Below are 288,358 nucleotides of genomic sequence, written 5' to 3'. Positions count from 1 at the left end.
CTCTTATAATACTAAACCACCTTTCTCCCCCTAAAAAATAATTTAAAATATCCTATGTCTATTTATATTTAAATCAGGGTATATTAAAATGCATGTTTTGATGTGGGATAACCAGGACACCCTCAACTGCACACATCAGACATTTCTGATGTCATTCCAAGTATATTAACTCAAAATCTAACAAAATACTTTTTTTTCCTCTTGTACCTCAGTGAAGAGCTGATCTATTAAAAAAAAAAAAAAGGTGCAGCATCTGCTAGAGCTATAAAACAAATGAAAAATTAATTAGGTATTTGAAGGTGTCCCTTTGAGACAATGGAGTTTCGTCGAGTCTTAAATCCTCTTACAGCTTAAACTGTGTGTTTAGTCTGGAAAGGATCTTTCCTTGTTTCCTGATCATTGTGTTTTCAGATCATTTTCTTCTTCTCGGCTGGACTGGGAGTTTTGGTTGAAGGAGCTGCAATGTCCTTCATTAAGTTACAAATGCTTCCTCAGCATCCAGAAAGCCAGCTAAGAACATATTCACATCTTCAATAACTTTTTTTTTTTTGTTCTTATGTCTTGCAAACCGCTAAAACAGTTTGTGAAAATATTTTTTAAACATATCCAGTAACATTTTGGTCAACATCTCTTTTGTACTTAACTTTACTTTTTAAACTTTCTCTTGCTTTTCTGTTGGTTCTCTTAATTCTAATGCATCACACTTCAAGATACTTCCTAAAGCATGAGCAGTTTTCAAAATACACGTACTAAATATTTTTAAGCACCAGAGAATATGCTAGGTGCCAGAATTACACAAATTAAAAACGAATGCAAACAGCACAATTTCTGCCTTCTAGAAAGTTTGCACTAGAAAATTTAATATGAAAGCGTAGTGTGTTGAACAAGTTTGATAGAAGTTTGTTATGGTGTGTGGAGGATTTTTATCTCCAAGGTCATTGAACTCGTTGGTGGGATTTAGGGATGATTTCTAAAAGGAACAGACTCCTGGTGTGTGTTTGGAAGGTGAGGAGAAGTTAACTTAACCAGACTGGATGAGATATAAAAGAACACGGATAAATAACTGTGTTGTGAATGACAAGATGCATTTGGAACATCAAATTATTTTAAATATTTGGAGCATAAGAGTTGCTGTCATACAGTGATTTCACACACACATACACACACACACACACACTAAGCAAGAGCAATGGAGAAAAAAAAGCATCTAAATTTTATAGTGACAGAATTTGTCAAAATATATTTAAAAGCTGGGAGAAGGAGAATTTAGTTTCCCTGACAAACGCCTACTAAGAAAGGACTCTTTCCATTCAGGAATTAGAAGCTGTGGTCCTCAAACACTATGACCCTTTTTTTCTTGCCACAGTTATCCTCACAATGGAACTTATCTCAGGGGCAGCCTCCAAAACATCACTGGACCGTCCAAGGTCTGGAGTGGTCAAACCAAGAACCGCACAAGCCTTCATCCTGGGCAAATAATAAGAGAAATGGCATGCAGTGGAGTAGCTGTCTACAGTTTTCAGGTCATAATTCAAAACAAACAAACAAAAACACTCTCTGATTTAATTGCATTCCTTGAGCCCATATTCTGTGGCTGGGCCTCATGGAAGGGTATCTGGTCAAATCACTCAAAAGCTATCACAGAATTCACTTTTGTTTCCTGCTCTTTGTACACCGAGTAACCCCCAAATGGTAATCTTCAAGTTAGTTCTGAAACCCCTTTGTCCCTATATTTTATCAGAAAGGGAGTAATGAAAAGACGTATGTAAGTTGGCAGCTATTTCTTTTCAACAGGCTGGGCACGTGAGACAGAGATCTTAACGTTTTCAGCACCCATTCCTGAATGAAAGTCCTTAGCCCTCATGTCTCATACTTCTTGCCAGGCCCAGAATGTTTTTAAGATCTAGGTATGTACATTTGATATTTGAAAAACATTCTCTCATAAAATCATATGATCTCATAATAGAAATTGTAGGTATTATAAAAAAGTACATAGAAGCAAACATAAATTAGGCATCTACATACAACCCCACGGTGTTTAACTACTCTGGTCCTTTGCAACTATTTTTGCTGATGTTTTATCTATGTTTTAGTTTGCTCAAACTGTTGTAACAAGGTGCATGCATACCCTGGAGGCACTGTGGGTTCGGTTCCAGAGAGGTAGAGCAAAGCAAATGTCCCAATAAAGTGAGTGATATGAATTCTTTGTTTCCTAATGCAAATAAAAGTTATATTTACACTCTACTGCAGTCTATTAGGTTTGCAATAGTATTATGTCTGAAAAATGTACATACCTTGAATAAAAATATGTATCACTAAAACATGCAAGCCATCATCTGAGCTTTTAGTGAGCTGTTATCCTTTTGCTGGTAGAGGTCTTACCTCGATTGGTACTGATGGCTGCTGACTGATCAGGGTGGTGGCTGTGGAAGGTTGGGGTGGCTGTGGCAATTTTTAAAATAGAGCAGCAATGAAGTTTGCCACATCAATTGACTCCTTTCACTTAGACGCTACCTTAGAGCTGTTAATAGCCAAATGTCTATATGGTTATGTCACAGGGACTAGGGAGGCCCTAGGAGAGGGAGAGAGAGACAGGAAAACAGCCGGTGGGTGGAGGAGTCAGAACACACACAACGTTTGTTGATAAAGTCGAGCATCTTTATGTGGGCACAGTTCATGGCACCTGGAAACAATTAAAATAGTAACATCAAAGATCACTGATCACAGATCACTACAACACATAGAATAATAAAACATTGAAATATTGTGGGAATTACAAAAATGTGACACAGAAACATGAATTGAGAGAGTGCTATTGGGAAAATGGTGTCAACAGACTTGCTCAATGCAGCGTTGACATAAACCTCCAATTTGTACAAAATGCAGTATCTTCAAAGAATAATAAAAAGAAGCACAAAAAATGAAGCGTGTGTGTACTACAAATAGGTGGTTTGAACAACAGAAATGTTGTTCAACAACAGAACAACAGAAATGCCTGAAAAGTCTGAGATCAAAATGTTGGCAGAATTGGTTCCTTCTGATGACTATGAGGAAAAAGCATCTTTTTCTGGCCTCCTTCCTTGGCTGGTAGATGGAGACATCTTCTCCCAGTGTCTTTAAATCATCTTTCTTCTGTGCTATCTCTGTGTCCAAATTTCCCATTTCTATAAGGACACCAGTCATTTTAGATCAGAGCCTGCCCTAATGCTCTCACTTTAGCTTCATTACCTCTATTATAGACAGTATCTTCAAATAAGGCTGCATCCTGAAATAATGAAGGTTAGGACTTCAACATACAAATTTGAAGAGGACACAGTTCAACACATAACAACCTAATTGAGGTCAAAAGGCAGTTTAAAATTTTATTGAGCCTTATAATGAGAGTTTTTTTTTTCATATTATTAACAGATCTCCAAAAGAAGAAATTTTAAAATACGTTCAAGATAGTTTGTGATGAATTAAATGAAAGAAACATTATAAAACAACTTTATAAATATATTTATGTATACACATGCTTTTTAAAGTTGTATGAATGTGTACATGTGGAGAAATATGGTGGAACAGGCAGCTCGGGTAGAACAGGGTATAGGCATTTGTGTGACTCTAGTGCTGGATGATTTAGAGGGCAGGTCCCATCAAGCAGGCAGGAGGAATTGTATTTTTCTGGTTTGTTTATTTCTCACATCCAATAAGAAATCCAAGGGGCATGGAAGGTGACAAAATGAGTTAAAGGATCTTCCTGGTACCTTTTCTGAGATTGTCTATGTTGTTTTGTTTGGGAAAGTTGAAGGATGACCAATGGATTGAGAACAAAATCCATCTTCAATACTCATGAACCGTTTCCTTGACAGAGTGTTTTTAACCAAAGTTTAATTTATAGGCCTTTTATCAGTTTTTTCCCCATTTTAATGAGTATACTGTTCAGCTTTCTTTAGGTAATGCTGAAGTGGCAAAACAACCCCAAATTTTAGTGACTACAGTGTGATGGTTTATACACCACATCTGTTACATATTCTTCATTTTCCTGTGATTTAAATCCATATTTTCTTCATTCAGAGAGCTAGGCTAAAGAAGCAGTCTTATCTGAACATGCCATTCTTGTAGAAGATGGGAGAGAGAGAACACAAGAGAACCTTGTGATCTTAAAGGTCCTATAGTTCTGCTCAATCACTGGTCACTTCCACTTACCAAAATTTATGGCCAAGGCTGATGTCAAATGGTGTAGAAATATAATCATCTTACAGGGAGATACTGAAATCCCCATGATCTTGGGTGAGGATATATCAATTAAACTCTCACAGAAATGGCAGAAAGTAATTAGAAATGATAATTATAATGCCATCTACTGCAGCCCACCTTTTTTTAATCACAAAGATTCCTTTCCTTCTGGACATAAGATATATTAATTTATTCTCAATGTAAAGTATCCCAAAGATCATCATCCAATCATAGCATTAGGTTCAAAGTCTAGAACCTTGTGGCAGTTTCTACATGACATGCTAAGGCTCCTGTTGACACAGAAATTGAACCCTAAAGATAAATTATCTATTCCCGCCCCTAAGACACACTCAGTATAGAGTAGTAAATAAAAGGCAGAATAAACACAGCTAACATTCCTATTTAGAAAGCTGGATAGTGGGAGGCATACTGCATCCCGTGGTCTAAAGCAATTCGGAAAGCCTGTGCAGATATTTGAAAGATTTCCAATCCTAAAAGTGGGGGCTGTTCCTTAGATCAGTTCCATTCACCTCCCTAGAAATGGCAGCTTACATTCTTCAGTTGAAGAGATAAGAGAGAAATGGCAGAACCGCAAAACTGCTGTGTGCGTACATGGTCACCTTGTTCCCATTACATTGGCCAAAGCAAGTCACATGGACAAGCCTGGCATTAATGGGACAAAAAGTGTGCTCCTTCACAGGAATTTCTGCCAGTCACATGGCAGTAGTTTGGATGCAAGATCCTCTGGGAGGGAGTTGGGGAGGGGAGGAAAGAAAATACTTGGAAACAATCATGGAATCTTTGCCAATGGATATTTTATTACAGTGTCAATTACAACTTGGTCTCATTCAATGAGTCAAAAATATGAAATCGTTAATCGTTAAAACATCAGAGTGGAATGATCATCTATGGGGTAGGGAAATAGAGAAAAGTCTCTTATTGCTGAGCAGTTAATGCCAAACTTTGACGTCTTTCCTCGCGTAGATCAAAAATCCTAGTGAAAAGTTTACAGTAGTGGAAGGAATGCCCATTAAAAGGTAAGCTAGGTCTACTTTCACTTTTACTGTTGATGCCAGTTCGCTGTTGCAAGTCTGACAGTGCTGAGTGAGAATTCATGCAACTAGATTTCATACAGCTTAAACAGTAGCTAACAATAAAAGGATTTTAAAGAAAAAGCGAAGAGGTGTTTCCAAACATTGCCAGTCCACCTGTCTTTCGTGAGGGTCACTCCTGTGCTCCTGTAATAAGAAGTCATTTTATTAGTTGTGTCCCCAGAAGATTACAGTTATTTCTTCCTGTTCCAATTTTGTTTTCAAAATCTAAGAAGGAAATCCAGAAGGTTTCTGTTGTCTGTGTCTTCAAAATCTATGGCCTTACACTCCATTTTATTTTATTGTTATTCTGAAAGAGACAGCGGGGTCAATAAAGAACTAGAGAAAACTGAATTTGGTGGAAGACTCTGTACCAAGGACACAAAGCTGTGCTGACTCAGAGGATACTAGTTTTAAAACTATAGAGACTGCTGTTGGTCAGCAATAAAACTCAGAGGAATTTGGGGTCAGAAGGAAAGAAACAGAAAAGAAACTCTTATCTGATAGTATAAAACATAATCCCTCAAACGATAGCATTGGTATAAGCCAATGATAAAATCTGTCATGTTCTGAATGGGAAGAAATAGCCTTTACCTCAGTATCTGCTAATCCTTCCACTGATGTCTGTCTCTGCAGTAAAAGTTATAAAATACAGACCCACCTCCCCACATGTCTGCCTGCTTCTTTAACGTGAATTGTTCCGAAATTTTATGATGGGGACTTTTGAAAAAGCCGTGACAGAGCGAAATGATGCCTCACTTACTAAGGTGAATCTAACAGTTAATTAGAAAAATGGAAAAAATGGATACATCCCTAGATTCATTTAGTGTGAAGCTTAACTGGGAAGAATGGATACAGCCAAAGAAATCTTTGCTGCTACAAATGTCCCAAGTTACGTCTGCACTGTGCTATCCGCATTTAAAAAATTTTAAAAGTTGAGATGTCATTCCCATACCTTAAAATTTACCCACTTACTGTGTACAACTTTTAGTATATTTACAGAGTTGTGCAAACATCATTACAATCTAATTTTTAAATATTTTTATCACTTCTAAAAAGAAACTCTGTACCCATTAGCAGGCAGAGCCCCACCCCCAGCCATAGTCAATAATAAATCTATTTTTGGTGTCTATATATTTACATACTTCGGATATCTCACATACATCGAATAATACAATGTGCATCCTTCTGTGCTGGCATCTTTCACTTAGCATTATGTTTTCAAGGTCCATCTATGTTGTAGCAGGTATCAATACCTTCTCCCTTTTTATTGCCCAATAACCGTCCTTGGAATGAATATGCCACATTTGTTTACCTTTTCCTCAGTTGATAGGCATTTGAATATTGTTTCTACTTTTTGGCTATTGTAAATATTTCTGCCCTCCATTTTTGTGAGGACATGTTTTTATTGCTCCTGTATAAATGTCTAACAGAGGAACTGCTGGGTCATAGAGAAACTCTATACTTTGTCTTCTGAGGAACTAACAAATTGTTTTCCGAGTGGCTGCAGCATTCCTGCTATCCACATTTTGCATCAACGTATTAAACTCTTTGCTTTTATAATTCTAACTTATAGCAGGTGTGCTGGGATAGCAATGAGCTACCTACAGATAAGGGTCAAAATGTGGTCGACGATGTAATAAAGTGAAGGTCAAATTAAATTAGCCCTGAAATCCCATAAGCCTCTTTTGAAAGTGTCAGTAAATAGTCTTCACAATTTCCATCATAACAGTAAGCTGTGTAATTATATGCTGATGTCCAAAGAGATCCTGGCTCTCATTAATACTTACAAACCCCCTGGGATCCAGGGAGGCAGGCTACACAATTTTAATTACAGCCGAACAAAGTAGATGAGTTGGTGTGGTCCAGAATCTATTGCTGGAAAAGAAGAAAAGGGATTCCCAGAGCATCAACAGACCTGTGCAGGGAAGGGAGTTGCTCTGAGTAGCTGAAAGTCCTTTCCTTAACACAATTAAAAGGAAAAACACTTTTCTTTTAAGAATGTGATAGTATAATAAGAAGGGAATCTCTTACCACAGGGTTTACTTACCATAAAACACTAGTTGCTCATTTCACTTTTAAAGATGGATCTAAAATTTTGGGGTGTTGATTTATCTAGCTGAAAATGTAAAAGGAATACCTCAACCGGAAATTAATTGGCATTATTAAATAAATGCAATAAGCAGTAGAAATACTAGTCTTTTGAATATCACAACTGTCTTCACAAATCAAGTAACGTTAGGAGTTGTCCCAGTTAGTTGCATAAAGTTTTTGCCCAGAAGCTCTTTAGTAGCTGAAATAGTAAGACAAGGCAGGGCTGGAATTCGGAGGGTACGCACTATCCAGTGAATTTTCAATAGCTCGTCCTGAAGCTACAAACTCTTGACCCTCCCACTCTGCCCTGTAAGACTGTATACATTCTATTCATCACATGAAGTTGCTGAAACTGATCCCGATGATTTGTATCAAATTTTATAAAACCTTTTTTTGATCCCCTACCCTTAATTTAATGTTTTTGCTCTTTATTATTTGACTGATCTGTATTTTTATCTTATCCCCCTCCACCATTTATCATCCCATCCCGTTGGATTTCTTCCTCAGACTTACACAAAGTTAATGGGAAATGTACTCACCACAGCTTTCTATGTGGCACCCCTGAAATGAAATGGCTATGCTTAGCACAGCTAACCCGACGGCAGGTGTCTCACCTACGTCTTCACACTGCAAGTCTTTACTAGAGCTCTTTCTACTCTTCTACTTTCCTGCATAGGTCATATTCCTTAAGGTATGAATTTCACCCTGCCCATCCTCAAAACAATGGGTAAACACCAGAATTGTTCTTCATAATTAGCCATTAAAATGTATCCGTTTTAGTCTCCTGGCAGTTAACACTTTCTCTCATATTTTAACAGAAATTGGAGTACATGCTTTCCCTATCGGATGGCTAGAGCTGGTGTTTTATGAAGAAAGTATCCCTTTACATTCATTTTACCCTAGCGGTTATAGTAGAAACTCAAAAGTTTTGTATACATGACTGAATTACAATCCCATTTATTTTATCTATAACCACACCACAATCCAGAGACAACTGGAGGTAATGATTCAGTAATGAATGCTGTTTGAAAATGGAATATAATTACCACTGGCTCCTGCTTTAACCATCTGCAACCTACCTAGTGGACAATGTTCTGTATTCTGTGTCCAAGTCTGCCAATATCGTTTTAGGTGTCTTAACCAAAGAGCTGTGCAGAACTGTAGAACTTGGGTTTGTGGTCAGCAGAGGTCTCTTATACCCCAGTTCTGCCACTAATTTATAAAGAAAACTGAGGCATCTACCATAATAATGATATGCCCCAGTTTTCGGGTTTTCAAATGGACAGGATAATTAATGACTGCCCTGCCAATAGTGCAAGATAATTATGAGCCTTCCATGCACTATCTGGCCCAAGTGTGAGTGTGTGTTCTGGATCGCCAAGGATACCAAAGCATTTCGGTTCTTAGGGTGGGATTCCACACCAGGCTTCTTGGTCTTCTTTGCCTGTGAAATTGATGAGAGGATAAAACCAAATCTCTTTAAGTTGACATTATTTAAAGAATATTTTTGAGAGTTTAACGTGAAATATATGTAGAAGAGAATATATTAATCGTATGTGTATTTTTGAATACATTAAAATGCATAAATTGACCTGCCTAACACCCAGCTTGAAAAATAGATAATTATGAAGGACTCAGAAGCATTCTGTGTGACCTCCTTGGAATTTCTGTTAGTAATTTTCTTATTTTTATTTATAGTGCTACCATTCATGTATGTGTCATTTGCTTTAGTGATTTATTTCATTTGATGAACTATTAACATTTGTATTATTCTGTGACTTGCTTCTTTTGAACAATAGGTACTTTGAGTTTACACATGTTGACATGTACAACTACAGTGCGTTCACAACTGTCACCTTGAATATACCACATGTGTTCATTTTTTCTGTCATTCATGAGCAATTGGATCTTTCCAGGTTTAATTATGCAAACATTTCAGTCTCTTAGTATATGTTATCAAATGCATACATACAAGGGTTTCTTTAGGGTATGTATATCATACTCCATCTAGCCTAAGATGCCATCAGTAGTAGTAAGATATAGACCATTGCTTGGCACAACTAAGAAAGAAAAAGTTTCAATTAAACTGTATTATAATTTTTTATTGACTTTAACGATACATTTTTAGTTTCAGAACTATTAAACTTAAAAAGTATGCTTTAAAATCCATGAAATAGAATACCTTGGAATGGAATTTGCTGGACCGCAGAGAATGTGTACTTTCACATTTACTAGGAAGCAATCCTGTGGTCCGCGGAAGCGGTTGTAGGAATTTACAGATCCGTCCGCAGAGTACCAGGGTCCTAGCCACTTTACATCTTCTAGCTTCCACTTTGTTTTTGTCCATCGCCTCTTTTGCCAGGACAGTAATGCATTTTAATATGTATTTTAAACTTGACCGGTGTTTTCGTGCTTCACTGAGAAGTATCTAATCTTTAATATTGCTAGAAAGAGAAGCCTCAATGGTAATCTTCCTTGGGAATCATATCCTTTTGAGCATCTGATGAAATCCTGTTTAATTTACTTTCACTCCTCAGGTTTTCTCTATTTTTACCACATGGTCAAATCTTTGTAATTTTATGATAAGGCTCAAACTTCATCTCCTCTATGCTTCCATTCCAGGTGCTCCCTGGAAGGGTCAGGCACTAACTCCTCTAGTTTCAGGAAACCTCTTTACCTCATCGAATGGCACTGATTTGTTTACATATTTGTTGTGTCCATAGAATGCAGCTTTTGTCTGTGTGATTACCATTTTAGTATGTACTATCTACCTGTATATTAGCACATATGAGTTTAAAATGCAAAGCTATATTTCCTTCTCCAGGAAGGCTAGTGGTCATGACTGTAACAGCTACCTGACTGTCCTGTTTATTTTCTGGCTCCAAGGCTTGCTTAGATTGTAACTTCTCTTCTCCAGGCACTTCCAGGTTCAAGAAACTGCAGCCGTGGGATTTACCTGCTGCAGGAATGCACAAACCGATAATTATGTTTGTTGGTGATAAAAGAGTAGATATCACTGTATGTGAAAAAGAAACACTCATCTCCATCATGCAATAAATTATAGATTTTGCCTCCTTGAATGTTACTCAAATTTGTACCATCCCTGCCATTGTGTTAGTTTAAAACCCCATGGATTTCTCTTCAGTGACTGCAACAGCTCTAAACCAGAGGTAGATTTTCTTAAAATTTTCACTTCTATGGGTTCTCCTAAGGCCCTGGGAAGGACCATTGTAGATACATTTATGTAAAATCTGCAAAAATAGCTATGTGAACCATAACCTGTGTAAAGTATTGTCTTTTTCTCCTTCAATTCCTCCACCACACTTCTGAATGACTTGGTTGGAGGCACTGATGGACATTTTGGGAAGCTAGCCAGAAGGAGGTTAACGCCAAACACCAGTATCAGTGATGATAACATAAAACACAAAACAGAACACGATGGCAGAGCCATCAAGGACAAATATTGAGTAACAATAATCTAAGTAGTATTTAACTTCATACACTGCACAGGAAAACTTACAACACTAGGAAATCTTAGAACTCACGTATGAAAAAAAAATTGACCAAGATTTCACTAAATTTTAAATCAAACCTAAAATATTTATATGGCATTACCAGTAATGAGTTACTAAGCTTAAAGTAACTTTTCTGGATTATCAATTTAAAAAGAAAACAAGTCAAATTTCTATCATGCTAGAGGAAAGACTAAAGCATCTTTCTCTTTTCTCTATAGAAAAATGTCATGTGAAGAGTCACTCAGAGAATTTAGTCAGATTGAAACAAAAAGGTATTACAGTGGATATCAGTGAATTAATTCATATAAATAGTATGCTATTTTTAATAAATTGTATGATGTTTGCATATAATATGTAAACTTAAAAAATTGTAATATGTTGCAATTGTGATTTCTTTTCATAGTGGAAATAAACGTTTACTTATGGACTTGATTTTGCATTTATTTTCTTAAAAAGTCCCTTCCTGTAAACTGACTATAACTGAAAAAAAAAGTCCCTCCCCATCACTTATAAAAGCTTCAGGCTCCACACAACTTGGAGGTAATCTTGGTAATCTTGGTATCCTTGTGTTTCTGATTTCTCTTCCCATATTTCCAGTGTTTTCACTGCATTCTCCATGTGTTCCGCTGACAAACTGTGTAAGGTCCAATCTCTCCTGTATGTGATGAGATGGTAGGAAAGTTAGGAAATATTTTTGGAATGAAGGAATGGATTACTTAATTAGTCAAACTATACATCATTTTTCAAACATTGACTTTTGACCTTCCCCTATTACATTGGTTGCCTGCTAAGGGTTTTTGCAAAAAAAAGAAAAAAAATGTTAATATACCTTACCTGTAGTAGACGCTTAATAAGTATTGGATGAATTAATAAATCAATTAATGGATTAATAAATCCATAAATCATTGACAAATCTATAGTCATAGCTCCATGTCCTGGTTGCTTGATTTATAATTTCCCCTCTCATATTATAATTTTTCAGTCTAGGATATCTGCAGAAATTTTTTTCCTCACTGTTACTGTTTTTACTCTTAATAAAGTTTAAAATGTTACTTGGCACTGCTAAACAACTTACTCCTGATCAACTAAATAACCAAATAAAACAAAAGGCAAAATTAAGAGGAAGCCCTCTCCACCTTGTATTTTTCCCCTGTAGCAAAAGGACAGTGGAGTCATCTTTCCTTCCCTTTACTAAAGACAATTTCTTTCACTTGCAAGAAGTCATAAAATTATTTAAGAGCCAAACATTATCTATTTTCCTGGGTAAAGAAAGGTAAAAACTCAGTTCAAAACTGTTGCTCAGACTGTTCCTTGATACGAGAGAATAAGATAAAAGATGGCCAGTAATGATGAAACCACGGACCCCTAGTGTATAAAGGTTCTGATGCCAGTAGGTGGATTTAACAGCTATTGTATATTGAGAGGGAGAATGAAAAGAACTTGAATTCTGTTTTTAGAAAATTTTGTTTCTCAGGAAGCTTTTTCTTCAAAGAAGTCACTCAAAGGTACAGTGTGAGACCTAAAGGTAAAGAAGAAAAAGAATAATAGTAATAATAAAAATGAGGAACTCTATCCTCACATCTGTTTCTCTTCCTGAGCAACCTAAGGAAAGATCAAGTCTACAGGTCGAATAAATAGAATAAAACTTCTCTTGAGACAAGCTCATTTCAGAATATTTTCTTGGGTATATTCTTGTGGTTAAACCCAGGCATGTATCTCTCTTACAGACATTTTTATTGTAAAATGTTTTAGCAATTATTGCCCTGAATAAATTGGCTTATAAGATCTCACTCCAGTGAATTATAACTCCAGGACATGTTAATATACAACGTGAATGCATTATAGTGAATGTTGATGTAACAAAAAGAGGGAAAGTGCTGAGAGACTGGGAAAGAACAGCTCAAAGTGGAAACTCCTCTGGCTTCACCTCCTAAACACATCCTGGGGGATTCTGAAGACTAGAGTGGAGTCCACTTCTTCCTCTTGGATATGTGGATTAGAACCTTCCGGGAGTCCTTCCCCTCCCTCTTGTTCCCTGCCCCTTCCTTCTCATACATCAGCCCTTTTCTTGCTTCCAGAAATCCAGAGAGTAATTTTAGAAAGGTCTTTGCCATTTTTATAACTTACAAATATTAAGCTTCAAGATGAGGCTGAATATTTCACTTTTCAAAAGTGCTTTTGATCTTAGACAATGAGCAGCCAGCTTTCATAGAAAGACATGAAATTAGGAACTTCCAAGATTAGTACTCATCTCTAATCAGTCTATTTGGAGGGAAAGGCTTCTTATCTTTAAGGGTTTTGCAACTGATATGATATATGTAAAGACAAGCTAATTAAACTCTAGGGGCATGCAAAGAGTTATTATTACCACTAACCTGTTTAATTCTTACAAAAAATGGTATGAGAAACCATGACCATTATTGCCGCTTTACCTATGAAAAAGAAATCAGCAGGTCACTCTTACTAAAGTATTGCATTAAAAAACTAGGATAGAATTCAAAATCTCTTTCTAATAAGTTAACCCATACAAAAACCCTGGTTGAGAACAAATTCAAAGAAAAGAGATATTTCCCTTGATAAAGACATTGATATATTAAAAGAGCACCTCATGTATTTCCTTCTGTTTAAGGGATGATGGTTCCAACTTCACTACCACTGTACTGTTCGTTGTTGCTTTGCTTTGTTTTCTTATGGTAATGCATATATATTTTACTTCACCCCTAGTTGAGACTATTTCTTTAAAGAGCGATGCCGTTGATTTTTTTTTTCCTTTGGGAGTAATGCCCTTTCATTTTGTCATCTTGTCTTCCTTTAATAATCAGTGGGGAGTTGATAAAACAGTGAAACACATTCTCACTTTTTTCCCCCTTATTCAGTGTTTATAATGCACACTTGACAAATGCCTGCCTTTGGATTAGTTTAAAAAAATAGAAGAAAAGGGGAAACTTGAGTGCACTGTTCATCTTTTAGCTTGCCATTTCACCAGGGAGGCTATCATACTGGTGTTGGTTTCCTTGAAAGAGTCTTCCTGCTGCAAGATTGTTGTCCCAGTATGTTTCATACAGTGACCCAAAAGGCCCATGGGAATTTGGGAAGGTACACCAAGGAAAAGTTCAATTGTCTGAAAGACAATTTTGTCTTTCTTAGATTCTATTTTGCCCACAAGATATTCACAAACTACTTTGGCATCAAATATAACTCTGCCCAGCAATAGTATCCCCAAACTCATTTTCAGACAGAGGTAACTCTGATGAACCCAACCATGGAAGAAGAATGGCCCCATAGCACAGTCTTGTAAACTGAAAGGAAGTGTATAGTAAATGGAGAAAACAAAATAAAAACCAAAGTACAGGAAAAGTTTGACTCCCTAATTCTGCACATACTTGTGAGAGTGGTGGTGGTGAAGGCTGACTGAGAAGCTAAATGAATTTGAGTCACTTAAATTTATGGAGACAAGAAAAAAAGAAGTATATTTTGAGAGTAAGACATTCTCAAATTTTTCATCTGTCCTTGTGTACTGACCTAGTATTGGTGATAAAAGTAGTACAACTAATTATTCTCATAAAACAGTTTCTGATTTATGGAGATAGTTCATACTCATTTGTGCATAAGTATTCAAAATAGACACTAACACACATGTGCCTAAGGTTTTCCTATGCTTATACATAGAAAGAAACTTCCCAGGAAGAATTAAATTAATTAATGCACATTATGCTTGATTTATTCTATGTAATACCATAATACAATTCTATATCAAAGAGTGGGCATCATATTTTTTACTCAAATAAAATAGCAAAAGGAAAGAAAATATATCAAATATTTGTTACCAAATAATCAAAACTCTACTGCATTTTTTCTCAAATTTTACTTGCTACAATTCCATGATTCTGGGGAAAAAAGTACAAAATAGTGGATGGTAGTGCAAAGTAGGTTTTCTACTTTTTTTGAGTCATGAGTCAGAATAAGAAATTTCCAAGGAAAGAACATCTCAGTTGTTTTGTTACTCTATCCCATACGTACTCTTTGTCTCAAGTGAGACGGTAGGTCAATCAAAAAAAGAAAAGAAAAATGGTGCTTCTATAGAGGACTTTTATTCACGTGAGGGACTGAAGAAGAAATAAAGATATTGAGAAAGCTAGCTTTTGAAGATTTGTAACCAATTCGATCTTTCAAAATATTTCACTCAATATTATACTATGATTTTAAATATTTCCCAGGCTGTCTCATAAGCAACAACAACAACAACAACAACAACAACAACAACAACAACAACAACAGGGAACTGATCTCAATAGGCAAATGTTCCTTGTCTGAAGCTGAAAGTTGTGAAAAACATGGATGGAATAGTTGAGATCATTTTTCTTTTAAATGAATGCCTACTATATGCCAAGCATTACTACTGAACGAAACATGCAGTGGTATTTACAGTATAAGGTTTCCCTTCTAGTTTTTCATTCTGAGACTATCTTTTTTCTGCTTTATAATTTTCATTCTTTTCCTGATGCTTTAAGAGCATAGGTATCAAGAAAACTTAATTCAGAAAAGCCCTTGAGTTGAGTTAATCAGATCATGAATAGATTATCTAGATTGCTGGGAAAGTAGGCTTTACATTAGAGTAAACAATGTTAGCTGCATCTAAAAAGAAACCCCACAATCTCAATGATATAACACAAAACTGCATTTTTTGCTCACATGGTAATTGAATGTGAGTTGGTGGTTCTCTTCATCTTGTAGCTCTACAGTCTGAACGTGTGGCTTCTAAGATTGTCTCAGAAGGACAAAATAGGACTGTAGGATCACATTTAATGTTTTTAATGGCCAACACTGAAAGTGCCTGGCATTACCTCCATACGTATCCCTTTGGCTAAAATGTGTGACCTGGTGCCCGTCTAACTGTGAAGGAGGCTGGGAAACATACAGATTTTTGATGAGTAGTAAAATTAAATTCTGTCACGGTGTATATATTTTGTTCCTTGCCTCTTCTGCCCAAAGTTCCATCCATCCACTGCCTCCAGCTCAAGGTCATGTCTCTCTGGGTGAAACACGGTCTTCTCCTGATTTGCATGTGGTTCTTTTTGGTGCAATGAATTACTGGCTAAAAAAACTGATAGGTTATCCACACATTTCTTGTACACACACAGACATTGAGTGGTGGAGTAGGAACAGGATAACTACAATGACATCACAAAATTAGATCTAGGAAGAAAAACAGGCACATAATAGTCTTTGCATCATGGTTATGTAAAAAACATATAGGGCAGAAACATACAGAATGGTTTTCATCCAGACCAGTGGGGTAAGCTTTGTTATGGTTTGATTCTTTCAGTGATAACCTCTTTGAACGTGCTCCCAGGTACCTTCCTTCATGTGACATAGTGTTGTTTCTATTGCAGATGCCTTTTTGCTCAAGAAAGATATTTCTCCCTAACCAGTTATATGACATATATTGAATGACCAAGCTTCATAGTTAGTGTAAATAAAGATGGCTTCCAAAAAGTAGGGTGCCTCTTCCATTCTTAAAAGCCCCTTACTTAATAATGGGCAGGGAGAATTATTCTGCTTTCAAGGATTTGAGGAATCACCTGATTGCCTTCTGAATAAAGGATTCCAGAACCATCCCATTCATAACGTATTCACCTCTGAACAAGTTCTCTACCGGACACTCTCCAACACAGGATGCAACTTCATTTTTTTTGAGTTTTATTCCCATGGTCTATCCAACAATGCCTACATCTTTCCTCAGTGTGGTCCAAGGCAATGAAGAACTTGAACAGAAGAGTTGCAACAACTGCCAAGAATGTCACAGAGATTTCGGACGGAGTGAAGTGCAGTCACACTCTACTGGAGATGAGGCATCTGAAGGCAGTGCCAAGACCATCATCGTGTATTGGTGAAATTACTCTTGGAAGGGTGCTTAGAAAATTTTGTTGGAGGCTGACATACTGTCTTTCAATTCAGTAAGACCAATGAAGCAATTTTTTTAAGTTTTGAATTAGACCATTGTTTCATTGGTGTAACAGATGTAGTTGGTTGATTAAAATTAGGGTATGTGAAAAAAAAATACGTATCTTTAAACACTAGAAGCCTATTAAGGCAGTTAAGATTCTATCCCTGTGAATGTGAGAAAACTGAAGTGAATTAAAGGAAGACAAATTGGCACCTTCAACCTAGCCTCACTCAGGGAGAGAGCATGGCTTGCATGATTTAAATTTTTATTTATTTTCTCTCTGTCTCTCTTTGCCAAGCATATATAGTTGACTTCATGTAAGTTAAATGCACATAGAATGGAACTTCATCCAGATTAGGCTTCCCTGGAATGATTGGTTACTTAGAGACAATTTTGAAACATACCATATTCCTGTGGACACAAATACCATCCTATACCTTATGTCATCTTGCAGTTGCCTTCTGCACCACTGCAAAATTTCAGGAAATACGTTATATAAGGAATCAAGAAAAATTTATATAACATTTTATATATATATATATATATATATATATATATATATATATATATATATATTCCTATATATATTTAATGCATGCATGTATACTGCTCACTATGTTTAACCATAAGCACAACTGAATTGGAAAATGAGGATATAATGGCTCCATGGAAGAAAAGTGCTATATAAATCAGAGGCTATAAATGCACTACATATAAAAAGTCCTAGTGCAATTTTAAAATAAATTTGGATGAACCTATGGCAGAAGCAAATGGCAAGTATCATGTGAAAGCATATTTCATACACTCTAACGCGAATATTTTATACCCTTTTATTCGGCGCTTACTGGGCTCTCAGAAAGTAACCCATTATTGGCCCATCTCTTTTCATAAAAGCAATGGTCAGTGTGAAATTTACCTTCGTGCAGCTTTGTAGGGTTGTGTTTTTCCTGCTCTTTGATGATGCCAATCTCTGCCAGTGCCTTCCCCCAGCCTAGTGCTGCTTTTGCTACTCTGGAATATTTGACAATTGTGGGCAATTTTATTTTCAGATCAATTTCCATGTTGATCAGTTTCTTGCCAGCTCATGCACCTGTTCCCATGGAAATGTATCCATCTGAACTTTGGTATAATTTCACTTTGCTCATCAGACTACATACACTATTAGTATATGTTGAGTGTCCACTACTAGAAACCATACTGATAACAAAATTATCCCATTCTGAATTTTCATGACGTTATTCTTTTTCTTGAAATTTACTTATTTACTTGTATTTAATTTTTTTCATTTTTCAGTTTTATTAGACAGAACTGGTACAATTAGACTGCACATATATAATACATTGTATGTAAATACATATATACAATTTATGGCACATATTTTTAAAATTTACATATATGTACTATTCATTATTTCTAAGAAGAGTTTAGAGCTTTAGCGTTTTAAACTTACATAGTTATCAAGGGAATATCAAAGGAATATTTTTCCTGAAATTTAAGCAGAAATGGATATCTTCTTAATCAATACTCATAGCTTTCTGGTAATTCATTAGAGCTCTGTTTTGCTTTGTTTTGTGCATTTTAGTTCATTTCACACTAATCAGTCTAATTCCTGTGGCCAGAATGAATGCTGATTGTATACTTTTTTAATCTCATGTATGAAGGGTAAAGATTAAAAATGTATTAGTAACAGAAAAGAAAAGAAAGATTTGTCTTTTGTCTTTCCATATGAACAATAGGAACTTTAATAAAAAGCCTACTTTACAGAGATGTGGATAGCAATAAGAGAGCAAACAAAAGTTGGTGAGGAACCAAGGGATTAGCAACAGAGGGAAGTAATCACTACTCCAAAGCTGAAGAGACAATGGAAGGAAATAGAATTACCAGAATCTGGTGAGAATAGGCCATTTGGAAGATGGAGCTGTAATCATGTGAGAAGGTAGGCTCCTGCCAAAGATGTAACTTTGATGTAAGAAAGGAACAAGGAATAAATACTCTTCCTCTGTCTTTCTTTGCCCTCCTATGTCATACTGATGCTTTTCATTGAAACCAGCCAGCAAGGATATCTGAGGAATGCAATCTACAGGGTTCATCCTCCTATATACTAAACAAGACATAGAACTGGGCAAAAAAGAGGCTTACCTGGCAACAACAGGGACTCCAAGGGTTATCTCTTCATCAGGGGAGTCCTCACATCCACTGTTATTTAGGACCTTTCGCTCCTAGTTGGCCATTATCTGGTGCTCACAAAACCTGAACAACACTACACTTTCTCAGACTGATCCAGGGTTAAAATAAGGCTCATAAAAGTAGACCATTTGTTAGCCCTGTTCAAATAAGAACATTTAATGTGCTTTGCATAAATGAGGCTTAGTCTGGTGATACTCTACTCACCCTATTCCTTTTTGAACATTTACTAATGAAGTGTCCGTTTCAGCCTCTCCCTTGGTAGAGGGTCTACTTCTTCCTGGGTAACATCTCCAAGGCCATCAGTAATAGCCATGGGATGTTCTCATAGGGCCTCTAATCTCTCAAGGATTTTAAGTTCCTCGGATCATTAAAGGTTAGTTCCCACGGCCAGTCAATGATCAGTCATGACACTTCTTGACAATAACTAGCTATGCCACCCCAAGCAAGTATCTCCCTCCCCCAGGGTGAGCCAATGGTCTCTGATCTTTTGACTCACATTCAGAAAGCCACGGTAGGTGCTGCACCAGACCTCATTGTACCAGTGATCAAGCAAACAAAAGTAAATGACCCAACAATGCACACACAAGATCCTCTGCAACAGCTTTTACTGGAGGTGCTACTCAGAGACAAGCAGTCACCGACATTGAGGTTCCCCACTGAAGTTCTGGGAGGCAGCTTACAGGGCTTTAGCAGGGCCAGGCATTAAACTCGAGCTAAGGGTCCTGACGGGTTATTGTACACTTCAGCTCCTTGTTGAGGGGAAGCACCTGCTCTTCCGCTGAAGTGAACAGAACTTGTCAGAGCTTGGGTCTGTACCTCTGTCTTACTCCAATCTTGTCTGATAGAACACTGGCCCTTCTCTGGCATAAACAGAGGTAAATTACAGCTGTACAATATGGCATAATGAGTTGGCACAAGCTACCACCTCATACTTTATCAAAATGAACTAAAGTCAGGTGTAGCCAGTTTCTAAAAAAGCTTTTGAGGAAGTCACTTTCTATACAGTCAATTCTTGGGAAAAGTAACCCTTGACTCTTGTTTCTCTATGCTCTTCTTATTTTTTTGGATGTTTAGATTAACTTTTTTAAAAAGTTTATAATATTTATATTTAAACCAGTCTTATTACTTTATCAATGTTTTATTATAAATGTACAAAGCAATTATATTTATAATGTTATAAAAGATTAAATATTTTGTAATACTACAGTAATTATAAGCTTATAATAATCACATGAGACTACTTATGTACCTTCCACAGATTCATGACTTAAGGATGAATTTTAACTAGTGGCTAAAACTTCTCACAGCAATTAACTGGAAAAATAACTTAGGTCAGCAAAGTTAATATTCTATTGTCATTTACTTCTGGATCATTATTTTCTGTCCGTCAGTAATGGTGTAGCTGAATTGCAACACTGTGTATGTTTTACAGTTGTATTCAATACTTTTATAAATTTACCATCATTCAAAAGGCTAAATATTTCTTAAGAAATTACCCTTTGAAATAGGATTATACATGTAGCTTGAGTGTATGAATGTAATAGTAATTGTTACCCATTTCAGGATACCTCATACATGGCAGTTGGTAGGGATTGTGGAAGTGCCTGTACTTTTTCTTCATATAATTGGATGTGGTTATGTCCATTTATTTCAGGATGACTTTTCCATCCAAAAACTTTAAGTTAAACATTGTATAGTTTTAGGATTTATGCAAAGTGAACACCCATATCTCTGTTTTCATTCTTTCATTCAATAAATATTTATTGAGTTGGTGTGTTTCAATTTGTGTGGACCCCAGAGGTTTTCTGTAACACACAACTTTCAGTCAAACTGGACAAGTTTCAGGCAACCTGGAATGAGCTGGTCACCCTATGCACCTATTATGTGCCAGCTAGAAGAAAAGTCCTATTCTTGAAGGGCCATGTGCTAGTGGAAGGAGACAATAGTATGTTGGATTATGATAGGTGCTAATTAATAATATAATAGTTATGGAAATTTGTTTCCAATTTGAGTTTGGGTGACCAGAAAGATTCATTGAGAAGGAGAAATTAAAGTCAAGTCATTAAGGAAGTGAAATAACATCCTATCTGGGGAAAGAGATAAGATATCAAAGGCACGGTAAGCCTGCATATCTGAGGTGAAGGTATGAATTATGAGTTCTAAGAGCAGCAAAGAAGATAATCTGGCATGACTCAAGTGACTGAGGAGATAAGATCAGAGATGAGGTCACCCAGAGATGAGGTCAGAAAAGTGATGAAGCCAAAAAAGTATTTGAACAAATGGATCACTGTAAGGACTCAGGCTTTGGAAACTTATGAGCAGAGATAATTGTATATTTTCACTTGCATTTAAAAAGTATTGCCCTGTATAATATGGAAAAGGGGCACAAAAATGTTAGGAGACTTCTGCAATAAAGCAAAGAAATAATGACCTGAACCAGAGAGGTAAATGTAGAAGTGATGGAGATTATTAGTCAGATCTTGAACATATCCTAAAAGTAGAGTGGACAGCACCTCCTAATGAACTGCACTTGATCTATGGAGAAAATAGAAGATTGAAACAGGACTCTAATATTTTGACCTAAGCAAATGAAAGAATTGAGTTGCTTGTTTCCAAGTTGGGGAAAACTGATTGGAATTACAGCTACAGGGAGTGAGGGAGATCAGAAGTTCAATTTTGGGCATACTGTATTTGCAATTTCTACTAGACTTCCAAGTGGATATGTTGACTAGGCAGGTGGCTATGCAAGTTTGGAGTTGAGGGTAAAGAGATGAGCTTATTAGTGTTTAAGGCCTTGAGGTCAAGGGAGCACAGACATAAAAGAAAAGAGACACAATGACTGAACCCTGGAGCAATCCAAGTTTTATAGATCTAGGGGAAAAAAAATAGAAAAATAGGAGGAAATCTAGGAGCACATATGGTCCTGGAAGTTAAGGAAGCATTTTAAGGAGGAAAGAGTGGTCAGTTTTATTGCATGCTGCTTATAGGTGGGACAAGGGAAGAACTAAAGATGGCTTCATAATGGGCAGGTCGGCTCAGAGATGAGGAGGTCATTGAGGAATTTGAAAAGAGAAGTTTCAGTGGAAAAGCCTGACTGAAGTGAGTTCAAAAGAGAATAGGGGAGAATATTGAAGAGAGTGAGTATGCATAAAACTCTTAGGGAGTTTTGCTGAAAAAGGAAAGAGACAATGGAGTCAGAAGCTTGATGAAGAAGTATGATGAAGACAGAAGAGTTTTTAAGATGGGAGAAACAATAGCATATATATATATATGTGTGTTTCTTAGAAAGATCAAGAGAAAAGTTGTGGAAGAAGCAAAGAAAAGGGAAAGCCCTAAACAAAATCTTTAAGTAAGACAGAAAGCATAAGAGTCAGGGCAGTATGCTAGTCACTGTTCTTGGAAGCAAATTGCAGAATCTACTCTAGGTTAAGACAAGAGGGATTTACAAGAGATATAAGGACACTCACAGAATCTCTAGGCAGTCTAGTAGAAACAACGCCCAAATTATAACCAAAGACTTCCCTCATTAGATACTCCAATGCCTCTGCTCCAACCACTGTGCTGGGACTTGGATGTGATGTCTGGAAACTTGGCCACTGTCACCTCCAAACTGCCTCTGCCACCACCCTTGTCAGAAGGGAATCTGCAGTGCCTGCTTCACTGTTTGAAGAACAATCTGATTGGGTAAGTTTATGTCACATACAGGTTCAAATAGCTGGAGAAAACGTGAGAGACATGCATTTGTCTTCTGATTTGGAGAGAAGTAAACTACTATGTGGAAAATTCCCCAAATATAGGAAAGATGCTCAAAAATATCAAGTGGTCAAAAAGACATGGCAAATGTCTGTTCTAGTGTGATTCTCATATTTCAAAGCTTAACCATTCCTTGAATTTTTGAATAGGACCAAAAGAGTTTAAAACACATTCATGTAAAACATATACATTCATAAAAATGGATTGGCCAGGATTAGAGATCTTCATTTCACTTTAAGTCGTTAATCTGTCCCTCCTTCCCCTCACTTTACATGTATGTACGTATATATACACGTAGATTTTTTTATATCTATGTCTGTATATGCAAATACAGACATGTATGCACACACATACTTACATATTTCCTTATCTTCATCAGGCATGAAATAGAATCCACACTCATGCATGGATGAATGACAAAGACCTTAGTAAAGTTTGGTGGGATGCCCCATACAAAAGACTGGCATGACCCCCAAGCAGGGCCACTACTCTCCTGCCAGCACCATCGGTTCCCTGGCCCAGCGGCTTTTTCTCACTTTTTGCCTCTGAAACAGCTTACTTCTAGGAAAGTGGAACTTACCCCTAAGATTCTATTGGCTCCCTGAGCTCACTCCTGATTGGTCCATTTTCCTCACTTTTGATTGGTCCATTTCCCTCCCTCCTGATTGGTCCATTTCTACAAAGCTTGTTCCTAATTAGTCAACTTTTGTTATACCTTATTTGCATATGATGTTGCAAAGTGTAAACTGGCAGCCTATAAAAGCCTGTGTAAACCTACAGACGGGGTCCAGAGCTTAAACTGTTAACTCCTCTGGGCCCACTGGCACAATAAACCTGAGTTCTCCAACCCTCCAAGTGCTGCTTGGTCTCTCGCCCAGATCCAGGTTGCTGTCACAACTGAGCTGTAACACTGAGCTGTAACACACTTTTCTACAACAAAGTTATATCTTGTCATTCTACATTAACAGACTTTTAGGCAATTTTGGTTCAACGTGTACTATGTAAAACATATTTTCAGATTCAATGTTTGTTCTTGTTTGGTTATCTTATCTCTGAATGATGATTCTTATTCCGGAACAATTGGAAGAATCTGTAGTCATGGAAGATGGCTTACAAAACAAAAAAATATATATATTAAAAAGATTTTTTAAGCCTACATTGCAACCTAAGCAATACTAAATAGCTCATTATTTTACTCAGTATTCACTCAACATGAAATTCCTTATTTCAACTTTGTTTCTATTTAAAATCTCCACACCAGCAACTGAATTAATATATTTGCATAACTGAATGTCTCTGTTTGGGATAATAAAACCCTATGTTTTATGTATTCAAACTTTTAAGGAGCCATCTCTTACTTTTTCCCTCCTAACCTAAAATAAAACTAATTAGAATACGAGTGTACTTTTTGGTGGAATATTTAACATGATGTGAGCAGGGGATTTAACAGATTCTCAAATAAAATTTTAAAGAGTCAATACAGTATATCATTCTGGATTCTGACTTCATTGTTAATGACTTTTCTTTTGTGGATAAATTCGCCAAACAGTTTCAATTAATGCAAACATTTCTGCACAGAAGCTTTTGGACATTGCATGATCAAAGGAGTCATGTTAGCTTTGTAAACCCCTTCCATGCACACATTCTGGCATTAAACTCGAGCAAGGTTTAGCTACTCTTATAACCAGTCTCCAGTAAGGTAATCTCTGTGCCCAAAGACAAACCAAAACCCACTGTCCCCCCTCTTCTTGGGGCCCTTACAGTCTACATAGTAGCTATGATTACACCCTGAGCAGGATTAGTGAATTACTCTGGGAAAAAGCCTAGAATAGCAAAGACAACTTGTTACTCCCAAAATTCATTAAGGGAGATAAATCTCCCGAGAACAGTCTCCCAAGTGAGAATTGGTCTAGGATGAATAAATGAATGATAAAATATGGAATTTAGAAAATGAGAAGGTTTCTAGTCTCAGTTGGCAGATAAGGGAAATTAGGAAAGATTAGGAGGGCCAGTAATCACTCAGAACTCTGAAGATTATAGAATCTACAAAATTGTGGAGATACATTTGCCAGATTTTTTTTTCTGTATCAAAGTGATAGAAAGTTTCCTACCATCCCCATTTTTTTTCTAATTCCAGCTTACACACACACACATACACACACACATACAACATACTTCATAGATTTATCCATTGACATATTATCTATAATTATAAATGTGTTCCAAGAGATGTAAAGGACCCAATCATCCAACAGTAAAGGTTGACTACTATTTGGTGTAAGTAGTAAATGATTCTTATCAGATTGCTTTTGTTTGTTCATTTTTACCATATTTATTTCTAATGAAGTTCAGAAAACTGTTAGGGACTTTGTAGGGCCTTAGGAATGCCAAATAAAAAAAAAAAAGCTGAGGGCTTTAGGTTCAGAATATTCATGTATGAATTATGAATCCACCAGTTCTTATTTAGGCAAAAACTTAATCTCATGTGTCTGAAATTCCTCATCTGAAAAATTAGGAATAATGATATCTTACCTAAAGAGTGGGCAGAAGATAAAATTAGGTCATGTATGTAAGCAAGGTAACTAGAATGTAATAGAGGCCAAAAAAAGTTAAATAATCTTTCATTCAGTCTGTTCTCCGGATGTGAAAATTGTGGGTATGAGACACATAAAGAAAATATTTAATCACAGTGTGAAAATTTCTAGTATGTTATGGAAGAAGAAAGAATGCACAAAAGTAAGAATGACCATTTTCCCTGGTGAGAACTTTCGACATACAACAAAAGTTCATCTGAAGCTTCTAAATGAAAGATAACCACCTCACTTCTATATTTTTAGTTTCCTTTCAGAGAAAGTTTAGACAGAGTTTGGTGTAGTCAAAGAATAAGACAGGAGAGAGAGTTGTAAGTATAATAGAAATGCTAGGAAATTTAACACACCACTGACATCAATGGACAAATCTTCCAGACAGAAAATCAATAAAGCAATAGAGATCCTAAATGACACAATAGAACAGTAGACTTAATTAATATTTTCAGGATATTACAATCCAAAAAACAAACAAACAAAAAACAGAATACACATTCTTTTCAAGTTCATGTGGAACATTCTCTAGGACTGACCACATACTAGGGCACAAAACAAGCTCAAAAAATTTAAGAGGATAGAAATTATTTCAAGCATCTTTTCTGACCACAACAGCATAAATGCTTAAATCAACCCTAGAAAGATAAACGAGAAAAAAATAATTACATGGAAACTAAACAACATTCTACGAAAAACCAGTGAGTCAACAATGAAATTAGAGAGGAAACTAAAAAGTATCTTGAGACAAATGACAATGAAAACACAATCACACAAGGTCTATAGGATGCAGCAAAAGCAGTGCTGAGAGAAAAGTTCATAGTGATGCAGGCCTTCCTCAGAAAACAAGAGTAATCTCAAATAAACAACCTAATCTACCACTAAAATAATTAGAAAAAGAACAAGCAAAACCTAAAGTCAGTAGAAGGAAGGAAATAATAAAGATCAGAGAGGAAATAAATAAAATAGAGATTAAAAAAAAAAGTAGGAAAAAAAATCACTAACACCAAGAGCTGGTTCTTTGAAAGGGTAAACAAAATCGACAAAGCTCTGGTAAGGTGCACCAAGAGAAAAAAAGGATTCAAATAAAAATAAGAAATGGAAGAGGAGAATTAGCAACCAATACCACAGAAATACAAACAAAAAATGTAATAATAATACTATGAAAAATCATTTGCCAACAAACTGGACAACCAAGAAGAAATTGACATATTTCTAGAAACATACAGCCCACCAAAATTGAATAAAGAAGAAATAGATTATTTGAACAGACTGGTCGCTAGAAGTGAAATAGAATTTTTAATTATAAAAAAACCTCCCTGCAAACAAAACTCCAGAACCAGATGGCTTCAATGAATTCTACCAAACATACAAAAAAGAACTTATATTGATCCTTCTCAAACTCTTACAAAATTGAAGAGGAGGGAATATTCCTAATTTTTTTAATAGACCCAGAGAACACCTGCACACTGTCAGATGAGTCTACCACTTGAAATCCATTAAGCTCAGATCCATTCACCCTTAAACTCTCCTTGATCACTGCCCGTTCAGAAGTGTTCTGCTCTTCTTTTCCATCACTTCCAATCTCCATAGAAACAGAGATCAGGAATGTCTTCCTATGCATGCTCTGAAGAAAAGGTGCTGGGGAAATCACACGAGCCAGCATGCATCAATGCACCACACAGACCCACAGTGAGCTCCTGTTTGATTCATGGAAGGGCATTGTCTATGTAACATAAAGAAAGACCCTGAGTTACTCGGCAATGATGGCAGGTTAACACAGCCCGCTCTTCTGAGAGGCTATAGATAAGCCCTGGGCCAGCAATCACCCAGAAATGAGGATTCTGAAAAGGTGCCTATACCTGGTGAGCGCAGTTCTTTTGAGTAAAATGACCAGTAATTATGCTTGGGGTATGGTTCCAGGAATGGCCACAAATTTCACCACAGTGAACTATTCCTGGAGGACAGAACAGAAGCATCACAGAACATTTAATGGCAACAAAAGGCTGGTTTGCCAATGGAAGCTCTTCTCAGATCCTCTTCAGAACTGTGATACAAATAGTCACTTTTCTCTTTGCAGATGTGCTTCTCCATTTGGAATTCAAAACTGATGCCACCACTTGGGTTCTTGTAAGAGGGATTTGAAGATATTCTCTTGTATTGTAAAAGATCCACCGGAACTGAAGCAATGCCATATAATCCGTCTCTTGGAATTTTGGGAAAGCCTGATGCACTTGCCTAAAAAAGTCAATGAAGTCTGACATTGACAGATAAGGATCACAATAATGAAATTAAAGTCACAAGATGCTAGAAATAACTAGATTTATAAAATTAGATTTCTTGGCATCCACTCTTCAAGTTTCCAGATGAGATAAATAAGGAAAATAAAGTTGGAAAATTAACCTTTTATATAGCATTGTCCATTATATTGCAAGATGATATTGAAACGTGTTAATAGCCCTCTAGAACCAGTTTCAGCCTTCAGGCTTAACCATGTACTAACCCTATGGGGCCCTGGGCATGACTTAATTTATAGAGTTCTGTCAGAAAGAGTCTGCTAACAAGAATATGAACTTCATAGGGTTAATGCAATTATTAAATGAGTGAATGCATACAAATACTTTAAAAATTCCAGGCACATTGAAAAAAAATTCAATAAAACATTTGCTATTAATATTAGAAACATAGCTATAGGAAGTCAAACTGACCCTACTCTGCACTGGATCCAGAGATTAATAAAGATGTGCAGAAAAAAAGCATGGCTTACTGATTCCCTGACCACCTCTAAATGCTTTTCGGCTCCTCATTTAAACATTGCTTATACCTACTTGAATCTTTCCAGAGGATGGCATATTCCTTTTCTCTTAAACTCCCCATCTGATTCTCTGAAGATCTTGAAATTTGTGGAGTTTTCATGAAGTATTAGTCTTTTTGAGGCGATGGAGTCTCGGTTAACAACACAGATTTTGTATTATCCTCTGTACAGCAAACAGCTTTGTGTTAGGATGCTATGAGCTGAATTCATATGATTTTCCTTGTTGAATTTGCTTTTCTCCCCCACTGATTATACAAGAATAGACATATGTTCTCTAAATTGATTTATTAAAGGATATTTTTTGAAAGGAGCTTCTCAACATCAGATGATCACAGGCATGAAAATAGCAAGGTTTTTTTTTTTTTTAATCTTCTTTTCATTGCATTCAGAAAGCAGCAGACTGGGAAAGGGCTGGTGGTGAGGTGGAAGGCAGTCATAGAAGGTAATGAATGCATTGTACAATTTTCAGCTTAGAAAATCTATTTTAAAAGACTTTGTAGAAGGAAACCACACTTGCAGAAAATCAAGAAAATTTCATAGCTTTTCTTCTGTGTTTTGTCATTTGAATACAAATGAGATCAATGAAGTGTTCTTGCCTGAACTAGAAAACTGCAGATCAAACACAGCAATAGCCTGCAGTCCTGGAGTGACAATTTTGAGGAAGGGTTACAGGCTAGGAAACTATCCTGAGAAGCGTAGTGTGGGAAAGAGAGAACAGCCAACATGTTTGTGTGGCTTTAAGATATTAATTAGTTCTCTGACATTACTGAGACCAGGCATTGGTTGACAAATAGAGAAAGTGGAGACAAGAGACATTGATGACTTGCCTGAAGCCTCAATGCTGTTTTATCAATAGAATTAGAACTAAATTCTTTTGATCCATTAACTTAAAATTATCTTTCATGAAATTTGCATTTAATTATTTTCAAAATCATTGCCATTTCTTTATCCCAAGAACTTTTCATTCTTATTTTTTTTTATGTCTACCTCAGCTACCAGGAGACTGTTTTCTAGTGCTATTTTCAAGAACCATAGTGAAATTGTATCATTTCTGAATATTTCTTCCACCTTCTACATGAGAGCCTGTGTATAGATTTATCTTCTGTCTTTCAAAATTCTGTTGACACTACTTCATACATTTGTAGTTTTTAGTTATTCTGAAGATGATTCTTTTGTAGATATGTTTTACTAACTAGATGCTTGAAAAATTAATTTTTTTCTCTACTTTTTTTTTTTCTCCAGACTGAAGATTGAAGGGAATTACTATTGTAGTGATATTTAATGATACTCTATGGCTTTTTAACTTGGAAAGTCAAATTTTTCATCAACTCAGGATTTGAAAAGAGTCTAAATTTTCCTTTACTTCTTTGGAAGCTTTTTTTTCTTTTTTTACTTTTGTCTTTTGTGGTTGTGGGTGAACATAATAAGATGCCACTCTATTTTAATTTCCCTTTCCTTCTTTTCTTAATTCCTTCAAAACAGATTCTCCAGTTTCAACTCTTTGTTTTCTCTTTACAGTTTCTCCAATTGATCATGTTCTACTGCATCATTTTTCAGGATATCAGGCATATATCCTCTCAAATTTTCACCAGCTTCCCTTTAACAAATTACTCTTAATGATAAGGTCTCAGAAAAACATCCTTTAGTGGAAACAGGGACGCTGTTACTCCTTTGTTGCTCACTATCATTTCAAAGACCTAGTGCAGCCTTGTTTTCTGTTTCCTCATCCTCGAATGGCAGGAGGTCTGTTCAGAATTTGGCAGCATATAGGCTGATGGAATGTCTCTAGTTTGTAGTGATTATGTGAAAATTGGCAACTTCATCACCTTCATCTTCTCAGATAAGTCTGCTAAGACTGACAGTCATCTATTCCTGTTAGTTATCTGTTGGATCTTCTCCAATATGAATTTTCCGGTCTTCTGACAATTCCTTGCAGGCACGTGTAGGTTTTCTCTCTCTAATATGAACTTCTATTGTCCCTGTCTCCCTCCTCAAATGTAATGCTTTCATTAGTCCCTAAGCATCATAGAATAGTGTGTTTACATCCATCCCTTTCTAATTCTTAGTCTGTGTTACATATTAAATGCTATAATCCAGGGGAAGAAGGAGGGGGCTAACTTAAGTTTTGCTTCCTTTTGCCCCCCATTGATTTATTCAGTCATTCATATAGTATCGTCTCGATGTTTATTTTATTCTTGGGTTATGTTACAATATTATGTTATTTATTTTGTTGCTCAGAGTGTTCTAGCTTTGTCCATTGGGACTTCTTTCTGATGGTCTCCTGTGTCCCTTTAAAAGTTCCCAACCTTTTGTTTATTTGAGCACTTCTTTACTTTCTGGTGCTACAAGATTCCCAAGGTTCTTTTTTAGGTTTAATCTTTCCTTTAAAAAAAAACATGATCATAAACCGATGCTTACTTTCAGGAATATCTGAAATTCAAGCCAGTTCATACTCATACTTCAATTTGCTTTCATGCTGAGCTAGTCAATATTACGTTCTCATAGAGCAAAAATGATGAAAGATATAGCTTCTAATTCAAGTTTTCCAACAGAATTTGAAATTTCACTATTCCATCTAACTCAGTTTTTAGCATTTCATATCATGAGAATTTTTTTAACAAAATAACAGATTTAAAATGTTAATCCAAACTGAAGTGAAAGGGAGCCTAATTTTTCACTTTAAAAATATAAACCAACGGATGACATAATTTTATTTATGAAATACATGTCTCTAACATATCTTCCTTAGTTTTGAATAAAAAATCAGAAACAGAAGCTTTGAACTGGTAATAGGTTATCATTTGTTTGCTCTTTTTTTTTTTTTTTCCTTAGTTTTGGCATTGATAGGCTGACAACTATTGCAAAATAAAATAGCACAGCATTTTTGGTATCTCTTACAAAACCAATTAAAAAATAACTAATGGAATTAGACAATATACCATAGACTCTGGAGAAAAGAATTAAAGAAGAATCAATAGAGAAAAAAAAAAACAAGTTTCACATGAACTTTAGAGGAATACACGAAATGAAGTTCTAAGGAAAACCATATTGTGGTTGGAACATGAATATATGGGTTCAATTCTGAATCCAAAGACAGTTGTCTGTAACCTTGGCCCAATTGCTTAATAGATCTGACCTGTACTTTTCTTGTTGAAAACTGAAGAGAATTTCCCAACTCTGCTTCCTTCCCAGCATTCTTGTGAGATCAAATAACATAACACTCATGAGGGCTATTTTTAAATTTAGAATGCTATGCAAATGTAAATTACTTCTATTAGCCTTAATGAATACGCATCATGACATTGTAAATAGGAACTGGCATTCTTGGACTGGAAGGAAAAGTGTAGAGAATAAAGTGATTTTAATGGTATGTCCACGAAACTCACAGCTCATTTGTGTAATCTTAACAGCTAGCCCAGTACAGCATCTACCCCAGTCAATACTTGAATAAAAATGAAGAACATAAAAAAAAAATACTATTTTTCTCTTTCTGTTTCCACTGCCAGTGCCCTCGCTCAGCATGACCTATGCTGGTGACCTTCAAACCAACCAGCTTCTCTTCGTATTCTAACAAAGTAGTCTGAAGAATTCTGCTGGCATTGTCTTTCTAAAGCCCAGTATCACCATGCCATTCCATTGACCCGCAGCAACCAATGTCTCCTCATTGCTATTTTAAAAATTCTAAATTTTTCAACATAATATTAAAATATCCAACTTACCTTTTCTATGTCTATTTGAACTATTCCATCACACAATTTATGCCTCAACTAAAAATGAGTACTACTTTTTTTGATGAATATATCCTACTTTTTCCTTCTTTTACTTAGGACCAATTGGTAATATTTGTCACAAGCAAGTGACAAGTATGTATTTTCCTCTTGCTAAATAGCATTCCATTGATAATCTTACATGAAAGAAAAGAAAAGGCAGTTCAAGTAAATATGTTCAGATAACAAATTCTGTGCTCAGCAGATGAGAACTACTCAGAAGGAACCAAAGACTGTGGGTAATCATTGATAAATTATTGGTCTAGACTGAGAGCATTAATGGGAATTTAAATAAAAAGATTGCTGGGTATTGAGAGGAAGTTTTAGAAAATAAGCAGGATTTGAGATGACTCTTAATTGAAGACAGGATTATATCTGTATGCCATCTTCATTCAAGTGAACATTCTCATCCAGAAGAAAAATTGGAATCTATCTGATGTGCAAAATTATTATGGTGAAAAATATCCCACAATATTAATTGAGCACCTACTATGTGCTAGATACTTTCCTGCCCTCTAGAAATAAAGCAGTAAACAAGTCCCAACTCTCTAAGAACTTCCATTTGAGTGGGGCCAGACTAACCAAAACAAAGGAACGAAAAAGCATAGTATCCCAGGTCGCAGTAAGTGCTATGAAGAAAGATAAAGCTGAGGATGGTTCTGGGGAGCGATGGGGCAGAGTGGTAGCTGTTTTATACAGGGAGATCAGGGAAGAGTGTGTGTCTGAGAGATACCTGTGTCCTGGAGGGAAAGAAGCACGTGCATACCTGGAGGGAAGGCCAGTCTGGAGTTGCCAAAGCCCTGAGGCAGGAGCACACTTGAAGAGTTCAGAGCCAGTCACAGGACTCTGGAGCTGTAGCAAAGGGAGCCAAGGAAAAGAGGGTTAGGAGGTGAGGCTGGAGAGGCAGCGATGAACACAGTCATTGAAGGCGTGAAGGCCAGCAGGTGGACTCGCGATGCTATTCTGGGAAAGACAGGATGTTAGTCATTTGCTATGAGCAGACAAGTAACACGATCTGACCTGAGCTGAAATCAACCCCTCTGGCTGCTGCTGAACATAGACCTTGAGAGGGACAAGGAGGAAGCAGGGAGCAGGGAGGAGAATAGAGTCATATTCAGGTGAGAGAAGCTGGGGTGGCCCGAGGGAGTGGCTGCAGAGACGGTATCCTGCCCATCCCTGGTTTCCTGCTGCCTTTGGGATAGAACAAACCTCCTCCACCTTGCCTAGAGGTGTGATCCCTCTGTGCCACCAGCCACGTCTTCCTGCTCTGTTTCAGTTATTCTTCACACTGCATTTCTTTATCCAAACCACGTGCAGGTTCTTTGTCTAGGTCATTTCCTATGTCATAAATATTCTTCCTCCCTTAGTCACTTGCTTGATTATTCTCATCCTTTAAATTTTAGTTCCTCAGAAAAGTCCTCTTCTGTCTAATGGATTGGGTCAAATTCTCTCAATATAAGCTCTCATCATATGTTGTATTTACACTTCAGAGCAGTGACCAAAATTGTAATTTTACATCTACTTATGTGACTTCTAAATTTTTATCTGTCTGTCTCAGCAGACTGTGAATACAATTAGGGAGGGAACCATATGGTTTCTTTGTTCACCATTAACCAGTTCAATACCTAATGTATTTCATGCTTTTATTTCTTGAGAAAGAGGGAATCAACTTCAAGTAGGTGGTTGAACCAAAGTCTCGTGCGGATAACTGTATTTAGCATGAGACTACATGGAGTTTTTCATGTTAAAACTGAAGGTTTCTCCATGTATAAAATTCAGAGTTTGGGGATGATTGGGATAATAGTCTTTCTAAGTCTTTCTCAGGCTCTAAGATTTAAGACAAATAAGTAGTATTGCTGACAACATTAATTTCCTCTTTTGATTATAGTATGATAACTCCATAACTCTAAGAAACTGAATAAATAACTGCAATTATTTTGTTTTTAAATTAAGAAGAATTAGTCTAAAAATGTAAGTACACACAACAAAAGCAGAAGAGGTTAATAATTAAACAGGATATAAACTATAAAGAGCAAATTATATAGGAAAGCGTGACAGAAGATGCATTATGCGAAATGTCTGTGGCTCTGCATGCTGGCAGAGGGAACTGGCACCTCTGTGTGCTGACCTGCAGGATGTGCACTCAGGAACCAGGACTCAGTGACCCCAAAACAGCTGTGATTGAACTGAGCCTGAAGAAACTTCATGAGTTAAACGGGTTTCTCAATAGCTGTCCCAAATTAGATATTGGAATACTCTCCTTGTGGCTTATTCGGTCCTCAGACAAGAGATCAGTTTAGGGGCTTAATATCTACCCATTTCTAGAGCAAAAGAGGTGCCCACCTTGTTGTCATTGAACATATAGAAATCATCTCCAAAATATGTGATCAGAGTAAAAACAAGAAGAGGAAAATACACACCACAGATGTTTATCAGATTCATACATGTGAACAGTACACATTGTGTCTGTGTGTGCTTGGGAGTGGGGGTGGTAATACCTAACAGGAGAGCTAGTAAATATGTGCTCTGAACAAAATTTTGATAAGTACCCGGACAATGCAGGAAATAAGAGTAAAAGTACTTGAGATTGCACACAAGCTGATTTTTTTCCTTCTCTCCTATTTAGAAAGTAAAATTTTAATTGTTGCACTAATTAATACTCTAACACAGTTGGATGGAAACAAAGCATTTCTTCTCTTGTGGAGACATGAGAGAATGTCCCATCTTATCAACACCTGTTCCTCCTGAAACTTCCAGAACTCATTGGAAACACCTGGAATATGATACTATGTTCCCTCATTTTCAAACTGTGAGGATGTCTGAGGAAACAAAGACAAGGAAATGGGAACAGAATAGTTAAGATACATGCATATGTATCATGTGTCCCCTTGAGAACTAAGCTGACAATAGGATGTAGAATAAGATACATTTGTGATAGTTTTGTGAGAAGCATCAGAGTTCGCTCTGAGAGTAGGGAAATCTGTGTATGGATGAATGGTGGTAAACAATCTATTTAAATAAAAGCATGTGAAACAAAACTAATAACCACCTATTCTGTTCATCTGCTAGCAGCTTTGAGAAGGCAGATCATGGTCTTACCCTGGGATTTTTGTCATTAGTTGCCCCTGGTTTTAAATAAGCCCCCTCACTCACATGACTTGAATTGCAGTCCTTTTCTCTGTTTGTTTGAACATTCAGCCTTCCTGACAAGGCACTGTTGAAGATTTAATAGCATAAAACTTAGAATCTATCAGTGATGTTATTTAAATCCAGGGAAAAAGAGTTTTCTTTGAATAACACACACACTCTTTGACCTGTTCTCCACTTCCTTTTTTCTTTCTCTTTCAACACATAGAATTTTTTTCAATTCTACCAAATTTCCTGGGAAACAAAAACTCAATGAAATGCTCCATCTGCAGGATAACACTTTGAACCATCAGGCAATAAACCATCTTTAGTTTCCAGGCATGTGCTCTGTATTCTTGTCATTGATACTTTACTATTGATAATGTAATATTAGCCACATGAAACTTAATATTATCCAGTACAATAAGGCAGAGTAAGAGAAGGAAATGACTTTAGCTAGGGGCCAAAGAGGGCTTCCTGTGTTTCTTTATAACCCAGAATCAAGCACATGGCACACACATTATTGACTCTAACCAAGGAGATATTTGCCTTGATTTTTTACAAAGGTTTTATTTTTATAGAGCAACAGCGCAGTCTTGGATTGTGCAAGTTGAAGGGAAGGTACAGTGATTTTCCATATATCTTTTGCACACCCTCCCACACATAGCACCTCCCAATATCAACATTTCCTTCCGAGTAGTATATTTGTTCATCATTGATGAACCTACATTGTGACGTATCATAATCACCTAAAAGTCTGTAATCTAAATTAAGGTTCAGTCTTGGTATTAAAAATATATTCTATGGGTTTGGACAAATGTATAATGACGTATGTCCATCACTACTGTATACAGAGTATTTTCACTACTTTAAAATCTTCTGTGTTCCACCTATTTATCCCTTCCCCAGCACCAACCCCTGAAAACCACGGATCTTTTTTCTGTCTCTGTGGTTTAGCCTTTTCCAGGACAGTTAAAACTTGGAATCATAAAGTATATTCTTTTCAGAAGTGACTTCTAAGTCAAAAAAGATTTATGTTTTCCCCACGTATTTTTGTATGATCTAAGAACTCATTTCTTTTTAGTGTTGGTATTTTATATTTAAGTCTATGATCCATTTTGAATTGATCTTTGTGAAGTGTGTTCAGTCTCTAACTATATTCTTCTGCATGTAGATGTCCATTCATTTCCAACACCATTTGTTCAAAAGACTCTTTGCTCCATTGTATTTCCTTTGCTCATTTGTCAAAGATCATTGGACTACATTTGTGTGAGTCTATTTCTAGGATGTCTATTTTGTCCCGTGGATATATCTGTTTACTCCTTTGCCAGTACTACATTGTCTTGATTACTTTAGCTTTATAGTAAGTCTTGAAAGCAGTAGTGTCTGTCCTTCAACTTTGTTCTTCTCTTTCAATATTGTGTTGGCCATACAGGATCTTTTGCCTCTCCACATCAACTTTAGAATCAGTTTGCCAATAGCCACAAAGTAACTTGGTACTTTGACTAGAGTTGCATTGAGTCTATAGATCAAGTTGAGAAGAACTGACATTTTGAGAATATTGGGTCTTACTGTATAAGAACTTAGATGATTTCTCCATTCATTTAATTCTTTGATTCTGTTCAGCAGAGTTTTATAGATTTTCTTATATAGCTTTTACACATATTCTCTTAGATTTCAATCTAAGTATTTTATTTTGGGGGCTGCTAATGTAAATATTACAGTGCTTTTAATTTTAAATCCCACTTTCTCATTACTAGTATATATAAGAAGTGACTGTTTTTGCATATTGAACTTGTAGCCTGCAACCTTGCTACAATTGCTTATTTGCCCAAGGTATTTTGTTGTTATTGATTCCTTAGGATTTCTTTGTTTATTTTTAATCTTTAGTTTTGCCTGATTAATGTATTTAAAGCTATTTTCATCTCAGTACTGTTTTACTCATGTGCCTTCTAATTTGCAGTGAAATATCTTTGGTATTGTATTTCTTAATTTACTTTGTAATTTTTTAACTGAACAGTTATTTAGTAATACATAATATTTTTAAATACATGCACCTTTTTTATTATAGTTGTTCTCTAAGTCAGTTACATTTAACAACAGAATATAGTTTATGTGATCTTTTGGGAGTTTTCAAGACTTTCATTATTACTGGATATATAATCTATTTTCGTAAATGGCGGATTGTGGTTAAAAATTAATTCACTTTTTTGTCTGTTGGGTGTAGTTCTCTCAATATATTTAATGGTTCACATTAGTTATTACATTGTTCAGATCCTCAGTATTTCAGCTTTTCTGCTTCAACTATCAGGTTTGAGAATTGTTCAAAAATCAAACTGCAAATAGTTATTTTTTACAACTTCATTCTGCAATTCCATCAGTTGTTTTTTGATATATTTATAGGTTAGGTTTTTAGGTGCCTATATTATGATAACCATATCTTCATGAACTATTGTTTCATTTACCAACATGTAACAACTACCTTTTGTCCTTATATTTTTATTCTTTTAATTCTCTTATGTATGATATAAAATGTTTTTTTTTTTTTGGTTTCTATTTGTCTGAGGTACGTTTTTTCTCTTTCCATTTTTAACCTTTTTTAAAAATTTTCTTTTGTATATACCTCTAGTAGATAATCTGAGAAACTCTCTGTGTTTTAATTGGCCACATTAACACTTTTACATTTATCATAATTAGTTATAATTATTATCATATTAAGACTTATTTTTTCTCCATTTTTTCATATTTTTATGCATTATACTCATTATTTCTTTTATCTTTGTTTTTTTCTTTTGTCCATAGCAAAGGTTAAAATTTAGTATTGGTTTAAAAGTTATGCACTCTTGTGGTTGCCATTATCTTGATACATTTTTTATTAACAATTAATTTCTATTGATTTTTTAAATACTCTCATTAATTAACCCCTATTGATTTCTGCCATGTCTTTAGACCATTTGATCCCCCTTTATTCTGTTTTCTTGCCACCACCTATCATGTGATATGCTAGAACTTTCATTTGGGTTTAAAATTTTCTCCATCTCTATTTCTATTTCCCTCTCTTTTCTCATTCTTTCCATTTTGTCATAACTAGCTTATTTTTTTTTATCCTTGTCATTTATGTTGTCAAAATAAAATTAGTTGCATAAGTTAATTAAGTGCAGTTTATCTCAGAAATTCTAAGGTTTTATGATAGTAAACCGATTTAACCACATTCACATGTTAGAGGGAGAAAGCATGATTATATCAATGAATGCCAAAAATTATATGGTAACATTAAACACTCTTAGAAATCTGAAAATAAAAAAGACATTTAAATCAACAAAATGTTACTTTATTCATTATTTTCTTAAATAATTTGTATAAGATAGAAGCTACTTATTTAAGGAAGAAATAAACTGAATTTTTTCCTTGGATCTTGTGTGTAAATTGCTGACTAGTGATAGAATCTCTTAAATCTTTAAGGTGTATATATTCATGTTTTTAATAATTTTTAGAATTTTATATATGATAATAATATGTATGAAAATAATAAGTATTATGTCTTTGCTTTAGTCTTTCTCTTCCATCATATTTAGATGAATCTTTTATTATTAACAGGGCTAATTTTTAACACTTTTCTAAAATTTGAGGAGTTTGTCTTTGGAATGTCACGGATAATGTATTAGTATTTATTATGCTTAATGAAAAATTTGAATGTTTCCCTCTCTGTTATTTTGTGTTTTATATTTTCCATGTTTTTTTCTTGTATTTGTATTTTTATAATATATTCTTATATTTATACATTACTTAGTTTTGTGCGTATACATATATTTCTTAACAGAATGAATTGATTTACTCAAGATTTATTTGTATCCATGTTAGCTATTTTAGGTATTATAGTTCATGCATTACTGCTCACGTTTAAATGTTTAACAAAGACAAAATTTATTCAGTATCTTTTCTCCTCACCTGAACAAGAATGTGAAGATTGTAGATTGAATTAACCCACTTGAAGTGTCCCATCTTCCTTAATTTTTGATTTGTTTAGAATTTTGTTTACAACATATTTTGACACTTTCCTATATATATATTATTATTAGGGTTATCATCAGTGCTTACTTAGAGTTACCTAAATATTTATCAATATTTTTTTTTCTCAAAATTGTTGTTTGGACACCAATCCATCCATTCTTTAGTAATTGTTTTAATAAAATTATGAATTGAAAATTCAGGCTTTTTTCTAATTTGTTTTTATTTTGTACTCACAATAATATTTTAAATGGACACAGAACTATTGACAAATAGACATTTTCTCTCAACACTTAAAAATATCATTCAATTATTTCCTGTACTCTGTTATTTTTATGACACCTTTTTCATCCAAATTTTTACAGTATTTATTTGTTTTTAACAGATAAAGTTTTCTCTTTAGATTATTTAATGATTTTTAGTGACTTGGAAGTTCCACATCTCAATAAGATTTGCATAAAAAAGAATGATAATTATTTATTCTGCTTTCTGTTGGTGTGATTCTTTGGTGTGAAAAGTCATGTCTTTCATGATTTCTGGAGTATTTTTTATTGGTTAAAAAATCATTTTTTAAATATTAATGCTTTGCTCTATTGGATCTCTCTGTATTAAATTAGTTTAGGGATATATATTCACTCTTTTAAGTGTATCTTCTACGCCTTGTAATATTTTTTTCTATGTGTCAAAAAAAACTTTGTAACACTGCCCTCCTACATGGGTAATTTCTTCAAATCAATCTTTCAGATTGTCAATTTTGTCAAATGTCTAATTCAGCTATGTCTAATCTTATTTTTAACTCATCTATTGAGTTCACATCTGCTGACTCATCTACATGTACATTATTTACTCATGCTTTTGTTCTTTGATTTTGAGCTCACTTTTTTGTTGTTGTTTTTCTTGAGACATTTTTCTAGGAAGTTCCCATCAACCATGGGTTGTGGAATTATACCTACATAGTAGTTTTGTACATTTTACTTGGATCTAGTGTCATGTTCACATTAGATTTGTGGTTTGGAATTTCCACTCCCTCAGAACAGTATAAACCTAGAACTGACACATTAATATGCAGACCTATATATTTTGTTGTTGCTGTTCTCAATTAGATACTTTTATGTTTCCTTTTTCACCGAGACCTCAAAACAAAATCTTCTAGATTCAATGGCTTAATAGCAAAGTTTTTCTCGCGCTGTTCAATGGAGAGGACAGGAATTCCAAATTTCTAGTTAAGCACAAATATTGTGCAGTTCAGAAGATTCAAACACATAATTCATGTTCCTGATTGAGCTTCAAGATTCAGCTTCAACATTCTCTTAGTTTATCTTATTATCATTTCCTGAGCTTGTTTCTGCGAATTGTGTACCTTCTCTATTACATCTCCTTTGAGTTCTGTTCCTCTGTTTACTGGACGGCTATATATATATATTGTTTAATTTATTGCTCTTTTATCTTATTGAGCTTATCTGTGTTTACAGCAGGAGAAGGTGTCTATGCTTTCTCAGTCCACATGTTGCTAAAATAAGAACTTCAGCTAGAACTGTACCTTGGGGAAGTATTTAACTCCTTTAGTTCTCATTTATCTTATTTATACAGTGAAAGATTTGAATGAGATATGGCTTAAGAGCCTCTCTGCAAAGATATATACATTTATAATTACCTAGTGTATTAATAAACTACTGGAATAAAGAATATATGCCAGAATAGAAACAAAATTATCAGTCATACTCAGTAATTGGGAGCATACTCTAATGTCTCTTGTCCATGGAATATTACATGAGATTTTTGTAGACACATCTACCTATTTTTAATAGGTAGTTCTGACAGAAGAAGTTATCTGAATATATTGAAGCAAAGAAAGAATATGCAGGAAATGCAAATTGATTTATATATTGAAATATACAGCTGACCCTTGAACAATTCAGGTGTTAAGGGCTCAGACCTTCTGTGCAGTCATAAGCCCACACAGACTCTACAGTTGGCCATCCTTATCAGTGGTGCCACATTCATGATTTAATCAGCCATGGATTGTGTGGTACTGTAGTAGATATTTAGTAAAAAATAATGTGTAGAGTTCAAACTTTACGATTCAAGGGTCAACTGTATTTCCATTTATATATGTAACATATGATGTATATTATGGATCTTCTCTCTACCAACCCCCTCTGTGCCAGGTAGTATCTTGCAAGTTTCTGTTCTTTTTAATGTAAGTCGATGAAATTAATACCCGGTGAGGTTGTTCAGTTCTTAAACAAATTACTTGAATGAGACTTTTAAGCAATTTACAGTGATTGCTACCAGGAAGAAGGTTATGTAACCCACATTAGTGACCCATTAAATATTCTTCCAACTTCCTTGTTTTCTGTAGTTCTATAGAAATAAATAAAACCATGGACCTGCACTGTCTAAACTGGTATGAGAATTTTGGCTGAATGTCTACAACTGATTAAAACAATTCAAGGAACAATATATCCATCATCCCTGCCCTTTTGGGGTAGTTGCTATAGACAAAGAGGAAGTGGGAGGGTCACAACTCTATGCATTTGAGCCTATCATCAAACAAGTAATGTTTAGATCTCTTGAGCTCCTCAGAGATTTGCATTGTGGGGGCATAGCTGGTGACACCATTGCAATATTGGATATTGCATTTAGTGTACATCATTTGACTGATATCTGTACTTCTTTTGGTAAGTCATTCCTCAATTTGAATATATTACTCAGATATATACTATCCCAGAGAGAGGGAGCAAATCTCAACTTGACAGACATTAAATCAATGATTTAAGATAATTTAAAATATACAAAAAAGAAATAAGCAATAAGGTTGGTAAGGTCTACCATTTGGGGTAGGTTAAAGGTTAGTGGAAAGGAGTGGAAACTTCACTCAACAGACAGTGAAAAGCCTTTGAAGATTTGTTCTACAAATGAACAGTATGACTTCTGCACTGGAAAATTAATCTAATGTCAGTTACAGTCTATGAGAGAGTTCAGTTCCATATTGTCCATAGGGGCATAAAACTAAATATGTCAATTAAAATCATTACTTCAATTAACAGAAACCTTATTAATGAGTATAAAGAACTCAGATGCTTGAGTATATGCTAAATCTAATGCTGTTGAGTATGTAGGTATAACTCAGATTTGATTTTAAATGTAAACTTTTTGTTATTTTTCTTTGTATTCCAAGTGCGGAATTTTAATTTTCCAGCTCCTTTGTTTGTTTTGAAACTTGGTTAGTTTTCTTATCATATATAATTGAAGTGTAAATGTCACAGTATTTCTTTAAAAACAAATGCCAATTAAAGTGAGAGATGTTGGCAACAGGCACAAGCTCACTTCATTTATTATAACATGTTCTGACCTTTTCATTATTTTGGTGGTAATTATTTCATGGTTTTGCAACTAACAAAAAACTCAGATGGATTGTTTGATACAGTTCTCTCATTTGATTCAAAGTTCACACTTTCCTTTTCCTTGTTCTCTGAAGGATGACTGAATTTCTTAGTTATATTTCTAAGGTTTATTTCAGTAATAGTTCATTTATAAGTCTGCTCATTTAACGTTCTGAAAAAAAATTACCAAGTTTAATGGCTTAAGTTCTCTATCTGAATTATGCATTTACTTCTATTAATTCATATTATTACTATTTATATTATTGTACGTTATTGGCGGTTCACTTTTCTTTCTTGTAGCACATGATGAAGAACCCCTTAAGGTTAAGATAGTATCTTATTCATCTTTCTATCTTCAGCATCTGGTACATTCACTAAGACAGATTTTTTTTTTTAATTAATGAACTTGTGCTTATATCTGTAAGCCTCTGTTTAATAGCCTGCATAATGTCACTGGAGGTTTCTTGAATGTAGTCAAGTTTTTCATAGTTTTTGCATTGCCTGCAGCCTTAATGAAGTATTTTGTCTACAGACTTAAGTAAAATAGAATTATTTAAAATACTTTTTGATTTTTCCATTTGTTCTTAGCTGGACAATGGATAGTTATTTTGATGCAGGTTAGTTTGGTTAGAACTAGTCATCATATTATATATTTAAAGCAGCAAGACTCAGCAGAACAAACAAACATAAAACAACTGACCAACAATTTAATTGTTTCTGGGTACAGATAAAAGGTCGCATGGTTTGCTGATTTAAAATTCATTGTCTAACTGTAAGGAACCTTGGAACTAAAATCAGTTCAGATCAAGGATAACAAAAAAAAATTGGTGTAGGTGATTATTACAATTTGCGATTTCTGCATGCACTATTGGGAAAAGACAGCACAGAGATAATCGCCTTTGTGCTAGCTACCCAGAAAATGACAATTTTCTTAAATCAGCTGGGGAGATCAATTTAATTACTATATTCAAAGATGTGTTTAGAAGCACAGATGTGACCTGACAGGACCCAGAGTCCCATTTAACTCTGTGACCACCTGTGGCCAACAGAGTTGGACCTGAGTGAGGCCGGGGCTTCCTCTGGCTCACCTCCACACAGTCCATGGGGAAGCACCTCAGTGTTAGAGGCCTATCACTCTTAGACTAACAGGCATTTTTGTTTCCTTTGTCTTTCATTCTGTCTGGGGCAAATCTCACAGCTCATCAAAGGAAGCCATAGGGATTCAGAGAGGTCCCAGCTGAGCAACAAAACCCAGACACTGAATTTTATTTCTTTGCAGTTTTACATCAGCCGATTCTTAAACTGTGAACAAGTGAACAAAGGAAGTTTCAGTGATTCAGATTTGTCACCATATCTTGGCTCAACTTATAAGAATTTTGACATGGGTCACTTCATGTTCAACACACGATGGTTTCCTTTAAGCCCAAACTTAAAAAGGAGTTAAACATCATGGTGACAATACCAATACCTTATGATAGAGTAGGCAAATGGAATAATGATGCCAATTATTTGCATGATTAAATCATTATCTACATATATTTCTAATTTTCAACCAATAATTTCTAAACAGTTTGACGTGTATAGAACACATATCTCAAAACAGGAGATGGCAAACTCTTTTCTGTAAAGACACAAATAATAAATATTCTGGCTTTGTAGCAATATGATCCCCATGGCAACTACTCAAGCCCACTGTTTTAGTGAAAAAGCAGCTGTAGGCAAAATGTAAATAAATCAGAAGGGTTGTGTTACAGTAAAACTTTATTTACAAAATCAGACGGTGAGCTGTATTTGGCTAAGGGCCATAGTTAGCAAACTCCTGTTTTAAATAATTACTAGAATAAGTCATTTTCACCCACAGTCTTGAAACCTTTTGCATTTCTATGTAAACTGTCACAACACCTCTATGACCTTTTCTGTAAGGCCCTGGCTATTTTTAGGTTAATATCCATTGTCCCAGGGGAAACAAGCATGATCATGGAGGGCTGTCTACTCTAGACCATGTGTGTGTCCACAATTTCCCCATGAGAAGTAGGAGGCAGGGAGGATCCCACTCTAGGTCAAATAAGGAAATAAAAAAGGAGAGGGGACACTGGGATATTAGGGCATGTCCCTATTTCAAATGAAACCTCCTAATTTAAGTGGAAAGGACTGCCTTCACTAGTCATAAATACTAGCACAAATTGCTTTTAAACTTTCCATTTCTCTTTCATTCTTGTAATGTGTTCCGTAACATAGATGTGTCACTCAAATGAATAATGCTTATATAATGTATCATTTTATTAAAAATAAATTAGCCCATCATTAACAAAAGAGATCTAAGGGAAGATGTAGTCTGTATGAATTCTTCTGGTTGATCTATTTGACTGTGTTCATTAACAGAAACATCCTTGAGGAGGATACCCTAATATACATCATTGCATCCAACATGCAGACAGGCACTCTGCTACGTGCTAAGGTCTATATGTCAAACCACATGAAATTGCTGTTTTTAAGTCATAAAGCAACAGATTATCAGCAATTTCATGAGCCTACAAAAAGCAGTGAAGAAGATTGTCATTAGCTCTTTCCCCAGGGAGCATATAGTCTGTCTTTCAACAAGTCATCACAAGTAAAATTAATGTCACCATTAGGGAAATGCAGGATGCACTAGGAGTCTAGAATGATGGGATCTGACCAGTTCAGGCTATGAGGGAAGTCACCCTGGGTAGGGGCCATTTAGGTAGAGACCGACAAGGCCAACAGGATCTGGAAAAACAAAGATGGAGAGGAGGAGACAGGGCAGTTAGGGCTACATCAGATCTCATAAGCCTTGAGAGTCAGTTATCTCCAGGCTCAGAGGCAGGAGAGGGTATGGATATACTTTGGAATGGATAACATGGTTTCAAGGAATTTTGTTTCATATAAACATGTATAATATATATTTTAAAATATATATATATTTACATATATGAAATTAGTTACATATTTTAAATATATATATAATTACAAACATATTTATATACATTACATATACAAATAAGTATACACATATGTATTTGGGGATATATTTTTCCCCCAAATATTCCAGTGTTGATGGAGCCAGGGTTGAAAGGCTGTGCTAAATCTCCAGTGCTATAAGTGTTGGCTAAAAGCAAAAACTCACAGCTCAGTCTGATTAGTCTAGAAATTTCGAACATGAAATGATAGATAAGTCTGCAAGTGAATGCCCCTCCGAGGTACCCTTCAAAATCTCAGTTTCTGGTCAAGAGTTCAATCTCTTCTGCCCTGATCTATTATTGCAATATAATGAGAACTTCCTTCTCTGACATTCCACCAACACCATCTTCACGGCACCACCAATTTACACTGTTCCCCTTCCTGCTTGTGTATAAAGAATATATTTAGATATTCTAGTTTGTAGGTACATCTGAAAATGAAAGTGCATTCAGGACATCCCCTTCCATGGAACACCCATGTCATGAGTCCTTGTTTCCTTCTTTGTGAAGGTCAAACCAACACTGGAGCGTTGAACACAGTGTTAGTTCTCTCCAGGTGTGGGGTCTCCCTCAAGCCTGCAGAGCAGCTCTTATGAACTCATTTCATTGTTCATGATTTCTAATCATTTTCTGAGAGTAAATGCCTGCGTGCATGATGTAGGACTTACATGACTTATAACCTGGTAGTGATTTTGTGGGTGTGGTTAACTAACCCTCTCTCCCACAAAATGTCTGGTAGCTGCCATTTACCAACAGTAATCTAAGGGGTGTGCATAAGCAAATTGAGTTAGGGCCAGCTGAGAACAGTGTTCTGTGTACCAAGAGTTTGGGCGAAGAAGTGTCATACTTCTGTAATCCTCTCAAAAGCAAGCATTACAAAATATTTGAAAAGCATCTTTACTTTGGAGGAATGAATAATAGCAACCTCTCACTTTCAACTTTCCTGTTTACAGCTTCACAAAGCCCTTTCACACACATTCCTCCATTTTATCCTTGCAATGAGGGTTGCCATTATCAAAGACTATGCTGTTTGGTTAAGAAAGAACCATATGTAGAGATGCAGTAATGTGCAGTTAACCCCACAACTCTCCTTGACTTCTACTCCTAGCCACTCCCCCAAAACCTGCATAGGGGTAAGGGCTCGAGGTGACATGCCGCTCTCTTGGCAACAGTACCTAGTGACATTGCATTGCTTTGGGTTAAAGAAGGAAAAAATCCAGAGAGACAAGACAGAATATCTCTCATCACCTTGCTCACTGTTGAAGGAAACTGGTATCTGCTCTAAGGTTAAATCAAGGGCAAAGAATGCCAATTTGTTTTCAAGAAGCTGAGCATTGAGGGAGTTGTTAACATTCTATTCTATTTGAATCAAACACTTTCATTTACTTGCCTTGGATAATGAGGAAAAATGGGGTCTCTTAAATATAGCCCTTTGCTATCAATAGACAATCCGTCTTAAATTTAATTATTGTCATTGTCAAAGTGTCGACTTGGAGAAGCAGAGCCGTGTTGACTGTAGGTAGGCACCTGGTTCCAGCCGCAGCTCTGGTCCTCATTACGTGTGTGGCCCAGGTTGATCTTTTTTTAATTTTTAATTTCGTATCTTCACGCCCCTCTCTTCTCTGGAGCACCCATTGTCTCTCCCTAATGATATTCAGCTCATCTTGTTGTTCCATTCTTACCGAGGCTGCCTCTACTCCAGACCTCATCTTTTCTTATTTGAATTATTATAAGAAGCTTCTATCTGGTTGCTATTCTCCCGTCTTCCCTCTTTAAGCATCCGGACCTGTGCTAAATCTATCTTTTGGATCGCTGTCAGCAGCAGCTTATGAAACGTGTATCTCATGCTGTAGCTCTCTCAGTTAAAGTCTCTCAAGGGCCTCCTGTAGTTTTCACATGAAGGTCCAACTCTAGCTTGGCATAAAGGGAACTGCAGGAATGGAGATGCCTATTTATTGCCCATTGTCAGGAATTTTCCTTCAGGCCAATCATTGCAAAACCATTCTATTTTCCTGAATATGCCGGTTCCATTCAGAGCTGGATTTTACACTTTTGTGTGTTACCCTCTGCCCTCCTCCCACTTTTTCTCTTGACTCACTCCTTTATGTCATTTTCCATCAGGCTCAGACATTGACTCCTTCTGGAAGCCTTCCTCACTTCCCCAGATTGGATCTGGATCTGCCTATTTGGAGAGGTCCCACTCTGAGAACTGACCCAGCACAAGGCTACGCAGTGGTCATTGATGGTGACTACTTTCATTTCTGCCTCCAGCCACTCCTAATAAAATGAACTTTCTTTTTTTTTTTTTTTTTTTTTTTTTTTAGGAGAAGGTCTGTGCTTTCATCTCTAGTTCTTCTGCAAAGTACTTGATAAATGACTGGTGTGCGATAAATGAAAACAAGATGAATAGATAAGAAAGCTGGATTCTAACAGTCCATCCATTTATGACATTCTGTGAATGTATAATGATTCAAAATCATTTCACATTCTAGAAAGTCACTGGTATGGTGTTTTCTCTTCCCCTCTGATCCCCAAAACAGAAGTGTGAATTAAGTGAATCTTTGCAGAATAGAGAGGAATGCTAAATCCTAAATCTGCCCCTGATACCAAGCAGCAGCCAACACCATTCTCCCCACACTGCCCCTTCAAGCCAGTTAGATTCAACATCCAGAAGAGTCATACTGTACAGGGATGTAGGTTAATAGATGCTGATTGAAGTTCAGTGAAGATAAAAAGTAGAGTAATGAGCTTAAGAGCAAAGGTGAAAATGAGAAACTGATAAATGGAAAATACTTTGGGTTGACTAGAAATTAGATTTATGAAGTACCCATTAAACATTTTTTTTCCAAAGCCAACATCAATTAACAGAAAATTTAAAAAAGAGAGAGAGAGAGACAAAGCATGAAAGATGGTCCTATATTTTAATACAATATTTGGAAAAGGTGGTCCTATATTTTAATACAATATTTGAAAAGCAAAATAAGAGACACTGTAATGTAAATGTGTGATAAGAAATCAAGCACACAGCGGTAAAGAGAAGGGAGTAAGTGATTTGGAAATTAGGCAATATGATTTCTGCTCCTAGATTTACTGGTAACTGCTGTGTGACTCTGTCGATTCCTTGACATCTCTGGGCTTTTGAATTTATTTTTACTTAGCCATGGACTAATGGGGTTAATTTACATAATTCTAATTTTCTGCCAGTTTATCATTCTGTGAACCAGCAAGCACCATGCAGCAGTAAATGATGAATCCAGGCATCTACACAGTGAATGGTTGATTCTCTCTCATGAAAAGAGATGAAAGATTCAGGGAAGGGCTAGTTACCCAAAGGGGTGTTTGGGGAAGAAGAATGAGAATAGAAATTGTAGTTATTTGGAGACACAGACAAACTTCTTATGAAGGAAATCCAGCCAGCTTCCAAATAGAACAGGCTTGGGATTAACAAAGGAAGCCAGGATCAGCAGCAAACCCCATCCTCTTTCTAGCCCCTCAGAAGTCTTGGGACCGTCTAGGAATCATGCCACAAATCCCTATGATTTGTTACCTGGTGGAGACCTTATAGATAATCTGATGCAATTCTCTCGTTTGATTCATCTGAAGCCCAGGAAGGTAAGTGAATGGCACGATCTCAGGAGCAGGCTGGTTTGGTTGTCAGTGGCACCTTTTCTCCCGCCTTCTGCTTGTTCCTACAGGTGGCTATTCTGCCCTACCCCCACCCCATGTCTTCCCACACACCTGTACCTTTCCAATACTCCCTCTGAAAGGGAACGGGATGAGTTCTCTGCCATCTTAGATGATGAATTTAAATCCCATGCCCCTACCTTATCCTATTTAAATTACTTTGATTAACTCTCTGCCCCTTCAAGATAAGAGCCAAATTACACAGTACAGTCTTTATTCAGCATCAACAAGAAATGAATATCTTGCAGAATGAAGCGTCTTATCCTTTTAGTGACCACCATTTTTATATACGGAAACCACTTTTTTTTTGCAAGAAAGCAAAGGATAACTTTATTTGAATATGCCAAAAGACTGATTTTCTTATCCCTCAGGATTGGAGAGAAACATTCATTATCATGTGAAGATCTAAATAGAATCCTGGAAACTGCAGTCATAAACTGGATCATATCATTTGAACCTTCACTAAATTACCTGTTTGTGCTCCATTTTCTCTTAAGTACTTTTTTGGTCCACCCTATTGTAAGCTCCTCACTGTCTGTGGTGTGTGCCTCCCTTTGGTGGATGTGCTCTGTCTCCGGTTTCCTGCTTTTAAGTATTTTAATGCTGTAAAAGCAAAAGGATCTGATTTCCCGTCAGTCTATCTTTCTATGAGAAAAGCTATGAACGAGATGCAGGAGCTTTTCTGTGATGTTCCTTTTACTACTAAGAGACATGCTTCCCCATCCCCAATCTTTGACAAAAATTTAAATGAGAATAAATAAATAAATAACATCAAGTTATCAGGCTCTAAGCACATAATTGGAAGAAACGAGTTGGTAACGTGCTCTGTATTGGCCTTACAATAACAAGTAAATGGAAAATGATATCCCAAATTGAAGTCTAACATGAAACAAACAAAATAAAGGTACAAAGGTAATGAAACAAAATAAAGGCATAAAGGTAATGAAACAAGTGCGCAGAAAGTAAAGATGAACATAAATGTGAGTTTAAAAACCTAATTTGATCTTACTGGACAATGTTTGCCCCTTGAATTTGCCTCATTGGATATGTTCCTCCCACACCTACAGCCTGCTTGGGGGGAGCGATGTTTCACATGGGTGAGGAAAGCGAAGTTGCTTTATTGCTATAGCTCCTTATCACAGCTGAGTCCATCTTTAGCTCTGGAGCACTCTCCTGAGTTCAACACTTATGCACCCATGAAGCTAGGACAGATGGTTTGTAATTAAAGACTTAAATATTTTAACAGGCTACCCCCAAATGCTTCCTAACAAGTGTTATTGCAGTGGCATAGTCATGTGTCAGGCTTTTCATTTTTTATTTTTTAAATAAATTAGCATATATTACTTTATGTTATATTGTTAAAGAAGACAGTTTAAGAGTTGAAATTAGATGCTGCAGTCTTGGGATGATTTAAATGTTATTTTAAAACTAACTTTATTGCGTATTTTTACTAGAACTTTGACAGAATTCACTTTTAACTGGTTCTGAGTTATTTTAATAATAAAAATCCTATTTAATTGCAAAGCACAATTTATTTTAAACTTTTCACTGGAGGAAAGAATTCTCAGCTGCCAAATTGATATTGCTATTATGGAGAATTTGCTGAGAAGGACAATGACGTCGAGGTTTGCTCATGGCCTGTGATCACCAAGAAGCTTAATTCTCTGGACGTTACTACTGAAAGCCATCTGACAATTCAGGTTGGGCCCACAGAAAATTCATATTTTTATTCTCTTGGGGTTGCTAAATGAATTGATGACACAATAATGTTGCCAGGGGAACATTAGCACTAAGTTAAAGCAATGATATTGAGGAGTATAATTTACATATAATAGCAGTTCCAAATTCATGTTATCAGCCCACTTTTTAAAGGGACCACCACACATTTGATAGTTTCTGTATGCAATTGGAAGTGAATGGTGAATACACATTATATGCTAGGGATGTTTATGGCAATGTTAGGGAATGAGTCCAGGAACATCTAAATTTAAATCTTGGTTTTTCCAGTTGCAAGTTGTGCTATCTTTGACAAGTTCCTTAACACCTGTAAGTCCCATGTAGCATTTGTAAAATGCGGTCCAGGACAGCTATCTGGCAGAGCTTGTTTGGGAATTAGAGTTAATAAATTTAAGTACATAGAACAGTGCTTGACAGGTAGTAGATATTTAATAAGCCCTGTTTCTTTGACTGTAATTCCTATTGCACTTACTTCAGTGCATCTAAATTAGCTTGATTTACATGCTCATATTTTTGTACTGAATTGTGTCTTTCGGGGGATGGTATATAAAGATGATTTACATTTTTGTATTATTATTCAGCTTACAAAGCGTTTTCACAAACATTTGTGTGAGGAGTATTATATTCGATCACTTCTTACTGCTTATTTTAAAAAACTAAATTTTATATCAGAGGACAGCAAAATGTGAGGGCTTTTTTAATTTTCACAAATTAAAGCAAAGTTACTATAAATGTCATTTACTATATTTATTTTATTGAGAAAAATTACTTCACTTGAATGAAAATATTCACTTATTTATTTTTTTTTTTTAATGTAGGAGAACTTTGACTTGGGCATTGGAGTTTATGCATTTCCTAAGGCAGCCATTCTGTCAGAACTTTTCCTTTAGGATCTAGTGCATAGGTAAGAAACCAGGTCTACCACATAATATAAATTTAATCATTTTAAAAAAGGAATTTTAAAATTAATTCCATATGTGGTGTTGATCATTATTGTATAGACACAAAATTGCTCTAGATTTCTTATTCCAATATTCCCTAAATATTTTCAATTTTTAAATCCTAAAGTCAAGCCCTTTGTACTGATGGGTATAACAGGAAATTTAATTTTATGTTCCTCCTTCACAGGTGGTTTATTTGACTCTCGATATACCCACCAACCATCCCCCATTCCGGATTAATTTTAATCCTAAGCATTCTACACACAAGCATTCACATACACCTCCTCTCTTCACTCAGGAACTACCAACTCCACCATCATTCTCCTTTCAAATCATAATGAAGGAATTGTACACGGCCATACATTTTCAAAAATGGCAACATTGACTTAACATCAACCCGACTTCAAACCAGCCTCTGTCTTCTTTAAACATAGATACTCTCCTCCCTCCAGCCTGGATTTCTAAGCCTTTGTTATTAAGATATTCAGAGCAGAGGCAATTTTGCAGTGGTTTTCAAATTTTGCGGCACTGCTCCTAAGTACCTGGATCAGTGTTATCTGTGATTCACATCTCTTGGTGACACTGCCACAGCCTGCATCAGAATCTCTGATGCAGTTTGAATTTGCACATTTGATAAGCTTCAGTGTATTCATTATGCACACTATCCTTGGGGAACCACTGTGATGAGGGGATGCTTTATAGCCAAGTTCTTATACCAACCACAGAGGAATGCCTTCTCCCATCACAGTCTCCATGAGAAAAATATCAGAAGCCAGGGCTTATGTGAGCATAAATCACAAATGTGTGCGATTCCATACTCCCAGGATAACTGCAAAGTTGATTCTACATGTCATGTTTCATGGTTTTATGTATTAGATTATTATTTCCTCTTCAGGTGGTAAGTTTCTAAAGTCAGGCGTTCTGTTCTCTGTAGCATCGTAGACTCTTCACGTTATCGATACTAACATCACACATACAACCTAGTAGTAACACCATGAAGGCACACATTTACCAACTCTGTTCTGCATGAACTCCTCCTCAAATCCTACTTCGTAGACGTAATCAGATGACAGCTCCAGTCAGCGTAGTTCTGTGTCCATACATTTAGTTTATGTGAATGATGATTGCTAATTTCATCTCTTCCTTGGTATAAATAACCCCGTAATAATAATGACAGTAAAATGAAGGTTGATACACCCAACTCACAAACTGGCAATCCTGGTTAAATGAAATGTCAAGGTAAATGTTGGTAACAAAGTGAACCCTAAGTCAATGGATTCAATATGATTTAATTAGTTGTGTAGTTAATGCTCAAAATCCCACGTGCTTTTTCTCATTTAATTTCTATGTTAATAATATTATATCTAGAGCCATGTTGTTTCAATAGATAATTGATTAAAGTGACTAAGTCATTGGAAATGTATAATTAGGAATAAGATGCAAGCATGAGTGGGTTTAATCCACCTTGATTGTAACTGGTGTACATTTAGGGAAATTTGCCTAAAAGCAGAGCTTTGCTTTATTGATTCAGTTGGAAAGAAACTCTAGAAGTCCAAGGGTGTAGCCTCAGGTCTCCAGACAATCCAAATCACTATCCAAGATAACTGCCAGTCCCAGTGTGAAGACAGTTATTTGATTTGTTCAAGAAAAATAGTTATTAGAAAAAATTTTCAGTACACAATACTTTCTTGTTAAATATAGGTACTATGTTGCACAGATCTGCCCATTGAACAATATATCCCTCCTCCTATCTTCCAAGGTCCATTCTGTTGTTGATGTCTATACCTCTGACTACTTTAGAGGGCTTATTTAAGAGGAATCATGTGATATTTGTCCCTCTGTGACTTAGTTCACTTAGCATAATATCTTCCAGGTCCATTCATGCTATCACAAAACAAAAGATTCTCTTCATTTTTAAGGCTGAATGGCATTCTATCACATGTATATATTACAATTTCTTTATCTGTTCATCCTTTGATTGATATTTGGATTATTTCCATATGTTGGCTATTGAGAAAAATGTTACAGTAAACTTGGGAACTCTTAGAGATTGTGATTTTGATTCTTTTGGATATATATCCAGAAATGGGATTGCTTTATTATGGGGTAGTTCTATTTTTAATTTTTTGAGGAAGCTCCTAGTTGTTTTCCATAGCTACTGCATCAACTTACATTTCTACAAATAGTGCACAAGTTTCTCTACAACCTTGCCAGAACTCGGTATCTTTGGGTTTTTTGGTTATAATCATCCTAACAGGTGTTGAGGTGATATCTTGTGAATTTGATTTGCATTTCTCTGTGATTGATGTTGAGTATCTTTTTGTATACAAGTTGTCCATTTGTACATCCTGGAGAAAGTTCTGTTCAAGTCCTTCACCCATTGTTTAACTGAGTTATTTGTGGGGTGGTTTGTTCTTGTTTTTGTTTTGGCTATTGAGTTACTGCTCTGTTTCCAGAAATAACCCCTTAACTGATGCACAGTTTGCAAATATTTTCTCGCATCCCATAGGTTGTCTTTTCACTTTGTTGATGGTTTTCTTGATTGTGCACAAGCTTTTCAGTGTGATGCAGTTTCCCACGTAAGTATTTACGCTTTTGTTGCCTGTGCTTTGGGTGTGTTATGTTCAAGAAATCATTTATGAAGAGAGTAGATGAGTTAAGTGCTTTTACCACAAAACACACAAAACAACAGTAGTGACAACAAAAACCAAAGTGACAGGAGCAAATGTTGGAGGGATGGATATCTTTAGTACCCAGATTTTGGTGATGGTGACAGGAGCAAATACTTATATCTAAACTCACCAAATTGCATACATTAGTTATGTGCAGTTTTTATATACACTGTAGACCTTAATAGAGAAGCTGGGGAAAAATTAAGAATATAACCATTAGAAAATAGTCACTCTTACATAAAAGTGCTTCTAGTTTTGGCATCCTCCCTTTTTTCTCTACTTAGATAACATCTAACCTGCCAAGTTGCCATTTGAGTCAATTCATTCAACCTGCTCTAGCCAGTCATTATAAGGGAGGAAAAATTTTCTCTTCTTCCATTCTAGGTTCTTTGGCTGGACAAATACATTGACTTAAGACAGAGTAACAGGAAAAAAACAAATTGAATTTCACATATACTTCAAAAATATGAAACAAATGACCAGAGTAGGCAGCTTTTATACTTCTAGACAAAGAAACAATACATATGTGAATTGCCAAGATGAAAGGCTTTGAGCTAGGGGTTAGTAGATTAGCGAGGAAGTAATGAGGTTTGTTTATACAGACTTCTCTGCCCTCAATTCCCTGTCTCTGATGATAAAGTTGCCTTCTACCCTCCCCGATGTGGGGAAGGTAGTTTTCACACAGGAGATCTATTTTCTGTATTCAGTGGGACAAAGAAGAGTGAATGTGTCCATCTTGCACTGGCTGTTTCTTAAGTAACTTTAATTCAAAATAATCAATGTTCCAAAGTGGCAGATTTTCAGGTGGCATATTTTGCTCCCCTTTGTTATATGCACAGCAATAAGAATAAAGGTATGTTGCTGATTGGCATTAAATGACTTAGAAATACCATCAGGATTTAGCCAATAGAATATACATTTAAATTAACCCATCAGATACTTGTCATTGTCAGATACAATGCTTGCATTGATGGCCCCTGTTAATGGCCTAGTTATACTTTTTGTCCTGTCATTTTTGCCCTATAATCCCCTCACTCTGATGCTGACTCAAACATATGATGTGCTTCAGCCAAGGGGATACAAGCAGGCTTGACACAAATAGAGGCTTGAAAAATCTTTTGCACAATTACACTCCTATTTCTTGCTTCTCTGCAGTCACTGTTAGAACAGATTTGAACCAACCTGGGGACAAGTCTGAGCTAGTCTGCTGGAGGATGAAAGGGCATATAGAACACAGGCACATCATTTTGGCCAAAGCCTCAGGCACATATGAGAACACAGCCAGGATCAGCAAAACCTCCTATCCAGCCCTCAGCTGATTGTAGACCACAGTTAACATCTTTCGGCCCCAAGGATCATGAGAAATAATCAACTGATCATTTAAGCTGCTGTGTTTTGGGGAGTTAGCAGTAATAACTAACTGATATAAATGGAAGAATATTTTTTGAGGAATATGTGAATTATACCAATTAGACAATCTATCTGTCTTATTTGTGAACATAGATGTGGAGGAGGAAATGCTACAAAACTTGAGATTCCCAGCACCTAAGGGATTGTGAAGGGTTGTAAAGTGTTATAAATCAGAAAAATATCACAGTAACTAAACTGGTAAGACAGATCCCTCCCTGTAGCAGTCATAGACATGTATGGGTTGAATTTACAAGTCAAGTCAGAAAATGATAATTTCATCATCAAATCTGTTCTCAATGAGACAATAATAGCATCAGAATAGATTTTTGTATTACAATTAGCAATAGAAAAATAATTTATGTTCATGCTCTGCATGTAAATGATTTTGCATAATTCTTTCAGCCCCAGTAACAGAAATTATACAAATTTTGAGTGCTCTCTTTTAAAACTTCCTTAGCCCCTGCCCTCTACTGAAAACAGTTATTGGCATTTTTTCATTCTGGTTTTAACCCAAGTTGAAAATAGGTATTTAATTATGCTTCGAGATTTTCTATGTCCTGTGGCCAAATGCAAATATGGCATCGGATTTCTGATGAAGAATTTCAGCCACACCTGGCAGGATTCTCTTTTGCCTCAGTTACGTCTTGATTATAAATTTGTAGAAGAAGACAAGTGTAAAAAGCTGGTTGCAAGCTTTGATAAAGTAAATGATGAGCTGCATGACCTTGGGCAATTAATTTCATTTCTACTTGACTCTGTTCCTCATTAAGAAGATGAGAGAGCAAGAACCAATAATCTTTCATCTCAGTGACTTTAGGAAGCAGATTGTAAATTTAAGAGTATGGGACTTAGAGACAGGCAGACCCTTTTCAAATCCCAGCTTAATCATTTACAATGTGGCACTGATCATTTTAATCATTGAGCTTCTGATTTCTCATTTGTAAGATGAGAATAATTGATGTTTTAAGAACTACTGAATGGATTAAATGGATTAGGACACTCTTGTCTCCAATGTCGTAAACCTGAGCCTTAAAAAGGCCTTCAATGAGTAGCATCTCTCCTCTCTGCTAGGTTCTAAACATTTAGAGAAATAAGAAAAAGAGTAGACATGGAGACCAGAATATCCTTAATGTTGATGGGGAGAAGGTAGCTTTAAGAGAGAGCCAAATTGGTCTCCTAAGTAACGCCCCAAACTGGGTGAAGTTTACTCACCAATTACAGGCAGGATTGGATCAGAGCACAAGTTAACCACAAATGAGAGTTCAGGTAACATTGGTACAAGGTGAAGCAGAAGGAAACTCATGCTTTCTGGGAATAATCTTGCTCTTGCATGAAATAAAGGGCAGACAGAACTGAGCCAAAAATGGATGTTTCACAAATTACTGATGTTACTTTCTCTTCCCTCGGTCAGGATGAGAGAAATAGCAGAAAGGCCAGTGATTGTAATGACTGCATTCTCTCTCCAGAGGAAAGCTGTAGACTGGGTTAGAAGTATGACTAGCCAGTAATAAGCCACCCATATCCAGTAGTTACTGTGAAAACTTTTTGAAATGTTACATTACTTTTTTTTTTTAGATAACTAGAATTTTATTTAGATCGCTTTTATCTAAATTTACTTTCATTTACATATAGACATGATTAGTTGAGATTTGCAGAATTAATTTCTATCATGCTGAAATGTCTTTCTAGACATAGACATAATACTTCTTATAGTTCTGTCCGAGGTACTAACATTTGCCTGATGTACTCCTTCCCTTCCAATTTTAGTTAGAAAAATAGCCATTGTGGGATTATTTTGATAGGCATTATATGTTAGTGCATCTCAAAACATCTACAATGAAAATAGAACCAATGGCAAAGGATTGGGATGGTAATGAAATATGGTCAAAAACAATGAATCCAGACAGGTTAAAAGTTATCAGAATTGAATGTGTTATTCTTGTTTATGAGACCAAGACTTCTGCTTGGATCTCACATTGGATTCCTGTCTTAAATTCTCCTAGTTTCATCTCCCATGAAGTTGAGTAACATCTTCTCTTCCTACTGCAAGAATGAGTCATGAAACAGTGAGAAGTGTTTTAAATAGTACTGGTGCTGACAAATACTTGAAGTTACTTTTGGGTGTGTTTTCAATCTTTTTCTGAATATAAGTCCCAAGTTTCCTGTGTCTTTCACTGACTTTTCCCCTTCATCACTACTTGAGATGATGTGAAGACAGCCTTGCAAATTCACACAAGGTGTGATAGGAAAATTACCTAATATGAATAGTGATGAAGAATTGACATCATACCAGTTAGGAAGGAAAGAACATACAAGGAAGAACTGTTATCTAGTCTGTTGGGCATAGACGTGTGGGGTTGATGGAGCCAGGTGAAGAGATCCTGTACAGTGTCCTAAACACTAACAACACTCAGTGCACTGACGGGTAGAGAACGAATGAGTTAATCACTCTCCAGTGCCCAGGTGAGCTTCTTTCCTGTGAGGATCTGTCAAGATGGAGGAGAATGCAGCCCCACTGTTTCTATATCCAACAAACTTGTCCTCAGATCCTACAAAAACTGCCATAAGAAGAAAGTGAATATTCCAGGTGAAAATAAAATTAAGTTGTCTTAACAAGAACCATTTTAGCAAGAATAGGCCAGGACTTTCCTGTCCCACAGAGCTCCAACAGCCCTTTTACAGCAGAAGAGGGGAGAGGGAAATACAGGTCTCTTCTTCCCTATTCTACCTGAAAGCTACAAAGATGCCTTCTGATAGGACAACACGCTGTAATTTTGTTTTAATGTCTTCAGTAGAATGGTGCCATTTAGTTCAGCTTTTAATGTGGCCTTAAATTGTGGTTTTATTACCCTTGTTGACATTCTGGAAGCATGAAATTAGCAAATCACATTAAAAAAGCAAACAAAAAAAGCAAGAAACCTTAGCCTAGTTAAATAATCCCAGCATAAGCCACATATTTGAATAATGTCCTTACCTTAAAACACTGAGCATATATTTATTTGAGGGTTTCTTTTTCCATAGCCAATGAATTAGTTTTATGAATAATTGCATATTCCATTACATTGCAAAAGCATGCCCTCATGGTGACCTTGAACAATGCTTTCTGCTGTGTAGGAGAAAGAAGAGACTTTGTGATTCTTCTGCTTCCTCCTGAGAAATAAGATTCCTCTTGACTCCACTTGATGAAAGCATCCTGTTCTTAAAACACTTGTCAATACCTCTGCCACTCCACCCAGAAGGAACTTCTTTCTCTTACATTGCAACAGTGATCATTTTATTTCAAACAAAAGCAATTTCACAGTTACAAAGTGAAAACTATTTCAATCAAGATATCTTCATTCTGTTAGAATTCAAAAATATAGGTAATCATGCACTTTTTTTTTTCCTTATCAAACTAAAAGTAATATGAAACACATATTACCTAAAGTGTGTACCTTCTCTGGTCTTATCAAATAAAGCAGACAGTCTCAAATACTTCAGTGGAGTGTGGTGAAGGGCAGGCTTTTTATAGCACACCTTTTAAAAAATGTTTTGGCTCTTTGACATCAATTTCCTCTTTCTAAAAGTGCCTTAATTTCATTATGAGAAATTAGCCCTTCCTCACTGGAAGTAGACTGGTGAGACTGTAATTAAGGTTTCTTCGTTTGCTAACCAAATGGTGGAGAGAAAACTCAAACTAGGCTAATGTGATGACCTTGTCATTCAATCTGAATTTCTAGCAGAAAATCAAAGAGACTGAAAAATCTTGGAATTCTCTTATAACAAGTGGCTTCTGCAGAACATAAAACCCAGCCTTCCTGGGCGTTCATCCTGACTCTGTCACTAAGTGTGTGGTATTGGACAGGTAACTTAACCGCTCTACTTCCGTTTGCTTATTTATTGATGGGGAGAATAACACCAAATTACAGGGCTGTGATGATGATCCAACGAGCTAACAGACAGAAGAAACGCATAGTTGTTTGTGCAAGTTGGCATTAATATCATGTTTGCACATTCCAGTAGTGATTGCCTTGAGTGTTCTGCTTTTCTATGGTACATTGTGTGTGTGTGTGTGTGTGTGTGTGTGTGTGTGTGTGTGTGTGTGTGTGTGTGTGTGTGTCTGTGTGTGTGTGCGCGGCTCCTTCTTCACAGCCTGCACCTCTGCCTTGGTGCTCCTTCCCAAGTTGGTTCTTCATCTTCCTGTTGATTATGAGTCTCTAGTGATAATCTGATAAGTTGCTTCATGTTTAATTTATTCAAAGTAATTTTTTGATCTTCATAACCAGAGACCCTTTCCTGATGCATACTTACATTGAGATGACATAGTTTCTAGAAAAATCCAGAGCAGATTATGAGGTTTTAATGTTAAAAAAAAAAATCAAGCTATGGAACTGGCAGATAAAAAGACTGATACTCAACCCCAAAGAGTAAGAAATATATGAGGTCCAAATGTTAAAAGTTGAAAGGAATCCCTTTGGTTAAACTCTCTGCAAAATGACTCAATTAATTATCAACCACAATCAGCAACATAGTGTGTGTCTTTTCAAAAAGTAAACCTGAGTCCATAAGAGATATAAATATATTACCAGGAACACTCCTGGGAATAGTAATGCAATTAAGGTCATAATTAAAGCATTCTTTCATCTTTTAGGTCTATACTTAAAGCAGAAAATTAAGACTTTAATGAGGGCCCAGTGGAGAATAAACCAAATTATTAAAAATAATGAAGGAATAGATTATATATGAAAAGAGTAGAAGAATTGAAAATTTTCAGAACAGAAAGCCCTGTAAATTGCTAGTTTTAAATGCATGTTGAAGATTACTTTATATGGTGATGCATTTCTCTTTCAGATCTGTATCAAGTAATTTTGCTTGTGACATACAGGCTAGGCAGTAGGAAGATCTTATAGACTCTACATTTTACAAGAAACAGAAACAGTGGATCAAGGACATTTTGGAATATAGTTTTTCTAGAATATCTTGTTGAGATAAAGATCTAACATGATTTGGCCCATATTGACCCAAGACTCATAGCTTTACTACCTCATTCATAAATGAGGCCAATTCCATCAAGGTCCTTCTGCCTCTCCACACCAAACTGTGTTATTTAAGTACCTCTACCAAAAAGTTCAAGGAGTCTTTGAACCAGTGTCACGATCAGCCAGAGAAACTCAAAAGGGCTGTAAGTGTTCATTAACCTCATCCTGGATTTGACCAGAAGGTGGAAAGAAGAACACTCCAGCCGAGGTCCACCTCGCTAGCCACATGGTGATGTTTTGGGCTCAAATACACAGGCCCACAGATTTGGATTCTCATGGACACTCTGAACAGCAAGAGTTTGGGTGTATGAGACAAATTTAGTTTGTTTTAATTTAGAATATTTCTAATTTAGTTTGTTTTATTTATATATTATTGGTATCTTCTCACTGCATAATAAGACTTTCCACTTTTAAGGGAAATACGACAACTTGACAGATTTTTAGTAGAAATTGATAAAAAAAAATAAAGAGAAAGTGGTTATAACTTGTGTTTACTGTTGAAAGATGCTGATGACTTTGGGAATGGTCTGAAGTGTCTATTTCAGCTGCATTCTTTGGGAAATGGAGATAATGATAAAGGCTTTGTCTGCATCACCTTCTTTAAGGAGTTACTGTGAGTAACCAGGGTACTGAGGTGGCCAGATCTTGTAGTCTGTGCAGCACCCAAATATCACAGTAAGATAAACAGGATTCAAAGACTGGTTTTAGAATAGAATTCTCATTTGTGCTCATGAAATATTAAAAAGAAAAATGTGTAGCCTAGAGTGAAGACAATTCTTTTTATAAGTACTTATACAGTATTTCTATTCACCTTAATAATACTTAGCTAATTTAATCATCACAGCAGTCAGTGAGGCAGGCCCTGTTATGATTACCTGCATTTTACAAATAGGGAAATTGAGGCCTAGAACCGTTCAGTAACTTGTCCAGTGATACACAGCTTTAATGAGGTAGAGTCGAGTTTGTACCCAGGAATTCTGTCTACAAAGTCTGTTCTCATAACCACTACATTGTCTGCCTAAGTGCATAGGTAGTGTAACTCCCAAGCAAGGGAAGTTTTAATCCAAAAGGTGTAGTAAATCTTTGACTGAGCACACATCTTTTCTAGACAACTTCTGAGACATCTTCCAGACTGTAATTTTGTGATGCTCTCCAGTTGACAAAGGAGATGCTTAAAATACTATCAGGGTGACTGATGTGAGCAAATCATGTCCACAAAGCCCTTTGAGGGCTTCTTCCTCCCGACGCTCACAGTGCCACTTGTGATTCTATCTCCTGGAAAATAACAAAGTCAAGACAGTCTGATATTTGCAGATGAGAATTTGAATTGTAAAGTTGCAAGTGACAAAAACAAAAGGTTCTTTCAGGAAGTCTGTTTTACTTTTTGACATTCCAAACCAAAAATCGAGGTTGCTGCCCAAAAATTATTTCAGATGCAAGAACTTGAAATTTTTGAGATCAAATAGGTATGTGTATATTGAAGGTGCAGACATTAACCAAAGAGACGAGAATGGAAACAGGTCTAATGGAAAATACCTATTTCTAGTGCTAGAGTATAGTGATCTTAGGTAAAAATACATGATTAAATAAATTCTAACTGTAGGTGTAGTTAGTTGGGTTAAGTTACAAAGCACTGTTAAGATGTCTTCCCAATTATTAACTGCAAATGCTCTGAAAAAAGTAAATGTATGCCAAGTTCTATCTTATAAAGTTATTTTGTATTACCTTGCTGAGAAGAGTTGAAAAAGGTTAAACTAGGTTATGAATATAGAGTTTTGGAAATCTCCCTATCTCTGAAGAATGAGCACTATTATATGCCAATAAGGTTGGTTCTGCCAACATATTTAGACCACATTATGAACCAGATACTGTTGGGTAATATATCACCCCACCTCCAGTGCCCTTCACTTGGGAATCCCTGAGCAGAGATTATCATCTAAACAGAGGAGATGGTTATTTGAAAGAATGAAAGTTTAAGTGCAAATTTTGAAAACTATTATAAAGGAAAGAATGATATTTTACTGTAAGTTGGAAGCGATGGTGACAGAGGACAGAGAAGGCTTTTTATGAACAAACAACAACTCTCTCTTCTTGAATATTTCCTAGCTCAGGGATGTACCTTTCCAAGAAGTTAGGCAGCACAGTTCCATGGAATACAGGCATTAAAACTGAATAGCCAGAAGTTAAACTCAAACTATATAGGGTTGGGCAAGTTATTTCACCTCTCTGGTTATAAGTTTCCTGGTCATTACTACCTTGAAAGTTTGTTTGGAGAGGTACAATCATTTCAAGCTCCTGATACATAGTAGGGACTCAATAAATTATAGAATTATACCTGCTTTTATTTTTATTACTGTTGATTATAGTGATAAAATATACTTGTTAAGTCTTGGGCTATTTGCTTCTTTAAGAATGTAAACATGTGAATCTTTAAGTTAATATATGGATTTACACTGGAAAATTGTATTTACTGCCAAATTACTGCAGGGGATACACAAATATGGAAGCTGTTATTGGTGTAGTCTGTTCATTGTAAAATATGAAAAAAATCAGGAAGACTGACAGTCTCGTTGGGAAGTCAGAAGACAAAGTAATAAATATGAGTTCAGTGCTTTATTAGTCTCTGTGTTAATTGTCTATGAAAGTGTAGACATGAAAGATAATGTGATTGTCATCACATAAGTCCCCATGTGATTTCATGAAAAATTTCATTGAAATAAAACATTTCAGTCAAGTTTCATGCATTGCTCTGTGCACAGCAGAATTCAATGCAGCTATTCTCTTCCTGAAAATTTCCATCAGAGAAAAAAAATCTGGCAGCTTCTCTGACTAAGCACCATTCAAAGACAAAAATTAAGTTTTTTCTTTAAACCTTCAGTATTTTTAAGGGAGAATCTGTAACTTGCTCTAGTCAAATGTTTACCTTTAGGCTTTAGAAAGTAGCTAAAAGGATTAGAAATTGGAGATCCAAGAGTTTTAAATTAGACTGAAATAGGAACTACCAAATGTCTGATTCCCCTTCCTAGAAGGGACAGAAGATGAAGGATCTGGTTGTAAGTGATCTGGGAACTTGAGCTGGTCATGAAGGTAAGGATCCTGTGGGGCCAATCTTGTTTAAAAAAAAAAAAAAGTCTGGGAACAATTACCAAAGGCTGAATTCTGAGAATTTCCACTTTGCAGGAGGTCTAAGGGGATTTGTCAAAGTCTGGTCCATTATGATCTACTTCAGAATTACTTAGAGTCTCTTAAGAAAAATCCCTGTGCCTCACCAGAAGAACTATGAAATTAGACTCTCAGAGCATAGGTCTCAGAGACTTGCTTTTGTACCACATTCTCCAGGTTATTTGTATGTAAGCAGGACTTCTGGGTTGCACTTAGGTAGATGATCTGGGCCTAGATGACCAAACCATCCTGTGCAATAAAACATGACACACAGGCCATGGAGAGCACATGAGCATCGGTGTTTGGAACAGGTTTTAGGGAAAAGTCTCTCTTTTAGAGAGCCTGGTTAAGATCTTCCTGAACTCAGAACCAAGTAGCTTCCTTCAAAATGTATAATGTTATATGGTCACCATCACACATTGAGTAGTTAAGTTTCAAAGCCTGGAATGACAACAGTAAACTATTTTCTATAGAAGCTGTTCAGCCTTCATCTAAGACATCTTTCCTTGTCCTGCATCTTAAATTCCACTCAAGCAGGATAGCAATGGAGTAAATTGTGCTAGTGATTTTTTTCCTGCTAATGTGTAATTTAAAAATTATCTTGTTTCCTTAAAAAACTAAAGATAGACTTACCATATGATCCAGCAATCCTACTCTGGGGCATATATCCAGAGGGAACTTTAATTCAAAAAGGATACATGCACTCCAATGTCCATAGCAACACTATTTACAATAGCCAAGTTATGGAAGCACCCTAAATGTCCACCGACTGATGACTGAATAAAGAAGTTGTGGTGTATGTATATAATGAGATACTACTCAGCCATAAAAATGAATAAAATAATATCATTTGCTGCAACATGGATGGACCTGAAGATTGTCATTCTAAGTGAGATAAGCCAGAAAGAGAAAGAAAAATATCGTATGATATTACTTACATGTGGAATCTAAAAAAAAACAAGACACAAATAAACTTGTCTATAAAACAGAAACAGGTTCACATACACAGGAAACAAACTTACAGTTACCAGAGTGGGAAGAGGGTGGCAAGGGGTAAACTGGGAATTCGACATTTGCAGATCCTAACTACTATATATAAAATAGATAAACAACAAGTTTATACTGTATAGCACAAGGAACTATATTTAATGTATTGTAGTAACCTCATGAAAAAGAATATGAAAATGAACTCATGTATGTAGATGTATGACTGAAACATTATGCTGCACTCCAGAAATTGACACAACATTGTAAATTGACTATACTTCAATTAAATAAATAAATAAATAAATAAATAAATAAATAAATAAATAAATAAATAAATAAAGTATCTTGTTTAGAAAAATATACATTGTGATTCAATTCTGTGTCTGGCATATCTACGGATCTTAATTTTTTTTTAATTGCAGACATAGGGAAAGGTGCACCTGATATTTGTTTAAAATGGCGAGGAAGACTTCATCCCAATCGACTGCAATGAAGATTGTAAATGCTCGTCTGTGCAAATGAGCAAGTGCTGGATGGCTTTTGAGGAGAGAGTGGCCCAGGTGACTAGGCCATCTGGGTCTGTGGTTGATTGGGATGGAAGTCAGGCTCCTACCCTCCCACGGAGAACAGGAGCCCTGCCTTCCTTGTTGATTACATTTTGGAGGGATGACTTCCACTTCTTTAACCTTGAGGAAGACATTTCTGGATGATCGAAGATTCACATTTCAAACAGGCAGAGAAAGAATTTACAATTTCAAGTTTTCAAATGCCAGTTCTCCCAAAAAAGGGAGGTCAGGGCCCTACAGTCAAGAACCAATGTTTAGTCAGGCTGAAGGGACAAGTTAAGGCTGTCTTGGTCACAGAGTATAGACTAGGAGATGCATTTTTCTTAGAGGCACTTGGAAGTTTTTCTGTTTTTCATATTTTTCTGGAATGATCCTCCTTTCAGATGGTATCCCCCATGTCCCCTCCTGTGTATCTTATACTTATCAGAACAGGCACCCCCCACCTGTGATCACCACAAACTTTCAGAGACATGGGAATACTTACAATTGCTTCTTTGGTCGGTCTGGGCTCAAAATTGTTCAATACAGAGATCAAGCCTGAAATATGAGCCATTTTGATGTTCAAACTAAATGCATATTTAGCTATGTATAGACTAGTGATTAAGGTTGTCCATATTCTTCTGGAAGTTTGGTAGGAAGTGCACACAAGGGATCTTTTCTGTTTGTTTTGATTTGTGGACAATGATATGTCAAAGTAGATTCTTGATATTTGATTATTTTTTGCATCTTAGAGTCTCTAACACTCCATGAGTGTTACTTTTGCCAGAAGAATCCAGCACTGAGTGCAGGTAGGCACGCAACTGATGTTAAGAATTAACGAAAGGGGCACCTTAAACGAAAGTCCATCATACTTCACTAATGTTAAACAAAATATCAGATATTAGTCCCTGCAGGGGTGGGAGTAGCTCAGTGGTAGAACCCATACTTAGCATGCTCAGGGTCCTGGGTTTATCCCCAGTACCTCCAGTAAAACAAACAAACAAACAAACAAATAGCCAACATGAATTTTATATAGATAAGGGTCCCAACAGCATATTTCTCTTTTCCCATGTTTTCTGATCATGTATATTTCACCCATGCCACTGATGAATGTTCTGTCAACGTTTATCTCTTTTTCAAGTGTTTGCATGTTACAACACCCTTGCCACTTAGTGTGAAATGCTGTCAATCCCACCAGGTGCTCTGTGCCTGTTCCAACTTTCCACAACATCCTGCAGAAATCAATACAAAGCCGCCAGTTTGTTAATAAATCTGCAATTAAGACGTAATGAATTTTGAATGAGAAATGATTTCTTTTAAGTGTGACTGGAGACAGTGCATTCATAGTGAAATGAGAGAAGGGCAGTTAAAAATGTGACTTCAAGCTCTAGTTCTTGGCTTTGCCTTGTAGTTTCTGTGATCTTGGAATTTGCAAATATGAATTCTGTACATTTATTTTCCTACCCCTGGTTCAGGTAGGCAAAAAATACTTGGTGGATTAAATGCAACATGCATTTGAGGAAAATTTCTAAAGGTCAAAAAGTGAATTTAAGTATTAAAAAACATCTTGGGATAATTTATAAATCTATTGTATCTCCATCCTAGACAAGCTTCTCTAGTGCTTCCATGATCTGTGTTGACAATTTTAGGTGCTGGGGGTTTATTGTTTTCAGGTGAATCAAGATGTTGCTTGAAAAAGATAATGTCTTTGTCTTTATATGCAGCATGTTTAGTTTCCAAATGTCTTCAAAATTTACTAGGGGCCAAAGAGCTTTTCAATAAAATTTTCTTACATAATACACACTGAGCATGAGGTGCAAATCTATTTCCAAAGGAAGTAAATCCAAAAAACAAATAACTTTCCTCATATTTTCTTCTTAGTGGTTTCTTACTAAATGTTGTTATTTTGTTGGAATTGGACATAAACTTGACCCTGGAAAGCTCACTTCCTGAATTTCTAGAAACGGAAGGCTGCAAGTGCTCATCTTTACTTTGTAATATTCCGACATTTTGATCACTTGATTCAGACACAATTTGATAACAAAAAAGATTCTACTTCTTGTTTAAGTCTTCCTTCTTTCAGCAACAGATCCACAGGCAATGTGTTTGTGGTACAAAACATGGTTAATTTAGAATAAACATTGAGTATCACAAATGTGTTGAAATTATAAGACAGGACACAGAAGATGAGCCATCATCAAAGAGATGATGCCAAGCATCTCATCAGTGACTGTGTTAAGTGCTGCCTGGGCATCAAGGCGCAGGTGGAGCATCGCACACTCGTGTATCAGGTGATCTCTCACTCGACGTCCTGGTGCTCTCAGGCATGGGACACCTTTTCTTAAAGGTAGAGTATCACATAAAAATAAAAGCCATAGCAATGAGTTTGGTAGTCTTAAACTTTTATTTTAAAATAAATTACAAAGGAAAAATTACTGTTAGCATGGATCTTTTTCCCACAACACTTACTAACTTAGACAATATTAATATTCTGCAGAAGACAGTTTGGGAACCATTGGACTAAGAAATAATGAAGAGATTGTAAGTGTATTCTTAAGGAAGGGACTTCAAGGTCCCATGGCAGGGGCTGGCAAACTTTTCCCTAAAGGATCACACAGTAAATATTTTTTACTCTATGGGGCCACACGGTCTGTGTTGCAACCACTCAGTTTTGTAGCTGTGGCAGCAGCCACAGGCAATACGGTAAAGAATGGGCACAGGGGTGTCCCAATGCATCTCTATTTACAAAACCAGGATGGGGCTAAAATTTACCAACTCCTTTCATGGATACAGTATCCTGGAATCTCTTTTAGCTTTCTGCTGCCTGCTGCCATTAGACACACTCGTTGTTGACACCATTATACATCTGAAAGCTGCTTTCAGGGCTAGCGACTATTCTGATGAGCTATGTCAAAAACACACAAACACAGTTCAAGGTTTTGCAAGACACAGAATTCTGCTGTATCCCAAATACTGTGTGTTAACATTGAAAAATAAACTATAAACTGAAAGTTAGTTACTACTTCTCTGGACTTAAAAGTACATAAATATTTACAGAATACAGAATAAGACTCATTAAAAGTACTGTATATATTTTACTGGTTACTCTGCATCCCATTATTTTTTTACTGAAGGCTTAACGAAGACCTAATGAAAACATAATCTCTCATTTTAATAGGCTTATTCCTCATATAATAGCTTTTAAAAAGCATAATTAAATGGAAAGGTAATGCAAGTTTTAGGACCTCTAAAGAATGCTGGCTTTGTAAGTTTAGGCATTCAGATTTAGGGTCTGCCTAAACATAGCTACTTTTGATTTAAGCTTTATGATTTGGCTGCAGAGTGAGCACGGGCTCCTCATGTTAGATCCTGACTCAGAATGGCTTTCCTAGTGACAGCTAGAGAGCAAGGTACCTGGATGAGGAGCCCTTCCTTCTGTAATCACACTCTCTGCCCTAGCAGCTTGAAATGCAGACTCTTTCAAAAAATAAAATTAAGGGATCGGGTGGAAGGGGAGTAACCAAAAGCCTAGAATGAGAAAAAATTAAAATTAGACACTGCAAAAGCAGAACTAACTACAAACCTCTTAGATGACCATTCCTTACAATTTATTTTAGAGCCAGGAAATGCAAATTCTTCTTCACCATAATGTCGATCTTAAGAGTGAAGTAGAAGGTGTCTAGCATAAGAGAAACACTAATATTTTTGTCCTGTTTACTACCCAGGTAATTTCATTGCTTTGAAATGCTCCCCCATCCGCTGACTTCATAGAAAGACATTAAAAACTTTCAGAAATAAATCTAACTTTTTAAAGTACAGCCATACCTTAATGTCTCTAAAATTAAGCATTGAAAGTAATCTAAAATGGAATTATACATAGAAGTGTTACACCATGACTTTTTGCTGTAACGACTCTTGTCTCAATAACCAAGCTCCTAAGGTTACTAATGTTTGAGTGACCATTGTTTACTACGTGCCAGGAACTGCTAAATCTTTCATAGATTGGCTCATTTAATCCTCAGAACAAACCTGAGAGTCAGAGACTATCATTTATCCACCCCCAACAAGCAGGGATAAAGAAATAGTCACAGAGGTTAAGCCACCTGCTAAGTTAACACATCTGTGAAGAACCAAAAAGCTCACCTACAGAGCCCACGTGCTAGTCAGTGCTGTGTGTCCCTGAACACTCTTAACTTCCCAAGCACTCAGAACACCTGGTACCAGGGGTTGGCTGGTGCAGAGAGAAATGACAAATGATGGGTCACAGATGCCAGGAAGTCAAGGGTCTCAAACTAGAGGAAGCAGCAGCAGCAAGCCCTGCTTCTCCATTGCTGGGAGCAAATGAGACTGTCCTTCCACAGTCCCGAATGGAATTTGGTGACAGAGAACTTTATGGAGCCGTTCGCTGGGTGACCTAAAAGCTTAGGATCCCTCTTCTTTGCTGCCCGAGAAGGACGCAGCAGAGTAGGAAGCTTTGTTATCAGGAAGGGGGGCCTCATCCCCACCTCTTTAGAGGTGCTTCCCCGAATCTCTTGAGGACAGAGATCATCCTCTCTAAAGTTTCTGTTTGACTCCCTAAAAAGGGCAGGGTGGGGGGGGCACTCAACTTTTGTCTCTTCCGGTTAAGCTGACAGGTAGCACAACCCACTCACCCCCACCTCAGGCGGTTCCGGCTTTGAACAACACCCTTGGGGGCAGGAAGGCTGAGGAAGAGCGCAGTCCATTCACAAAGGCAGGATGGGCACGGACACCCCATCCAGCACCTGAATGCTTTTTTCAACAGTCACCTCAACCTGCAGCCTGGGCCAGCTGTCCCTCGGCTTCCCCTTGTCACAGGTGCACGCTGCCCACTGCCCCCGACAGCTTGGAGATGGCTTTCCTTCGGAGTCCACCCTCGCCTGCGGAGCTCCTCTTATGTCCCTGGGCAGTGGTCTCAGCTAACAACCACAGGAAAAGTACACTATCTTTCTCCTTCATCTCCATCAGTGATGGGGAGAACCATGTGGTTGGGCTGTGGAGCCTGCGGCCGCCTTTTCACAGAGCGCAAGGCAGCCTCTCCAGAGGGCACCACTGGGCTGCTGCGGGGCTGCGGTCCCACCCGCATCCACACCCAGGCCTGAGCAGGGTCAACAGCCAGTCCTCGTGGACGGGAGGGGGGAGGAAAGAAGTGGGGAGGGGGAGGCAGGGGAAAAGGGGGAAATGAAAAACAAAACAGAGGAAAGAAAGGAGGATTCGGGACCGGGTGATGCTCTCAGCTCGGAGATATTGCCTGTGCCTTCTCCGCAGACATCCATTCGCGGCTGGTGCAGCCGCTCATCTGAAGACACACTGAGCGCTCTGGGGCACCGAGCTTCCCGTCTTGCACTAGCTTCTTGAACTCGCCAAGTTTCGTGATCCTTGCAGCACTAAGTTCTCACACCTTGAGGGTGAAGTCCTCCTCTTCAGGACTCCTGACAAGGCTGTGACACCAATAATCCCATCCACACTCTCCCCAGAGAAGGGAGAAGAGATGGTTTAAGGACATTTTCCCAAGTGTGCAAACGGTGTTTCCATTTCTATCTCTGGGGGAATTTTTGTCACTTGACCACATACAGAGACCTTCAAAGGAGTCTGGAAATTATGATTTCTTTTTTTAAAACTGAAGTAGAGTTGATTTACAATATTGTGTTAGTTTCAGGCATACAGCATAGTGATTCTGTTTGCTGGGCTTTTTCCTTAGATTATATTTCATTCTGGGTTATTACAAGATATTAGGTATAATTCCCCATGCTGCACAGTAATTTCTCATTGCTTATCCATTTTATGTTTGGTAGTTTGTGTCTGTTAACCCCATATGCCTAATTTGCATCCCCCTTTTTGGTAACCATAAATCTGTTTTCTATGTGAATCTCTTTCTGTTTTGTATATAGTTTCATTTCTATTATTTTTTAGATTCCACATGTAAGTGATATCATATAGTATTTGTCATATAGTGTTTGTCTTTCTCTGTCTTAAACTGGGTGTACTGAGACTTGTATTTGAGATTCAGATTCTAAAGGTGAGGTGAGACTAGTTCAGAAAGCGCAGTCTTAAACACGCCCAGCAAAGAGCATTCCTTACATCATATGTTCTGGTTACCTATGGCTGCGTGCTAAACCATCTCAAAGCAATAATCCTCCCTGTGTTCAGGATCTATGGGTCAGGACTTAGGACTCAACTGAGTGATGCTTCTGCTCCTAGGTTTGACTGGGGTCATGCAGTGGCATTCAGCTGGCAGCAGCCAGTCCCTAGTCTGAGAAGGCTTTTTCCACGTGCCCGAGACTCTGGTGGGCACAATATGAAGGTTGGCTGAGTGGGCGTGCTGTCCCTCCCCACGCATTCTCAGGGCTTCTCCACAGTCTCCCCAGCAGGTAGCTGCTCTCCTACCTTGTGGCTTAGATGCCCAGAGTGGGTGATCCTTGCAAAAGGGGAAACTGTCAGGCTCTTAGCAATCAGACTTTGAAACTGACATGACAAGCCTTCAAATGCAAGAGAGGAGACACGGCATACGGATGCCCTGTCCTGCTGGAGGGATGGCCAGACAACCGTGGCCATCCTAAACCCGCCCTCCAGGTGGGAGGCTTGGCAGGGTCCTTGTGCTCACTCTTATGAAATCTGAATCACAGTGCTCAAACTGTAAAAGTAAATAAATAAAATTTTAAACATCAGGTTTAAGAAATACCCTGGAGAGTTTTCCTAGATACAGATGACTTATAAAAAGCTAAGTTATTGGTTGTATCTACATTGTAGGATTTTTCACAATTTAAATTTTAGGTTCTGGAAGTAATTACCAAAGTTTAAAAATATTTAGTGTCCTTTTGAATACAAATAGGCTGTTATCTTCCTCTTGAGTTAGTCTGAGTGAAAAAAAATCTAGGGTCACACCTTTCAAAATATAGTTTGAATGCCAAGCAACTGGATGTTCGGGGTATATGTTGTGTGTATTTCTAGTTTAGGAAGAGATTAAAAGGACAGGTGAGTTGTCGCATATCAGTGTGCCATTCCTTCTGGGATGAAAATGAAATTTTAGACTTCTAATTTGGTGTTAGATGCAGAAAATAAAATAACCTCAAAATAAACATAGAAGGCTGACCAAGTGTCATCCAAGACCATTACAGCTCCAGAGACACCCCATAAACCATAAAATCTTCTTTAGCTAAATACACACCAAAAGAGTTCGTTCTTTGCTGACTGGACAAGTCTTTTTTTACTTTGTAAGTAATAAAATAAGAAAGAGGCCACTTCTGAAAGTTTTATTTGGAGATCCTGAATTTATTTTAAACTTCCATTCTTAATTAGAGGTCACCTGTACTCTCCATTATTCCACTCCTTAATTTTACTTTGAAATAATTTTAGACTTTCAAGAAGGGTAAAATATTACAAATATTGTCCATATAACCTTTACCCAGCTCCTCCAAAGATGAATGTATTATAAAGTCATAGTGCAGTCATCAAGACCCGGGAAATTAACAGTAACAAGATGTCACTAACTAACCTAGAGGCTTTATTCAAGTTTCACCCTTCATTCTACCAGTGTCCCTTCTCTGGTCCAGGACACACACTGGGTTTAGTCATCAGCTGTCCTCAGTGTCCTCCAATCTGTGGCGGTTCCCAGCCCTCCTGTCCTTCATGAACTTGACACTTTGGAAGAAGAGAGGCCATTTTGTCTATTTTCCCTCATTTGGGTTTGTCTGACTTTTCCTTAGTTTTATGTTTAAATTGCCCCCCCCCTTTTTTTTTTTTTTTTTTTTGCAAAAACACCAGAGAAATGGCTCTGTGCCCTACTCAGTGCCTTATATTGAGGTGTATATGACATTGATATGTCTCATTATTGGTGGTGTTAAATGAAAACTTGACTAAAATTATATCCAGTAGGTTTTTTCACTATAAAATTAGCTTTTCTATTTATAATTATAAAGTATTTTGGGGGGAGACACAAACATGTGCAAATATCCTTTTTCCCATTATACAGAAGTTTTGGCCACAAATTTTGGCATCCATTGATGGTTTTTTTCCTGCAAAAGTTATTACACTGGTATATGCCAAAAAAGATTTTCTACTTCCATTATTTTTATACATGTATTAATTGGAAATATTACTAATTGCTTAAAGGAATTCTGGATTTTATTTCCCACCCTACTGTGGCTTGATGATAACAATGATTAAATATGAAAATAATACTGAGTTTTAGGTTTTGTTTCCCCTCTGTTTTGGGGTAGCTATTATTAGCCTTACTTTGATCTATTTGTTATTAAGGCCATTTTGTAGGGAAGTATTAAGGCTATTCCATCTTCTTTCTACCTGTCTTTTCCTCTTTGTCTCTAAAACTTAATTTTTTAAAACCATACTACCTTTTTATTTTCCACTTTTTTTCTCTATCATCTCTTTCATGTGGGAGATATTAACCATAATGTAGAAGCTTTGGATGTGATACCATTTGAAGAGAAATAAATTAATTAATAGAAGAGAAGAAAACTATTTTATTTTGGTTTCATTTTTTGAGCCAGAAAATTGACACATTAGTGAGATGAGAGAAAGCAGCTTGGCATGACCAGAATGATCAATAACTTCCACAGCCCCTAGGAAACAGGTCGGAGGCAAAATTCAAACAAACCAAGGGGCCAGTAGGAAAGAAATTAAGTACACAAGTTCAAAACAGAATAACTGGCCCCTGGAGGATTTTTAAAACAGTAGAATTTTAACTGAATCTTGAAATGTTTCTGACATTCTTTGAACAAGAGGAGAGGTAGCCCTCAGGACACAGATGGAGTGTTTTGGGGAGACTGGGAGACGTCCATCTGGAATTCCACTGCCAAGAGCAGAGTGAGGCTAGGGTGCTTGTGAAGATGCGGAGCTGGCTTGACTGGGACTCAAAGGATGGTGGTGGAAGAATGGTTTCAATTAAAAGAGGAAAAAGACCTGTAAAGTATGTTTATTTTCATCTGAAGAAGAGTTGAGGACATGTATCTAACTAACTAACTCACTAAATAAATAAATAGAACAACAACAACATCAACAAAAGCTATGAATATATGTATGTTCATGTATAACTGAAAAATTGTGCTCTACCCTGGAAATTGACACAACATTGTAAACTGATTATAACTTAAGAAAAGAAGAAAGAAAGAAAGAAAAGAAGAGATAAAAGACAAGACAGGACGTGTGTCACATGATGGTATCACCAGTCAAGCTCATCTCAAGGGAGAAAACAAACCATTTTGAGGAAGCAGTCCTTCTGTATCATCATTTTTTCATGGGTAGATGGTAGGAATGATTTATTTTATAATCTTTCTGATGAAGGCAAACAGCTCATAAGCTAAGTCATAGCTGAATGTTTGCCCCATTCTTCACCTCGACATACTTCTGGCCATCCATCTGCACAATCTAAAACGCAAATGATTGGCACACAAACTGGCCCCCCTCTGCAAAGAGTTCCAGGCTCCCAGGATAAACTTCAGCCCACACAAGGGTGGTGGGTGCAGGAAGTCTCTGCTCCTGACACCTGCTGCTCCAGTGCCTTCAAACTGTGCAGCTCTCAGTGGACCAGCCCTGCCCCAGCCTTGGGTAGGAGAGACCAGCAAGCTCTGGGAGGAAGAAAGGGGGCTTTGGATCGTGCTCTCAACCATGTGCATTTTATTTTATTTTTGCTAGCATATTCAAAATTAGTGAAACTTCAACTGAGAAGAAATTATATTATATAGTGGTCCATTTTACCATAAATAATGCAAAAATAGACTACAGCACAGAAATGAGATAATTCATGGACAAATTTAAAATGTCTCCTGAGTTCCAACTCAACTTTGTTTGAGTGTGATGCTAAATTTCACATTTATGAAGCAGACATCACTTTCTTCCATAAACTTATCTTCCCTTACCCAATTTCTTATTTTTTATTAATTGTATGGATCTTAAGTTTTAGAGTGTTCTGAGTGTTAGAGTCAACTTCAATTATTCTTTCTCCATGATACTCCACTTTTCATTGGTCACAGAGTTCTGTCAGTTCTTCATTTAAAATATATTTCAGATTATGTTTTATGTAAGATTTCATTGAAAGAAAGTGTTGCTGTTTTTCAATTAGCAATAATCATGCCTTGGATAAACCTCACTGGCTATGATACTGCCACTGTGCAAAGCTTAAGTGTTGCTGTTTTTAAAAGTCTGTAAATGGTGGTATAATAGAAGGGGTGATTGGCTTTGGAGTCAGCCTCCAAGGCACATCATAGCTCTACTACTTTGGACAAATTAATATTTAATGCCTTCATCCTTTAAATGAAGATAACTTCTTTGTAGCATTGTTGTGGATTAAGGTAATTTGCAAATTGAATGGCATTTAGTAGAAGTTCAATATATTTAATTTTTGTTCTGACTTTCCTAAAGAGCACAGACTGGCAAATACTCATTTTTTTCTTCCAGTTTTATTGAGCTATAATTTACACTATATAAGGTTAAGTTGTACAGCATAATGATTTGACTTCAATATATCATGAAGTGATCACCACAGCAAGTTTAGTGAACATGTATTATCTCATATAGATATAAAATTAAAGAAATAGAAAATTTTTTTTTCCTTGTGAGAACTCTTAGGATTTACTCTCTTAACAACTTTTATTATATAACATACAGCAGTGTTAATTATACTTATCATGTTGTACATTACATCCCTAGTACCTATAACTGGACATTTATACCTTTTGAATGCCTTTATCCAATTTCCCCTCTTCCCACTCTCCACCTCTGGTAACCATAAATCTGATCTTTTTTTCTATGAGTTTGTCTTTGAAGTATAATTGACCTACAACACTTTGTGAGTTCCTGTTGCAAAACATAGTGATTCAATATTTCTATATATTTCAAAATGATCACCATGGTAAGTCTGGTTTCAATCTATCACCAAACAAAGGTATCAGCTAATTACTGACCATATTCGCCACACTGTACATTTCATACCCATGACTCATTTATTTTGCAACTGCAAGTTTGTACCTCTTAATCTCCCTCACTTATTTCTCTCCTCCCTTTATCCCCCTCCCTTTTGGTAACCTTCTGTTTGTTCTTTGTATCTATGACTCTGTTACTGTCTTGTTATGTTCATTCATTTGTTTGTTAGATTCCACATGAAAGTAAAATCAAATAGTATTTGTCTTTTTCTCTCTGATGTATTTCACCTAACCTAATACCTTTCAGGTCCGTCCATGTTGTCTCAAATGGCAAGATTTCATTCTTTTTTATAGCTGAGTAGTATTTCATTGCACATATGTGCCACATCTTCTTTATCCATTCATCTATTGATGGCCACTTAGGTTGCTCCCATATCTTGGCTATTATAAATAATGCTGCCATGAATGTTGGGGTGCATGTATCTTTTTGAATTAGTATTTCTGTTTTCTTCAGATAAATACCCAGGAATAGAATTACTGGATCCTATGATAGTTCTTTTTTTAATTTTTGAAGAACCTCCATGTTTTTCTTAGTGACTGCACCAATATACATTCCCACCACTGCTCGAGGGTTCCCTTTCCTCCACATGCTTGCCAACACTTGTTATTTGTTGTCTCTTTGACAACAGCCATTCTGACAGTTGTGAGGTAAATAGCTCATTGTGGTTTTGATTTGCATTTCCCTGATGATTAGTGATATTGGAAGTCTTTTCATGTGATATTGGCCATCTGTATGTTTCCTTGGGAAAAATATCTATTCATATCCTCTGCCCATTTTTAATTGGGTTTTTTTTTGTTTGTTTGTTTTGATGTTAAATTGTGTGAGTTCTTTGTATGTTTTGGATATTAATCTTTAATTGGATATAGCATTTGCAAATGTCTCCTCCCATTTAGTAGGTGTCCTTTTAATTTTGTTGATAGTTTCCTTTGCTGGGCAAAAGCTTTTCAGTTTGATATAATCTCAATTGTTTATTTTTGCTTTTGTTTCCCTTGCCAGGGGAAACATAATCTAGAAAAATATTAATTAGACTAATGTCAAAGAGATACTGCCTATGTTTTCATCTAGAAGTTTTATGATTTCAAGTCTTACATTTAAGTCTTTAAATCATTTTAAATTTATTTTTCTGCATGGCATGAGAAAATAGTCCAGTTTGATTTTTTTTTTTTTTTTTTTTTGCACGTAGCTGTCCTGTTTTCCCAGCACCATTTATTGAAGAGGCCGACCATTGCCCAGTGTATATTCTTGCCTCCTTTGTTGTAGACTAATTGCCCATGTAAATGTGGGTTCACTTCTGGGCTTTCTGCTCTGTCCCTTTGATCTGTGTGTCTGTTTGTGGCCAGCACTATGCTGTAGCTTTGTAGTGTGATTTGAAATCAGGGAGCATGATACCTCCAGATTTTTCTTCTTTCTCAACTTTTGGCTACAAAGATCTTTTCTGTTTCCATGCAAATTTTGTAATTTTTGTTCTACTTCTGTGAAAAATGCTATTGGTATTTTGAAAGAGATTGCACTGGATCTGTAGATTACCTTGAGTGGTGTGGGAATATAACAATACTAATTCTTCCAATCCGTGAGTGTGGTACATCTTTCCAACTATTTCTGTTGTCTTCAGGTTCTTTCATATGCGTCTTACACTTTTCTGTGTACAGGTCTTTTACCGCCTTAGTTAGATTTATTCCTGGGTATTCTTTTTGATGCAACTCTAAAGGAGATTGTTTTCTTAATTTCTCTTTCTAATAGTTTGTTGTTAGTGTATAGAAATACAACAGATTTCTATATGTTGATTTTGTATCCTGCAACTTTTCTGAATTCATTGATGAGTTCTGGTAGTTTTCTGTTTGTATTTTTAGGATTTTCTATGTATATATTATGTCATCTGTGAACAGTGACAGTTTTACTTCTTTCTTTCCAATTTGGATTCCTTTTATTCTTTTCCTTGTCTGGTTGCTGTGGCTAGGACTTAAATAGTATGTTAAATAAAAGTAGTGAGATTGGGCATCCTTGTCTTGTTCCTGATCTAAGAGGAAATGCTATTAGCTTTTCACGATTGAGTATGATGCTAGCTGTGGGCTTGTCATAAATGGTCTTTATTATGTTGAGGTGTGTTCCCTCTGTACCCACTTTGTTGAGAGTTTTTATCATAAAAAGGATGTTGAATTTTGTCAAAACCTTTTTCTGCATCTATTGAGATGACTATGTGTTTTTTTCATCAGGTTGTTAATATGGTGTATCACATTGACTGATTTGCAGATATTCAACCATCCTTGCATCCCTGGATAAACCCCACATGATCATGGTGTCTGATCCTTTTACTGTATTTAACATTTTGTTGAGGATTTTTGCATCTGTCTTCATCAGTGATATTGACCTGGGTTTTTTTTTTTTCTGATATTTTCATTGGGTTTTGTGTCAGGGTGATGCTGGCTTCTTAGAATGTGTTCAGAAGTGTTCCTTCCTGTGCAGGTTTTGAAATGGTTTGAAAAGGATAGGTGTTAACCTCTCCAAATATTTGGTAGAATTCACTTGTGAAAGCCTTTTGGTCCTGGACTTTTGTTTGTTAGGAGTTTTTTGCTTTTTAGTTTTTTTTTTAACTAATTCAGTTTCATTAGTTATAATTGATCTGTCCATATTTTTCTCCTGGTTCAGTTTTGGGAGACTGCACATTTCTAGAAATGTTTTCATTTCTTCTAGGTTGTCCATGTTATTGGTATATAGTTGTCGGCAGTAGTTTCTTGTGATCCTTTGTATTTCTGTGGTGTTTGTTGTAATTTCCTTTTCATTTCTTGTTTTATTGATTTGGGCTCCCTCTTTCTTTCTCTCTCTCTCTTTCTTTTTTTGATAAGTCTGGCTAAAGGTTTATCAGTTTTGTTTATCTTCTCAAAGAACCAGCTCTTAGTTTCATTGATTTTTTTCTATTTTTCTAGTCTTTATTTTGTTTCTGCTCTGTAAATACTAATTTTTTTTAATCTCCTCAAGTATATCTTCCCAGCTTTAAGGAGGTGTTAAAATTCAAACTTTGTATTTCTTGCGTACTTATTAATTGACATTCTAATTAAACATTAACAATGCTCTTTGGCTGGTCATTTTTATACTTACCATCAGTTGTATAAGCTGCTTTTATTTCCTAGTTACTACTGAGTCTTCTGCATTTCTCTCCCTGCTCAGAATATCAAAATCACAGGTATCAAAATCTTGGCATATCACTTTCGGAATGTTTTACATTCCTGTTTAGGATATTATTAATACTTTATTTTTAACTTTTTTTATTGAGTTACAGTCATTTTACAATGTTGTGTCAAATTATTAATACTTTAAACAGAAGCTTTTATTGTTTTTATTTTTGTTCTTGGGTCATTTGGTCTCTGTTGCAAAGATTCAGTGTTAGTGGGAAACAGGCATTTCTTCACTATTATAGTCTTCTGTCCCTAGTTTTAATGAACAACCAAAATATTTTATTGGCTAAGATTCAAGAAATGAATATATAACTGAGTTTGCTTGTGAATAAGTCAGTTAAAATATTTGCATTTTTGTTGTTCCACTTCTAAAAATCTGTATAAATATCATTTCCTATTTCAGATGTTTGAAGCAAGACATGGTAGGCAGTTGTTATTTGGAAATTTCAAGAGTAAGCCCTGAAATCATCTCTTTGCAGAAATCTAGAATTGAGAATGTATTTCCCGAATACATGTACTTGTTACTGCCTTGGTTCCTTATTTTGACAACTTTATAGTAGGACTACTGCATTGACCAGAAAAGAATAAGCTGTTTGTTTTGGGGGTTTTCAGGTGAATATACTTCTGCAGTGAATCTGCCTAGAGTAAAAGAATGTATAGGTCTCATTTTATTTACAAAACACTGTTAGGTGTAAATGGGACTTTCCAATTGGTTTGACAGTTGTTCAGAACATAAATATTCAGTGTATATAAATTACTGGTTTAAATATTTGACCTTCAAAGTTGTACTCAAACACCTTGATAAAATATTATTAAATAGCAGTTAAAATCACCTAATTCAGGGATCAACAGACTTCTCCTGTAAAGAATCAGACAGTAAATATTTTAGGTATTGTGGGCCATACGCTCTCTGTTGCAAATACCCAGCTGTGCTATTATAGTGCAAAAGCAGCGAAAGACAGTACATAAACAAATGAGAGTGACACTCAATGGAAGTTTATTTAGAAAAGCAAGCAAGAGACTATAATTTGCCTATGAGTTTCAGTTTTAAAATATACTATATATGGGAACTCTGTACTTTCTGTTCAATTTTTCTGTAAACCTAAAACTACTCAAAAAAAAAAAAAGTATTGCTATTTTTAAAAAGTCCCAGAAAATAAAAATAATTGGGAATCAAGATTAAAACTTCCATGGCATTGCTTGGTTTTCACTGAATGATAATCTACTGGATGATTAACTCACAAGTCCTGACTGGCACGTATGCTCTCAGAGGGTCTCATACTATTCTGTTTTACAGGGATCTTTTTTAGGACTTACTTTATTCATTGATTAAAACAAACAAAAAATTGTGACATACTGTTACCTTATGAACCATAGCATCAATGCCCAGAGCACCTTCTTTGATGCGTGGGGGACTTGTTAGAGAAATTGATCATTTAAAATATGTCCTTGGTTGAACAGAAAATCATTCCTGAAGAGTTTTTAATTATACTGCTATTCTCTGGTCATTGATATGTTAATTACTTTGAGTTTCGACCCTACAGTATCTATTTTCTTCTATTCTATGAATATAGCAAGGAGTATGTGTTTCAGTAAGTCAGCTAAAATATTTACAGTCATTGGCTGTAATACCGAGATAACTCATCTGACAATTAATTTGAAAAATTCGTTTAAACTAATGTGTTGTAGCTGAATTAACTTTTGAAACTTAAATGTGACTATAATGTATGTATTTACTTTTAACCTTTCTATTGTGACATACAGCGCATACAGAAATGTGCATGAGACAGAGATGTCCAGTTTAACAAGTTGTCATAAAGCAAACAGTGGAACTAGCAGGCAAGTCAGGATATGGAGCATGGCCACCGTCTCAGAGACCTCTTGTATGCCCCGGTCCAACCATAACTCCTTCCCTAACTCCTAGGGCTAACTACAGTTGTGATTTTTATAGTAGCCCTTTCCTTTTCTTTATATGTGTACAGCTCTAAACAGTGTAGTTTAATTTTGCCTCTTTTTAAATTTTACATTTGGACTCATATAGTATGAATCCTTCAGTTTATGAGTAATCCTTTGTACTGTATTCATTTTAGCTATTCAACAATAAAAATGGCCATGGTAGACTGAAATGATGAAATACTGAGCTATGTTCAAGGCTGTGTTCAGTAGAACTGCTCCCATGAGTGACCTGTCAAATTGTTGGTGTCTCTTCCTGCCCTTTAATTGCATTTTCTACCATGCAGGATGCTGTTGCAGGCACCTAATGGCGACCAGGGTGGGTGGTGAAAGGCACACCTTTCACCTTTTATCACCCTAAGTTTTACGGTGATAGGATTGACTTTGTTGTGTTAAAGACTGGTTATAAAGATCTTAAAAATGTGAATGTTGTATACATATAGTAGATACACATAGCACATGTACAAACTTGTGTTTCTGACTAAAGAAACACTTTAATCACCAAAACATTTGATTTTACATAAAAAATATTTTGTTTTTCAGGTGAAATTTCCACCGATGATGGAAATCATAACTGCTGAGCAACTGATGGAATATTTAGGTTAGTGTTAAAAAGTGAATGATTTTTAGATCTTTTAATATAAAACAAAGTTTTCAAAACTTACAAGTATATTATCAAATTTCACCTTTTGAAGTGCTATTATATGAGCTATTTTTAAATTATAATTTTTAATCTCTTACTTTAAAAAATTTATCAGTATATTACTGTCTTGGATGTTCAAGCCTTCTTTCTGACCAGCATTAAAATTTTGTAATGTAAATATGGAGGCTGGTGACATCTGGAAAGTAACAAGATACGTATTAATTCCAATAAATTGCAGAATGGAAAATGGCACAGAAGCTCTAACACTTCATGCAGAAAGTGTTTAAAAATATTCAGTAGACTTGAATTAAAACCCAGGAAGCACTTTAGAACAGTGCTACCCTGAATATAATTCACTGATCTCTGCCTGTCTATAAAATGCTAGTTACTAGTCTGCAGTGAGACAGAGGCTTGTATTAGAATGTAGAGCATTTAAATTAGTAAGCACACTGTTTAGTCCATCTGAAATTTTTTCAGAGCAAAATTTTCTTGATGAAGGAAACAGTATATTAAATTGCATTCTTACAAAAGCTTCTTATTTCAAAACAGACCAGTAATGCACAGTTTGCAGACCAGCTGCATTGAGTAGAACTTGTTTATGGAGCAGGTAGTTATATATCACACTGAAATATTTTATGATTTAGCAAATAAAAATTTTTATGTTTATACTGTTACCAAATAGGAAATCTTAATCCATATTTACAGCTTTTTTAGTAATTAAATTTTTATTTAAAAAAATCTCTTTAGTTGATTAGTTTGTCTGTGCCATTCCAGACAACTAGCTAACTGATTTTTTGTGAGATGTAGGTCTAGTGAAGTAATTAAGATTGCATCTTTTCGAAGACCTTTTTCTTTATGTAAGTAATATCATTTAATCCCATTCACCAGCCAGGGAAACTCATAGTTAACTGTTGACTACTTTGAATACCTAGATATCTGGAAATAGAATTTCTGTTTATACCCTTTTTAGTCTAGTTTGGTGGTGATTCTTTTTTCTTTCTCCCTTCCTTCCTTCCTTCCTACTTTCCTACCTTCCTTCCTTCTTTCCTTTTTTCTTTTTTCTTTTCTTTTCTTTTTTCCTTTCCTTTCCTTTCCTTTCCTTTCTCTTTCTTTCTTTCTTTCTTTCTCTCTTTCTTTCTTTCTTTCTTTCTCTCTTTCTTTCTTTCTTTCTTTCTTTCTTTCTTTCTTTCTTTCTTCTTTCTTTCTTTCTTTCTTTCTTTCTTTCTTTCTTTCTTTCTTTCTTTCTTTCTTTTTCTTTCTTCTTTCTTTTTTGCATCTAGCAGAAAACAAATACTTTATTTTTTTGTTTTCAGTTTATAACCTTTAAAGTTTCTTAATTTAACTAGGGCAAACATATTTACATAAAGCCACCAGAACAAGGATCACTTAAAGAGCTGGATGTAAAAAATATGATTGCAGTATACTACAAATATGGAACCTTTTTTATATGAACTACAAAAAGCAGCATTTATGTTTATAGAGTTCAGTGTGATTGTTTACATTAAAAAATCCTATAAATTAAGAAGGCAACAATGTGACAGAAGAAAATACAACCGCTGGACACACAAGCTCCTCTCTGGGGAAGCACGTGGGTGACTCTGTCCTGCAGAGCTTCTATTCATGACACGATCTTCTTTTCTGGGATATGCAGGTGTCTCTTCTGGGGTGACAGACACGAGGACAACAGTGCCAAATGTGTGACTCTTTGTGTGGGAAGTGGATCAAATGACAGCCTGAGTGGCATCTAATTCCAGGTCAGACCCCCTTTCCACCTCACCCTGGATAAATAAGGTCACCAAGGTCAAAGACACTGAGAAGACAGGACAAGACAGACAACCCACCAGCCAGAAAGGAGAAAAATGTTTTAAAATTTATAGCTAGAAGTGCAGAGTATAAAAAGTAGATGGAGGAGGGGAATATTTCAACTTGACAGTTGGGCGGTGTTGCTGCAGAGGGGCGGGTAGCACTTCCTGGTGTGCTGTAGCTTAGGAACACAGGTGAGGGAGGGGCAAACAGAAAAGGGAAAGGGAACAAAATCCCTTTTGGGGATAGCAGTAGATTTTAGAGCAAACCCTTTAGAGTAAACCCAAAGCAAACCTCAAATCTAAAACCACCCCTGCAAGTCATAATTCAATTCTTTGGCTGTCAGACAGCCCATCCCAGCTTTTACTTGCTGGTATTAATGGCTCAACACTCCCAAAGGAAGAGTTATGGGCCACCTTCCCTGGCCCTACCTGGATTTCTATCCCTCAGTTCATGTGCCCTGGCTGGGGTGGTGTTGCAGGTCCTGACCTGAGAAGATGGGGTGAAGCAGTGGGTGAAGGCGGGGGTGGTGGCAGCTGCTGTGGCAGGCCGCGAGGCAAGCAGGGCCGGGTAGAGGGCAGCATGTGGGATGGGGCGGAAGGTGAAAGGCCCAGGATGGACCGCTAAGGCGGGAATGATGTGGATGGGATGGCTAGTGAGAAAGGTGGCAGGGTGGCCAGGGATGATTGCGTGAGTAAGGTGGGACAAGGAAATGAGGATCAGGTGAGGCTGGGGAGTATGATGTACTGGGGCAAGTGCTGGGGTGAGGGTAGGGGTGGATGCCGATGGCGGCGTGATGCTGTAAGACACAGGCTGAGCGGCTGTGCCAGAGGTGGCAGAGGCTGTGGCTGGCTGCTGAGTGTGGACGGGCTGCCGGGCTGGAGCGGCTGGGCCGAGGCAGCAGAGGCTGGGCAGGCCTTTGCTCGCTGGGCCAGCAGCTGCTCTGGGTGTGTGCTGTGTGGCCTGCTAGAGCTTGCTGTGCTTCTCCAGCCCTTGGGGGGGCTGCTAGGGAAGAACCTCGGCCCATCAGCTGAGTCAGTCCTAGGCTTCCCCCCGACCCCGGAGGTGCATAACTGGGGAAGTGCGCCAGGTCTGACGCTGTAGGCAGCAAGCTGGATTCCACAGGGCCTGGTTGGCTGCCACTCTCCCAGGACTTGAGGGTGTCCCCAGCACTGGCGTCAGGGAGCAGTTATGGGTGATGGTTGGGTCCCCAGGATAGCAGAGTGCACTGGGGAGCCTAGCGGAGCCACAGGGTGATTAGCAGTGGCTTCTTCAGACTCTGGCTCTTCTGGGGGCAGGTCTGATAAGGGGCCGGCTGTTTCCTCTGAGGGGAGCTGATGTCCAGATGGGGCATCTCTGCTCCCTGGAGGCCCTTCTCCTGTCTCTGGCTGTTCTTGCTCTCCCCCCTTTCTCAGCCAGACTCTTCACATTTCTTGGTGCTAGGCTTTCGGGAAGCTGGGAGCTTTCCTATCGGTGGAAGAACAGACTTACTGCCAAGAGAAGGTGGGAGCTTGGGCCCAAACTGACCTTGTGGAGGGTCCTTGAGCTTGAGCCAGCTTTACTAGGGGTGGCCAGCATCTCCTCACTCACACTGGGTTTCCTCTCCACTTTCCTCGACTGAATCTTCTCCAGTAGTTTGGCAGTGACAGTTCTTGTCTTCAGGGCTGCAGTCACTTTCTGACCCTCTTCCTGCACCGATGTTGCTGTTCTGGGAAGGTGGGCCTTCCCCTCTGCCATCTTCTTCTTCTCCCCGGGGCCTTCTCCCCACCCCGATAGGAAACAGTGGGGCGACCGGGAGCGGTAGATTTTAGAGCGAATGAAGTCTCGACAACCAGACCGCCTCTCCTCGGGGCTCTCGTGACCCCATGATCCCTTCCTGGAGCCTGGCCTCTGGGAGGGGCTCCAGGTGTGCGGCCGCGGCCCCTGCTGCAGCTCCGGCTCCGCTGCCGGCTGTGGGCTGCGGTGCCGCGGCCCTGGGACCTTGGTCGCCTCCTCGTGTGACTCTGAGCCAGGCGCCGGGACTGGCCGCAGCTGGGGCTGTGGTCATCACCGGAAGATGAGTATTTGTGCGCTTTGGACCGGTGCTTGGAATTGGCGTAGTCTGAGTCATCCGAGTCATGGGAGCTATTGGAGTGCCTTCGTGATCGGTCACTATAGCCACTGTAGCTGTCACCAGAGGAACTGCGCGGCCTACTCTGGCAGCTCTGGTCTGAAGACGCGTCTGAGCTACTTGAGTAAGAAGACCGGGAGGAGCGGCGTGAGGAGTGGCGTCGGCCAGGCCGTGAGCGGCTGCGGGAGTGCTCGCTGCCCGGCTCCTCCACCGCCTCCTTCCCCCTCCTCCCTCCTCCTCACTGTACTGGGGTGGGGACTTCCGGTGCAGCCGGCGTGACGAAGCACCATCACTATCCTCATCTCCTCTGCTGGGTCGACTCCGTTGGCTGGAGCGGCTGCTCCGTTTGGTGCTAGCTCCTCGCTGGCAGGATGAAGCTGGAGGTTCATCTTTGTGTTTCCTCTCACCGTGATCTTGGGAGGTGCCACCGGCCCCACCTTCATCCTTCTTGCCGCTATTTCCTTCTTCAGCTGGAAGGGGTCTCCGCTGGGAACCGTCCTGAGCTCGCGCGTCTTCGTGCTGGTGCAGGGCTACCACTCCCAGCGGTTCTGGTTTGGGCCCCAGCTCAGAAGCTGCTGGGGCTGATGACTTATTTTTCTTTTGTTTTCATTTCTTGCGCTTCTTAGACTGTTCCCCAGACTCTGCCTTAGAGCTTTTCTCTTCTGGGTCAGCTTTGTGTTTCCATTTGTGTTTGCTGGATTTTTTGTGTTGCTTTTTCGTTTTGTGTCTGTGGGACTTACCAGATCATTCTTTCTTGCTAGGAAGGCTTCTCCATGTGTCTTCTGTCTCTGACCCATGGCTGCCTCTGGATTCTTGCTTATTCAGGCTGCTACAGGCAGACCTGAAGCAAGGGCATCCAATCCGCCTCCTGAAGAATGCTCTACATTATCCCCCTCTTCCTTGCTTTTATTTGGCTCACCAGGATCACAGCCTTGGAGACGGTCCTTTGAGGAGCCTCCTATGTCCTTTGGCTTTTCTGTCCCTTTAGCTCTGGCATCGTTGTTCTTTGAAAGCTTAAAGTCAAAGTACAAAGAGTTACAACTGTATGAAATGGAGGGTTCTGCCTTCGTGAAAATTAATAGTTCTGATGGCCAGTGGAGGGCAGTGCTTTCATCTTTGCTCAAAACTGGAAAGAAGGGACCAGTAGGATGTTTAGGCCCCTCCTGGCTTTCTTTCCCTGGTGGAGGGCCCTGAGGGGGTTCTTTAGAAGGTTTAGACTCTCTGAATCCTTCTGACTGACTATCTAAGCTTTGTTCACTTGCATCCGCTCCTGAGGTCGTCTTTGTCTCAGCTTTGCTCCTACACTCTGAGGGCTCAGCCACACTGGTTTCCGTCGGTCTTTTCTAATCCTTGGCTTGCTGCCAGCTTGATGCAGCCCTTAGGCTTGGGAGAACTACTTGTTTTACTCTCTGGGGCATTCTTTGGGTGTGTACTATTATCACCTTCCCTTTGTTCACTGGCTGTCATGAAAGTAGGAAAGGAAGATTAGGTTTTACTTCACACTGTGCTGGGGGGATGTAGTGGTAGTATTCTGGCTTTGCAGCCCCAGCTCCTTCTTCTTACTTCATTCTTTTTAACTTAGATAATGTTGAGACAAGGGACCCTCCATCCTAAGGGTGTTCATCCTCTTTTTTACCATCAAGATTACTGCTACCATCAGAGTCTCCCACCTTCTGAAGTCCTTAGTCAGCAGCCTTCTCATCAGCTTTTGTTCCCTCTTCAGAGGTCCCTTCCTCTGCCTGGTCACTGAAAACTGATGCTATTGATTCAAGTTTGACAGGACCCTTCTTGGCAAAGGAAAATGACAGCCCCAGTTTTTGCAGTGGGGTCCCCAGATTATTCTTAATGCCAAAGCTGATGCCTTGAGAGGCTAGCCAGTGAGCCTGTGCCAGTCCAGTGGTATTAGTGATTTGTATTGCAGTGAAAGGGCCTCCTTTATCTGTGGAGAATTCAGATCCCAGGCCGCAAGTAGTGGGCCACTTCCAGGTGCACATTCAGCTTGTTTTCTTTGCTCTGCCAACTCATGGAGCCACTGTAGGGCTTTCTCCTGTTTCCCCTCATCCTTGCGGGATTTTGAAGATACATTTCAAGCAAACTCTCTCTGCTTAAGATCTTTCCATCTCTGCTTGTGTGCATGACCATAGGAGTTGATATGGTTGTCAAATTCCTGGTGTTTCTGATATTGCTTATCACAGAGTTCACAGTAAAAGCTGGCTCTGAGATCTTCCAATGCTTTGGCAATTGCCTTTTCTTTGTCAACATAATCCCTGTACTTATGTCTCAGTTCTTCTGTGTCTTCTTTTTCCAATTATAAGACACGGCGCCGTACCGTAGCATCTTCAGCATAATCAAGCTCCATTTCCATGCAAACCCATGCCCATGACATCATACTTGACAACAATCAGAATGGGATCAGTTTTCCCCTGAAGAGATTTTCCCCAATGCCTGGCCCAGCTTCCACCCATGTGTCTGGAGTAAGTGATGTCCAATATTCTCCAGTTCTATAGGCTTGTCAAGTGATGCTTGTTCAATTTCCAAATGTCTTTCTTATACTGATCAAGGTGATTACCCTGAAAATCTTGGTCCTTGTTGAAGTGGGAGAAGCAGTCTGCCCTCTTGCCACCTTCACTCCTCTCAGGATGATGCTCTCCGGTTCACTCCTTCCCTCCCATGACACCTGCCCCCTTACTCCCCTCTTGGTGATTCTTAAACTTTGTGATTTCTGAATTACATTTCATGGAGAAGGCTGAAATATGCTTGGTGCTTTTGAGGAACAGCCAGTATGACTGCCAAGGACTATGCCAAGGGAAGGTATTAGGAGATGAGATTAGCGAGGTAATAGTGTAATATCATATAGGGTGCTAGGCTATTGTAGCAACTTTGACTTTTGCTGTGAGTGATCTGGGAAGCCATTCAAGGATTTTGGACAGAGGATTGACATGATCTGACTTTGAGTTTCACTAGAATTCTCTGGCTGTTATGTTGAAAATAGAAGTTGGTAGGGGGTAAAGACAGAAGCAGGGAGATCAGTCAGGAAGCTGTTACACTGGCAAAAAATGGTGGTGTCTTCAAACAGGGTGGTAGAAGTGGAGATTATAAACTGTGCTCAGATTCTGGACACAGGGCTGACGGAATTTGCTGATCAGTTGAATGTGCAGTGTGAGTGAAGTCAAGGGTTAGTTACTCTGTAGTTTTTGGTTTGAACAACCAGAAAGTTGGAGTTAATATCAATTGAAACAGGAAAAAAAAATGGAAGGAACATGTTTAGGGAGGAACCTGAGGAGCTTGGTTTTGAGATGTTTACTGACATCCAAGTGAAGATACCAGGGAGGCAGTGGGGTGTAGAGTTCAGAAAAGAAGTGTAAATCATCACTGTACAATAAGACTTCCTGTGTTGATGGACATGTTCTGTATCTGTGCTCGCCAGTTTTGTAGTGGTAGTTAGACTGAGTGAGATCACGAATAGAATAAATGTAGATAGAGGAGGGAGGAGATGAGTGGACTGAATCTGGGACATGCCAGTGATTAGAAGCTGAAGAAGAGGAAGAATAGGGGTGTTCAGCTCTGTCGAAGACAAACAGGAGACTGATTGCCCAGAATCTAAATGAAGAGTTTCAAAGAAAAGTGAGAGCTTAGCTGAATCAGGCGCTGCTAATAGGTCTTGCAGGATGAAGACTAAAAAAATGACCATTGATCGAGCCGTAGGGAAGTAATCAGTAACCTTGACAAGTACATGGGATGAAAACCTGACTGGAATGGGCACAAGAGAAAATCAGAAGCCCTCGGACATAGCCAGCAGGAATGTAACACTGTGCAGCCACTGTGGGAAATGATTTATCAGTTCCTTAAAAAGATAAATACAGAATTACCATAGGAACCTACAGTTTCACCCAAGAGAAGTAAAAATACATGTCCATACAAAAACCTGTACTGAAATATTCATAGCAACATTATTCATAATAGGCAAAACATAGAAACAGCCCAGCTATCCATGAATTTATGAATGGGTAAGCAAACGTGGTGTAGCCATACACTGAGTCATTATTCAGCCTTAAAAAGGGATGTACTGATACATGCTAAGGTATGGAAAAGCTTTAAAGACATGATAAGTCAAAGAAGCCAAGTCACAGAAGACCACATATTATGTGATTCCATTTATATGAAGTGTCCAGAACGGGCAAATGTATACAGACAGAGAGTAGGTCAGTGGTTGCTTAGAACCGGGGGAGGTAGGAGGGAAGTAGAAACTGACTGCTAATAGGTATAGAATTTCTTTTAGTTGGGGAGACAAAAATTTTTTAAATTAGATCATGTTAACTTCACAATCCTGTTAATATACTTTAAAAACACTGATACTTTAAATGGGTTAATTATATGGTAGTGAATTGTATTTCAATAAAGCTGTTTTTAAAAAGAGAAAGGTAAGGGATTGACAAGAGTACTTGAGACGAATAGAAGAATTAGTCTTAGGTAGTACAGCTAGTTCATCCTTAGCAACAGGAGGGAAGATAAGATGTATTAAAAATAGATGCAGGTAAGTGGGTAGATGGTGGTTGTGGTAGCTTTTTGGAAGGCCTTTTGACTGGTTTTTTTTCTCTCAGTGAAATGGGAAACCAGACCATCAGCTGAGAGTGAGGATGAAGGAGGAGCTGTTGAGGATGGGAAGGAAGGTGTAACACAGACGAGTGAGGAGGGAGGTGCAGGACGATTCCTCAGCATCACCTGTGAGGTTGGTGAGACCAGCCAGCAGGGCTTCTCCAGTCACATTCCGCTGCACAAGGACAGGTCTGAATAGCGGGATTTAACCAGAGCTGGGTTTTTGCCAAGTGAGCATGTTGAAGAGTCTACAAAATTGAAGATATGTGTAGAGAGTGATTATAAACATGAGCCATAGAATTTAAGTTGCATTAAGAGACAATAAGGCTATAAATACGTGGAAGGAAGATGTGATTGGGTTAATGGATGGTAGGCTCTGATAGAGCTGAAGAATTTTTGGAACCTGGTAATAACAAACCCATGTGACCATAAGATCTGAGATAAGGTGAAATAGAAGATTTTTGTTGGAGAAGAGGTCAAGAAACAAAGGCCAGGGTATCAGATGGGTTATCTCTATGAATATTGAAATTACTGAAATTTATGGCAGGGTTTGTGTCAGAAAGAGAGCTGGAAATGAGGAGATTCAGTGAGAACGTCTCAAGACCAGTTAGAAGTTGGTGGAGGACTATAGTCAGGCGGGTGGATAATGGGTAGTATTAGATGATGGCACAGGTATTGCAACTCGGCATTTCAGGGAGAAGAGGGAGAAGGAATGACAATGAGGAGCAATAGATACCTGATCTACCTCCAGGCTCACTGGTAAGAATGTATGAGAGAAAAGAGCTTTCACTAGAGAGGGTGGGAGTATCATCAAAGGACAAATTTAATTTAGGCAAGAAGGTAAAGGACAAATTAAGAAAACAAAATGCTTGGAAAATTTTGTTGTTGAGAGACCATGAGTTCCAGGGGACACTGAAATTCAAGATAAGAATTTAGGAGTCATTCGTATAAAAATAGTATTTAAATCTTTGGAAATTGGTGAGATCATGAAGAGAGAAAGTATAGAGAGAGAACAGAAGTGGGTCCAGGATTGTCCCCTGAAGCTTCCCAGCATGCCAAGATTTGGGTAAAGCAGTGTTTCTCACCTTTTTTTTTTTTTTTCCATTGTTCCCCCAAGGAGCCTTTGTAGACATTTGTGTCCCAACCACTCACTCCAGGAAATTTTAACACCACAGATACACTGTTTGTCTCTTCATGTACTGTGACCCTTTGAAGGCCACAAACCATTATAATATCTGAGATAACTTCCCCCCACCTTCCAAGAAGTGTTTTTTGCTCCTTTGGGGGCAAGGTTGCCTCCACTGAACTGCATGGGTCAGAGGATAGAGAAGTGAGGGGAGGAGTAACCACTAAGACAGGAGAAAAGCCAGGAGAAGGTGACATAGTGAAGCCAGGAGAAGGAGCGTGTGAGAAGGGACAAGAAAGGGTCCTGAATACTGGAGAGGACTTTCCACATGATTTGGCAACGTGGAGGTCACTGTGACCGTCACAGAAGCAGCGTCAGTACACTGACAGGCCAGAAATGCAGCGGTGAGCGGAGAGCATCCAAGAGGCGAGCAAATGAAGGCTCAAGTGCAGGCGGCTTCGAGAAGCTTGTCTGCAGAGGAGCATGAGGGGTTGGTGAAGAGCGGGAGGAGGCTTAACGGGGAACACGAGGCTTGCTGTCAGCTGTGTAATATAGTTAGACTCTAAACCCTTACAAAGAAGCAGAAAGAATGTTTTGGTAGGTGGAAATTATTTTAAGCTCAAGCTAGAGGTGAAAACATGTAAGACGTGTTTGGAAGAATGGTGAAGGAGTACAATTTGCCTGTGGTTGGTAACTGTGTGTCACACTGTTTTAGGGATGGAGACTGTATTAGTAGGCTGCAGCTAAGCTCAAGAGTCTTGGGAGCTAAGCAGGACAGTTTGGGTTTACTATGGTAGGCCGCTTAATTTATCTTAGTTTCTTACGTGGAGTAAATAACATGTTAAATGCAATGTTTAGGGTGGTCTGGTTGAGACCAAACAGGAAACAGTAGTTCACATGTAGTCAAATATTAACAGATTTTTGAATGCCTACTATATATAGAAAATGTGTATTTTTGAGCCCAGTTTCCTATTCATCTCTTCCATTATCCAACCACTGTCTGCCCTACTTTTTTTGTTCTCATATCATGACCATAGTCACCTAAACCTGCACTGTCCAGTATAGTAGTCACTAGCCACAGGTGGATATTGAGCACCTGAAATATTGCCAGGGTGAACTGAGATGTTCTCAAAGTGTAAAATATACCCTGGATTTCAAAGATTAAGCCCACACAAAAAAGAATATAAAATATCAATAATTATTTAAAATGATTATGTGTTGAAATTAAATATTTATAATATACTAGGCTAAATAAAATGTTATTTATTAATTTCACCTCTTTCTTTTTACTTTTTTTAATGTGGCTACTAAAAATTTAGTTACACATAGACTCGCATTTGTGGTTTGCATTATATTCCTACTGGACAGTGCTAACCTAAATCGTGCCGCCACGCCACAGCTGCTAACTGCATTCTGGCTCCGCTCTCTGTGCTGTCAGAGGCTGATGCCACCTACCTGCCCTCCTCCCTGCTAGTTAATGCCGTCACTCTACTTGTCTTTGTCTACGCTGCCTGGTGAGAAAATGAGCTCATTTGCTGTTAGTTCCCATAACTAAAGAACACGTAGTGGCAGAGACCCATGAGCAGAGGCAAAGGGCGTCTGAGTGGAGGAACTAATGGTAGAAAAGGGTAGGACTGGAGTGGAAATAAAAGCATTGTCAGTTGTAATGCCTCATCATTTACAGATGAGGTGAGCTCAGAAAGGTGAGATAACGAGCTGTCTCTATCTGGACACCTTCTTGTCAGATTTTTAAAAATCTCAAAAATATATCCCCTTTCCCTCTCCACCCCTCAAAAGTGTTTTTAGTATATTTTAAATTCCTATACTTTTCTTTTTCTTCTCCTCTCCCTTTTTTCTTATCCAGCAAGCACTGACTTATGTACTGCGGACAGCTTATTTGAAGGTGTCAGCAATACAGTCAGTGTGACTACATAAACGTACTTTACAATGAAAACGTTAACATGGTATTTTTCTTGAAAAGAAAGTAACTTGGTATATTAAATTTATCTAGCTAGCAAAGTCCTGAGGAAATAGGACATACGATAGAGAATTTTTTTAATTAGGGAAAAAGAAAAATCGATGAAGACTATCCAGATCCGGGGTACCTAAAGAGGCCTGAACATCCTTAATGAGGGGGCTCAGCTACCAGGGACATCATGAGAGTAGTATGATCCTAATGGGAGGGGGGGAGGAGTGAGCCAGCATGATGTGAGGAAAGAGATTCTGAAAATTCGGCCTCACCAAAAGCGAACTTTATTCAAGGCCAATCCTGCCAGAACAAATGGTTTAATTTTCTAAGCTCTGTGGATTTTCTCCTCTTGAGCTTACTCCAGTTCTCTGGAGAAACCAGAGATACTTTTGCATTAATAAGCAAACAATAGAAGAAAGATTGCAAAAGACTGTAAAATTAATTGCTTCCCTAGCACCTAGCTGAGGAACCACAGGGAATGGGGATTTTGGCTGGCAAAGGTTAGAGGAGGAGTGAATTTTAATTTGGAAATTTCTGTTCCTAGAGTGTTAGAGCAGGGCCAGAGCTGGGCACAGCTTGTTGGAGGCTCTGGCGTGGGGAGAGGAACACTGTGAGCTGGGGTACCTAGGAAGTGCTGGGGGGTCTCAGGAATAAGGTGAGGAGGAGGTGCAGGTGGAAAGCAGAAAACAGGGTAGGAAGACAAAGTAAAAAAGCATAGCACAAACAAGAACATGCAGCATGACTTTAACCGCGCAGGCTAGTCTGTGTGATGGTGAGACTAGCACTGTGTGTCAGTCAGGAAAATAGTTATTGAGATGGTGGTGCTGTCTGACTTTTCAAAAGATAACTTATGTTCATCTTTTAAAAACAAATACAATAAAAGGAGGTCAGTGTGGAAGCATTTTAATTTTGTTCAGAGTTGACTGTGTCTCCTTTTTTCCAAATGCTCACCTGGGGCTTCTGCCAAGCCTTCTCTTCCGTTTTTGGCTTAATGTAGCTAGCTGCAGGTTTTTGTTCCTTGATTTCTCTTTGTCTAGAATATCCCATTAGTAGCAAAGTCTGATGGATCCTTTCTCTGAAATCCTTTCCTCTCTCTGTGTGCTGGTGCTTCACAGCAGGGTTTACTGCAGACTCTTTTGTTTCCTCTCCTCTCCAAATTAGCTTATGTACCATTGTTACCTTCCTAAGCACCAATTTCATCCTTCACTTGTCTGCTTTATTAAAAGCATAAAGATCCCTTATGATTTTTCACAGTCAAACTTATTAATGTATTATTTATGATTTTCTATAATCTGATCAAGTTTGCCCATCAAGCCATATTTCCCACCACTCTACAACATAATCTTATGTATAAACCTTCTTATAATCTGTCCATATGGCACGATGTTTCTTATGTGTGTTTTTTCCATCACTTGTTCTCCCTCAGAGAATGCTGCTTCTCTCACTACCTTGGCAAGTTCTGTCCATTTTTCTGAATCTGGTTTAGATACGATCCTCTCCAAAGGATATTTCTAAGTGCTACAGGCTTTATCAACATCTCTTTTCAAACTCATTTGGTGCTTAAGGCATTTATTACATTTTACACTATATTATATTTTATCATTATCTTAATCTCTGTTTCCTGTATGTTTTTTGCCCAACTGGATTATTAGCTTCTTTAAGGGAACAGGCATTTCCAAACAAGTTATTTGCTTTAACCTGTTACTAAACACAGAATAGATTCTCAATATTTTTGATTGAAATAGTGTTGTTGACCAATTTTGATAGAAAGGTTAGATAAGCGAGATAAAGCAGCATCTGTAAGCAATGATTTACTTAGATATCTGAAGCTGAAAGCTGCTCCCTTAGAAACTCAAACTCAGTCTTGTAAAAAATCTAACTATTATAAGTTTTCCTAAAAATATAGATATCTATTGCTGCATAACATATCAGCTGAAAATTTGGTTGCTTAAAATAATGAACCTTTGTTATCTCATGTAGGTCAGGAAGCTGGGTGCAGGTGAGTGATTCTGGCTTAAGGTCTCTCTCTCTCATGAAGTTGCATTAAATGTGTCAGCTAGGATGCAGTCTCGTCTCCAGCCCAACTCAGGAGGATCTGCTTTCAAGCTTACGTGGTTATTGGCAGGATTCAGCTCCTCACAGGTTGTTGGATTGAGGTCCTCAGTTCCTCACTGTGCCCAGAGGCCTCCTTCAGCTCCTTTCCATGCAGGTCTCTCCAGGACAGCTCAGAATATGGCAGCTGGCATTCCTCAGAGGGAGCAAATGAGGGAGCACTGTGCCCAAAGCCACAATAGTTTGTATTCTTATTTTGGAAGTGGTATCTCATTAATTCTGTCATTTTATTCACTAGAAGGGAGTCCAATCCACACTCAAGGGAAAGGGGTTATAAAAAGGTATGAGTGTCAGGAGATGGGGATGATTGAGGTCTATTGAAGACGCTGCCCCTCTCAACTAGGCTATTCTCTTGTCCATAGAGGTTTTCTGACATCAGAAAAAGAGGAGTTCTTAACTGGATTTTTTTCCAAAATTATTCTATTCTTAGCACTTAAGTTTTTAATCAATGATAGCCTTTCTAGAGTCATTTTAATATTGAATTATATAGTGTTCTGCATCCTGACCCTTCTAAAGTGTTAGGAAAGCATATACTACAGTCTGTTATCAGGATCAATACAGAACTTTAATGAAATACAGGATACAAGTATAGCAAATATGCTCTCAATCATTTGAATAAATAATGTATAAAACTTACTCAAAACATAATTTTCAGTTAAATGAATTAAAACCTCAACATATACATATATAATGTGCCATGTATGATAAGGACACAAACATATTTGTTAAGTGTGTGTGTGTGTGTGTATGTATATCATATATATTTCTATGAATCAATTAGTTTAATGCTTTTAGGGCTATATAATTCTATGAATCAGTTAATTTAATGCTGTTAGGGCTATATATCTCTGTGAATCAATTAATTTAGTGCTTTTAGAGTTCCTGTGCCAATGGTGGAATAAAATTACTACTAGATTTTGCTATCTTAAAGTTCTAATTAAAAGCATAAATAATAATATATTGATGCTCATAGGAATTCTTTCATTATCAGAGTTGGAAAGATTAAGAGAATACTTGATGCAGTCTTTAGAAGTTTATATTAAATTAGAAAATAAAGATTATATTAACAGTTTCATCAACATGTTAGTGACTTGGGAGGCTGGATGAGAAGTTGGTTCCATATGTTACTGTTTATATCAGAATAAATTCCAGGTAAGTTAAAGATTTAAACATTAAAAAAAGCAAACATAAAATTACATGAAGAATGCATTTGGAAATGTTTGTAGACTCTGAAAAGGTGAATATCTTTCTAAACATGACATCCAACCCAGAAGCCATTATAGGAGAACTGACTGTATTAAAACTAATTATTTCTGAATGGTGAAAATAGGCAAAAAATGGGGAAAATAAATATTTACCACACATATAACAGGAAATGTTCTAATTCATCTAGTAGAAAAATAACTTTTATAATTCAATAAGAAAAGAGTAAAACTTGTATAGGTAAGTGATTCAAAGAAAAAAGTATATATAGTTAATACATAATTAAAAAGGCAAAACATAGATTAAAAAGGTACTGCATATATTAAAATAGTGCTACATATGTTTAAAAGGTGCCACATATACTAAAAGTCATATATGTATTAAAAATGTGATCCACAAATGATAAATGCTAGAGAGAATGTGGAGAAAAGGGAACCCTCCTACACTGTTGGTGGGAATGTAGTTTGCTGCTGCCATTATGGAAAACAGTATGGAGATTCCTCAAAAAACTAAACATAGACTTACCCTATGATCCAGCAATCCCACTCAGCATATATCCAGAGGGAACTCTGATTTGAAAAGATATGTGCACCCCAATGTTCATAGCAGCACTATATACAATAGCTAAGACATGGAAACAACTTAAATGTCCATCAACAGATGACTAGAAAAAGAAGCTGTGATGTATTTGTACAATGGAATACTACTCAGCCATAAAAATAATAAAATAATGCAATTTGCAGTATCAGTGGACCTGGAGGTCGTTATTCTAAGTGAAGTAAGCCAGAAAAAGAAAGAAAAATACCATATGATATCACTCATATGTGGAATCTAGAAAAAGAAAAAAGACACAAATGAACTTATTTACAAAACAGAAACAGACTTACAGACATAGATGACAAACTTATGGTTACTGGGGGATAGGAGGTGGGAAGGGATAAATTGGGAGTTTGTGCTTTGGAAGTATTAACTACTATATATAAAATAGATAAACAGGTTTCTTCTGTACAGCACAGGGAACTATATTCAATATCTTGTAGTAATCTATAATGAAAAAAATATGAAAATGAATATATGTATTTATATGTATGACTGGCACATTATGCTATACACCAGAAATTGACACAGTGTAAACTGACTATACTTAAATAAAATTAATTAATTAATTAAAAGGTGATACCAATAAAAGTACATGTATAAAAACTATTAAGCTTTTTGAAGTATAGTTGCTTTACAATATTATATTAGTTTTAGATATACAGTATAGTGATTCAGTATTTTTATAAATTATACTGTTAAAAATTATTACAAGATAATGGTTATAATTCCAAGTGCTATACAGTATATCATTGTTTGTATCTTTCTGTTCCATACTCCTGTGTTGCCCCTCCCCCTTCCCTCTCTCCACAGGTAATCGCTAAGATATCAGTTTTTTTAATGTAAGGAGAAGTTTGTTTATGTCTAAGAATGGCAGACATTTAGAAGAGTGGTAACGCTTGTTCTTGGAAAAGTGTGGAGGTAATAGTTATACTTGTTGATGAAACTTGGTTAAACCTTTTAGAGCTTTATTGTAGTGACATGGCAAGATGCTCAAATATATTGTAAAGGGTAAGAAAAAATTCCAAAGCATTGTAAGATGTACACTGGAAAAATTTATGTGAGACTGTGACTAACAGTTAACATTGATTTTCTCTGAATGGAATTGAGGAGTCACTTTTGTATGTCGCATGTTGCTATAATTTATCATTAAAATATATTACCTTCATAATTAGAAAGAAAACATTTCTAAAAGGCAATTTTACAATTTCTCTTTACAGGAGATTACATGCTTGATACAAAGCCAAAAGAAATGCCAGAAATTCAACATTTAAACTATGACCAGGTAATTGACACAATTTTTGTTATATTAAAATATGTAATTTTAACTTATGGATGTATTCTTTGATCCCTATCAGTGGCTTTTCAGGTATATTCTTTGATTTCTTTATTTTGAACACCCTTTCAAAAATGTAAAAAACATCCTTTTTGTAAATGAGGATAAGGAATTTTTATTATTTTTTAAATGTGATGACGTATGGTGGTTTTATTTTTAAAGCCCTATCATCTAGAGATGTGTACTGAAGTATTTATGGATGATATAAATATGTCTGGGCTTTGCTTCAAAATAATACAGATGAGGGGAAGTGGGTGGGGGTAAGGGTGAGGCGTGCTTAGCCAGGGGTGGGTGGGGCACATGGGATTATTATAATTGTCTACTTTTGTGTCTGCTCAAAATTCCCTACAATAAAAATAATCATAAAAGAAATGCAAATCAGATCAGTCTCTCCCCTCAACAGCTTCCTCAGCTCCACAGTTACTTAGGGTAAAATCCAAATATTTTCCTGTGTGGTTGGGACCCCACCACCTTCTGCAGGCTTCTCTCTGTCCCTCAGAAACCCCAAGCTCCTTCCCACCGCTGGGCATTCGCACCACCTGCCACCTTCCCCCTCTACCTGGAGCCCCCCCCACCACACACACACACCTTATCAACCCTCCCTCACCCCCCAGGTCTCAGCTTAGACATATTTCTTAAGGCACTTTCTCTGATCAACCACCAACCCACAGGGGGCCCCATTAGACTCCCTTGTGGCACGGCATCCTGTGTTCTTCCTTCAGGAGGCTTATCCCAGCTGTGAGGGCAGGAATGTGTTTGGAACTTTCTCCCCACAGGACGGCCAGCTCTGCGAGGGCCTGCCGCCCCCAGGCCTCAGGCAGTGCCTGTCCAGGAATGCCCTCCCCTGCCGGTCATCTACGTCAGGTCCCAGCCTGGCCCTTTGCCCTGGATCTGGAGCCTGACCAAGGAAGGAGAGAAACAGGGAGAAGGTGGGCCAGGGTTGCCCCCAGAACCGAAGGTGGGTTTGCCACCTGCCCAGCCCTCATCCAGACATGAATGTCAAAGCAGCCCAGGAAGTTTCTCCTCTAGAGCATGGGAACGTCATCCCCACAGCCTTCTCCTCCCTCACCCGTGTCTCCCTGAGCCCCCACCTCCTTGCCGATCCCACCCAATCCCAGCTTCCCAGGACCTGAGTGTCTCCCTGGCCCAGACTCAGCCCCACTCCCCCAGCCCTAGCCTGGCTCCAGGCTCCAGGGATGAGGGGACATGATTCTGAACAGGCACTTTAGGGGTGAGGACCACGGCAGAGCCCCCACTGATGCTGAGGATAGGCACAAGGGGCTGGGAGGAGATGACATCCAGGATCTGGGCCACGGCCTCAGTGCCGACGTTGCCCTCAGAGACGATGCCTTGGACGCGGGCAGCGCCCAGCAGCCCGCAGATCTGGGTGAGAAGACTGCTGGGGTTGGTGGTGTTGACCCCCACGGTGAGTGGTTGGATCTCTAGGAGCAGGTCCAGGAAGCTCTGGGGGATGAGGCGGGTATGGGCCTGGGCCTGCAATGGCCCTGAGCTGCCGAACACCATGGCCACCATCACAGCCTGCTCGCCCTGCCCGGGGCCCAGCCCTGCCCAGGCATCGAGGAGTGAGGTGAGCAGCAAGGCCGGCCCCAGAGCCCCCCACCATGTCCACCAGAGGGTCCTGCAGAGAGACCAGGGTAGGCATGGGGAGGGAGGCAGAGGCATGAAGAGAAAAGAGAGACAGAGAGGAGGCGAAGGCCAGCGTCATAGGGGCACACATCCAGAGCATGAAAGAGAAGGGGGGGAGCCTCCTTCCTCAAAGAGAGGCAGAGAGAGAGGGAGACAGACAGACACAGACAAAGAAAAAGAGACAGAGGTTAGCTGAGAATCCAAGCGCAGCCCAGAGGGCGGGGGCTGGGAAGAAGATGCCAGGCTAGGTGCTCATTACTTCCGTTTTATGGTTGAACACCATGCTTGGAAACTCATCCATCTGGGTTCTGCCCCAGGAAGGTACACAGCAAATGCTAATCTGGTGCCAAGTGCATGGATTTGAGTGGAGAGGCTTGAGTTCAAGTCCCAGTTCTGCCACTTACTAATTGTGTGATCCTGGGGAAGTTGCCTAGCCTCTCTGAGCCATGTTTTCTTGCCTGCAACAATCACAGGACCTACTTCACAATGGTGTGAGGGGTGCCCGCTCTTATCAGCATCCTTATCCTACAGGTGACAGCCCCACAGCCAGGGGAAGGCAGGCAGCTCTGTCACTCACTCACACACACACACACACACACACACACACACACACACCATTCTCCATCCTAAACTGGACCTAACATCTCCAAGGAACCTCCTCTGCATAACCCTGCCTGTCTCAGAGCCCCCTCCTCCTGGGCACTGGACATCCCTACCCTCCCCCGTTGCCTCAGTTAGTAGCCACTCTTCCACAGCAGGTGTGTGACCCAGTTGATTTGTTCGGAGCTCAGAGTCACCTGAAACCCTGAGGTATCTCACACATGAGCTGCCTCCCTAGGCCATCACTGACATGAGGGGATTTTTACCATAACCCAAGGGCCTGACGTGTATCCCTGCTAAATGAGCATCATGGCTTTGGACTGGGACCAACAGCCACACTGGTGAGTGGTACCCATGCATGCAGTTCTCCCTCCCAGCCAGCCATCGGCCACAGCTTTACCCCCTCTCCATCTCCATGACATCCCCAAAAAACTTCCGAACAGGGGAGAGTGGAAGGGTGACCAGGCCGGGCCTGGTTGAATTCAGGAGGAGGAGACGGGAGTTTTGGCGGGGGAGGGAATACTGTGCTCACTTTTCTGCCCTTGAAACCCCCTCTGTGTGTGATTTCCTAGTACACTGACTTCCAGTGTCAGCCTAGAGGTGCTTGTGCGTCTTGTGTGCGAGCCTGAGCGTGCTGTGCCCGCAGCTAGCTCCAACCAGAGGTTTCAAATTACACCTGAAAAGGGCACTGCCGTGCTTGTTCCACACTTTGCAAGGCCTCTCTGTGCTCCTCTCTGCCCGTCCCTGTAGGTTCCCCACCCTCTGGGAAGCCCAAAGCTTCCCCCACCTCTGCCGCCCAGCTCTGAGCTCCAGATCTCTGCTGCCCAGCACAGCAGCCTCCAGTCATGTGTGACTATCGGGCACTTAAATGTGTCTCATCGGAATTGCGGCATGTAGTGTGAAATACACACTGGCTATTGAAGACTTAGTGTTCAAAAAGGAAAATATCAATATTTTTATATGGATTACATGACAAAAGAACATTTTAGATACATTGAGTTAAACACAATATAGCCTTAGAATTCATTTCACCTTTCTTTTTACTTTTTCTACTGTGCCTTCGTGAGCTCTCATGTGGTTTCTTTTGGAAAACGTGGCTATAGATGAAGGACCCAGGTCCTCCCTCAGCTCCAAGGGGGCGCTGTCCCCCGAGACTCTCTGATGGGAACGTGTCCTCCAGGACTGGAGTTGAGGAGAGGAAGCTGAGCGAGGTCTTGCCTCTCACAGAAACGGATCTCAGGATGCCTCTGGAGGGAGGGGTCCCAATCAGGCAAGTCTTTGAACTTAAAATAGCAATGGGCAGACTCAAAGAGATGCAGACTCCAGAATCTTAGCACCACATGGCATCCAGCCTCCCGCACAAGGCAGGAGAGGGGGCCCCACTGGCCTGAAACACTCCTCTGGCCACTGCAACCCTCAAACAGCACAGCTGCTCCCTGGTGCCCACAAATTAAGCCCAGACACTGGGTCTCATGGACAGAGCCCCACACACACTGACCCCAACCAACTGTCCACCCCTCCGTGGACCCCACACTCTTGCCACTTAGGGGTGACCCTACTACCCTCGTCTCTTGGCTTTTGCTCCTGTTCCTTCAGGCTAGAATGTCCTCTTCCCACCTCCTCTCTCTTGTCTGCACAACAGATCCCCGAATTTTCAGAGCCCAACCTCAATCCCTCTCCCACAGAGCACCTGCCTTAGTTCATCCAGGCTCTGGAAACATGCGTGAGAAGACAGGGTCTGGGTCTGGCTCTAGGCCGGTTGCCCTTCCCCCCACCCCACACCCCCACTTCTCCTGGGTTGGGGAGCTCCTCTGCCAGGGTTTCCCTTATTTTGCTCCGTGGCAGGTTATTTGCCAGCCCAAGATGCACCCGACCCACACTGGATGATTGTCTTACATACCTCTGCCCACCCACTTGGGGTCCACCCCTTTCACAAATGGGCTGTTAATATTTTATGAACACCCGGGCCCCAAAAAGGGTCCAGGGAGAGGATGGCAATGGTCAGTCTTCCGGGACCCTCAGCATCACCTTGAACCGCCTGAGCATCTCCATGTGCTCGCCCAATCTCAGGCAGGCTCCCACACACGGACATGCACACACACTCACACTCCAGACATCTGATGGCTGCCCCCTCTCCCAGGCCAGGAGCCTCGGTCCCAGGAGTCGGCCAGAATTCCCATTACCTGTTACATGGACACAAATATTTTTAAACGCCTTATTCTGAAAACCAAAGGATCTCATAGCAAACTCATTATGTGCTGAAGAACCCTACCTGTTGACATCCCTGAACAAATGTCTCTTGTTCCTATTTCTTTTTTTTTGATTTGCTTTAATTTTTCCTCAGTGGCAGAAGCCAATGTTTCCTCAAAAGGCAACCTACCTTTGTTTCTTGTTTGACTCTTCAAAGCTACTTCACTAAGAAAATGCAGAAATTATTTTATTTGGGAAAGGAAATGATGAAGTGAGGAAATATAAAAGAAAACACAAGGTGTACAGACCTAGAACTGTCTTGTAATCACACTGGAATTAGTTTAACACCAGCGACAGTTAATTCATTACAGGATGTTTTGTGCTGATGGTTCTGAGGACGGAATTAACTCAGAAATGCTACACAGTGTCATTCTCTGAACTTAGCCCTTCTACAGCAACCTTTCTGAAACTCTGTCTTCCTTGAAGGTCACCACCATGAACTAAGGGATTTATTTTCAAAAAGGACTGCTAACAAGAGAAGGATCAATATGAGCCAATTTAAATTCTGATTTTTCCCCAGGGGCTTGATTTAGGTTCTTCTGTTAGGAGGCACTCTCAGGAACCAATTCACTGGCAGCAAATGCACCAAGTCAAAGAGCCACAGGGACAGAGGGTGACAGTGCATTTAGCAGGGAGTACTAGCTCTTTTCCCATAAATAAAAGGAAAAGTAGGACAATGTGTCTAGTACCTTGGCTCGAAGAATATAATTGTCTTGACTCAGTTGGAATAGTTCCTCCTCCTGCTGTCTCTGTAGTTCCTCCATCTTATCTTCCAGAGCTCTCGCTCTTTTTCTGAGAATGTGACTGTAATCCACTCCCCAAGGGCCTGTGCCCCTCTGCATTTTCCCTCTGCTTCCTGAACTCTTTCAAACATAGTCAGTTTTGCTTCCTTGTTCCCACCACTGTATCCTGAAGAATCCTTTTAAGGAAAAGCATCACTTTGGTGTGGAGTATTATATATTAGATTTGAACACAGTGGTTAGGGAAAAAAAAAAAACACAAATGAAAATGACATGGTTAACAATGTTCTACTACACAAGAAAATCCATAAATGTTCAGTAAGAGTGAGTGAGTGCAGTATCACTCAGTGCAGAAGAAATTTAATTATTTATAATTTAATTTTAACATATAATTATAGACCATACAACCATTATGAATATTACTGTGAAATTCAACATCTAGATTCAGAAACCGAACACAGGCATCAGTTTCTGAGGGGCCCTCAGACTTCTCAGGGAGCCATGCTGCTTTCCCCGTGGGAAGCTGGAGCTGCGGGCTTGGTGACTCCCACTCCAGATATTCCTAAATGTCATAAACAATGGATAAAAGCACCACAAATACAAACTATGCTGAATGTGCATTTGGCAATTATGTAACAAGAAGCACTAACACAACGGGAGCGCTGAGACAAGTGAGGATCTCACAGCAGGCAGCTGCATAACAAGCGCCCTCACACAGCCGTCCCCCGGCACATGGGACCCCTGCCCAGAATCGGCCTCTAATCCATCTGACATGGAGGCCGACTGACCCAAAGCTCATGTCCAATGACACATGGAGCTAAATACATGTGAGGAGAATGTGGATCGGGATAATTTCAGGTTTTGTCACTTTTAAATAAATTACTCTTTTAAATGTTCACAGAAATAACTAAAAATATCTAAAAGAGGAATCAAAGAGCAGCTGATAACTCTATGAAGCATTTTAGTTCAGATTAAGTGGGCTTTAAAGAACATTTTTCTATATAAAGTATATCAAGGTATAATATCACTGGAATAATATAAATTGCATGGAAAGTATAACAACTAGTTTAAGTCTGATTAAAGAAATAAATGATAATCCTGCTCTAATACTGTGATATCATACATCACATTAGAAAAAATGTTATTCATGTATATTTTGGTCAAATTTTTGGCTTTTAAGTTACCTCATAAATCCCCAAACAGCAGAAATAGTTCTAAGGCCAATAATTATTCAGTTAATAATACAAAAATAAAGTTTCAGGGAACTCCCTAGAAGAGATCCGGAGGCCTGTACTCAGACCCTGCAGGTCCTGAACTGACTCCTAGGGAACGTTTCCCTGACTGCCTTCGAGGTAAGTGAAGAATTAAAATTTTATATTTTTAATATAATTTCTTTAGGGTGTTAACTTTTTAAATGCAAAGTTTACTTCTTTCATTAAAAGTGAAATGTGGTTCTTAAAGATTTGGAAACTACAGAAAAGTCAAAAGAAGAAACAAGTCCCCAAAAGTACCTCATCCCAAGATTTCCTTCAAGTCTTTTCCAGGTTTTTTCCTTATAGAGTAGTAATCACATTTAACTGGACAGTTTGATGTAGAAGGTTTTCTGTAGAAACCTCTTAAAGCATTCATAAAGGATTTGTTTGAGTCATTGTAAAATCAGGCCATTAATCCCTCCAAGTCACTGGAGGACCAGTAACATGGCCAGTGAAGGGGTCAGACCCGCCAGCACTGTGATTCTCCCCAGGACGGGGCAGCGGGAGTGTGGCGGGTGGTTCTTGCTCCAGCTGCAGTCAGCCAGTGCTTTTACACCAGAATTCTCCCTTCCTGAGTTCTTCATTTTGATTTCTCGATAAGTTGTTATTTTTCAGTAATAATACATGGACAGTATCTTTTCCTTTTATACAGGAAAGAAAAGTTGCTTAGATAGGAAATTCAAACATGAAAACACTGCAGAATTTGGGACTTCTGAGCCCTTCTTAAAAAAACAATGGATTAAAAAAATTCAGTCAAATTATAAGGCAATCAAAATAATTCCAGAATGGAGGAGCAATGGCTAATGGACTGGTGAAAAGCGTTCTGGCTCTGTAATAACCAGAACCAAGATCCACTTTCAAATGCTTAAGGGAATTACAGCTGCTGGAGAGAATATAATAAATATATTAATTATAAATAATATAATCATATGTAAATATATATAATGATATGACACATACATTATATATAGTATATAAAATAAAGTTATAAATAATATACTTATTAAAAAATAAAACCAACAAAAATGGGTAGGAGTCATGCAAGTTGGGGATGTAAGAGTTTTACTACATATTTAATAGAAGGGAAAATTGATCGTGTATAAAACTGGAAAAAGCAATTAAAAATAACAATACAGCTTTGGCAGTCTTTCACACGTTTTCATAATCTATGTTCGTGAAGGGACCTTTTGGGATGTAACATTTCTCAGGATGAAGTTTCTTTTTCTCTTACAGATTTAAGTAAAATGAAACCTAATGTTTTAATGAAAAGAACTGATAAAGTGTGATCTGTTCTTATAAAATGCTTCTTCCACTTTTCTTTGTCCACGTGCCTGCCTGTCTCCTCCCTTCCAGCTCTCATCCCTGCTTCCTTCCATCTGCAGGACACACACATGAGAGGCATGGAATGAGGCTCACCCACTGTGACACCAGCTGTTTCTGGCTAAATTATTGCTTCCTTTTTACTTTTCTGTATTTTTGAATTTAAATAATGAGCAAATATTCCTTTTGTGACAATAAACATACTAATCTAAAAATAAAAGCACAAGAGTCGACAGTCAAAGAAAATTAATTTAGAATAAAAAGGAAAATCACCACATGGCAGACACTGCTAGCTGCCAACCTCCCCTTCCTCCCCACTAAAATTTTGCCCAGGGTGGCAATGTGCCAGTTAAAAACACCCCTCTCCCTGGACTCCATGCACCTGGGGTTGGGTGGGGGGCAGGGGCACAGGATCAAAGTTCTGACCAGTAAGATGAAAGCAAAAATTCCCAACATGGGGCTTCCAGGACAGCGACTACTTCTCTGATTAAGCTGCTGAGTTAACGGGTGTGCACCTTTTACCCTTCGCCCTCTTCCTCATGACAGGGCTGGAGGTTGTGCAGCCATCTTGTGACAAAGAAGACTGAAGTCACAGACTAGGGATTTTGCAGCAGGAAAGAAGGGGTCTGGTTCCTGGCACAGTTGCACCAGCTCTGAATAAGCTGGCCCAGGCTTCCTGGTTATGTGAAAAAGAGAAGCCTTCGAACTGTGTCAGCCCCAGTAATGAGGGGCTGCTCCCTGGGAACCAGGGCTGATGCCAAGCAGTCTCTAGACTTTTGGTACATGCGCCTCTGGCTCAGAGGCTGCTTCTCTGGCACCCAACCTGTGACAAGTAACAACCACCCCCAAGGAATTCCAGTTCTTTGTAATAAAACTAAAATCACTCTGGCAATTTTCCAACAAAAAGAGAGATTTTTAAAAAAATCATACTTAACAGAGACTCTAATGAGAAAAAGTAGATCAGTACAAAAACAGAAAATCACAGTTTGCCATTGTATTTAAATAAATATGAATTTTAGTGACATGTTTTTATTTATTTTGGCATTAGCAAACACTATGAAATTTTGAAATCAGGGAAAATGTTCATAAAAATATTGTTGCCTTCACCTATCAATCTCTATGCCATCCCCCTCATTTCCATCGACTGTGACCTGACGTCTGGCTTCACTCTTATTAATTTCCAACTGCTCACCAGAGACCCTTCAACTCCTTCCCTGTGCACATCTCTCTGCCCCAGCTGCTCTCTCCCACGGGCTTTCCAGGTCTTTTTCTGTTGCCAGTAACACAACCGTGCCCACATCTCAGTCTTAGGCATTTACCCTCTGGCAGTCCTACCCCCACCAGGCATGCCCCCTGGCACCTGGATGCCCACAGCCCTCGGGCCCCCGGGACTCACTCTGTTGATCCTGCGTGTCTCACACTGTCCACACCCCTGATGTCTCTTCTTCCTTCATGACTCCACTTACATCCCAGACACATGGGCAGCTACTTCCTGCTCCTCTCTCAGTCCGCTGTACTCATTGGGCAAAAACCACTCCTCTTGGTAAATCCAACTACACAACTACCAACACCTGTAGCTGTGTGGGAGAAAGTGGCTGTGCACACATAGATACACACACACCTCTGCCTGCCTGCTCCCAGCTCACATGCACGGTCACCAACCCGGAGCAGACTCCCTGCTGCTGGGAGCCCAGCCCTCCAGGAGAGCCCCCCCACACCTGCTCCCCTCCAGCACCCTGGCCCCATCCTCACTGCTGCCTCATCACAGCACATTTTACTTCTCAGAGGAAGTGGAGGCAACCAGAGGAAATCATCCCCATCTCTCACCACTTCTACCCCTACCAGTACCCACACCCACCCCTCCCCTCCTCCTTTCTGCCTTTCCACAGATGAACTGTCCATGTTCCCACCTGAAGCCAACCCTCCCACTGTGCCCTGGACCCAATTACAGCCCCTCCACTCGAGGACTCTGCTCTACGACTCCTCTCATCATGCACTTCTTCCCAGCTACTGCATCTTTCCAAAAAGCACATTCTATTGTTCATTCATACCACGATTTCTCTCATTAAATTCAAAACAAGGCAAATGAAAAAGCTTCCCAACTCCACCCTCCTGCCAGCTACTGCCCCCCCCACCTTTTACACCCTTTCCTCCAGAGGGTCTACACCTTGAAGTAGCCAATTCCACTTCTCCTGTTCCCACTCAGTTTGCCTTTCACAGCCACAGTTGCCCATGGAAACTGCGTGTCCAATGCAGACAGCCTCCTTCCTGCTAAACTCCAAGGTCAGCTGTCAGTCCTCATTCTCTCTCAGCAGCAGCAGACACAGATCTACTCTCCTCTATATACTCTCTCCACGTGTCTTCAGGAATGCACATGCTCAGGTTGCCTCAACCTTGCTCTGTCCTTGCAGGTTACTCCTCTCCCTCTTTAGGTCAGCATGCCCCAGGCTCAGGCCTTGGGTTTGCTTTTTCTCTCCAGATATGCTCCCTTGATAATCTTTTTTTTTTTTTTTTTTTTTTTTTTTTAGTTTGTTTTGGGAGGGTAGGGAGATAATTAGATATATTTACTTATTTAACTTCTTCTTCTTTTTTTTTTTTTTTAAATGGAGATACTGGGGATTGAACCCAGGATCTCGTGCATGCTAAGCATACACTGTACCATATGAGATATACCCTCCCCACTCCCTTGATAATCTTTGTCAAGTCTCAGAGAATATTACATCTAATGAAGTAAGTCAGATGGAGAAAAACAAATACTATAGATCACTTGCTTGAGGAGTCTCAAAAATAATACAAATGAACATATATGAAAACAGAAAGACTCACAGACAGAAAAGAAACTTGTGGTTAACAAGGGGAGGTGGGGGGAGGACAAATTAAAGGTACAGGATTAATGGACACAAACTACTGTACATAAAATAGTTAAGCGACAAGGACTTACTGTACAGCACAGGGAACTCTACCCAATGTCTTGTAATAACCTGTAACGGAATATAATCTGCAAAAAAACTGATTCATTTTGCTGTACTCCTGAAACTAACCCAATACTGTAAATCCATTACATTGCAATTAAAAAAAATCCCATGGCTTCAAAAATATTCATTTTTAACAACATTTGATACCTACAGTCCACACCTCCCTCTCAACCCTAGACTCCCATCTAACCACCTCCTTGCCATCTCCACTTGCACACAGAATAGGCATCTCAAAGTTAGCATCTCAGCAGCTCAACTCCTGGTCCTCTCTCCACCCCCAAGCCCACTCTGCCTCCCGCTCCATCCCAGCTGGAGAGGAACCGCATTCTTCCAGCTGCTCAAGCCACATACCCTGCCATCACTCATGACGCCTCTCTCACAACGCCAAAGAACTCTTTTAGACTTTTGACTCTATCTTCTAAATACATCCCCATCCAACTGCTTCTCATTACCACCACTGCCACCACCCTGGATCGGGCCCCATCACTCCCAGCCTGGATTCCTCAAATTCCCTTTTAACTGGTCTCTGTGCTTCTTCCTGTGCCCCTATGGTGTGGGTCTATATTTGTGAGCATATGGTCAATGGCATCAGCCTGAGGAATCTGTCTAAAGGATGCATCAGGTGAAGTCACTGCCATGCTCACAACTTCCCAGGCGCTCACCTTTCCACACTGAGTGAAAGCCCAAGGCTGCTTAATGCCCTAGAAAAGCCGACCATGCCTGTCCCTGTGATGCCCGATCTCCCCTCCCCCTCTCCTTTCTGCTCACTCTGCCCCAGCCATGTGGGCTTCTATGTTGACCCCCAAAATGCCAGGCATTCCTCCCTCTTTGGGACTTTTGCACTGACTGTTTCATTTTTCTGGAATATGCTTCCACACACACCCACACAGCCAATCCCAATTCCTCCTACAAGTCTTCATTCAAAGGGCTCTCTCACCGAGGCCAACCCTATCTTATTCCAAGTGGTGACCTGCTGGACTCCACTGACACTCTTGCTCTGCTTTCTATTTCTCCTTAGCATGTAACATCATTTACTGATTTGTATGCTCGTTGTTAAGTGTCTGTCCCTCCTCATCAGATGACAGCTCCATGAGATGGGGGAGGGGAGGTGGCATTGCCTTGTTTACCAACGTACCTGGAGGGCGTCCAACAGTGCTTAGACCCAGGTCGGTGCCCAAAAACACATATGAATCAATTTGGATAAAGTAAACTTCAGAAATGTTGGGAGTTAGTTTATCTAAAATAAATAGAGTAAATAATATTAAAAACAAAATTTCATTCTCTTGCTCTCAAAGGTACAGACAGGACAAATACTCCTAAAACATTAATGAAAAAACCTCCACACTCTTCTTGATGATTCTAAAATTTGGGAAATGGTCTGAGTGTTTTTCTTAACATTAAGCACTAGATCCAGTGGAGGGTTAGTTACTAACATCAGTGACTAGATGACAGCCGCACAAGCAGACGCTCCACAGAAAAGGAAGAGGAAGAGAACACAAGGTGCCTGTTAGGGGAAGGGATCCGAGGTCCCCATGTTAAGAACAGGAGGAAAGGATGCTGCATCAAGCCAGCAGAATCTGATTCCTGTGCACACAGAACAGCCACCACCCCTGCTGCTCTCCTGCACACGGACAGAGAGGAGCCCTACATCTGACACGCACAGGCTGCTGCAGCGGATGCACAGCCACACAGACAGAAGAGGAGAGACTTCACTGCTGAAAGAATTCTAATACAGTCCAAGTGGTCCTGGGATGGATTGCTGCAGGGAAAGGCAGGGGAGGCACTTTAAGTTGGAAGTGAGTTTCCCAGTGAGGCTAGCTCTCCTCCATCACAGCAGGCAGCAGCGATGGGCTTGGCCGCCTATTCAGCTGAACCACAAAGGAAAACACAAAGTGCTTCTGGCTCTACTGCCCTCCCGCCCCACCAGAGTCTAAAGGCAGCAGGAGCACTGGTCTGACTTGAGCATTTCTATTCCTATTAATAGTGCCGTGGGCTTCTACGTAGGAAACCACCCTTTCCTCCCTCCAAAATGGATGACTCCACCAGGAAATAACTGAGAGAGGCACTGGGATGTATAAACGCACACAGGTGATTGATAAAACATCCGGACTCCCCAACACTAGATCAAACTCACATCCAGATATTTCTCTCTGTATCCACCTTCATTTGTATGTTGCCCTTTGCATTCTGAATTTATAGCTCTTTTCTGGTAAACATTTTGGATATTATAAAGCCAACAAGATGAGGAGGGGTTTGACTCTCCAATCTTATATTCACCTCCCATACTTTCTGGGTCTCATTCAGGAAAACCTAGAACTAATGATTAAAAAAAAAAAAAAAAAAAAAAAAAAAAACCTGAACTGAACTGAACTGAATCTATCTTTCAGAGGTGGAATGTAGCACCTTAAGATTAATTTTTTTCTATAAATAAGGAAAGTTCTCAGAAGGAGAGAAGGAAACAGGGAAAATAGAGAATAAGGAAAATGAAATAATACATTATATGTACTAAATTTTATTATGAAAAGTGCATATAATTACCTTTTTTCCCAGCTAGATTTGAGGCAGGGATGGATCTCTAGTTTTTGCTTTTCATAATGTTCTTTGAAGTTCTCTTTTCAAGAGTAGAAAATGTCTTGAATGGTTAACTGGGTTTCACCATAGCCTGAGCTCCTCACTGATGCATAGAATCCACTCTGGGGTGTTCTTTTAAACAAAGGAGGGGCACTTCTGGCCTTCCCATGTGATGGCTGTGTACCAGTCCCAGCCCCTGCTTCTCCAGAACTCAGTCGAGATCTAGAAGTCTGTGCAGAAGTACAAACTCTTCAGTACTTAAACAAACATCAGTGACAGTTGTAAATACGATTTAACAGATGGCAAAACCATAGTGATTACTGAAGAACATGGTTTGTAGAAGGCAAGTAATGACATTCAAGTTCTCCAAGCCTAATTCATCAGAATTTGAGTATTCTGAAGCACATTTTCAAAGTTAGGAGTAAAAAAAAAAAAACAAAATAATAAAACAAAATAGGTTTGCCAGAGAGCAAGACATGTAATTACAAGAATGAACATGGAGGAGAGTGGGGAAGAACACAGTTGAAATGACTTAAAATCTTGTATTTTTTCTTCAGCTTTCTCAAGGTAAAAACTGATTATATATATTAAATATATATTAAATAAACCCTGCCTTATTCCTTAAGGAACTGGAGATAGTTTATGGTTAGTTTATGGTAAACACATAAAACCATAAAATAAAAATGGAATACTGGGGTCACAGAGACTATAAATCAGAATAAATCAAGAATACAGAAACAAGGAACAGTGATGTATAAGTTTCTCAACAGTCGCTAACAGCATTTATACAAAATGCCAACTCACCTTTTGCAGAACACATACTGGTAAGATTGAATAAAAAGCACTAGAATAAACTTAATTTTCTTATGCTACTCAAATTCTGGACTATGTTTATTTAAAAAATAAAAAATGTAAAGAATGGCTTCTAAAAGAAAGTTAATGCTATAGTGGCATTTTTAAACCTGGGGACGACAGGGTGTTGTAACCGCTACTGCTCACAGATACCCAGGATCCATGTAGACGTTACTCTGTCATCAGTCCCACTGGTTCACGAAGTACATACCTGTCAACAGTATTCATGTAACTTCATTTATCACTATGTCAAATCAATATAAACTATAAACACTTACCTTATGTATTTTGTCATCCTGGGGTAATAATCAAGGACCAAGAGATTTTTTTTCTTCAAAATATCAAAGTACATTTAATCTATTTGTTCTTCCACAGTATTTACTCTTGAACAGTTATTTTCTGTGCCTTCATTTGTTGACTATTGTAAAACTGTATGCTCTTCATTTTTGTCCAAAAATTAGTTCACATTTTTTGTTTCTTGAGACATAACATTTGGATTCATCTTAAGGGGTAAAGGGTTAACAAATTCAGTTTCTTTATTCTCAGCCAGTTTCTTATAGCTATAAAACAAAACAGGACACAGAGGATGAACCCTGTATGACTCCTCAAAATTAACATATATGTAGACACATGATATACAAGAAAACACATTAAATTATTAACATATATAATACTATTAAATATATTTAATACCTATAACTGTCAAATTAGGTCATTAATGTTAAATATATTACTTACCGTTCTGGTTAACAGAGTATACTCACATAGTGTCACATAATTTTTTAAATTTCAGATAATAATTTCAATACAGTATAATATTAGGGATTTCATGGTTGACTCAAAGATCTGCTTCAAAGGAAAGATAAACCAAATAAGACTGAGATTGCTTTTGTTTCAGAAAAATAAAAAATGAATCTAAATGGTTCTTTTGTAATATATCTTTTATCCATATTATAAAGTCAACATACATTTGAGGCAGGAAAAACATTTCATACATTTCGAGTAGAAACTAAAGAAGCAACCATAATTTATATCAATGAAGCATAAAATATAAATATTAAAATGCATGAATTTCATCACAGTGTAGGAAAATCTTAAAACAAAATCACTAGGATTTTTAAATGAAATCATTCCTGTGGCCTAAAACACTTAAATGCAATGTAACATTTCAGAACATTACATTTTTAAAATATGAGAAATACCCCTTAAGGAGATGTTATAAATGTGGGTGAACATCAGCATATTATGGGAGCTCCAAAAATACAGATATTGTCATTTTCAAATCACCTTAATCATGGTCATTGAGGTCACTTCATTTTGTAATTTATAAAATAAGATTAAAGAAAAGTTTAAGAGGCTACCGATTCAATGAGGTAGATTGGCTTCTCAACAATTTCTAGAAATAACTGTGAGAAGTAGCTGGGATGCTCAGAAAACCTAAGCATCCTTCCTTCTTCGTGGCGGCAGAACCCGGCCGGCCGCTCACTGCTCCCCATGCATGCTGCACGCCAGCTGAACCGCACTCTGCTCTGCCTCCAGTCTACACGGGACCATCACCAGTTCTGGCCTTTAGAATGTGAGGCGACGGTGACCAGAAGTTAAAATTCGTGTCATGAGCTTAGTGGTTGGGTTCTGGGTGGCAAGGAAACTGATACTAGAGGCTGGAGAGGGGCAAACTCACATTTTATGAAAAGTGACAAAACATTTGCTAAGCTGTCACCTACAGTGGTTTACAAGGCCGACCACTGGCGCCTGGGCCTGGGGTCCTCGGCAGAGTCTGAGAATGGCAGGAGAGGACAGGGAGTGAAGTGCCAGCTACTACTGGCTACTGCTGACAAGATACCACGGGAGAAAGATAAGCTCAAGACAGAATGGGCTGGTCTTTAAAGAAGGAATCCAAGGGAACAGAGTCTAGAAACTCAGGGCCTCTTAGGTTCTCTCTCTGCATCTGGACTCAAATGCTAAGAAAAAGCAAGATTTCATGAGAATTCCTGGTTGAAGAGTGACTCAGTTCCTTGGCAAACATCACATTAGCGGTGTCATCTTCAAACTTAAGATTATTGCTCCTCATAATAACCAGACAGATGCAATTAACCTGAGAAAAAAACCCAACAAAAACTAATGTTCTGTTATTGTAGTTACTGGCACATGGGGCTGAGTGGAACCAAACAGATCAGAAGCCTAAAAACTTTTTGAAGGGGCTGTAATGACAAAGATGACAAAGAAACCACAACTCTACTTAAAAAAAAAAAGCTAGAGACTTGTCTGGCAGCCTTAGAACCACGTACCTGCAGGCAGAAAGCAGGTGGAGAAGAGTGCATTCTCATTGGGCGTCCCCTCCCCCTGAAACCCACATCAGTTGAAGCCAGTGGTGAAGGGACACAAGACCACTGGAACCAGGAGCTCCATGGAACTACATATTTATAAAGCAGTTCCTCCTTAAGAGCAGAATAATGGCCTAATTAAGGAAAATGCCCAACTTGAAGGTAGAGGGTCTTCATAAGGTCTTTCAGTGGCTCTCAAAGCTGTGTTACTGATTGCCATAGCTTCCTCACTCTGTTTTCTGGATAGGAGTGTTCTTACAGATTCACCGTCGTATTGGGTGAGGTGAGGAAGTGACTTGGCTTTCAACTCACTGATTAGTACACAATGAGGAGCTACACTGAAACCTGTCAAAGAGAATCGTGCTTCACCTGGAAACCCTGGCCTGTCAGGTGGATACCATTCTGCATGGGACTCTGGGCTGTTTGCTCTGGGGAGGGGCTGAGTAGGTCTTTGAGGAAGAGTGGATAGGATATTTGGCTGTTAGAAGGGGAGATTCTGGTAGAGACTGGCTAGACACCTACCAAATGCATTTACTTTTCTTTCTGGGCACATAAGCAAATCACACTTCCTAGCCCTCTTGGACCTAGTTTAGCTGGATGTGCTGGTTCTTACCAACACAATGTGGGCTGAAGGGAGGTAACACTCCTGTGATTGGGCAGTTAAAAGGAAGCATGTTAACCATCTATTTCCTTTCCTTATTGACTGATAAGGCCAGGAGGACCTCAAAACCATGTGTTGATGACAGAAAGCCATCTGGGTCCCTAAATGACTATGTGGAGCAGAGTTCCACCCCCAACTCCACTGAGACACGTGGAATTAGGATGTAAGCAAGACAGAAATTGCTGATGATATTAAACTACTGAAATTTCAAGGATTATTTGTTGCAGCAGCTAGGATTACTTATCCTATGGTTTACTAAAGGATTTTTGGATATGTGTACTCAGCTTTCTATTACTGACACTCCTATAATTATTGTTACGCCTTTAATGAAAGTATACTTGTTTTCAGCTTTTAAGCACCAATGTAAACATCTCTATTTAGAACTCACATTACTAAAATGGTGTCAGCTATGCCACCAAAGACATAAGATGTGTAGAAAAGTCCCTTCAGTGACCCAAGTGTAGCCTCAAACAGCAGTGATAAGGGAGCCCAATTAACCCTGTAAAAACACTAACCAGCACCACAGACCAGGGGAGAATGCTAGACTTAGCGGTCAGGTAGACGGGGTTTACGGAAAGCCACAGCACATCACTTTCTCTCAACAAGCACACGCAGTACAAACAAGTCCAGGAAATCACTGCAGGTGGATTTCATGATGAGCATGGAGTCCAAGGAGGGGCTCAAAAACTTGTCTGTTGAAAACACAAATGAACAAATAATACAAGAATGGATGACAGGCTTTTCACAGAAATATTTCATGGAGATCAAAGACCTGACAATCCAAGTGCATTGCTGGGTTATAGCCATGTGATCTTGAACAATTTATTTAACCTCTTTAAGCCTAGGTTTCTTATCTATGAAATGGGGGTGATAATGGAGAATATACCTAATGGGGCTGCTGTAAGAGTAAATGAAATCTAATATGTAAAGAACCTTGCACAATATCAAGCCCACAGTAAGCAGGTGGTAAACATGTTAGCTGTCATCATCTGGTTCTTGTGAGAGCCCTGCCACTAAGTTGGTTCACCTCAGTTTCATGACTTGAATGATGAGGATAAAGATGCCTGACCTACTTATTATAAGGATCTCCTAAGAAAATGGATGTGACACTTGTCTTATGACAAGGTTATTATGTCATGCTACTCTGTGCTGGTGAATGACAGCAAGGCCCCACAAGCTTCCATTAAAAGCTACTGGAGCTGGAACATTTTCACAAAGTCCATTTCTCTTGTGACCAAAGAACTCACCCTAGGAGATGAAAGTATCTATTTTCACCTTTAATAAAAGGTGAAAACACACTTACCCAATAGCTAAGTAACTCCACTTGGAGGTATACAATTAACAGAAAGAAATGTGTGCTATGTGCAGGGAATGCTATGTACAAGATTTACCATAGCAGCACTATTTAAAGAGCCCCAAACTGCACATAACTCAAATGTCCATCAGCAGTAGAACAGAGAAATAAACTGCAGTATATTCTTATGATAGTATCTTAAACTTCAGTGAAAATGAGAAAGCTAATGCCACACACAAAATAGTATACATCTCACAAACACAATGCTGTATGAAAGCACCGGGGGGATGGGAGAGCAGATACATAATCCTGTTTCTATTAAATTCAAAAACAAGACAAACTAACCTCTGATCACAAAGTCAGAACAGTAGTTAACTCTGGGGTGAATAGATTATTTGACTGGGACAGGACACAGGGAAGCTTCAGAGTACTTGATAGGAAGGTTTGGATTTAGGTTATGGTTACATAATTGTGTTCACTTTGTAAAAGTTCATCAATATAGAAAAGTTCATTTCTGGTCAAGATGGTGGAGTAGCAGGACCATGAGCTCACCCCTCCTCACGCCTACAACAAAATCACAACTGACTGCTAAAAAGCCATCGAGAAAAAAGACTGGAGCCTAGCAGAAAAGATCTGCTTCAACTGGAAACAGGGAGCCACAGGAGGACAGCAGGAGGGGTGCGCTTGCAATACAGTCAGGCCCCATACCCGCCTATGTAAGTTTAAAAAGCTAAAGCTCTAAACATTCTTATAAACAATGAACAGTACATATATGTAAATTTTTAAAAATATGTGCAGTATATTGTGTATATGGATTTCCATGCAAATTTCTTGTATATGTGCAGTCAAATTATAACATCTACCTAATAAAACTGAAAAACAAAAAAAAAAATAAAGACCTACTGTATAGGACAAGGAACTATATTCAGTTTCTTGTACTAACATATAATGGAAAAGAATCTGAAAAGAAAATGTGTTTATGTATGTATATGTATAACTGAATCACTTTGCTGTACACCCAAAACTAACATTGTAAATCAACTACACTTAAATAAAAAAGTTACAAAAAAAATTTTAAAAAGCAGCAACACAAAAAATTCAACCTTCCAAAACTTGAGGAAACCTGCAACATCCAGGCTGGCTGTTTTCTCTGGCTGGATCCACAGACCGTTGTTCAACTTCAGTGCTAGCACGGACCCTAAAACTCTCACATGTATTTGTTGTTCAAACACAATAATGAGCAATGAATGGGGACTATTCCATGTTCACAAACAAGTCAATGCCAGACATTATGAACTAATAAATTGTGTGAAACCACCAGACTCCAATCCAGTTTTAGAACAAGACTATCCACTCACTGCAGGCAAAGGCATGGTCACTGTTAAACATTATCCAAATTCAAAAAGTACACAAAATATATCAGGAAGTTCTTCCACATAGTCACCCAAAGATATAATAATCCACCAAAACTCAACCTGTCACTAAAGAAGGCAAAGGAACCCAATGACTTTTGCCCCATTTATGCACCAAGAAATGCACTGCTGTCTTTCAGTTCCTCTTTATTTATTACACCCACCATCACTCTAGATTTTCATAAGCAAATCTTTCTTTAAATATCTATATAATAAATCTTATTTATTTAAAATGTAACTTTTTCTCTCCTCCAGTACCTTCTGACCTCCTCAATAAACTAACAATCATGGTGCTGACTTGTTTCCAAACAACCACTCAGATTAGAATCAAACATCATCATTTTAGTCAAAATGGTCTGCATGTCTGATGTTACTGTTTGCATTTAATCAAATGCAAACCATACTCTCTCAGGGCATCTTAGGTCCCCATGTCTAGTCAAGTTCATAGTCAAAGATTCTTTTAGGAGTTCTCGGGCCTGCAGGTATTTCCATGATCATTACAAAAGTACTTCTTTTTTAATTAAAAAGTTGTCTATAACATGCCTTGTAGAGAAATTTTTATTTCAAAACTAAAACTAAACTCTGGGCTTCAATCAAGATGACATATTCCAGGACGTTTCTAATGCCCTGAAGGAAAATAAGGATATTTACTATGTTTGAAAAAGGCTGGACTGGCTGAGTTCAAAGATAATGCTCTACCAAAAATTCCCCTAGGGATCACTCCTCTCTCCCCCACTAAGCAGAGCCCCCTTCCTGCATGCTCAGATTATTTATAATACCTGGAGATAAGAATGACCAATCCCAATGTTCACAGCAGAACTATTCACAATAGTCAAGACACGGAAACAACCTAAATCTCTACTGATAGATGACTGCATAAAGATGTAATGTATTTATACAATGGAATACTACTCAGCCATAAAACAGAATGAAATGACATTTGCAGCAATATGGATGGACCTAGAGATTATCATAATAAGTGAAGGCTGACAGAGAAAAGCAAGTATCATATAATACCACTTATATGGGGAATCTAAAACCATGATACAAATGAACTTATTTACAAAACAGAAACAGACTCACAGGCATAGAAAACAAACATATTTTTCAAAGGGGAAAGTTGGGGAGAGGGATAAAATAGAAATTTGGGATTAACAGATACATACTACTATATATAGAACAGATAAACAACAAGGACCTACTACATAGCACAGGGAACTATATTCAGTATCTCTTAACCTATAATGGAAAAGAATCTGAAAAAGAATATATAACATAATATATATAACCTAATTACTTAACTGTATACATGAAACACTGTAAATCAACTATACTTCAATTTTTAAAATCTACAAGTAAAGAGAGTGAATCGTATAACATCTACCAGGTAGTTACTTGTAAGTCAAATACTGGATTTACATAATAAACATTCTACAGATTAAAAAAAAAAAAACGACCAACTTGATGTTCAATACTATACTGTCTTTCCTAGGCCAAAATGCATTTCAACTTACTAGGTCTAGATACTTCATGTTAACATCACCAATCCTGTAGGAATAATGATAATTAGAAAAAACGACAAGAAAAGAGATGGCTTTCTTTATCATCTCTGAGAAAGTGAACAATTTCCACAGAAGATGCTTTACATGCTTTACTCATTTTGTTACACTCATTATTAGTCTTCAGCTATGAATTTATAGAAGGTATTTAAATGACTGAGTAAGAATTTCTTATAACTTTAAAAAGAGAAATGCCAGATTCTGCTAACCTCCTTTACCCATTTATGTGTAAGAAGGAGATCTTTGTCACAAGACATTAAAACTTTAGTGAGCACAATCTCTTCTTGAAATCATCCAATCTTCTGGAAGGGTGATTTGCCATTCTAACAGTAAAACAATTTTTACTGGAATCAGCCTGATTCATCTTACATACAGTATCACAGGTAAATAAGAAAAAAATAAGTAACTATAAATCTTGAAACACAAGAAGAAAGAAAAAAGTCTTACTTTGGAAGAAATGTCAGTTTGCCACATTCCAACCAGAAAGTAATTTTCAAACCAAAGATTTCATTTATCTCAGAAAAACACAAATGCATTGCCTAAATTTTAGAAGATATATTGTTAATCCTATCTTATTCCTTGAAAATTACTGCCTAGTCACACAGAAATATTGCAACACTTTGGCATAAGAAGAAAAGCATCTTACCAGTCTTTATACTTAACAGTTTCATTAGAAGACTATACTTAAATCTCATTTCTAAGAGCTTCAAATGGGCATGGAACACAGACACACACACACACACACACCCCTATATTGTTTATATTAATCAGCTTTTATAAAAAGTGACTCACATCTCAAAGGTTTTTCTTTTTTTAGGGCCTTGTCCAGTTCTTCTGGATGAATATAAGGTACAAATAGGAGACAACGCATAGGAAAAGCCAGACTCAGAGTGATTTCCTATAATTTCCTATAATTCTCTGTGCCCACCTCATACCAAATCCTCTGAAGCTTTACAGAACCACTAGAGCAGGGTCACAAACCTCACACAAAATAAGATCTTGCTGGAATCTGTTACTCTGAGAGATCTCTTCTCAGGCAAGTGGGGCTGGACAACCAGCAGTGGGGCTCTGAGTGTGTGCTGCCACCAGGGCTGAGGCAGACATCTACAAAGATGCTCTGTGCTGGTAAGGGCATGAGAAGCAGTCATGGCTGTAGGAGTCCAGCAGGTTTTTATGAAAGAAAAACAGAAAGATAACCGGGGAAAAGGCAAAGCTTTAAACTATGCATATTCTGAAGCTTCAGTTCTACTTCTAGGAACAGAAGGATGTGCCTTAAGACTTGTCTATAAGATTCTCATCACTGATGTTCATAACAGCAGGAAAACGATGTGGGGGGTTACGGGGGAGGTACCAGCTCAACAATCCATCTGTAAATAACCATCTAAGTAAACCACATACTTACTTCATACAATGAAAAACAGTGTCATACAATGAAATATAAGGCCACCATTAAAATGAAGTCATTGGGCATTTATCCCAGAAAAATGAAAACTTATGTTCACACAAAAATATCTACACAATTGTTCATAGCAGCTTTATTCAAAATAGCACAAAACTGGAAATCACCCAAATATCCAATCAACCAATACATCTTTAAATAAAATGTTATAGAGCCATACAATGGAATACTATTAAGCAAGGAAATAGCAACAAACTACTGACAGGTGTATCAACTTGGATGACTCTCCAGGGAACGAGACTGAATGGAAAAAGCCAATCCCAAAAGGTCACATACTATATGATCCTTATGTACAAGGAAATAAGCTTTTAAAGGCTTCTATCTCTGGAGCACCAATTTGTGTTAAGCTGATCCTCCCAGGGAACACACCTAGCTTTTATCAGCAGTCTGTTAAAGTGAACGGCTTAAAAGAACTGCATCCATGACGATGGATATTAATGAAACTTACTGTGGTAATCATTTTGTAAACTATACATATACCAAATCATTATACCTAAAATGAATGAAATATATATATCCATTGTATCTCAATAAGAAAAATAAATAAATAGCTTACCCCTGGAAAGTTCTGAAACAGGAGTATCTAGGGGCAAGCAGTGATCCGCAGCAACTCCATCTCCTGCTTAGAGGGCCGAGAGCGCCAGGTGGGTCTTACAGGGAAGAACCAGCTACCCAACATTTTCTTGCTGGAATGAGGCAGCTGTGTTCCCCGTGCTCAGTGCACCTGCTGCAGTGGCTGGTCCGGGCCTGGGGTCCTGCCCTCCACGAGCCAGCAGCCTGGCCAGGCTGAGTCCTCAAAAAGCAATCCAGAGTCCAGTGCTCCGGCCCTGCCGCAGTGGATCGCCATGGCCCAGCCTTCCCGACCACCGCTGTCCTCCTGGTCCTACTCCTCCCGGATCAGGGGGTCAGTGGCGACATCCCCAAGGTCTTGGCCCGGTTCCCATGGAGATCTGGCCTCACCAGTGACCACCTACAGGAGCACGCTTGGCACTGGGGCTTGAACTCTGGGTCCAGTTCCACTCAGAGCGAAGAGAGCAGGGCCTGGGAGGCCAGCGCCTCTGCCGTCTCCAGCGCTCGCGGGCCCCGTCTTGGGCTCCCGCGCTCTCTCGCGCGCAGGGGCGGGCTGCCGCGGGGGAGGGGTGGGTCTCCGACACCCGCGCTCCTGCCACCGCCTGAGGGAGAAGGGAGGAGAGAGAAGGAGAAATGACCACCCCAGGCTAGATCCCACTCCTCAGTGAGTCCTTGCCCCGCTGCCAACTCTGCCTCCCCGCCCACATACCCGACCACACTGCGCAGGCCTCCCAGAAGCCGGCTGACCTAGGAGTTGCGCCCGCCAACCTGGGGCAGCGGAGGCCGCCCCCAAGCCAGGCCCAGGGGGACATGGGAGAAAATCCACAACTCACCTGGGCAGCCACCCCCACCCCCTGACCTCACTGTGCTTGCCTCCCGGGAGCCGACTGACCTGGAGACGTGCCTCCGGTGAACTTGGGGCAAAAGAGGCTGCCTGGAGGCCAGGTCGTTGTGGATTTGGAAGCAAAATGACCACCTCTCTGGGGCAGCCCCCCTACCCTCAGCGCCGCTGCTGCAGCCACAGCTGCCACCCACCCCCTGAGTGCACCAAGCCCACTCCCCGGAGCAGGCGGACGTAAAGACGTGCGTCTGGCGAAAGTCGGGGGAGCAGAGGCCAGGCCCAAGGAGACATGGGAGAAAATCCGCCGGCTCACCAGGAGCACCTCCCTCCCCACGCCGCCGCCGCCGCCGCCGCCGCCGCCGCCGCCGCCGCCGCCGCCGCCGCCGCCGCCGCCGCCGCCGCCGCCGCCGCCGCCGCCGCCGCCGCCGCCGCCGCCGCCGCCGCCGCCGCCGCGCCCCTCCTCCCACCCCACCGCACGGAGCCCACCTCCCGGGAGCCGACTGCTCTGGAGATGTGGGGTCAGTGAAATTGGGGCAGCAGAGGCCGCCCCCAGGCCAAGCCAAAGGGGGCAAGGGAGAAAATCCTGCGGCTCATACTTTTAAAACTGTTTCTCTTTAATTTTTGTTTTTCGGGTGTAATATAAATTAAAAAATACTATACAAAAAGAAAAACAAAAAGCTCCAAAGTGGACTTGAGAAGTATAAATATCTTGGAGCCTATGTAATAAAACCTATGTTTGATTATAAAGCAAATACTAAATTCATATTAATATAAATTGTCATTGTCCAGCTTGCTATGCTAATGCGTAAGTAAAACTTATAGTATGCAGAAATAAAACATTTAGACTTAAGTAGAAGATGAGTTAAGGAAACTTTTAAGTGTGGAGGGGAAAAAATTGTACATTTTAAACTATCTCATAGGTTGAAAATTCTAAGATGTCCATTTTTGTGTTGATAGTATCAAGATTTAACGATATGTAAGGCCTACAGTATAGTAGGAATACAGCTGTCTGCACATAAATGAATTGGCCTAGTCATTCACTGTGCGTGTTCTCAAAGAAATGTTTGTTTTGTGTTGAAGCAATTCATAGTGTATTCAGAACCGCAAAGCTGCTACTGAAGCTATTAGTTCAGGAAAATACAAAAACAAAATAAAAAATGGGCACATGTGCTCCGGAGCAGTTTTGTCTCCTTTTGAGAGTCCTCAGGCCTTGTGCCTCTTCTCCCAGGAGTAGTGTTTTTCTTCTGTGAAGTGTTTTATCAACTTGGACTGCTGACCTTTGTTTGAAATAATCCATCAAGGCATGAATCCTATTGCATGGTTTTCCACTACAAGAAGATAAAAATCTAAAACATATTTGAATTTCATCTTACTACTACTTTTATTATATAAACGTAGTACTGAAAACTATATTTTATTTGGTTGAGTGCTAAAGCTTTTAAATCAACTAGCTGATTCAGAGAGGAGTAAAATTTATTCTTGCAGAAAAAAATACTAAAAAAATACTAATAAAGGTAATGCTAATGATAATTGTTTGTAATATTGAAAGCTTGTTAAAAATGGAGATCTGAGGCATCTCCCCAAGCCTTCTAAATCAGAGTGTGCATTTTAACAAGATTCACTGTGATTTCTGGGCAAATAAGTGTTAGATAAGCACTTATTCAGTGTCCCTAATTGTCCCCCAGCACTAGGGAAGGAAGAGCCAGACTGAGTCACTGCCAGTCAGCTCTCACAATGATTTGCATAGTAAATACACATAATGGAAGACTTAAATAACTAGTAAACTTTGATTTTCCTTAGCATAGTGAAAAATATTGAATAAAAAAGATAGTGTAAAATTTATTTGTATAAAAACTAACAAGCCTTTTATATAATTGCAAAGCATTTTATTTGGGTAGGCCATCTACTTCTTAGGGCGTCTGGCTGTAGGGCAGGTGGAGACTCAGAGGTTCTGCTGCGTGTATATGAAGATAGTTAGAATCTGGATTCAGTATCAGGCATCAGGACCACTCAGCCAGCGATGTGAGCTGCCCTATGGACGCCTCTCACCCAGGCTCTGTGCTAGTGAAAGATGGTAAGCATCGCTCTCCTTCTGCAGACCACCCTTTCACTGAGGGTGGGGCAGAAGGGAGGGGTTGATGTGAGGATTCTAATGAGTATTTTTTCATATCAGTTTTGTAAAAGTGAACTAAACTAAGCATACAATTTTATACGATAAACCTTTGCTCAAATTCTAAAGCATTGTATAGCTTTCAGGATTGAAGTTTAAATTTTTATAAATTAACTATTAATTAGTTTTTTATAGCTAAAATTCATACATATTAAGATTTGAATTTAGTAAAAGACAGTGATTTGAAAAGCATGGGTTTTGTCATTTTCTAAATTTAAAAAAAATTTTGTTTTATTGAGTTATAGTTAGTTTACAATGTTGTGTCAATTTCCAGTCTAAATTTTTAATATAAATTCCTCCTGGCCTTTTCAGTTTTACAAGAGAAAAATCTGAAGAAAATCTTTAAAAAGAAAATTTGTAACCTGTATTAAGAAACAAGTATCCCAGAATTTCCAAGGCATTCGTCAATGCTCTACTACTTCATGATTAATTTACTCTTTTAAGTTTGTTATGTTTCCTAAAGTTATTATATTTTGACATCTGGCAGTACACAGTGATTGATTAATCTACTTTTAGATTCAAATAAACAAGGAAACCATTTTTTGTTACCAAATGTACATTTCTGACCTTAGCAGAGAATTTACATACTGGTTTTAAACAAATTCACAGTGGTTCATAGAGCTTTGCTTTAAGTAGCATAAACTCCTGATTATAAAAGATAGAGTCAAAGTGTTTCCAGGATCAGGGTAATGATTTTGATGCTCCTGAAAATAGGGACAATGTTTTATTTGTCATTAAAGATCAAACGCCAGCACCTAGACATTACCTAAAAAAAAGTTGATATGAATATTACTTTTGGTAGTTTTTTGTTCATTTTATAGAGATTCTGAGTCAATGTGGTCTTTAGAGAAAGTATATTACAACTTATAAAAATGTGATGAATGACTTGCTGTAACAGCATAATAGTCTTTTGTCTTAATTGCACTTCACTTTATAAAATTATAATAGCACATGGTTCAGAGGTTAATTCTACTTCTCTTTCCTGACCTGCTTCTGATCACGGGCATGCACTGTGAATTCAGGCATTCCTATCAGATTTTCATTTATTTGCAAATGAGCCATGATTGCTGAATTCTCTTTCCTTAGGATCCTCTATAAATCAGAGACCATTCCATTCAGAGAAATGACTTTTTCCTTCTCCCCTCAAACATCAAAGTAAACAAAGTGAATCACATCCTTTCACAGGTGGCTCATATTACATTGTAACAGGTTCAGTATGTTCGGTTACCCTTACTTTCTGAAACCCGTCTATAAGGACTACATTTCCTTATTTTTGCAATACTTCTCTTATTAGCTTTGTTTGCACTGATTTTTGTTCTTAAATAATTTACATTTTAATTAAACTTTTCTCTTTTTAGCTGTGTTTTGGGGTGACATTGCCTTACATGATGAAGATTTAAATATCTTTCAAACTGATAGGACAATTGACCTCACACAGGAACCCTTTGGAAAATTTGGACACACCACAGGTGTGGTTGATTATTTGATTCAGTTTGCATTCATCTACAAGTGTTTAAATGCTCTTTGGAGCATTTTTAATGTCTACTCATCAACTCTTGATTCCCTTGATATAGATAAGCCTATATGAAACAGGTTTTGTTCATAGTTTTAATTTTATTAATGTATATAACAAAGCATTTACCTCATACCAGGCCTGATTTAAGTACTTTGCAAGTGTTAACTCTTTGTTTCCTCATAATGACCCCATGAAGGTAGCTGCTAATATTATTGTGATTTTCAAGTGTAGAGAATTACAAGATTATGTAGTTTTCTTATTTTCATGTAGCCAGGAGAAGGCTGAGTGAGGACCAAAACTCAATTCTGAGAAAGACCAAATTTCATCCTCTTGAGCATTATATTCAGTTGCCTCCTATTTGGATGCTGAGTTGCAAAATGTAAATTATTCTTAGAGTAATTATGCACAAGCTTATTTAGAAAAACTTATCTATCTTTATAATTTTTATGAAAACCCAGAAGACAATTTCAATTTAACTGTTCAAACATGTTTGAATTATGCTTATATGAGATTTGTAATATTTAAAAAATTATTTGGGTTCTCATTTTAAAATATTTTAATTAAAATTTTAAAAATTAGGTTATTTTGATATAATTTTTTAATTCTGTATTTTATTTTAGAGGAAAATCGCAAGGTTAAAGATGTAAAACTTCTTTTTGTTGTTATAGCTAAAACATTTATTCAATGTCATGCTTTTTGGTTTTATTGAATCTCTCCTCATGTCCAATGCCAATTTTATTTTCTTCTTGTATTCTATGGAAAATAAGATACATCATCACTTTGTGGTATCTGAGCAGACAAGTACACTTTAGACTTAAGACTTTTTATTGTGAATTAACATCTCTTTGCCTAATTTACTTTTTTTTTTACAACTTTTTGTTATAAGTTTCAAAAGTATGGAAATGTTGATAGGATAATGCAAGCAATACCCATGCACCTCTAAGATTCAACAGTTGTTAAGTTTGCTTTGTTTGCTTTGTGTGTGTGTGTGTGTGCATGCATACATGCAGAAGGAGGTATAAAATATTTTGAGGTTAATTGTAGACAACATAGCTTTTTTTTAACATTTTTTATTGATTTATAATGACAACATAGCTTTTTAATGTTAAATAGGTTAGCATGCAGTTTTTAAGAATAAAGACATTATTGTATATACTTGAAATACAATTATTATGTGTAAGAAATTTAAGATAATAAAACTTGAGAAAATTATTTAAAATAATACATTACTTAAAAATAATATGCTTTAGCCTTAGTTATAGTGAAAAGTATGAGCTGTGAAAGGCTTTTCTAAAACAGAGACCAAATATAGGAGGAAAGCTGCTTTGCAGTGTAATCACAGACAGTGCATTCCTGTAGGATGTGTTTATCGACAGACTCTTCATCTGCTATCTCACACTTAACACTGACACAGAGACAATGGATTTGAGATAACAGAGCAATGATACAACTCAACAAAAGCTTAGACTTACCACGTTCCATTTTCAGTCTTTATTAAAACTTGTCAGAGTCAAGATCTATTCAAGTAATTTCTTTAACTCATTTTCCTCTCTTTGGACTGGGGCATTTATTTTCTGTGATTTAGAATATTTTAGTACTATATAATTTTGTCATTTTGAGATGGGATGGAAGGGGGCAGGGCACAGCCATTCAAGGAATGCTACATCAATTACATCAAAATGGTGAAAGATTCAACCCCCAGTAGGCCTTGATGCTCAGGATGATGGGAGATTTAACTTCTAGCAGATCTTGAGCTTCATTATACACCCATTGTAATAGTAACATGGTGAATAACATGCCCCGAGGCACCATGGCAGTCCCAAGGCTAGCCACAAAAGGTCAAAGTGGGGGGAAATGGCCAACTCCCTGGGAATCCCAGCCCCTTCCCCTTAGGCTGGTCCTTCCACTTAGTAGCATATGAAGCCACCAAGCCCATAAAAACCAGCAACATGCACCTCGAGGCCACCCCTCTCTCTCCCTCCCTCTTTGGAGACTGGCCCACACTCTGTCTATGGAGTGTGTACCTACTTTTAACCTGAGCACCCAACCCCCACACTTCATGGCCTTTCTTTTGCCTTTCAGTGTATCTCTCTGAATAAATCTACCTTCATTCAACTGTGGCTCGCTCTTGAATTCTTTTCTGCATGAAGCCAAGGACCCACAGGGTCTCAACCAAGACCTGGGACATGGCCCTCCTCATGCCCACATCTGTTTACCTGCATCAATTTCACTTATAGTTAAACTCTGAAAGCATATTTGGAAGAAAATACCATTATTTTAGATAAACAGCATAAAATAAGATTACACTATCAATCATTAAAAACATATATTCAAAATATATATGTGAATGTTATGAATTTCAAAGTAATTTGCACTGTTCAGTTGGATTCCAAACATTGTGGAAATAGTCTGTATTTTAGCTTTTCCCTACTCTATCTTTTCCCTTCCTTCTTAGTTTGTGCTGAACTATATTTTTTATTTCAAAATGTGTTGTCTCTCCCATAAATATTCATTTGGTTTGTATATTTTTCATTTTAGAATTTTTAGAATATGTGAGAAATAATCACTTACGAATTTTCTTTTTTTTCTATTTCAGTGAACTACCTACACAGAATTTTATCTCAATTGCTATAAAAATTATTCAAAATTACAAAAATATTTAAAACATTATTGCCTTTGATAGCCTTAAAATGTTTTCCCCTAGTCTATAATTACTCTTATCCTTATAATCACCTTAATAGTAACTGAGATATTTCTTTTTCCCTCAGGATTAGCCTCATTCTATAGCTATTTATGTGTGTTTTGAGCCTAATTTGCAATATAATTTTTACACAATGGTCATTTCAAATACATTTTTACCATCCTTTAAAAAAGTTTCTTGTAACTGCTTAGGAATGAATACATTTAAGTATTACCTCATCTTTCTAAAATGTTCAATTAAAAAATTTCAGAAATTTTTCTCAAGGGGCACAGCGAAAATGTGACTATGTGATGCACATAATTAAGCAGATTGTTAGTCAGGGAACAAGCACTCTGACTTATTTGCATTCTAAGGATTTAATTGATTTTCCTATGAGGCTTATACAGAACAATTTTTGATATTGTTTTTGTTTTTCATTAGCTTGAATATAGGTAATTAAATTTCAGTCTTAAAGGGGGAAAGGGCATTGGAAGGAAACAGTTCAAAGTGCAGAAGAGTTTGTTGTTTCCATGAATTTCTTGTCCTCTTTCATTGTGTCCACATGCTCATGAACCCCTTGTTCTGATATCATTACTGATCATATTAGTTGTTTGCTCAATGATATGTTTTATTATTTGTCAATCGAAAATTCAAGGAGAAGGCAAAACAGGGGATAAAATTTGAGGTATTTTATTAAAGCCCTGGAATGAGAATTAAAAGAATTGGGTTTTCATCAAATGATCTGCTTTCTAATTATGACTTTGTTCTTAAAATTACAAGAAGACATATTTCCTTATCCCCACTCTTTCCTCTACCTTTTGAGCTATAAAATTCTTTACGTCTTTTAAAATAATTTTTGCAAATTGCATAACATACAGAATGTATTTTGCAGGTGGACATCCTTTTGGAATCTCACCTTGTGACTTTATTCTAATTATATATTATTGGTTTTTATAAATCATAGAAACTAATTTTCAAAATTTATTTGATTATCTTATAAAATATCATATGCTTTTAGAAATCTAAGCTTTGGAGCAAAACTTGCACTATACACTTGCTCTTTTTATTTTCCAGTTTCATTGAAAAATAATTGACATACATCATGCTCTTCTAATGTCTTTATTCCCATTTGCTGACTTGGCATCTGAAAAGTTTTAGTTTGCACTGGGAAAGTAGCTGGAATGCACTCCACAGGGCAGAACAATGTGCTGTCATCCTATACAATACTATGCGATGTCAAGGTCACAGTGAAGAAAAATGTTTCAATTATCAATAGATGACTCAGTTGCCATGATGTCCAAATAAAAGTCAATTGGATTGCTCTCTGGGTCTCTCCTACCCACTTAGTTTTTGTTGCTAAAATTTGTTATTGTAGAATTTTTCCCTCTTCCAATATTTATGGATATTCATAAGACCACATAAAAAGAGATCTCCAGAGAGATCACTGTAGCCTATTCCTATGGCTTATTTAAAAGAAATTTAATTTACAGTGAGTTTAACTTAACCATGTCCTTTATTCTTTTTTTTTGACTGTGTGATTCATGGGTACTTCTATTAGAAAAGAAATTAACCATTCACAGTAGAGACTACAGAAGGAAATTAATCTTGCAATTCTAGGACAGACTTCATAATAAGGGATTCTTAAATTTTAGTAGAATGGGGTGGGGGTGGGAAAGGAGAGAAAGAAAATCATTTAGAACAGTGTTTCCCAAATTTAGCTTGAATATAGGTAATTTGGGAAGGGGGCTTCCATGATAATGTTTAAAATTTTCTGTTTTACTTTTGTTCATAATGTAAACAAATTAATACACACTTGTTCAGGATGCCCTGGACAACCGTCTTACATAACAGTGTTGCCACTTGATCACAGCATCTCCACTTGTACCTCTGATCCTTGTAGCACCAAGTGAGGACCAACATGCTTCACTTCTCATGTGATGTCTCTCAAATTGGGTGCTCAGACCCTTCATGAACTGTTGAATATTTCCTATGACATCTGTGAGTGGTCAAGATTAAAAACGCTAGTTCACAGCAGTGACTCTCAGGGTAGGATGGGGTGGGTGGGGATGGTGACTGGGGAGGCACACGAAGTTCGAGAGAGCACATTCAAAATACCTATTGATTTCATAATACAAACTGTATAAAGTCAAACTCAACAAAATCATTTTCGGGCAGGGACAGAAAACCACCTATAGATTCATCTTAGGTACGGAGTCTAGGATAAACTTGGTTGAGAAACACTGGCAAAGATGCAGATTCCCAGCATATGGAGAATAGTTAGAAAGAAACATGCACCAAAGAGAAGGAACATCTTTTGGATCAGCCAGTAAATCCTAAACCAAAGTTTATGGTCTTTTCAAACCCAAAGGGCCAATGCACAAGAGTCCCAAGACATCCATCAAACTTCTCAGACCTATGGTTTGGGGCAAGCTGGTCCACTTTAAATACTGAGTCAAAAGAAGAATAGGCTGTTTTTGCCCCACCAAAACCCACTCCCTTTTTTTGGTTAACATGTTTCAGAATTTTAATTAAACAGCTGCTGTAGCTGGGTAAAGGCAGCCCCAGATCCATACACCAGCCAAGTGTTGTCATTATCTGCAATGCTGTTCAGCTCTCAAGGGCATATCAGGCTGGGGTCTGCTCTACAATTACTGTAGCGCTCCAATTTGCTTTACCCATGTCAGCAGTTCCCCTCTCTCATGCATATTCATTAATCATTGCATCCACCTATTCACTGTTTACCGATAAAAACCTGAGGTACCATTCTGGCTCCTGTAAGCTGTTGCAAATAGTCTTGAATCTCGTTGGTGTCACCGCTGGCTGTGATATTGACAAATTCCAAAAGCCCTTCTTTGAAGGGCAATTGGCTGAGGAGATCCTGAGTCCTTCTGCAGTAGGGGCAGGTGGGCTTGATGAACATGACCACCTTCCCAGGCTGGCTCTTGCTGTTCACAAATGCTTGGGCCATGCTGACAGGCTGCTGCCTCCCAAGGAGGAAACCTCAATTGTAGGTATTGATCACGTGTCCATTTCCTTTATTCTTTAAGGTGAATTTGGAGATCATGGCATGTCAAAGAAACAAGGGGCCATCTATCAACTTATAAAGAGGATGAGAAGATTTGGCTCCAGTATATCAGTGATTAAAGTTGCAGATACTTGACTTTTTTAAAAAATTGTATTATTTAATTATTTCAATTTGGTGGGGGTGAGGGAGGTAATTAAGTTTATTTATTTTTAGAGGAGGTACTGAGGATTGAACCCAGGACCTCCCATATTCTAAGCACACACTCTACTGCTTGAGCTATACCCTCCCTGCCCTGCAGACACTTGACTTGGTGCATAGTGAATATTACAGCAGTTCAGTTTGCCGTTAAGATGCACAGCATGGAAAGGATATATTCTGAAAGTCCTTTATTCATTTTTATTTTGTTAGTTGCTTTTCAATGTAAGTTTTTTAGAATGTAATTTGGAACATTTGAAATATTTCAACTTATTTTCAGATTCTCCTTTTTAAAAAATTATATTAGGTGTTTACTTTATTGTTGACATTTATTTCCAGTACATTGGTATCACACAGTGATTTTATCAAGCATGGAGCTACATAAATTTTAATCAAATGAAAACATCATGGCTGTTTGTTTTGAAATAAAATCCACTTATTGGCAAACTATTTAATTAGATTAAAAATAGTTGAAAATATTTTTGACCCTTCCAAAGATATATATAAGAAAACATTCAGAGGAATTGCCTTCTGGCTTCATGATTAGTTAATATTTAAAGTATTGAATTTACTAATCACTGTTTGTATATTTTAGAGTTTCTTTTTAAAGTCTTCAGTTCAAAGTTCTAATTCCCTTGCATTGATTATTAATAAAATACTTAAAAATTCCTACTTTCAAGAATTAATTTTCCAAAGCAAAGATGCTTTACTCCAGGATATTAAGAAGATAGAGATGTTAGGGACACATACATAGGGGACATACACTCGATATTTGTTGTCTGAAGTGTATGCAAGTTGTAAGGTATTTGTATCAACAGTCATATATAAATAAGAAAAAATGATCATGCAAATTTAGGAAAAATAAAACAGTAATAATAAAAGTTATGAAATGCAACCAAGAAAAGTTAGTGACTACAGACCTGAACCTGCTCCAGAATGGATTGCATTTTGTGTTGGCCTGTTGACTTTCTGTGCTGAGCTCTAAACAATGCTGTTGGCTGCATGTGAATCCTAAGGAAACTGGTCTCAGAATCTGAGACCATTTCTATCTCATCCTTATTTCATTTACTGTCTCTACAGTGTAATATTCACAATTTTAGGCTGTGCTAGAGAGTATCAATTCTGATTTAAAGAATTAGGGATTTAGCAGGAGTAAGAAGAGTTTTGAACATCAAAGGACTTTAAAAAAATGTCTGTTTTATTCTGGTGGTGAATTTCTTAGTGATCTAATAAGGCAGAATACATAATACAGAATACAAAATACTGGTATTCAGCCAACTGAAAGGAATATAGAATACAATGTTCCCTAAACTTATTTTAAAAAATGAAACACTCATCTCACCCTTTTAATAGTGAAGAATGTATATCAACATCCCAGAACACATTTTGCGAAAGGCTAGCCTGAGAATAAAATCCAGATTCTTTGATATAACATTTAAGGAATGCCATGAGCTTACCACAGCTTCCACCTGCCACTTCTGCTCCCACATGTCTCCACAAATCCCATAATCTAGCCAAGTTACAGTAACAGCAGTTCTCCAAACAATGATGGATACTTTAAAAGATTTTTCATTGTGAAAATTTTCATGCTTTTCTCTCTGTATTTCCAGTTAATTGAAACTCATATTTAAACATTTGAATATTTAAATTTAGCTTCCATTTTTGTTTAGTTTGCTAAGAACATAGGGTGTGCTGTCTACTTTACCCTGCATTACATCAAGGGGTACAAGTGCCTGGACCTACCACTTTAGTGATGCTGTTATGATCAGTGGATTCAGGTGGTGACAGCCAGGTCCCTGCATTGTACAAGTTCTCCTCATTGCAAAGTCATGATTTTCTAATGTTGTTCTTTTCTTTTATTCCTTCTACACTTATTAGCTGAAATTCTTCTATAAAGAGAAATTTTCTCTAATCAGCTATAGATATTTGAATACCTTCTATTATAGTTCATATAGGGAAGTAAAAATAACTGCTTAATTCCTTTGGAGGAAATAGTTCTTGCCCTAGTGACACATATTTTGGTGGTGGGAGAAATATATATTTCACTAGGTGTTGGGAGAATTACAACATCTGGCTTTGTTTCTACCACCTTTTCCCAGAACATTTAACTTAACTTAAAAAGTAATGGCTTTTGTGCTTCCTTCAGAGGCACATATATAAAATTGGAAAGATGCAGATAATTAGCATGGTCCCTGCACAAAGATGACATGCAAATTCCATATTTTTTAATAAATTAGGAGTTTGGGATTTGCAGATACTATTATATATAAAGTAGATAACAGAGTCCTACTGTATAGCACAGGGGACTATATTCAGTACCTTGTAACAGCCTATAATAAAAAGAAAAAGAATATATATGTATAATTGAATCACTATGCGATATACCTGAAACTAACACAACATTGTAAATCAACTAAACTTCAATTTTAAAAGATGGGTTTTAATTTTGGCCCTAAGTGACATTAAGGAAAATTATAGATTATTATTTTTCTATATATTTTTGGATTGTGCCATAATTTTTTAGCTATTACTTATTTAAGCAATGTTTCCTTCTGAATTACTCTAATTTTAGCTTGACAAATTTTGGTTACATTTGAAGTCCCTCCTAGTTCTTTATGTATATTTAGTATTTAAAAGGCCAAATCTAGACTGTCCTTCCTTCCTCTGGTTATCTAGTAGGAGTGGATATAGATCATCTTACATATTTCTAAATATATAATGTATTCAGATCAATACATCTTTTCTCTTTCCCACCCTTCAATTTTGTAAAACAAATACACCCAAAGTCCCGGCCGCTTATTATTTCATTGCCCAAATTCTGTTTGTAACAAATTCATATGTATACTCATATTCTTTTATTAATTTGGGTCTTTTCAAAGTTTTACATTTCACTTGTTTTATCCTGCTAAACTAGCTTTCTCCATTTACTGTCATATCTTCATGTTTGTTTTTGTGACATTTTCGCTGCTTGAAAGTCTTTCCTTTCTCATCAGTGGAATTCTATCACATATTTTATTCTCATCCATTTCTGAGCTTCCCACAGTGGGACTTTGCTCTGTGACAGCTGTAATAGCTCCATTTCACTGTCAGTTCAAATGTCTGCCTTCGCCATTGATGAGGGCAGGGAGCCTTCCTCTGTGTCCCTTGTGACATTCAGCATACTGCTTTATAAGTAGGTGATCAGGAAGGAATTGACAACTTACACGTCAGCTAATGTATATTGTGTGTAATCCTAAGATAAAATAATGTAAGAATTTAAAGGGGGTTTGAAGAACATGTACTTCACGACTTTAGAGATGTGAAAACTGAAGTTAGAACTTGCCCAAAGATACTGAAATCTGTAGTTGCATTCCTGAAATTAGACTTTTTGAGTATTTGTATGTACATTTGTGACTGTTATAGTAATAATGTTGCATTTTGATTTGTTTTGGTGCTCACTTTTCACGTCAGATTTGCCCTGTGTTATATTTTTCAATGATAAGAAGGATTATGCTTTTTATAGGAATTGACCTTTGGCTCACTAATCATTCCTATCATCTCATGATTTCTAAATTTAATTTGAAATTACCATTATTGGCTACAATTTCATGAAACAATTATTTCATCTTTTTGCTATAATAATGCTGTATTTACACCTCATTAAAATTAATTTAAATTATTAAAGGTTTTGAGTGTTGATATTGCACAAAATACTGAGGGCCATCTAGAATAAGATAGATTTTCTCTTTCCTCAGCTGCCGCCAAGGTGCTCGGTTCTTCCGAGGGAGCTAAGGCCGCGTTGGGGTGAGGCCCTCACTTCATCCGGCGACTAGCACCGCGCCCTGCAGCGCCCGCCTGGAGCTCTCCCGCGCCATGGCCCCGGTCTCCGAGCTCGCCTGCATCTGCTGGCCCTCATCCTGCATGATGAAGAGGCGACCGTCACGGAGGACTAGATCAACGTCCTCATTAAAGCAGCCGAGTGAACTTCGAGCCTTTAAGGCCGGGCTTGTTTGCAAAGGCTCTGGCCAACGTCAGCATCGGGAGCCTCATCTACAACGTGGGGGCCGGTGGGCCCGCCCCCGCCGCCGGGGCTGTCCCGGCAGGAGGAGGAGCCGCCGCCGCCGCCGCCGCCGCCCCAGCTGAGGAGAAAAAAGTGGAAGAAAGAAGAGTCCGAGGAGTCTGATGACGACATGAGCTTTGTTCTTTTTGACTAAACCTCTGTAGGAACACATCCAATAAAAAGCTGAGCTCTTAAAAAAAAAAGAAAGAAAAAAGAATAAGAGATTTTAAGCCACTTAACACTCTATTGGAATTAGTATTCAGTCTTTTTCTTATAAGAGCTGTGGCATATAACGAATCACATTTAACAACACCTAGTGTATCTCTCCACTGAATGTGGAGAAGCGGTAAGATGGTGCCATTGATACGGATGGTGATATTTATCAGTTCTGTTTCTAGCTTTGACCTGGAGGAAAAATGCTTTTACCACTTCCTCTCACTATCGTCAGTTGCATTGAGCTTACCCACTAAGTCAGACAACTTGTAGCTCTTGCCGTTTTTTTTTTTTTTTTAAGTAAAAGCTAAAATAATCTCCATACTTATGGGAGGAATTATTAAATATAGAATCATTTCTATTATTCAGAGCATTACATTTCCCACCTTATTTTGCTACAATTTTTATTCAATATATATATTGGGTATTTAATTCCATAGCAGGTTTTTGATAGGTGGGAAAATAATAAAATTTTAAAATGCAAAAAGTAGAATTCAGAACTTTTGGCCATTTAGTTCCACTATATTTCCTGTTTTAAGCCACATTATAACTGTACATTATGTTTGTGTATATGTGTATATATATATTCACATGCATATTTCTAGGTGTGTATATATATATATATATCTTTGATCCATCCATAATGAGACATAGGCTTTAACCCTTTATATTGGCAAAAGGTTTTAACTGAGCTATAACTATTTTTAATGACTATATATTATCTTCAGTGGCATTTATTTATTTTACAAGATTATTAATTATAATTAAACAAGATGTGAGACCATTTTACAATAGGAGTTGTTTGACTTTATTCTTTATAAGTCAGAGAGTTATGTAACTGAATCTTCTACCTTCATCTACTATATGCTCATTTTTAACGATTGCCAAACAAATAAACTTGGAGTTAACTTATTTTCTTGATTTCGTGTGCTTTAATTATATTTAATTTTGGTCAGTTTGATTATTCAGATTATGACAATAGTCACTTATTCATCCCTTCCTATTGAATTTTCATTTTGTGCCACTTAAATGCACTAACTTTAGGGACAATAAAGTTGAATGTGAGTTGTTTTTTCTCTGCAAGGGGGTTATAGTTAGGCAGAGGAAATGTGCTAGCCAGCGTTCTTGTTCTCAAACAACAGGGACAGCTAACTTAAGCAGAAAAAAATAGACTTTTGGAAGGAATTTATAGAATTACACTAATAGAAAAAGTGGAGAGCCAGGCTAAAGGAGGAATCTCAGCAAGAACCTATTGAACCCCTCACCACAAGCATTTCCACCGCTTCTTTGGATGCTTGCCACTTGTTACTGGAGTCTTAGCTGTGTCCTACACTTAGGAACTCCTTTCTTTCTTTCTTTCTTTCCTTCTTTCTTTCTTTCCTTCTATCTTTCCTTCTTTCTTTCTTTCTTTCTTTCTTTCTCTTTCTCTCTTTCTTTCTCTCTTTCTTTCTTTCTTTCTTTCTTTCTTTCTTTCTTTCTTTCTTTCTTTCTCTCTCTCTTTCTCTCTCTCTTTCTTTCTCTCTCTCTTTCTTTCTTTCCTTTCTCTCCTTTTCTTTCTTTTGGAGGCAAAGCTTACAAGCTGATTTTATTGCTTTAGACACATTGAACAACAGAAGATCCCATCAGCACAGGAATATTAGGATGCCAGAGTGTGTTCCAATCATTTGCAATAGGAAATCACTCTGCAGTGTGAAGATACACCAAACCTTGAGTCAAGGAGTTCTGTTCTTTCAATAAATACTTACTTACTGAATTTTTTGGACTTTTTATTTTTTAAATTCTTTCCCAGTTTTACTTAGATACAATTGACATATAACATTGTACTGTTTTAGGTGTATAACATGATGATTTGAGATTTGTATATATTGTGAAATGATCACCACAATAAGCTTAGTTAGCATCCATCACCATATGTGGTTACACATTTTTATTTTCTTTGATGAGAACTTATAAGATCTGCTCTCTTAGCAACTTTCAAATGTGTGATATGGTATTGTTAACTTACACATTACATCCTCAGAAATTACTTATTGTATAACTAGAAGTCTGTACCTTTTGACCACTTTTGCCCATGTCACCCACCCCTAGCCCTTGCCTCTGGCAACAAGTAATCTGTTCTGTGTATCTAAGGAGCTGTGTTACGTGCCAGGCTATCCTCTAGGAGCTAGAGTTATAGCAGTGAGCAAAACAGGTAATTTTTCTGCATACAAAAAGCCTATATTCTGGGGGGGGGGCAACCCCCCCACAGAAATATTGAAATATAAAATGTATTAATAGACAATAAAGTCTAGGGCAAAAAGGAAGATCATGTAAGTGGGATGGAAGGGCATTTGCACAAAACTTGAAAGCAGGAACAAGCCATCTGGATATCTGAGAAACGGAGTTCCTACCAGAGGAAGTAGGCAGTATCTGAGGCAAGAGTATGTCTGCGTGTTCAGAGCACAGCAAGGAAACTTCTTGGCTGGGATGATAATAAGAGATGAGAGCTATATGGTGAGATAAATTTGTATGTGAGGATTGTGTAAGATCTGAATAGTTATTCTATAGATACTTTGGATTTTCCTCTGAGCAAAATAGCCTGTATCAGTCTGCTTTGGTGATTTATGCTGTGGTAACAAACAACTCCCAAATCTTAGTGGCTCGAGCAGCAAACACTCCTTACTCTTACTGCATATCTGTCACTTGTTGGCTGTAGCTCACTCCACAGTCATCACTCTGGTATCCAATCTGATGGAGTAGCCTCTATCTGAAACATTGCAGTTGTAGCAGACAGAAGAGAGACAATATGCCCAACCATATTTGCTCTTACAGATTCCCTCCAGAAATGACACAGTTTGTGCTCACACGGCATTGTCCAGGGCAAGTCACATGACCAAACCTAGTAGGGAAGGGAGATATAATTGTCTCCTAGAGAGTGGTGATGAATATTTTTGAACAAAGACACAGTTTACCACACACTCATCAGAGAATATTGAGCACAGAAGTGGCATCACCTGACTTTACAATTTAGAAATTATCTCTGTGCTGAGAAAAGACTGCTGTGGGGAGGGCAGCTTTATGCTTATAGGCAACTTTCTTTATGTTTACAGGCTTTGATCCACCAATCTGAGGCCAAAGTAGGGAATGACAGGTTATGGATTACTCAGTTACTCTCTGTGGCTTAGGGAGAAGTGAGGCTTCTCTAAAGATGGTGAAAGTTTTTCTTGAGAGGGCAGATTGATCTTATAATGGCCAAGCTTTCAAAGCAACACTCAAATTAGAAACAAAAAATCAAAAGCCATATACACGAAAACAGCATCAAACTGGATGACATTAGAAAGAAACCAAGATAATACCTAGACATGCTTAAGCCATGTTTTTCTAAGTTGTGTGTACTGCCCTGTCACTCCAGATGTAATTGTATGTACGTGTATTTAGTTTTGTAGTCATTTGAGCATCTAGAATTTGTCTGTCCCTAGACCTGAAGTATATCAGAACTCAAACCACCACATTTTTCTTTTTTCACAGGACCATTGTAAAAGTCAGTGTGAGATGTATTTTTGCTTTCCATTATGAAACCCCGTCATTGGAAACTGCTATGGGTAAAATGCTAATGAAAGATGTTTTAGGTTAAATGAACCACCCATATTGCTTGACTATCTCCTGAATTTTACAAAGTACTTTCTTTTTTGCATATAAGCATCAAGAATGACTCAGTGTGGGTCATTCAGTTGCCATATAATCAGGTATTTCAGTTTTATTACTATTGCTTTATGGTAGGAAATATTTCCAATTAAATCTCTCCAAAGTTTGCAAATGTGGGGTTTTGCTGCATCTAATACTTTACTATTTCAGTATGTAATCAGTAACCATGTATGTATACATTAAAATGTGCTATTAAAAAATCTACCTGGGAGCAAAAGTATAATCCCCTATTTTTCCCTACCAGTTACCTCAGTTTTCTTTCTATTATTGATTTATTAAGTTTAATTAACCATTATAATAGATTCATAAATAATAAATCAAATTACTTTTTCAAATTGGCATGGTATAGGTTAAAATGCTTAGGCATTTAAAGCCTAAGGAAATAACTGGAATGACAAATATTTGTATTTGTGAACAATTTGCAGGACTACCCAAATGTGCTTGCTCTGAAAAATGAAATCAGTGAAATTCACTTTAATCATTTGGGCAATTCATTTTGGGCAATTTTCTCTTCCAACTTAGTGCATTAGAAGAGGTGTTTGGTGGCTAATGCCATGATGATTCCCATCTATTCAGGACCAGTTATTTACTGCCCTCTATTGCTGTCTACAGGGGTGGCTTTTAGATAAGCTATTTTAAGGTAAACCCTAATTATTGAAGTTTTAGGCCTAATTTTATTTATAATTGTGATTGTAATTACTATATTATTATACCATTTAAAACTTATTTTAGAGTGAGTGTCCCCATGTGTCCACCCTTGACATGTGTGCACACTCTTGTGCACTGACACATGTGCACACATGCACACAGACACAAAATGAGTAAATGGAACTTCTGTACTGTGCATAGAAAGACATCACTGAGTAAATATAAGTATCAATAAGTGGAGGAAAATTTGCAGGAAGACACTCTGGATGTTTCACATTCTGACAGCCCAAGAGATTCTTGCAGAAGGTGAAATGGACTGTCACACTATCACATTTGCCTGATGATTTGACACAGTCTCATAAGTCTCATAATTCTACCAGTTGTTGATTTTTCTCCACCAACCATTAACCCTAGTTAATTCACCTTTTGAAACTAACTTTCTTTGCTTGACTTCTTTAAAAAGTTTTCTTTAAGGAAATTCTTCCATGAGCAGGAAAAGTAATTCCACTTTTAATTAAGTTAACAACACCTTTTACAAATTTGATTCTGGTTTTCTCAAAGAGGAAAAATAAAGTTTGTGCTTATATTTAATACTGAAATAATGGATTACTGCCAGGTAACCATACTGACAAATAGTTACCTAAATTATTTACATGGGTTGTGAGAATAAAAACTATATTAGAAATAAATGTTCGTTGATGTCTTGAGTTTAACCATATGTATAGTAGACATTAATTATCGTAAGTATATTATTTTCTGATTTATATTCTGAATACTCCTAAAAATGATTTAAGGCACATCTTCTAATATACAATTAATACAAAAGTACTTCAATTGATCATTCAGAGATTCTTATTGTACATAAATTTACCAGGATTACTAGAAATCAGCTCTATTTATTCATGAAAAACTGTTCTGCCTCTGAATGTGTTGGACTTTATAGTTCATCAGAATTATTTATTAAAGTTTCACCCTATTGTAATTCACTTGGCATCTTCTTGTCCTCCACTATGTGCACTTTCTGCTTTATTCCAGATGCTGCTCCTTTGTAGGTCAGCAGGGAAATGGGCCTCAGGCGATCTCTACTGGTAAGAACTGTGATAAATTAGGAATTGTTGTTCATGAATTGGACCATGTGATAGGCTTTTTGGCATGAACACACACGGCCAGATCAGGATAACCATGTAACTATCATAAGAGAAAACATCCGGCCAGGTGAGAGACTTCAGAATGTGTTGGGTTTAAGGTTGACTGAATATCTTTTAATAGAATTGCACTATTTATCATTTAACTTCTTCTTTAAAAATATAATCTGATTTTGTTGATATTGCATATTATTTAATTATTTTGTTTTGGCAGAAGCGGGGAGGTAGTTAGGTTTATTTATTTTTAGAGGAGGTACTGGGAATTGAACCCAGAACATCATGCATGCCAGGCATGCACTCTACCACTTAAGCTATACCCTCCCCTTGATTTTGTTGATATTGTAGATCAACATTTTGCTTAGTTAAAAAGTGCCCACTATGGTGTTAACTTTTAATTTTTTCCTGCAGATCAAATAATCTTATACATTTTTTAGACTTCCTTTTTTTCTTAAGATTTAGCTGTTTTATATCTAAGTTTCTGTGCTTTCCAAGAATAGATGTAGGTTATTGAACCATAAATTAATATTATTAAATTTTAAAAAGTATTTTCTATACTTAGTTCTATAATTCATATTGTAGGAATTTAGAAAGGGTCCAGGGTTTGCCACAAAATGTGCTCCCTCCATAGGAATCTATATTATACCAGGAACAATTCTGGAGAAAATTCCATGAGTGAGTGTGTGAGTCATTTCCATGATAATCCAAATATTTTCTCGAGATTTCTCCTTCAACTTTACTACCATAAAAACAAGTTTATAAGAAAAATAAAAAAAGAAAAGTTTGTAAGAATGTTTTCATTTGTTTCAGTAGTTCAGTAAATATATAATTAAAATTTAATTTTCTCTGACAGTTGATGTGTGATAATCACCTCATTTGAAGCTTCTTATTTGCTTTACTTCTCAAAATTTCATAAAGATCAGTACATTTCATTACCAAAAGGAAAATCCTGTAAGGTTGTGCGTATTTCAAGAATACGCAAAGTAGAAATGTGTCCTTATTTCCATATTTATGGCCAGCTTTAAGTTATAAACATTGAATTCCTCAGAATTTTCCTGTGATTAACAGTATCGATCTCTTTATTTGCTCATAACATATTTGTTGCTAATTATTTATTGAGACGTCATTAGATATTGGAGAGACTGTCAATGAAATTACAAAGTTTAGGGCTGGGTTAAGTTCATAGACACAAATGATTGCAAGTGAGTGAGACAGAATGTGCCTTGGTGAGTCAAGGAAGGTGTCACGAAGGAACTGAAATTCAGAATTGAAGGGGTTCCAAGTGCACAGAAGAGTGATGGAATTTCTAAGCTGAAAATAAGGCATGATGGAGGGAGCTGGGAGGGGGCCCCAGAAGGAGTCAGGCGGCTGCTGCTCAAAGGCGGAAAAGCCGCCGGTGCTCCGACGCCTGGTCCCCCAGCAGCTGCGGGGGAGTTTCCCGCAGGCGCGGCAGGAGTCTCTGTCTCAGGGTTGGGTGGCTGGAAGATGCTCCAAAGGGACGAGGCTGCGGTGGAGGAGATGGCGGCGGCCAAATCGGCAGGGCTCTAGGGTGGAGCGAAGGCGACAGCTGCAGCAGGCGGCGACTTGCGGAGCCCAACGGCGTGAACAGCCCTGGAGGCGGCGGAGGCCGCAGCCGGGACCCCGAAGGGGAAGCGGGGCTGAGGCGGGGTCGCGCCTCCGTTGGAAGCCCGGGCTGAGTGCAGCGGGGGGCTCTGTGGCGGGCGCAAGCGGACGCCCCAGACCTCGCCTCCCTCCCTCTCCCGTTTTTCTTTTTCTTTCTTTAATATACAGGGAAGTCCAGATAACGTGAGTATTGTGCTAGTTTACTTTTCAAATGCCCCCAAGGTTTCAGATGAAGCAGTGAGAAAAGGTTCAGAGTTGGATAAATATTTGGAATCACTGCTAGAAGAAGTTATGGAGAAGCCCGATGAGGAAGGAATGCCTGATCTTGCCCTTGTCATGATCATCTTGTCTGCAGAAAATATCCCAAATTTCCTGGGGGAGGTCTTGCTGGCAAGCGGCAGTGTTACTGAAGCTGTTTATAGTAGGCTGAATCCACATAGAGAAAGTGGAAATCTTAGAAGACCCGTGGTAGCTTTATAAACCCTCTAAAATGCTTTTGATTCTGAAAATTGATGGGGGGGCGGACTTTTAATCACAATTTTCTTCAATACAAGGGAAAAATATTCTTGTGGATCCCCAGTGTTTTGTGACATGAGCAGAAAATCACTAGCATTTCCCATCATTTGCTCATATTTGTGTTTTCTGATGATTGCCACTTGTAGCATTGCCTGTACTAGAGTGTTTTTTGCCAGCCTCAGGCATACTGCTTACATCTGTATTGAACTTTTAGCCCTAGAAACCAATGGAATTATTTCACACAAATAACACATGCCTGGGGTGCGTGGGAATATAGTTAGCTGTACTCTGAAGATACATTTTTTTTTTAAAACAAGACACACAACATATAAGCATATAAGGGTAAAGAATTATATGAGATGTTCCTTTTTACAATTTGCCAAGTTGGAAGCCTTTTGTAGCTCTGTGGCTTAAAATTTCATTTGAGCAATTTACTATAGGATTTATATTTATTATTGTTATTTAATTTTTTTCCAATTTTACCTGTATTATCAAACTGGGTTCTCCAATAATGTCCAAATTGTAATGTTGCCTGCTTCAAGGTAAAGTGTATTTGGCAATAATATTCTAAACCTTTACAAATTTTATGCATGTATCTGCTACATCCTTCAACTCTAACTAGAAAAATCTCTTGAAACCAAATGGATTAATTTATAACTATTTATAATTTGTTTTGACCTCTCACTGCTGCAAATTTTTTTAAATGATGAGATTTGCCTTTATAATGTAAATTGTGATTATTTTTTTACAGATGGGTTTCTATAGTTTTAATTTTTCAGCTTTTAAGATAAAATAAGTTTTGTGTAACTCAATATAATTTTAAATTGTTTACATTATTTTAAAAGCTCAGAATATCACACTGAAGTGACTATAAATACATTTAAAATTATATATTTTAGATCTAAGGCAATATTACAGAGATATTTTCATAGGTTCAGTAACCTTTCATTTTATAGCACTGGGCACAGTACAGAGAAGCTGTCACATAAGGTTCTTGAAGACTGTTAGTTTAGTTCTATTTTTACAGTAACATCGAATCTTTGAATTCTTTTGAGTTTTGCATGTATCCAACTATGCTGAGCATGAAGAGTGAAATATTTATCTAAAAGAAGCTATTGGAATAGGAGAAGCAATGAATGCATCCATTTGTACATGGTTTACATGTGGTGGATGCTCTGTAAACACTTTCCTGTCTAAATTGTGTTTCAGCAGGATGTTGCCCTTGTGTGTAGTTAAAATGAGCCATCATCTGATCCTGTGTGAAATAGAATTCATGGTATTTTCTGTACCATTTTCCTGAGGCTGTTTCTGGTGAGCCACACATTTGAATACACCTTTCTTGATCATTTGATTTATTGTGCACCTGATTTTTGGTCTAAAAGAAATTATTGCCACCACATATTTTATTTATTCTTTAGATTTTAGCCCTGTAAGTTAAAAGTGCATTACATGATGATGTTAAAATCTATTTGTCCCTTGACTGGGTTTGGCAGTTTGTTACAGGATAGGGAATGAAGAATGCAAAATGGCTTATTGTTCAAACTGTCCACTCTGATCCAACCCTGTACTGATAGTACCTTTCCAATATGAGATCGTGATGTTTCATACAATGCAATGAACATAGCCAACTTGTTACCTAAATAAAGGATTGATTGAAAAAAAGGCATGATGATCAAATTTACAATTACATTTAATTGGATCATTTTTATTTGCCCATATGGCTGCATGGTAAGTTACAAGTGTGATATTAGTTGGTAGTTACCAAGTGAGATTAGGTCATCGGGATCTTCCATATGAGGCTAGGAATTTAGATTTTATTCTCTAACTACTGGAGAGTAATCAAAGGATTGAAAGCAGAGTGAGTTCAGATTTTAAAAAGCAGAAAAGAATTCAGCTGTAGGGATCATTAACTGAGAATGGGGACATGGGGTGGGGAGGATGAACATGCAGTCAGGGAAACCTCTTAGAAGCTTAAATAAGTAAGTAGCTAATAAGAGGCGACTCATGTTGAACTCTCTAGTGGGCTATAGATTAATAGTTATAAAGTCAGCTCCATACCTTTATGAAAACCTCACCTTAGAATTGCATATGCTAAAATATACTGACCATTTTTTAAGAAGAAGAGTTTTAACAGTTGCTTCTGTCAGAGGTTGAGATAATGTAGGGTATTTTCTGAGAAAAGTTGTGATACAGACAGACAAACCAGAGACTTGTGGAACATAGGTTTCATCATATGGTCTTAGTTCACTGAAAACTGTTTATTGTGTGAATTCATTATAAGGTGGACTAACACACTTAACTCTGGGACTTGGGTTCTGTAACTTCAGGCTGATTGTTTCATCCTTAATGCTCTAAGTGAGTGTATCAGATTTCCTTATCACATGTAGGAAAGATTATACTCTGTGGCATCACTCAGTTTCTTTATTGCCTTTTTGGAAAACTTTTTCCTTGATGTGATATTTTTACATTTGGTAGTAATGTGGCAGTTGGAATAAAATTAAAATAGATAAGTGTTGTAATAGTTCTGTTTTTTCTTAACTCAAATCTTGAATTTGAAATTCTAATAGCTCACCTTTACATTCTGATGTTTCAAAATGAGCTATAAAAGTGGCCATCTTTGGCTGCTGAACTTGTGAAACATGAATCACTGAAACCTAAACTAAACCTCAGGAAACACTCTTGCTTCTGAACCACAGATGTAGATCTATGTACTTAACTATGTTATTTTCAAATTTCAAGAAATAATATTACAATCCAAACACTAATAGGCAGTTGAGAAATCTATTGATACAGTGATATCCAGAAGCTAAAATAACAGTTGTGAAAAGTGAAAAAAAGAAAAATTATTAAGTTCTGAAGCATATTCTTCTTGATCAAAAAAGTCCTCCAGGTAGAGCCTCCTTTTCATCAAAGAGAATCTTGTTTGTTTTGAGTGAACTTGTTGCCGTTATTTTATCTTTTTTTTGCTGTGCTAAGGATGTGTGAATTTTTTTATTTTCTTTTTTAACTTAAAATTTAAAAAAATTTAATATATATTTATTGATGTTATTTTATCTTTAGTGACAAAATCACATAGCAAACGCCTGTAGTGTTGTGTATACATACAAATACTGTTGTTTTGTTTTTCCCAATGTTTCATAGGAAGCATTTTTTTTTCTTTTTTCTTTTTTAGGTCTTGGCAAATGTAGTCAGAAGAGAAAGGTGAGAAACTCATTAGATAAAAATGTAACTTTTTACAGTCATAGTACTGTAAAAAAAAAAACCAACAACACATAAAATTTTAAAGAAACATATTAGGAAAAAGTGAAAGAGTATACAAAGAAAACAAACCCAAAGTATGTCTTTGGCAATCTACCATTTTGCTGAAATTAACTTATTAATGAAATGCAATATTGCTCTTTCAGAATGATACTCATTTGCACACAGTGGCACTGGATGTGCCCTTTTGCATGTGCCTGGATGTTAGTGTGTAAATACAACCACATGAAGGTCAGTGATCAGATACAGATACAGAGCAGATACAGGCCAGGAATGGCTCTTCTGTTCTCTTCTCTGTTAACAGGCTTATGGACAGTTTCCTGCGCCTGATTCTTAGGTCAAGAGTACAATTTTCTGAAGATGGAGCCTGGAGAAGTGAACTCACTTGGAGAACTCACTTTGTCAGTATCATGCCAGGAACACCTTCTCAAGGTTGGATTCTCAGCTTATACCTTTTGAGTTTTAATCCCTATCCTCTGTGTGGCCCCTCACAAAACTAGATTTAACTTTACAACTAGAACCATTTTCAAATATTGCTGCCAGAAAGTACAAAAAATACTGATTGGCATTTATAACCGACACTGGGCTTTTGAGATGTGAAAAACACATTTTCACATTTCATATCAAATAAATAGATTCAAAGTAAAAGTTAAAATGATATGAATTATTTAAATTATTTAATATTCCTAAATCATAAAAAAGTTCAATGAAAATGATTACCAAACCAATCAGAATGTTAAACTGGCAAAGCACTTTTAATGAAATTTAGGCCTTCCAAGTCAAACAGAGAGCTCAGTTGCTGAGTTGGAATGTTATGCTCTTTTTGTGACTTATGTTCTCTACTATGTATTTTCTGTTGCTCAAGTACTAATTATACTCAAAAATTGCTATAGTAGAATAATTCTCAGAGAATGTTATAGGAAGCTATTTTATTTCCTAGAATTTAGAATTTTGCCATTTGTTAACCTTCAACTTATTTCATTAGTGACTGATGTTTATTTTTAAGGGTCTGCAGTGGGGAGGGGGTGGGAAGGGACAGACTGGGAGTTCAAAATTTGTAGATACTGACAGGCATATGTAGAATAGGTAAACAAGATTATACTGTATAGCACAGGAAAATACATCTAATATCTTTCATCGTGGTAGCTCACAGTGAAAAAGAATGTGACAATGAATATAGGCATGTTCATGTATAACTGAAAAATTGTGTTCTACACTGGAAATTGACACAACATTGTAAACTGACTGTAACTCAATAAAATAAAACAAGAGTCTGATAAATTTGGGGTTTCATCTATTTCACTCTAAAGAAGAGATTATCAGGAAGTAGTTCATGGTAAGTAATTTGGAGCTGTTAAAACCATTGAAGTCATCTCTTGTTCCCATTTTATGCCCATTTTATACTTGTATGTCTATTCCACTCACTCTTTTTGATCACTGTGTCCAATTCACAACTCATTAATGTGTGCTTCTAAAGGCAAGATTAGGAAGAAGACTGAAAAAAACAAATTAATTCCCGTCTTTTTTTTTTTTTTAATTATTGGTAAAAACTAGAGAAGGATATAAACAAACTCTTAATACTTGAATACATTTTAAAATTATGCTTTTTTTAAAGGCCAAACTTTATTATTAAAATAATTGAGTGTAAGTGTATTTGAAAAATCATTTTCTTCTGAAACATATAATATATATTTGTTCAAATATAATAACTATCCAAATATTTACTATCTCTGGAATTGAATTTAAGTTTTAGTAAAAATATATCCATAAATTTGGCCTGAAATTAAAGAGTTGCAAAGCTTTGTTTTTAGGTCAGTGTTTGGAACTGAGTTTTCCTTAGAAACATGTAAAAAATGGGGATTTGGTACCAGTTTAACCAAAGTGCTTTTTAAAAAATACTGTTGAATTATATTAATTAGAAATAAAGTGAGTTTTGATTTTTTGGAACAGAGGAGGTGCTGGAGAGCGGAAGAAGTAATGAGTTCTTTCTTTCCCTGATAGACAGTGAGCCTATAAGAAAGCTTGAAATATATATTGTCCCTTATTCTGTACTCCTTTTATATGTTTAAATTGTTTCTTTTCTATAAACCATGGGGATCTTGCAGTTTATCGCTCCCTATACCTACTTTGGTATTGCTAGTGCCTTTTTTCCTTATTTTTTCAAAATGTTCCTATTCACTTTTCCCAAATAAACTTATATTCCTAGAGTGAAAGTAATTATATCTACCTGTTAAAAGCATTGATCCAATTCACATTATTTTTTGTTCTGCTTTTTAAGGAAAATGTTTACCGGTTCATTCATATGTTTAAATAAATGAATTTTAGGAGAGGAAATATTTGGCACAGTTCTCAGCCCCCACCTCTAAAGTGTTTGAAGTTTTGTTTTGTTTTTTTTTTATTGTGGTAAAGAAACCTCAGTATCACATTTACCAGAGTAACTATTTTTATGTGTACAATTTAGTAGTATTAGGTACATTTGCCTTGTTGTGAAACAGATCCCCAGAAGGCTTTCATCTTGCAAAACTGAAACTCTACCCCCATTACACGGCAACGCTCCACTTTCCCCTCCCCCAGCCTCTGGTAACCACGTTCCACTTTCTGTTTCTATGAATTTGGCTACTTTGGAGACAGTATTTATCTTTTTGTGGCTGGCTTATTTCATCTAGCATAACGTCCTTAAGGCTCATCTATGTCACAGCAGGTAACAGAGTTTCCTTCCTTTCTAACGCTGAATAATATTCCATTGGACATGTGTACGGTATTTTGTTGTTCGTTCATTTATTGATAGACATTTGAGTCACTCTCACCTCTTGGCTACTGTGAATAGTGCTGTCACGAACATGTGTCTGCAAATGTCTCTTCCAGACCCTCTTTTCCTTTTCTTTCTTTTTTTTTTTTTTTTTTTTTTTTGAATATATACACAGCAGTGGGATTGCTGGATTAGGTGGTAGTTCTAGTTTTAATTTTTTGAAGAGCCTCCATAATGTTTTCTTAGGAGCTGCACTATTTTACAGTCCCATCAGCAATACCCAAAGGTTTCAGTTTCTCCATATTTCACGAACATGACTTATTTTCTGTTTTGTTTTTTATTTTTTTGATAGTAGCCTCTCTAATGTGTGTGACATGTTGTCTTGTTTTGGTTTTGATTTTCATTTCTCTGAGATGATTAGTGATCTTTTCCTATATGCTTAGCCATTTGTATATCACCTTTAAAGAAATTCCTATTCAAATCTTCCACCCATTTTTCTGCTGTTGAGTTGTAAGATCTTTATATATTCTGGCCTTTCATCAGATATATATTTTGCAAATATTCTCCCTCTTTTTCACTCTGTTGACTATTTCCTTTGCTCAGCACAAGATTTTTAGTTTGATGTGGTCCCCCTTACCCATTTTTGCTTTTGTTATCTCTGCTTTTGGTGTCATACCCAAGAAATCATTGCCATAGTCAATGTCACAAAGCTTTCCCCTTTGTTTTCTTCTAAGATTTTTATGATTTGGGAATTTTATGTTTAGGTCTTTAATCTATTTTGAGTTATTTTTTGTGAATGGCTTTGATAAAGGTCTAACTTTGTTCTTTTGTACATGGATATCCAGTTTTCCCAACATCATTTGTTGGAAAGATTGTCTTTTCCCCATTGAATAGTCTTGACCCTTTTGTTAAAGGTCTCTTGCTATATACACTAGGATTTATTTCTGGGATTCCTATTCTAGTCCATTGGTCTGTAGATCTGTCTTTATGCCAATACCACACTGTATTAGTAACTTTAGTTTTGTAATATATTTTGAAATCAGGGAGTGTAAGTCCTCCAACTTTGGTTTTTTTAAAAAAAAAAAACTTTTGGCTATTCAAGGTCCTATGAATTTTAGAACTTTTTACATATGAATTTTAGAACTTATTTTCCCCCTATTTTCACAGTAGATGCTGTTGGGGTTTTGGTAGGGATTGTGTTGATCATTTTGTGTGGATATCTTAGCAAATTAAGTCAATCAGTCCATAAATATAGATTGTTTTTCCATTCATTTGTGTCTTTTTAAATTTCTTTCAGTGATGCTTTGTACTTTTCAGTGTATAAGTCTTTGGCCTCCTTGGTTAGGTTTATTCCCAAGTATTTAATTCTTTTTGATTCTATTTTAAATGGAATCGTTGTCTTACTTTCCTTTTCAGATGGTTCACTGTTGCTGTGTAGAAATGTGACTGGTTTTTGAGTGCTGATTTTGTATCCTGCAGTTTTGCTGAATTCCTTTATTAGTTCTGACAGGTTTTTAGTGGACTGTCTAGGATTTTCTACGTATAAGATCATGTCATCTACAGAAATGACTTTCCTTTCCTTTCGATTTGATGCCTTTTGATTCTTTTCTTGCCTAATTGTGCTGACTAGGACTTTCAATACTATACTGAATAGAAACAGTGAGAGCAATTATCCTAACTTAGATGAAAAGCTTTCACTTTTTCACCATTGACTCTGATGTTAACTGTAGGCTTTTCATGCCTGACCTTTTATAATGAGGTAGTTTCCTTCTATTACTAGTTCGTTGAGTGCTTTTATCATGAAAGGATGTTGAATTTTGTCAGATGCTTTTTCTGCATCAATTAGATGAACATGTGGCTTTTGTCCTTCATTCTGTTAATGTATTTGAAGTTTTATAGTTTCTTCTATTCTGAACCAAAATAGTATATAAAACTTTTAGTTGTTTTCATCAGTGTTGACCATGAGCAGATTTAGGTACTTACTGTGAGAAGAACAGGACTGGATACAGGGGGCATTTTATATGTGTAGGTAATTTGTAATGCAGATGCTTGCAAACTGGCACTGCCCATTTCTAATTAATAAAAGAGTTCTAACATTTTTTGAAGTTTCATAAAAAGCATAGTTAATTCATTCTTCTACTGTAGGGAAAACAAATGAAGGTTAGTAAGTGACCCCATCTATGGTCTTTCTCAGAGAATGTTCAGGAAGAGCCTACATTGCTTAATGGCCTGGATGTGGAGGGAGAGACTTCTTAACTTTTTGACCATAAAGAAAGATCAAAAGATTGAGTGATTGACCCCATACAAATGGAAGGCAGTTTATCTCAGTAGACTGAATGAACCAAAATTCATCATTCTATTGTCTGAGTTTGAATATATCTACTTCAAGATGTCCTTGACCCTTTTAAATGGAATCTTTTTTGAAAACTGGAAAAAAAAAACCCAAACTTTTCAAAGATTACAATTATTTTTTTAGAAATAGAAATAGAAAATGGTGAACACTTCATTAATATTGAACTACTGCAGAAGTTGTAACACTCCATTAATGTGAACTTTCCTACTTAATGTACCTGTTGATTTGTGCAGCAGAGGTGAAGGATGGCTTTTCTCAGTGCTCCCCTGTAGCTCACCTTCCCCTTCAGTTGTGTTGGCCTGGCAGGAGCGGCATCTTATTAAGTGTGTGCAAGTTCTCATGTTTGATGGTCAATTCTCATGAATCATTAGTTCCCCCTCCCTCCCTTCATCGCAGTTAGTATACATATGGAGTTGTGTAGAGACTTAGATTTGGTTTTAAAGAATTCCATTCTCTAATTGAGTTATTGGGTTTTGTATAAAGATCACTACCCTTATCTAGAAGCTAGGGTGGTTAGTCATAAATCACTCATAGATCATGTCACACCTCTATTTACCATCCTTCACATATTAAGAGTTTTCCTCAGGAAAGTTAAACTCTCTGTCTGGCACTCAAGCCCTTTACAGGTCCTCCCATCTCAGGCTGTTGTATTTGTTAAAGTCCTTTCTATCCGTGACTCTCTGCTCCCAGTTACCCACATTTCCCTCACCTTCACTTTCTTCATGTTTGGCTAAAATATCAGCTTCCAAGTGAGTTTTTCTTTCATCACTCTATTTACAGGCTGTCCCATCAGTGGATAACCAATATCCATCTTCTCTTTTTTGTGATAGTACCTGTCACTCTCTCAGTTATCAGTCTTTTGTCTAAGGACTTTCTCCCTCTGTTAGAATGTGAAAACCAGAAGGGGGTAATTTTTGTGTCTTTAATTTATTGTTGTAAACCCAGGCCTATAACAATGCTCAGTAAATATTTCTTAAGGGAAGAAGTAAGTAGAACTAAAATGTTGTTCTTTTAATCTGCAGTTTAAGTATAGTTTATTCATTTATAAATTTTTGGAAAAACCTGTCGTCATTCATCTCAATTTAAAAATTAAAAAAAAAAAGATTTTTAAATAATTGTATCTCTTAATTTAAAACACTTTTATAAAAGGTATTTCTTTTTTGGAAAATTCTGATATACATGCTCCATCCTCACCATTTGGAATAGTCTCCCAGTCCATTTAACTTTAAGCTCAGTATTTTCTTTAGAGTTGTAAATGTAGATATTTATTGCAAAATTAGACTGTATCTTTAGTGGACTAGGTTCAGAATGTTTAGTCATGTATATTAAGAAAATTAGCAAGTTTCTATCACAACCTTGGGTGCAAAACAGTTCAGTATCTGTAGCTTAGAACTGTTAGGGCCTTGTTTAGTTGGTTTTTTTTTTTTTTTTTTCTTTGCTGATCAATTTTACCATGAAGTTTTTACATTGTATGTATATGTGTGTGTTTGAGTGTGTATATGTGTCACAAAATTATTTTGCTTTAAACTATTCTAAAATTTGACACTTTGTTTTTCCCTGTTCTTTTAACAAATACTATAATAAGTGAACTTCTAAAAATACTTAGGTTAAATTAGTAGTTTAATTTTAAAATATCAATATACATATTTTGTTTGACTTTAACAATTTTAGTAATTTGAAAATATTTATTATAAGCTGTTCTTAAGAAAATAGAACTCGATGAGGAAGAATTGTTTTACAAATTAGTAAGGTAACATTTTTTAGCTCTTGAGAGACCAAAAAACTTGATGGGGGGCTAGCTAGAATTTTAGATTTTTAAAAAACATATAATATACATTTCTAAGAAAGAAGTGAATGCTGTCACTGACTTTATGCTAGGCATACACATTTAACATGCAATATTTTTCTACTTTGATGAAACTGTTTTGAAAGTCTGGCACACTGTTTAAACCTCAACTCTGATATATTTCTCCTTTGATTGACTTGAGTTTGGAAAAAATAACCTATTTGTAAGGAATATATGTGTCAATGTGGTGGCTTATATGTGGCTTGCTTCTGATTTTTTCCAGGGGATGTTTCTGGATGCCATTCTCCACTCTCATGATGATAATGACATATGTCCAGCAATTGGCCAGCAAACGTGTTTAAGCAAAGGAGATACTGCACAGGCAAGGAAGCTGTGCAGATGTCCAGGTATTGCACCATCCAAACTCAGAAACAGAGCTGTGCCTGACTGTGCTCTTCCAGACAAATAAGCCCCAGTTTACTCAGCTGTCTACTTGTCTCCACACTGGTAAGGGACTGACATATTCAGCTCAAAGTAACTAATCATAAAATGAAATAAGAGAGAACTCTGGAACACCTATAGGGATAATTGAAAATAAATTGCTAGAAATCATATTTCAAGCACAAGGAGAGTAAGCTTTACTTATTTTTTTTGCTTTAATGAATAAAAGAGCAAAAAGCATGGTCATTTTATACTTGTTATTAAATAGTTGCATGACTTCATAGTCTAATTGTATTTCTTTGCCAACGCAGAAAAAAATATCCTTTATTTCAACTTCAGAATTGAGTCCTGAATGATTTTTTCTCGCAAGTACTGTCATTAATAGTATATAAATTTAAACTTTATTAGGTGGAATTTATAACTTTGTTGCAAAAAAATTAGTTCTAACCACAGTGTAGTGAACTATTTACTGTATGTTTGCTACCAGATAAAGTTGTGGAAAAAGATTAAAGGAAGGTCTCAATAACAATGTTCTGGGGAACACTAATGCTGTACTAGTCCAAGAAAGAAAAGCATCTGCTTCCAAATTGGAAATCCTGCATACTCTGTGCATCTCCTGTATACTCAAAATACTTTGAAATAGCTTGTATCAAAGATACATGCTTAACTTTGCTTAACACAACTTGTCCTCTATTTTTCTTTTTGTTGACGGAAAACTCTTTTTGCCTGATACTTAACCTGAAGAATTCACTTTTGGAAATGTTGTTCCAGGTACTAAGATCACAAGTGGTAAAATAACTATAAAATTTTAATTGTCTGCAGTTCTAATTCAGAGATATGATGGGTATATTAATCATTGAAGTTTAACATAGTGGGGTTTTTTTTACATCTTTTTTTTTCCACTCTTTTTTTTTTCTTTTTAAAGTTAGCAGTCATGGATAATCATTGCTCATATTCATTAACTCATCAGGGGTTGCAAGTGGTCATCTTTTTTTTTGTTGTTTGTTTGTTTTATGAGGGGGAAGTAATTAGGTTTATTTATTTACATTTGGAGGAGGGACTGGGAATTGAACCCAGGACCTCATGCATGCTGGGCATGTGCTTTACCACATTCTCCCCCCATTTTACATAGATTCTTATGTTTAAAATATATTTCCATACATTTAATTATTGGGAAGTTATATTTAGTTTACTGGGATTATTGGTATCAGTTCAGGAAACTTTCTTTGTAGGGTACAGGAGAGGGCTAGCTAATTGATTAACAAAGACGTAGTATTTGCTCATTGACATATAGTATAAAACACTTTTGTTGAGCAAATTAACACTCAAGTGCAAGCATAAAAAAAGTGAGTTGGTTGAATAAACTCAGAAAATAATTAGGAAGTTGACAGTTCATTATGGGTGATGACATCTGATTCATCGACCTTTGGTCCAGTCATTGATGGATTACCTAGAAAGAGAATCAGAGTTTACAAACCAAGGTCTGGTGTGTTTTGGGTTTAATGCAGAGAGGAGAGGGCTGTGCTGCTGAATACTCCTTTGGAGTCTGGCTTATTTTCTTTTGTTAGAAGTTGCTGGTGAACACAGCCAGCCAGAGGTACTCGGTTACTTTTTACTCCAATATTTTTCTCCATATTGGTTTATGCTTGAAGCTCTATTAAGATCTAATCTGTCCTTTATAAAGCTATTCCTTAGAACTTAATCTTGAAAGGAGTGCTGACCAAGTTCACACTAAGGTATACAATGTTGTGGCTTGTCAAGTGGGACCCTGAGTCCCAAAGGGCAAGTTTCTGAAAGGCAAGTAACAAATAGGAGGCAGACTGCAAATACTGTCACTTCTCTTTTGATGATACAGGAAATGTGTGCTTGTCAACTGGAATATGAACAACAATAAAAATGTGTTTGTTTTCAATTCTCTTAAAACAATATAAACAGTTATCTTTGTGGGATTTTGTAGGTGATAAAGAACTTGTAACCCATTATATTTATCTAGTTATATATGCCAAATATATAGATTGGCTTTGTGTGTGAGAACTCAGTTACTTATTGTGCAGTCAGTGTATATGCATCATGAAAACGCCCCACACAGAAATGAAAGTGCTTTTAAGCTCATGGAATGAGGATAAGTTTCTTTCAGTTTAGAATTGTTTGCATTGCCATTTCTCGCTCTTACTTTTAAAAGCAGGCAAGGGAAGTCTCCCTATGCATTGTGATGTGAAGAAAAGATATGATCCTTTACAGCCCTGACACTGTAATGACATAAGACCCAGTCATCCATTGCCAGGACACACACACCCAAAAAGGAACAGGAAGGGAAAGGCAGGAAGGCTGCTTAACCCTGAGATTGACTAGGTGTCTGGACACTGCTATCCAAAGGCCAGTCCCAGGTCCTTCCAAAGGCTTCCAAGGCTTTCTAGCATTAAAGGCATCTGACAGGACACCTGTTAATGCCACTTGTCTTGCATTACAATTCCTTGCACCCACATTCTGTCAGGACATGAAACGTCCACATGGGGCAGAGAATGGTCTTCATCTTTCCTTTATCCCAGTAATCAAGAGTCTGCTGTTGAAAGAGATCCTCTGCAAGGTGTGTGAGCAGTGGTGCACCTTCCTCTCTTCATGAATGATTCATGTGCTCTCTTGTTCTCTCTCTTTTTTGGGGACCTTTTTTTTTTTCCTCATGTTCTAAATGTATGTGCCTCTACTTTGATCTAATTTTAGGAATGCTTTCCCTTTTTATTTCTCAACTGCTTAAATTGAACTCTTCTGATAAAGTCTCTTCTCTTTATTTGCATTTTTTCTTAATATAGTTTTTCTGTAGTCCCATGACATTTTAGCTTATAACAACCTAACACTTATACCAACTTTCAACCAAAATATTCTCTCAGTAAATCTATAATTGAATGTTAAGTAATATAATAAAATTTTAAAAAATGTAAAGTAAATTGGCATCCAAAAATAAAGGGGCTTCTGAGGATTAGAATTTTCCCTATTATATATAAGTGCTTATGTGCTCATAGACGAACACACACACAATCTATGTTCATAAATTTAAAAGCATCATTAAACACACAGTACCTGTAGAGAACACTCATGTACACAGATGCACATCTGTCTGGAGTATGTAGGGATGGAAGGCCAGCTTCAGTGTGCATGGAGTTTGGATACCAGAAACTTTTTAACACTTGTTTCATTAAAGTTACTTTTTAAAAGACTTTTTAGGGTTTTTTTGTTTTTGTTTTTTTTTTGGTTTTTTAAATACTAAATGTGTGTTCCGAGCCTGGAGCACACACTCTGTACTCTCAGCACTTAAAGTTACTTTTTAAATTAATATAAGGTTCTTTTTAGTTACCTAAAATATTAATTGCTTAGTTCCTGCAATAATTCTCTGAGACTCCAACTAGAATATCCTTGCTATATGTGCTTGCATACAATTATTGGCTAAAATATATTGCCAATCTGCACAAAAAAATTTAGCCATTTTCTCCATTTATTCATGGACCTATTTATTCCTCCCATAGAACATCACTTAGTTCAGTTGCTGGTACCACGCACGGGTCATCCGGGAGCCCAAGCAGAACCGTGGAGGGCATTCTCACTTCATCCTCTCTCTGCCTCACTTCCCGCAACCAGTCAGCCTGCTACCTTCTCGGTCTCTCTCGGTGTGTCACATTGTGGAAATGAATCCCCTCGTCCAGGGACCCTGGTCTTTGATGTGGGCTGCTCCAATACCTGCTCATTAGCCTTTCTCTCCAGACTTACATCTCTTTAGTTCTCTGGCCACATTCCTATTCAAGTGACTTTTTAAATATGGAAATCTTACTCTGCTCATTTTGGGATAAAGGTTAATTTCCTTTTCAATGTCTCCTTCAAGATTCCCCACCACCCTCTCCCCATCTCTTCCCTCATCCTCTTCTCTGGGTATCCCTCTGACAGCCAGCTTCTCACCCCTACTTCATTCAGCCCCTGACATCACCGTGTTCTTGCCTTCTGCCTCTTCCTCCAGCCAAAGCACTCACAACTGACTCCTGGCTAAATCCTAACTCCTACTCAGGATTTGACTCTTATGTAACCTCCAACTTAAAAACTCTCTGGACTCCCAGGACTCCCATGGTGGTAAATGCCTTGTTCAGTTCTGGCCTTTGTGTCTGACTCCTATAATCATCACGTCATTTATCAGTTCCCACGTTAGAGTATAAGTTTCTTTAGGACTGGAGTTGGGCTTTTTCCTCATGGTTTTCTGAATTGGATATAAATTAGATGCTTGATAGGTAGTTGCTGTCTGAATGAAGTAGTTACTTTAACGTGTGAAAGGCCCTGCACCAGGTACTGTGGCCACAGAGAAGGAAGCACAGGTCATACACACAAATAGCAATCACCTGCAGGATCACACAGACAGTGTCACTTAGTGAGGAAGTAAGTGTCTTCAGTAAAGGACACTGAAGCAGTTCTGAGCGGGGACCTAACGTGACCTGCACCCGGGATGAGGGAGGCTCCTTGGAGTTGGTGTTCGTGCTTCAGCATAAAGGATGATTCAGACTTGGCCAGGCAGTTACTATTGAAATATATTTTAAAATATTTCAGTAACTAATCTCACCTTTATGGCTTAGACCATTTAGGGTTCCTTTTAGCATCCTTTCCTTTAAAAATCACTTTCAACCTATATTTTATTTATTACATATAAAAGTTTAAGAGAGCCATGGAAGTAAGAAAAAGTTAATTAGGTTGTGCTAAATTGATGATATGTAGTTTTATTTTACCCCTACTTTAGAGTTTATTGAGGTTCTTTGGGAAGAGATTTATTTAGTACAAGTTATTGTATGTTTTCTTTAGAGTTAGCAAAATTATAAGTGTCTTCTTATAGAATATGGATAAAAACCTTTGATATTTGCTGAATGTTGTAGACATTTTCTGGGGAAAATATTTGTAGGTAGAACTACAATCAGCTGTAAATTTAACCATATTATTAAAAACACAGGAATTTGAAATAATTGCTCAGCCATACACAATCCAAGTAGAATTTACATAATTCAAACATGCTTTTCTATCTTGTAAGAAGGAAGATACATGAGAATTATCTGTTGCAAAAGTGAGATGAATCATATGATGAAGTATTTAGAAGTTTAACTCTTTTATTATTAAGTATTTTAAAATTTTGGTGAAACACATAACATATGATCTCTCCTATTAATAAAATTGTAATCACATAGTACAATACTGTTAGCTATATGGACATTTTATACAGAAGATCTTTAAGAAATTTTTCATCTTGCATGACTAACACTGAAACTCTGTCCCCAGTGGACGGTGGTTCCCCACTCCAATCCTCCCAGTCCTTGGCAGCCACCATTTTACTTTCGCTTATAAATTTGACTTTAGAAACCTTATGTAAGTGGAGTCATGTTGTATTTGGCCTTGTGTGTGTGACTGGCTTATTTCACTTAGAATAGTGCCCTCCAGCTTCATTCATGTTGTAGCAGTGACAGATTTCTTTCTGTTTTAAGGCTGAATGATACTCCATTGTATGTATGTACCACATTTTCTTTATTCATTCATCCAATAATGGACACTTAGGTTGTTTCTGTCTCTTGGCTACTCTGAATAATGCTTCAGTGAATATGAGTGTGAATGATTTCTTTAAGATTCTGTTTTCAATTCTTTTGGAACAATAGTCAGAAGTGAAACTGCTGGATCATTTGGTAGTTATATTTATAATTTCTGAGGAAATGCCACACTGTTTTCCACAGTGACTGCACCATTCTACATTCCTACCAACAGTGCCAAATGATTCTAATTTCTCCATATCCTCACCGACACTTGTTCCTTCCAGTGTTTTGGGTTGTTTGTTTGATAATGGCCATCCTAACAGGTATGAAGTGAAATCTCATTGTGGTTTTGATTTACATTTCCCTGATAATTAGTGATGCTGAGCATTTTTTCCATATATTTACTGGCCACTTGTATATTTTCTTTGAAGAAATATCTATTCAAGTCCTTTGCCCATTTTAAAATTTGGTTATTCAGGGTTTTTGTTTGTTTCATTTTTTGCTTTTGTTTCCTATTGAGTTATAGGAGTTCCTTATATATTGCGGATACTAACCCTTTATGAGATGTATGATTTGCAAACGTTTTCTTCTATTCTGAAGATTGCTTTTCACTCTGTTGATGGTTCCCTTTGCTGCACAGAAGCTTTAGAAGTAGGCATCCCACTTGTCTGTTTCTGCTCTTGTTGCCTGTGCTTTTGGTGTCACATCCAAGAACTCACTGCCGAGACTACGGTTGTGAAGCTTTTCACCTGTTTTTTCTTCCAGGGATTTTACAATTTTGGTTCTTTCTTTTAAGCCTTTAATACACTTTGAGTTGGTTTTTGTGTATAGTGAAAGATGAGTCTAATTTTATTCTTTTGTGAGTATATATCTAGTTTCCCCAACACCATTTGTTGAAGAGACTGTCCTTTCCCCACTGTGTCATCTTGGCCCCCTTGTTGAAGATCGCATTTTACCATTTAGGTGTGGGTTTATTCTGGGGCCTTTATTCAGTCCCACTGGTCTATAGGTCTGTCTTATGTCAGTACCATACTCTTGATTACTATAAGTTTGTAATATGAAGAAGTATGAGGCTTCCAGCTTTTTTTCTCAAGATTGTTTTGCCTATTTAGGGTTTGTGGTTCTGTATGTATTGTAAGACTTTTTTCCCCCACTTCTGCAAAAAATGCCATTGGGAATTTGCTAAGGATTGCATTGAATCTGTAGATTGCTTTGGGTAGTACAGATAACATTTTAACAATACTAAGTTTTCCAATCTATGAACATATTAGTTTGTGTCTTTCTTTAAATTCTTTCAGCAACATTTTGTAGTTTTCAGTATACATATCTTCTGCCTCATTAGTTAAGTTTATTCCTAAATATTTTATTCTTTTTTGTGTTCTTGTAAGTGGGATTGTTTTCTTAATTTCCTTTTCATATTGTTTGTTGTTTATAGATATGCAACTGATTTTTGTGTGTTGGTTTTGCATTGTAAAATTTAGTGAATTTTTTATTACTTCTAACAGTATTTTTTTGTGTGTGTGGAATTTTTATGATTTTGTGCATATAAGATCATGCCGTCTGCCTGGAGAGATAGAAGTTTAATGTCAGAGTTGTTTTTTAGAGCAATTTTGATTAGTAGAGTGATGATAATACTTTGCCTTTGTATACAAAATGCCTTTTTTCTCTTAAATATGACTGAGTTTTGTAGCCCAAAGACACATTCCAACAGTTAAGACCACAGCCTTTCTACCTGTGTAAAGAGGTATCTGAGGGTTAAAAAGGGGGCTAAGGACATCACAGTACTTGACCCTCCAAAGCAACTTTATGACATACATGTTAATAAGATAGCCACTTTTCAGAGGAGAAAATTGAAGTTAAACCTTTGAGACTTGCTTGTATGACATAATTAACAAGGAAGTGATGCCGTGATTCAAACTTTGATTTTCACACACACGTCACTTTCTGAGTAAACAGACAGACTATACATTTACCTTGATAGTACCATCTCTTCCTTGCTAATAAAAATTAGCAAGATTCTTTGGTTCTTTTAATAATAAAGTTTAATAATAAAGTTTTCTTTTTATATACAGGCATAAATCAACAAATGGCCAGGAAAAATTGATGAAAATCTTCTGTAATAGGGATCAAGTAGCCTGGAACAGCCACACTTAGTGAGGAAAATGTACAAAGGATTACCACAACTTGAGAACAGGTATTTGCACTTCTTGCATTATAAGTAGGTGCTATATAATAGATTTAATTTTTGAATTATTTTGGGCTTTTTTTCATTTTAAAGAGTCTTTTGTTTCATCTTCTTATCCAAACACTGTTATTTATTTGCATTTGTGGATTAAATATATTTGATTGTTTTAATTCCACTTTTTGGAAATCCAGTACCAGATATTCTGTGTGGCTTAGTGGAGTTTTCAATTACTACCGAATTTATTTTTAAACTGCTGTGAATTTTTTAATTGAAATGCACTCAACTCCCAAATGACTATTTAGCATCTACACTGATCCTAGTTAGAAGCACATTGTTTGCATTAATAAATCTTGACAAACTTTCATTTTTCTAAGGGTTCTTGTAAGGTCACATTTATCAAGTTCCCTTAGATGTTTCATGGAAAGTGCTGGTTGTATATTTTTTACCTTGAGCATTTTTGTTCCATTCTAATGTTGCTTTTATATGCCTATTCATCAGAATAAGCATTGCTTACTTTAAATTTATTTGTTGTGAAAACATATTATCTGTTATTCTATGTAAATATTTTTATCTTATCTGACTATTTTTATAGCTCTACTTTATGTTTTCAAAGTCATTTTTCTATCTTTGTTTCTTCATTTCACTCAAGATAATGGAGAACCATTTATAGTTTACTGATCTGATAAGACAAGAGCTCGCCTGCTGGTAGCTATGGCTCTATCATGCGGTGCTGTATAAGTTTTTATTTCAGTTTCCTTCAGAGGGAAGGAGCTGTGTTTTCAAATTGTTTTATGAAGGTTATAAAGATGGCTGGCTGCAGCAGAGGAATTATCCTTAAATTAAGGACACTAAAACAGTCTAGGTTTATGTGACTCACACCATGTCTTGAAAAAGCAACAAGAAAATCCATTGCAGAATGCTTCTGGCTACAAACCTTAGCTGAAGCTAAGCTAATTACCCTCTGCTTTTGACTTTGTAGAAATGGCCCTAGAGATATCAATTATATGGATCTTGAAGCTGAGCAGCTGATTATTTGCCATTTAAGATGACTGGTAATTATTTTCAAGAAATTAGACAGGCTTAGTAAGAGGAAAAAAATATAATTGTTTTTCCAGCAATTTCTCCTTATGATCAACAAAAAACAGAGGGTAAATAAATGTCTATATCTTGTTGGAAACTTTTAGTCTCCCATGTTTTTATCTTTCAATTTTTTCCAGCTTATCTTGAGAAAAAATTTCATTGTGTATGACATTTTGGCACTAATATAAGTGATTATTAGTTATTATTTAAGATTTCCTTTTTTTCAACTTTGAAATGGTATATTCATTATTAAAATTAGCCTCACTCTACGTCAAATATGTTACTGGAATATAACATGTGGCCTCAGAGACACATCAACTAGGCATCCACTGGCATGAATCTGATAATGGGTGATTTATAAGTAGGCTACTGACTTCTTGGGAATGAATGACATAGGTTTCCAAAAGGAAGAACCTTATAAATGCCAGGTTATTTATCTCATAATCTTGTTTTATAGTTAGTGCTAGTGAGCCCATTAAGTATACTGAAATTTTGGTAAGAAAGACATAGAAAGAAATTACTTAGAAAGGAAAGTCTTTTATAAAATACAAATATATATTCTAACACCTTATCTATCTAATAAAACTCAAGGTTTTATTCATGAAACCAATGTCTTTCATAAAAATTAAAGAATAATCTTTTTCATCTGTTTAAAAAAATCAAAAATGTGTGTTTTTTTCTTTCAGCATGTGGAGAAACCCTACAAGAATCCAATGGCAACATTTTCTCCTCATTTCCAAATGGCTACCCTTCTTATACACACTGCATCTGAAGAGTTTCAGCGACCCCAGGGAGAAGATAGTTTATCCCATCAAGAGTTCTCTTTCAGTTTCATATAAGCAAAGATTCATCATTTTTTCAAATATAATTTACTTTAAAAAATTCTTCTTTGATTTATCAAATAACAGACTAAATAACTCAGAAAGTTTATAATGGAAGTTACTCAAACTCCAGTTTTTTGAAAGATGTAATTTTAAAAGAAATGTTAAATAGCCTAAAAGGGTTGAAATAATACAAATTATGTTTTAAGACACAATGAAATTAAGTTAAAAGTCAGTTTCAGAAAGATAACTAGAAAAATCTCACACATTTTAAAATTTAAAAATATATATCAAACATCCAATTCAGTTAAGAAGAAGTTCTAATGAAAATGAGAAATTATTTTCAGTTATAACAAAAATACTGAGATTACTAAGCCTGTAAGATGCACCTAAAAGCAGTATTTAGAAGGAAATCTATAACCTTAACTGCTCACATTAGGAAATAAGAAATACCCAGAACTAATGAGGTAAACATCCTCATAACAAGGCTATGAAAAGAGCAATAAAATAAATAGAAAAGTACATAGAAGAGGAAGTAATAAATAAAAGATAACATTAAAAACATGAAACATGGCACAAAATATGAAGAAAGTTGCTACTTTGAAACAACTTAGAAAAAAAGAGAAATGGATGAAAAGAGATTAAGAAAGAAGAACAGCACAATTACCTAATATTTAGAATAAAAAGATTATTATAACCATAGATGCTTTAGACACTAAAATAAGAATAAAGAATATTTTGAACATTATGCCATTATAAAAATATAAATGAAATGGCAAATTACTACAAAATATTACTAAATTTTTACTTAAGAAGTAATAAAAAGCCTGAATGCTTCTGTAAGCACTAAAGAAATCAAATTACTATTTGATTGAATTATTAGTCAGTTTTTTCAACAATGAATATTCAGGCTCAGATGGCTTAATCAGTGACTTCTATCCAACAACCAGATAAGAAATAAGTATAATCTTATATAAAGTCTTACAGGAAATTTTTAAAAAAGGATACACTCGCTTATTTACATACATAGCAAAACTTTGATAGTCATCCTGATGACAAGGACAGTATAAGAAAGGAAAATTTTAACCCAGACTCACCATTGAATATATGTGTGAAATCCTTCCCAAATTACCAAACCAAATGCAGGTATATATATGTATGTATGCATCTGTCTATAAATATGTAAATAATACATAAAACATATTATGTATATTTCAAGTACAGCTATAAGTGCATCAAGATGTGTATATATGTATTATATATTATTTATGTGTTTGTGTGTATATGTATGTATGTGTATATATATATATGCACCATTAGATGTATCTCAACTAAATTAAGAAAACAATCTATTAATGATGTAACAACAACAAACCCTGAGCAAACTAGGAATAGAAGAATACTTTCTTAGTTATATAAAAAGAATCAAGAATTAGTACAAATACCATTATTATTATTGGGGAAATTCTTAAATTATTTATTTGACATAGGTAAAAAACCAAGTATAACTACCACTCTCCTTCCTTTTTTTTTTTTTTATAATGTTTTGGTGGAAATAATAGCACCTTAAGGCAAGAAAATGAGATTATACACATAAGGATTAAAAAGGAAGACATAAAATTCCCTCTATTATATTGTTTGTTTGATTGGTTATAGAATTTAAAATTAAGAAACAAATTTATTAATTTCTGGATTCTGTCGTAAATGCTAACTTTAAAAGTCTCCCCGGACTGAGATTGTCTTGATGTTAATCTTTGGCTTTTAACTAATTGTTAAATGATTTTTTACCTTTGGCAAATTCATCTGGAATGACTCAAATACACTTTGAGTTTTGGTGGGAATGCAAATGCAGCTAAAGAAAGTTTGATCTCTTGATAATTGAGTGTTGTTGTTATTACTGTGGGTATGGAGCTGTCCAGGATGTTGCAATAGTTACAATGAAAGCTAAATGAAACTATTGTGTAGTATCAATAGATTTCACACATAAAAATTGACAACTGGCTTATAATACATTAATGCGTATGTAATTCTTTATATAGTTATTTTTAGTTTAAGAATTATGAGTCTACATTGTAATAGTTACAGGTGCTGATCAATTTCCATTTAGATTCTTTGAACAAACCCCTGAAAATATAACATGAAAATCATAAAAAAAAAAGTACTGAAGAGAAAGATATAAAGGATGATAAAGCTTCAGAGAAAGTTTAAAACTATACATAATTTTTGAAAATAAAGCCTTATAGAATATAGAAAGCTTTGGAACATGATTAATCAAGTTAAATCAGCTTGTAAGAGCAAGATGATATATGAAAAAGTTTCTGTTACCTAATTGCAGTACCCGTGCCATTAGCATTCAAAGTTCATCACTTTTCTTGTATGTAGGATTACTAATAAAATGATATTTTCTAAAGTGTTGCAAAAGGGAAGAAATAAACAAATCCCTTAACTTTTCTATCATATTTCTTAACTGTGTACAATGAGGAGCAAATAAATTGTATTACTGTAGGTGGCCAATCAACAATATTAACTGATTTTTCATTCTTATATTTTCATTATTTTCTTTCTTTAATATCTTCTCTTCTTTTTTAGTTCATTGACATATAGTTGATTTACAATTTTATATTAGTTTCAGGTATACAGCATAAGGATTCAGTATTTTTACAGATTATTCTCCATTAAAAACTATTGCAGAATAATAAGTGCTGTACAATCTTATCTTTTTAATTATTTATTTTCTACATAGGAGTTTGTATTTCTTAATCCCATATCCTATTTTGCCCCTTCCCCCTTCTCTTTCTCCTTTGGTAACCACAAGTTTGTTTTCTATATCTCTGAATCTTCTTCAATTTTGTGTATACATTTGTTTGTATTATTTTTTAGATTCCACATGTAACTGATTTTATACAGTATTTGTCTTTCTCTGTCTGATTTCGTTTCAATAAACATAATATTTTCTAGGTCCATCCATGTTGCTGCAAATGATGGAATTTCATTCTTTTTTTATGTCTGAGTAATATCCGTGTGTGTGTGTGTGTGTGTATGTGTGTATCACATCTTCTTTATCCACTCATCTGTTGATTGGAACTTGGGTTGCTTCCGTATCTTGGCTATTGTAAATAATGCTGCTATGAACATTGGGGTGTATGTATCCTTTAAAATTAGTTTTTTTTTTCATTTCTTCCCAGATATATACCCAAGAATGAAGTTATTGGATCATATGTTAGTCCTGTTTTTAGTGTTTTAAGGAACTTCCATACTGTCTTCCATAGTGGCTGCGCCAATTTACATTCCCACCAACAGTGTACAAGGGTTCCCTTTTCTCCACATTCTCTCCAACATTTGTTATTTGTAGACTTTTTGATGATAGCCATTCTGACAGGTGTGAGGTGATATCTCATTATGTTTTTTATTTGTATTTCTCTAATAATTAGTGATGTTGAGCATCTTTTCATGTGCCTGTTAGCCATCTATATGTCTTTTTTTTGGAAAAATGTTAAAGTCTTCTGCCCATTTTTCAATTGAATGTTTTTAGTACTGAGTTGTAAGAGCTGTTTACACATTTTAGATATTAACTCCTTGTCATCCATGTCATGTGCAAACATATTCTCCAATTCAGTAGCTTGTCTTTTTGTTTTGTCAGTGGTTTCCTTTCCTGTGCAAAGTCTTTTAAGTTTAATTAGATCCCTTTTGTTTATTTTTGCTTTTATTTCTTTTGCCTTAGGAGACATATCTAAAAAAAGATTGCTACTATTTATGTCAAAGAGTGCTCTGCCTATGTTCTCTTTGAGGAGTTTTATAGTTTCAGGTCTTTCATTTATGTCTTTAATATATTTTGAGTTTATTTTTGTACATGGTGTGAGGAACTGTTGTAATTGCATCCTTTTCCATGCAGCTGTCCAGTTTCCTCAGCACATTTATTGAAAAGGCTATCTTTTCCCCATTGCATATTCTTACCTCCTTTGTTTTAGATTAATTGTCCATAATGTAAGTGTGTGGGTTTATTTCTGGGCCCTCCATTCTGTTCCGTTGTTCTACATGTCTGTTTCTGTGTCAATACCACTATGGATTACTGTAGCTTTGTGGTATAGTCTGAAGTCTGGAAGTGTGGTATCTTCACCTTTCTTCTTTTTTTCTCAGATTTCTTTGGCAATTTGAGGTATTTTATGGTTCTATATAATTTTAGGATTATTTTTTCTAGTTCTGTGAAAAATATCATGGATGTTTTGATAGAGATTGCATTAAATCTGTAGGTTTAATAGGTCTTTTTTACTTCTTCTTTTGCAAGTTTAACTGATTAATTTCAAGTATCTTTTCTTTTCCAATACAAACATTTAAGGCTGTAAGTTTTCTTCTAAGGACTACTCTATCTGAATTTCACCAGCTTGACACGTAGTGTTTTTGTTATTTTTAAATTCTAATTATCTTCTTCATCTTTTATAATTTCTTCTAAGCCTACATATTTTTCAGTGACATAATTTTTATTTCCAAAAATATACTGTTTTCCCAATCTTTCTTTTTTATTAATTTCTCCTTTAGTCACTTTTTTGGACAGAGACTATAGTCTGTATGATGTCAGTCTTTGAAATAACTTGAGGCTGGCACTATGACCTTAGAATTGACCAGTATTCATTAAAAAAAATAATCCTTGCTTTTAAATGTGTCTCGTGCAATGGTTGGGTTCAAAGTTTTCTGTACATGCATTAGTCTTTTTAATTGTGCTGTTTATATATTCTCTATAGTATTGTTTTTGACTGCTTCATCTATCAAATAGTAGAAAGATATGTTATTAACATTAAAATATTATTTGCCACTGTTTGGTAGATTAATTGCTCTTCATAGTTTTAAAATAGTTTTACACTATATTATTATATATTGTATACATATATGTTTATAATATTACATTTTCCCAATAAATTAGACTATTATCATTCTATAGTGTATCTCTATCTCTAGTCATGGTTTACGTTAAAATTTTTTTTCTGATATTAATAGATTATACTTTTTTGATTAATATTTCTGCCTGTATATCTTTATCTTCTTTAGACATTCAGCCATTTGAGATTTTGTGTCTCATGTGTGTCCCTTTTAGATACCAAATACTTTGCTTTTATTTTTTATTGGATTTATGATGGCTAGTGTTGTCTTTAACTAAATTGCTTTTTGGAGTTACATCTGATTACTGATGTATTACTGCATCTTATTTACATTCTATATGTCCCGCTTGGTTTCTTTTGTTCTGTGTTTTGCCTTCTAATGTATTGAATTATGTTTTATTTTCCCTCATTTAATTTTTTTCCCTCTACTGGTTTGAAAATTTTAAGTGTGTATTCTATTTTTTGGTACCTCTTTCTACTAGCTTACTCTCTGCATGGAGTCATATATAATTAATATCTTTACACTCCTACCAAACCATAAAAAGATTCTAAAAAAAGATGATTCACATGCCTTCATCTTATATGATATTGTTTTGTATTGTTTTGTTTTGTTTTCGAGCTTGTTTTCTCTCTGAGACAAATGAGATGTTATTACTGTTTTTTGCACTTAACTGTATGCAGATATTTATGTAACATTTTTATTGTGATAAAAACATACAAAATTGCTATCTTAACCATTTTTAAATACACAATTCAGTCGTGTTAAATAAATGCACACTTTGTGAAACAGATCTCTAGAACTTTTTCATCTTGCAAAACTGAAACTCTCTATTCATTAAACAACTGTCCATTTTCCTCTTCCTCAGTTCCTAGTAAGCACCATTTACCTTCTGTTTTTTTATGAATTGACTACTTTAGTTACCTTATATAAGTGGGGTCACACAGTGTTTGTCTTTATGTAAGTGGCTTACCTTACTTTGTATAATGGCCTAAAGGCTTATCCTTGGTGTAGCATGCATAAATTCTTGGGGATTGCTGGATCATTTGGCAATTTTATTTATAGTTTTTGAGGAACTTTCATACTGTTTTCTGTACTGGCTGCACAATTCTAGAATCTTTCCAGCAATGCACGTGGGGTCCAGTTTCTCCACATCTTTTATAGTCACCATTGTAATGGGTGTGAAGTGATACCTCCTTATGGCTTTAATTTGCATTTCTCTGATGATTAGTGATATTGATCATTTTAAAAATATGTTTGTTGGCTATCTGTATGCCATCTTTGGAGAAATGTTTATTCAAGTTTTTGCTCATTTTTAATTGGATTACTTTATTTTTTTCTTTTTGTGTTATGGGAGATCTTTATATATTCTGGCTATTAACCCCCCATGCGATATAAAGTTGGCAGATATTATCTCCTCTGTAGTTCCCTTTTGACAGCACTGATTGTTTCCCTTGCTTCACAAAAGTTCTTTACTTTGATGTAGTACTAATGATCTAGTGATTTTTTTGCTTTTTTTAATTTTGCTTTTGAGGGACTATCCAAGAAATCATTGCCATATCCAATGAAGCTTCTCCCCTATGTTTTCTCCTAGGCATTTTAGAGTTTTAAGTCTTAAGCTTAGGTCTTTAATTCATTGTCAAGTTAATTTTTGTGTATGGCTTCATTCTCTTGCATGTAGAGATATTTTTCCCAACAACATTTGTTGAAGATATACCAAATATTTTTATTTAGTATTCCTTCTTGTATCTCAGACTTCCATCAAAGCTCATTTTGTCCTGACTATAGTCAATATTTTAGATTAGTTTTTAACTTAGCTTGTTTTGGTGGTATTTTTCCTGTTTGAAATGTGGAATTTTTTTTTATTAAAATATAGTTGATTTTACAATATTGTATTAGTTTCAGGTGTACAACACAGTGATTTAATATTTATATATGTTGTACTTCATTTAAAGTTTTTTTTTTCACCTGAATTCATGATGATATGTTTTCATTGGCTATATATTCAACTTGTTAAAAATCAAAACCTGCAGAAATAGTTTTTCTTAAAGTATTTCTTAATGCAGAATCCTGGAAATTCAAGCTACCAAAACTGATTTAATAAGCATGAGAAGTTCCGTAAGTTAATAACAGTATGAAGTAAGTTGACAAAAAGTTATTTGAAGTCATGCTGCTTGCAGGTGATTTCTCAAGGAATCTTTTTCAAACTAAAAATTCAGATACTTCTCATATAATAAAAATGTATTTCAAGTGCATTTTAGGTTTTATTTATTTTATTTTACTTCTTTTTGAGGGAGAGGTAATTAGGTTTGTTTATATATTTATTTATTTATTTATTTATTTATTTAATTCGGTGGCAGTACCAGGAATTGAACCCAGGATGTTGTGTATGCCAAGCACACATCCTACCACTGAGCTATACCCACCCTCTCAAGTGCATTTTAAAACAATGTGTAGCCTCTTTGTTTATTTTATAAAACTGGTAAAATTCTGATAGGCATACTGCATACAACTCATGTGAAAAAAATACGAAATGCTTTACATACAAATATAAACACGCAGATGTTATGTATATATAATCAAATCAAATCATGTTCTATAATTTATAAATTTGCAAGTGTTTTGATTTGGTAATTTGTGAGTAGTTCAGCATTATAAAATCTGTTAATTTGGAAAATAATAATATCACAATAAAAAAACTTAAAATTTTCTATAAATGCTGTTAATGCTGGAATTCAGTATGTATATTTAATGATAATCTGATGAATTAGGTCTAGAAGATGAATTAGGACTAGATAATCTGATGAATTAGGACTAGATTTAGACAATAAATAGAAGAAACTAATCTTTATTGAGCTTTTTACACTATACCAGATGCTGTACTAAATTTCTCTAATCTATTCACGCACAGCTGAGTTTAATATTACAATTACCTACATTTTACAGATGAAGAAAATTGAACTTAAGAAAGAATTGAGTAATCTGCCTAACATCACACAAATTTCATTTGGCAGAGCTAATCATTACATTTGTTTAGTTATGAAGAATATGTTATTTCCTCCTCAAAAATTCAAAAGAATCAACTAGAAAACAGGACTAGAGGTGATCAAATAAAAACAAATATATTTAAATGTAGTAGATTTTAAAGAACTGAAGACTTTGGAACTAAAACAGATCAATTGACTGCTTTGTAAGACATATAATAAATTGTCAATTTTTCCAAAATTAATGTACAGTTTTAATTAATTCCAAATAAATTTCCAATAGATTTTTGTTCTGTACCCAGACCAAATATTTCTAGAGTTTATTTCTAAAATAAAATGATTGGAAATAACCAAGGCAAGTTTGAAAATAATTAATAAAGGAGAGTGAATTGCATGGTAAGATAGTAGAAAAACAGGAAGTTTCACTAATTCAAATTCTATGATAATGTCACAATAGACTTCTTGATTAGTAGAACAATCTAAAAAGGAGAGAATTATGCCCAAGGGAATGGAAGACTTTAATCATATAAGAAATTATCTACAGAAATGATTTTTCAAATAAATTGTGAAAATAATTTTTCAACAAATAGTAATGAAATCATTTAAAATATTTTTGAAAAAATAAAGCTCTACTTCATACTGCATTATTTTTCTAAAGAAAATATAAGTGATTTGTTTTTTATTCCTAAGATGTCTTGGGTACATAAGCTGAGAATAAAACATGAAATAATTTTTCAGAATTACTTACATAAAATCTCATAAAATGCAAATACACATGTAAAAAATCAAAATGAGTAATATAGCACAAATGAATGAGAAAATTTTGGTATTAATCATATATAAAGAGCTGTTATAAATTAATAAAGATTGACATACAAAAATGACTAAGGAAGCAGAATATTTATTGAAGTATCAGTGCAAATAGATATTTAATCAATATATGAACTTGTTTACTCTCATTCTTTATCAAAGAAATGCTATTTGAACCAACAACAGTGTGTTGTATTTCACCTATCAAATTAGCAAAGAAGGAATAGAATGATAATACCAAATAATTGTGAGGGTGCACAGCTTCTGGAAGTAAACATTGAAATATCTTTTCTGAAGAACTTTGTTGATCTGTGTCACATTTTGCAAAACATGCCTGCACTTTATCCTAGAAACTTATCCTACAGAGATTATCTGGGTATGTGCAAAGATAGTTAGTTATAATAATGAAAAATTGAAATACAATAAATTTTGAAAGCCAAAAGAAAATGTTGATTTTTTTAAGGATTAAATATTCTATTTTACAAAAATATACATAATGGCCAGTGTAAAAGTAAAATGTTTATTTGATAATTTCCTTATCAAATTAGGTTTATCAAGAAGGAATAAAACATGGTGTAAAACAGGATTGTTGCTAAATTTATCTCTCTGAAGATAACCACATGAGTTATTATCGAAACATATCATGGTGCCTTTGTTACAAACATTATTTTTTTTTAAAGGATTATTTCCTGTAACCAAAGTACTATGTTTTCAAACTATTGGTAAACTTAATAAACAGGTTAAAAATCACAGGCATGAAAAGATCTAATTTTTAAATTACATATGTTAGAGGCAAACTTATGAAAGGACATATACCAGCACAACGGTTATTTCTCCCTGGTGGATTTACAAATAGGTTTTTATTTCTTCTTCCTTTTATTTTCTACAATAAACATATACTATGTGATCCAGGAAAAATATTTTTTAAGTAGAAGTGTTGTTGCACAGCAGTGTAAATGTATTTAATGCTACAGAACTGTGTGCTTAAGATGGTTAAAATGTTAAATCGTATGTTCTAACACTACAGTTAAAAAATAAGACTGTCAGTGTACACACATGTCTTCTTATGACTAAGCCTCAAAAGATAAAGACAGAGTCCTGTCCAGTCTCAAACTGTCTTGGATGCTGCACAGCACATGCTGGGAACAGTCTAGAATGTGCCTCTGAGAACATAGTCATGTTCAGCTTATGAAAGCACAAAATATCGATTTTTCCACTCCTTAGAACTGACTGACTTTTAACAAGGGCATATTGCTTATGTTGTGAATAGAGTTAGCTCTATTTTTTTCCAATATAGCCCCAGTGAAAAGCTATCATTTGACCACTTTCATGCTGCAAAAACTTTCTTTTCACATAATCTGATTATTTACACATGTGGGGTCAATTCACAACGGAATATTTATATTGCCAAAGGCCCTGCTTAATTTTAACAGTTACTTTGTAGAAAATCTTTTATTTCGTTAAAATATATGCATCTTTCTGGTGTGTGAAAGAAATCTTTGCCATCAAGAATCTTACAAACATATAGCAAGGGCAAGGCCTAGTAATACAGTAGGCAAACTGAAAACTAACTGAAGAAAACAAGATACATCTTGTCATGGACTTGCAGAGGTAAGAGAGCTCAGATCTTACTGGGTGATCCAAACGTGACTGAAGAAAGGGTAGCATTTAATTCAGAACCTTGAGAGATGTGAAGAGTTTCCAAAACTAGAGAAGGGGAGAGTGGAATCTCAAGTAGAATGATGTGCACCCTGAATACAGGCATCCTGAGACTGGAGCCTTTGTCAGGACACGACAGCAGGCATCCAGGATGAGTGAGACGAAGACTCCGACATAGTGAAAGTGAGGCAGCAAACGGAGGTTCCCATCTAGAATCCGATGCACAGGCTCAGAAATTTATACTGAGTTGGACGTAAATCCACTGACATCATAATGGGACCCCAACTTTAGTGGGATTAAAATGATCATATTGTGGAGGATGAATTGGAGAAGGGCATGACTGAAAACCTAAGCACAGCTTGTGAAGCTGCTGCGTTCATTCAAAGAAGCACGGAGGACTCTGCCAGTGAGAAAGACGCATCTCGGGGGTGCTGCAGAGTACCTGTGGAAACTGGCAACTGGTTAGAGACAGGGGCGGAGTGGGGATTAAAGAAAGGCAGGTAGAAAAAATGTTCCTGTGAATAGTTGGCAATGACAAATCAAAATTTCAAAATCCAAATATTAATATATAAGTTTAAGCAGAAAAATTATTTTCATAACCTAATCCAGTTTCCGGTTTTCACCTGTCAAATCTCTGATGGAATTAAGATCTACCTGAGTCATACAACTAGTCTATTATAAAGCGATGGCTCAACTCGAGGCTCAGGTTTGCCTGTCCATTCTTCTTTAGATTTTAAATTAAGAATACCTTACTTTAACATGTTGATTTTTCTTTGGAACTTTAAAATTAATATTTTTATGTTTCCCAGCATAGTTGGATTAAGTAAATTGGATTAATATTTTTATTCATTTTATAACTGTTCAGGATAATAATATATGAGAATCTTAACAATGTATTTAGGTTACTTTAGTGTTTTTCTACACATTATCCAGTTACATTTTTCTGATTTAACCCTGCCCAGATCAGCCTGAAATAATCATCTCCATTTTATAGCAAGAAAATTCACTCACACTCAGAAACTTTAAGTAAACTAGCAAACTGAGAAGCTAGAACTTGAACCCAGGCTTTCTGACTCCCAGTCACAAACAGCTTCTAGTTGCAGAAGAAAATGTAGGTTTTCCATTTAGTATGATACAATTCAGTGCTGAACAAAACCTTCATTATCAATTATTCCAGAAGTTGTAAATCTTTCTGGAGAGGACATACAGGAAATAGTTTGGCTTTGCCACCTATACAGTTCATTCAGATACTCAATTCTACTGTCGTATCACAAAAGCAGTCACAGACAAAATGTAAAGGAATGTGTCCAACAAAACATTCTTTACAAAAACTGGCTGCAGGCTGGATTTCACCCATGGGGTAGAGTTTACTGATCCCTGACCTAGCCTGTACTCTGATTTCTGAGAAGAAAACTGTTGACTCCCTAGAGACTTTATTAGACTTGTGCAACTACTTCTGGCTGGAGCCCAGAAATCTATTTTATTTTACTGCTTTTGATTCTAATGTCTCTTTCTAAAGAGCTATTTAATAATATCAGCCTAATTGACAAGATTTGTATCTTCCCCATTCTCAGCACTGTAATGTATAAATATTATTCTAATTGGTCTTTTGATGGTGTTCATGGAATTAGTTTAGGTAGTCAGTGATGACTTAATTATGCTAACAAAGTTCACTGACTACATCTTTCTCTGGAGGCTTCCAGACATCTGGTCCCTTGACTGTTGATCTGCCTTTCTTCAAGATTCTTCACTGCAGGATTGTGAAACAAAGTCTTTAATAAGCAGAATCCACAGCAATTGTATCAGTTTAACTTTGCAGAATAGGAACCAAGACTCGTAACAGAGCAGAGGAAATCTTAAAATTCTTTGTCATTCCCTCAATCCCATGTTCCAAGGGAACTATGATTAATTTTCAGTTGATAAATGGTAAATTGACACTTACCATAAGACATAAAACATTTACGTAATTGTGCTAGGTAGTTTTTATTTCATCATTTTTTTTTTGAAAAAAGATGCAACACATTTACATAAAATAGTATAATAGTGCTTTTGATTTGTAATTCAAGTATGGATTCTGCTAGTAACCTTAGTCAAAGGCCAACATTTTTCTTCTCCCTAAGATTTGATTTTAGGAAACCTATCTTTATTACATTTTCTACTTCTAAAGGACTGTTTTATATTAAAGTAGGCCAGTTTTGGTCTCTCACAGTGCTTGGAGTTTAAAATAGAAGATTAAAAACAAGATAGAAAACTGCACTGTTTAGATTTACACCCCTCTCCCAGCTGTGTGTGTGTGTGTTTTGGTGTGTTCCAAGCTTCAAATAATAACTATTTGTTAGCAATGCAGCCACACTGTTTCGATTTTGAATAAATTTTGATGATACACACCCTTCCAGTTTAGCTGGTTTTATCCCCTCATTCAGAAGGAAGTTACTATTATTTAAAAAAAAAAAAACCTTTAAATCTCAGAGGGAAGTCATAAATGAGCCTTGAGGTCTACTGTTTGTGTCTATATTCTAGTTCTGCCATCTCTGTTATAATAAATGAGTTCCCACATGGTCACTATAGGCAGACTACAAATGCAGACTGAAACTTAATGCCAGACAGTGGTCGTATTCATTATTTGTAGCAGACTTAAAGCAAGTACAAAGTTAAGGGGGAAAGCAGAAAATATTTCCCAGTTACATCCAAAGAATAACTTGATGTTGCATTGGTACTCAGAGATGGAGGAGCAAACATATTGGGAACATCAGGAAAATAGAAGCCATGCGTTTTCATAATCAGTACTGAGGATTATTGGAAAAGATAGAAAAAAAAAGATGAGTCTTTTGTGCTTTGATATTTTGGAAAATTTGTAACACTTTTAGAATATTTAAAATGATAAAATCAGGTGAAGGAAAAGAAAAATGAAGGAACAAGAAAAATGTAAGTAATCTAGATAGATAAATGAAAAGCTTTATTAAACCAAGCCAAATTATGCCATACCTACTGTATTGCATTTTAAAAAGCATGTCTCTATTCTCATATTTTTAATAGACTTAACCCCTTTGTAATCAAGAAAGTACATGTTTAAAGAAACTGATAAATGTTGAATTTAATGGTGAACTGCTAACACCATTATAAAGTACAAGTGAATCTCATTATAGCTAGACAAATTCTTATTTTTATTGGCAATTAAAACCAATGTTGATATACAATTTCATCAATGATAATTGTGGTACTGAGATATAAGATGCCATGATAAATATTGCTATGCTGTATTTTCATTTCAGGAAGAAGTAAGCTAGTTAAGAATTGATTTGCCTTTCTGTTACTACTTACATTTCTATTAAATACTGTGCTGAAGAAATGGGAGAAGTATATGTTTTCTAACACCAAAATGGTAGTACTTTTAGGAAACATGGATTCAAGATTGATTATGTATTTTTTTTGCTTATATTCATTCCTTGAGAATCCTCTAAAATTCAGATTTTTATGTGGCCACAAAGAGATTCTTTAAATAGTGTTACAAACTATAGTTTTATATTAGAAGTATTTCAAATTATCATAATTTGTTGCTTTTGGCCAAAGTCCATTTCTGTTTCTAGAGTAAAGAACAGGTTCACTATATACCTTAAGCATCTTAGATATTTTAAGCAGAATAGAGTTAGAATAATTTTTTGAATACAAAAATATTTTCTGAATGAATTTTACCTCATTAGATACATGCACTTCTTAGTTTGGCTATAGTTTTGGTGTAATTAAGAAAAAAAGTTAATTACTTGAAAAGTTTAGTCTTTTTGTAAAGCAGTAAGAAAATTGCCTTTTCTAATGTTCTTCAATTATTTTAAAAAGTATTATTTCAAAACAAAGTACTGAATAAAGGCTTATGTACAAGATCTTTTAACTTGAAAGGTCTTTAAATATATATTCTTGGATCTACAAAAACATAGTGACATCTGTTTTTGATGACAGTTACAGGGACAAATTTGAATTCTAGATCTGTATTTAAAACATTTCAACATATGCAATGATAACGATCTTCGAAGATGGCACATGGTGGTTATTTTTAGTATGATTAAAGATGTCTGAAATAAATTACTAAAAAGTAGAAAGTCATGGCAAAATCAGAAGTTTTCATGGTTTGATATTTAAGAAAATTCAAAACAAGCTATTGAATAAAGATTTCTGTTTGTTTCATAATTATGCAAATATGCAAATTAACTTTCCAGAAACTTTGGTTTCATTGCTAAAATAATTTAGTTTGCTTATTGACATTGTGCTTCTGTTCTGTTAAACATTCATGTGAATGAGAAAATGGGATTTTTGAGGTGTTTTTTAAGAAGAAATAATAGAGAGATAGTAATACAGGAAGAAAATTAAAAGAATTTGCTGTGAATCTCATTTTCACAGTAGTTCTGGGTTCCTATCCTCTAGGAATAAATCACCCATGTGCAGTTACGGTCATTTTTAATCTGTGTGTGTTTTTTGCTCCATTTTGCAGACAGTTTTAAATTTTACTACAGTGGCCCTATACAAAAGTAGCTTGTGCTGGTGCGACTACACTGAAGTCAGAGATGGGTGCTGGAGAAAACCCCTTCTCCTTGCTAAGAGATGATTTGCCCCTTCTGTGGCTGTGCATATGGTCTGTCCTGTCTGAAGACAGTTCTTTCAAGGGTCATCTCAGAGTTTAAAATGTATGAGACTAACATTCTCATTTGTATTATACCTTTTTCCAACCACAGCAAAAGTACAGATGGATAAATAGATGATTGATTTAAAGTAGCTTTAATTATGAGTTGGTGCTTCTATCTGAACATACTAGTTTAGAATAGTTTTCACATGTATTAAGCTTTTAGTGACTACTCATCACATGTTTCTGTGTTTTTAATTTAAAAATCAGAGTTTTAATGAGAAAACCAGATAAATTGTGTGTGTGTGTGTGTGTGTGTGTGTGTGTGTGTGTGCTGTTTGCTAAGACAGTAGAGCATGAGCTGTTAGGAACACGTTTGGTCGCTGGCTTCCTAATTCAAGGTGTTGGCTCTTACTGAAGATGCCACGGTGTCGCACGTTTTTTGTGGCTGAGAAACTGTTTGTAGTTTGTGTCATAAGTTATAGCTCAGATTTGGTGCTTACAAAAGTCTGCTGCCAATATGTAACCACAGACCAGACCATTAGCTTGCATGAGGCACTTTACTGTTGCCCTCAGTTTTACTTAAAGGTGAGAGCTGCTATGAGTGTGGGCATGGAAGAAGCTTGGCTCTGGTGCCAGCTTGCTCTCCTCTCTGGCCTCAGTCTACCTATATTTAACATTAAGAGGATTGTTCCATACCAGCATTTTTGAAGCAGCATTCAGTAGAACACCTGGCATGGGAGTTCTTGGAATGCTTTAGAAGAATTCACACACACACACACACACACACACACAGAGAAAATAAGTTGGTGAAATAATTTATTCTGTGTCTTCCTTCTAGAGATTCAGAATAGCATTTGTATACTAAAGGCACTGAGATGTCCTGTACCCAAGGACCCGTTTAACCCATATGACCCAAGAACTCCCTTCAGAATACCCATCATAGTGTTCCATGGAAAATGTCTAGAAATGCTGAATGGAATGAGCTCAGAGGTCTCTTCCAGCTCTGATGCTCTGTGGCTCTAAGTGTCTGTCCATCACGCTGCTGAACTGATCACAGTAAAAACCACTGTAGATAAGGGCCTCAGCCTGCTTCCTGGTGGCCAACGATGCCTGATATCTGCTATTGGATGCTGCAGCTTTAGGGGCCCATGAGAAGGGGAAAGAGAAACAGCCAGGGTGTGACAGGAGGGGGGCTGCACACCCCGCAGGGATCCAGGGCTCCAGGGCTCACCCTCAGTGTTGCCCATCTCCTCCTCCTCCAAGTCAAATCCTGAGGCCCTCTACCCAGGCGATAGAAATAGAAGCAAAAATAAACAAATGGAACCTGATCACATTTATAAGATTTGCAGAACAAAGGAAACCATAAACAAAAAAAAAGACAACCTACAGGATGGGAGAAAATATTTGCAAAAGATGAGACTGACAAGGGCTTAGTTTCCAGAATATATACACACCTCATACAACTTAATAATAAGAAAACAAACAACCCAATCCAAAAATGGGCAGAAGACCTACACAAGCAATTCTCCAATGAAGACACACAAAGGCCAATAGGCTCATGTAAAATGCTCAGTATCGCTAATTATCAGAGAAATGCAAATCAAAACTACAATGAGGTATCACTGCACACCTGGTGTCAGAATGGCCATCATTCAAAAGTCCACAAATGATAAATGCTGGAGAAGGTGTGGAGAGAAAGGAACCTTCCTACACTATTGACGGGAATGTAGTTTGGTGCAGCCACTGTGGAAAACAGTATGGAGATTCCTCAAAGAACTACAAATAGATTTTTCATATGATCCAGCAATCCCCCTCCTGGGCATAGATCTGGAGGGAACTCTAATTCAAAAAGATACATGCACCCCTATGTTCATAGCAGCTCTATTTACAATAGCCAAGACATGGAAGCAGCCTTAATGTCCATTAACAGATGACTGGATGAAGAAGTTGTGGTATATTTATACAATGGAATACTACTCATCCATAAATAATAATACAATAATGCCATTTGAAGCAACATGGTTGGATCTGGAGATTGCCATTCTAAGTGATGTAAGCCAGAAAGAGAAAGAAAAATACCACATGACGTCACGTATATGTGGAATCTAAAAAAAGACAAATGAACTTAATTACAAAATAGAAACAGGCTCACTGAAATAGAAAACAAACTGATGGGTACCAAGAGGGGAAAGGGGTGGGAAGGGATAAATTGGGAGTTCAAGATTTGCAGATACCAACTACTATATATAAAATAGATAAACAACAAGTTTATGCTGTATAGCAGAGGGAACTATATTCAGCATCTTCTAGTAACCTATAATGAAAAAGAATATGAAAACAAATTTGTATATATACACATGCCTGAACTATTATGTTGTACACTGGAAATTGTACATTTAAACTGACTATATTTCAATTAAAAAGAAAAAGAAAAAGAAAATGGGCTTCAGTCAGTACACACTGGACACTAAATCACCAGGTTTCAATCAAGGTGCCACTGCCACCCAGTGGTAGCCTGTGCAAATGACAGGAAGAGGCACATGGCCGCCTCTTGGAGCTCCTGCCTGGCCAACTTGAATCCAGGAGGTGATGGCAGGAGAAGATACTACTGGGTGACCCCAGTTATCTGCTCTCCTGCTCTTCAAACATTTTTCTGGACACACAGCCGCGTAGCTAAGATGACATCTCCCAGCCTCCTTTGCAGCCAATTGTGACTATGGGTCTTGAGTCCAGCCAACATGAGTGAAAGTGGAATTTGCAGCTTCTCGGCTGGGCATTTAAAGGGAAAGGAGTGTGCCTCCTCTTGTCTTGACAATTCCTGTGCACTGGTGTTGGGATGTGATGGCAAGCCATCTCTAGCCACACAGATGCCAGTAACAAGATGGCAGGGTATTGCTCCCTGACACCATGGAATCACCACACCACCTTCTCCTTGCTTACACCAATCTAACTTACTACAGCAGCTTAGCCTGTGCTCTGACGAATGTGGATGGTAAGCAGTACACCCAACTTGGGACCCAGAAAGGGCCTGTGGGGAGAGTGTGGCTGGATCAGCTCGGCTGAGGAAACGCCACCACAGGCACACGTCCCTCCTGGTCAGCCGGTCAGTCAGGGGGTGCCTTGAGCTCAGTCGGCAGTGTGGAGAAGGGACAAACGAGGACGAGGAGAATTGCTCTTTCTGGAAACCGCCATCTGGCTCAGCAGACAGAACCCACGTGCACACAGTAGGGGAAGAACGTTTCACAGCAACGGTGACCGAGGGGTGTAAAGCAAAGTAGCGTGAGGTGTTAGATAGAAATAGATGTGCAGGTGCTACTGAGAAGTTGTTCCCTTTTGGCCTCTGAGTGCATGTTTCTCTTCTTCCTCAAAGGTCACCTCCTCTGTGAAGCCTTCCCTGACTCCCCCAGGCACTGAATTGCCTTTGTTATCCCACCGCAATGGATCTGCTTACATGTCCATTTTGCATGTCCAGGAAATACCAGGGCAGGTACGGCATCTTATCTTTAGGCTCCCATAGCACCCGGGTTGGTGTCTGATCATATATACTCAAGAGATACTTGTGCGAAAGATGAATGAAGACAAGAGAAAACCAATCCAGGAAAGGGGGACTGGCCCTCCATCCTGGAAAAGGTGAGTCCTGAGCTAGAACTTCAAGGCTGTGAGACAGGCTGCTCCAAGCTCATGTTGACGGAGTAGGGGGCAGGAAAGAAGCTGGACTGGAGGGTCTGATGGGGAGTTGGGGTCACCTCTTCCAGCCTAGTCCCTCCTCGGGCCCCAACCCCGGCCCGAGGCCTCAGCTCTTTCATGGTGTCAATGGCGGCGAAGCACGCGGACTTACAGTCCCACATGTTCTCACCCGGCTCCTCCTCCTCCGTCTCTTCTGAGATGCCCTTCTCCTTCTCCTTCTTCTCATCCTCATCAGCCTGAAGGGCTGGCCAGGTCCGGAGTCCTGCATACATCCCCGCACCCTGGCCATTCCCAGAGCCCTGGACCATCTGGGAGTCCCCCATGCATTCTGACCATCTGCTCCCCAGAAGCCCTGGGCTCCAGGAGGCTCTGGGGGGCCCCCAATGTCAAAGGGGCAGGGCCTTGATTTGTGGAAATGGATGCCACGGCCCACAGAGGGTCATGACCTGCCAGCAAGAACCACCAGCCAAGGCAGAACCAGCACCCGGGGGCCCTGCTCCCCAAGCAGCTCTCTCCAGCTGCCTCTCCGGGGCTGCATGCTAGCCGGAGTGCCAGGGGCTGGGGGTGTCTCAGTCCCTGAAGCTGCTCCCCTTGGCCTGATACCTTGCATGGTGTAGGGTCTTCTCTCCCCAGAACCCCCTGTGGTCCCCACACTCACCACGTCCACCGTGGTGGCCGCATCAGAAGTCTGCAGGGGTGAAGCAAGGAGACAGGGACAGGCCTTAGCCACAGGGCTGGATGTGGAGGCAGCGGCCCAGCCAGGGAGGGAGGAGGAGAGGGAGCTGACGCAGGGACGCTCCCTGTGCGCTGCGAGCGCCTGTGCTCACACAGCCAGTTCTGAGGCCGTGAAGGCTCTGCCTCACAGATGTTTCCTCAGACCTTCCAGGGCGGTGGCTGGCAACCCTGGCTGCACATTAGAATCACTGGGGGCTTTCAAAAGTGACCGGTTTCAGGGCTCCACTGAGTCTAAATGGGGGTGCTGGGCCCCGGGATGGCTGCGCATGGCCAGGGGATCCCTGCAGCACGCAGGCCGCGTCAGAAGGGGAGGCTGACAAGGCACGTGGCCGGCGCTCGGTGATGTTGGCTATGGGGGGGTGCAAGGGCCTCAACAGGGAAGTGGACGCTCAGTGACACAGCTGAAGAGGATCCTGGTGACACGGCCCCACAGGAGCCCAGGGCCTGTGGGATGATGGGGAAGTTTGGGCCAGTGCCGTCCTCTGTTCACTGATGGCCTGGACACCCTCAGAGGGAGGTCAGGAGGCTGGGAGCTGAGGGGGGCATGATGTCTCCAGGTGCAGCCCCAGAGCCCTAGCCGTGCCACCCGGGCCTGTGGGCCAGGCCTGGGCCTCAGCTGCTCCCCTTTCCACAGAGCCACACCCGCACTAACTCAGCTGGGACTCTCTGGGGACCAGGATGATGGGGGTAAGGGAAGGTCCTTTCAGACCCAGCTCAGGCTTCAGAAGCTAGGGGACACCCCAGGCTGCATGAAGCACACGATGTGAGGAATGGGGTACAGAGCAAGTGATGGGGTGCTGGGGGAAGGCCCGAATTCTTTCCTCCACACTGTCTGGATTCAGGATGGCCTGTTCCAGACCAGCCTCCATCCTGCCCTCCTCGGCAGAGGCCACCTCCACACCTGAATCCCCAGGTCTCCCTCTGGTAGATAAACAGCCCTAGTCCCAAAGGACGAATAAGGAGCTTCCACCTGGAAATTCGTCCCCAAGCCAGGCATGGGGAGGGTCTTTTGTGAATGGCTGGGAAGGAACCCAGGGACCCTCTGGAAAGAACACTGGTATTCACACAAGGAATCCAGTGCTTATGGTGTTTGTTGGAATAAAAGTAATTGCAGGCTATGACTTCACATGGTCACTGTTCTCCCTGCCTCTCACACATGCGTACCATGCGTTCAGGCATGTGTCCCCAGATGCACGCACACACACACATGCAGAATTGAGTCCTCCCTCCTAGGACAGTCTAGGACAGGTCTCTGTGCACATGCAGTCAGGGGAGGCCCTGTCCCATCACATGCTGAAGGGGAAGTGACTTAATGTACTGTCTCACAGGTGGACTGGCCTGGCTCTGGTAAAGTGTCACATGCAGGTGCATGTCCACAGCCAGCGTGGGACTGACCCCAGGTACCTCACCGCGTCCAGCTTCACCATGGTCTCCAGCTTCTTGATGGGCACCTCTGGCTCCATGTTCACCACGACCTCCCCTGTGGGGTGGGAGGAGGATCCCCCCATTGTACAGCACATGGCAGCCCCGGGGAGTCTGCCTGGACAGAGAGATGGACAGACAGACAGGGAAGAGCAGGAGTAATGGTGAGAGTCAGGGGTGGATGAAATGACCAGAGGTTAAAGCTGATTCTGGAGCTTTCTGAGGGGAGAGGGAGGGAGGCGACAGCTGAGGGAGAAAAGATGGGCACAGGCAGAGGACAAGGTGGCCAGAGAGGAGGGTGGGCTGCGGTGAGTGACACAGTGGAGGCCGGGAGGGGGCCTGGGTCTTCTCCAAGACCTGGCAGAGGAAGCCATCTGCCCTCGGGCATTCTAAGGACACCTGGCCCTGGCCCTTTCTGGCTCGAGAGTGAGGGGCAGCCCGGGGCAGCCTTCCTTGGCCCCTGGGTGGGTCCTCCCTCCTGGCCTCCCTGACTCTGACTAGGGGGTGAGCCCAAGGAAGAAACCCTTGGAGCACCATCCGTGGGCCTTGGGGCATGGCCGTCCCTGCGCTATTCCAGTTGGGGGCCAGTGGTCTGGGGGCCGGGAGAGGAAGCGCAGCAGGGAGCTGACGGCTGGGAGCCCCCCAGGGCGCAGTGGCCAAGGCCCGGCAGCCGTTACGCAGATGTCCGAGGGTGGCTGCAGGGGCTCATTCTCCGGGAGGTCCTGGGGGTGGGGGCTGGCGCGGCCTGGGCCCAGAGAAGGGCCAGAGGCACCCGGCCCTGCCCAGCTGCCCGGCTGCACCCAGCTCTGCCCAGCGACCCCGGGGCCCAGATCTACCACTTCAGATCACTTGAGGGTGCTGAAGTTGGGGTTCTTCCTGTAATTGTGGATCAGGGACGAAGGCACCCCCTTCCCCACACACTCGATGTCCACCGTGGCCGGTCCACCTGGGCCAGGTTCATGTCCTTGAGGTCCCGCAGGCCCCAGAACAGCACTTGCGTGAGTTGGAGGGAGGCGGGGGAAGAGGAGAGCCCCTCAGTCAAGGGCACCAGCTGTGGGTGCCAGGCCACCTGAGGAGGACTTGGCCCCTGGGTGGGCAGTGCGTGGGAGGGGGCCGGGCGCGGACAGCTGACGAGGGGTGGGTGTCCTGAAGGGGCTTCAGGGTGAGGGTGGGTGTTGGAGGCAGATGGAGGGCTGGGATAGGTCCTGGATGGCAGTAGTGTGACAGTGCAGAAGGGGCAGGCACTGGATGGGCAGCAGTCTGGGTCTGCTGCCGGCTCCTTGGTGTGACCTGGGGCCAGTCACTTCCCCTCCTTGGCCTTCATCACCCTTATCTGGAAAATGAGGCATGGCCTGAGGTTGCCGAAGACCACTGGAGTCTGATGCCAACCATATAATATGTGCACAGACCCTTGATAGGGAGAGAGCGAGGGGGCCGGGAAGCCGAGCACATCAGGGCCTGTCGCGGGCAAGGACGGGCAAGGTGTGCAGTCCTCACACACCTCATCTGGTACTTGCTGAGCATGGGCCAGATGCTAACGGGCACAGGCATAATGGGACCTCGGTCCACATCCACTGGACCATTGATGGGCGGCAGGTCGGCCTTCCCTGCTGGTCCAATCTGGGAAATGGGGGACATAGTGTCCTAGCCTGGGGAGAGCTCCCTCTCCTCATGAGTTATTTGCCACGTGACCTGGGGAGACAGGGAAAGCTGAACAGCCTGGGTTCCCAAGAACCACATCCTCAGCTTCCATCACAATGGGCCTCACAGCAGGATGGGGAGGAGGCTGGCCCCGACTCAGTTCCCTCTTCCCTGCAGCCCCACCTGCCAGAGCTCGAAGGTGGCCAGCAGGTCCCCTGCAGTGGTGCTGCCCCGGTAGATCTGGTAGGACTCAAGCGGGGGCGGGAAGCAGGTTGGGCAGTATGCCTCACCGGCCAGCTTTACCACGGGCTTGGCAAAGTTCCGGCCCATGTAGTCAGCTTTGCCCTGACACGACAAACAGCCAGGGTAGCCTCTCAGTGCTTGAATTTACCAAGCATGTTGATATCCTGGATCACATTCAGTCCCCCACAGCATCATGTAGCTGCAGGGGTGATCATCCCATTTTACAGATGGGGAAACCAAGTCTCAGGCTAGCTCAGGCCAGGTAGGTAGTGAACGGCAGATGCAGTACTCAGACTAGAAATGGGTGCGCCTGCCTCTAGTCCAGAGCTCACTCGGGGCACCCCAGTTCTCCACTCCCCCACTCCAGCGCTCCTGTGGAAAGCTGGGCAGCTGACTGTGGTAGGTGTGGGCAGGGGCCAGGGAGTCCCTGGGTTGGGGGAGGCAGGGGACAGCAGGCCTTACTGACACATCTCTTGAAGATTCTGGGCCTGAGTTTGGGCTGTCTGTGCTGGGAGGCAGGATGCCGTGGCCCATCTCCTCCCTGAGGCCAGAGTCCCCGAGCATCAGGAAGGAGTCAGACTGCAGTGACAGGCCAGGGGACACCTGAGGTGTCCTGGAGGGGCTGCCCAACCTTCCAGCTTCCCAGCAAGCACCTGGCTGAGGGGCTCAGGGGAGAACGGGGGAGGGGGCCACCAGTGAGGTTGTAGTGAGGGGACATTGGGGTGGTCCCTGGTGCCGAAGCCCACCTACACCAGTGTCCTGGCCATAGATTTCAATGACAATGATGGGGGGGTCGTCCAGGAACTCGAGCTTCCCCATAGCACTCAAGGGTGTCGAACACCAGCACCTGGTCCCAGGTGGGGCACAGGGTCTCATTCAGCACCTGTAGCTCAGGGCGGGGGGGATGGGTAATCAATGGTGGTGGGTGGGCAGATACCTGAGCAGGAGTCACCCCCAGTCACTGTGGTTTCCAGGGGACTCGGGGGCGGGAGGGACATATTCCCTGACTCTTCTGGGAATCTTAAAATGAAGGTTGATGTGAAGTCTGCTCCTGACCCTGTTCCCTCAGCGCCTGCCAGGTCTTCCCTGTCCTCCATGCAGAATGTAAGTGCATTAAAGCCTCCACCATGTGGCCCGGGTCCCCAGGTATTTGCCAGGCTTCCCTCTGAGGGTCTAGGGTGCTGGCTGATCTGTCTCCCCAGGCCCTAGAAGCTCACAGGCCTCCCCCAGTGCCCACAAAGCCAGTGCCGCTCCCTCCTCCCCCAGCCCTCACTTCCATGCACTGACTCTGGTCGATAAAAAGACTCAGGTGAAGAGTCTGAGAGGCCACTGCAGTCAGCTGCGCAGAGGCTCCGAGCCTGGTACCTGCGGGCAAGGGGCTGGAGGCCTGCTTCTCTGTGGGGAGCACAGGCCGGGAGGCTGGGAACAGGTGGCCCTAGCGCTCTCCCAGGGTGAGGGCTGGAGCCAGGGGCTTCCCTGGGCCTGGCCGCAACCTGCCTCACTCACTGGTTCAGACCAGACTCCTGGGCAGGAGGGAGTGCAGGCCCAAACCCAGGGCCGACTGGACTCCCTCGAAGCCGCAGTGCAGGCCCCACAGGAAGTCCCTGCGCTGCCTGCTGTGGCCCAGCTGCAGGCAGGGCTCCAGCCTGGCTTGAGCTGTCCAGCCCACCGCGCCGAAGCCCCACTTCCCAGGCAGCTGGGGGTGGGCACAGGGTCAGCTGCTGGAGCCTGTGGGGTGAGGAAGGGGCAGGGGGCTGCAGGAGGCCGTGGTCAGAGGGCCTCTGTCCCTTCGCAGCCATTCCACTGGGCTGTGGGTTTGGGAACAGAGTGCCAAGGAGGATGGATGGGATGGGACCCGCTGTCATTTCTGCTCTCTCCACCTCTTCTCTGAGCACCCCATCAGCTCAGGCCAGCTAGACCCGGGGTGGGCATGCTGCTCCCTCCAAGGGGAGACTGACCCCTTGAACGAAGCCCGGACCCCACCACCCTCTAATCTCGCTTCCCTTCTGGCACCTTGAGGAAGAGCGCCTTGATCTGGTGCGGTCCTCACCCAGCTCCTCCCCCACGATGGAGAAGAGCAGGTCCTGGGGGGGCACCAGGCTGAGGCCATGTGCTTGTCGTCGCTCATCATCCATATGAAGACGTCGGGGATGCTGTGTGGGCCTGCGGTGGGCAGGTGAGGGCCCATAAGGGAGAGGTCCTGCCCCTTGGCCAGCCCTGGACCCATGGAGGGAAGGACCCCTGATGCTGGGGTTTCCTTCTCCTCCCACGGATCCAGCAGGAAGAACACCCAACAAGGTGAAAGGCTTGGTCACCCCCGTCCCCTAACGGCTGTCAGAGCAGGAGGGGCCTCCTGGGTGGTCTGGCTCAACGCCTCCTGTGCAGCCCCACTTCTGCCTCGGGTCACTGGGGTTTGGGGCTGGCATCCCCTCTGTGCATGCCTTCGGGGGGCACACCTTGTCTGCCAGGAAGCGCAGCTTCTGCAGGAAGTTCTGGCTTAGCCTCAGCTTGTCCCACGCTGTGTGCTGCTTCACCTGTGCCCGCAGGGTCTTTGCCTGTTGCCCCATACTCTCCGGGGTCATGGGGTGTATGTTGGGTTCAGTCCATGACTTGTGATGGAGGCTGGCCCTAGGGGCTGTGACTTCAGAGCAGATGTCCCCCCACTTTGAGTTCCCTTTCCACCTCCAGACCCTGCCCTGTCCCCCATGTGGTCCAGCAGCATCCGCACCAGCTCCCGCACGTGGGACTTGAGGCACTCTCCGTCTAGCCTGGTGTGGGACGAGGAGCCCTGGTGCTTGTCAGCCAGTGAGAGGAAACGGCTGGGACAGAAAGCGGGGAACAGGGCTTAGCAGAGCCCACCTGCCAGCAGGAGGCCTGCAAATGCGTCCTTCTCTGCCAGCCCCCTCTTCTGCGTGCCGCGCCACTCCTGGCCCGTTCAGCAGCCCTGCGGCTCACCAGCAGCCACAGCTCAGCTCCTCCAGGATGCCCCGTTGTCACTCAGGGTAGGACTTGTCCGTTTTGATCATCATCCAGGCCCTCTTCCTGTGAACCAGGAGTGTGAGCCCCAGCCTCCATCAGCTCCCCCAGATGTCTTACCCCGTTCATCACGGGGACAAGGGGCTAGCACCCTAGGACCTCCCATGAGCACTGTCCCTGGAGTGTCCCATCGTCATAGGGAAACCACCAGTTTCTCTGTTTTCAGAGCCTGGAGGCCTTCATGTTCACGGGTCTTCAGTTCCTGAAGGAAGAAGCCACTTCTGGCCTGAGTCTGTGGTCTGGTGGACTCACAGGGGCTGGGCGGGACTCAGGTCTAGATGTGAGCGGTGGAAGGTGTGCAGGCCAGAGACAGAGGGATTGGTCAGCCGCCTCCAGGGATCACAGGGGCTGGGTGGCCCTCAGGCCCTCTTCCACTCTTAGGACTTGGGTGGGGAAAGAAACTCCTGCTGGGGCCATTCCTGCAGAACTTCACCCACCCGACAGCAAGCTGCTGGGCAGACAGGCCTCTTGTGTTGCGAGGGAAACTTCCAGGCTGAGGGAGGCCATCCGAAGCAACCCCCTCCCCAGCTTTCCCCTCCCTCCCCGGCCTGGCCACGACCAGCTTGTCTGTGATGTGTCCACGATGCTGGCTCTGCAGAGGCGGTGGCACTGGTCTGGCCATCAGCTTTTGATGCAGATGCAGGGCTTGCACTCCAAGTACGGAGGTGGAAGTAGTTCCTGGGGGGTGGGGAGCAGGTGGGAGGTTGAGGCCTGGGAGCCCAGAGAGGTGGCAAGGGGAGCGGGCCATGAGAAGATTGGGGCAGCGGGCAGGGCCTCCCAGCACCCTCTGTCCCGCTGGCTCGCCTGTCGGTGGTCTGGGTCCGCATGGGTGGGGTGGAGGAGACTGAGGCTAAGTCCCCAGCCTCGTCAGTCTTGTCATCACTGTTGTTCTGGATCAGATCAACCTCCTTCTCGTCCCCTGGATCCTTCTGAGGCCAAGGCCGCTGAAGGCATGACAGGCCATCAGCTTCATTCCCATAGTTGCCTGGAGGCAGAGGAGGGCTTGCGAGTACCTAGGGTCCCCACCCTGCCCTCCAGTCTCAAGCTTTGTGGAAGGGAAGAGGGAAAGTCAGGGAAAGGGGAAGGTGCTGGGGTCAGAGCCAGCACAGACAGGACAGAGCACTAGCCAGAGAAAGAGACCTCCCTGGGGCCCCGATGACCGCTGAACTCAAGGTCCCGCCCGGGAAGTGCCCTGGACTCCCACCCTCTCCTCGCCCACCCAGCAAGGCCTCGCTCCCTTCTGCAGGGGGCTTCTTTCCTGCCCGCGCCCCTCACACAGCCTAGCCCTAGGCGGAGCTAAGGTGCGCCCGGTGGGGCATGTGTGCACTCAGGGACGGATGCTGTGTGCTGTGTGGGCCCCTGAGGACACGTGAGGGAAGTGGTCAAAGTTCCCCTCCCCCCAGGGCTGCAGCGCGGGGCCTGGCGGTGACCACCCAGCACCCCACACCCCAGGCCTGAAGACCCCTCTGTGAGCCCAGCTCTCACCTATGGTGACCTCACAGGTGATGGGCTTGTCTCCATTTTCCCAATCGATCATTGAGGCCTCCAGAAAGGCTCCAAATAGAAAGAATTCTCCCACCTTCCACATGCAGCTCTGTGGAGAAGGTGGTTCAAAGCATCCTGAGAACTTAGCCGGGATGTTGGGCCTGGGGCCAGGCCTCCTCCTACCATCTCACAGACAGGCCCTGGTGGCTAATGGTGGGGGATATGCTACCCAGCTGTGGAGCTGGGAGCCCGGACACTGAAGGTCCAATTCCTTTTGCCTCCCAGCCTGGATGTCCCTGGGGGAAAGGCTGCTCTGTCCAACAAGAGGACATCCACCGCCAGGAACAGGGCAGAGGCAGGGCTCCACCTCAGGACCTCCGGGCAGAGCAATCGCAGGCAGTGGAAGGGGACACTGCTTCCTGGGCAGGGAGGTCTCATCCTGGGGTCCGGCCCCCGAGGCAGGCAGGGTGGCCACAGGCTGAGCCCAGGCCCAGGCTGCTGGGGCAGGAAGGGGACTGAGCAGGGGGCTCTGGAGGACAGCACAGCACCCCCATCCCCCCAAGCAGGGGCCTCACCTCCGAGACAGGCATGGCCTGCTCCCCCTGCATCTCCGAGGGGCCGGTGAGCTCAGGGTTGGAGGTGTCCAGGACTTCCACCCCCGGGCCCCACATGAGGCGGGTAAGAAAGAGCACGGCCTCCCCCAGGCCCTCGTTCCGGTCCTGGTGCTCGTCGGGCAGCATGTGGTTGCATATGGAGCTGCACACGCTCACCCAGGAGGGCCCAGCGTGGGCAGCACGCCTGCGGGTGGGGGCAGAGGGTGGAGGGGCTCGCTCGGGGTGGGGGGACCTCTTTGGGGTGCTCCCAGCCTGCACCTCCTGGTTGCTGAGCTGAGGACCTCATGCCTGGCTCAGGGAGTCACCCGAGGCCAGAGAGGGCCTGGGGGGCGGCTTGAGGCTCTCAAGGGGCCGCGGAGAGAGCTCGTGTCTGCTGTGCATGGTGATGGGGTGGCTTTCTCACGCGCATGGGGCACTGTTATGTGTCACCTTATTCCCTGTGGGGCCTGAGCCAGCGATGGCGCCCACGTACACCCACATCCACGTCTGTGCAGCGAAGTCGTGCTGCCCACTGCCTGGTGCCTGCTCCCGGGCCGCCAACAAGCCACTTAAAAGGACGGCTGTGTGCCACCACAGTCTCACCTGCTTCCGCAGACCCCTCCCCTCCTCTCCAAAGGTCCTTCCTCTCTGCCTCTTAAAATTGGCACAGAAAACAAAATGGCTTTGCTCTCCTGGGTGTAGACTCAAGATCCAGCAGCTCTGGGAATCTGCCCCTTTTTTTCCCAAGTTTCTCACAGACAGAAGTCCAGATGTCAAATGATTGTCATTCCTGACTGTCCTCTGTGAACCCTGCCCACCTGGCCTCAGGCCTTTCTGTCCCATGTGGAGAGTCCGTGGACACTGAGGCTGGCTCCTTCCAGGGACAGCTGGGCCGTCTGAGCGTGTGGCTGAGGGACACAGAGGGAGGGCACAGTCTCTGGGCCAGGTCCACCCCGGGCATGCCGGATGATTGTGGCATGGATGCCATCCTCGTCCGTCTCGTTGGCCTCATGGGGCAGCTTGGTGTCGGCCCCCTTGCCCACCACGGCGACGTCACACCTCCTGTGGCCCCTCGGCCCCGCGGGGACATGCACGGGGGCCGGCAGGACGGCCCTCCCGCGGGGCAGCCAGGGCTCTGCGGCGGTGAGCAGGGCCCCGAGCCCGGGCCGCTCCCGCCCTCGGGGCCGCCGCGCAGCCCGGAGTGGAGCACAGTGTTGGTGCATGGAGTCCAGGCTGTCGGGCCCAGTGGCCCTGGGGCCACAGCTCCGCCTGCCTCTGGGCCAGAGGACACATGTTCCCCGAGCCACGGCCCGGTCATGCCCCCGGGGGTGTGGTGTGGCGGAACTGGCGCCTCAGGAGCAGGGGGCTGGGACCTAGGCTGCTCCAGAGCATCAGGGTCTTGCTGGAACAGATGATTGTGGCACGGATACAGGAACAGGTAGCCAGACGGCTGGGTGGGGAGACGGATACAGGGTGGGTGGGGGGCTGCCAGGCCAGCTGAAAATGTAGACGGATGGATGGGTGGATGGTAGATGGATAAATGGATAGAAGATGGATTAATATGTGGACAGGCGGGTGGGTGGATGAGTGGATACACGGGCAGGTGGACAGGTGTGCACATGGCTGGCTGAACTGGGGGACATTTAGCAAGAAAGGAGAATGAGACTCAGGAAGGACATAAAATCTGCCTTCAAAGGTAAAGGCTATTTGAAGAGGGAATGGGTTTATTCTTTCTGTCCTTTCATAGAGAGATCAGACTAGATGTTTTTAAGGTCTCTTGAAGTTTCCATGTTCTATGGTTTTGTGATTTTTATGTGTATAATCTTGGGTTTTGAACTTCAGTTTCCTGGCCTGAATGATAGTTATAATGTGCACCAGCCAAGTGTCTGCTAGGGTGAACCTCAAGGAATCGCCAATTTGTTCAACCTAGTAGTTTAGTGGCACCTCCAAGACACAACTTCTCTTGGCCTCATTTACCTCTTCTGTAGAATGGGGAGGAACGCTGATGCCTCCCTCACTGTTTGCTGAGGGTCAGATGTGATAGTCACACATTGTAGTGTCACTGTCAAAGGGCTAACGAGGTCCTTACTGTACCCCCAGTGACAAGTCCACTTGAGGGGCTTGGGTGGAGCCCAATGCCAGCTTGTGTGCCTGTGGTTCCCGGGCTGGCCGTGTGCTTAGCTGTTGTCTGTCAGGCCAAGGGCACTTTCTCTGCCTGGCCCAGCCATCGTCACCAGCCCTCTGGGCCACCCCTCGGAGTTCCTTCACCGACCCCATGGAGGTTTGACCCCAGGTTCCCATAGACACAGCCCCACATGGCTGTTCTCAGGTGGCCTGGGTCCCTTGATGGATGGTCAGTGGAAGTGTTTGAGGGCCCAGCGTCACTGCATCTGGTGCTGAGAACCATGGGGCTTTGTCGGGACTCACAAACCCTAACTTCACCACCGACCAACTGGGTGACTGGGGAAGCCCGGGTGCTGCTCTAAGGTCCAGGCTCCCCAACTGTAAAAGGGGGCAATGCTGCCCACCCCGTGGGTCTCCTGTGAACCCCGCAGACTGGCTGCAGGTAGTCATTGTGTTTGTGTGCAGACAGGGCACCCCATTGCCCTGCACACCCCATGGCTGTGTGTACTTGTGGCCCCACCCGAGTTCACGGTCCTGGCCAGGCTGAGACCAGGGGCTGGCAGGGTGGGAAGGACAGCGTGCCCTGCGCTCCCAGAGCCATGTGCACCCACGCTGACCAGGCCATGCGACTACACACCAGGCTGGCAACACGCGTAACCATCTTGAAGGACCCCACGAGGGTGCCACTGCGCAGCAGGTTCTTGGAGTGAGTCACCTTCCAGGCAGATCCACCAGCCGCCAGTCAGGAGGGATGGGGCTGAGGCTTTCCACGGGGCAAAGAGTTGACTCCCAGTGGTGCCACCTCACTCTTTCTGGGGACCTGAGCTTCACGGAAGCAGGAGGGCATCCGGCAGGGCAGGGGTGGCTCTCTGGGGCTTAGCATCAGGCCGTCCTGCCTTCTGTGTTTTGCGGGCTCCCAGGTACGGGTGAACAGGTTGTACACTCTCCAGAAGCATCTGGCTGATGGAGTGAGTGGGGCCCAAATCCAGCCAGTGCTCGACTTGCTCAGATGTGTGTCTGGGTGCAGGTCTGCTTTTCTGTGGCTGGCCCACCCAGAGGGGGCGCCCTTTGCAAGTCTGCACAAAGGTGCAGTTGGAGCCCTGCCTGCCAGGGAGTGTGCCCCACTCACCAAGGTCTTGATGATCCTATTGAACATGCCATCAGGGGAGATGTGGAAGTCAGAGATGAAGCGCTGGAGGGGGAAGGCCCCAGACCTGGTGTCTCTGGGCCGGCAGAGGCTGAGTGCCGGGCCCCTCCCTCCTGGCAGTGCCTGTCTGCACCCGGGCCATGTCCCGTGAGCCCCAAAATGTGGATGAGCAGGAGGAGGAAGAACCACTGGTCCCCGCTGACCCTGACGCAGCTGAGAGCTGTGCGGCCCTGAGCAACACATCCTCTGAACCCCAGCTTCCTGAGCTGTCAAGTGGGGGTAATGACCCACCTTAGAGTCTCGTTACCGGGCTTGATGAGGCACACGAGATGCTGGAAGGTACACTGTGGCTATCAGGGTCCCATGGACATCACCATTAAAGTACAATGCTGCCTGCACGCTGCACCCCAACTTCAGAGGTGTTAACTTTTACAGTAAGCTGAGCCTTAGAACTGAGAACGGATGAACTTACTTGGCTGTCCATGTAAATGCCGTGGCTGTGACCCGTCCTCCCCAGCTGGGAGCTGCCACGCACAGGTGCAGCTCCCCCTGACTTCTCCTGACCTCAGTGTACCAGCGCTGGGAATGAGGGTGTGGGCAGTGAGCAGAGGGCCCACTGCTTTGGTGAACTTGTGGGCAAGAGAAGGAAGAAATGTGGCCCAAGTACTTGGAATAAATGAGGAGAACCTTCTCCCAGCTGCTGGAGGCTCACGCTAGAGCATTGTGGGTAAAAGTGCCAACTTTAGAGCCAAAAAGCCTGAGTTTTGGGGCCAACCACTTCTTTCCTGGGCCTCAGTTTACCCCTCTGTGACATGGGGATTAATGATCCAGAGCCACCCTGGGGAAATGCTCCGGGGCACCATTCACGAGGTTGCTAGGAGGCGTGGTTGTAAATCTAAATGAGATGACCCCGGTAAGCATTCAGCCCAGGTCACGTCAGGGCACAGTGCATGCCAAGTGCTGTGCATAGCAGCTCTCTGCCCAGGTGGTGCTGACCACGGGGGCTGAAGCTCTGGAGAGGCAGGTGGTCCACGCATCTAGAAACACAGACAGTACCTGACCCCTTGGGGAGACACCCCAGGTAGGTAGGTAGGAAATTAGGAAAGAAGGTGGCCCAGGAAAGGGCTCCAAGCAGCAGCAGCACTTGAGCAGTGGGCAGAGGGAGAAAGGCGGTGAGGACAGGAGCTGGTGAGACAGGGGAAAGCAGGAGAGGGCAGGAGAGGTCCCCGGGGTAGGGGGCAGCAAGAGGATGGAAGGACCTGGGCAGTCAAGGGAGAGGGGACGATGGTGGACCCTGAACTTAGGAACAGCCAAGTCCGTGGTGAATTGGCTGTTCCTAGTTTCAGGAAAGCTGGGGGTGGGGTAGACGTGACTGCAGGGAGTAAAGTGAGGGAGGGGTGGTCACTAGGAGGTACGGGGGACTGAGGAAAGGCACAGCTGGACGGATAGACAGACACAGGTGGGCAGGTAGATGGACAGATGACAGGCTTCTAGCTCCTGTCCTCGAGCAGGACAGTTCTCCTCGCTGCGCTTAGACTCTGTGGAGTGAAAGGCCTTGCAGGCCAAGGAGGAGCCAGAAGCAGAGCAAAGGCAGAGCCGGTGACGCAGAGGGGAGGGTGTCGTGCTAGATCCTCTGGGATGTAGAGAGTGATTCTGGACAAAGGGGAGGGGGGGTTCTAGGTAGAAGGAAGATGCCGGTGGGCAGGACTGGATGCACCCACGGAGAAGGGTTCTTGATCTGGCCTGTGGACGGCCAGGTTGCTCGGAGAGAGTGATGGTTGTGAGCTTCCCTTCTCGAAAGACAGGTCTCCCTTCTCGACAGCCAGGCAGGAGGGTCAAGGCCAGACCGGGTGCCCCAGAGCTGTGCCGGCCCTGGCGGAGGGAGGGGCTTAGCTAGCACTCTGAGCTGTCTGCGCTCATAGTTCTTCTATCTCTGGAGCTGATTTCCCTTTTGTAATTACCTACGTGATGTTGATTATTTTCACCTCCCTCTATCATGTTTAGCGGTGTCAAAGGCAGGTTCCCATCAACTCAGAGAATTAGCAGGAAGCAGTCCACCCCCTGGGACCAGGGGGGATATTATAACAGGAAGAGGAATTTAGCCCAGAAAGAGAAGAAAAGGGAAAGAAAATTCCAGCTTTGGGGCTGGAAGGAATCATGGGAAGATAGTTTAGAGCTCTGGTTCTCAGCTGGGGGCAATTTCAACCCCTAGGGTGCATCTGGAAACCTCTGGACACTTCTTGGTTGCTACCCCTGAGTGGAGGATTGCTACTGGTGTACAGCGGGTAGAACCAGGGACGCTGCTCAGCATCCTGTGATGCACAGTGCTGAGTGAGAGGAGCTCGGGATGAGAGGAAAGAGAAATTGGACAAATCACTTACTTGGGTTTGTGAAAAGGAACAAAAATGTGATCAGGTATAAATTGAAGATGGTCCAAAGATGAGCAGAATAAATAGTCTTAGTGGATATAAATTCAGAGTTTGGAAAACAGATTCGAGGCTAGAACTAGGAGGTATCCTGTTTGCAGCCCCCGCATAGCCAGGCATGAGCCTGGTCCACAGAAGGTGCCCCGTGGATGTCTGTTTCTTCATTTGGGTAAGTATCCATTTGTCAACGAGTCACCAAAGACCTCCAGGTACATGCCAGTCCCTGGGCTGGGCTACAGCGATGCAGGAGACCAAGAGCCTCCCAGTTTAAGACATGAAGGATCAACTGCAACTCAGCAATGTTACTGTCAGAGAGAGAGGAATGCCCTGATCTCTGACCTAGAGAGTGCACGGAAGGCTGCTCAGTGCAAAGACATTTGAGCTGGGCCCTGCAGGGTGAGTAGGAGTTTGCTGGGGAGCCACAGAGTGGGGAGAACAGCTCTGTGTCCTTGGAAAGGAGGAAGGCATTTGAATGAAACATGAGGTGTGTGGGTCCAGTGCAAGGTGAGTCCTCCAGTCACCCCAACATGCCTCGCCACTATCAGATAACCATGGAAGGCTGTGGGCGCCCGTCTCCATAGCTGTTCGGGAAAATTAGACCTTATCGGGGCTAGAGGCTTTTCCAGTCAGGGATACGTCCTGACATGAGGTCAGAGATGGGAGCCTGAGTTTCCTGGCTCCTGGGAAGGTTGCCACACAGGGCTGAGGGGTGTCCTGAACAGTGAGGTCCCAGTCCTGTGGGAAACCAGATGTAGGAACAGGGCCCATCTGTGGTTGCTTAGGAGACTTCGGCCAGGCCCTGACCGGAGCCCGGGTCCCTGTGAAGGGCAGCTGCATGCTTTCTTCCTGAAGGGGTGCAGCTGGGGGCTCCCACAGCTGCCTAAGAGACGTCCTCTCACACGTGGCAGATGGTACCTTCTGCCCTCACCGCTCCTCAGGAGACGCTGAGGCACAGGACAAGGATGCCTCACGTGGGCTGGCCTGGCTCCCCTCACTGCCTGGAGCCGCCAGGAGAAGCAGGCGGGAAGCCCCTCCAGAAAAGGGAGGGCCAGGGCCCCCCTGCCAGTGACCTCTGGCTTAGTCCGACGTGCGTCAGGCATCTGCGGGGCTTCCCTCCCCAGTGCTGACTACGATGGGTCCCTCCCTGGAGCCGAGGCACAGTGCTGTCTGGGGTGGCCATCCAGGGTGGCAGGCAGAGAGCTGGGCAGAGGCCAGATGGTCCAGGCCCTCTTCTGTCTATAATGCTCTGCGATCGTGGCACTTCCCAATTGGAGACCTCAGTCTCCGCCCCGCAGAGAGAGGTTCAGGCACCCGTGATGACAGCGGGCAGGGAGCGCATGCACACAGAACCGACTCTGTCACTTAGCACCTGGGCCAGGTCCTTCTCCAGGAGCCTCAATGTCCCTTGTGTAAAATGGGCTTGATGGTGACAACTTCTGACAGTTGCGAGAATCACAAGACATGACGCCCTTAGAAGAGTTTAGGAGATGGCACAGCACATCTCAGGTGCTCGCTATGGTTCCGGGGCCACCACGGGCCGGGGCCCGGGCCTGGGAAGCAGCTGGAAGCAGGGCTCACGGGAGCAGGGCTCCTCACAGGCACTGCTGGGAGCGGCACAGGAGGGCCTGGGGCAGTGTTCCTTTCCCAGGGTGGCTCCTGGTCAGACCAGTGTCAGGCTGGGATCCAGACCAGGGGTTCAGAGGACAGGGCACTGCGCATCAGTGTGCTGGGGGTTGGACCACGGCAGGTCAGGGTCACCCCAGCTGGTAGCCCTTTGTGCCCCATGACTCCCAGCTTCTCCTGTTGGGCACGATGAGCCGGTGCCCAGCCCTGGTCACCCTTTAGAGGCCCCTTCCCCGAGGGCAAGGGCACTGACCTCATTGTAGGAGGGGCAGTTAGCACACTCCTTCATGGATGTGCACTTCTCGTCGTCCCCACCGCCCCGCACTCCACGGGGTCCATGTTCAAGCTCACCAGCTGCCGGGCCTCCATCACGGTGACGCCGACCTGCGCAGGTGAGGGTGAGGGGTGAGAGGGAAAGCCGGTGAGGCTTGGATCTGTTCCCATTGGAGTCAGGGGCTGGGGCAGAGGGCCAGAGGGGGCAGGAAGCTAGCACTGGGCTTGGGTGCCAGTCTGAGCGCTGCCTCGAGCCTGCTGTGATCCTGGGCTCTTTTCCCGCTGAGCTCAGTGTCCTCATTTATAAAGAAGGGGTGTGGGTGGATCACCTCCCAGTCGGGGTGCACTAGAATTACCAAGGGGGAGGGCGTGGTGGTGATTGAAGACCCCGAGGCCCCGACCACACTCCAGACCAACCCGATCCAATCTTGGCCGATGGGGTAGGATGCGTGGGGCCCAGCATCAAAATTTTTAAAGCGCCCAGCGGATTCCAAGTGCTGTGAGTTCTCCCCCGGCATTGACGACCCGGCCTCACAGAGAACTGCAAACTTACGTCCCAGGTTTCACGCGCTCAGGAATGAAGCTTTCTACATTAACATGAATTTCATTTTCTGCTCCAGCATTTCCCATCTGTGTGTGTGTGTGTGTGTGACACAACCACTTGAGCTACAGCCTCCCCTCCAGCATTTCTCACCTTAACCCTACCGGCCTCTTTTTCATTCCTGGTATTTATATATATATATATATCCAAATGGCCCCCTTTCCACATTCTTAGTTTCCCCTCTTTTGGAGAGTTGGTATTTTATTGTTTAAACTGCTAAATATGATTTTACTACCGAGAATGTCTTTCTCTTTTACATAAAAAAGAATAACCATGAAAATCATCATCTGCTGTGTCCATCAAAGTCTCATAAATATTCTGAAGGCCAAGGAAAATCCACACATCAAAACTAATGATGCTTAAAAAAGAAAAAGAAACATCTACGTCTATAAGAACGTTGTCAAGCAAGTGTATAGAACTGGAAACTGACCATGTACTAATTGAAGTAACCCTTGAGCTGTGAAAGCAAGCGTTTCTGTGTGGAACTTGGCATCCCAAAGGGCATGAAGCTGACCCGGCGCAGTCATCACTGCTCTGTCAGGGAGCTTAGGAGGAGACAGAGCCAGCTCGGAGGAGTTTATTGTGAAGAAAGTAAACAGACACCAGAAGTCCTTCCAGAATATGCTTAGCATAGTACGTGATAGAGTTTTAATCTCTATGAAACTTCTTATACCAAAAGTTTTTAAAAATCTTATTTTTCCCACAATGAACCCATCCACTCCTCTCCCTTAAAAGAAAATCAAAACCAAACAAACAAAAAACTATTTGCAACTTAAGACTGGGAGTCAGACAGACACAGTTGGGCACTATAAGGTGCTAAAAATGTTCCATCAGGAGACTGACCTTCCCAATGTGAGTGGTTGGCTGGTTTTTATGTTTTTCATCCAAAGGCCCAGCAATAATGATAGCCTTTTTGCCCGCAGTCCTTTTCAGGACCCAGCGTTTCCACCTTTCTCCACTGAGCAGAGCCAACAATGGTGGACAACCCAGGCTGGAAGCCCTCAGAGCCAAAGGGTAGGAGGTAGAGAGGGGAGATGGCAGAGGGTTGAAAGGAGAAAAGGGTGGGGTGGGGTGAAGACGCTGCAGTGGGTGATCTTGGCTGGCAGAGAGGTGGCCCTGAGGGGACTCTTGAGGGTGCACACTGGAGGTTGCTGCATGGTATTGGTGGAGGAGGGGAATGCCATTCCTGCCGCCCCTCCCCCACCTGGGGCGCTATGGAGGGGAAACATATAACATGGACTCGAAATTTTTAAAAAATTCTGAGGAAGGGGATTAACCATCCTTTCCTTCCATTCTTCAGTCATCAGCAGAGGATTTGATCTCTCTAGGATGGAACATGAGGCGGCAAAGAGAGACACAAAAGGACCAAATGACCCACTGACCCAAGAAACTCTTTTGGTAATTGGCTATTCCATCCTCTCCTTCCAAGACATAAGGGACATAATCTCCAGGTGGCTTCATGAATGTCTTCACAGGGAACAATGAGTATAAATCTATACCTCTGTCCTGGGAGAACCCAAGTCGTGGTGCTCTGTGACCAGCCTCTGAAGGAGCTGATCATGCTGCAGGGACATCTCTGGGAGCTGGAGATGAGGGATGGTGGACTAGATAGTACTGCTCTTTTGAAACATCCTTTACCTTCCCCCATCTCCAGGTGACAGGGTTAAGACATGACCAGATTTTCATTTTGAAAAGGCCACTCTAGTGGTGGCATAGAGGATGACACAGAGGCAGCAGCATGAGGGCAGAGAGACCAGATAGGAAGTGGGTGCCATATTGCAGTTGAGTTGGGGTCTAGGGTCAGTGGTGGTGAGATGACATGGAAGTGAAAACTGGAGAGATTTTTGAAGGAAAAAAACAAATATGGTCTTGGTGCCAGGAAGAGAGGGTAGCGACTGGATTCAAGACTCCATGACCCATCAAGAACATCTCGGCCAAACACCAAGCTTTGCCCATCTGATGTTGGAAACTGCATATTCATAGGAGGAAGCTGTGGCTTCTCTTTTTTAAGATGCCAGTAATCAGGAAAGCGTTTCCATATTACATGCATCCTAAACAGATGAAACAAAGGGTACAGGTACACCATGGTCTCTTCACTTCAGGACCTCTTTTCAGTGCCACCCAACCTGTAGGATGGTTCTGAGCTCCGAGGATCCTTCCCGGATCTGGGTGTAGCTAAATTCTCCTCCTTTCATGGGCTGAGGTCTTTCTAACTCAGCAAAGCCAAGTTCTCCAAGACAGTGAATTTCATCTGATAGCTCTTCTTGCTTTATGCATTGTACTCATTGAAAGCAAGAAAGATTCCACATTTGCATCTGCATCACTCTCTCTCCAAGTGTGTTAACACTCGCACTTGAGATATCTACCAACCTGTCTGGGAATATTGTGTTACCAGGTTAAATACAACCGTTTGGTTCAATTCAGAATGTTTACAAAGTCTTTGGAGGGAGACCATTCCAGTTCACTTAATAAAATTGAGGGTGTGGCCCTGCAAAGCTGAGGATCAGGTCCCAAGCTGGGGAGGCTGCACTGGGTCCTGTTGCCCTGGGTGGCCCTCTCCCAGCAGCAACCAGCTGTGCTGGTGCCCGTCCTGCCTGCACAGTGGCCCCACTAACAATCTGACAGTTACAAGTCTCTCCTTTTCTCAGCCATTTGGTCTCCAGTTTTAGAAACATACAAATTAAAAAATTAAGTGTTAATTTTAGAAAATATAGTGAAACAAAAAGAGGAAAAAAAAAGCACCCACATTCTCATCATCTATAACTAGCCAGGACTGACATTATTTCCAACATTAAAGTAATACAAAATGACAATTTGAAAAACACACTAAAAATCTTCTTTTCAGAGGTACTTGTATTCTAACTGCTGGAACGTTTGTGTGCGTGTTCATTGGCCTCTTTATAGATCCCCAGGTCCCTCTCACTGATGCCGCCCATTGCTGGACACAGCACCGTCAGGGGGCCTGTTCTCAGGCTCCTGGCTGGGGTTGTGCTTCTCTACTTACAACACTGCCGTGGGGCCTCCCAGGAGCAAGCTCACCGTGAGAACTTGTATTCAGCGTGTGGTTCTCTGTGATGCCCAGATCCATGCCTCAACATCTAGCCATTACCCCCCACTAGAGCAGAGCTGCAAAGGCACAAGGCATCCAGTTGCCCCACCTAGCTGGTAATCCTTGGGCTGCCCAGCACTTGGCTCCATCTCAATGTCTGGCTTGGATCTATGGAGGAGAATGTCCTGTCAGGCTGGGTGTAAGGGGACTGCTTGCAGGGGAGGAGGAGGGCACTGGCAGTGGTTAGACCCTGGAGAAGGACAGAAGGACAGAATCATGGTCGTCAAATACTCCAGGACTGCCAAACAGAATGGGGATTAGTTGCTCTCAGAGGTTCCAACCAATGGCAGAAGTGACAGGGCGACAGACATTAGGTCAACAGGTTCCAGTGTGGGGCTGGGCAGCTCTGTGATTTCCCTTTGCCTGGAGGTGTTCAATGATCTGGGAACAGGCCCCGGCCTTTGTAGGAAGAGAGATGAGAAAGACTTCCAGGAAAAGAAGAAAGGGGCAGAGTTAGGCAGGAGCTGTCCACGGTGTCTGATTCTACCCCACCCAAACTCCAGAAAGGGCAAGCTGGGTCCTGCCTGACTGGATGAAGGCAACTTCGGCTGGGGGGCTCCTGCCCTCTCGCCGCTGTTGGAAACGTTGTTGGTGAGTGCTGTGACGGCAGCTAGAGACACAGTCAGGATCTGGCCCATCCCCAAGACGCATGGCCAGGCAGTCAAGGTCCTCCCTCTCCAGCACTGCTGGTTCATCTAGGGAAGAAGAAAGGTGGGTTAGGTGGGCTGGATGATGCAATAGTGACAGTCTCTCCCCATTGGCTTTGGCATCCAGAAAGCTGAGAGTCAAATTCCAGGTTTAGTTGGCAGCATCTGCGTAGAATGTTATGATCTTTATATCTGCAGTGTTTCTGACCTAATCTTGATCTTGGATTTTAATTGATATTTGATCTGGTCTTCCTTCTTTATTTTAATTGAATGTATCTCATTCCATATGTAGGCACTGAATATCCTTTGTGGAAGAAGGTAGAGAATAAAGAATTCATACTTACATACCTCTCATATCATTTACTGAGAGGCTACTGTGTGTCAGGCACAATGCCAGGGACTTTCTGCACATATCTCTAGTCCTCACAGTCACATCCTGCCAAAACAGACACTATTCTCATGCCACAGATGAAGAAACTGAGGCTGAGGAAGGAACTCATCCATGTGAAATAGCTGATGGGATTCAGAACCTAACCCTGGACTAATGTATATTAATCCAGTGAGATGAAGAAATGATGATTCTGAGACGGTGGGTTTGGGACTAAGCCAACAGCTCAACCTTCTCCAATGGAGGAAGGAGACCAGCACAGTTGGAATTGGCATGGGGTCAAGAGAGAGGGAGAGAGATTCTGGGACCAGTGGGACACCCAGGGGATGCTGAGGAGGGAAGCCGGGAGCCCTGAGGATGGGCATGTGAGCCACAGACTTGGGTCAGAAAGCTACAGACAGCTCCCCTTTATACTCCTTTTCTTCCCTATCTTCCATCTGTCCTCCTTGGCTTGTCTTAAACTGCTATCTTGCCCCCTCCTGAGCCTCCTGTTCCAGTGGCACCAGTGCCACAGGCCACTGACCCACCCTGCCTCTCTTGCCAGGGCCGTCAGTCAGTCCCTGGAGCTCGATGAGAGGGCACAATGGGGAAGAAGCAGGACCGTGCGTCCCGACAGTGAGCAGGCCGACTCTGGTTTTCCCCCAGAAGTAAGGAATCGGCCAAACAACTTTCGTTTCTTGTTTTTCCCTCCTCTGATTGAAAACCTCTAGCTTTCTGTGTGAAGAAGAAAAGTGGGAATAAAGAGGGCAGAAGGAGCCCACCGGGCAGAAGGTTCTGCCCAGTTCTAGACCAGAGGAAATGCGGTTCCCACCTTCAGCCCTCGGAGCTCCCTCTTTCGGAGGACCGCGGTCACAACCTGGCTCCTCAGCCAGCCAATGGGAGGCCAGGCCCCGCCCAGGCGGCCCCGCTGGCAATCGCAGAAGACCCTGTTGGGGCGCTGCCCGCGGAGGGGAGGCCTTTAGTCCCTGTGAAGCGCAGAGAGAGGGCCGGAGGGCCTGGGCTCTGCTGGGGTCAGGGTCGCACCTCGATACCTTGTCTTCGGGGTTCTTCCTTGTGAGGTCGGTTCTTGCCGAGCTTCATGGCAGAGATCACGCTCCTCCCGGCTCTGTGAAGGGGACGCCAGAATGAGGCAGAGGATGGACGACAGGAGGAAGACACACCAACACAGAAGAGCAAAACCCGAGAAAACGCAAAGAGGGAGAGCCCAGCTCGAGCCCCTCACCTACGGGTCCCAAGATATACTGGGGGCCAAACTTCCCACACTGGGAGCCATGAGTGGGACTTAGGGCAGAGGAAACCCCACCACTTCTTCCTTCCCCATGCCTTTCACCAGTGAGGAACAGGTCCGGGCCGGCAACCAGAGAAAGTGGGCTGCAGAAGCGTTTTCACTGGGCTGATCCCAGCCCCTCAGTCCAGTCTTGGAGCTCTGAGCTCTGCCAGTGCCACCAAGCTCATCTTCCCTGTCCGTGCACCCCACCTCAGCTGGGTGGAAGGAAACTCAGACGATCAGACACAAGCCTGAGAACAGAAGGGCAGAAGCAGGACTCAGGGCCAGAGGCTGGTGAGGAGGTGGGATGTGTGTTTGAAACTAGCTGCTTAGTTCTCTGATGGCTCTGGTGCTCAGAGCCTGCCTTGTCTTTCCCAACCTCTCCTTGCGTCTTTCCCAACCTCTCCTTGCCCTGGGATTCTCCTTGGTCCCTAGTGAAGAGGAGGAGATGGGTCCTTTCCCGTCTATCTTTGTTCCTGGCCTTGCTCACTCTGCCTGTCTCTGCAGAACCCCCCTTTCTGCCAACCCCTAGGAACATATGGCAGGTTCCATAGATCCTACCTCTCCTTCTGGTTTGATGTGTCCTTGTGCCCCCAGGGAAAGGGCCTTGCAGTCAGGGGGGTTGAGGTAAGGGGGCAGGGGGTCCTCACTGTCCCTTCAGTGACATCCTCCTGGTAGCCAAGCTTGCAGTCCCTGGTCCAGGAGGGACCAGGAGTAGGATCAGCAGGGGGTGAAGTGCGGTATTCCATTACCGCATCAATATTGCATGAGCTGCACACCAGATTCTCTCCATTTCCCACTCTCTATCCTCCCAGCTCTGGCCTGTCATCCTGCAGGCCAAGGTGGGGTCAGGAGTGGACTCTTAACTGTAAGCTCACCTACAGCAGAACCCACCCATGTCTGGGGTCAGGCATCTCCCATGTGCAGGCTTTGATATGGTTTTCCCAAGGACCCCTGTTCTTTATGCTGGGTCATATGAGATAGGGGAAACTCTTTTTGCCACTGTAGAGATGGCCTAGAAGACTTAGGCCTCTCTACTTAGGGCTAGGGAGCCAGTCTCATCCCCCAAACCTGGCCCCGTCCTAGCTCTAGCCCTTTCCTTTATTCTTTGTATGCCAGATAAGGCACGGAGAGGTGTGTGTCTGTGTCCCGGTGAGAGGTCAACCAAGAACCACCTCTTTCATGCGGCATCAGCTCACAGTTTAGGGAACACTGGCATATTCATGATTTCCAAAACAGTCCCAAGGCAGGTGAAAGAAGGCTGAGGTAGCACTGACCTGTCTGCATTATCTGGCTTCGTATTATCTGGGACAGACCAGTGGGAGGAAGAGGGAAAGAAAGGCACTCTAGCAAGGGGAAATGGATGCCTTTGGAATTATCTTGTTTCTCCCCAAGATGAGACTATATAACCTTTCTCGAGCAACTTATCAGAACCAAAGGCTTTTTCAGATATTTGCACACTTCATCTTCCTAGCAGTTCTGGGAGGGCCATAGGCTTCTCATTCAACCCATGAAACACTTGGGGCTCTGAGATTTGGGATTGAAGCACACAGCTCCCACCTCCCAGGCTGACAACATTCTCACCGTGCCCTCAATGCTGTGGGATCGCACTTCTCTGCGAATGTGATTCCCATCCTGACCACTTGGAACTCTGGCAAAAAGTCTACTCATTCCAGCACTGCTTGCAGACGGGGACGTCATCTGCGAAGAGTCCCATGGACCATGCCTATGTTTACAGAGAGGGACCTCATTTCAAAATAAAGCGTCTATACATTTTGGAAGAAACTTATAAATATTAAATTACTGATGAACTAAAATTGAACAGATCAATGAGCCCATTAGAAACAGCCATGTGGGGGGGGGGCAGGTAGAGCTCAGTTGTGGAGTGTGTGATTAGCATGCACGGGGTACTGGGTTCCATCCCCAGGACCTCCTTCAATCCCCAGGACTTCTGTTTAAAAAAGTAATAAAAAAAAATGAATAAATAAACCTTATTACCACCACCAACCCCAACAAAAAAGGAAAGAAACAGTCCTGTGGTGATGAGAAAGGAACTATCCCCTGAGATTTCTCCCTCCCTGAAGGGGACAGGTGTCAGCTGTGCTCTGACACTTGCAGCAGGTAGTGGGCCTATTATGGGCCTGCTCTCCACTTCCCATCTCACTAGCAAGACAAATAAAATAATTATAAATTCAGATGGTTACTGTAAGAAAAGAGAGCTCTATGATCATGTAACAGGACTTGGTCTAGATTGGGCCCGGGGAAGATTCCCCAGGGAAGAGATGGTCACACTGAGAATGAAGGATAAGCAGGGAGCAACTAAGCCCAGGAGGAAGCAGCCCACATAGAGCGCGTGCCCGAGGCCTCCCACAGGCGGCTTCCAGCCCAGATGGAGGAACAGGCACTGACGGGCCAGCCTCCCTGAAACAAGCAAAACCAAAACAGACAAAATACATGAAAAAACAATCTTCAAGACAAAGGACTTCAGGCAATGAAGGACAGTGATCCTTAAACACATACAAAGTGAGTCTAACAGACGCCCCAGTGCACGGCCTTGGGAGAATATGCAGGCCGTGACAAAGGGACAGGGAACGGAAGTAGGAGGGTCCACCAGACCCCCTCAGTCGAGGCGACAAAGCAGAGAGTCGGGTGAAACCAACGTGGATAAGAGATCAGAGGAGAGAGGGCTGGAGAGAAGGGAGCAGAACAGAGAAAGGCCCCTGGAGATCCGCAGTGGGGCCCCCTTGAGAATTCAACTGAGTGAAAAACAGGGCATAAAGGGTGAGAAAACACTTGAGATGGGGGGGTAAATACATTTTAAAATAGGAAACAGTGCATACAGCTCACGCAGTTCAAGGAAGAGAATCCATTCCTATAATTAGGGGTGGCCCGGAATAGACCACGACTGGATCAACTGTTGGTATAAGAAACTGACATATTTCGTATTGCTTACCATACCATTCTTTCTCCTGAAATGTCCCTGCAGCTCTACTTGAAAATATAATAACATTTTAAAGGAAGAAGGGACATGTTTTAAAAGTTAAAGAGATGAATGCAAAAAAAAATAAAAATAAAAAAACAAAAACAAAAGCACTATTCATTTTGATCAAATGTTTTTCTCTAAATCACTGTAAAACTTAACATATCCATTTATACCAAAAACACAACCATGGAAACAGGATGACAAAGAATACATCGGAAATTTGAGAACAAATAGGTTAAGAACCCAAACAGAATCCATAAAAATACAAATCACAGGTTTTTGAGCTATACAGACAGGTTTAATAAATCGAAGGGAAAGAACTAACAAACGGATACAACGCAGTATATAACATTTAACCCCGCCACATGTCATCAAGGATAGGTTTATAAAACACTACAAATATCAAATACACGCTACATAAAAATAAGATAAACATAAAAAATCCTTCATCAAAAGTCATTTTGTCCTGAACAGTTGGTTCCTCGGTAGCACCATCAAGAGCTTCAGTATCATATTCTATTACAGTTTCTGGTTCAGTTGAAACAACTTCCTGTGAAAACAAAACAAAACAAAACAAAAAAACAAACTGCACCTTGAAAAACATCATACTTATTCACCTGGCTATTCACTGCATCAGTCACTGAGACAGAACACATTTGCTGCACCTATCACATCATAGGCACTATCCCGGGAAAAGCTGGCAATGCAAACGAAAGACAGATTCTGCTCTCTATTGTACCAGAAGCCGGGACACGTGAAAACCGATCCGCGCACAAAAGGACCACTCAACAGCTGGACAACTCAACTCAACGGACAGTCAGGGCACAAAGGAGAGAAGATTCTGGTGCATGTCTTGGCTCAGGGAATGTGGGGAAGACCGGACTGTGTCTTCAAAGACAGGCCCAGTGCAGAGGGGGAAGGGAACAGGATTCGAGGAAGGGCAGCTTGAGCAAAAGGACGAGGTGGGAAACAGCGTAAGAAGTCACATGGAAAACTAGAACACACTTAATGGGAACGGAATGGAAAGACCCCATTTGCAAGACTCCATAAGAGACATCATTTGATGGATCAAAAAATGAGGAGTGCAAAAAAAAAAAAAAAAAAAAAAAAAAAAAGCCACAACAAAATAGAAGAATCTTCAAAACCTACCAAGCTTGCACAGGGAACTATCTATACATATCCAGTCACTTGTACTAATCTATAACGGAAAAGTATTCCAAGCAAAGAATTTAGATATAGACACTGCTTTCAGTAGGTGAGCATGGAAAATTTAACACAAGTGTACTATGCACTCGCATAACTGAAAGCACAGAAGGACTTTACTAATTGTATATTAAAAAACATAAGTCAAGAACTGAGATGGGAAAATGCAAACGTCAGAACGCAAAGGCAAACGTCCGTCCGCTTATGTTTTAACGACCCTCGATGGTTAGATATTAAAAGAAGAAGAAAAATAACAAAAGAAGACGGTACCTCCTCATCGGGAGACTGTGTGTCTTCCTCTTCTCCCGAGCAGCAGGGTGATGTTTCACCTAGAGAATGGAGTCACATATAGATTAGAGGCAACATCCACCACTGTCCATTGTACACACACACCTAAGTCTATCTCCATTCAAGAATCTTTCCATCAAATAACGGGGCATAAAAGAATTTCACAGGGCTGAAGCATTTTCTTGAAGAAAAACCTGGTCGTGGTTGGGCCATGTAGGAAGACAGTTGGCAAAAGGAAAACAAACAGAACTGGATGCGGTATCTGGATCTACAGCCTTCAGATATTGTGCACTGGAGTTTCATTTCTTCCTTTTAGTGTAGGTCCTGGGGACTGAACCCAGGACCCTGTGCATGGTAAGCATGCACTCTACCACTTGAGCTATACCCTCCCCTCTGTTTTTCTTCTATTTTATAATTTTCCATAATGATTGTGTGTGTCTTATCTCACAGAAATTTAAATTTTACACATAAAGCAAGATTTCATTATCCATATTAAACTGAAAATGCAAATGTAGGTGAAGAAAGCAAAAAACATAGTTTGATTTCAATATAAAAAAGAGAGGTTAACAAGGTGTTAGGCAGAATTTTAAAAAGCAGTCAGTTTAGTTTAGATATAAAGTAGACATTATTTAACATGATTCTGTAATGGATCATAAATTTAGATTCTATAAGAGATTACCATATAGCTTACCTCCTTCAATTGCTTGTTGCCACTAACCACCAACTCAAAAGGTGATCCCACAAAGAAAAAAGCGCTTAATTAATACGCACATGTCAATGGCAAGACAGTCCAATTACACTGTCATTATCAAGTGACTGTAAGCATTACCTTTATATTTTCATCTCTTGTTTTTAGCTGGATGTATGTTTTACTAGGAGCCTTAAACATGCCGTGAACTGCGATGCTATCCACACTATCCAGGAAAGAGGCCTATAACAGAAGACAGGGGAGCCATAAACTTTCATCTTTACAAACCCTTAGAGAAAATGTTACATGCTAAACAATCATGGAAAGGCAAATTCACTTTCACTCTTCTTTCATGCAAGAAAAACACATCCCCCAGACATTGGCTCTTCATCATTTTACAGGTTATACTATAAACAAAGTGAGGGATGTAAACCATGACAGATGGTCTTCATCACCATCAACTAAAAGGCAAAAAACACAGTCCTAACTTATTTCAGAAACAAAGGCTTAGTACCAGGAAGCACACTCTGAGGAGAGAGGACAAAATGAAAAAGGAATCCTTCCTTCTCCCCACAACACGGAGCTCATCTACAAGCAAGAAGTCACACTGGCTCACTCAGTCCTCCACTGGTGAGAGTAAAACTCAAAGCCACAGCTGTGGCAGGTCTGAGTGACCACCAGAAAAGTAGCAGAAATGGTTGGGGAGTCTCAGACCAGCATAGGAGTATAAGCGCCAAAAAAATGTTTTCCCTTTTCATTTCAGCTCCTGCCAAAATACAATTTCAAATGATCAAAAATCACCTAGACTGGGAGTCTGGGGAGCTTCTCCACCCTGTCTTCACATCTCTATTTTACTGGGCTCTTCAAAATGAATTTACAAGGAAGCCTTTGGTCTCACTCTCAGCCACTGTCATTAAATCACTTTTCACCATTTCCCCTGTTCTTTTCAATAAGAGTATGTGTCCACTTCCTGTGCACTTTGACCTCCCAACAGACCGAATGCCTACCACAAGACGACAATTTTAATGCTACTGTTGCAGTAACATAATGATGGGAAACGGATGGCACCTTCAATTGCAGCTCACTGCAATCGTCCAGGATTTGGAACTCAATCTTGAAGATTCCATTTTGTGGGACAATGTGATTTGTGACCTGGACAGTCCCTATTTCCTGATCTGTCCTGTCCCATCTGCTCCAGTATAGTTTCTCAGTATAGTTTCTCTGTGTTGCTGTTATGACTACATGATTGCTTCTTTCTTCAGGAGTCAGTTGATGGCCATCAGAATGGGTTACCTTCACCTAAGGTCAAAAGGAAACATTTTAAAATCATTGGACCCAGTCCCATCTGTGCTGTTCTCATGAAACCGAACTCTCAAAAATCGTTGGTTGCACCCTAACTTCCAGATTAAGTGGTCTCTCTAAGGTAGCATCCAACTCCACTGACCACTCCCTTCTTGATATTATGGCTTCTTTTGCCTTCTATGGCTCCACAATAACCTCCTTCATTTATACCCATCTGTCTACATCCTCATAATGGCTTTCTGGTTCCCCTTTCCTCTCCCTAAATGTGAGAAATTGTCAAGCTTCATTATCAGTTATTCCCAAAGGTCTCAGAACTCCTGACCTGGCTCTGGAGTTGACACTCCACACCTCCAATCCGCTGCAGGAAACTTCTGCTTGTATATCTCTGACATCTCAAATTCAATACATCTGAAACTGAAACCATCTTGCCCTGCCTATCTTCGCTCACACCACAGTTCAGCCAGACTTAACATCTCTGAATTTCCCCTCCCTCTTCCCACTTTTCACATGCAATGAGCACCAAGTCTTGTAGGTCTCTGACATCTTCTCCCCCCACTTCTCCACCAGGAGGCTCCAGGCTGCCTCATGCCCAGGCTGCTGACATCCTCCCAAACACAGATCCCCCAGTCCCCTCCAGGACACTGCTTCTGTCCCACCCCTCCCACATTCATTAAGGCTCTAGGCTCTTCACTGCCTAGAGCATAAAGCTAAACAACAGGTGAGACCCTGAGGATCCTCTGCAAATTCCCTGAGCTCCACCTCCTGTCTTCCCTCTGACCCCTCCTGGACAGGAAACACCAGCTCTCTCCTGCCACTGTCCTGGCCCAGTCGGTGTCACCTGAATGCACCCTGAACTCGCCAACCAAAGTGCTCACGTCTGTCTCAGCTCATCTTGTTCCCCACCTCCAACTCACACAACCCAACACTGAAAACATGACTGATCTTTTCACAAATAGCCTAAAACTTCCCCTTCCAGAAAGCCTCCCTGAATGACCCCACACCCATCCCAAAGCCAGCCCCCCCTCCCTGAACTCTCATTGTTTCCCTCTCTATTCATTTGGAAATTACCATTTGCAAGCTTGTGTTGTTTTCGTTTTTGTTTTTTTTTAACTTACCTTTCCCAACTGTCTAAATTATAAGAGTATTAAAATCAAGAGCTCTCTAAAACTTTTTTCCCCCTGACTAGATCACTGGTTTATTATAAAAGGATATTGAGCTGAAGGGAAGAGATGCTTAGGGCAAACAAGGTATGAGGAAGGGGAACACAGCTCGCACGCCCTCTCTGAGCACAACCCTGTCCCCAAATCTCCACAGACACACCAACACAGAAACTGTAAACATTCTCTCCATTGATTCAATAAGCAGTGATCCCTCCTTTCTTTAAACTAGGGGTCAGCAAGCTATGCCAGGCAAGGAGGCTGAATCCAGTCTCTTTGTAAAGAAGGTTTGTTGAGAACCAGTCACCCTGACTTGGCTACCAAGCTGCAGGGGCTGCTTCACCCAACAGTGCCAGAGATGCACAGTGGTGACCTAGACCAATGGCCCACAGAGCTAAAAATACTTACATCTTGCCCTTTGCAGGAAAAGTTGGCCAACACCTGTTTTAAATCCCTATAGGAATGTACTCATGATGCGGATCTTTTCCTGCCCTGAGTCACACTTGTGTGTCTATTTTCCCATCACTGTCACAAACACTGTGACTCCAGGGGAGGGACTGGGTCCCTCTTAGGTCTCAGAGCCCCGCCCAGCAGCACGCCCTGCTCACAGTCAGAATTCACTCGGGTAATAAATGGTAATTCAATATTCTCTCAATAAGTGAGAGATGTGCTGATCATTTTTAATGCTACATCTTTGCTAGAAGTAAAATTAGTCATTATAAAAATCAAATTGAAATTTAAAATTTTTGACTAGCATCTAATTCCTTTACAAAACTTCATAGTTGTAATCCAAATCTAACTTTAACTGCTTATTAAATATATTTTGAGGAAAATTTTTTTGGAAACTACTTTTTGGATAAAGTAGATAAGGGTCATTTGGAAACAATTCCACATGCCTCATGTATCTAAAGAGGGAAAGTTATCTACTTTGTGCTTAAACTTTTTGAAAAGCACTGAAAATACCATTTCCCATTCTGTTTCACTAAACTAAACTTACTGCTTTAGACCATTAAGAAATACACCAACTCACAGTGGCTGTGAAGTTGAGATGGCTTCAAGACCGCAGCATAATCAAAAAATTCAATGATGTAATCATGTTGCTTGAAAAATACATTGGAGCTCGCATTTCTTGAGATACCTGTTTGGGAAATTGCATATTTTAGAAACTAAAATGCTTTACAAACAACAACTCCTATCCACCAAATCTCCCCATCTGTGCTACTTCCCAAACTGGTTAGGATATCAAGACACAGGAGCCTCTCTGGCTTGGGCACTAAGAGGACCATCAGGTCTATTCTGTCCTCTGTGGGTCCCTTCTGAGCACCACTACTGACCCCCATCAATGACATGTGCCCCACACATTCAGGCCACTGACACAATCGTCCTTTCGCTCTTTCAGGGATTGGTGAAACCTATTAAAATAGCAACAGAAAGATCCAAGGAATTAGCCTTTATTCTATTACTAAAAGAGAAAATTGGCTAGGAACCAGTGAGATTTCAGAAGATGTTATATAAAAAAGGAAAAGAGGATGGTTAGTCAGCTGAAAATGTACCCTTTCCATGTGGTTTTCAGGTTGGAAAAAAAAAAACATATAAATACCTATCACACTGAAGTGTGATTCTGTGGCTGAAGTACAGAATTCCAAAGAAAGTAAAGTCTCCCCTTCATTATGAACACATTCTGCAAGTTAGACTAATAGTCATGGCAACATCAGCATTAAACAGCATCCTTAGGCAGCGACGGCCTCACAGGAACGTGCCAGCTACCATGGGGAAGATGATGGAGCAGCAGCACACAATTGTCTCTACCTGCACTTTTCCATGTCTGCAGACCTGTGAATGATTCTGTCACCGTGGCTAAAATTTCTACTGGCCCAGGAGAAGACGGATACACGTGTTCAAGAGGCTCATCCAAAAAATCCATGACCGTTTTCATCTCTTCTTCATTGAAAGAGAAGTTTGCAGATCCATTTATCTGTTTGGTTAAAAAAATTTCAATTGCATTCTTCACTTTAGCAATTCAGATCTGAGAGATAAAACTCAACCTAAGTCACAACAATACAATGGCTCTGTTTCCATTTTCATTATTTTAACAAATGCGTACATTCTCACTTGTCTGATGCTAGAAAGATCTTGAGCTTCTTACACTCAACTTTTCTTAATTCACTACCAAGTCTTTTTTTTCTAGAAAAAGTATACTTCTAGTTTTTCCCCGATTACAAGTTGCAAGACATTCTCGAGTTACCTTAAATGTTTTTGTAATATTTTTTTCACACCCCAAAAGGATAAAGGTTAAAATGTAAGTGTGACATCTCCTTTCACTGGCTTCCTATATGTATACCTGGAAAATGATAAATGGGGCTTAACATGAAATTATATTAAAAACATACTCTTATTACACATTTTTTAAACTGAAAGCAGGGTCAGGAATGTCCTTAATAAATGGCAATCCTTGAAATTAAGTCTCCAAAATGGGAAGATTCTCAATTGCAATATCTCAAAACAGTTCATAACCCACGCTTGACCCAGCCTCTAGAGAGCCCAGAGAAAATCTGATCATAACTAGAAGTGACAGTTTCTTGTTGAAAGATTTTTAAAAGATTATGAAAATCTTTTCTTTCTAGACAACTGGATTGGCCCATTAAGTGCATGCCCAGGAGACTTTGAAGCTTTTGAATGTTTTTTTAATTGAAGTGCAGTTGATTTGCAATGTTGTGCTAATTTCTAGTGTACGGCATAATGATTCACTTACACACATATATATATTTCTTTTCATATTCTTTTTCATTATAGGTTATTACAAGGTATTGAATATATATAGTTCCCTGTGCTATACATTAGGATATTGCTGTTTATCTGTTTTATATACAGTAGTTAATATCTGCAAATCCCAAACTCCCAATTTATCCCTTCCCACCCCCTTTCCCCTCTGGTAACCACAAGTTTGTTTTCTATGTCTGTTAGTCAAAAAGTTGTAAATGTTCTGAAACTGCATTCACCATGGCCACTGCTGCATGTTCCAACATTAACCAGCTGGATTTATTAGACCAAACATGCCAGGGCACCAAACATGCTAATGGCTATTAAAAATTCACTTTTTGCAGAAAAACTTTAAAAAAGTCATTTTTTTAAGTCTATAGCACCAACATTAACTCCTTGAATCAAATCTCATCTCTGCTGCTTTGCATTCCAGGTATTAGCTTTATCCTTTCTCATGATGGGGCCGTCTTTTTGTGTGAAGGAGAGACAATCTTTGGCAAACTATTTTACTGTCAGAAAGCCTTTTCTCAATGCATTTCCTGGGATCCTTCCATCTCTATTGTGAAATGCTAAGCCAAACGTGGAAGTTGTCTTTACTTTGTGCTCTATAAATCTGACAGTAAACTCCTGCTTCCTGAATCCATTAGTTGAACACAGAAACAGCACCCCCACATCTGGATCAACTCAACTCAAAAACCAATGGTAAAATACAGCATATTCTGAATTAAAAAGAAGAAGACAATCCAGCTTCAAACATACCACCCTTCCAAGTAAAAACAGTAAAGTTAGCAGAAACCCTGGTTAGCAACTTCAGCATCAAATTCATTCATTCAAGAGTCCTCAAAACCTAACTGCCTGTATCTTGTCAAAGGTTAAACAAATGCATAACTAGAACACCAGAACACTATACTTTAACTTATATCACATGATACTGTACTTGAGAGCTTGAAAAACCTATACATAATTTAAAGTATTCTCAGGCAAAAATATTTTTAATTTTCATTAAATGTGAAGCAGATTTTGCTTTCCAAGCCCCAAGCTGGTTATACTAATCAAGAAACAAGGACACTGACCATTATGGTCCTAAATAGAATCTGGAAATTTGGGGGATAAACTAATCATTCAGAAAATAATAGCTCAACAACCTTTAAAAAAGCAAATCAAAGCTATTCTGGGATAGTTTCATTAACACAACAAGGATTTTTTTTATTTTTTCAAAAAACAACCACATCACAATAGGTTTACAAAATAATACCTAAAAAACTTGAACTTATCATTATAATTCATGTTTCTCCTCACCTTTTTTTTGCCATGTCATTTGCAGGATGCAAATGTCTCAGTTCATCAAATAATAAATACATTTAAATAAACCTTAAATTAACTAATTTTTTTAAATTCTGCTGTCCACAGGAGATATGTAAGTAACTAGATGTATGCTACATTATTTTCTTGACAATCCTTTTAACCTACTATGATGAAGGGAAAGAATCCATTATTTAATGAGCTGAGAGTTGTGAGCAGATGTTCACATCAGAGCTAATAAACAAATGTAGGTTTTTATTCATCTCAGCTAAAGATTTCAGAATTAAAAGGACAGTGGTAACCTTTTCTGGGAAATTGCCAGTAACCCTCTGCATATTAACTATGCCTTGATGGGACAGATGGACACCAGCAAAACAGTGACCTAAATTGTTTATCATCCACTCAGAGAGGTGACTGTGACAGCTAATATGAAGTAAATATTTAAAAATTGTATCTATAACTTAATAACAGCCATCCAGGTGGTAAGACAACAGAACTCATCTTTTCAAGTACATCCAGGGAACAACTGGAGTTCAAGTCCTACTCCTCACCCCCTAATTCAGTGACAAGACCAAAACTATTGCCCATACAACTTATTGTGCTTCACTCAAAGTAGCAGGATTTTGACTGGTGATGAAGGCCTTTGTTGTGATACATACAGCTCAAAACTGAACTCAGGCATCATATTGCTTATCCATTCATCTTTTCAATAAGCATTCACTGGAAGCCTACTCCATGCCTGGCACTATACTAGGTACCAACTTGCAGCAGCAACCATGACACACACCCACCCTCAAAGAGGTGGACTAGCTGTGTGTGCTTAGTGCTATGAAAGGCACAGGATAGAAGGGGTTAAGGGCAAGTAGCCAGGCCTTGAAATTGCCTTTGCCAAGGCCCCTTCAGAAAAAGCACTTTGCATTCTTGGAAGCACAGGTAAAATTTGGGAGGAGAGTTTGGGAGGGTAGAGAAGGGGCTGGGAGAGATGTTTCAAAAGACATGAAATAAGAAAAGAACTCTGAAAGATATACTAAAAGTTCTGAACTTCACTCTCAGAGCAATGGTCTGAAAATGTTCATGCAAAAGAGCCATAAAATTAGATTGGCCTTTTAGTCAAAGAAGAAAAGAAAGAGAGGGGTCGAGGACAAGGACGAGGAGAAAAAAAAAGAAGAAAAAGAGGAAACAAGTCTGGATGCAAAGCAGAGAAAAGATTGAATAGGGTGAAAATGGAGCCAGGAAGAACTTTTAAGAAATCACAACAGCAGTCGAGGAGAGAAAGCTGACATTGGCCTGAATCAAGGAAGTGACAGTGGAGAAAAGAGGATGGAATTGAGAGATATTAAGGAGACAAAGCTGGACGGGATGCTTGCCTGTGCTGGGTGTCGGTTTGCTCTATAGGGGTTGAGGGAGTCGGGTGAGTACAGCTGACTTGGGCAGCTAAAGAGATGGTGGTGCAGGCCGTCAAGAGAGGGATGCAGAGGAAACCAGGTCTGGGGGAAGATGACTGTTTAAAGTCTCTGTGGGAAGTCCAGTGGGTGACGTCCAGTGGGCAGCAAGACATGAGGATCCAATGGGCAAGCTAGAAATGTGGGCTAGTGATATGGAGTCAGGTTTCATCAAATTATATATACAGTAGCAGATTCCCTAGCCACAAAGAAGAAAACTTGGAGACATGTTTAAAAAAAAAAAAAGAAAAGAAAAGGAAAGAAAAAGAGAAGAGAGCTAGAGGTGGAGCTCTAAGGAACAAGAACATTTACAATATGGACAGAAAGGAGTTGCTTGCAAAGATTCTTAAAGGAGTGGCCAAAGCAAAAGAAGGAAAATCAGGAGGAAAGTGGGAGAGGACAGCAATGTCCGATGCTGCAGAGGGGGCAAAAGCTGTAAAAGCCCAAGAAAGGCCCCCACAAGATTAGGCAAGAAGGAGGGCTTTGTGCCCTGGGGACAGCAGTTTTGTTTCAATGGCATGATGAGGGGAAAAGGCAGAACGAGGCAGGGCTAAAGATGGAAGAGATGTGAAGAAGTAGAAAATGCAGCTGCAACTCTGGGAGGAGGGGAGAGACAGGGCAGCGGCTGAAGGAGGCATGAAGATCAAGGAGGGTTGCTTCCTTTAATGATAGAAATGTTGAAACACAGTGAAGCCACCCCCAAAGAGCAAAAGGTTAAAAATATCAAATGGAAGCAGCGGAGACACAGGTGAGAGGGAAAGTGGGACTAGGATTCTCCGGACAAGAGACTAAAGCCAAGACCCAAGTGGAAGGATCAGCCTGAAGGGAGGTTAGACACGCTTTCCTTAGACAGACACAAGGCAGTGATGGCCACTGTCATCAGCATCACCTCCATCTTCTCCAGGACGCAGGATTTACAGAATAGGTCTGTGCTGATTCCTAGAGGCTGACAAAAGACCTTGCTAGTGAAAAGATTTCCTGAACCTGTTCTCAAGTTGTAAATTATATCTGCAATCTGAATAAAAGCAAACCCTCCTGAAACTTACTGGTAGGCTCAGAACTCATGAAAGCTGGGGTGGAGGAGGAATGTTTAACCACAGGCCTCTGGGGAAAAGTCCTCGGCTGTGTCGTGTCAGGAGTGACTCACCTAGATACACACACAAGATCTCGCTGCCCTGGGACAGAATCACCTTACTTTGCCACCACTGTGGACGTTATCCCGGTGCAACTGAAGCCTAAAGGAAGGAGCTTTGATAGGAAGGAAGTACTGGGAATGGACTACAGGTCGACCCCGTTGTACTGTGCTTTGCTTTATTGCACTTCACAGACACTTGAGTTTTTTAATCAGTTGAAGATTTGTGGCAACCCTGCAAGGAGGAAGTCTATCAGCATTTGCTTACTTTGCATCTTTGTGATACGTTTTGGTAATTCTCACAATATTTCAAGCTTTTTCATTATTATTATATCTGTTATGGTGATTTGTGATCAGCAAACTTTGGTGTTGCTACTACAAAAAAAATTATGACTCAAACACTCAGAGGATGTTTAGCATTTTTTAGCAATAAAGTGTTTTTTAATCAAGGAAGGGACATTGGGTTTTTTTTTAGACATAATGCTACTGCACACTGAATAGACCACAGTACAGTATACACATAATTTCTACAAGCCCTGGGAAATGAAAAAACTTCATGTGACTCACTTTACTGTGATATTTGCTTTACCGTGGTGGTCTGGAACTCAACCCACGATCTCCAAGGTAGGTTGCATTATCAGAAACTAGCAAGATCTGAGAAATTTAAATGGCAACAAGGAAACTCACTATCTACAGCTGACAAACCAAACACTAAGATGGTCTTCCTGATAAGTCGATTTCACTAAGCTGAAGACCCTAAACACTTAAACACTAATCTAGGTGTTTAGGGGAAGTATTTTATAGATGTGATCAAGCCATACTCAGTAGACTTAAGTCAGGGGGATGATCCTAGATGATCTGACTGACCTGACTGCATCAGTTGAAAGGCCCTAAAAGCGGAGCTGAGACTTCCCTGAACAGGAAGAAACTCTGCTCGTAAACAGTAATATCAGTACCTGATTGTCCCAGCCCGCCTTTCCTGATGACCTGCCCTGCAGATTTTGGACTTGTTAGCCCTCACAATCAAGTCAATTTCTCGCATTAAAGCTCTTAATACATATCTCCTGCTGATTCTACTTCTCTGCTTGAAACTTGACAGATACACATACTAAGGAAAATGATACAAATACAATGTGTTGAGCACTAAAGAAATGCCAGGGGGCCATCACAGTTGGCAAGTCATTCTCAGCCAACAGTATCTCAAAGTATCCCCACAAATGGAAATCAGGATGAAACTACAAGGGTTCCCTGGGCTGGTGGGAGGAAGCTGCCTATGCTGAGGCTGCAGGGGATCCATACCCCCTGAAATTTAGTATATAACAAATTTCCTAGAGAGCTACCAGAATTTAAGGATCACCATTTTAACTGGTTGTATTAAATCCCTGGCCCACTCCAATAACTAAAACAGAAGAAAAGAAGGTATCCACTTTCAGCATTATCCATGCGGACATTGATGGTTTATATGGCTTTGCAGTCACTAAGTTTTATACATGTTAGCCAAAGAACTCAAAATAAAACACAGACAGAATGCTTAACCTTCAGCTAAGATCAAGGGCAGGATAATAATTATGTGGGGGGAAAAAGGCATTTATGTGTTTCTAAACCATAAATCTAGCCACAGTACCCAAATTCACATTGAAAGTAACCTCTTATTTGAATTAACTTGGTATACAAATCGTAGACATGTTTTTGCCTTTGTGTCACAGGGGTTTCACTTTTTTTTTTTTGCTAAATAGAATCTAAAGCAGGCATCTTCAAATGTCCTGGTGTGTGGACTGTTTCTACCAGGAGATGTATTGCCCACCACTGGCCACTGCCACACACCCTCACCAGGAGAGGAATATTGTGATGAGACAGTGGTGGGATGGGGTCCAGTTTTTACCAGCTATTACAAATAAAGTCTGAAACTAAATAAATTTCAGAAACCAAAGCACTGATAATGATACATTAAAAATGTAACACTATATACAATAGTCAAGAAATGGAAGCAGCCTAAATGTCCAATGACAGATGACTGAATAAAGAAGTTGTGGTATATTTATACAATGGAATATTACTCAGTGATAAAAGAAAAGAATAAAATAATGGCAGATGCAGCAACATGGATGGATCTGGGGATTGTCATTCCAAATAAAGTAAGCCAGAAAGAGAAAGAAAAATACCATATGATATCACTCATATATGAAGTCTAAAAAAAGAAAGAAAAGAAAGAGGACACTAATGAGCTCATCTACAAAACAGAAACAGACTTGCAAACATAGTAAACAATCTTATGGTTACCAGGGGAAAGGAGGTGGGAAGGGACAAATTTGGGAGTCTGAGATTTGCAAATGTTAACAACTATATATAAAAATAGATTTTAAAAATTGTTTCTATATAGCACAGGGAACTATAGTCAATATCTTGTAATAACCTTTAATGAAAAAGAATATGAAAATGAATATACATATATATACACACATATGTATATATGCATGACTGGGACATTATGCTGTAAACCAGAAATGACACACTGTTAACTGCCTATACTTCAATTAAAAAATAAAATAAACACCACAAGGCATACCCTTCCTTGGGAGGGAAAAGCAAGCACCTCTCCAAAGGGGCTGCAGAGGGCACCAGGGAGCGTGGTGAGGTCTGCTGGGACCCAGGGCAAGACCTTCTCTGGTCGGGAAGAAGGGGAGGGCCAGATGAGAAGGAAAGGTCCCCTCAGAGATGTGGGTCCGCCCCCAGCCTGCAGGCTGCTCTCCTGAGGAGGCTTAGCCACCCAGGCCAACTCCAGCCCACTGACAGGTACACGAGGATGGGCTTGAGTCCTAAGTGTTGACCCAGCCAGGTCCTTCCAAACCCCAAAGGATGGGGAGGGGCAAAAAAATTATTTTTTTATAAATGCTAAAAGAAATCAATCCTGGATTTGAGGACAACCCCACTCTGTTTGGAGAACCACTGATCTGAAACTCTGAGAGTGCTTTTCACCTCAGCAAAACAAAATGCTCTGCTGTTCGAGCCAGTGGATCAAAACCATGAAAGGGACTACACATCGGGGTGGGCTGGAAGTCTCTGTGTAAGGATGCTGAAATGGATGATGAATGTGGATTATTTACTCATCATCTACCTGTAATAAAGCAACAACACTCCTCCCTGAAGATTCAACCTCCATTATTGACAGGGAACAATTAGCATCTAAGAAGTAAATTGCCTTAATCCATGTCAGCTGAATGACGAATAAAGCTACAACTTTCTTTTTAACCTGACACCATCTATACTGTAAATCTTTTGATGACTCTTGGAAAGACACTAGCCTTTTAGGACTGGAGCAGCTTTAGAGCAGAGAAATGAGTGCAAAGATCTACCTAATTATTATAAATATTTGTTTCCCATCCATTGGGGAATTTTAATAAGTGAAACAAGACATTGTGCTAATGTTCTGGAGTAAATAATGAGCTCTTTGTCATTCAGTTTTGTAACAGTTTCTAGTCATAAAAAGAAATAGGATACTTACTTTGCTGTGATGGTACCATTTAAACTCTCAGCATTTAAAGAATAATATAATGGTATCTCCAAAGCAACTTCAAACTTTGGTAACACTAGAAAAGAAAAGCAAGGATATTTTAAACAATCTATTTTCCTATCATTTTCAGCTTAGCAAACTAGAGACTAGAATTGTTCTAAAGCAGTTTATAATTGCGACTGTTTGAACTTAGGCTTTTTAGGCTCCAAATACATGTTAACACATAGACGGAAAGCACTTCATCCCACTCAAAATCAAAAGCCCTACAAGGCTGGTGACTAGACAGTGACAGTAGGGGCCAGTTGCTGTGGACATTTGTGTCAGTGGAAGCTTCCCACTGATAGAACCTAAACTATGCCCATAACTCTAGATGCAAAACCATCTGAGAGCTGAAAGACAAGGCTTTTTTTTAAAAAAACACCTTTATTATAGATGCACAGTAAACCACATATTTCAGATGTTCAGTTTGATACATTTTGATGGATGTATATACCAATGAAGCCACCACCACAATCAAGATAGCTAACATTTCCATCACTCCCCAAGAGGTCCAAATTTCAAATTCCCAAGTTATCCCTTCCCATCCCTGTTACTCCCTGGTAACTATAAGTTTCAATTGTCACCCATTAGTGTGGACTTACTGCTTGTTAAAATACTTCCACATCACTTGGTAAAGAGCCACTTCTGAGTGGCCCCTTCCCTAACTTTTCTCCAATTTGGTTACTAAAAGCATGTCCTGAGGCCCCCAAACTCTCCTTCTTCTGCATGGGAACAAATTTGCAGTCACAGAGAATCCCTGTCCTCTGAGACTATCAAAGGTCAATCTGGTGACAATCTAACACAATGATAAATGTAGGTTGTTGTTTACAACAATAATAATATGATATTGTTGCTCTGGAACACAGCCCAGTTGCAAACTTAGTAATGTATAATGGGAATCCTACTTTCTTCTCAGCTGGAAAGGAAGCCATCGCAGAGATTCTGATAACCCCGTGCGGCTGGTCCAAAATGCCCAATAAGGTCAGGGAGGGGGCAAACACATGTGACATTTCATACCAAAATCAGGAACAAGAAGGCCCAAGATAGTCCAGATGGTAGCATTAAGGAGGAGGTTGGGTTCAGGCAGTGGCTAAAAAGGTTGACCCCCTGGAGGAATGCCCAGAGATAACCTTGAGAGCATCTGGCAGCTCAGGACCACATCCATGATTTCTAGCCCATCGACAGTCCAAGTTCAACCAGACACTATGGGACACTTAACAAGGGCAGGCAACAGCTCCTCAGTGTCAGCGCATCTTGCAGAAACACCCAGTGTAACACCAAATCATGCAGAGGTAAGAGGACAGACTGATAAGGAAGAAACTGTAAATCCTCTTGATTCGAGAACTTTCTGAAGGGGTTGCTCTCAAACTTGGGTGTGCAGTAGAATGAGCAAGATCCTGAATCTGTGAAGTCAGCAGCCTTAAAGTGGACACCTTTTCTTTATGGCTTAATAAGATCCTCAGATGCTCGGGACACAGACCAAATTTAAGTCACCTCAGCAAGTACTCCCAGAAGGTGGAAGAGCCTAATTTCCCAACATGAGGCCCTTTTAAACTGGAATATTTTCACTGTATCTAAAAAAACTATTCTCTTCATTGAATTTGCATGCTTTTATTAAGGTTAAATATGAACCTGATATAATTATTTAACAGGAAAATTACCAACAGAAAGAAATAACCAACTTTGGAGTATTAAACATGATTTGTGAATTTAAAGCTTTTGTAAACTTGAGTTTTATTAAACTTCTCTATTTAAACTTGTTATAAATACAAGGAAAACCTGTAAATAATCTGGACATGTTGAGAAATAAATGCTTAAATATAATTAGCAGTACTTCTAGTCTGTAATCTGAAATGTAACACATAACTGAAATCTTTCTTAAATGTAACTCCTTATATTGATATAATTAGATAACTATATATATGTAATTAAGTTATAAATAAGAACATATATTTAATCAAATCTTCAAAGCTATTTTTTTAAGGAGAAAGAGGAAGAGGAGGGACTTAGATACCAACCTGGTGCACACATTCAAATCCAAGTGATTGATATCATCTTCATTATCTTTTATAGCAACATCTAAATCAAAGGCTTCTTGATCTTGGATTGATTTTTGGACTCTAGAAGATCCAGACTCTTTCAAATTATAAATAATATTAAGCTGCAATAAATAACAACTTAGTATAAATAATAAACTAGTAGCAATAAACTGCCTTTATCATACATTCTAAATATTAGGTAATGATTCTCTTCGGGACAAACCCAACTAAATTTGTAATCTTCAACCTAGAAAAAATTAGTTTTACTAACTAAGTATCATAATCAACAAATATAATTATGAACGTTTATAAATAATGATTTTTTAAACTGAGAAATTGTTACATAACATTCCAAGTATGCTAGACCATCGTGAATGATATTGATGGTTATTGCTTTTTCAAAGAATGTAAAACATTCCCTTGAGGGTAAAAATGAAACTACTGCCAACTTTCTTGAAAGCATCCACTAATTTCTAAGTTCTCCTGCCCAACTGGAGTCATTTTTCACAAACTGGAACCTTACAAACTATCAGTAAGATAAATCAACATGTCTTCATCCAAGATCCTTGGTTGAACAGAAACTTGTTCAACTGCTAAGGATTCTTTTTGATCATAAACTGCTTTCCAAAGATGATGAAATACATGATGGATTTCAAGTCAACTGGGTCTTTTTCAGCAACACCAATTTGAATGGTGCTGTGGGGACATGTGGGGCAGTGTGAGGGCCAGTGTTTTTCTCAAAGAGATCCTAAGATCAGAAGCTTGGGAATGTACTCAAAATTCCCTAGGCCTGCCTCATGCCAAGTTGAATCGGAATCTATTTAAATTCTTTACCTCTTCCACTTTCTTTGATACCAAGATTCATAAGCCTTACTATCACTATGTAATACTGTATTTTATTTTACTTATACTTAAATCTGTCTCTTTCTCTCACACATATACCTCAGAACTCAACATTTAGCATCCACTGTGGATTTACATACTTTAAAAACCCCTCTCTCTAAGCCTTCATCTTTCAAACCTAAGAGTTCCAACTTTTGATTGTGCCTCACCTAGATCATACAATCCTTCATTCTCTTCATCATCTGGAATATCTCAGCCTGGACATTCCCCAACTTTTCCTAAACTACAATTAAAATTGTAGGATATTCTTGGAGTATTCTTGGAGTCTCTCATCAAACTGGAAAGACAGCCTCTGTGATTTTCACTGCCCCCTTTCCTGTGATGCGCAATTTTCCTTTAGAGACCAATCTCATCAGGAAATAAACACAACTATGAGGTTTGTCCTCTAGGTCACAATTAATATCCAGCTACAACTAAGTGTTAAGAGTTTATATTTGGCCCATAGTAGAGATCAACTGCTCACACAGAGAACTTCAAGAGATCTTGCAGTTTATTTCCAGTAGATTGCTTTCCATTACCCAAAAGAGGTGAACACTGACTGCAAACCTGAGTTTCTTTGCCCTCCTTTTTCCTAGAGCACTTATAAAAATATCAACTAAAGGAAATGTCAGTACCTATTCCCAGGTGACCAGCATTTTTGCAGTTTTCTTTGCTATTACGAGAAGTGCCTAGTGGTCCCACCCTTTGTCTTCTGCATGTAGGTACAGACATGGGACTGGTGAGTGTGCTGACCAGTAGGTACCATATTTACTGCAATGTCCTTCAAACTTCAAATAAAAATTGTCTGGATTCAGTCATTTATCTACATTTGGCTTATAAGGAATGAATTCCAAGCAATATGGTGGTTTAAGTATATATGATTTTTCAGTTGTATCTAAAAATAACCAATGTGTTTACTTTTGGATTTACTCTTTGCTTTGAAAGACAGCTCAGGAGTGACAGTTTTCACATGGTCTTTGTCAGTAAAGATCAACACAAATTATTCGCTCTTTCTGACCTTTTCATTGAATACTTTGAATACTGTTCCTTTTAACTGGGATTTTTCCTTGATTTTTAAAAGACATTTACTGTGTTTTGAGTATCATACAAAATAATCTTCACATTATTTGGAAGCTTCCAAATTATACCTGACTATGTGCCCTACTTTGCTAAGTGTTTCTGTTCCCCCAACTAGAACAGTTGTACTGGTTTTTGAAAATGTACCTTTTCTCTATAACAGCCTTATTTTTTAAACTTTCTCAGTAAATCTTCCAAGGTTTGTTTGGATTTTTTTCTAACTAAGCAAATGATCTTTTTCAGCACTGTTACATATTATTTTGTGTCCCATGAACATGGTTAAGTCCCTACGATTTTCATGTATTAAGTATAATAACTTCCATTCAGGATTTTACCTACTGCTTCCATTTTATTCCAGCCCAATTACACCATAAAGGGTCAATTTCTTCAGATTTCCTTCCTACACCAGAGCACTGAACACATCATGCTCTACTTGCTTTATTTACTATAATATAAAAATTTACATCAAAGGGGCACATTTCCTATCTTCAAGTCAATTACTTGTAATATGTTAACCTTTATTTTTTTAGATGAACATTAAGAAATTTTAAGTAAAATGCAACTTATCAAGTCACAGTAGAAACTCTACCAAGTGTCACAATTTCTGAGCTGTATTTTAACAAAAAAAAGTGAGATTTCCCAACAATTCACATGAATCATATTGGAAGATTTTAATTCTCACTTCAAAAAGCATATAATACTCAAGAGTAATTTCTTCCAAAGGGTTATCAAACCATATAGTTTCCATCTACTCACTAGCTAGTAATCTCTCTAACTCCTTTTATTAAAGAGAGTGATTTATCTTGCCTAAGTCATAGAAATTAATCATTAAAAATTTTACATTATCTAAGTTAAAGATTGACCAGTGCCCCAAACCAAAGAACTATTACAGCAAGTCATAGTTAACAAACAAACATAAACATAATTACATACCTGACAAATAGCAAATCCAAAACCACTTGCAGAAATATTAACTGCCATTGGCTGCACCACAGCAAGCTGAATGAAGTGGAAAAAAAGTGAGTAAGGCTAACTGTCCATATCGAGGTCCTTCCAACCAGCACAAGAGACCACCGTTACCCCTCCCTGGGAGTCTAAGAAATCGGCACTCTAAAGCTCTAAGAAGTTTACAACGCACCCTCACATGTCAAAACTGATGGGTCAACCAGATAAGGGAAGGGAAGGCCGAGGAAGGACACATTCATGCTGTGGACAGGTCTGCCCTTCTGCAGAGGCCGAAGCAAGAAAGACAAGAAACAGAAGTCATTTCCCTCCTCACGCCTCCCTCAGCATCAAAGTCCCTGGCCTTCCTGAGAATACAGTGGGGCATCATCACTGACTAGTCCAACATTTAGTCCTTCCTTGTCCTTTGCCATCACCCCTCCTCTTTAGTTTCTAGTCCTGAAGTTATCCACTACCTTCAACTTCCTACAAGGTTAACCAAGGGAATAAGTTAGGGTCTAGCATAGTCCTTTATTCCATTTGAAAGAAAGAGTTCCACTACTGGTTTCATCAATTCTCTTAAGAGGACATGTGGTGCAGCCAAAAAGAACGTGGTCTTTGATTTCGTGGGTTAAAATCCTAGTTCTGCTGTGACTAGTAACATGATCTTGAGCAAGTTACTTAAACTCTCTTAACCTTAGTTTTATCAAGTGTACCTTGGGGATAAAAGTACTTACTTCTTAGTCTCAGTTTAAGAAGTAAACGCAATAGTACATGCAAGGAAATCCAGCACAGGGCCTGCCAAGAACAGGAACTCAGCAGGTGTTTGTTCCTTTCCCAATAAGACAAGGCCCATGTTTTCTGCTTTTCCCAATCTTTCCAAAGTTCTCAAACCCTCCTCCCCTCCCCAGCTCAACATATTCAACCAAAGGACATTCCTTCCTCCAGCACAGGGCTGGGAAACAAGCCTTTGTTGTAATCAACAGAATGGAAATAAAGCTCTATTCCAGCAGAAGGAATCATCTACATAGAAATTCAGATAACCAACCACCCCTTGTCCCCACCTCTGCCGTCTGGAGGAGAAAGCGGTTCTGTGTGTCAATCAGAAACTTTACAGGACTTGGTGAGCTGGGCCCCATCACAGTCACTTAGAGGTTTGTCCTTTCTGTGTTCATTAGGGCTACAGGTTCAGACAGGGACTTCAAGGCCACAGTGGTGTCCTGTTGAGAAAAGAAAAAAGCTTGTGCATGTGAGTATCTATCAAGGTCTCCACAGCATGAACTTCAGTTTTGTTTAGGACACCTCTACACACTCATCCACCTTCCTTGGGAGTGAACTCTCCTTGACTCATCTTTGCATCTGCTTGACCTGGAGTACAGGAAAGGCTCAGAAAACATCTGCTGAATGAAACCAAACTCCTTCTGCAACAGGTACCACAAATGAAAAATGGCTAATAAGACAGGCAACCAATTTATCCCAAGTAAATATCAGATATGATGTTTATATCAGTGATGAGAAAAAATTAAAATTAGTAACTTAAACATTTCATTTGTAATATATATATAGTTAGTTAACTAGTTAGCTAATTTTATATATATATATATAGTATATACACATATACATATACATATAGTTAAAGAAATTTAAAGCGATCATCACTCACCTGGGTAGATGTGAAACCTCCCAAGCTATTTCTTTGTGTGCTGAGCCACCTCATAATCGGGATTCCCTTGGCAGCCTGATGCTGCAGGGAAGTGTGACAGCAGAGCATACGCCGCAACTTCAATATCCAGGGAGCTTGGCTGTCAGGATTCAGAAAGTTTGGACAATGATGACACCCAGAATTGCATGCCTCCTGCAAGAGAAAAGTAGTAACAGTCTGACCAATTACAGAAAAATTACATTTTATACCATTAAACACTCCTACACTGGTCCAAGATCTCCTTGACCAGCATAAAAAAATATATACTTCTATATATGTGTATATTTATACCAAGCAAATATATGTATATCCATACACACACCAAAATGTACTTACATGTCCCCTTTTAAACTATTACCAACATACAAATTTTCATCCTTTTCCTATTACTTATATTTGAGGATGTTTTGATGGAAATATTTTCCCAAGAGAAATTCCATATGTTTGGCTAAGACCAAACAACTATAAATTAAAAAAAAAAACAAACTGTATTCCAGACCATCCCAAAATATTTTAGGACATACTGGAAAGAATCCTGTTCTGGGAGTCTGCCGTTAACCAGCTCTAATGTTCTGGGAAAGTCTCTTTTTTTCATTAAATGAAAGTTGGTATTATACATTCAAAATCCAAGACCCCAGGAAAAAAATGAGAACCCTGGACAACTCTATGAGCTTCCTAGACATATTCCCGCTAGCCCCTCGAGGGACATCCCAGTCCGTACACCCTCCTCTCTCTCAAATATTACTACTTAGAAGATGACTACACTTGGGTGGAATGTGAAAAAACTACCACTCGGCCAAGCAGAGAAGCAGAAATGCCAAGGCCTACTTCAGCTTCTGTGCAATCATCTCATCTCCAGCACTGCACTAGGTACTGAGGATTTAATCTAAATTACGACTAATAACAAGGCAATACTTCTTACAGCCTCAGAAGTCTCTAAATATTTTCCAGTTACCCTTTCTTGAATTATAAGAGATGTGAATCGGTCGACATTACCTAAAATTATTTCTGCCCACCCATTCCCCCCTCAACACACACACACACAGACACACACACACACACAACCCGGGATCTCTGACCACAGAGGCCGTTTGGGAAGTAACAACACCTACACTTGTCCTGTTGTAGCCCATAAGCAGTCCCCATCCCAAAACTGTTAAAAAACTATATACCCACCTCACAGCATTTTTTTGGCATTTGCATTTCCATTAATAAAATTAATTAGCATTTGCATTGCATTATTAAAATTAATTAGCATTTTAGTTCACATTTCTGAACACTTGGTATATGGCAGTCCCTGCACATTATCTCATTTCATCCTCACAGCAACCTGAAAATAGGTGTTATTCCCATTTTACAGTTAGGGAAACTGAAGCTCATAAAGCTAAATTACAGAGCCAGAACTTGAGCCCGAGTTTCTCTAAAACCCACAGCGTTAGTGACCGCCGAAGGCCACCAAACCAGAAATGACATCAGACAACTCAGGGTAACTGACATAGGGCAGAAATATCTAAAAGAAAGAAACACCGCAAGACCAAAATTTTCTGGAAAACTCTTGGGGAAAGTAGCAGCAGATGGCTACATCACACCCATTCTGATGTTTCATTTTCAAAAGATGTAAAAAAATCCACTTAGTACGAAATCCGCTTTGTATCTGGTTTACAAAACCTGCTCCCATCACGTACATGTTTCATGACGTGTAACGGGTCACGGCGTTACCTTCTTGTTCCGCTCTCCCTGTCAGCATATTCAAAGCTTCCTTGGCTTTAGGGCTCCTCACAGATGACAGCGCATAAGTTACAAGAGCCAGCATGTAATTGTCTGAAATTCCTCTATCAAATTCAGTTGACAGACTCCTGCACATCAATATTAGGCTGGAAAGAAAAATATATATATATTCTACTATTCAAAATAACCCATTACCACATTTTTAAATAAAAAGCATTTTCAAACATTCATTCAAAAAACAATTTCAATGTCTGTTAAGCACCTGACTTTGTCCTAGGCAATGGGAACCACTGATGATCACAGACATTTAAAGATCTGCCTTGCAATTTGAAAATAACACTGCTTTTCAGGTTTTATAAGCAAATAGGCACTATTCCTTAGAGGGAATAAAAAATATGAAGTATTTGCCAGTATTTCTCCAATTGAGTATCATGAACTAAGACGAGAGCATTCAACACAGCCCGAGAAGGATATTTCTTATATTTGATCTCAGGTGTTGAAGCTCTAAATTCAGCTGGAAGTTTATCTTCTACATGCCCAGTAATAGGCTGGGAAAACAGCAGTAGCTTAATATAGACAACGGCTGTTTTTGATCATTTGCAGTCTGCATGAAACAGTAAAGGCGTCAAAGGACAGCTCTGAGGCAAAATTAAGCTCATTAGCGTAACTTTCCATGCCCACTTGTTTTCACCCAGACATCCATGCCCACTTCAGACACTTTTTAGAGTTTGGGTGTTTTTTTTTTTTTTTTTTTTTACTAAATTTGCAGACATTATAACTGCTCCATGATATTTTAGAAATAAAACAATCCTTCACAACCGAAATTTGGAAGAATTTTCTGTCCCCTAAGAAGTTAACTTCCCAATGATAAAATATGTATTGACTTTTCACACTAGTAACATCATTTACATTAGGACATATTTTTAGAATTCTCTCAGTTACTCTGAAAGAGTAGATCAATGTTTTTATTCTTAGATTTTGGAACGTGACCACAAATGCAAAGTGCAAGAGTACTCAAATTCAAGACTTCTAATGTAACGTAAAACCGCAAAACTCTGTTTCTGGATGCATATTTGACCCATCAAGATCTACCTTCCTTGTGATTTTCTACCCATTATTTATTAAATTACAGATTAAATACCTGATACTTTTTATAGCCCAGGAAAGAAGTCACAATATAAGCCGTAAGGGTTACTGGACTATTATTGCCACCTTGAAGTTCACTGTGGATCACTCTTCCAGGTTCGCAAAATTCACCACTCGACTTCTGACGTCCTTTGAGCCAAGTGTATGTTCTGTGTAACACGTTCTGATCAATGTCTATGTAAGGATCAGCTTCAAGGAAACATTGCAAAACAAAAGCTGACAACCTTGGTGAAAAGGGGGGGGGGGGGATTACATAAAATACGCTTTATAAAGGCCTCCAAATTACACTGAGCAAGAAAACATCAACATAACAAGACATTTTTCCCCATCAGAAGATTGAACAAAGGGCAAATCCCTGAAGAAAGAACAAAGGGAAGACAGACGACAAAGAGACAACAAAGTAAACAACTCAGCTGGGCCAGTGGGTGTGGTTTCCACTTACAATGGCCAGGAAATTCCCCGTCAATTCACAAAATATCAGAGTTGGAAAAGAACGCAGAAACCATCTAAGCCTGCCTCATTATTTTATAGGTTGAGAACTGGATACTCAGAAAGAGTTAAATAAATTGTCCAAGGTTATTTATCTTTGGACTATTCCTGGTATTTACCAAGAAGACCTCATTACATACTTTGTTCAACCCTAAAGCAGTGGATGAAGTATATATAGTTCACAATCAAACTGTTGTACTTTGAAGTAGAGGAAATGGATATTTTTTTCTCCTATAGGACAGGAATCAGCACATTCCAGCCTGTGGGCCAAACACAGCCCACCGTGTGTTTATATGTGACTCCCCCTCCCCAACCCCTAACCCTGCACCCAAGAATGGTTTTCAAAGAGAGAAGGAAAGAGAGAGAGAGTGGAAGGGAGGGGGAAGAATATGCATCAGACTCTATGTGGCCTGCAGTGCCTAACATATTAACTATCTGACATTTACAGAAAAACTGTGCCAATCTCTGCTATGAACACTCAATATTGAACATCACACAATAAAACCCTGAGACCTATTTCTGGATCTATATCCATTCTATTTAAGGATCTATAGCCTGACTCGTGCCAAAAGAAAATGTGAAGCAGATCTGTTTCACACTGTAAAAGACTGAGTGTGGTGAATATTACTAATATGCAACATTATGCAGTTCTCTCCCACTTTGAGTACGCAGAATTTGCTTTCTTGCCCTCTTGAAGTTACACATGGCCATGGGACCAGCTCTGATCATAGTAAAGTGGTAAATATTACATCGAGGCTGAAGCTTCTAATTGTCAGCGCTGGATACACCGGCCTTCTCTGAGATGGTGGCTGAAACAAAGACTGCCATGCCCCCTGCTGACAACACACAATGGAAATGCAGCATGAGCACAAGAGAAACTTGTGGATAATAAACTACTGAGATGTAGAGGGTTGTTGTTATCACCATACACCTTGTCTAACCCTACTGATACAATTAGTCTTTTTCTGAGTGAAAAATGAAACTGAAGATAGTACAAGGAGACTAATCATCCAAAATCAGCCACACAGAGATTTCATGCTGGAGAAAACTCTGGATGTTCATGACTTAATCCCATCACTGTGTTTTTCACAAAAAATAACCTTAAAGAAACTACACTGAATTAACACAAAGTTTGTGTTGACTGTGTCTGATTAAAAAAAGAACTATGTCACAATCACCCTGTATTTCTAACCAATTTTTCTTGCCAGCTGCGCTATCATCATAAAGTATTATATTGCAGCTTTTCCCACCAAAAAAGATTTATGACTTACTTTCTCTAAATAAAAACATCTGATTCATTAGGGTTTTAAAACCATTTTTTAAAAGGAGAATCTCTTTTAAAGCCAGGGTATGGGGAAAAGCAGCTTCCAAGTTGATACACAGACACATCTGTCAATTTCATGGCCATTGTGACCTAGTGAGAGCCCTTTCTGTGAAATGGATCTGTTCCATTAGCAAAAACACTTACCACATGCTCCCAGAAGGGTCACCATCCCCAAAAGCACTGAAAGAGCCATCTTCCCTCTAATAGAGTTCTCTCTGGTAACCTGAAGACATCAAAATAGACAATTAATGTATCAACTTGCAATGAATGGAAGCTTCTAATCATGACTTCATATGGGGAAACATGGGCAGAGAATGGGAAAGAAAAAAGACATCAAATCAACTAATATTGAGTAATTTCTATATTATGTGCTGTGGGAGAGTAAAAACATTAATAAGACTTTTCAAACAGAATGCATAAAGTAAGAACTGCAATATCCCCAAATTAGAATAAATTCAGATGAATACAATATAGACAACTATTCTAGCCATTCCAAAGCAAGTAAATTAAAGGCAGAGTACTTAACTCTGTAAAGCTAACTACAATGGTTTCAAATGCTACCTAAGAAAAATGCTAGCTATAGTATCATAATTAAATTTTAAGGCTAAAACAGGAAGTAAAAATACTTTCTACTCTTAGGAGAGCAATAAAGAGGAGAAAGTTGCTAAATAATCTAAGACAATGGCTCTAGGATTTTTTGGTTATGGCCAACTGAGGTAAACCCAAAAACCAACTCGTCTGCTCAAACATCAACTCTAAGTTCTCACTATAAAAAAAGGAACATGGTGGTGGTAATGAAATCTCACTACAGAACTAAATTGGGGAGGGGGTTAAGGCACTTGTATCTGCTTTAATAAAAGGAGATGCTTCGTATCTGCAAAGATGGTTACAAATAAGCAGATGCTTCATATTTGCAAAGCAATGCATGCAGATCTCAAAGTCCAGTGACTGGGAAGTCACAGGCCAAAGACTGAAAGATTCACCAGACAATCTCAACAAATTAACCTGCTAAAAATGAAATGAAAATAAAATGAAACTAAAATTTAATTTATCATTAAAAAGCAAGCATAAGCAGGAGCAAAAACATTTCCAACTCAAGGCTTTATCAATGATTCTCTGATCACCAAGAATTCTTCCTGCAAACTACAGGATTCCACCACAGGAGGTGAGCGCACACAGAATGCACCCTGCAGCCCAGCCATGGAGCACCTGGCACCATGATTATTTGTAAAATGTTGAATTCAATCCCTAATAAACTCCAGTAACAAAAAAAAATTTACTGTATGAATACCACATTTTAGAGGCATCAATAACTGTAACTAATTATTCATATTTGACTAATAAAACATGAGCATTAATAGTTTAAAATTACAGTCCATCTGCTCTTGCCATGTCCCAAACTTTTCTCCTTCGGCCTTTCCACCAGAAACCGCAGATCTGAATATCTGACTTAAGCTACAATAAGACAAAATGGACAAAAAACAAGACCCTGTTTCATGGTGGATCTTTAAGACTGGTGGTAAAAGAAAATATAAGCAGCATTTAAGTGGTGACAGGATTTTCTTAATTTGAAGAATGGGGTGTTGAGTTACCATCTTTACATTTAAAACTGAAATATCATGGCACAAACTTAAATAGCCAATCTTTATCCAACATTATGTGTCAGGAACTGGTCATAGCCTTTTTCCACTACAAACTCAAGTGACTTTCACAACTCTATGAAGTGGAAGCTATTGTTATTCCCTTTCTAGAGATGAAGAGACTGGAACTCAGAATACACCATGTGCAAGGTCATACGGCTGTTAGGGACTGAAGGTAGGCACCTGCCAAGGCCCACCTGTCTCTTTTAGCAATTAATATGTGAGAAGTCCTTCACTCAGTAACTTTTACACACTCTCAATAAATAATAGGTATCACTCCATAACATGGGTGTAGAAAAAGGGTTTCTAACCATCCAATTTTTAAGAAAAAATATTGACTACATAAATTTTGTTTAAAACTTTTCCATGGCAAAACACTATAAGCAAAGCTGAAAGACAGATGACAGATTAGGAGAAAATATTTGCAACTATGTAAGACAGATAAATGGCTAATCTCCTTAATATTAATATTATGTAGATTTTATGTATATGTTTATATATATATTTTAATACAATGTCTACATATAGATTATATAAAGAATTATTTTTTAATTTAAGGGAAAAGAAAAAATATTATAAAGAGAAACAAATGGACAAAAGACAAGTACAGACATTTCACAAAAAACAAAGACAGAAGACAGACATTAAAGTAGGAGAAAATGTTCAACTTCGTAACAGGTGAAATGCAAATTAAAACTACATATTGAGATACCATTTCTCACCCATCACATTAGCAAAGATTCAAAAGCTTGACCATACACTCTGCTGGGGAGGCTATAAGAAAACCAGTACTTATCCACTGCTAAAGGGAATTCCAAATAGTACAGCTCCTGTGTAGGAAAATGTCTATAACTTTTGACCCAATAATCCCACTTCTAAGGATCTAACCTGAAGATACACCTCCAACATGACAAAAACACATATACATTTGATATACTTCCAACATAACAAAAATGGTGGCAACATTATTCATAACTGCAGAAATAATTTGTAAACTACTTAAATGCCCCTAAATTGGAGACTGGTTGAATAAACTGTGGTACAAGTATACAGTGGAATACTATGCAGCTGTGAAAACAAGAATGAAGATTATCTTTCTGAACTCATACAGAGCCATTTCCTGGATATATCATTAAATGAAAAAGGCAACATCTAAAATAGCACACACAGTATACTATATTTTGTGTACAAAAAAGAGAAAATAAGAAAACACATGTTAATTTCTGCTGAGAGAGGAAGAGAGGGAGAAACTAGAAACTTATGCAGAAAATTACACAAAGGGCACAGAGAAGGGATCTGAGAGGGAGAGATACCCCTTTGCATACACATTTAAGAATAAGCTTGACTTTTGGAAGCATGTTAATGTTCTACAGATTCAAAAAATAAACAAGAGTGGAAAAGAATTAAATGGCAGGCACTATTAACAGGATCTTAGTTCACTCTAACATGTTTTAGTTTTCATATAATCTTAAAAAAACTCAATATATAATCTCTTCCTTTGTCAGAGCTGGTTAAGGATCACAGAAAAGCAGACTAATTTTCTAATGTTCACAAAGGAAATGAGCGAAAGAGTCCAAGATATTTGCCCTTAATTTCCAATTCAGGACTAAATCCACCAAGTAGCAGAGTTTAACCATGAACTCAATCTGATAGAGGCGGGGAGGGGAGGGGAAGGGAATAAAGAGAAGGGAAGTTGTTGAGCTCCAGGGCCCTCCATCCCCAGAGAAGGTGCTTCTGTGGGAAGATGGACCAACCCCGAGGAAATGACCAAGTGCCCCCAAGGCCCTGAATCACATCAACAACTGCAATTCCAAGTGTGAGTTATTGTAAAACCGGTCAGAGAGATGAGATCACAGAGATGAGATCAGTGCTCACAGAAATTACCCCTCAGGTGGCTGACCTCCAACAACCAGCACAGTTCTCCCACCGGGCAGCCAGCCCAGTGGAGGGGGAGGGCTCGCAGACAGTCTCCAGGTATGGAGTGCATTTCTTGAGCTAGTTTAGATAAGACTGAAAATCCCAAGCTCCAGCTCTGCTCTCTGGGCAACACAAGGAGGGACTCAGAACTGAGCGAGGGGCTTATACAACTCTCCCCATGGGTCTCCTGGAAGGCTTCCTTCCTTGTTGTAAGCCAGCCACGCACGTCAGTGACTTGAGAAGGTTTCTAGGAACATGACACACTAGTAAGAGTATCAGGCTGCTTCTGCTACAGTGGAAGGTAGAAGAAGGTTCTCAGAAAAGGTAAAGGACACAAAAGTATTACCACGAATAGAATGAGTATTGCTGTGGGCATCAGGGTTTGGGAAGTAAACACGAACCAAGGTGAGTAAAGGCTCAACCTGACAGAGAGAGAATGGAAAAGCCCGTTGGAAGGCTGTCTAGGAGAGATGATTACACAAGGACAGCTAAATGGGCCACGCGTCTTTTAACACATGCATGACTTCACAAAGTCTTTGGTGTTCTCTTCTTAAATCCGAGGCAGTTAGACTAAACTGTTTCACAGTTAACGTCCAGGTTTTATGTTTCTGATTCAGCGATGCACAAGAGTAAATGAAGAAGATTGGGAGTGGAGACACAGTGTCTGTTTGGACAGAGAGAGGAAAGATGAGGAAGTTTACACCCTATGGCCTTGCTCTAGAGGCCAGCTGCTGCCCGCTGGGGAGGTGGGATTGGAGAATATAAATAATGTATTTATATCTGCCTTTATTTTTAGTAATTCCTTGGCATTCTACCAGGTCTCACTGCTCCAGGCAGTCAAGAGGTCTGGGTTTGAGTTTTAGATGCACAACTGACGTGTTCTCTGTGTGGTTTAGTAAGTTAGTCATATAACCACTTCTGGTCTTCATATTCTAGAAATGAAGGGTAAAACCTCTCAGAGCTGTTGTGAGAAAGAACTTGGTAAAGTGGAACGTACTGTATTAATGTGATCAGTACTCTATCAGAATTTGACCCTCCTGAACTCATAGTAGGAGCAGAAGTGGTGCCAGCGGTGGTACTAGTACTAATTGTAGCTGACATTTACATGGGCCACTGGTGTTCGTGAATTTTAATAGCAGGATTGCCTGAACTGAGAAATAGCAACTCAGTGTTGTGGTACATATGGTCCAGAGTAATAAGCCAACACACTTCTATCTTAAGAGGAGTATCTTGCTTAAATGAAAAATGTTAGTTAAGTTGACAGTTCTCTTTAAATCCAAAGAGAGTGTTTATTTTTTCAGGAACACAAAGAGTGGCAGCTCACATCCTTGCCCTGCGAGGTTTGTAGATCATTTGTGAAAATTATAGCAGAAGTCCTTGGATCTCCTCCAGATTTGGAATTATTGACAATTATCTTCAATTTCCTTTTAGCAGTCCACCCTCCTACTAATACTTACGTTTGTCACAACCCCACAAACTTCTACTTTTCTTTGCACGTAGGTAGGTATAATCATCTTTGCAGATCTTGGCTTTTCCACTTTTTTTTTTCTCTTCCCAATTGATCTCCATTTGTTGGGTATTTATCGAATGGTCTCTGTGCTAGAAATTGCCCTAATTACACAGTGGGATTGGGACAGGGCGGAGAGCTAAAATGAGCCAGACATGAGCTTAAACGCCAAGAGGTGAGGGGAGATGTATACTCAAATAATTATAGGAAGAAATGATATCTGGTAAGTACCTAGTACATGCAAAAGGAGAAGTACTCAGATGTCAGAGGAGTGAGGGCTTCATCAGACAGCTGTGGAGAGAGAAGACTTCATAGATTATGTATCTGACATGGGCACTGAAGACTTTAGGTAAAATTCGATGGGTAGATTGGAGAATTAGCATTCCAGGTGAAGAGAATGACTTAAACGGGAGGAAAAATAGGAAGAAAAAATAAAGAATAATGAACTTTACCTAAGTATAGGGGATTTATAAAGTAGTAGTGAGAAATAATACCATAAATATAGTTTGGGACATTTAATTACTTCCCCCTCAAGGTCATATTAAATGAGTCTTTAACTATAAGGTCAGAGAGTTTGAACTTGTATTCTAGTTAGGGGTAATTGAAGGATTTTGTTTTGTTGTGTTTGTTTTGAGCCAAGGAACATGCTGTAAGTAAATTATTACAGTAACATTCAGTATAGAGAAACGACCTGCATAGAAGTGAGTTGCAGCTCTGGGAACAGACGAGACCACTGAAGAAAAGCGCTGAGACAGAAGGAAAAGGGAAGCTAAGGACAGAACTGCTGGCAGCAATGCTGTGTAGAGGGGGGAACAAGAAAGAGCAACCTCGGTGTGAAGGACAGGTGGGATAACCAGGGTTCTCAGAGGGTGAGGAAGAGTGGGCCGTGGTGAGAAAGCAGGCGAGAGCGTGCCTGAGAGGGAGCAGACCGCAAGCTTAGATGGGAAACTATTGTGAAGCAGCCATTTTAAGGAATGTAATCAGTGAATACAATGATTCAACCACAGTAAAATTCCAAGTGGGATTATCAGCATGTGAGGTGTGTTAGGTTCAACAAACATTTAGTGAACCAAGATCCTGGTAGCAGGGCGGTTGCAAAGACAAGTAACATGTGGCCCCTCCCTTGAGGAGCTCATGGTCCAGTAGAGGGAGGGAGACATGACAGGTCATTATACCACGTGGAAGGCACGGCGCTGTCAGTATTCTGTCTTCTGGTCCCACAGAGCATGGTGAGGGCATATTTCCTGGACGAGGTGGCGCCTGCTCTGAGCCTTAAAGGTTGAATGGGAGTTGAAGGGAAGGGCCTTCCAGGCAAAGCAAACAGCTTGATGTTGCTGAAGTATGTAAGAAAAAAGGCTGGAAAAGGGGTGTGTAGACAGACTGTGGAGATTCTGGTAGACAAGAAGCTTGGACTTTCCCCAGGGTGGTAAGGAGGCAGCAGAGAGCCACAGGAAGGTTTTTAGCCAGGGCTGACATTTGGTGGAGAGAATTCTGGTAGCTCTGAGGCGAGGTTGACCAGATGTCCATCATGGATACCATTTAGAAGTCTGGTAAGAATCCAGGTGAGAGGTGAAGAGGGCCAGCATTATAGCCCTCCTCTGGGGATGAGAAGAGTTCACAAGTCAGCAATCAGTAGCACCCAGAGACTGACAAGTCATGGATAGAGGAGAGCTGTGGTCAAGGGTGGCTCCTGGTTCCTGCATGGGAGACGGATGCATCCACCAAAGGGACCAGAGAGCAAAACGGGAGTGAATTCAGGGCAGAAGGATGACTCAGGCTTAGATTTAGCACATTTGTGGTGCATTTAAGAAATCAAGCAGTTGAATTTACAAGTATGAATCTCAGAAAGGAAGACTAAGCTAGAGGTATCAATTTTGGAGTTGTATTGGACATCGAAGGGCCTTTGTACAAACGTAAGTCACAGCCCTTTCCTCCAGGAGTGAAGAGATGAGCAGGGTCCTCGGAGAGCTCATATTAGCATATACAAGGTGAAGCATCAGGCTGCTAAGGCACAGCAGTGACTGCAGGTACCGAGGGCTTGCAAAGCAGCAGAGGCCGCAGTGGCTAGGCACAGTCAGAGAGCCTAGGGCAGGACTTGCAGGGTGTGCTCGCATACAAGGTGCGCCATGTGTGTCTGCTTTGAACTTCTTTTTATAAACATTTGCATTTGATGATTTGCTTTTAAAGTTACATTTTTGTTTAATACTTTTTAAAAATTCTCTCAAACCGTTTTGATCCTAGATGGCAAGATCTTTCAGGAGAAAGTACAGTCGATTGTGTACCAGAGGCATTCTGGCAGTGGAGGAAGGTCTGTTACCAGCCCTGGACTGATGGTCATAAGCCCATCTGCTTTTACTGCTTCACCACCCAAAGGTAAAAAAAAAAAAAAAAAAAAAAAAAAATTAAAAAATAAAAACCCAATAGTGAAAGTATAACTAATTCTGGATATTAATAGATAAATAAATTGTGCATGTTTTAGCAGCATAGTAAACCTGATATTCAGATTAAGTAAACGGAAGGCTAAACTTAAAAAGTATAGAACATGTTTAAGGAATCCGTTTTGCTACTTTCTGGTACAAGCAACTCACACTCCAAACCACAAGTAAGGCTCAGGAGAACTTAGGAGATGGGTGAGGCTCCTGCTCTCTTGCTCTGGAATTCTGTCTCTTTTTGTCATAGTCATTTGGCTTTCATTAAGCTTCTGATTTATTTTCCCATTTTCTTTAAAAGCTTTGTTTGGCTTACTGTCTCCTTTCTACCTGAAGTCATTCTAGACAATGTCACATGCCATGTGAACAGCCATGCACACTCTGGCCTCATGTCCCTTGACTCTGGGGAACTTTCCCTCTATTTTATCAACCAGTATGTTTGCCTTGACCTTGGACAGCATCTGAACACACTTCTCACCTCTGAATCTCCAGTGTCCCACTCCCTGACAACACCCTCCTGTCTCTCCGGTTTCTTTGTCATCATCCCAATTTCCCCCTTCCCTTTTCCCCTCCAGCGTAGGCCCCATTAGCCAATAATTTTATTTCTTCATTTTCCTTGTCCCCTTGGTCTTTTAGGCACTCCTGACCTGAAAAACCCTAACCTTTCCTCACTCTAACCCTCCTCACACTGCTGAAAGCTGCTCGAGAAAGTCACCACTGAGAACTCCTGCAACTGTAGAAGGGTCTGCAACTGTAGTTGGCCCTTTAATGCTGCCCTGTGATTTTTCTGTATGTTCAGAATCAATTCCCTCTTTTTCCGTAGCAAGTATATTCAAGTCTTTAAGCTAACAGTACGTTCCTCTCTTCTTGATTTATCTTAACAGACTACGTCATTTCTATCTTTATAGAGAAAAAATAGGTGCACATCTCCTGGTTGTGAACTGACTGTGTGTCTTTTCCTCTCCTGACTGCTGTCCCCTTCCATACTGAGACATTCCTTTCATTGTCAGTCCCGTCTAGTCTTGTCTGTAGCTCCGATACAGATGATTAACTAGTGCTGGTAAGATAGAAAGATGGTGAGAAAGACAGGATATCTGGGTGTTTATCTCCAAAGTGTTTCAATTATTCTCTAGCACATTTTATGGCCTTTTGTTTGAATATTTTAAGACTATGTTTAATTAGTTTTATTTGGAATTTTATAGGAAGTGTTATTTTTAAAACAGTCGTGCATCACTCTGAAACATTTTCAAGTACATTCTTGCCCCCATTGTTTCCAGGTCATTTGAACAGAATCTTTTCAGCAGCCTTATTCCTCCAGCCAAAGTCCTGAAATAACTAGGAAAACTTCTGAGCTGTGGAGCTGTTTTATTATCACAAAGCCTGTGCTCTAAGCAGTTCATTCAGTGCTTGTTTACTCTGTCTCAGTGCCTCTAATGTTTTAGCCTGCCGAAAACTCGCCTGGAGGGCTCGTTAGACCAGATCCCTGGGCCCTGCCTCATCCGTCCTGATTCAGTAAATCTGGGTGGAGCCTGAGAATGTGCATTGCTAACAATCACACAGGTGCTGCTGACCCCGGGCTGTGGCCGGCCCGCAGACCACACCATGAGTTGCAGTCACTTATATCCCATGCGCTGAGGAGGAGAGTGACTTTTCTGTCTCCTCCTACTTAGAATGTAAGCAACAGCGAAGTGGAGAGCGGTAGCAAGAAGAGAAAAAACGTTTTCTTATTGCTGACAGAGCAAAAAGTGACTGCAAAATTGGAGGAGCGGGGAGGGGAGGGTACAACTCAGTAGTAGAGTGTCTTTCTAGCATGCACAAGGTCCTCGGTTCAATCCCCGGTACTTCCATTAAATAAAGTAATAAATAAACCTAATTACCCCTCCCACAAAAAATCGAAAAAAAGAAGAAGAAGAAGAAGAAGAAGAAGAAGAAGAAGAAGAAGAAGAAGAAGAAGAAGAAGAAGAACTGGAGGAGTGAGAGAACGGTCTAGGGCCGTTTGGTCCAGTAATAACACCACCAAGCACGACCGTTACTGCCTGAGCACCTGTCCTACTGCAGGCAGTCTGCGCTTTTTATCACAAATGTGACCTCACGTAATCCTAAGAGCAACCTTGCAGAGTAGAAATTCTGAACGCTCTTTTTACACTTAGAGAGACTAGTACTCACATAATTAAATGACTCACCTGAGGCCACCTGAGCAGCCAGGGGTGTCTAGTTGCAGAGCGCACACTCTTCCCCCTGCGTCCATCTGAGGCCTGGAGACCGCTCACCAAGGCGAACTACGCTTCATTCAGTTCGTTGAATTTCAATTCGGTAGAACCATTAATCCTACGACTTTCAATCATTGAGGCAGTACTGTATTTTGTTAAGGAGACAGGAGAAGACATGTATTTTTGGAAGATTTTAATAACAAGTAGTTAAAAGAAAAATAGTTTTAACTCTTAATGTTAAGCACTACTTATCGGGAACGCTAACCTGTAGGGATTCTTCCCCGTCACTACGGGGGGGGGGGGTGTTCTTGCTGCGGCGGTGACTGAGTGTGCAGAAGTGGCCCCACAGGGCGGATGTTTAAGTGCCTTTTCCTGTCTGCTCCCGCCAGGAAGCGGCTCCGGCAGGGATCTCCCGCAGCAGGCGGCTGCCCGCATGCCGCATTCCCGAAGCCTGCCGGCCTTCCCGACCTCCTCGCCGCAGCCATGGCCGCGGAAGCCGCCCGGAAGTGTTGGGGGGGGGCAGTATCGACGGGTTGCAGAGAGGGTCGTGGACAGTTACGTGGCTTCCCGGCTAGAGAAGCAGAGTCCGCTGGGGTGCTCCGAGACGCTGAGGAGAGGCGGGGAAGATGCTTTCCTCAGCAGCTGCGAGTCTGCGAAAACGGTCTGCGAGGCGGAGGCCGCCCTGCCAGCCCAGGCCCCTGTCCCCGGCGTCCCGGAACGGCGGCGTTTCCCGCGGCCAGGGTCGGTCAGAGGACGCCGGCCCGATCACCTGAGGGGGCTGGCCTCGTTCCAGCGCAGCCACAGAACCGTCGCAAGCCTCGGGCTGGCCTTCCCGTCACAGCACGGAGCTGCCGCCCTGGGCCGCTGGCCCAGCCTGGCCGACAGGAACGCCGAGGACTGCGACAATTTTGCCTTTCCTCTCCGCTGCGAGCCCCTGGGCCGCCAGGGCCGCAGGCGCTCACAGGTGCTCACGTGTTCTTACGCGCAACCCCGCCCCCGCCCGCCCTTTACTGCGCTGGGAAGAACCTCCGTGCTTGTAGAAGCGGCTTTATTGCATAACCTCTTAAATACAGCATGTAGGTTGGTAACAAAGGTCCCTCCCTCCTCATTTTAATACTGAGTGATGCTGAATTCCACATTTAACCAAAGGCTAAACCATAAATAGTTCTTGAAGAAAAAAAAAATGTGGTTCGTTTAATTCCATATGGTTATTAGAGACAGACTCTTCAGTTTAGGAAAGTTATACGATTTTTTATTCCTTCCAAAAGCATCTCCACCAGCATGGTCAGTGAGACTCCGCAGTGATGGGAATGCTCGCCTGTGCCGCCCCCTGAGGTCGGCACATGCGCCTACATGTGCAGCTGGGCAGCTGCATTTTTATTTAGCTTTAGTTAAATAGCACACGTGGCTCGTGGAAATCACAGAGGTAGGACAGACTACTGCTTAGTCACTGTACCTAAAAAGGGCCGGTGATAGAAAGTGGTGGCAGCCTTGTTAATCACAGCTAAGTCAGGCAGCATCTCTTTAAACCTTACGGACTTCTGTTTCACGTGTTAAAATTACTACCACTCGTCATGGCTCTCAGGGGTATCGCGGTGTGCTGCTTTCCTCCCCGGCACTGTGTCAGTCAAGCTTTTGGGGTCTCTATTACAATGCGACTGAAGACTACCTGGTCCCCATATGCTGTGGGCTGTACGAACTCTTGAGCGGGGTCCTTCTTATCCTGCCTGACGCCATGCTGGAAGACGTGATGGACAAGCTCATTCAAGCAGACACGTTCTTAGTCCTCGTTTACCACCCGTCACCTGCCATACAGCGAGGAGTTATTAAAGTAAGGGCAGCTCCTAAATATGTTGTTTTAATTTGGAAAAATAAATACATGTGTAACTTAAAATTTGGATATACATATTACAATAGACCTAAAGCTTTTTTATTCTTAACCCTAATGAGCTGATACAGTTTGTTACCTTTTACTCATGTTTTTATATGGAATACCATCCAATGTTAAGCTCTCCTCCATATATTGATTCAGATCAACGTGTTATTTTGTTTTTTTTTAATTACCGAACCATATACTTAATTTTTTATTATTATTTATCTAATGGAGGGACTGGGGATTGAACCCAGGACCTCGTGCATGCTAAGCATGTGCTCTACTACTGAGCTATACCTACCCCTCAACTTGTGTCAATGTGTTTTTTGAGTCTACTGATTACAAGGAACACATAGTTCATTAAGAACCTCTCCTGCAGTGTAGTGTCATCAAATCTTAGACGTTTACTTCAGGTTTCAGCCCCGATATCACCTTCTCAAAGAGGCTTTCCCTGACCATCTCTCAGAAGGGCTTCCTTCTGGCCCTGCTCCTCGTTTATTCTGTAGTAGCATCCTAGCCATGTCTTGTAATTATCTTTTAAATTGTATACTTGTTATTTTAATCTCCCACACTGAAATATAAACTCTGAGATAAGAATCTTGTGTCTAATATATAAAAGGTCCTAAGTATATTATTGAATGAATAAATGTTTAATATGAATAGTTTTCATTAGAAAATGACATAATATTGAAATGGCCTTTTAAAGATTCTCATTTTCTAGTTTGTCTTGATGTAGGGTATTGTTTAATCCCTTGCAGTTCAACCCGGTATTTACTTAGCTTCCATGTCATCATGCAAAACACCGGGCTTGTTGCTATGTGGGATATAAAGGGAAATAATATAAGCCCCTGCATTCAAGCGTTTATAGTCTAATGGGGGAGGGAGACATGTACCCAGCTAAGTAAAATGTAAGGGCTTCTGTGACGAGTGCTTCGGTGGCAGTATTAACAGAGAAGCATAGGAGCGTAGGGAAAGCAGTTCATTCTCATGGGGGAACCAGGGACGGATTCATGTACAAGGTGTATTTTTGTTTAATGCTGTGAACTTAGAAAGCTTTTTAAGTAGGGCAGTAAATGGATGTGTGTTTTGGGAACAGGAGTCTGTCACCAGTGTGAGAGGGTGATGGCAGGGAGAGAGACGTGGAAGTTTTCAATCTCGGCTAGCACAGAAGTGATGCCTTCCTGACCCGGGAGGCGGGGAGTCAAAGCACAGGTGGAGTTGAGAGACGTTAACTGGGGTGGAGGAGAGATGCCTTCGTAGTTACATGCGGGAAATCAGGACGAGGAGAGCCAGAAGCCAGGCTGGACTTACAGTCTAGGAGCCCAGCGCTCCTGTGTCTGAGATCAGAGCCACGGAAGCAGTGAGTCTGGAAGGGAAAACGGTTACTTTGGTTGTACCCGTGCTGCATTTCAGATGCTGAGGAAGGGTGGAAATGTAGGCCTAGGCCCGGGATAGACAGTCTGCCAGAAGTCTGAAAACCAGACGTCTAGGATATACATATGTTTTCAGAGAAAGCGTAATACAGTGTTGACTGATTTTTCTTGCTTCAGAATCAAAGTTAGGCACAAATATTCTACTGTACTTGACCAAGACTGCCAGTCTACTAGGTGTCCATGCTCAGCTAAAAAGCTGGTTTTACCTCACAGGTGTGCCAAGAGCTCCAGGACCATTGTCGTCAGCGTTCCGGCGTAGTCAGGGACAAGGTTTATTTCTGTTTTGTTGTGGAGGTGGCATTTCCTTTGAGCTTTCTATGTTCTAAATGAAATTCAACAGTAATTTCCAACTACAAGTGTAATACAGTGTCTATAATTTGTTTACGTCATACAAAATTTTCATACATTATCTAAGTTGTCTTAATTTTTTTCCTTAGCTACTGGATGCATATTTTAATAGAGCATCTAAGGAACAAAAAGATAAATTGCTGAAGAATCGTGGCTTTTCCTTGCTAGCAGACCAGTTGAATCTTCATCAGGGAACTCAGGAATTGTTAGAATGCTTCATCGAAGTGTTCTTTGGCCGACGCATTGGCCTTGATAAAGAGTAAGTGGGTCCTTCCATCCATCATAATTCGGGATCCGTTGTCTTAAATGTAAAATTTATTAAACTGACTTCTAACAAAATTATTTGGTCACTTTAAGAAAAAATCTGCTAAAAGTCATTTTCTAGGTGAATCAATGTATTATTTTCCATTTGATATTCTTTCTAATATAACTTCTTCCTTTGCATTTCATTCACTAGCTAGGAACTAGAAAGAAATAAGTGAAAGAAAGTAATAGTTAAGATTTGGCATATGGGGAGAAAGGGGGTGGGAAGGGGTAAATTGGGAGTTTGGGATTTGCAGATACGAACTACTAGATATAAAATAGATAAACAACAAGGTCCTACTGAACAGCACAGGGAACTATACTCAATACCTTGTAGAAACCTATACTGTAAAAGAATATGGAAGTGTATGTATGTATATGTATGACTGAAACATGATGCTGTACACCAGAAATTGACACAACATTGTAAACTGACTATACTTCAATTAAAAATTTTTGATTTAATTAAAAAAATTTGTCATATACAGCTAATCTGAGAAGGTTAACTGAAAAGAAATGTGACCCCTGTATGCTCAGCAGCAGATTCCATGAGTGGCTCCAGGGAAGCTCCTCACTCTGGTCAGAGCCTCAGGTTACAGGAGAAGAGCCCGTGCCTCCCCTGGGATTCTGGCGCACTGGTGACTGAGCTTTGACCCTGGTGTGATGCTGAAGGATTGGCCAATAAGTACAGAAAATGAAGAATAGTTTTCTCCCAAACCAAAAGTTAGGCAGAAAAGTTAAACTATTATTTCTGTCTATGATGGAGAGAAATGTGTGTCTTTTTATTATTATTAAGTGTCTCCTGCTTATTTGTAAGTGGGCAGCTCCGGCCGTGATCAGTTGACTTGTTACCTGCAGCAGTGACACTTTTCATCCACGTACAGCTGTTGCCTCTTTCAAAGCAGCTCTGTATTATCTCATGCGATTCTCACAACAGCCTCAAGAAGAAGGTAAAGCGCTTATCAGCAAACATACTGACAGATGAGGGAAATGAGGTATCAAACACTTGAATGATTTGTTTTTCTCTGCACCTGTCATGTTGACCCCTAAAGCAGTTCTTTGGACACCTAAGGGGTTCATGGACAAATTAAAGTGAGTCAATTAAAACCACGAAATTATATGCATGTTTCATTTGAATATTGGTGTATTCAACTTGGGACAGTTTTAGCAACACCTTTTATCTTATTATTGGAAGGGTCTGTGAGCTAAAAAAAGGTTAAGAATCCTTCTACCCTAACTTATGTTTCATAGCTTCAAAATCAGGTCAGCCAAGCAGCCCATATCGCAATCAGTTTTCTTTATTTCATGGTTAATTGTTCCTAATGTGGTTTTCACTGTGTGTTATTTATTATAGGTTTGATCTGGAAGATGTGAAAAACATAGAGCTTTTTCAGAAGTGGTCCGTCATCCCTGTGCTGGGGCTGATAGAGACCTCCTTGTGACAACGTGCTCTTACATAACGCTCTCCTGCTGCTTCTGCAAACCCTAAATTCTTGCTCCAAGGTGGCGGATATGCTGCTGGATAACGGGCTCCTATATGTGTTATGTAAGACGGTGGCAGCCCTGAACTTGTTAGAGAAGCAGTAAGTTCTTCGTCATTATTGAAAACTACTTCTGATGAAAACTTTGGAAAGGGGAAAGCTTTAGTAGGTTACATGAAAGCGTCTGACATGTCAGAAAACTCAGAGAATTTCTTTCCTCCAAAACTGATTGAATTAAATTAAATTGAATGAGGGGGGCCTGTTTTCTACCGTTTTCAATTAGGTTTTTTAAAAAGGTGTTTATATGACGTACTTTTAGGTATTTAGGACCTAAAGACAAGCTGAAATGTATTTACCAGGCTCCCACTGTAGTCTTATAAAAATGACCTCCTCCATCAGGAGCAGGAGACTGAGGGTGAAGAGACCCAGTGGCTTGCTGATGATCACGCAGCTGGCAGAGACCTGGAGACTGAGTCTGCCTCACCGCAGAGGCCTGTGCTCTGAAGTCACGGTGCTGCCCACGTTCAGCCCACGTGTCCTGTTGCCATAAATTAATTTCTAGTGAGCAAAGTACATCAGCAAAGGCTGCCCTCCAAATTGATTAACAGCTTTATAAAATATGTTAGGAGATTAATATTTTTATTTGAATATTGTGCCTTTAGTGTCTGCATTTATGATGTACAGCATAGCATTCTTACTGGCATATTGTTAAGACACAAATCTCCAGAAGCATCATCTTACTGCGCATTAAAGCATTAAATGTTTAATACATTTCTGCAGAGAAGACGGATTCTTGGTAATTCTCTGGGCCAAGGAGGCTCTCTGGGTACAAGAGAGGACTCCTTGTACTTATCTCAGTTTAATTTTTATTGGACACCTGTTTTATTTAGGATCCGGGTGCTAGGCATATGAGAAATACAAAGAAGTGCAAAGTGTTGTTTTTCCTCCAAACGTTTAGTCTTGATTACAGCACAGGGCATGAAGCTGGCAGAATTTAGGAGGAGTGCTGCAGGCTGCTCCTAAAAGCAGTTTGTTGCTGTTGCTGTTTTAAATAAATTGTACTTACTCAATGTCCCTGTGTGCTGCTCTGCTAATTGGCACAAAGCAGTTACCATTTCTAACTCTTGCTTGATTTTTTTTAATTGAGTTATAGTCAGTTTACAATGTTGTGTCAAATTCCAGTGTAGAGCACAATTTTTCAGTTATACATGAACACACATATATTCATTGTCACATTCTTTTTCGCTGTGAGCTACCACAAGATCTTGAATGTATTTCCCTGTGCTATACAGTATAATCTTGTTTATCTGTTCTGCGTGTGACTGTCAGTATCTACAAATTTCAAATTCCCACTTCTTGCTTGATTTTGAAAAAGTAAATGGAGAGGCTTAATTTCACACACTGAAGTAGTAAATAAGGTTAGAAGTTGAGGGACAGAAGTAACTAATTCATATTTATTAGGTATTTATAAGTGATTAATATATGTTCAAATCTCACTTAATCCTTAAAATAACTATAATTTGTGTAAGTAAAACTCGGAGAGGTTGAGTCAAAGTCACCATCCCTGAGAAGGCTTCTCAGAACATCCCTGTTGGTGCCCCTAGAATCTTCCTGTTCAGGGTGGCGAGGATGCCTGTGCACTCCCTCAGTGTCTTGTGTTCACCTCTTGTTACACTTACGCCGTTTACCGTTCACAGTCACCTGGTCACCTGTCGGGCCCTCTGCAAGCCGGGCTGTGACAAGAGTCAACTGTGTCGTCTCATGTCTGCTCCTGGCGTGAGGGTCAGGTGACCCGCCATTGAGTACGCAGGATGCACACCGAGGGAGTGCAAGGGGGAGCCAGTGCTGGTGGGCAGGAGTTTAGACCAGTTCTTTTTGCCTTACGTTATCTGTCCTTTTTCTGTAGCATTCCTTCGAATGAACACAGACTGCTGGCTTGTAACATACAGCAGCTCCTCATAGCGGTTACAGTCCACGCTTGCAGTTCCTCGGGCTCACAGTATTTAAGAGTTATTGAAGACCTCATTGTACTGCTTGGATATCTTCAAAATAGCAAAAACAAGAGGACACAAAGTAAGATTTAATTTTGATGGATTTGGCGGGTGGGGTGGGGGGAGTTGTATAACAGCCAAAAATGTTATTATTAGAACTTAATCCTCTTTCTCCGGCTTCTGGGTAGAGAGCGGATTAGAGAGAGAAACTGTTTTACTGAAAGTTCATCCTGAACTTTGTTTACCAGCTTTGAAAAGAAGCCTTAAGTGGCAAAAATAAGAAAGTGATTCCTTGATGTAATTAGTAGCTGGCAACACATTATTCAGAGAAGCTGCTGATTTTTCTTACAAGTAGAATCAAAAGACATATGCTGAATAATAATACCCTTTAGTTTTCTTTAATGGCAAATATTAAAGTGAATATGGGGCAGAAAAATGTGAGGATTTTTGGTTAAATATTTGCCTCATATGTTAAAAAGCCTGTTCTTTGAAACAATTACATAAAATGAAATCAATTTGTGAGCTAGTTTTTTCCATTGAATTTTTTGTAGTGATCATTTGGAAATTTGCTTTAGAATTGTTTTTAAGAACAGTTAAATGTTTATTACCATCAAGGACCCATGTTGATCAAATTTTTTAAAATTTATGTCTAGTAATAAACTATTGACAGTTTAGATATTGCATAAATATAAAAATCAATTCAGTAAAAAAAAATTAACAACCACATAGCTTGAAAACATTCTAGGGTCTTCTGTTCCTAGATATGGCTGTCGCACTGCAGTTTAGAGTTCTCCAGGCAGCCATGGAGTTTATAAAGACCACCGCAAACCATGACCCTGACAGCCTTACAGACTTGTGCCAGTCGCCTTCTCCCCACCATGCAGTGTTGCAGAAGTGAAGGAGCATTGCTTGTGAGCACAAAATCACATTTTAATCATCATAACTTGAAGGCAGCTCGACTCTCCTGTGTTCTGATGCCATTCGCATGTTTAAAACATTTCTTTGTTTAAAAAGTCAATCTATAAAATTTGAGATTTTCCTCCTGGAGGAGACTGTCCTGCTGCTCTCTTTTCAGTGCTCTTCTCAGTCAGCTCTCTCCTGAGCACCTGCCCTGTGCCAAGCACTGTGGTAAATGCTGAAGGTACAATGATGAAAATAAAGACGCGGGTTCTGCCATTGCAGAGACCATGAAATGGCAGAGAAATGTGGAGAGCAGGAACAGAGACCATAACAGGGCAACCTGACCCACACCTGGAGTTAGGAAGGCCTCTGCGGAAGTGAGATTTCAGCACAGGCACGAAGGGGGAGATGGGAGGTAGCCCGAGTCAGAGGAAGAGTGTTTCAGGCGGGATGAACAGCTCGTGTGCAGGCCCAGAGGCAGGAGAATGCTACACTTGCTCAGAGAACAGGAAGAAAGCCATTTAGCCAGAGCGCAGGGCTCCATGAGACAGGGAGGCTGGCTGAGGCTGCACAGGATGGCACGGACCGGTTCACGTGTGGTCAGAGAGGCTGCGTTAGTGAGTGTGGGTTTTATCCCAATGGGAAGGTGCCAAAGGTCTTTAAGTAGGCAGCGTGACATACCCAGATTTTCATTTTATACAGAGCGCTGTGGTTTCTGCATAGAGAGTGGATTGGAGGAGGGTGGGAAGGGTAGTGGGAAGTGCAGGGAGGAGGCTGCTGACATAGTGAAGGCAGAGGTGACAGTGGCTCGGGTCAGGTTAGAATGCACGTGACATTAGGGCTTGCTGTAAATTAGGACGTATCATCAAGTAATAATCACTAATATTGTTAGACTTACTTATTTTTTCCACAAAATCCTCTCTGACCCTTATACACACAATCCAGGAATATAGCATAAATCCTGCCCCCCAAATACACATTGGCTGTATACACACATGTACATGTAAATATAGTGGATATATGTGTACTTGCACACACACGCACACACACACACACACACACATCTCCAAACAGAATACTTGGTAAATTGAAGTTTAATCACCCTTACAGTCTTAAGGCCTTTTGAATCCAAATCTTTTCTCTACTTGTGTTAAACTGCTTCATTGTGTTTGGTGCTGTTCCAAATTTGAAAGCCATGTGAAACACACATCTGGAGAAAAAAGCTATTAAATATACATGGTTTCACAGGAATATGTTTAGATTTATGTGAAAGAAAAGCTTATGTAAATAAAGCTTCTGAAACATCCACATAACCCACTGCCCTGTACCTTCTTCCCTAATTTCTTGCCTGGACATACTCCCTCCTCGTGAGCGCCCCTCCTGGTGGGCCTCCCGTGCCAGGTGGAGTTCTGCCTTTCCCCAGGCCTGGCAGTCGTGCTCAGCTCCCTGTGTGCCAGAAGGCCGCTTCTGGAACACCTCTCCTTTGCAGGGTTTCTTGGATTTGGAAAAATAAGTAGAAAAGAAGTGGAAAGCAGCCTTCAGCCCTCTCTCTGAACCTCCTCCCTCTGCTTCCTGACTCCTCTCGCCCTCACCCTGGGGCTTATGCTTTTACTCTGTCTCAGGACATGCAGTCGCTCCGGGCCATAGGAGGCTTATAGACTCCTACGAGTTCTGAACTTGATAAAAGACCTTGACTCACCCAGTGCAGCTTCCCATTCCTCAGATGTACTGGGGCCTAGAACTAGACACTGCTGCTGCCCACCCCCTTGCAGCAGCTCGCCATGTCTCCAGGACCCTCCGTCTCAGGTCTCCCGAGAATTCTTCCTGCCTTGAGTACTGCCTTATTTAAACTCTGTCTTCGTGACTCCGGTTTATAAAACGGAGTGACTTCGTGACTCCATTTCATGTGTCTTATGCTGTTGCTTGGTAATTCCTCCCATGTTGTTTTACACATGTATTTAGGGAGGACTGTGTTTTAATAGCTCGCTGTTAGTCAAAAGTTATTGTCGAAAGTGCATTGGCTTTGTGCACTTGGTGCAAAGTCCCCAGCGCTGAAGCTCTCTGCTTCTGAGCAGCGTGGTTACAAAACTCATCGGCCCACTTGTTCATGATGCTGCAGTGACTAAGCAGAGTCTGTTTCTCCATCATTTAGATGGTGAACTGTTTTTTGGGGGGGATAGTTAAGCTTATTTATTTATTTATTCATCTGTCAGAGGTGCTGGGGATTGAACCCAGGACCTCATGCATGCTAAGCACATGCTCTACCTCTGAGCTACATCCTCCCCTGAAATTGAACCATTTGTATCACATGCACAGCATTTAACGGGCTAGCGTGTGCGGTGAAACAGGTCTGCACGTCCATCAAATGTAAGTATCACACGATTTTTGCGTTTAATTTGTAGAAGAACCTCATGACTTTGTTTTGCAGTTTAATTCATCCTCATTAGGAAAATCAATCTTTAATTTAGAATTGCATGACTTATGTTAAATGTCTACGTTGCTTTAGGTGAATTCTCTTGCTCTAGTGTATTGTAGTTTCTACATCTAATGCACCTACCACACATTAACAGTGTGATAACTGAATTAGTAGTTACATAGAATATTTTTTACCAGCATCATTACCATTTATGATGACTAGGTACTGGTGATTTGACTGAATTTTTATTTTTTTATTTTAATTTAGAGTTTAATCCAGACATTATCGACATTTTAAGTACTCCAGAAAATGCTGCTCAAAGCCAGACCTCAGTTTCCGAGACTGAAATTTCTGAAGAAAATATTCATCATGAACAGCAGCCTTCTGCTGTCCACCCGTTTCAGAAAGAGATGTTCACCTATCTGGTAGAAGCATTCAAAACATCTATGGTAAGTAAACTAATCACATGGAAGTGCTCATTCACACAGAAGGAGCAGAGGTTCTGTGTGCATCATGTTTTCAAAATCATTTTTCTACTCTTTCACACAGTTTCCTGAAACTCAGACAACTTGAATTTTAATAATGGAGTAAAATATGTTGCTACCTTACCTTTTCCAAAAGGGCTCACTTCATGCAGTGAGTTTTTACGGCTTTACCCAAAAGCCATTTTCTAATGCTGTAATTTAGTAACTCAGATCAGCATCAGAAAGGAGTAGGAATTCGATGGTTAATCTGAGAGTTTAAACTAATAACCTGTTTTTAAAAGACTTTATTTAAAGCTACTTACTCTAGAATTATTATTGTTATTATGAATAATTATAAAGTTTAGATCTTGGCTTAAACTTACCCAGCTTCTTCAGGTTTTCACAGAGAGCACTGACAATTGTCAGGCTCCATTTTCCCTCCACCCCCCTAGGTCTCCGTGGGCCATGCACAGCTGGCCGCAGGGACAGTTTGTCAGCAGGCTCCGTGGAGACCAGAGGCAGCTCTGCTTCCAGCAGAACTCATCGGTCATGACTGGGCCAGGCTCTGACCTAAGCTCGATGTTGTCTGTAGGTTCCACTTAGAACCGAATCACTCACGCAGGGTCCTTAGGACTAGGAGTGACTGGAGAGCCATTTCCAAAACTCAGAATAAGCTCTAAAGTGTACTGATCCGGGTTTTAAACCAGATACAGGATATCTGATCAGGGTTGGATTAGTTTCAGTGGGGCTGTATTTGAAGCAGCTTACTTGGTTATTTGCTGGGGATGTTGATAGTCAGTTTACATGCAGTTCTTAATTTGTGACAGTTATGCTCAATATTTTAGTCCTAATTCGGATCTTTATTATGGCTCCTTTCTCTTTTATATTGCAAAATCGATGTAGGCTTAGCTACTATTATTTTTGATGGTTTTTTTCTTTCTTTCTTTCTTTTTAGTTTAAAATTTCCAAGCCCTAAGTAATTTTGTTAAGTGACTTAGGACTTCAGCTTCTTTATCTATTCTTTTTTTTTCACTTGTGGCAAAATATAGGTAACATAAAATTTACTATTTTAACTGTTTTTAAGTATATAAATCAGCAGTGTTAAGTATATTCACGTTGTTGTGCAACCACAACCAGTATCCATCTCCAGAACTTTTTCCATTATCCCAAACTGACACTCTGTACTCATTTAACCTAAGTCCCCATCAGCCTCTCCCCCAGTCCCTGATAATCACTGTTGTACTTTCTGTCTCTATGAATTTGACTCTCTGGATACCTCTTGTAAGTTATTACACAATATTTAATATATTATTTATCCTTTTTGTGTGTGGCTTATTTCATTGTTCATTTCAGTGTAATGTTTTCAAGTTCATCCATTCTGAAGCATGAACTACCAGAACTTCATTTCTTTTCAAGGCTGAACAATATTCTATTCTATGTATATACCACATTTTGTTTATCCATTCCTCCAGCAGTGGATATTTGGATTGTTTCTATCTTTTGGCTATTTTGAACAATGCTGCTGTAAATAAACATCGATGTATGTCTGCCTCTTTTAAACTCCCATTTGTGTGGATGTATATGTCTTTCAAATTTCAAAAATTCTAGAATAAAACATATTCCTTGATTTTTAGGGCTGTGTTGAGGTTAGTTTATTGTTACTTAAGACGTTTGATCCTAATTCATTCCTGTTTTGATTTAAGGGTTCAAGTAAAACCAGTGGTCCCAGACAGCAGTGGGCTAAACTCCTGGGCTCCTGCAAGGAGACCTTCCGAGTACAGCTTGGGAGGCTGCTGTTGCATATCTTGTCGCCAGCTCACCCCTCGCAAGAGAGAAAACAAATTTTTGGAATAGTTTGTGAACCAAATCATCAGGAAATTCTACGAGACTCTTAGTCCATCCCTGCAAGTAAGTATCAGTGCCTCATAAGGAAAAACTACTGGTCAGACACAAATCTGTGCAAAACGGGGACTGAAATTAAACTGCTTTTTCTTGCCAAATGCCTTACCAGACAAATGTTTTCTGAAGTGTTTCTTTACCAGACTCAGTTTGACCTCTCTGTTTATTTCCCATTCCTTTTCCCAGTAAGAAGTTCTACATCTGAGTTGGTGTAAGATCCTTTGTAATTTGTTCCTAAATCTTGAAGTGTTTTCTTTAAGAGCTGTTGGGAGACTGTTTTAAGCAGTATATTATCCATGAAACATCTATCCTGAGTAGCTTAAACAGCAGTACATGTAACATATTTCAAAAATGTTTACAGTAAGTTAATACAGAAAAATATGTGTTGATCATTGGGAATGATAAAACCAAAATACTTAAAGAATTACAGAGTCTATAAATCCTATCACTTAATGAGTAATAGGTGGCGGATTTAAATGATACAACCAGTTTAGACAGCTGTTTAGCAGTTTCTTATAAAATTAAACATACCCCTAACCTGTGACCCTAAAATTCCATTTTTGGGTATTTACCTAAGAGAAATTAAAACATATGGCCATGAAAAGATTAGTACAAGAATATCCATGATAGACTTTTTACTAACAGCCAAAAACTGGAAATGACCTGAATGACTGTCAGTGGGACAATGTATAACTAAGTTGTGATGTATTTACACAGTGGACTATTACACAGCAATAAAAAGGAACAGACTACTGCTACACCTGCCAGTAAGGGTGAAGCTCAGAATCATGGTGTTGGCAAAAGGGACAGCCAAACAAAGGGTACATGTTGTGTGATTCCAGTCACAGGAAGCCCGAGGACAGGCAAAGTGAAGATGTGGTCAGAGAATTCAGGACAGGAGCTGTCCCTGTGAGGAGTGGGGGCAGTAAGAAGGGGAGCTGACCAGAAAAGGGGGCACAGAGAGACTTCACGGGGTGATAAAAATGTGCTATGTCTTACTCTGGGTGGTGGTTACATGGGTGTATGCAGTTGTCAAAACTCATAGAAATGAACCCTTTAACATCTGTGTGCTGTACTGAATGTAAGTTACACCCCTGTAAATAAAGTACTAAATGATGCAGAAGGAAGGACAGATAGCCCTTTTATATCCCCAGGAAACTCAGATAGATCGTATTAGGAACCAAAAGGTGATAGTTTTAAAGTAGTACTTTTAGGTGCTCTTTCCAATATTAAGATTCTCTCCAGTGGGCTGAGGGCATTGTCTTCCCTTTCCCAGGGCAGGAGCATGTCTCGCCCCATAGCTTCCTTCTGTGGGCAGTTCAAAGAGGTGTTCTTTCATTGCTTTATACTCAGCAAAGCTGCCATCCTTCAAAAACCAACCCCAATGTTTGCAGCCTCTTGCCCTCCCAGCTACCCTCTCCACCTGTCCATCTCCATCTGCTTTCGGCTGGAAGCATCAGAACTGTGGGTGACTCTTGTCTCTGGAGTCCACGTCATCCCTAAGGCCAGTCATTTGTCCGGCCCCGTCGTCTCCTGCAGTCTGCCCACCTGTCCTCATTCAGACTTTCAGCCCTTGTGCTCAGATCACTGCACCTCCTCCACTCCACCTCAAGACCAGATTACCGTGTCCGATTTTCTTAAGTATATTCTGGCAGCAAACTTACCTAAACCTTGGGAGAAATCAGAGAAGAAAACCGCACATGACTATTACCCAGCTTTAATTTTTCTTTGTGGTGTTTTGAAACAAATGTCAAGTAGCAAATCATTCTACCTGTAAATACTTCAGTATGTACCTCTGACTGACAGGACTTTTTTTAAACTTATGATAGTCAGTGATGGTAATATAATTCCTTGTGATCATCTAATCCCCACTGTTTAAATTTTCCCAATTTTCTCATAATTGTTTTAATAGTTCTCTTGATTCTGGATCCAGACAAGGCCCATGCACTGCTGTGTGTGGTGTGTGCTACGTCTTCTTAACCCTGACATCCTCCCCAACCACTTTTTTTTTTAATGTCCTTTATTTGTTGGTGAAACTGGGCCCTTTGTTCTGTAGAACTTCCCACACTCTGGATCTGGCTGATTGCATTCCTGTGGCTCTAGTTCTAGAGGCTGGACTAGGTCCCAGTTTTTGATTTCATGATCAGCTGAGGGGTGCTTTGCACTTTCCGTGACATCATGGCGGGAGGCAGAGCATGTCTGGCTGCTTGCTTTTGTGGCATCAGCCTGATTCAACCATTATAGAGCTCGCCCTCAGTCTCTCACCTAATAGCTGTAGCAGCCAAGATGCACGTTTTCATTAGGAGACGCCAAGTAGTGATTTCTCCATGTTTCTCGTTCCACCAGCGTCTGTCAGCTCCGATTCTCCTGCAGGGAAGGCCGCTCCCTTCTTGGTTATTTGGCTGCCCCGCAGTGTGGTCTGCGCAGGAAAGGCAAGTTGATGCTGTGTCTTCTCCTCTGTTTATTTTTAGAATAATGAGTTAGTGCCCTGGCATCCTCTAATTTTTGTATTTGTTTTCATTTTTGAGGTGTGGGCACAAACTCAGGTATTTTTTTTATAAATGTTGTGAATAGTTTCAAACCGTTGCAGTTGTTTTTCTGACAGATTCAGATTAACACCTCTGTAGATTCAAGTTGTTACCACCTGTTAACATGACCTTTTAAATTTTTAGCAAGTCGATATTATTAACTTCTTTCTTTTCTGGAGCAGAAGAATGTCCCAGGCTCATCTTGGACATTTCCTTCCCCAGAGGGGCCCCAAACCTTGCCCCCAAGAAGTCCCTGTTCCCTTGTATGGAGATGATAGCATGTAGAGACCACAAATCCTGGGTTAGGCATGTCCGTTTCTGTTGGGCTGCCGTTTCTGCTCAGCCTTTTTAGGGGACAAAGCTAGGGATTGTTTTTTAGAAAAATAAACAAACCATGAGTTCATACTGTTACTTTCACTTTTTCTTGGATTTTATGTTTATATTTCTTTTTATTCATGTTGTTCGTCTTAATTCCTGATGACATTAACATAATTAATTACTTGCTTTATCTATCTATAAAACATTTTCAAAATAAGATGACAACATTATCACTTGTAACAAGCCTACTGAATGCAGTTTAAGATTTCTCTGTGGTTCTTTTGCCCTTAGCATGCCATTATGAGTGCACCGTGAAAACACTATTGTAAGAACACTTAAAATAGCTTTCTCTATTTGGTTAGGCCACCAACTGGCTATCAGCTAACTAGTTAGGTTCTTTTTTGTTTTTGTTTTTTTCAGTTATCTTTCTGTTTTTAGAGATTCCATTGGGTTTTTAATTTGGGTTTTTTAATACTGTTTTTGATTATGTAAAATATCTGCCTGCTTCCAAAATCAAAATAATGAAACACAGATGTTCAGAGAAGTCCTGTCTTTACCTCTGTACTCTCCCCTCAGTCTTTCCCTTTCTCTGTAGGTGACCATCTTTACTGGGATTTTATTTCTTTTGGAGATATAAGCAAATCTGTGTACATACACACACACACACACACACACACAATGTATGTATTATCTCCTTCACATGAATGAAGTGAATACACCCACTCTTGCTCACTTTACTTTCTTCAGGAAACAGCACATCTGGCGATCGTTCTGCAGAGGTGCAGAGGGGTCTTCTCATGCCTTTCACAGCTGCCTGCATGCTGTATCCCACTTGTAACCTGCCAGGTTTTTAAAGCCCCGAGCTTCTCTTCTATAAGTTCAGTCTGAGGACTCCTCCAGCTGTGTCTTTTAGGAACCCATTAGATTTCACATATAACTTAGTTTTAAAGTGCCATGTTTTGATACACATTTAATGTTCCACGTATGCTCAACCCTTGGGCATCCTGTTTAGTCTCTTTCAGCATCTCGATTCAAAATCCAAGGATATATCCAAAATAGCTGCAGATATTACGCAGGCAGTGTCTCTCTCACAAGGAATTGAGAGGAAGAAGGTGATCCGGCACATCAGAGGCATGTACAAAGTGGACCTGAGCGCCAGTGGACACTGGCAGGAGCTCATCCAGCAGCTGATGCATGACCGGGAGGCAGCGAGGGAGGGCAGCTCGGGCTGGAACCTTTATCTGCCGATGTTAATTTCATCCCAGAATAAAGATTCATAACGTTATCTCCTTAGTTTATTTCTTGTTTGATCATTTGTGATTTCTTTTATCTTGAAGAATAATCCTATGGGAATATTTTTTTAAATTCTTGGGGGAGAAAAAGTAATGAGAGGGAGAGACGTTAGTTCTTCCAGGGAGTAAAATCTACATATTAGCTTTAAATGTAAAATATGATCTTTGCAAAAGAATAATCTCTGAAACAGGATAGTTGGGAAATAGACCTTTTTCTAGTTAAGACTTTAATAATGTAGTTAAACAGATGCATCACAAATGAAAAGAGGGAAATTAAAGTATTATTCCCTTAATTTGATTAAGGTAACCGATTAGTGTGACTTTGGGGTACTAAAATACACTATACATTATACACAAAAGCAAATTCCAGATGAATGAATTAAACTCAAAAAGTTTACAAAGTAGAAGAAAACAGGATGTTTATCAACTCTGGTGGACAGATAATTTTCTAAGATCAAACATAATAGAAGAAACTATGAAGAGGAAATGAATGGATCTGAACTGTGATTTTTTCCAGTGTGTTTAACAAGTGTAACAACAAAACGTGAAAATTTATCTTCAGCAAGTATTTCAAAGGGTCAGCATTTTTATTGTTTTAAAAATTCATAAATATTTGAAAGTAAAATACTAAGATCCCAAAATTTAAATGAGCGAAAGACATGAATATACTCTTTACATAAGACAAATAGAATTAATAAACAGGTGGGAAAATAGTGACTATTGCTAGAGGTTAATTTAGTTTTTTAAAACCTTTAGATACCATGTTTTACCTTTTGTGTTACCAAAACAAAGAGAAAGAGAATTAGGTGCTAATCTCCACAGCGGGAAGAAAGGTGTCTCAGCCCTTGGTCAGAGGTTTGGTGGCATTGTACACTTTGACATTTCATGTCAGGAACCCTACAGACATTTTATTTCTAGTTCCAGTTATCCTATTTTAGTGGTTCTATCCTAAGGAAAATATTCAAAATATGGAAAGGTAGTAAACAAAGGTTTTTATCTCTGCATTATTTATGCTAGTGAGTGGATTAGAAACCACTCAAATATATAATAATAGTAATAGAGTTAAATACATTATGATGCATCCACTCAGTGTAATGTTAGCCATTTAAAATGATGACAATAAAGACTGTAAAGTGTTCAGTGAATGAAGGCAGAATATAGAAATGTCTATACGTAATAATTATAACTGCAATTTTAAATGACAGAAAATAATCACTACCAGTATTTTGATATGTTTAGGGTAATTTTTTTTCTCTTATCTATTTCTAAATATGTATTTAATAAATTTTACTGTTTCCTTTCATTTAAAATATTACTTTATTTTAAAATATTATAAGAAATGTGGTTAACTGTAAAAATGAACTAATTTTATTTTTTACATCAGATAGTAGGCAAAATGGGAAATTCATTTTTCCTTTAGTTAACCATACTAAATCCGGTAAATTGCTAAACATGTGGTAATCATGCAATATCTTTTTAAAAATTTAATAGACACCAGAAACTGGTCGCAGAGCCTGCCTCTAGGCAGGGAGCCCAGGATTCCAGAGCAGAAGGATGCTTATTCTTTATGCTATCCCTTTGACCTGTGTGTATGCAGTTCCTAGTCTCTTTGTATAAATAGTCGGGGTGGGGGTTAATTAACTAGATCATTGATGTATTTATTCAGCTTGTAGAATGATTTTTTAAAGCTTCAAGTACTTCAGATTGCCACTAAAAGCATTCTTTTCTTTTCCATCTACTATCCAACTTCATGGCAGTTGGATCCAACAGAAGGGCCAAATCGGGAGATGAGGCACTTACAGAGATGCTACTTACCCATTCCAAATAAGTACCTCCTCAAGGGTAGACAGAAATTGGAAGGTAATTGTGGCTTCTTGACTCCACACGTAAATATGGCAGATAACATTGCTCACTTCACAAAGATAAGAATGTACTTTTTCCTCAACAGATGTGGTCAAACCACCACTCTCTTACCTATTTGAAGACAAAACTCACTCTTATTTCTCTTCTACTGTAAAAGACAAAGCTGCAAGTGAGTCTATCAGGTAAATCTGAATCCGGAAGATGCCATCTCTTTCTCTGGGTGTCAGAGACTTTAAAAGTCTATTGTAGTGCTTATGTGCTGCTGATTTTGGAGCATGCTGTGGGTTTAGGAAAGATCCTAAACACAGCTCAAGAGAGGACAAGGTTGAATGGAGAGAGAGGTTTTTTTTTTTTTTAATTGTGACACTATGAAGTATGTTTCATAATATAGGTTTTATAATCAGACTAAAATGAGAAGTGGAGGAGCAAACAGGTCCAGTTTCCCAAAGATGCTAGTGATTTAGTGAAATCTTAAAGAAAACAGAATTTTACAAGATTTGGGCCAGGGCAGAAGGAAACCAGCATTGCCAGGACTCAAAAGTGTAAGAAAGCAAGCAGTGGAAGTGGTCAGTGTGTCGGGGATGCACATGAAAGTCAGGGAATGGGGGGAAATTAAACTGAAAAGACAGACCAAGAACTGCTTCTGCCCACCTTGGGGAAACTGGGCTCAGACTCACCCTGCAGTCCTAAACAACTGGAAACTGGAGGTGATGTGCCAAACAACACAGCCCGCATCTGTGAGCCCCGAGGAGGAGGATGCAAACTAAGTGAATCCTGCCACTGCCTCAGCTTTCTGCCTGGGGGTGCTACAAGCCACAGTGCAGAAGGGCACCCTAAGAGTAAGGAAGTCTTGCTGAGATGAGGATCTGTGGTTAGAGCTGAGGAGGCTGAGAAACTGGAATCTGGGGCACAGAGCACCCTAAGTTTGCTGCCCAAACAAAGAGAACCAAGTTCCTGTCTGTGGAGCCCTGGGAGCCTCTGGCTGAACGCTAAGTCATTTGTGCTGAAGATAAAACACCGCAGGTCCAAGCAAAGAATGTCCAGAGCTCCCAGGGGGCTGGGGTACACTTGAGCTCCAGCCAATCCAAGGGGAATACTTCACTGAACACACAGGCATCCAACTGAGACCTCAGAAGAATCATACCATAGTAAGAAGGCTAGGCTCCTCCTAAAGTAAAGGCTACAGTCCTTCAAAATAAGTATCCCAAGTATCAGACTGATTCATAACTAACTGAGCTGCCTGCCAGGACCAAGCCTACTCTTTACATCAACAAAATCTAGGCACACAACAGGCATTTACAATGTCTAGCATCCAATTAAAAATGACTAGACACGGCAAGAAATAAGAAAATGTGACCCAAAACAGTAGAAAACTCATTTGAAGGAAACAGAATAAGAAAAGAAAGAATGGAATTCACAGAGTAGCATAATAAAATACCTATTTATATAAACATGCTCAGTACGCTCAGGAGTAAAGGAAGACAACTCTAATGAGAACAATGGAAGATGATGGAACTTCTAGAGATAAACAATACAACATCTGAAATGAAACAGTTTTTTTAGATTTTATGACTTATTTTTACATTTTTCTAGTTTTATTGAGATATAATTCACAACAAACAACCCAATCAAAAAATGGGCAGAAGACCTACATCTCTCTACAGAAAACATATAGATGGCCAATAGGCACATGGGAAGATGCTTAACATTGCTAATTATTAGAGAAATGCAAATCAAAACCACAATGAGGTATCACCTCACACCAGTCAGATTGGCCATCATCAGAAAGTCTACAAATAATAACTGGCAGAGAGGGTGTGGAGGAAAGGGAACCCTCCTTTGGTGGGAATGTAAACTGGTGCAGCCACTCTGGAGGGCAATATGGAGATTCCTCAAAGAACTAAAAATAGAACCACCATAGAATCTAGCAATCCCATTCCTGGGCACATATCCAAAGAAAATGAAAACACTAATTTGAAAAGATATAAGCACCCCAATGTTCATAGCAGCATTATTTACAGTTCCAAGACATGGAAGAAACCTAAGTGTCTATCAACAGATGACTGCATAAAGATGTAGTGTGTATATTTATACACACACACACAATGGAACACTACTCAGCCATAAACAGTATGAAATTTTGCCATTTACAACAAAAAGAATGGACCTGAAAAGTATTATCCTTAGTGAAATAAAGCACATAGAGAAAGATAAATATGTTATCACTTTTATGTGGAATCTAAAAAATGAATGAATATAAAAAAACAAACAGACCCACAGATACAGAGAACAATCTAGTGGTTACCGGTGGGGAGAGGAAATGAGTGAGGGGTATGGGGTTAAGAGATACACACTACTATATATAAAATAAATACATGACAAGGATATATTGTGCAGTACAGCGAACATAGCCTTATTTATAACTTTAAATGGCATATAATCTATGAAAATTTTGAATCGGTATATTGTACACCTAAAACTTATATTGTAAATCAACTATACCTCAATTTTAAAAGAGACAGGGAAAAAGGAATAAACAATAATAGGACACATAGAAAACAAATAGCAAGACTGTAGTTTTAAACCCAACCATATGATAATTACATAAGAAGTAAATGACCTAAACACTCCAGTGAAAAGGCTCAGTTTGTCAGGCTGAATAAAAAAAGCAAGATCCAACTCTATGGTGTCTACAAGAATAGAGAATCCCACTTTAAGACTAAAGATACAAAAAATTCAACATAAAAGAATGGAAAAAAGATGCATCATGCAAACACCGATCTGCGAAGCCTGCAGTGGCTATATGGGTATCAGACAAGGACATGAGAACCAGGGACAAAGGAAGGGGAATGGATGTCTGGGGTCTGCAGCCAGGTGTCAGGTGACTGCTGCTGCTGAAACAAAATTTACATTTTAGGCAGGACAAGGAAATTTAAACAAAATTTTCTCTCTCTGTCCGTTTGGCCCTCCTCCCATCCTCCCTAATGAACAGTGTGCATCTGCATTACACATTAGCCAGACCTTCTCAAAGATGGGAGGGTCTCCTTAACTGTAAATTTTTCCCCCCTTTCTTCTGACTCTATCAATGTAACTTCTTAAAAGAACAGCGTTGACCCCAGCACTGTAGGGGGTCACGGTGACTTTCTGCATTGTACGGGCTTACCTGGACTATGTATACTTGGTGAACTTTGGGTAAAATATCAGTATGTCATTTTGATGTATGATCTTTTGTGTCAAAAAATGTATACGAGTGTGCCTTTAACTTGTAACAGGTGGAACAGTTCTCAGAGCTTCTGAGTCTGTTTCCTGGGTTACAATCCTCCATTCGCTGGAATAAAATTCCCTTTTTTTTCCTTCTTAGCTTGATTGTTAATTGAATTTTCATCAACACACCAGTCTTGGGTGATGGACAGAAATGGACAGAATAAGAATCACCTGGAGGGCTTAAACCACCCATTGCTGGGTCCCACCCCAAGACTTTCTGTTCAGTAGGGCTGGGATGGGTCCTGAGAATTTGCATATCTAACAAGTTTCCAGGTGATGCTGCCACAACTGGTCTTGGGATTATTCTGGCTTAAATAGACTCTTTTTTCTCTTTAAAATGGACATAATCCTTTCTTGAGGGATATGGTAACAAATTAGAAAAATTAAGTAAGGAAGTGAGGATCCTGGAAGGGTAGATACTGATTTCCCGTACAATTAACTAATTGAGATTGATTGAGTTGGGGGTTGGGATAAAACAGAAACCAGGGTTTTGCCTTAATCAACCAGTTGGGGAGTGGCCCGACTGAGTCAGGAGGTACAGGCGAAATGGTTTTGGGAGTGGAAATAATGAGCCCAGTTTGGATTTGTTGATTTTTAAATGCAGAACTCACAAATCTTTCTCACTGTTTAAAAACAGCCAGTGCAGTGGGTATTTACTGGCTGAATCATTTCACCATAGTTCAACTCCTGCCTTAAACGGGCACTTCTGAGCTGTGAAAAAAAAAACCTGTGTGAGATGTTGGCTGGCCCCAGATGGGCTCTTCTAAACTCTGTATTTGCATTCTATCAGACACTCGTAGTCTTGAAAGGTGTACATTTGTCTGGGGCACATGTCAAGTCAGTGGGGATCAGTGATCTAAGAAACAAGTGATCCTTGTGTCATATGGCTGCTGAGTGTGGGTGAGGACGGCGAACGCAGATTTTCAAGAACTGTTTGTCAGCCACAATTTTCTGTTGTTCTCATAAAGGAATTAATATTGGCCTCCTTTCCTACCAATCTTGCTAACACGGCTTGAAGTCTTACTGTAGCTTTCCTATTCTAAAGGTTTTGTATTGTTTTACCAGGAGCTGGAAAATGGATGGGGCTTAAGCTGTTTTTCCCTAAAGGAAAAATACTACAATAACTGAGAGGGTTTAAATATCTCTATCGCAAAACGCTTACAGTTCTAAAGGAATGAGTCGCCGCCAAGGATTTCCCCGCGGAAACAGTTTCTGCTCTGCACGAACACTGGGACTGTGTTCCCGCGCCCCTCGTGGCAGCTGGGGATGAGAGCTCGCGCCTCGCTCCCGCTCCCAAAGCGCTGGGATGGCTCTGCGGTCCCCTCATTCCCGTTACTTAGCAACGTGTGCGTTAAGCGGCCCCCGGTCTGCGGAGACAATGCCCTGTGTATTTTTTTACGGGTATTCAGCATTTCTCCATTCACTACCCACCTTGGGGATGGGGTGGGGTATATTGCGTATTGTTGGTGATGGAGAACTGGCCGCGCCCATCCTGGCTAGTCCCTGGCGCTACGCTGCAGGCAAGGATGAGGATGCCTGAGGCTCAGGTCCCGAAACCTGGCGAGGACCAGGGCCCCAGGTCCCCACCTCCAGCCCTCATCTCCCCTCCTCCAGTCCCTGGACGACGCCGGCTCCAGGCAGAGAGATGGCCTGGGTTGGGGGCGCGGGGCCGAGCGGGGAGCGCGCAGAGCAGGGCGCGGGGCGGGGAATGGGAGGTGGGGGGCGCGGGGAGTTCGCGGAGCCCCGGTTACGCACCTGTGACGTCGGCGGCGGCGGCGGCGGCGGGCGGGAGTTCCCGGCCCCTCTCGGGCGCCCGGCGAGACCCCGCTGGCGGGTGGGCGTGTCCACGTTGGTCGCGAGGAGGCGGGGGTCAGGGGCACGCACTCTCACCCGCCGGAGCTGGACGCGCGCGGGTAACCCGGCACAGGGAGCGGGGGGTACATAGCACTTGGCGTCTGGGGGCCCGCACTCTCCCGCGGGGCACCGGTTCGGCCACCTGCACCCCCGCTCAGCCTCGCGTGGTCTTTCCCCTGCCCCGGCCGGGAGGCGCGGGGCGCGGCGGGGGGCTGCTGACGCGGCCCGGGGACCCCGGGACGGAGGGCGTGGCGGGGCGTGGCGTGGCGGGGCGTGGCGCGCATTTGCAGCGCGAGCCTGTCAGAGTCGAGGCGCGGGAGCTCGGGAGCGGAGCCGGACCCTCAGCCCGCCCCGCCTCCCCACGCGCCCGGATGAGGAGCGACGCTGCTCGGTCTGGCCGCCCCTCGCGTGCACCGCGCGGGAGACAAAGCCCGCGCGCCCCGCTCCGGGTAAGTGTGCGCCCCGCGGGCGGGCGGGCCGGGGCCTGTGGGTGGGGAGTGAATGCACAGCCCCTGCCGGGGAGAGCTGGGGGCGAGCCTGAGACAGAAGGGGAACTCGGGCGGGAAAGTCTCTGGAACTGGAGAGACGGCTTTGGTGCTGGGCCGTCCTACAGCCGTCAGTGACAGCTCGCGAAATGAATGCCTGTGATGCTCTCGGCCGCCCACAGCGGGCCGGGCCTTGGCGGTGCCCGCACAGGTGGGAGGCGGCGGCCCGGCGCTGAGGGGAATGGGGGCTCCCCGAACCCAGGCCCCTCCGCCGAGCCCTGGGGAGAGCCGGGCGCAGGTTTGAACAGACAGCTCCGGACGCTTAAGGGGTCTCCTGAGGGTGGGGGTCGCCCGGCCTCTCCGGCTTGAGGCGGGGGAGGCTCCTGGGGACCCCCTTTCCCTATGTAGGCCACGGCTGTACGCAACCCCTCAACAGGGATGTCCCCCGTTGGAGAGGACCGTAATGGAAGGGATGGAGTGGCTAGCTGGTCGTTTTATTGGGGGAAGTGCTTTTGGCCTGAAGAAGTCCTCTTGATTCCCCAGCACCCCGGGACACCTGCCTCGGGTGCAGTTCCGGTAGCGACAGGGGCGAGGGGGCGAGGGTTTGTTTCCCGCCCTTATGGCGTCTGTCCCCGAGTCGGGTATTGAAATGGGCCGAGCTCGCAGCGCGCGGGTCCCACGACTTTGGGGGAGCTTTGGTTTAATTTTTTAATTCTTAGAAATAATAACAAGGGCGGGGTGGCGGGGGAACAGAGGTGTGACTGGAGAAGACTTATGAATTTAAAAATAAGGAGGACTTGCTAATTTCTGTGGATCTTGGGCTGGAGTATTAGGAAATCCAAAAATGTTAAAGTTTGATCGAGTGATAAAGTGGATCGTGGACACCGGTTCTCCCACTCTCTTCCCAGCCCCTCGCCGCCACCGGTTTGCTTCGCTTTGTGTTGCCGCCTAGACTGTAAAAGGCTGGCACAGGGCCGGCCGTTTCAGTCAGAGCAAAAGCCCTGCTGGGCTGCGCTGTTGTTCCCCATTACGGCGTTGTCAGTCCTGTCCCCTGCGCATGAGTCCTCGCTGTGCTGCCTCCTTCTCCTGGTGCGACAGGAAAATCCAGTGGCAAACGCCTCAAGGAGGCCAGGAGGGGACCCAGACTCTTTGGCTGGTTTCTTGATTCTTTGGGGGAAATCCTTTTCCTGATTTTTGCCTGGTGCCAGGGAAGGGAGCCCCCGCCCTCTGATCTGACCCTACTCCCTGCAAGGGGCTACCGTGGGAAGAACCGGGATGATCAATAGAAAGTCGTTTTTGGCCCTGAGAAACAGGACACTGGACATGTAAACTATGAATTGTTTATTGAAGTGTAGGCTTGGCTCAATTACCAGTCATGATAAAACAGGGTTACAACACTTAATAAACAGCAGGTGTGACTATAAATGCAAGGTTTATTGTGATGCATTGCTAGTTAATGAGTAGCCTCACCAAGGGGTTATTGGGCTGAAATGACTATTTAGGACAATGGACTTCCTGTTTGCTCCTCCACCCACACGTGGCTCTAGTTCTCAGTCTCCTTAAAATAAAATTGCCCAAAGGAAGCCTCTGGAAGATGTTTGGCCAGCTGAGAGACACACAAAGGATCATTCCCAGGAGAGCCGCGATTGGACAGGCAGTTCATTGACTTTGACGTTTCTCAGGCAAGTCGACGGCAGAGAAATGAGGAAAAGGCTTTTCCCGTATTCATTTTACAGTTTTTAAAGGCAAAATGACAGTACCAGAAGCCCCCCCAAATCTCAGTACCTTCTTCGAAATGATGGATCTGGGCGCTGTCCTCTCATCACTCTGGTGCCCGGAGGCAAGTGCCTGGCAGCTGTCCCAGGATTGTGTATAATGTTGACACACACACACACACACAGACCCCCCCCCACACACACACCCACTGCTTACTGAGGGAGGCAGCCAAATAGCTGAGAAAAGACTGAAGTCTATTAGGCAAATCATTCTCATTTGTAGCCACATCTCACCATCACATTTTTCTTATCTTGTCTCATTTTTGTTCTATTTGAAGGAGGGAGAATGCCTAACAATGCAACACATGTTAGATTACCCTTTTTTCTTCATAGAAGTTTGAAGCAGCGTCTTTAAGGTATTACCTGACTTATTCTCAGAACACCCTTATGAGCATACACTATGACCTAATCTTGCAGATTTTTCCTGCTTTTATTTGGTATTTTTATTCACTCTAGACATACTCAGGCATAAAGAGGCTCACTATTCAGATAGAGAGATTGTTCAGTTTTCTTAAGCCAGAAAATGAAATTTAACATGCCAAAAATACTACAGAAATATCCTTTCAACAATAGCCAACAAAGGTTTTACTGAAAATCGGAGAGGCTGAATGATGTCAGAAAACAAAAACAGGAGATCAGTTGTAGTGTAGAAATTAGCATAACACTGCTAAAAGGCTTTAACTAGCCTATGGAGAATAAACCAGGGACCCTTAAAAAATGATCAGAAGTGAAAACAAAGGCAGATGAAATTTCCCTTTAGGGAAGAAAGTAGAGCCAAGAAATACCACTGAAAGAAACAAATTCCGGCAGAGAAGACAATGGGTACTTAGAAAGAGATCCTTGCAACAAGCTAGCTGGAGCATTCCAAATCACTGTAATTGTCAAGGAGCTTTTGTTAGGTCACCTGGTGGCTGGTGTGCAATCAGTTGTCCTGGTGGAACTTTAGCAAACAAAATGGCAGGTCTTGTGCAGATGGGGGAGAAGGGGTGTGTTGAAGATATAGTGCTTGTGGGATGGGTCCTGGGTGTCCATGGAGAAGTGAGGATGCTTATGTAGCTAGCAGAAGCCCTGAGGTTCCCAGGTATCTGAAGCAAGTGAACAATGGCCCAGCCTAGAGGACCAGGCAGCGGAGGGAGCCCAGGTCAGTGGGGTGAAGGCGGGACCAGGCTTCAGCCGGGTGCACCAGGGGGATGAGCTCATGTAATCCTTACGGCGGACCTGCAGGGTTTCTCTTTACCAAAAACACAACGGTGACCACAGTGTTCTTTCTCTCCAGGAGTATTCTGGCCGTGTATTTGTGGATGGTGGTGACTCTTAACTAACCAAGGAAAAGCATATACTAATGGGAAGTGAGCGATGGAGATGTGGGGACACCCCCCCCAGGACTGCACATGCGCTCCCTTCCAAAACAGAAGATTTGTTCCTCTCTCTTCTTAGGCTTCTCAAACCATTTCTCCCTGGGTGGCTGGGTTGGGTCTCTCTTGTGGGACCTGCGCTGTGAGGCTGAGGAAGTAGATAGAAGAGACTGAAGATAGAAGAAATGCTTTCAACATCCCTCTGGGGCCCGAGGCAGCCTCTCGCCCCATCAAACTCATGCGCAGTGCAGAGCACTTGCGCTCCATCCAGAAACTGAGCTTTCTGCTTTCCTCATTGGTCCCTGTGTGTCCTCCTGGCACGCAAGTCCAACTTAAGCTGTGGGATCTTCTCTTCCACCCCCTCTCAGGGTCGCCACCGAGGAAGAGGGGCAGGGTGACAGCAATGGCAGGAAGGAAAACACTTTACGTTGTTTTCAACAGTTTTCATCAGAGCACATTTACAACTACAGCAAAAGGTGTTACCATGATAAGTAAATGCGCCCCCACAGTCCCACCACCCGAATTCAACTGTATTTACTACTTTCGGTGTTTCATCACACAAATATGTAAAATCGAGAGATTTTTGGCAAAGCAATACACAAGTATGAAGGCCCAAGTAGGAGAAATGGAATTAGAAAACAGGACAGAAAGAGCAAGGGTGTTTTTTGGAGGGTAGAAAGCAGAGCAATGTGTGGAGGTTGCTGACGACAGCGTGTTACAAGTAGGTTATTCTCGGTGATGGCCCCTCGGGCTCTGTAGTCCGGGTTCTGGACTCTGTCAAGAGAGGCAAAGACAAGGATGGCAGACAGTAGGTGCTACCAGGACCTCTGCTGCTTAAGGAACCCCCGTTTTATCTGTAGGACCCACTGTCACAGTGGCCTCCTCTGTCCCATCTTTCCTTATCCGTATGAGGGGCCAGGCATATCCAAGAATTGTGTCCTCCTCTGGAGTGTTTTACCAGCCTAATTTGGGGAGGCATCTGTCTTGTCCTGTTGCTTTGGAGTACCTGCTATGCATATACCCTTTATGGAAGCTGTAGGAGGGGGAAAAAATCTTTTCCTCTACCCTCTTAGATTCAGTGTCTGAGGCATGTGAATTAAACTGATGACAGGAGAGATTAACAGGAGAAAAGATTTCCCAGTTAATGGAGAAAGGTTTATTAGGCATGTGCATAGGAGCGTCACAGGAAAGAAGAGGAAATCCAAAGAAGTCTTAATACCATTTTAACAAAGGGAGATGCATTGCGAGAAAGTGACAAGACAAAGAAAAAGGGGTTTGAGCTTCTAGGGGCAGTAAATTGTGGAAAGGTAAAAATGTGAAAATTAATGGCAGATAAAGTTTATTTTAGTAAGGTTTATCTGTGCGAGCCCATTTTGGTGCTGACTTCCTCCAGTGGCACTGGTTACTTTCCTCCTGGTGTGGGTGATGGGAAGAGAAACACCTTCACAAAGGGAAATTTATGTCCCGCTTTTAGGTAGAAAGGGAGAGACCAGAGAGTTCCTCCTGTGTCTGCTGTTTTTTAATTGCCTTCAGCTCAAGATAATCCTTATGCCAAGGTGGCATATTTTGGGGTGGTATATTCTGGTCCCCTTCAGAATTTCCAGCAGAACCTTTCCTCAGCACAGTCTGGAGCCCAAAGCCAGCTACACCAGCATGAGTAATCCCGATTTGCTTTTAGTTTCTGCTCATCAGTCTTGGGAAAATTCTGGGTTTTTTGTTTTCTGTTTTTTGTTTTTTGTTTTTCTGTGCTCCGGTTGACTTCACTTACAACCCAGGGGCACCACTGGTCTGTAGATGGTTATTTACCCCGTGACACCTGCAGGGCCACACGGATGAGGTAGGGTCGCAGCTTGGTTAAGGAGACAGACTACTTAAGTGTGTAAGTGTGTGTTTCATGGTGTATATAGGGGGAAGCAGATGTTACAGGGATGTAAAGACACAGTCTGGCTCTTGAAATTTTAAGGGCTGTGTGTCCAGGAAGGATGATGATGGAGGCTGAGTGGAGATTTCCAAAGAATAGACCCTCGGGGGAAATAACTAAGGGAAGCTGACAGTGAAGTGATGCCAGCTACCTGATTCTTTCTGAAACTAGGGGAGGCGTAGATACATGAATTGCTTTTCATCTTCTTCTGCTGAATTTTATCCACCAGGGATAGGGTCTCTGGAGTCTTCTGCTTACCTAAACCTTTGGGTACCCAGGTAGACCGTCTCTGCTACCCAGGTGACCCCACCCCCACCCTCACCTCTGAGTGGCTTCACCTCATCATCTTTGGTTGGTGTTTGGTGTTTGAGCACCATTCTCCTCCCCTTGGTTGATCTGGCAGAACTGTGTCCTTCTCTGGCTGTTTCACACTGAACTGTCTGTGCTTGCTGTCTGTCCACGGTGCAGCGAGTGTGCCCACAGCCGCCGCACAGAACTGTTAAGTGGACATTGGACAAAAGCACTGTGTGTCCTGCTTGGGGAGGGGGACCAGCCCCCACGTTCCCAGGCTCACTGTGCCCTCTAATGGGTCCAATTCCTCTTAACTCCCCACTTTCTCTCCAGACCCACTCCTTGTGCTAGGATTTGTTTTAGTAACCAGTATCTGGAGCAATTTGATCACTGGCCTGGACCCAGGCCCATTCTCTTTGTCATGGGATTTGTCATCACTGAAACCTGCCGCCCCTCCCAACCTTCCCGGGGTTGACACCCTTTCCCTGGTTTTCCTGTGCATTCCTGCTGCAAACCATGTTCATCTGAACCACTGGGCTCTCTGGGAGGCCTTTTTCAATGCCTGTATTTTAATGAAAGTAATAGATGTGTTTCTGAAAGACTACATGTCAACCATATGTTTTTAAGACACTCATTTACTGAACGCGGGACAAGCACCGGATACTCCTTGCACCAGGCGTCTTACTAGCAATTTAAAAACAAGATACAGTCACGCCCTTCAGAGAACTCATAATCAAGAGGGAGTGTGTGTGTGAAAACAGCTCACCTCTCGGCTAATGCTCTGAGAGCCACATTTACAGTGATCCTGGGAGCATCCGTTCTCCCAGAGAGCAGTGAGATGCAGACAGGGCCTGCCCACCACACTCCTGTCTTAAGCGGGCCTGTCTTAAGCGGGCCCTGGAAAGCTGGGTTACATTTATCAATCCAGACAAGCAAGAAAGGGCTTTCCAGGCAGAAGGATCAGCCTGTGCAAAGGCTCAGAGTTATAAAGGTGATGCAGGGAGAGTGGAAAAGACAGATGGTAGGCAGGTTATGAATGCATAGTTTGGGGCAAAACCAAAATGATTCTGTAAAGTGTGTACTCTTTCAAATGCAAGTTTTCATGTTTGAAAGTCCCTTAAAAGGGACTCCAACCCCACCGCCTGTCTGTGCGAAGCTGCCACAGACCCGCCACCACCCACCTCCCTGGTGACTCACTCTGTCTGTGTTCAAGCGGTGGCAGCCCCGCTCCTTGTCTGTGATTCCTTCGTCCCCCCAGTGTTTGTATTTGATGCCATGCTGATGTCAGGGATTACAGTTCATCAGTGTTCAGTGGGAGCGGGTCTCCAGCCAAGGGTGAGTTTCTGTTCTGTTTTTCCCCAGCCTCCTGGTCCCCCTCCACCCACCCCCAAGCTCTGGTGGCCGGGGCTGGAAGGCTGGGCCCTGGCCCTGCTTCTCAGTAACCATAGCAACTCACGTAGGCCGCCTACAGTTGGCCCAGCCCGGCCAGCTCAGCCTCCTTCGGGTCCTTCCTGCCCAGCCTTCTCTCCTTGGACCTCTGCTCTTAGCTGTGCGACCCACCCCGGGGTGGGGTTTGCCCCCTTTCCTCCACAGCCCCTCACTCTCTGCTCTGCTAGGCTTTCCTGGCTGTACTTTCTGAGTGCTCGGAATACAGCAGTGGAAAAGGTGGGCCATGGAGGGGAAACCAAACAGTCCAGCCCTCGTAGAATTTATGGTTTAGGAGAGATGTCAGACCCAGAGTACTGTCAGGAAACCAAAAATAATCTGAATAAGCAAAGTAATAGATAAGCATTGAAAATGGAATCAGTGCTTGGGAGAAAAAACAAGGCAGGGGAGCTAGGGAATGCCAGGGAAAGGGTGTTATGGATTTGATTTTATTTTGGGGGGCAGTAATTAGGTTTTATTCATTTATTTACTTATTTAAATTTTCTTTTTAATGGAAGGACTGGGGATTGCACCCAGGACCTCATGCACACTAAGCACGCGCTCTAGCTCTGAGCTGCACCCTTGCCCTGATGTATCATCTTGATGCGTGGCCTGGCCGGTTGGCAGTCAGTTTGGTTAGTGATGAGCTGTTCCTTCCATTTTTACACACCTGTTTTGGGAACTGTTTATTTGTAGCGCAATCTGTTTGTAAAATTCGGGGTCGATCCATGAGTGGTTCCCAAACGTGATTCCGTAACAGAATCGCTTTGGGTAGTTGTCAGAAATAGGGCTTCTTGCCTCAGCCGTGGACAGTCTGATTTGGCAGGTCTGGGCTACAGCTGGGGAATCTGTGTTGTGAGGGTTACAAACCACTGACCCAGATGATGTCCATGGGTCCTTCTTCGCAACTGATAACCCTGAACCTGCCCAGCATCAGGGCCATTTCCCAGGCTGGCCTCCCCCATCCACCTGGAGCTGAGAGACAGGACTCCCAGCCGACACACCTGTGGGAGCCCAGGCCTCCTTTCCAGGATACCCCTGTGCATGTTTCTCCCCTGCGTTTCACGAGAGAGCCTCCTGGATGGGGAAACAAGCTACTTGCCCTGAAGAACCACCTCCTCGCAGAGCACGATGAGCCCAGAACACAGACATCCCTGTCTCTGCTCCCCTCCCGCAGGGAGAAAGCACCCCATGGCCCTGGCCCCCCCGCAGGTCACACTTGTTTTCTGGGGAGTCAGGAAGGACCCTTGGTTGCTGAGACGTGTGAAGGCTGTCGAGTGCCAGGTGCCAGGAGTCAGGACGCAGAGATGAGAAGGCATCCAACACCTGAGGAATCTACTGTCTAGTGAGGGAGACAAATGATTATGACACCACTCGGACACGAGCACAGGTCCCCCCTGAACACAAACCCAGCCTAGATCAGGAAGGCTTCCAGAAGGATCTTAGAATTTGGCCAAGTGAAAGGAATGGGGCAGAGCCAATGATAAGTGGAAGCTTGTCAGGCGGAGAGTTTCTGTTTGAGCAAGAAATAGTAATGCTAATAATAACAGCTGACATTTGTTGACTGCTTGCTACATACTAGACTCTAAGTATTTACTCCTTGATAACTGTCGTGGTAGGAAAAGCAATGCTCCCCCATGGCCACACCCTCAGAGCTGGAGTGTGTGAATCTGTTACCTTAAAGGCAGATGAGACTTTGCAGGTGTGATTGAGAACCTTGAGGTGGGGGGATTCTCGTGGATTATTTGAGGGGCTCCAGGTAATCACTGGTGTCTTTATAAGAGGAGGGCAGGAGGGTCGGACAGACTGAAGGTGGCACCCTGATGGCTTTGCAGGTGGAAGAGGGCCTCGAGGAAGGAGCGGAGGCACGTCTGGAAGCTGGAAGAGGCCAGGAAACGGTCTCCCCAGAGCATCCACCAGCAGCTCTAATGATGCCATGGACTTCCAAACTCCAGCGCTGTCGGGGTGGGGGTGTAGCTCAGAGGAAGAGAATGTTGCTTGGCGTGCACAAGGTCCCGGGTTCAATCCCCAGTGCCTCTGTTGAGGGCGATGGTAATAGGGCATAATTCACAATAGCAACAAACTCCAGCACTATAAAATTATACACTGGCATTGCTTTAAGCCATAGTTGGTGGTAATTCATTGCAGCAGCAACAGGGAAGAAATACAACTATGCTCCTCCCATCCTGCAGCCAAGAGGTCAAGTAACTCACCCAAAATGGTAGAGCAAGTCGTCTGTCCAGGATTCAGAAGGCGACCGTCCGGCCCCAGGCCCTGCCGCGCCTTGCCCACGCGCACTCCTCTCCTCCCGGACGCAGGCTAGGAAGCATCAGGGCTGCAGGAGGCTGTCAGAGAGACAGAGATGGGGAGCATGTGCAACTGAGCTGGCAGGAGCCCGGATCCCAGAGGCCCTCCTGGGCCGACTGGAGAGGGTGGCTCCCCGCCCCCCACTTGCCTGTGCTCCTTTTTGGGGTTCCACTCAAGGCCGTGCCGGACTGCGGGCACCCGCTGAGGGCAGAGGTCAGTTCCTTGGTCCCTGCACCCCCTGCCCTACCTGAGGCCAGGTGCACACTGAGCTGTTTGCTGATACAAAACTCTACCTCGTCTCCACGATCAGATGGATTTTAAACCCTTCCCCAGTCAGATGGTTAAGTAGATACTCTGGTTAAGCACAGCATCCTTACGCATTTTGAAATCTCTGTCTTCAAACATCTGTTCTTATCTTATAAATCCTTTATTCATTCTAACTCTTTCTCTCTAATATAAAGCATCCCCCATCCCTTACTCTTTGACTGAAATAGGTGGTCAGAGGAATTTTGAGGCAGTGTTATGGTTGTTTTTTTTTTTAAATATTAAACACAATAAGCATTACCTCAACCCACGCTTCCAGAGATGTCTGCTTAATTGATATTCCAAGTCTTTTACAGGCTGTGCTTAGGTTTTCAGAGCAGCAATAGCTAACATTTGATTAGCATTTTGTAGCTGCCTAAAAGCATCCTCATCCTCCCATCAGCTTGATCTTTTCAGAAATGTCAGGGGCGGGCATGTTCATCCTTGTTCTGAAATGAGGCAACTAAGGCTTGAAGAGGTTGAATGTGGCCAAGACACGCGGCAGAGCCAGGTGGAGACTCGGGGATTCCACACTTCCTCTGTTGCATTATTTGCCCCTAAAGGGGGAAAAATGACCCAGAACATCCATACAAGGAAATCGGGTACCAGATTCCAGGTCATGTTTCCTTCCCAAGTACAGAAGTAATATGCCCGGAGGGTGGGAGGGTGCAGCTCAGTGGTAGAGCGCATGCTTAGCATGCACAAGGTCCTGGGTTCAATCCCCAGCACCTCCACTAAAAATAAATAAATAAGCCTAATTACCTCCCTGCACCAAAATAAAAGAAACAGTCCCCTAGATGGAGGTGGAAGAAAAGGTCCCTGGCTCTTATCTGGGCTGGATAGTGGTGCCAGATTCTCAGCTGTTAATAGGCTGGTTAAAGGAAGTTGAGTTACCTCCCTGCTCCAGCCTTCGACTTCCTCAGGGTGGTACCCAGAATTAACACGAGAGGTCTCCAGATCCAGGTCTGCACCAGGAGCTCTGTGTAGACTGAATCCAGGACGCCCTGCTTTCGTGTACCGCTCACTTGCAAGTGCACGTGGACATCTTTGGGATCAGTAAGATAAAATGAGTTTAAGTGTATTACTGAGTTCTTTAGATCACTTTGTATCTTCTGAGTCAATAGATATTGAAAGTATGGCCCTAAGGGAAGCTGTATTTTTTAAAAATTATTTTATTTTTCTTTTTGGGGAGAGGTAATTAGGTTTATTTATTTATTGTTTATTTTTAATGGAGGTGCTAGGGATTGAACCCAGGACCTCGTGCATTGTAAGCATGCACTCTACCACTGAGCTGCATGCTTCCCCAAGACATTGTCATTATTTTAGAAGGGGCTTTTATGCTTTAAAACCATTGGAACTATGATCTGCAAAATCCCCTCCATTGCTAGTACTCTGTGGTTCATTCACAATGTCAAGTGAGTGAGTTTTCTGTATGTACCGTAAATGTACTTGCTGCTGACTTTCTCCGTGTTGCTATGCAAGGAGACTAAGCAGCCTTATTTCCTCCCACAGGGCATTGAGGGGAGACTTCCCAGGGGAGGGTGAGACTGACTGTTGATCCCTCACCCTCCCCAGCAGAGAGCAGGGGACTGGTTAGCGACCCGTGGGACTAACCATGCCATTGCAAAGCACACACCCTCAGCCGTCTCTGGTTCTGGGCCTTCTCCCACCCCAGGTGAGACTTGGCTTGGACCAGAGCTTCATTTTGTCTGCTTCTTAGATTTGGATATGGTCCTTGCATCCTTGTATGCGAGCTGGACCACGTGGACATTTTTCTTACCCTTTATAGCCTTGTCTTGGTGAGACTCTTCCCCTCTCAGGTGCCTCTTCACAATAGCGAGTCGACTTCTGGTTAAAAGGAGGAGGAGGACTGGCCAGAGCCAGCCTCCCTGGCAGACTGTCCTGCTCAGAGATGGCTCAGAGATTTCCCACCGCGGTCCAGCCATACGGTGCAGGAGGAGTGTTTTTTCCTGGGGGCTTCACAGAGGGGAGCTGGCACAGGGCGGATCAACTAAGAAGCCACGACCACAGATCCTGTGTTCGTGGCTTCTTTGGCTGCCAGGAAGAGGTATAATTTGCTTGCTTCCAGTCCCAGCCCTGCCAATCGCCACTGCCATCTCTACTACATAGGGACAGTTTGCCACCAGCAACTACTGTGCCAGGATCCTCAGCTGGCTGTGGACACGTTGAAGAAAAACTCATGTCAGACGCTGCATCCTCTTTCTTGGAAAATGTCCAGATTATTTTCAGGCTTGTTTAATGTGTCCTTTTTTTTTTTTTCTCCACTGTTGCTAACATAGTCTCTTCACACATAGTTCACTTGAGCAACACAACTCATTCCATCTGCAAAGTTCAAATAACCACCTCAGAGAGAGCCCGGTACTGCACGTGATGAAGGGTCAGCAGTGCGGTTGGTGGGTCAGCTCTTCCTTCCTCTCTCTCTTTTTTTTTTTTTTTCATTTTTCAGTTTTATTAGGTAGAACTGTTACAATTTGACAGCACATATACAATATTTTGCATGTAAATACATATATACAATACGCTGCACATATTTTTAGTTTACATATATCTACCGATCATTGTTTCTAAGAACAGTTTATACCTTTAGCTTTTTAAACTTACATAGTTATCAAATGAATAAAGCCAATCACAAAATAAGAATTAGCAGAATGCGGTAATCCAATCATAAAGGACAGTCAGATGTGCTGGCACATATTCAAGAGATCAGTCGTCTATGTTATAAATGATAGGTAGTTCATTTGTGTCACTTTTTTTTTATATTCCACATATAAGTGATATCAAATGGCATCTTTCTTCCTCTTTTAAACACACCTGATTTGCATAGTCATTTGGTCTTATAAATTCTTCTGTAGAATGAAAACTGCATTACTTTTTTTTTTTTAATTTTTGAAGTATAGTTGATTGACAATGCTGTGTTAGTTTCTGGTGTACAGTGTAGTGATTCAGTTATGCGTTTATATATATATTCTTTTTCAGATTCTTTTTCCACTATAGGTTATTACCAGATATTGAATATAGTTCCCTGTGCTGTACAGTAGGACCCAGTTGTTTATCTATTTTATATATAGTAGTGTAGAGCTGCAAATCCCAATTCATTGCTGTGTTTTTCCTCAAGATCAAGCCGTTAAGTTGTTATCTAATCTCAAAACAATCTAATTAGACAATCTCTAATATTCTGTCAGTTTCATTACCACCTGTTCAAGGCATTTACTTGATTCTCATCTCTTGGGGGCAAGAAGATGACAGGCAGTCACAAAGGGTAAGACTGAAACACAGAAACTGGCAACGTGCTCGGAGTCGTACGAAAAATCAAAAACAGAAGGATTAGAGTGGGCAGACCCGTCATCCCCCCTTCCCACCTGAAAAACACTCTTTTTTCTGATTGTTTAAGCTCCCTCTCCAGAACAAGCACCAGGAGCTTCCTAACGACTTCCCATGAAGGAAGATTCTCTAACGAGGTTCTGCAAGCTTGTTTGGCAGCCAGGTGTTCACACAAAGGTGAAAAGCTATCAGCTCAGCCCCACCCCTGCGCCCGGCAACACAGCCCGCTGGCCCACTGCCCCACTGCCCCACTGCCTGCAGCCAGTTTTCTATGCCATCTCAGGGTTTATTTTCAGTTCTTCTGTAACGTATACACAGAATGATGTTTTCTTGTCAGTAGAGCGCTTTCTTTTGGTTAGGCAAGAATTAATCCATACGTCACCATTCTTAGAAGAATTAGGAAAAGTAAATTACATCGGGTGTGTAAACAGCCTTAAGTCAGAAGCCGCTAGGAGCCCAGCAGCGCTGCCTCCTGGGAGTGTGAGCATCTGTACCCCCAGGAGGGCTGGTCAATGGAGGCTTCCGGTGGACAGAGCAGTGGGTACCTGGCTCCGGCCACGTTTCAGAGTTCCTCCCACAGACGATGTGCCCCTTGAGTCCACGGGCCACGCTTCCTAAGTGGCTCTGAGCTCCACCCACCCCCACACAGGGGGGTCAGGGGGCCATCACACAGACCTCACCCTGGTCCTGGGGGCAACTTCACTCTGCTCCAGGTGGGCTAGCTTTCCTCCCTGAGGATGTTAACACATGGAAAGCTTGCAGTGAAAATTTAAGGGGATGCTGGATCCCAGGGTTGTGCAAATGTGGTGTCACATTTGCACAGTCCTGACATGGTAGTGCCTCCTTAATTTCCGAACTCCAGGTGCCTCACCTGTCTCTGCTAGTCCAGGACCTGCCCCCAAGCTTTGAAAAGGGTGGAAAGGTCCAAAAAATGAGAAGACAAGCCACAGACTGGGAGAAAATATTTGCAAAATATATCTAATAAAGGACTGGTATCCAAAATCTATAAAAAAAAAAAAAACAAACCCTTAAAATTCAACAATAAGAAAACAAACCAACCCTATTAAAAATGGGCAAGAGTTCTGCACAGGCACCTCACCAAAAGAAAGACACAGGGTATCTTTTTAAATAAGCATGTGAAAAGGTGCTCCACATTGTGTGTCATCAGGGAAATGCAAATCAAAACAAGGAGCTAATCACTACACACCGATTAAAATGGCCAAAATCGAAAACACTGAAAACACCAAATGCTGGTGAGGATGTGGAGTGACAGGAAGTCTCATCGTTGTTGGTAGGAGCACAAAATGGAGCGGACACGTTGGAAGACAGTGTGGCAGTTTCTAACCAAACTAAACATACTCTTAACACACGATCTAGCAGTTGTGCTCCTTGGTGTTTACCCAGAGAAGCTGAAGACATGTATCCACACAACCTGCACACGGATATTTGGAGCACCTTTACTCATAACCTCTAAAACTTGGAAGCAACCAAGATGTCCTTCAGTAGGTGAAGGGATAAGCTGTGATACATCTGTAAAATGGTATATTATTCAGCACTGAAAAGAAATTAGCTACCAAGCCATGAAAAGACATGGAGGAATCTTCAGTGCACAGTAGTAAGTGAAAGAAGCCGATCTGAAAGGTCATATACTGCAAGATTCCAACTACATGGCATTCTGAAAAAGGCACAGCTAAAAATAGATTAAAAGGTAAGTGGTTGAGTTAGAATGGCCATCCTTAAAAAGTCCACAAATGATAAATGCTAGAGAGGATGTGGAGAAAAGGGAACCCTCCTACAATGCTGGGGGAATGTAATTTGCAGCCACTATGGAGAACAGTATTGAGATTCCTCAAGAAACTAAGAGCTACCATATTATCCATCAGTCCCACTCCAGGGCATATATCTGGAGAAGACTATAATTTGAAAAGATGTATGCACCCCAATGTTCATAGCAGCACTATTTATAACAGCCAAGACAGGAAAGCAACCTAATTGTCCATTGACAGATGTCTGGATAAAGAAGTTGTGGTATATTTATACAATGGAATACTACTCAGCCATAAAAAGAATAAAATAATGCCATTTGCAGCAACATGGAAGGACCTAGAGATTGTCATTCTAGGTGAAGTAAGTCAGACAGAGAAAGAAAAATACCATATGCTATCACTCATATCTGGAATCTAAAAAAAAAAAAAAAAGACACAAATGAACTTATTTACAAAATAGAAACAGACTCACAGACATCGAAAACAAACTTATGGTTACCACAGGGGAAATGGGATAGGAAGGGATAAAATGGGAGTTCAGGATTTGCAGATGCTAACTATGGTATATAAGATAAACAAGTTTATACTATATAGCGCAGGGAACTATATTCAATATCTTGTAGTAACCTATAATGAAAAGGAATATATGTATGTATATGTATGGCTGAAACATGATGCTGTACTCCAGAAATTGATACAACAGTGTAAACTGACTATGCTTCAATTTATAAAAAAAAAAAAAAAAAAGATAAATGGTTGCCAGGAATTAGGCAAAGAACTGATTTTTTTTTTAACAGACTACTTCTTAGAGCAGTTTTAGGTTCACAGCAAAATTGAGCACAAAGTGGAGAGAGTTCTCATGTACCCCTACCCCCCACGTATGTTCAGAATCCTGAAGAAATGAGACACAGTTGTTACAATCAATGAATGTACATTAACACATCATCACCACCCAAAGTCCACAGTTTACATCTGGGTTTATTCTTGGGGTTGTACATTCTATGGGTTCGGACAAAGCCTCAGAAGATTTTTAGGGCAGTGAAACTATTGTGTATGATGCTGCAATGGTGGATTCGTATCATTACACACCTGTCCAAACCACTCCTGGAAGCTCCTTTCAAGGTCTGTTCTTCCCCAGGCTTAAGAAAGTCAGCCGTGTGTTACAGATTTTTCCAAAAGCTTCAGCTCGCAGAAAGCCCTCCTCTTACTGTGTTCAGGAGCCAGTTTCTAAGTAGCACACATGGCCAAGACAAGTAACAGATTGTCAAAGGCAAGAGGAAACAGCGATGGAGCCAAAGACAGCAGAGAAATCTTAGTTGGTATGTCTTACTCTTAAAAATCTCATAGTAAGCAAATAATTTGGGAAATAATTGACACAGATACTCACATGCATGTGCACACAATGTAAAGTAAAACCCGGATACTTTTTTTTTTTAACAAAAATCATCTTATGGAATGTGAAAATTAATGGTTTGCCCTATGAATGCTTATAGAAAAATCCATTCCTCTTGAATGTCGCTGGGAGCTGATGTGTGACGATGTTTATCCTTTTCTCAATGAAGAATTTCGTGGAAAAGTCAAACGTATCATCTTTTTCTATCAGTCGCTTCCCACTTTGTAAAAGTAGCTTTTCTGTTGAAAGAATGCCGTGTCAAAACGGACTCTGGCACCATCTGAGCTACCACACTGCCTCTCAGAGGGCTTTGCCTGAGCCCCGTGACCCCTTTCTTTCTGAGTCTCCCTTTGGCACAGGGATGTCTACCCCGTGCCTGCCTCGCCACTGTTTTTTTGGAAGCAGATGACTTGCCGGGTCTCACAGGTTCGCAGCTGGAGAGGAATTTTTGCCTTAGGATGAATCATGCCTCAAGTCTTACCCACACTTGATTTAGACGGTACTTAGATGAGATTTTGGAGTTGGAATGGATCCTGGGATAGATTAAGACTTTGGGGCTGTTGGGACGGGGTGAATTTATTTTTCACATAAGAAGGACAGGAATTTGGGGGGTCCAGAAGATGGAGTGTTACAAACTGAATTGCGTCGCCCACTGAATTCAGAATGTCACAGAATGTGACCATATTTGGAAATAGGGCCTTTAAAGAGGTAATTACTGGACTCGTGTGGGTGGGCCCTAACCCAGCAGGACTGGCGTCCTTATAAAGAGAGGAGGTGAGGACACCGATGCGCAGAGGGGAGACCGTTTGAGGGCAGAGCAAGGAGGCAGCGTCTGCCGGCTGAAGAGAGAACCCTCAGAAGAAACCAGCCCTGCCTGCACTTTGATCTCGGGCTTCTGGTCTTCAGGACTGTGAGGAAGTCAACGTCTGTTGTTTACGCCCCCAGGCTGGGGTCTTCATTGCGGCCCCTTCCCTCTTCTCACGTGTGCCAGCTCAGCAGCATTTGTCTGATGTGCCATCAGGATCAGTCCCCGCCCTTCAGAGACTCTTTCTGGACTAAGTGAGGGATGGACATGGTCTCCCTACAACTGCCTGTGCGGGCAGGCGCTCCTTGTCTGAGAATCTCTGCCCTGTGGGTGACGGCCTTGACTCCTGACCTCCTGCCGGGCTCCTGGACTCTCAGGGAGACACACAGGGGAAGAGGAGAGGAACAGCTGGGCAGGAATTTCAACAGGAGTGTTGTCAGAAGGGGTCAAAGAATGAGGAAGACTCTCAAGGAAGACACAGGAACCAACTTGAAGGGGCCTTGACTGGCGACACCTGGGACAGCTTGTGAATAAAAATAGATCCTGGTAGTAAGGCATGACAGCCTCCTGATAGACAGAAAACCGCGAGTCCCTGCTGATGCCAGTCAGTGCATGAAGCCATGGAGTGTCTGAGGAACAAACTTAGTGCCCAAGTGTCTTCTCACAATTAGAAAAAGTGTAACTATAGAGTGGGAAAACCTGGCAGATGCCACACTGATCAAGAGACAAAAATAAACAGCAGTTGTGGGACAAGCTGGCAGTCTGGTGCCCCCGACAGGAGACATGGGAACAGTGCGGTACGTATTCCCTGACATCCATGCCCAGGAACAACGCCTGACTTCCCGAGGGAGCCTGAAACAAGGCCAGACTGAGGGACATTCTGAGACATGAGAACTACATGTGTTTCTAAAGAACATTATTAGTAACTTGAATGGAGTCTGAAGATTAAATGGTAGTAACGTTCCAGGGTGAACCTCCTGACTTTGATGGTTGAATTGTGGTCCATGTAAGAGAAGGTCCTTGTTTGTAGGAAATACACAGTATTCGGGGGCATCAGGGAATCGGGTTGGCAACTCACACGCAAGTGGCTCAGGAAAAACTTATTTGTCCTGTACTTACAATCTTTCCGTAAACTTGAGGTTGTCACACAACGTACATTTGTCTAATGTTAAGACAGGTTTTTTCAGTGATGCCAACAAGCCCATGAGAAGATGTTCAGTGTCATTAGCCATCAGGCAAATGCAAATGGAAACCACAGTGCGGTCCCACTTCACACCCCCAAGATGACTACTGCCCCCACCTCCCCACCAGAGAAACAGAAAAGGAACAAATGTTGGCGAGGATGTGGAAGAATTGGAACTCTTGGACACGGCTGGTGCGAATGTGAAGCGGTTCAGGACAGGCACTCACATACAGGCGTGCGTGTTCAGAGCAGCACCACTCACAGCGGCCAAAAGGTACGTGCATCCCAGGTGTTCAGCAAAAGACAAATGGATAAAAAAGAAAAAGTAATATGTCCTTATGATGGAATATTATTCA

General features: G+C 40.3%; 2 protein-coding genes, 2 long non-coding RNA genes, 1 other non-coding gene and 5 pseudogenes across 7 annotated transcripts; 5 read left to right on the top strand and 5 right to left on the bottom strand.

Moving 5' to 3' along the window:
* Positions 1 to 75,549: 75,549 nt before the first annotated feature.
* On the bottom strand, positions 75,550 to 88,838 carry LOC141575535 (G patch domain-containing protein 8 pseudogene; annotated as a pseudogene).
* Positions 75,644 to 75,776, bottom strand: LOC141575582 (U4 spliceosomal RNA; annotated as a pseudogene).
* Positions 88,839 to 94,354: 5,516 nt separating the features above from the next.
* LOC123616214 (uncharacterized) lies at positions 94,355 to 123,832 on the bottom strand. 3 transcript variants are annotated; one of them, XR_012503144.1, is made up of 5 exons: positions 123,580 to 123,832; positions 122,674 to 123,289; positions 113,687 to 113,968; positions 111,121 to 112,786; positions 94,355 to 98,098 (listed from the first exon to the last, which is right to left on the bottom strand). It is a non-coding gene; the product is annotated as an uncharacterized LOC123616214 (long non-coding RNA). The 3 variants fall into 3 exon arrangements; XR_012503143.1 differs by lacking the exon at positions 94,355 to 98,098 and having other exon boundaries at positions 104,752 to 111,222; positions 112,524 to 112,786; XR_012503142.1 differs by lacking the exon at positions 94,355 to 98,098 and having other exon boundaries at positions 104,752 to 112,786.
* A 95-nt stretch (positions 123,833 to 123,927) lies between these two features.
* Positions 123,928 to 138,264, top strand: LOC141575512 (large ribosomal subunit protein P1 pseudogene; annotated as a pseudogene).
* Positions 132,361 to 132,862, bottom strand: LOC105075989 (glutaredoxin-1 pseudogene; annotated as a pseudogene).
* On the top strand, positions 135,249 to 135,351 carry LOC123619447 (U6 spliceosomal RNA). The gene has a single exon (XR_006728051.1). It is a non-coding gene; the product is annotated as a U6 spliceosomal RNA (small nuclear RNA).
* Positions 138,265 to 144,167: 5,903 nt separating the features above from the next.
* On the top strand, positions 144,168 to 167,210 carry LOC141575548 (uncharacterized). Its single transcript, XM_074354985.1, has 5 exons — positions 144,168 to 144,646; positions 148,542 to 148,669; positions 155,409 to 155,632; positions 163,185 to 163,306; positions 165,064 to 167,210. Exons 1-3 carry the CDS (start codon positions 144,168 to 144,170, stop codon positions 155,441 to 155,443), a joined length of 642 nt encoding a protein of 213 aa, XP_074211086.1. The 3' UTR covers positions 155,444 to 155,632; positions 163,185 to 163,306; positions 165,064 to 167,210.
* Positions 167,211 to 181,172: 13,962 nt separating this feature from the next.
* LOC105069320 (otoferlin-like) lies at positions 181,173 to 246,183 on the bottom strand (annotated as a pseudogene).
* A 953-nt stretch (positions 246,184 to 247,136) lies between these two features.
* LOC141575517 (lysosomal-trafficking regulator-like) lies at positions 247,137 to 252,978 on the top strand. The gene is made up of 4 exons (XM_074354895.1): positions 247,137 to 247,255; positions 249,168 to 249,337; positions 250,736 to 250,964; positions 252,769 to 252,978. Exons 1-3 carry the CDS (start codon positions 247,160 to 247,162, stop codon positions 250,821 to 250,823), a joined length of 354 nt encoding a protein of 117 aa, XP_074210996.1. The 5' UTR covers positions 247,137 to 247,159; the 3' UTR covers positions 250,824 to 250,964; positions 252,769 to 252,978.
* A 3,065-nt stretch (positions 252,979 to 256,043) lies between these two features.
* On the top strand, positions 256,044 to 261,018 carry LOC141575520 (uncharacterized). Its single transcript, XR_012503152.1, has 3 exons — positions 256,044 to 256,618; positions 258,337 to 258,541; positions 260,879 to 261,018. It is a non-coding gene; the product is annotated as an uncharacterized LOC141575520 (long non-coding RNA).
* The last annotated feature ends 27,340 nt before the right edge of the window (positions 261,019 to 288,358 follow it).

Source organism: Camelus bactrianus, chromosome 29, assembly GCF_048773025.1.
Source record: "Camelus bactrianus isolate YW-2024 breed Bactrian camel chromosome 29, ASM4877302v1, whole genome shotgun sequence".
Taxonomy (NCBI): Eukaryota; Metazoa; Chordata; class Mammalia; order Artiodactyla; family Camelidae; genus Camelus; species Camelus bactrianus.
The sequence above is the reverse complement of the archived record's forward strand: the minus strand, read 5'-3'. Positions and strand labels throughout refer to the sequence as shown.

Excerpts from the sequence above, each read along its gene's own strand:
- LOC141575548 (XM_074354985.1), top strand. The coding sequence starts at position 144,168 with ATGGAGGGAGCTGGGAGGGGGCCCCAGAAGGAGTCAGGCGGCTGCTGC. Across the intron at positions 144,647-148,541 it reads TACAGGGAAGTCCAGATAAC|GCTTATGGACAGTTTCCTGC; the intron begins GTGAGTATTGTG and ends CTCTGTTAACAG. Across the intron at positions 148,670-155,408 it reads GCCAGGAACACCTTCTCAAG|GGGATGTTTCTGGATGCCAT; the intron begins GTTGGATTCTCA and ends GATTTTTTCCAG.
- LOC141575517 (XM_074354895.1), top strand. The coding sequence starts at position 247,160 with ATGCTGGAAGACGTGATGGACAAGCTCATTCAAGCAGACACGTTCTTA. Across the intron at positions 247,256-249,167 it reads TACAGCGAGGAGTTATTAAA|CTACTGGATGCATATTTTAA; the intron begins GTAAGGGCAGCT and ends TTTTTTCCTTAG. Across the intron at positions 249,338-250,735 it reads CGCATTGGCCTTGATAAAGA|GTTTGATCTGGAAGATGTGA; the intron begins GTAAGTGGGTCC and ends TATTTATTATAG.